The sequence below is a fragment of the Melospiza melodia genome, chromosome 1, assembly GCF_035770615.1.
Source record: "Melospiza melodia melodia isolate bMelMel2 chromosome 1, bMelMel2.pri, whole genome shotgun sequence".
NCBI classification, from domain to species: Eukaryota; Metazoa; Chordata; class Aves; order Passeriformes; family Passerellidae; genus Melospiza; species Melospiza melodia.
The window spans coordinates 135717702-136004055 of NC_086194.1; the positions used below are offsets into that span (position 1 = coordinate 135717702).

The window sequence follows — 286354 nt, forward strand, 5'->3', positions numbered from 1 at the left end:
GTTAGAGATGTGCTGACAGTTTATGTTTGTTCTTCTGAGGTTTTCTTCCTGTGATTTATTTAAGACAGAATTCTGATGAAATATGTACTGGACACTTTTAGCTGAATCAGAAATATGTATCTGTAAATGCCAGAAATGCAACATCCCATCCTGTGTGTTGAAAGAAACTTTCCTCCCCATAGATCTTTCTTTATAATAAAAAGGGCTCAGCTATTCCTGCAATATTGTTTTTATGCTACAACAGGACTCCATTGCTCTGCCTTCTGACTAAACCAGAGGAAGGCTTGGATGTGGAGGAGGACCAGATTTCTCATCTGCTGTTCCCATTTGGCCCTTTGGGGAATTCCAGCAGAAGGGAATGTGTGTGGGTGCTTGTTCCCCTACAATTCCCCTACCTGTGTCTCTTCATGGTCCTCGAGGCTGTGATGACCACAGTCAGGCTCTGTGGCATGTCCTTATTTGTTCTTAATAAGGATATTTGTTCAATGTCCTTATTTGTAGCAGAAGGTTTCTACTACGGTACTGGAGACACGAGGAGAACCAGGAGCTACAGCCCTGCTAAGACTTCTCCGTGGAATGTCAACAACACAAGATTTCCCATCTGATTTTATATTGTTAGCCACATTTCACTAGAGGTGGAAGGTTTATACCAGCCAAAGCTATGATATATAGAATTCTTTGAAACTTCCAACTGCTGAACTCATGTAGAACCCTGCAGAACTCTTGTTGAACTTCAGCAAGACCCTTGGCAGGTTGCTGGCGTCTCAACAGTGCCCAAAATTGTTGTCAAACCCACTCTGCTGGTGTTTTGTCACTGTAAAAACCCCTAAAAGCCAACAACTTGGGGCACAGGATTCAGCTTCCTGGATGGAAACAGAATGAGCTATGTAAATATTTATTGCATAGCATGTACCAAACCCCAGCTCAGCTCTTTTTACTCACAATTCAGATGACCTCTTTTCCACTCACTTATCCATAATTTGGAGAATCACTTTTGTGATTCTTGCAGCCATAGGAGAATGCCTCTTGAATTCTCTCATGGATTTTCACCAAGATGTGAATTTTGCAGTGGTAAGGGGCCAGTGACTGCTTAGCATCAGCTGGCTCCATAAACACAAAGGCAGGATGGTGTAAAGCCCTCTCTTGACTTTCTGTGCAAGGACATGTGCTACCATCTGACTTCTGAGACTAGGAAACAAAGCAATGCTTGTTTTAGCTTGATTCACAGTGTTAAGTAGCCAATCCAAACCTAATTTTGCTCTGTCAGGTTAAAGGATATGCATATCACTTAATAATCTTGGATTTGACTTGATATTTGATGCTCAGAAAAGTTCACAGGAACACAGCTTGCTTCAAACAAGTGGAAAGAGCTAAGAAAACATTGTCTGGCTATGTTTAGTCCACATGCAACTCAAAATCCAGTACCTGTAGCTTTTTAATGATATTTTCTTTTCTCTGTCATTCTGTCAGGTCAGAACTGGGGCAAGCAATTTGAAGCAGCAGGGACTGCTTCTTACTTACATATTAACCTTTCCAGTATTCCATGCCCTCCCTTTCTACACTGCACAGTAACAGGCTTCTGCCAACACAAACTTGTCTGTTTTGGTAATTGGGCAAGACTTGAGTTCCAGGAGGATCTAATAAGTGACATTATCTAATATGACCACTGAAAGTGTGCTCCTTAGGAAAGGAAGTGGTTTTAAATTATGGATAATCAAATAACTAATACAGTCCACCTGGAAATCTAGGTATTATTCCAAATTGCCCAATTTCCATTTTGCTAACTTTCCTCAAGACTGGGCTATAAATCCCTCTGGTTGTGCAGGACAATGCTGTATAAACCTCAAAATTTTGGTCACTCTCTCACAGTACCATGTGGATTAGCGACAATTAAGGTACTATCCAACCTCTCTCCTTGGGCCCAGGAACCCTATTTCAGCTCAGGCTTGGTCTTGCTTTTCACCCAGACTCAAGGACAGGCCTTGGATCTGTACACCAGCCTTGTTTACAGTCCTGGTGTCTCTGGATGGATCCTGGATTTTCCCTTATTGAGTGGGGGAGATGCTGTTGATGGACCCTGTTACCAGCACCCAGCTCTGCCTGCTAGAGGACAGTCAGTGAGGACACTGTGTACTTTGGGGTTGGCCTCAGCTTCTGGCTGATCCCTCTGCTCATGGCAAACTACTCCTTCCCTGCAGGTTAACACCTGTAGCACCTCAAGCCTGGGTCACACAATCAGTGCCACTGACAATGGCAAATACTGCTCTATGTGTGGAGAGCATTTCTAATGCTCTCTGCCTTCCACCACTGCTAGCAGTCTTGCTCTTAAAGAATCACTTTCTCCCTTGCTCCCTTTCTGTCTGTTTGCATTCCTTACTTGTTTTTATTTCTAATGATTTTTTTCCTTCAAAATTTCTGACTGGAAAGTTGCAATGGCAGCAGCCCAACCTCATGAGCAATCTGTGGGCATGCTGGGGGAAAAGAGTTGATGAGTATTGTCATTTGTGTGTATAAGCCTCATCCCCTACTTTTCTTTATCTGGGTTTTTCAAAACATGACAGATGGTGGTGCTGAAAGGGTAAAATGCTATGATATAATAATGTACTGCTATTCAAAGCAGCATATTCTATAATTTCACTCCCTCCTCCAAAACTATGAACATAAATTATGTTGTTGGTTATATTATCACCACACACTGCAATCAGGCATTCATAAGATTCAAATCCACTGAAGTCATAAGCAGTCCTAAAGTTAATGCATCCAAGAAAGTCCAAAAAGTATTATGCAGTACTTGGTTTTCTGGTTTTGCAACATAGTTTGGTCCTTTGGAAAATGGGGTCAGGAGAAAGCAAGCTGAATTGAAGATAAAAAAATTAGCATATATTAGTATGCTTGAACTGCTTCTACATCTATTTTAACATCATTTTCTACATATTCCCTTGCCGTGATTCTAACTTCATCTCCAGCCTCTGATAAAGTCCTTGGTATTCATTCTTAATACAACAGAATGTTGCTGTTACATAATATTTATAGCAAGCCTTCCTAAATCCTCTAAATTAACCAAACTATGCAAAAATTCAAGCTATGCATCAAGGACCAAGCACAACAGCTTTCAGTTGTGGGAAAGAGTGAGAAGTTTAACTCTCAGTTTCCTGGATTTGTCAAGCTTAATCCTAACCCAGAACATTTGTTTTAATGCATTTCTCTGTGTTTTGGGAAATAAAGGAGCATTTGTCTCCCTTGCATGTGCACACAAAGCCAATTTCAGTGTCTCCAACTATCATACTTAATATACCAAAAAGATCCATTCTCAGTCTGTGTTCTCCTTGTCTGGGCATATCACACTTGTGTAGCAGATGCATGATCTTCAGATGTCTTAGTCTTTCCCTAGCATGTCCCAAGGGTCCCTGATACATACTGATTCAATTTTCTAGTCAGAAATCATTGAACCAGATAAAATAGCTTGAAAATTACCAAAAAGTCAGAGAATGAGCCTGGCAGGAGCCTTAAGAATTCCAGCCCTCTACAGAAAACACTAATCCAGGCCCCTCAACATAGTTTCTCTTCTGCTCTATTCTCAAAGACCTCAGTGCAGGCAGTCACATCTCCTCTGTGTTTACATGTGTACTTGCTCCCTGCAGAAAGTTTTCATAGTGTCTGACCTAAATCTTTCTTGATACAATCTGATTTTACTCCCCCTTATCTGATTTATCACAGTTCTAGAGACAATTTATTCCTTTTGTCTTTTCATCTTTACTTGAAAGCTATTACTTTGTCCTCTCCTTAATCTTTTCTTCTTTAAGATATACAAGTTCAAGCCTTTTAATCTTTCCTCATAGTCATGTTTCTGGATCTCTGTTGGTCCACTCTGCCATATCTCCAACTGTTCCACGGATCAAATGCTGAACATCTTCACTTGCCTTAGACAGGACAGCCCCTCTAAATCATTCTGGCATTACCCACCCTGTGTGCCTAAGTCACATTAAAGGGGCAGATGGCATTGACCAGAATGCATTTCCTTTTTACAGATACAGGCTGACAATTGCTCTTCCTCCTGCCAGCGTACTTGACATAAAGAGAGATTACAGGAGCAGAAATGCACCAACTCACTTCCTGCCTTGCTGTTTTGATCAATTCTAAGTCAGATATTTGCAGGTCTAGTTTAAAATTTTGGGCTTTTTTTTTTTTTGCCAATATGTACCCATAGGCATCTCTCTCTCTCTCTCTCTCTCTATATATATATATATAATGCACACAATCACACACAGGTACACATATCCCAGTATATGTACGTGCATGTGTATGTAGTGTTATATATAAGCACATGCGTATACATCCGGCAAGCAATTCTTCCTTCACTTCCCCTAGTTACAAGTGGAAGGAAGCACAACTTTTCATTCACCCTAAAAGAGCCTGTGCAGCACAGGGCAGACGCCACTCGTCAGCAGATTGTTTCTGCCTGGAGGAAATTGGAGAAATTTTACACTAAAGGGCAAGGAACTTTACTGGACCTTTTGATGATCCCCTTCTGTAATGTCACAGAATCTTGTTAGCACAAAGACAATAAAGCAGACTTGTTTAAATAACCCATTACTGTTCATCTCTTATTCAGACCACATCACCAAATAAATGACTGCTGTGTCTGTTTTTTCATCAATCCCTCTTTGTTTCAGACTGCCACAGAGGTTTTCCGGATTAACTCACAAGTAAATTAACTAGTTCCTGCTGAATGGACCACACTGAACATACCCACACAGAGAATTGCATACCTGACAGGGACTGAGAATCTGTTTCATGTTGAGCAGGGCTAAACCCAAGATGCAGACATGTGATTATTATTGTTAAAATACACACAAAGTGGTTGGAAATTCTGCATGCATAAACTATTCTTCACTGATATTTGATTACATCTTGAGTGTCAAACAGTTTTTCTAAATTTATCTCAATATTTCATGTGAATTGTGCCAAAAGTGATCAGCTGAGCAGGACTGGGCTCTGTTGGGAGACTGTTGCTGCTGCTGAAGGGGCCAGGCACTTCCTCTTCTTCCTTCTCCTCTCCGTTCTCACCTTGCTCTGACCTCGCAGGGAGATGATTCAACTCCCTGAATCAGCAGAAGTCTAAGGGAAAAAACAGGGTAGGGTTTTGCTGGCTTAGTGAGCTGCCCTGGGTCACCCTGGGGCCATCCCGCTAGAATTGTTCCTCTCAATCCTGCAGTCATCAGCCAGGGCTTTCTAGAGCTTTTGTGCACCACCTTATTGCATTCCAGAAGCTGACAAAGACACCACCCTAAAGCACATGAATATTAAACAGCTTCTCCATTTCCTTATCCATTTGGTAATATTCCCCTGGGAAGTGCAACTGAAATTATCTTGGAATCAGCAGAGGAGGTTGGTCTTTTGGAAGAGAGATTCAGAGCAGAAGTCCAACTTTGCCTTCTTCAATCAGCTTTTGGAGAAACATATGTCCCAGGGCTAAGTGTTCACACACAGCACTGAACAAACCCCAGTTATGAGCACTTCTCCTGCCACCCAAGTGGTACTATCAAAGGCTGGGGAGGATGATTGGACCCAAAATCCTAAACCAGACACATTTTATCTAAAATAGCCCACAAAAAACCCCACAAAAAGCCCAACCAAACAAAACACAAACCAAAATGAAGCAAAATATACAAACACAAAAAAAATAAGAGAAGACTCTTTTTAAAAATTTAATTTTCCATTAGGAGAACTGGTAATTAATTGAAGGGATATATGGAAGTGCACTTCCTCAGTTGTGATAAATACATAGCAGCTCTAGACATTATACTTTGTTATGAGCTTTCAGTTGTACCATACTAATTCTATATGGAAAATTTGTCTTAAAACTCTGATATGGATTAAACCCTGTTGTATACTTTATTAAACAGTGCCAGTAGTATTTATTGTAGTTTGCTATTGGGAAAAGTAGAAAATTTAGGACAAATGAAAATATGCATGTATTTGCAGAAATAGCAACTGAAACACACAAAAGATAATCTGGAATATTATTCATTTGTGAAAGCAAACAAATCTTTACTGTTATGTTCAGACAGGCAAGATTAAGCCCCCAGTTTTCCACTTAAAGCAGAAAAGCATCTGGAAATTTGTTTGTGTGGTTAAGTTACATGTATTTTTCCAGCCTATATGTGGTATCCTTGGAAAAGTGAGGAATGTATCACTTCAAGTCACTGAAATTATTCTGTTAGAAAAGAGACAAAAATTAGACCTGAAACTCTGAAAAACAGGCTAATAATCTCCTGCTGCCAAGGTCTGGCACTGTAACAGAAAGCTTGGAAGTATTTATATGTGTGTCTTTGCATGTGTGTTATCATTTTTGTGCTATTCTGGAGCTTCCATTTCTATATTTGGTTGGAATATTTGTATCAAAACAATTGAAACTCACATTTGGAAACAGCAGAATCTGTTTATGTTCATTTTCTATTTTTTGTGCCTTTTTGTGGATCTCCAGTCCCTGCTGCAGTGATCCCTTTGAAGTTCAGCTGTATTTTACTCCATTTTATTTCACCATGGTTATTCTTCCTTTAAAAGGATCAAGGCAACAGCAGAAGAGAAAGATGATTCAGCAGACAGCTGCTGATATCAGCAGAATCATAGTTCAAAAATGTGAGGCTGGGCAGCAAAACTATTTCTCATCTTGCATTCCAGAGAGCAAGTTAATTTTCCTCTTCTCCTCGGTGTATAATCCAACAGCAATGAGCAGAATTGATATTCTGAACAGCCAGACCAATATGGATGATACAGACACTTCCTGACCTATCTCCCCTTGCTGAGCCACAGCTGCACTGAATCTTGGCTGAGATTCTGGCAGTCAGATCTTTCATTGCACATTTATATTCTGTGGTCCTTGAATTTCTGCATTCAAAGTGCTAGAATAACAAGTAAAAAGAGAGGGGTAAAAATCTTTTCCCCCATTCTTGATTTTCCAACATGGAAATGGAAGCAGGAAAGTTAAAAACTTTGCAGGCTTGCCAAAGTGTTTCAGGAGATGCCAGATTCCTTTAATTTTTAATGATGCACTTAGAAGAGGGAATTTTTCAAGTCTTGAGTTTACACAGCTGATAGTGTCCAGCTGAGATAACATCCTCTTCATCGGGTGTCACCCAGGGCAAAGGCAATCCCTTAAGCACTGGCATCACAGAACTGTTGTAATTTCAAGGTCTGGGACCCCAGGTAGATCTGGAATGAATAGAATGTACCCTTAGTGATTTTCCTACTGCTAAAAACAAACTTTGGTTTATACTTCAGTGAAGTTCATAATGTTTGTTTTGCCACTGGCAGAATATGTTCTGTGTCCACATAGCTCCTCTTGCAGCTTTGCTTTCTGCACAATAGCTCTGCACAAGAAGTAAAATAGGAATGCTTCCTACAGATTTTAAACCAGAGGTATTGTGAGAAAGCACTGAGATCTCAGGTCAGGAACCAATAGCAGCTTTTTTTAGCAGTGTGCCATGGGAATGCTCAGCTAACAGAAATGTGCTCTCAGGACCTGCTGACACGTCTGGAAAGAAGGGGCAGTGTGGCTCTTGTATGGAGCCAGTGAGAGATCATTGCCCTGCACAAAGTTGGCATCAGCATACACAGTGCTGTCAATCCCTGTGCTGATGTGAAACTTCTTTTCTAGGGATTGGCACTCAGTGCCTCTACATTCATGCATAAGGCAAATGTCAAAAGCTTTCTCCTGGAACAGTAAGTGCTTACCTAAGGATTGCATTCTTTTTCCCTTTCACATAAACCAGCTTGAAAGCATCAAATTTAAAGAAGGAGAAGAAACAAAACATATTTTCTCAAATTGCCCTGCAGAGCAAAAAAATGCCATTACAAAACCATACACAAAGTTCATTGTTCAGGGACAAAAGTAATTTTATTCCTAACTGTTACTGCTCTCCCTGGGGCATCTGTCCTTTAGTTTATACCTGCATCTGTCTTAAAGATATGATCTTAACAAATACTGCTCTCTCCTACATGCTCTGGATGAAATTCTATTCTTTCTGAAATCAATGACAAAACATCCTTCAGAACAGCCAAAATTTTTTTCTGAAATTATAACTACAGCTTATTCCCGGTCTCAAGTGTAAGTTTCTCTCTGCATGACACTGGCATATTCCTTCCTTCTGGCTCCTGACATATTAAATTTCCTACTTGTTTTTACAAATGTATAGCCAATAGTTTCCAGAACTTCATTCCTAGATCACCAACTTACACACAATTTGTCAAAACTCAGTTAAAATATTCAGTGTCCACTGGCCTGAGGATGATAAATGGGATGTCTGTTCCTCATATTTCTTTCCTTAGGAAGCTCTAGAAACTCCATTTATGTGAACAGAAATCCACTATCAGAGACTAACCAAGAGAAACTTGACTGGTAAGTGATACCTCTGTGCATTTGCTGATGCAGTCAATTAAAGTAATAACCTAAAATCTATGTGTTGGTAATATTTCAAAATATTTCCTTTTCCCAGGCACAACTGACTAAGGAATGTGGATGCAACACTGACCTGAACATTACAGATGTTTTTTCTACATATCTGGCAGAGATGCATCTAATCATTGTTGATTAAAACTATAAGCCAACTTATTATTATCTCAAACTGCCCCCCAAACATAACAGGATATGTTTCTGGCATGCCCCTGCTCCATGTCATGCAGGCACTGAATAGCCTTAGGATTTTGCTCAGTGAGAACAGTCACAAATGCAGACAGCACAATGACTCAACTGCAGCCCTGTGCCTGCTTATGAGCAGCATAGCATGCTTCTAAAAGAATGACATTTGAATGATACTACAGCAGTAAATAACATTTGCTTTATCTCCATTACAGCCCCGCTATAAATATGTTCTAAAAACAAAAAATCATTCTTACAATGCAATTTATTGGATTCAGCCTGGAATTTGGGCCACCAGCTCTCTAGCTTCATTCCTTCATGCTTCATCTGCCCAATTATCAAATCCCCTGTTGTACAAAGACACAATTCAGCTGTTCTGAGGGCTTAGCTGTGCCCTCAGATACAGGGATATGCAGTGCTCTGCATCTTGTAGCATCGAAATGCACAGCAGCCAGTTTTCTCTGGGTACATCCCTGTCTGAGGACTGAAGTAAACAAGTAAACATGATCTGAAAGATCATTTAAGGAGACAAACATGCATTTAGATGCAATGAACTGCTGACCCTGTCAAAGCAGGAGCATACACCAAAACAATACTGAAACATGAATGCTGGGAGAACAGATGCTGTGATTTACTTTTACTCTCAGAGTAGGTACTCTGGATGTGCAAGTGCACTGTACCCTAGACTTCTATCCAACCTTGTGAATATTTGAAATTCTATGTTTCATTTTCTTTACCACCTATTCTCTTTCCTTTGAAAGATTTATGTCAAGGCCTTACTTCTACATCAACTATCTCCCTGTCAGTTTATCTCTCTGATTATCAGTCACTCTGAGAAAATCTCTATGATCTAAGATGTTTTATATGTGTTTGCAGCTTCATCACATGTTGCAAAGGAGGATTCTTTTCTGTGATGGAATGACCAACAGATTGATGCTGAGAAAATGTTTAAAGATAAATGCTGAAGAAAAAGAGGCTGCAGGCAAATCTCCATTGCAGAATGATGCACCAAAAGCTGCTTTTGATCATTATGAGCCACAGGTTTGTTCATTCTTTCCAGAGGTCTATGGCATACCGCACATTTTTCTATGAAGAATATTAGAGGTATTATTATAATTCAAATCACTCACAGTAACAGGATTGAAGCCAGTCAAAGGATATTTTCTGGCCCTCAGAAAGGAAGGTACACTGTAAGTTCTACTTTCTGCCATCACAGAGCCCAAAATAGCATAACCAGTTCTAGCTGGCACCCAAGGCAGTGACATGGATCACTTGACAGCCAAGGGTTGAGTGTCAGCTGAGAAAGTGTGACTGTCTGTCTGCATTGGTACCTTCTCCAAGAGACCCATGCCAGTAAGGAAGAGAAGAACTCATTGTCCTGGCAGTCTCTCTGTGGGCAGGCATGGGGCCCATTTCATGGTGCTGTGGAAAATTTCCACCTCATCTCCTTTAGGAACCCCCAATTTCAATAAAATGGGAGCTGAGTCCTCTTCCCCAGGTTGTCATTAAGAGGAGTCAAGAATTGCCAAGGAGCCTTAGGTTACAATTCTGCAATGGCCTGTAGAAGGCAATGTCTGTCCCTCTGCCATGTGTGCATATTTCCCTTAATGGAATCAAATGCTCATGAATGGTAAAGGTGGGAATATTTGGCTATCAATAAGTAAGTAGAGGTCTTCATTCTTTGTTCAGCTTTTTGAACAAAGCTTTGAACTTCAACCTACAAAGCATTATAATTAAGTCATGAAGTGGAAACCAACAGGCTCAGAGGCTTCCTGACCCTGATGGAACTGCTCAACTTTTGTAGCCTGTTTAGCAGGGCATGTTTAGCAGTCTGCATGAGCAGACTGATCTTGTAAAAGCAGCCTTCATTTTTACTGATAAGCTGAGCTGTCAGAATTCATTTCACACACAGATAAAATCAAAACGCAGAGTTCTGCAGAAATAAATACCTATGCAGACAAGGTGTTGCTTTGCTGTGAATACTACTCAAAAATATGCCAGATATGAATTTGAGAAAAAGATCCCATTAAAAGTAAACGAAAAGTTCTGGACATGTGGCACTGGAACCTTCTTAAAAGATTGCATGAAAGACTTTATCATTTCAGAAGCACTGTTTTTCCTTGAAGCACAGTGAAAGGTTGCTAGACTCCTGAGAGAATAAATAAAAAGGAGATGTTCATTTTTCATTTCAGTAAAATATTGATGAAGAACTGTTGTCAAAATCTATTTGGCAAACTGTTTGGTGTATCTTGAATTACTGCATTTTATGTTTCTGGACATGAAGAAAATAATCTTTCAAGATGCTCCAAAATAATAGTTGTAGTGAAAAAAGAATATTGAATTTTGGTTTATTACAGTCCACTAGGTAATAAAACTGTCAGTGTTTCATTTGGACAATTTTACTGAGTGGAATAAACAGTCATAAAGGTCAGTGCTTTTCACGCTGTTTAAAAGGTGCTCACAGACCATTTTCTGATTTTACCACAGTTTTTGCCTTCATTATCACAAAAATTCGCCTGGAGAGAGCTGTGGACTTATAATTACTAGCATGAATTTCTGTTTGGTTTAATAGGACAGACTAGTAGGTCAGTGTTCCAGACAAAGACTAATTAAACTTTTTTAAAAAGAGACTTAGCTCTCTTCAGAGTGGTGCAAGTACACTAATGATTGAACAGTATCTGTGTTTGATGAACACAAGGGGAGTGAGTAGGACAGAGAAGTGAGTCTCCATGACAAAGAGAGAAAGCAGAACCAGAATCAGAAAAAAAATCATTTAAGATTCCTGAGATGTGCAGATACAAGGGAATTCCATCTCTATCCCCATGCAGCACTGCCACCACATATGTTCATATAAGTATGCATATGAGCACGGCCATTTGAAAGGATTGTTGCCCTCATTGTATCTCACTGTTAAAAAGAAAAAAAAAAAAAAAAGAGCTTTCTGCCTCCAGACCAGCCTTTCCAAGCCCCTGGGGCTGCAGCCCAGCTTAGAGCTTAGGAAACTCTGCAGCTGGCCAAAAGGTTTAGTGAGCCATATTCCTGACAGTCCCAGTCATTTCTGCATTTGTTTTCTCTTTCACTCGAGGTTCAGAAATGGGGAGTCCTGGGGACTTTTGTACCAAAGGCCTTTGTGCAAGCCTCACCTCAGAGCGGCTCCCAGGTCGTTGTGAGCAGCCGGCTGCCGACCAGCAGAGTCAGACAGTTTGATTTGGGTCCCTGGCTGAGAGGCAAAAGCACTGTGAATAGAAGAATAGCAACGTGCTCCTTCGCAATTAGGTATTTGTGTGAAGAAAAACCTCATTTGTGAGAATGATCATGAATAGAGAATAAAAGGAGGTATGAACATGATCACACTGAACAGCTGCTCAGAGCTGGAACAAATGTTGGTGAATACTCATTTGCAGTATTCTTCTAGATCTGGATTTTCTTTTCTCCCTTCAAATATGGTCTCTGCTTGAGTGGCTTAGCAAAATAAAGACAGATGGCAATGGATTATCTCTAACACTTCATTAATTGCAGTGCAGCCATTACAGTATTTCTAAAGCACTCACCAGAGCTTTGCCTGATGATTTCCTTTAACTGAGTCACATGCCACTTAGTGAGTAGGGACCTAATAAGAAATTGTGACTTATTAATTAAGGATGCCTGTGTTAGTCATAACAGCATATAAATACATTAGCAAATTTCATGGCTGAATATGTTGTGTATTTAAGATAACTTTTTCAGAGTGGAATAAGAAACCACAAATTCTTGCAAAGGCATGGCTGCTTTACAGTGCCTTGCAGTCATGGCACAGATAGTGCCAGATTTTAGAGCCTAATTCACTCTGATGGCATCCAGCTTTCAAAATTAGGAGCCTAATTTCCTTTTTCAAAATTGGCTTAGGAGCATACAGCCAAACTTAGAGATGATTCAAAGCCTAAAGATTCAGATAACACACTGTGAAATTACTAATGCTACCAGGTACTTAGATCTAATGACCACAGAGACTATCTGGAAATCTTTTGGTTATGTTTCCTTCTGCTTATAAAAATGTGATTCATTCACTCCTGGAATAGAAGTAATAGCAGGTTAGTTAAGTAACCTGCAGATAAGTGACAGCACATTTATCATTTTTAAAATTCTCTTTTAGATAAGCATAGTTTGAAATATATGTGAAGGAAATGTCTGTTGAACAATTTTGAATACACTTGTTTAAAAATATAGCTGGCATAATGCACAGAAAGTGAAAGGACTATAACCATAAAGGATCTCTCAATTCTGATAGAAAACAGTTTTAGGTACAAACCCAGAGGCACATGCTTAAAACACTGTATGTATTTTACAACCCTGACATTCACAATTGAGTAGAATTATCAAAGTTCACAGACATTCATCCAGTGAAAAGCTGGCTGGCTGCAGCCTCAGTGCTGTCTTGATCTCCTGCCCCAGGTTTTCACAGGCAGTAGATCCTGTGGCACAGTAACAGTAGGTGCCCAGCCACACTGGCAATAAATCACCTTGTCCCATGCATATAGGGGATTACCCCCAAACTTATTCCAGAAGGAGCAGCAGCTCGTTTTTCTGCACTGCTCTGAAGAAATTTCCATCCCTTCCCTACCTTTCCACAGCTGCACCAGTCCAACAAACTCAGCATAGGCTAATGAGAAAATATTCATCCTGCCAAGGGATACCTCTGCTTTGATAGGCAGCTAGAGCAGGGAGAGAGGCATTACCTGTGTGTACAAGACAATAAAGTCTGGCACAGGAACAGTTTGATCCTGATGTCAAAGAGAAAAGGGCAAACAAAAGGAGAATCAGAAAGCACAACAGAAATAATTTGTGCTATGGAAAGTCTAATGTAGACGCTGAAATCTGAGGTGCTCAGCCTGAATTTGGCTAAGCAGTGATTCGGTTACAGTTTAATAGTGCCAACACAAGAAAAAGATTACTGGCTGTGGCTGTCTCTTTAATTTTGCAAAGAGAGAATAAGACAAGAAAGACAAAACAAAACAAACAAACAAAAAAAAAATCTGGAATAGGAGCAGAAGCTAAACAAAATCAAACCAGAAATAGCACATTCCCAGCAGCAAGGGTGGATAATTAGCCACTGGAACAGTGTGCCACTGTATGTGGTGAAGACATTAAATCTCCACAGCAAGGTCGGATCTTTCTCCTCTGTCCAAACATAACTTTTGATCTCTATGCAGAAATGACTGAGGTTTTTCTGACATGTGTTGTCCTGAGCATTGGACCACATGATTTTATAATTCCTTCTGTTCTATCAGGCTATTTATGGACTACATGATCTTTGTACACCAGATTGGTAAAAGCATGCAAGTGATGCTATGTTGACTCTTTGTTCTACTTTTATTGCTATTTATTAAGAGGGTTCTCAAAAGTCTGAGTGAGTGCCAGAATGCCCTCAGGCTCTCCACAGCTGAGTTAGAGGGTGGAATGCAGCTGTGGCTCCCAGAGGGTGTTGCAATGTTCAGGGTCCCCTGGCTCCTCAGGAGGAATCTGCTGCCCTGGTTTGGACACTGCAGCTCACCCTGCAGGGCACAAGAAGTGCCAGCTGCCTCAGGTGAGGTTCAGAACAGGCAGCACACCAAGTGGGCAGAGCTCTAAACTTGCATTTAGGAAATGGTGAAAGACATGTTTATTTTTCCCTCTGTTCGGTCTAGTTTTGAGATGCAAGGGAGTAAGCAGCGCTACCTCTGGACTCACAAAACAAAACCTGCTCTAGAAAGCTAGGATCACCCTGGCCCTTAAACCCAAAGAAACTATCAGTTCTGCTCACCTTCAGCAACTCCCTGTCAGAAGACTCTTTGCCAAACACGGGTATCCATACCCTGGAATACCCTGAGCTCAAACCCAGCCTGGTTTAGACAATAGGTAACACTGTGAATGTGAGCACTTTCCAAAACTTGCGCTGAATACAAGTCCAGTGGACTGTCACAGACATCTTTTCATTAAAATCCTTTCATTAGGATTTTTCCTGCTGAAGCTGAGAAGTTTCAGCAACAAAGTGTAAACAATGGTTATCTGCTGCTGTGGAATGCAACAGGTGGATCCGTGATTGGTCTCCTGTGAATGTTTGGATTTAGTGACCACTCACGGCAGAGCTGGCTCTCGCTCTCTGCTGAGACACAGACCTTTGTTATTCATTCTTTTCTATTCTTAGCTTAGCTAGCCTTCTGAGAACTTTTCCTTCTTTTTCTTTTTAGTATAGTCATAATGTAATATATATATCATAAAATAATAAATCAATCCTTCTGAACATGAGGTCAACATTCTCGTCTCTCTCTCACCCTGAAAACCCTTGTGACCACTGTCACAGTGGACCTTGAACAGGAAAATAAATTGGAAATACGTCAAGTTTGGCTTTGGCTTACAATGGGAATAGAATTAAAAGATAAGTAATTTTTAAAGTACATCTATAGAACAAAGGCATCTGTTCTTCCTCTCTAATCATCTATCATTTCATGCCTTTTCTTCAGTCTAGGATTTTCACTCATCAGGTGCTCTCTATCATTGTGTTCAAGTCACATCTTTAAAGTACTATTTCAAATGGGTCTTTGTGGCTTGTTAACTACAGTTTATTCATATCCCATTAGTTTTAATTGTACATATGCAATTTTTGCAAAATCTTCTCAAGGCCAAGATTTCAAAACACATGAGTTTTGAAAACAATGAGTAACAATGATAAGTACCAATGATGACTAAAGCTGGGAAAAGGGTGAAGGTTAACAACTTATTCAGAGCAGAGACACAGAAGTGTCTAATTTTGTAGCAGCCCAAGACTACTTTTCTGAGGTCAGCATTCAGAGGTTGGTCTCATGCTGATTTTTTGATGGATTCTTTTTCGATTTATGTCTTAACAAACACAAAGAAATCATGTTAAGAGTAACTTTTCATAGAAATTCAAGGGAACTCTGAAAAATAAATTTTAGGTATTTTAGGGGTAAAGTTATGAGCAACTATTTTAGCAACTCTGTATCATTCTCTCTTCTTTAATTTTCAAGCAATATATGAGTTCAGGAATTGTTACACTAAAAATGCCACCCTCAACCTCTACTCAACCTGTGCCCAGCAGATGTTTCCATGTAGGATTTAAGAACTTCTCAGTAAGTGCAAGTGGGTTGTGCCTCATCATTGTGTCTCCTCCTGACCCAGTAAAGATTAGCCTATGCAGGAGATTTTCTAGCTATTTCCTAAAACTGTTGTCATTATTTATAATCACATTAAAATTATTTTAAAATTCCTGGTTCCATTGACTTTCTGTTGTAGGAGTTCCGCTTTGCAGGGCGATTTTTCTACCATTCTTTCCTGAACTTGCTGTTTTACTCTCTCCAGTGCTATTCCTTGTATTTTAGATGGGGAGGCACACTTGGTTACAGCATTATACCTTCTGCAGAGTTTATCATCCCATTCTTATCTCTGCAGCATATCCTGTCTTTTATTGACTGCTTTCAGCAGAGCCCTAATGGTGCTGTGGTGAGAACCTGTACTCTCTGCTGGCCTGATAAAGTTAATTGAGAATTCTCTAATGTTTGGGCAGTTAATACTTTTCTCATCATGAATTCACTTACCATCATTCATCTGGGTAACTGAGGTCTGAATTCCTCCTCTGGTTCTGCTCTCTGGTTCTTCTAAGTCACCTTGACTCATCTTTTCCACAGCGATCACCCTTCCTTCCAAGTCATATATGAGTGCATATAATGAGCTCTACATACCTAAACAAGCTGATGTATCATATCCTAATCTTAACCATTCTCTTTATCACAGCTTCTCCACCTGCCCTCCTTTTTGAAAACAGGTCACAGGAGGCTACAGAAGACAACAGCCACCTTTGCTGGGGACCACACCGAGTCACCAGCACTTCACAGGCACCTCAATGCAAGTCAGCCTGAAAGGAGCCAACAGTGAGCAACACAGGCTAAAAGCAATGTAAGGTGTTACCTGTTATCAGAATGAGCTACTTCACAGCATCATTACGTCTCCAGTTCACACCACAGGTATTGACAAATAAGCCAAAAAAACCCTGTGCACTCCTAAAGCTGTCTTCAGAAGCTTTGGAGAGTCTGAATGTGGGATTGATGTTGATAATTATATATGTAAGTTGTCTGCATCCATCTGATTTGATAAAATGCCAGGAAGTAGTGTAATAGAAACTTTATTTAAATCTCTACTATGAAAGCTATTTCAACCTTTGTCAGGAATTCATAACAATAAAAAATGCATCACTGTTTTTCTCACAGCACTGAAACTCTACTGGTATTTTGCAAGGCCTGTGGTTTCTGTTCTGTATAAGAGACCTCATATTTTCCTCTTAACTAATGCTGACCTTAAATTGCATCCTGCACTACTGAACAGTAGGAATGTTTCCTATAAGACTTGGGAAACCTACCTTTAACCTTTCACATGGAATAAAGCTCCTGGGAATCATAACAGATAGTTTTACATGGAAATCTAATTGACTAAGGAACAGGCCTCATTTTCCACAGTAAACAATATTCAGAAATATGCCAGCTATGAATCTGATTGGTTTGTCCAAGATGAAGATAAAAATCTTTATAGAATAGTCAATAATAGAGCTATTGCTGTACTACTGTTACGACGAATGGGGAAAAAGAAGTTTAATAAAAAATGTTCTAAGACATTTAAATATTTAAACATTTTCAGTGTACATCAAAGTTCAGTAAATTCCCTGTTACTTTTAAGCTTTTTATATTCAAGGTCACTTTCTGCTTTCATCTTATCCTTTTTCCAGATGCATGAATTTTGGAGGATTGCTAGGCACAAGAGCTGCAGATTCACTGGAGAAGGGAAGTTTGTTCTCCCAGGAGTTTCAATCCAATTTTTCACATTAAAGTTCTGACAAAGTGCGGTTGCATTTAAAGGCTACTGGCACTGTATTAATTACAGTGCCTGGGCTGTTGGGTTTGTAATGGATGGTCTGTGCTAGGGATGCAGAAGCTGTTCCTAGTCTGGGTGGCGTTTTGTACTGAGATTTACATCAGAGCAATTGATCCACTCACACTGAGCTTACTCCTGCTTTCCTTGGCAGAGAAGCCCTGATTTTCATCTGAATAACAGCAGCTCAGTTTAGGCACCTCAAGGCAGCGAGTTGAGGAGGCTGGCATGGTCCCTGCTGCAGGGAGGTGAATTTGGGGCAGCCAGCACTGATTCTCACCCCTGCCTTCGCCCTCCCTCACAGTCTGACACCTGGGTCCTTCCAGCATGCCTGGATGGCTGTGCAGTGTCTGAGCTGTGAAATACCCAATTCCTGTCACACTGCTGCCCACACCAGCAGAGTATGAAACTATCAGGGACATCTCAAGGCAGAGCAGTTTCAAAATACCAAATGACCCATATGAACAGATTGAGCTTATTACAAAATTTTGTTAATACACAAGAATGAAAATGGTCGCTATGTCCCAGGAAACTGCTGAGGATTTTTTTAAAGTCATTTTTATCACTCAAACCAGGTCAAACAGTCAATCGGGAAAATTTTCTCAACTTCTTCACTGTTAATAATAAGAAAAAATGGAAATCATTGAAACCTTTCTGCACAAAAGTGTTTCAATTTTTTGAACATTGTAGATTTCTTTTCTCTTTTCCACAATTTAAATCAGTTTGCTGAAATAACAGCCATCATAGAATGAACAGTCTGAATTCTTTGGTTTGGAAACTGAACTAGTTTTTTTGGATTTACAATATTTTTTTGAAACTAAATCCCAAATAAGAAATTCACTAAAATCAGTTCTTTTTCACAAATACATATGAATCTTCAGAGTAAAAGCTTTTGATATAAAATAAATAGAATTCCTCTCTGCACTTTGAGTAAGAGTGAAACTTACCATTTCTCACATCCTTCTTTTGCAAATATTAGAGAGCTCCAACTTTTATAACAGCATGTTTAAATCTGTTATTTTTTATCTGCATAAATATTTCAGCAACTGCTATAGGCTGCAGTGTCAATGTTTTTTTCTCAGTAGAGGAACAGCTTTTCCTTAAACAGAGGAACCTCTTTTTCTCATTTTCATAAGCTTATATAGATATGCTTAAACCTGACACATTAGGAAATGTGCCATCAGTGCATTTCATGGCCATAGCAGTTTTACTACTATTATACTTCATTAGGCTGCTTTATTCATTCCAGTTATCTTCTTCAAGGTCAAAAAAAATATATCAGTCCAGCAACAGCTGTTTTCAGAGTGCTTTTCCTGTGTATACCCTCCCAATAACACGAGGTCAAATAAAGTAATTAACTGTTCATAAACAAAATGGTGATCTATTATAACTACAGCATGGAAAAAAAAAAAAGTTGTTACTTCCTGTAAATGTAAAGAGAGGTGATTTTCAAGAAATTGAAGGGGGAAAATGGCACCATTCCCAGTTTTTCAAGGCTGTACTTATAAGGATCCATTTATCACCTTAGTGACAAGTTCGGGAACTCCTGTCATTAATGCTGAAGCAAAACACATTTGAATGTCATGTCAATAAATCATTTGCCAACTAGAGGGTTGAAGGATTTTACAGTTGGTAATCTGGCTGGTCTGGGAATAGAATTTGCACACAATTTCCTTTCATTACCAGGAACAAAATAAATCCAGATTATTACAATCATGGAATAAAAGAGGGAGCCTCAGTTTCAAAGATTATTAAAAATGCAGAATTTATACAAAATAACACTGTGATGTATTTTTCTTATTCTGACATACTATATTTAAAAGTGTCTGTGTGTAAAATCCAATAGTTTCCCAATTCCTTAAACAAAGACTAATCACGTTTTTGTACTCAGATTGATTGTACTGTGTTTTGTCAGGAATGAGGCAAAACAAATGGGTACTGAAGCACAATCTGAAAATGAGCTAATCAGAGCTACTTTGCACAAATGGCAGGGAGGCACTGCAGACGTGCAAGCCTGTGAGGTGAACATCTGTCAGCAGTTCACCCTGTCCTATGAAATGGAGGTCAAATATCAGCATCTCTCCTGACTGTAACCGTGTCAGTGACTCCAGAAGGGCATTTGTGATGGGATCCCTCAAACATCCACATCCTGGCTCTTTAGCCATTGCTGTATTAGTTTATGCTCCATTTATGTCTTTCAGTGAATATAATGCAACTTTACACAGTGGAAGGTACTATCAGAGCAACGAGGCAGAAGGCAAAATGCTTTTACAACAATATTTTTATAACACTTGAATTCTAATAAAAAGTAACAATCACAAACATCTTCAAAATGTGAGAGACTCAAAATCCTTTCCCACCACTACCGTAACCAGAATTATCTCTTATATTCTTGGGGTCTGGAAAAGTTTGATCAAAACAAGAGTTGTCCACCCAGAATTTTTTCAGTTTTGAAATTGGACATGTTTTTCATTGGCTAAATAAATCAATATCACCAAGCATAGAAGCATGGTGAATAGAGGAAAAAAAAAAGGTGTAAATGTCTGTAGAACAATGCTAGAGCTGTCTGGTTGTGGTGGTGAACAGTGTAAGCAGAGTTCTGGAAGTGTTACCTGTCATTTACATATCTCTTGAGCAATCCCACTTTTTTTCAACCCATCAAAGCACAAATGGGCACATACTATCCAATGGAGAAAGAGTCAATCTCTAAAACCATAGACACCCCATAAATTCTGGTGTTTGCAATCCAGGTAGTAGAGAGGTTCAACACTTTTGAGTCAGCTCTCTTCTAAGGCAAAACTTCAACACAGGATGTTGATCTTGAATTAACATGTGATATAATAAATGTACAAAACATCATGGAGATGTAGGGTAATATAGATGAGTGATATATGCCAGCCTTATAAAGAAAAAAGTTTGGGGAAAAAAGTGGATTCCCCACAGCTAGCATACTAAACCTGATGATATAGCTCACTTAGCTGAAGAAGACTAAAAATTTGAGTGCATAAATTGTTTCTGAATATTTTTGAGTAGCCTCAGTGTTGTAAAGAGGAATAGATCGGGAACCAGAAAAATATCAGAGTATCAACGAAGCTCTTATGAGCCCCTCAAATTTCACCCAGGGCTGTCACAGAAGGAAAGTGCTCACTCCAGCAAAAGTGACATGATGTTCAGGGGCTGAACAGGACTCAAGAATAAGCAAGGATTATTGAAGTGAAGGGAAACGACCATCCGATTAATGAGCATCGACTCCGATTTATTGATCCAATCAGTCACTTTTTATAACAGTGTTAATTAAGTTCATGCATATTGCAAAATCCGAGCTTGCGATAGGCTACAGAGAAAACTCTAACCCCTCCTTTTGTTTACAATACCTGTGGTTTGTTTATTGAAACCAAGATTTGTGTTCTCACCCTGATATGAAGGGTTCTCAAAACCTTCATATCTGTTCCCAGAGCAGCCAAGGACAGAATGTTTACCTGTTATGAGAATACTGTCTGAGAATCCTGCTGTTTATAAAAAATGTGCCTAAGAACCTAATTATTTACAGAAAAAGACTTGGGAACTGCTGCTTTATGGCTGCTTTTTACTTTTCCATCAGCTGTATATTTTCATGGCCTCTTTCTTTAAGCCATGTTTGAACCAAGCTCTCCACAAAGGATTGCTCGCCCCCATGAAAGATAGAGGCAGCTGGAAGACACAAAATAAAATGTCTCCTAGAGCATCTGGATCTGCTGAAGGCATGGAGAGTTACCAGCCCCCTTGGATTGTTCTCTTTGTTCTTCATGCACGTGTGTTCAGCTTTGCTGGCCATGACGGGGAGCGGCCTTGACATCCCATTTGTCAGTGAAAGGAGAGAATTCTCCCTTGAAGCTAACAGCTTCTCAGGCTTAGTTTCTCAAGCTTGTGAGATGAGGGAAAATTATCAGTACAGATTCATAGAATATACTGAAATGGAAGGGACCCATCAGAATCATCAAATCCAACTCCTGGCTCTGTGTAAGACACACCAAGAATCACACTACATGTCTGAAAGTGTTGTTCAAATGAAAATCTCCAAAAATAAGTCCTCCTTAATTACTAATTCATGAGACCTCCAGAGAGGGGAGTATATCAGAATGGCTTACTGTAGAGAAAACATCGTATGCATAAACATTATATTATGTATGTTAATTACTTTTCGTATGCATAAACATTATATTACGTATGTTAATTACTTTATGGGTATATTATTTTTATAAAGAGACCATATGAAGGAACAATGACTCTTGAGGGAACAATTAAATGGGAAAAAATTGTTAACAGACTTAACAGACTATGTTTAACATACCTTTGATAGCAAAGGATTCTTCAGAAATGTAGTGAGTAGTTCTTGTGCTGATTTCTTAGTATTTCTTTTGCCATGGAGATCATTGAAAAGTTCCTGATGTGTTGAACAGAGATTGGGCCATACATAATAGGCCTACCTGAATCTTCAGTTACACAGATGTGAGATGAAAGGCTATTGTAGAGTTTCAAAAATATAGCAGGAAACAGGTCTGTTCTTCAGCACTAAACAACATTTAACTTGAAGTACCTGGAAGTATTTAAGAAGCCTAATTCTGGAGAATGAACAGTTTTTTTCCTAAATTGTACTTAATGAGTACATTCTTGAGTAGATTGGCATAAGGTAGATTTCATTGATCTGCCTGAAATTACAGGCAGTTTCACTTTGAGTTACATCTTATAGTAATGAAAATTCTGAGAAAAGCTGTCATTTTAAATGTTTACTGCAATTGATATCCAAGGGGATGCTAATGATTTGAAAAGTGTAAATGCTCATTTTGAGAGAGTAGTTAAGTTCTAAGTTGCATATAAATGCAGGCTTGACTTTTGAGAGAGAAATTTCACTTCCACTTCTCCCAGATGAAAAGCTGGTGGAGGAGCCCCTGGCACAATTTTTACTCTCAAACAAAGCTCCAGATCCATGAGTTTGACAGTAGGCAAAATAGTTCTCCCAAGAAAAATTCCTTTTAATTTGAGGGAAAAATAATAGCATCACCAGTGGTAGTTAAAAATGAACGTAGGATGTATTTCATCATTAGAAGTTACAGTCTTTGGTTTCCCTGTTTCAAGTGCAAAATGCAGGCTCATCATCTCATTTGACTTCTTACAGCATTCACTCTTCTTTAATGCCAGTGCCCAAGCAAGATGCTGGTAGCAGGGGTCGGAAGTGAACTGCTAATTAAGCAATTAGATCTAGGGAGGGAAGGCTTGCTGAGGAGGCCTTGCAGAGGTACACAGGGTCTGGGTGTATACCCACAGAAGTCCATGTGCCAGATGGTGGATGTGTGGATAACTGTAGAAGTGGAGTTGGCTCCTGCTGTTGGCCTCGGGCTTGCCCGAAGGTGCTGCTGCAAGTGGGCAGCAGATTGAAGGCAGCACAGATGCAGAGGCAGGCAGCCCTGGAAGGGCACAGGCCATTTTAAAAGGACCCAGATTCAGCTAAAAGCTTTTTGAAAGACACTTAGTGCAATGCCTCTCACCCAGCTGTAATGGCTCTTGGCAGGTGGGTGTTCACTGCTTAGGTTTTCATTTTAGGCTCTCTGTCAAAAAGAGAGAAATAGGCAGTCCTAAGCAGCAGCTCATCTGACCTATTTTAATGTGCTGCTGAGGAGGGGTTGAATTGCCCAGAAGTGCATATTTCTGGTCAGATAAATTTGTCAAATGGTCAAATGAAACCTACTTTTATTCACAGCTTAGGGAATAAGGGATTTCTGAGGTGGATCCCAGCATGGAAGCAGTGTGGATGGCTGTGGGTTGATTTCATTTTAGTTGCTCTGGCCATTATTTAAGCCTGTGCTTTGTATTGCATGAATATCATGCTTAATGATGATAGAAAGTGTCAGGTTCCCCATGTGTGGTGCACAGATGGTCCACGGTGACCCCGATTGTGTATTTAATGTGCACAGAGACCACTTGTACCACACATATCCAGGAGATTTGAAAAACATCGGACTTGTCGCACACATGGTGAAAAGTTGATCCTCACATAGCAGGAACCTGTGAGGAAGAAGCTGTTCCAGCTTGGTCCTTTGTTTTCTGTAAATCCCAGTCAAATGTATACATTCCTTACATGCCGTGAGCCAAGGGGAGGTATGTGGGGGAACCCAGACACTAGGCAGCCCTACCATTCCTGTCACCAGGAGAACAGTCCCTCAGAGGGATCAGTGAGCTAAACCACCATGAGGGCAGACACTTGGTGGAGCAGAGCTGTGCCATTACAACAGAAGTACTCCAAGGGTCCATTTAACCCAGGCTCCCAGCAAAGAACAAACTGAAAAGTATACAGGAATCCTACACACTGGAATTTCACCTCATATTTGTCCCAAAAGCAACCGTGTCTTTAGAAAGTTCTGTTAGTATAATTGAATTTAAATGTATTTTCTGTTAGCTAATCAATTTTTAGTATCTAAATCTGGCTGCTTTTCCTTGGTTCAGCTAATATTATTCATCAGTTCTGAGAAAAATAAATCAAGGCATGATATTTTATATACAGTGTTATTATTGCAAGCAATGTTTCAACCTGCTGTCTCTATGCTATCAGAAGATTTTCTGTTTTCTAGAGTTTTGTGCAGTTTGGGCAATGTATACAGTGGTAAGTCAGTGTGAAACCTTCAGGCATTCTAGACTTGTTCTTGTTTAAATTATATCCAAATCAAGTATTTTGGGCCATCAGATGCTGTATGGCATGTTAATGCATGACTGTAAGGTATTAACTGGTTCTCCTCTGAAATTTTACATTCTGTTTTGGCAAAACTCTAGAAGACCAGAGAGTTTTAAAAACAGTTTATTGTATTAAAGCAGTGCAAGCTTCTTCATCCTAAAGACAATTGTACACTTCAGTGAATTTTGCCCATGTGTATGACTAGACTTAGAAATGAGAAGTGAAGAAATCCTCACTGACCAGCTAGTGGGTTGGGACACTTTCTGGACCTGAAAAGCCTGAATCTGATATTTTCTCCCAGTATAAGGGCACTTCTGGAGACTGCTTTAACCACTCCACTAGAGAATATGATATGTTGCAGGAAGAAAACTGTTAAAGCTAAGTTAGGTTTTGTGCAAAGTCCATAAAGACTTCATGAAATAAGGCAAAAAAACCCTCTTTTTCAGCCAGGGAAGTGGACCTAGGTTTGCCTGAAAAAGAGAGAACAGAAATTAAATTTCTCACTTTATTCTGTGTATGGTTCTCAGAGCTATATCTGTTTTTCTATTTTTTAGTGTTTTCTATTACTTATATTTATTAAAATTGCCCTCATTGAAAATGACATGTTTTTATTTTGGCTTGCCTTGTTCTTCAGAGTGCAAACAGGGAACAAAATGCTCTAATTTTGGTTAAAACAGTTCATTTTACTCATTGGATTTGAGAATGCCAAAATTTTAACTAAGTTTATTCAAGGAAATCAGAAAAATGAGTTATCCACTCAATCCTTTAGCTGAAAAAGATGAGAGGAAAAAAAAACCCTAGGGATTCTTTCATGATGGGTCCTGGCAGATTTGTGTACAGGATTGTATGATGTGTTTGTGACAAGTAGTAGCCTTGAACTGAACAGTCACAGTGAGTCTTTACTCTCACATGTTTCTTTAAGGTTTCTCTTTAAGGTTTCTTACTGCCAGTGTGAATAACAGGAGGAAGCTGCAGTTCAACTTGCAGTGTCCAGAGATAAGGGAATTATTTCTATTTTACTCTTTTTTTTTTTTCTTTTTTTTTTTTTTTTTCTGAATGAGAGTGGCTGAAAAGTCTGTATTGAGTAGAGATTGAGGAGCTGTAGCCATGGGAACCAGGCTGATGCTGGTGTCTTTGTCTAAAGGAATCAAACCTCTCAAAGCTCCCAGAAGCATCTTTATAAGAGCAACAGTAGCAGAACTGACAACAGGAAGGAAAGCTATTGATGCTCTGCCACCAGAAAAAACTGGGAATGTCAGGGTTAGGGAAGACTGTGGCCGTGATGTAACTAGAAATATATGGCATATACACAAGAAAATTCCACCAAGACCCTCCCAAAACTCTAAAAGCTGCAAAAGACGGCGTATACCAGCTGTTGGGAGCATGGGTTTGAATGTAGGAGGGAATGACTCAGTCCTCAATTAAGCGAGTTTTGTGGGTATGAGTGTCACTTGCACGCGTAGAGATGGAACAGGGGCTCCAGCTCAGAAAACAGAGTCAGCAGCTTTTAACCCTTGCATTGAAAAACTGGCTGCATGGTTATCTTTTTCCCCTATGTGATAGGAACAGAGAAGAACCTTGGAATCATACACAGCTCTTCTTCAGAAATACGAGCTCCCCAAAACCTGAACAACAGTAACACCACAGAAATGTCTGCTGTGAGAAAACCTGAGAAATTCCCAGCAGCACATTGTCCACCACCACAGCAAGAGGGAAAATGGTTTCACAACTGCTTTGGAAGAAGAGGATGTCTAGGCAGAGGGCATTTGGCCAGGGAGCCTGCTCCCAGGAGGCTGAGCTCACAGCACTGAGTGCTCTCCCCTGCACCGGGCAGGAGACACACACCAGCAACTCTCCCCACGTGTGTGAGAAGCCAACACCTTTCCTGAACACCCATCCTCCCAATGCCCAGAGATGCTCCTGAGCTGGCAGCAAGCACAGACCAAGATATTTACAAATGGGAAGATAGATCCAAAGTTCTGTGCTAACAGCCGCAGTGGTGTGGTCGGCGCAGAGGCTGAAGCTCTGCTCTCGCAGATGAAAGGGACTGTCTGTGCTGCACAGAGCTGTGCTGACTCCCATCCAGCACACTCAGGGCATGCAGAGCTCAGCTCTTTGTGCTCTTCATCAACAGTGCACCACAAGAGAAAATCCCCTGGTTTGCTCCCAGCCCATACCTTATGTAATATTTAAATGTAGCAATGGGATACCTGGAAGAAAAAGATCCAAACTTAAATATGCTCTTCCATAAAGCAGACTAAAACCTCAGAAGCTGCTAGCAGTAGCCTAACAGGCACTCACCCAGCCAGACATCTAATAGTTTTTAATGCTAATCAATAGAAAAGATTCTGGGAAGTGACCTTGAGAGCTATTGTCTCAGTGTGATATATATTTTGAAGCAGTGGGTGATTCTGATGCTTCAATGCAGTAATTCCTGGAAAAGGATATGTGGAAGGGTAGTGAAGATCTGAAAGAATTGCATTTGTTGGAGAAGGTATTCAAAAAGGGGTAACTTCCGGGAGGAAAAAAAATGGTTAAAATCCAGAAGACTGAGCCAAGCAGTTTCAGCTGCATTCACAGCTTCTCTGTGTGTTTGTTGAACACTCATTTTATGATCAACTCATGAAACTTCCCGTGCCCAAGGAGGGGATAAGTACTTATCATCACAGCAAAATTTTGAAGGTTTATTCACTATTAGGGCAAATACCGACTTGCAAATGCTTAAAAGAGTAAAAAAGTTGCTTTTGACTATAAAGAAAAGTTTCTTTCCTTTGGAAGCTTAAAATTTATTATGTGTTATATAAATGCTACTCAATATTCCAAGTACTCCTCCTATGCTGTCTGGTATTTTAAGGATATATCAATTTTTTAGTACCAAACATATATTATGTCTTATTTTCTCTTCTGCATGCAGTTGGACCTTTTGGTTTGGCACCAGACAAAATACAATCAGACTTTGAATGGTTTGAACCACTGTTAATGCTATAATAGCTTGCAGTAGTTCCTGTGAAAGAACACCAAGCATTTTTTTTTATCCATAAATGCTCTATGGCATATGTTTCCACATTTCAATATCCATTTATCCATATCTTTGTTTCTGAGGAAATCAGTATTCCTTAAAAGGAACACACTGTTAAAATGTATCATTATGGTAAGGCATTTTTGTAAAACACTGTTAAAATGTATCATTTTGGTAAGGCATTTTTCATGTGAGGTAGAGAAGAAATCGTAATAATTTTAATTCCCAGGTGTTAGTATAAGGAGATTTCATTTTTTTAACATACTCTTTATTTTTTCTGTAACTTCCATAAAAGTCAGAAGACTAAGGTTTTAGAACGTAGAATAAAGTTAATGCCTCAGCTAAAAATATATTAAAATCTGAAAATTCTGCTTAAATACAGCATCTTGCAAGATATGTTTCTTTAAATGATTTCTTTTGTGTTCTGAAAGCAAAATGAATGTAATAAACAACTAGGCTATCTTAAAGCACAACTTGAGTGGAACAATTGTTTGTCTGCTTAATTGCAATATATGAGGTGTGCAATTCCAGTATCTAGAGTGAGGTCACTCACAAGTCTGAACACAAACAAGTGTTTAAGTACTTTGTTGGATCAAGTCTTTCAGAAAATTACTGTTGCAACAGAAAAATTAAAGCCTCCCTGTTGGGGTTTGACTGCAGGAAATTTAGCATAGGTAATGCCACTTACAGAAACCCTTTGTGGTACCTCATACAACGACAGACAAACAGCAAAGGATTTTCTTCTTGCTTTGAAATGCAACAGATGTCCTTCTTGCCCTCCTTTTGACTTGTAAATATCAGAAGTCAAAAGCATGCTCTGACCAGTTTTGGTGTTGTTTTGGGGTTTTTTTGTTCTTAACAGTTGATTCTAATATAAAGCAATTTTTATGTCTTTAGAGGATTGAGGTGAAAAAAGGAATAAAACAAGAAAGGAAGGAGAAGTAAACTTGCTTGGAGAGGGAAGACTACCATGACAAAGAGGGATGAAGAGAAATCTTAAGTATTATCTAGAGAGAGATGAGGACAGTAGAGGGAATGAGGTATTGTCAGATGAGATATTGTCAGATAGAAGCTGCAAAGAATCTTAAAAATGAGGGTGAGGAAGTCTGAATTCTGTGAGCCAGATCTGTGGGGGCTGTGGTGCATGAGCCTTAGGTTGGGTAAAGTTTGAAATGGCATCCATTGTAAAGTTTAAAAAAGAAGGGTAATAGGAAGTAATTATTGCTAACTATGAGAGGATGGGTGTTAGTTATTTTTTATCACACACACACTAAAAAAGAGCTGCTGTTTTGAATATTGCAGATTAAGCAAAAAGAATTAGTGTAATTCTTAATGTGAAGAGAATGAAATGAGAAAGATGGAACCTAATACTGGTGATAGAGCAGTGTGGGAGGGAAGGCATTTTAGGAAGAAGTAAGAGAAGTTCCATTTTAGAGCTGCTTGACCTTGAGAAACCACGGGAGATCCAAGAGAGAGTACTAGGGAAACAGAGACACAGCATGCTCAGAGAGAAAAATGAGGTTTTGGATTTGAGGGTCAGAGGTACTGAGGCGAGAAAGAGAATGAGAATATGCCATGCTACAGGCAAGGCATGGTGAGCAATACAGGGTGGGAATCTGGAGATGCCCAGGGAGTCATTGAAGACCCCAGAGAGGCTTCAGCTTGGAAAATGCAGCCATTGAGTGATCACAGCTGAAAACACAGGAAGTATATTTTTTATGGAGTGGAGAGGGAGGGGAATGCTGTCAAAATCTGAGTCTTCCTCTCCAGAATGAGACATGCATTGAAGAAAAAATAAAAGAAGCAGGGTTTGGGAAATGGAGGAGACAAGAGAAATAAAGACAGCAAATTATGTCAGAATCAGATGTTAATGAGGAAGAAAATGAGAGAAATGAAAATGAGAGAACTGAAATTTGAGTCCACTGCTATAAAATCTGAAAGGACCAGAAACACTTTCTGGGATGGGCTATTTTAAACTTTCCTCCAAATAATTATACCCTTGCAGAGTCATGATGTGCTCATGTAAAATGATGGCTTTTTGTTCCGCGTCCGGCACGGTATTGGCGGGTATTAAATGGGATGCGCTGCAGTTCAGCTGCAGGTACAAAGCAAATGATGCATCTCTTTGCTCCAGGCCCTCATTATGCTCTGTAAACAATCAGAATGGAGATTTATTCTCCACTCACTGATTTCCTGCTCTCGGGTAAAAGCACGAGGGGCACGTTAGAAAGAAAGCACTAAGACACTGATTATCTGTTTCTCCAAGCGAAATTGGTTTAGGTTTCTCCAGGCCTCCTAGCAACAGCTTTATTATTATAGAGTAATTTCCCCCAAAATACTTCTAAAACAAGTATCAGATTAATGTTTCAGATAAGAAGAAAGTATATTCATTAACTTCCAGGGCTTGTCTGTGGAAATAAAAGCCTCAAATGAAAAATGCAAGTATGGCTTCATTATGATATGTTGATTTTTCTTGGGTTTTTTTGTTTGCTTGTTTTGGGTGTTTTTGTTTTACATTATTTAACAGTGAATGGTTAATGATGACCAATATACAATACATTTATTACATAGACAAGAAAAAAATAATTCCTGTTAGAAAATATTTTCCTGCAGTATTAGCATATTTCATGTTTCTTTTAATATAGCTGTAGATATGAATCACTGCACACACATGCATCACTTTTGTTTACTTACAAACCAGCTATACTGCATATTATGTTAGAAGTAAACACATTTATGAAGAATTTATTAAGTTCTACAGTAATTGCAGTTTCTGTTGTTTACAACCTTATGGCATTCATATTTCTTATGCTATTCCAGGACAACTATGGTACCTTAAGAGAACGAATCTCATAAATATGTATTCTTTGCTTCATGGTAAATTTTTCAGAAGTTGTTATGTTACTCAGATGCATATCTCTTAATAAACATTTTTTAATCCCCAAGTAAATGATTTATTGCATAGTCTCCTTTTCAAAAGTAGCTTAAGCACCAAGAAGTTGGTGAGACTTGGGTTCACATGGAAGCTTCTAAAAAAAAAAATCTTCAAGTTTTGAAAGACAATAAATTCTGTATGAAGAGAAGATAGACAATGGAGCACTTCTCTCATTCTCTGGTTTTTCTGCTATGGTACCATTGTGATTTTTCAGAAGGAGAAATGTATTGTTTTGGTGCTTTCTCTTGCCTTAACCACAGGTGCCACCTTCCTAGTGTCTCTGTGGAGGAATGGTGGATGAAAACTCTTTTTTCCCTTTCATTGTTTTTCTTTGTGGTGGGGTGTCAGAGCAATAAGGTCTCCGGTGGGGCCAGCTGCTGGTTTTGTAGTGTCACTTTGTTCAACCACACCATGAATTGCCAAGGACTGGTGCAAGCAGATTCTTGAGGACACAGGTTTAGCCTTTCGTGCAGGTGTGCTCTGCTCCTGGGGGAATGCGGGAAGCTCCTTGTGGGTTTTGTTAAGGGGAGCACTCTTAACAGAGAGGAAACAAAGGAGAGGAAATCAAAGTATCCACAGTGTTTCTGGTGGACTTGACTAAAGAGGTAGAAACTGTTACATCCATATTGCAACACCAGGTGCTGCCTGGGTAAAATGCAAAATGACAACAGTTTCAGCTGTAAAAGTGTTTTTAGCATTAGAAATCTTGCTGGTAATTACAGAACGTGACTCCCTTGAGGGCAGAGTCAGTTTATATCTGATTCGCTGTATTCCTAGAGACATTTGTTCTGTTCCTTTCCTCCAGAAAACTCAGGTGATATGCCAAGGCAGACCTGGGCTTGTGCAGGAAAATGTACTCTCTAGCCCATTTTGGTCAAGTGGGATTTATTTAGCCCCTTCTTAAGAGTGCACTTTATTCAGGTGGAGACAGTTTCCATCACTCCTTCTACTAGTGGCACATGTGATGACAAAGACTCAATATTAGAAATAGGGAATATTTAAAGTTAGCAAGCATTCTTACACAGGCAATGTTGCAAAATACTTTGAAGTTTTAAAAAAGAAAATCTTTCAAAATGTCAAGATTAACACCAGGCAAGAATTTTGAGGGAATACACAAAGGGAATATATGATTTCATTAAAAGTCACCTGAGGCCTAGGAAGATAGTTGTTTATAATACAAGATTTCTTATGAACAGTAGCAATTTGTAGCATAATGTAGGAAAGCGATTCAGACAGGGCAGTTTCTGAGATTGCATTTTGAACATTGGGGATTTTTAGCAAGGGTACACATTGAGTTTAACATGCTCCATATATACGATACAATAACAACAACAACAAAAAAGAAATAATAAAATTTATAAAAAGAGGAATCTTAGCTTATTATCCATCTATTAAAATGCGTTTCATGCTTCTTATGAATGGGACTAAGCACAATACACTCAACAGCTGTACAATCCTTTCTGCCTGGTATATTTAAATTACTTTCAGCAAAAGGAAGTAGATGTTGCTACAAGTCAAGCCCATCTTTAACAAAAAGGCAAAGCACAACAGGTATTGCCTCCTCCATCCTTCCCTCTGTGGGTACAAAACCAAGTTGTCCCTGGCTGGTTTCATGACCCTGCCCAGCAATGCACAGAGTATGAAGGAAAACAGCTTGGCACCTGCAAACCTCACACATGAAACCCCCAAAAGTACAAAGGGTTTTACAGAGATTAGATCCTGGGTTTTTGGGGGGTTTTTTTTGGGTTTTTTTGTTTGTTTGTTTGTTTGTTTTTTTTTTTTTTTTTTTTTTTTGGTGAAAGAGCAGTTGCTTTACATGGAGATTTTTGTTACCTAAGGACCTAAGCTTGCTTCTGCATTATTGAAAGTACATATTAGAGTACAGTAAACAAGCAATGATGATTTATTATGGAGTCAAGAGGATTAGCAACATGGCTTTGTCACTTTCTTTTATGAATAAAACACATTAATAACAGCTTTGCAAAACCAAGTAAGGTAGAGCATAATATTCTAAGGCAGACAATAAATAAAAGTTGGAAACTTCGGTAGACAAGAATATTCATTTATGTTTCCCCTTGAAATCAGCTGTATGCAGCCTTCTGAACTATTTTACATATCTCTGGAGAAACTCCATTTAATGTAGAACTCAACCTATTTGAAGTTGAATGTACGTCTTGAATATATGCTTAAATTTAAATCTGCAGCAGTAACAACAAATAAATATTTCTCTAAAGGTTGTTCTCCAAAGAGTGTTCTCTCCATGTTTCTTTAATAGATTATGAATATTAAATGTACCTGGTAAAAAATCAGGAAAATGCTTGTGTGGTAGTTGAAGTCTATTACTGAAAATGTGAACTAAGCACAATTTAAGTTGGAGGCATGCCTGAAAAAGGATGGTTCATGTTTCTGAACTCAGGTTGTGTGTTTTATCTTTATTAAACATTGTAAAATTAGAAATTATGATTGCAAGTAAAATTCCACATATAGTTTGTGACAATATACCATTAAATATCTCACAGTGATTTTCCTGCAGCTGTGAATTGTATTAGGCCTCTTCTAATGGGGTATTAAACACAAGAATCCAATCTTTCTTCACATGCACCAATAGTTCCCATCCCTTCATTCACATAAAGTCTCCTTGTTGCTAGTGAAAAATGGCTGATGAGTAAAGTAGGATATATCCCAGTGTGTGGTACCTTTAATAAAACATCTGCCATTTGAACAACTGGGAATGACTTGAGGAGTAATTTCTGAAATTCTGTAAAAGAAAGAATAAGTAAAAATTTAAATAAATAAATGAATTTATTTGAAGAATAAATAAAATTTTTGTTGCAAATTATATTTTCAGGTTCTGTAACATAGTTATAATGCTACAGCATATCTTTGCAGTGTTCTGTTTTCATCACAAAATACCCCAATCATTTATAGTTATTTTGCACGCCCTTTTAAAGATGAATTTAGAAGACATTGGCATTTTTACAAACATCTACAGCAGATCTGTTTGGTGTGAAATAAACACTTGCATGGCTGCACTCAGCAATCAAGTAAACAATATGTAACTCCTTTTGTTAATCTATTAAATAATAAGGTACTACGTGCCTAGCTTTGTGTAGTGCCTTCCAGCCAAGATTCCCTGACAATTTACACACTTTATAATATCATTTTGCAGAGGGCCTGTGAAATGAGGAAATAACAAATATTCATTCTGTTCCTGGAACAGAAGCACAAGATGTTTTCAAAAGTGGCATCTCTGTTCCCAGCTGTGAAAGGCAAACATTTGGAGGCTGTTCAGCACCAGCGGCTGCTCTGGAAGTGGAGCTGAGTGCAGTCCCTACCCTGCCATACCCAGTCTTGGCTCCATCCCTTTTTAAAAGCTTAATGCATGGCTTTTCTGCTGCAACTAAGTCTTATAAACAGCCAAGTACAGAAAAGAGGCAGTTGATGCTCCACCTTCTTAATACAATATTAAAATCCTGTTGTTATTTTTTTAATGTGGATATACAATGTGTCTCTTCCACGATTTATGCCGTTTAAACATGCTCATTTGCATACTTTTCCTGTTGTTGGGTTCAGTAAATTGAAAACGTGTGCTGACTGATGTGAAGTTTTCTCTGACAACTCCTCTATGTTCAAATGCTGTTTGGGAGTGATAACGGGACCCCGACCCCATGGGAGCTGATACTCTGCTTCAACCATTGACCCATTCTGGAAGCTCTGCATATTTCTCTCTTCTCTTTTTCTGATGTAAAATATTTCCTTTTGGAAGATACTTCAATGACTTCAAAGATTTGTTCCCTGCTACATTTTACCTGCTCCTGCTTTCAAAGAAAATAATTGGCAGTGTTGAATAAAGAACTCAGGAAAAGTACATACCATCTTACAGCTTATTGGTCTCATTGCCATTTCCAGTCTACAGATAATTATAAAGAAAAGCAAAAAGTTGAATGAAAATACAGTCATAGGCTTCACTGAAGTCTCTGAAAGAGCCCCATAAGTTCATTCAAATGTCTTCCCTGGAATAAGTCATTTCTTGCTGAAAAACTACATTGTTCTTAAAGGGGTTAATCATAATATTTGTTTTATGGTGTAACTTCATCACCATCCAGATTGCTTCTACGCTACACATACCAATCATCCCTCTGATCCTTCTTTATACTTTAAATACCTTTACAGAATTTTTTTTACTTGCAAACCAGTGTCTCTCTTCATTACATATCTGTTTTACAAAAACCACATTTGTTTAATGGGGTGCTGAAATCATTATTAGTTGTGTATAGGAATTCAGATTGGAGTTTATAAACACTTTCTTCTTTTTTTCTGACCTGTTACACCGTGATTCCTTTCATCTTCAATTTTTCTCCTCCTTTTTAGAAATTTTATATTAGTTTTGATCCCTTTGTATGTCTATATTCTCTCTTTTAATAGTCCCACTCCTTTTTATCTTTATCAGCTTATTTCTGCTTGCTTTTTCTCCTTGTCATGGTTATTCATTTCTCTCCTCTGTATTTGCACTCATCCCCTTTCCTTCCTTTCAAGCTAACAGATGTAGACTGTATTTACAGACTGGATTTTTTAAAGAATAACATACCAAAGTCAGACTACAAATATTACTTATGCCTGATGTCAGTTATTCACTACCTGTCACTTCCAATGCACACATCACCAAAGAGCCTCCACTGACACTCTGGCCCAAAGTATAAAACCTCTACCATTACATTTCAAAAAATAACAAATCTTTTCATGTCTGAGCTGTCAAAAGAAGCTCTTGGAATAGCCAGCATAGACACAGTCACTACCCCCACACACAATAGAAGTATGATCAAATACCTGCTAGCAGCAAGAGCTGATAACTCTGGGGAGTGGCAAACCCTTTCCATGCAGCTCCAATGCAGCAACATGGATTGATTTTTTTTTTTTTTTTTTTTTTTTTTCCCCCCAATCTGCCCTTGCCAGGGTATTTGATGCATTCCTCAAAGCAGGGCCTGGGAGTAGCAGTGCCTGGGATGCAGCTGCAGCCCCACTGGGGGAACGCTGTGGGTGAGTGCCAGGGAGGCATTGCGCATTTGGGGTTAGACAATGTACAACGTTGAGCTGCCTGCTGTGTGCTTGCTGAAACCATGAGAGAAAGAGAAAGCAAGGCTTGGAAAATGGGGTGGTTTCATGTTCTGCAGAGCTGCTTTAAGTAACCCCTTGCTGAGAGCACACCACACTACAGAGGGACCTTGATGCCACTCAGCCTTGCCCTGGTAGGATCCCACACCAGCTGAGGTGCAGAGGGAGGCAGAGAGCATTGCTGCCAGCTCTGAGCCAAAGGGGAAGTGAAACCTCTCCTGCAACTTAAAACCATCAGTCTTCTGGACCTGCCTTGATGAAGACTGGGAAAAAAAAATGGGAAAGAACTGGTTCAGGGCAGCAATTCTTGCAGATGAAGTTCCTGAGAAAGAGGCATCTGTTCCTTCAAACAGAGAGCTTTACTGAAGAGGAGAAAAAACATGCACATAACAGTAAAGGCATACAAGGTTTCATGTGATAACCTATTATTTCAGACTTTGGCTAAGATTTTTGCTTGTCACATTAGTGTGCAACTATAACTGCAAAGTACTTCAGTACAAGCAGACTGCCCTCATATTTAAAAAATTGTACAGATACAATAGATACCATGAAATAAACATTTGCAGCAATTTATCTTTTTTTTTGATATATCATACTTGTTTAAACAAAAGGTTAATAATTTCTACATATAACTCAGTTCATGCTTATCTTTTAATATGCCTTCTTTTTTCCCTTTTCTCAAGATCCTTGAGCTAACCTCTTTTTCTGAGGAAAACAATAAGTTACATCTTTTTAAAAGGCTAAATCAAACTTTCTTTCAAACACCACTTTCTGGATTAATGATTTACCAATCCAAACCCTGTTCAGTTCTTGAGAACTTGCTATATTGCTTTGCCATTTTCCTCCTGCTATTCTGAGCTAGTTCTGTACCTCACACAACACTTAAATAATGGAGAGACCCTGAAATCAGACCTCACTCTTTTTGGATTTATTCACACTCAAACATTCACGCTGCAACTCACACTCAGCAATTTTTGACCCCTATCAAATTTCCTAGCTCCTGGGATTTAAGGGAGAAAGCCATGCAACAGGCAACGGCTCCTGCAATCACTCTCTCCTAGTGCTTGCTGTGTGCTGTAAGATCTGCTAGATCTTTCTCATCTCCCCTGCTGATCCAGACTTCCCTGATAGCATCACTTCCCAAGCTGGCTTGATGAGCTGAGGAGCAGAAAGGCCTGCCCCGGTGTTTGAGAGCTGTGCAACAGCCAGAGTGCTGCAGGCTGATGTGAGCACAGGAGCAGGGTGGGGGCTTTTGCCATGGATGAATTATGATTCGCAGTTTAGTGCCATCACATTTGCTATCTGTTACTGATTCTCTTGTTAGTGCCATTCCCTGATGTGGTCATGAGTGTGTTCCTGCATTCTGCTGGTACAATACTGAGAAATGTGATGCACTGTGGTTTTAGGTCCTGTAATGAGAACAAGGCAGTTCTACTCACATACAAAATTTGTAATTATACAAGGCTATATCGTGTTACTGGCAACTAATTAGAATTCTCTGTTGAAATGACATTACTTTATTATACATCATTAACATAAAATGTCTAAACTAGCATGATAGTTGCTTTCATACAAAAAATGAGCTTACTTCAGTAAGTGAAAGCAACAAAATTACAGCAATTTTAGTATCAGTATTTTAATACATATTATAGTTTATGTGGTATGGCCAGAGGTTTTTCCATATAAAAATCACAAAAAGACAATCCTCCCTTTAAAAAATGTCAGTGACTATCAGTTTTGTCCTCTGCATTTACTATGCAGATTAAATAAAATTCAAAAATCATTAAATGTCAAAGGGTGCACCTTTGACATTTGGGGGGCGGTTGAACTTATACTATAAGTTCATATTTTGCTCTATATCCTTAGAGCACAGGGTACACACTACAACTAATTTACTCTCTTCCACCACTGCATAAGTGATGTTATTATCACATTGCATACAGTTAAACTGAGACAAGAAATTGAATTCCTTCTGGCCAGACAGTAAGTAAAATGCTGGTGTTGGGATGAGGACACAGGGCTCTTTGGAGCAGGCTGAATATCAGAATAGCACATTTATTTCACATTTACATGCTAGGTTTGAATATTTCTAAATGAGATAATAAGTAGGTTTTTCATCAGGGATCTGTAGAATACATTGGTGAAATCAAGCCACAGCTGGCAAGGTACCTACCTGTTCCTTGACAATACTATGATTTTGGTAACATATAAAACTGATGAGAGGGTAGCATTCCCTTGGCAGCACACTAAATATGCCGCAAGACACATAACCAATGAGTATAATTTGCAAATGTGTATGGAGAATCAGTCTTGACAGTTTTGTTTACAAAGGCAGGCAGCTATTTGCTGATAAGAGATATGACATGCTATTCATCTTGCTGCTACTAAGCCAAAGGGATTGCAACTGTGATAACAAACTGTTAGATTTGATTGTTGGAATGCTTATGCAATGTTAGTAATAAAGGGTGTTTAAAAGCATATCTCATTTGTTCTTGGGCAATCATATGGCATTTCTTATAATAATTTTCCTGGGACTCTTAAAAGGACAAGCTAATTAAAGAAAAGATATCTGTCTGGCTCAGCTTTAATGGGTCTGTGTTCTCTAAGTAGGTGTATGTAGGAAACAGGAGCAGACGTGTCTTTATTTCTCTGCTTGCATGGGTTGAGGCAGAATGTCAAGTGACACAGTCATGGCCTCACATCTTTCAGTTCCTTCATTTTGGCTGGCATTACCTCCACACACCTTCCAAAACTGGAAAATAAACAGTCCTAAAGACAGGACAAGGGTAATGGCTGTAAACCGAAAGAGGGTAGGTTTAGATTAGATAAGGAAGAAATTTTTCACTATGAGGGTGGTGAAACACTGGAACAGCTTCCTATCCCTGAAAATTTTCAAGGCCAGGTTGGACTGGGCTCTGAGCAACTTTGTCTACTGGAAGGTGTCTCTGCTTATGGCAGTGGGGCTGGAACTCAAGGACCTTGAGGGTCTCTTCCAACATAAATCAATCTTCAATCACCATTATGTGATTGCAAGTAGTGCTGAGACCTTCAAGAAGCTGAGGAGGAGATTTCTGGCTTGTTTCTCCCTCTTACTGAGCAGCAGAAGAATGGGTCAGCATGACTAACACCTTTCCTTTGTCATCAGCCCCCTACTTCAGACAACACTGAGAAAACACTTTTCCCAGCACTCCTAAACACCTGCACCATTTTTAGCCTGAGTAACATGTTGCTCAGACATTTTCTTACAAAGCTTATGATCAAAGTAAAAACCCCCAAACTTATATAATACTATCCAGAGCAAATGAGCAAATACAGAACTACAGAACCCAGCCATGTTTTTGTGAAACATTGCTCACTGAGCTTTGTTGAATGTGTGCATGCAACTCAGTAATGTGCAGACAAGGGCTGATCCAGCTGTGATGGCTAAAGCAGTGTTTTGTCTGGCCAGCTCACTCCCACCTCAGCAGGCACAGCTGAGGTGACGGCTGGAGAGTCTGAGCAGGCAGACCAGGCTGACCATCAGAGACCGTGCACATGCCTCACTAATGGATTTAACCAATGCTGGCTACGCTGAAATACTTGGTGAGGAGGGTGAAGGGGTAGCTGCTGCAGGTTACAGCTTGTAACCTGTTGTTGTAACAAGTTGAGCTTGTGGCTGACCCCAGCTCACACCTCCTGGTCGGGAGACTGGAGAGAACATTTACAAGGTTAAATATCATACACCCTTACAGGGGTAGGGGCAGCTAAGGAAGGCTGCACCACTCTTGAATCGCTATGGCTTATTCAGCCTGAGTGCTGCAGTAATTCAGGCAGCAGTCTGCATTTTTTAATGTATTTGAGCATTACACATAAGTCTACACAAGGAAGACATATCAAAACCCCAAACTTTCCCCAGCAGGGATTTTAGAGCTAACAAGTGGAAAATGAGTGGCTTTGTTCTCAGTCATTCTTACAGTTACAGGTGACTTTGTGAATAGCATATACTGTGCCAAACTAGAACTGAAATCCTCTTTGAATGCAAGCAGGCCTTAGGTTTAGCAGCAGCTGTGAGATGGAGACTTACTATTAATGGCAGATTCAAGCAGCGTGAACAATAACGAGGCTCTGTTTAAGGTGGACACAGCTTGTCTGCATTACAACTGGACCTTGAGAACCTGTGTTAATTAACACAATTTTAAGTGGTGTCAGCTGTTTCTGAGTAAAGCAATTGATTAGAGCAATAAATGCTTTATTCTTGGTCTTACAAGAATATGGATTTAGGAAGAGAGTTATGATCAATAGGCGGGGTTTTAATTTTTTTATCTCAAAACCTTTTGAAAGTTGTGAAGTATTTTAATGGACTGAGAGGATTATTTCATTTTTTCATAATCTGTTATTTGGAAAGCACAAAGAAGAAATCAGTCTGGAATGTGATAATTTTATGTTCATTTCCAGGGGTTCTTGACTTAGTTCCAGACAACATAATTTCTTACGTACAATTTTTACTCCTTTTTAGCAGCCTTACTGAACAAGTTTATTTGGGTACATGCATGTTTATAAAATTAGTTTCCTGTCTTATATGTGATCTATAAATTCAGGGTTACAGTGCTTTAAAATACAAAGGTATGTGTAGGAAGACAATAATTTAATGCACCCTTAATGTCATCTTAGGGCCAGGGTGCTGGTTTCATTAAAGGGATCTGGCACGTGACAAAGTCCATGGGCGTTTGTGATGAGCTCAAGGCTGCAGCTTGCCTTGCACTGGGAGGACCTCTCACCTCTGCTTCAATGGGTTGGTCATCTGTCTGAGGCCTCTGTCACTAGTCTTGACAGTGAAAACAAAGACCATATTTTGGTAGCTATATTAGAAGGTGAGGCACTAATTGTATTATTCCATACTTCTTCCCAGAGGCAGCAGCTGCACAGTGTGGCATAATTTCATACAGCTGTTCATCATCTGATTCTTGGGTGTGAAAAACTTACCAGGCAGTAGTGTAAGGAACAACTCCATAGTTCTTGTTTTGTCAGAAAGGGCACAACAGAACTGCTATACATGCACCTAGGCTTTAGCAAACGTCTGCATATTGATCTGAAGTTAAAATATTGATAAGCCACTGTTTTGACGAGGAATTGGGGAATTTTCTGGCTCAAACATGTAATCTAATTTCACATAATGGTTCATTTACTTACTCCTCCCCTTACTACGTACATCCAGCCCAAAGAATGAAGGGCACAATGCACATCCTGTAAAAGTTGGCCACAAGAGGTGGGATGCCTGTGGATTGGACATGTGACAAATGACTGTGGCATTGGGTGGCAGAGGCTCCATTCAGCACACGCTGCAGGGCTGATGGTTGGCTTCTGGCCCTAGTGCATAAGGCAGCAAGCAGATCTCAATAGCACCTAGGATGTGTCTTACACCTCTAGCACACTGGCTTTATTTAAGGCTGACTGATGTCTTGGGCAGGCTTCTTCATGTTTACTACACTGTTTTACATTTTCAGACTTTTTACCCCCAAGCACGTAATTTTTAATTTTAAGATAAAACAGAAAATTATTCCCCCCACAACACAGCTACAGGAGTAAAGGTCCAAATTCACATACTTTTCATTCCCTTTTTCTGATGCAGCTATGCTAACGCGTGCAGGAAGCAGAAGATTTGTGTGAGTGAAGCAGAAACACGCCATGGGTTCCTCTCCTTCCTCACATACCTTCCTCATGGACCATGCAGAAAATTTCTAGCTAATTAGCTAGGGGAACTGATAAATCATCTGCTTCTTTGGAGCACAAAAATGCAACATGGCCTAGTATTAAGCCTACTTAGCATCTAAAGCCCTGTGCTGCTCTGCCCTCTCAGTCTGGGAAGCAGAACTCTGCATAGTGAGAGCTCCCAGGTGGGATCTTTTAACTGCTGGGGCTTAATGAACATTATGTGAAAAGACCTTTTAAAAGAAGCTGCTTAGAGTTTACTCCTGGTTATAACAACCCTAGGGTAGTCTACTTTTGTTGCTGCCTTCTTAAGAGTCCACTTGTGGATATACAGTGACTGCTTGTTCCACCTCTACGCAAAGGACTAAAGTCTAACTATCCTTCATAGAAGGGTATTTCTGTCAGTTTCTTCTAAGTTACATGCGAATGAGGGGAAATTCTCCCACTTCTACTGTTTTAACTGGCATGACAAGACTGCATGTATTAACCTCAGGTACCTGAACTGAATGACTAAATCGGTAAGCTTGGAGGAGATTTATAGGATGAGCACTAAAATATGGTGTAAAAGAAAAAAAAAGCTTTAAGAAAGGTACGTTAATTGGACACGTACGTAATATGAGTAGCTCCGTTTGAAAGATCTGTGACCTACCACAGACAATGGGGCAAAAGGTATATCTGAAATTCGTTTTTCAATGCTTCTTGGCTGCTGCCAAGCACAGAATACTAAGATACCAATCTTCGCGATGCCATCTACCCTGAGCAATAAAAACCCACCCTTAATTTAACCGGAGTCACCAGTCAGCTCCTGAGGCATAAACAGGCAGCTGAAGCACCGCGCGTAGGCTGACTTTAGTGCTGGATGCCGAGCAGCGCTTGGCACAGGTGGGGGAGTTTTCATCACAGACCCAAATTAACTCCGGTGAAGTTGTTCCGCGCCTGCCAGTGCCGGAGGAACAATCTCCGTGTGGGAGAAGCGCCCAGCGCGCCGTCCTCCCCTCCCGGCGCCGCTCGGCCGAACAAAGGCGGCAGCGCCGGGTCCCCTTTGTGCGCCGCGGGCCGGGCACGGAGCGATCCCAGCGCCCGCCCCGGGCTCACAGCACGGCCCGGCCCGGCCCGGCTCGGCAGCGCGTCGGGAGGAAGCGCCGGCTGCACGGCGGGCGGGCGGGCGGCTGCCGCCGGCGACCCGGGCCCTGCCCGCCCCCGTCTCCTCCCCTCGGCCGCCGATCCTCCGCCCCCTCCGCCCTCTCCTCGCGGCGGCGGCGGCGGTGCCTTCCTCGGCCCCGGCTGCTCCGGCTCTCCGCGGCTCCGCTCCGCTCCGGGGGCTCCCGCGCCGCGCTGCCCAGCACGGTAAGGGCGAGGCGCGGCTCGGCTCGGGGCCGAGGGTGGCTCCGTCCCGCGGCTCCCCCGCTGGCTGGGGCGGCCCCGGGAGCGGGGCGGGCGGGACCCCGCGCTGCCAGCCCCGGCGGGTGTCTGGCCAGGGGGCTGCAGCGGGGCTGGGGCGCGGCGCTGCCCCGGGGGCGGGCGGGCGGGCGGGCGGGGGCTCCCCCAGCCGGGGGCTGCAGCAGGAGCCGCCCTGCCCAGCCCAGCCCAGCCCAGCCCCGCTGCTGGGGGTCGGCGGGCGGGCGGACGGGCGGCTCCCGGAGGGGACGGAGTGCAGCCCCGAGCGGGGGGTGCCGCGGGCGCTGCCCCACCGGCCGAGCCGGCTGCGCCCCCCGGCCCCGGGCGGCGGCTCCGGCCCCCAGCCCGCGAGCGGGTTCGCGGCGGAGCGGGTAGGGCGGTTTGGCTCGTCTGAAACGCCTCGCTGAATGGCACGGGAAAGCGTATGGCCCGGGAGAAAGCCGCTGGAAGCGATAGCTGTTGGACGCCTCCGAGTTATTTCCCCGAGTCGGAGCGTAGTGGGAACTTCCTCCCGGGATGCCCGTTCGGGGGGATGCGGGGCTGAGCACATGGCTGCCTCCCCTGGGTCTGCCCCGCGTCTGTCACTGCACCGCCTGACAAGGGGCCTGCCGGCGCCTGCTCTCCTTTCGGAGTGCTAATCTGACCCCAGGAAAACTTTAGCTGGGCGAGGGAAGGAGGCTGCTCCTAAAGGTAATTTACTTAAACGCGTTGGGTTTTTTCCCTGCTCGTCTTCCTTCCCTCGCTCAGGCCAGGCATCTGTGGAAAGGAGGGAAAGCAATGGGATTATCTGTGTGTAAGGGTCCAACACGTACGCCTGCTGATAGTGCAGAGACGAAGGTTAAAACTTGCAAAGACTTGGCACTGGTAAATTAACATCTCCTGTGAATCGTAGTGTTAACTTTTTAAGCTTGAATTTTATGGTCCTTTGCTTGTTGATTGTTCCTCGTGTTTAAAGTCTCTAGATATTCAGGTATTTAAGGACGAAACATATTCTTTGCACTTGCAATGACAGTGTTGTTGCATTTTGTAAACATCAGGACAACTTTTATCTTCAATGTAGCTCCTTTTATCACTCAGCTGTATTGAGCTGTACTAAATTCTTGCACTGTTTGTAAATCTGGTGCTGATTTGTTGGGTGGTTTTGCAAAGGTCACTTCAGTTCATCCAATACAGGCATTTTTTGTGAAACGCCTGTATTGATTTAGTGTGGTACAGGGTCAGACTTGGCATTTATAAATTATTTCACATTTGTACTTGTGTGCTATAAGAGCCGTGCTTTATAAAGCAACTATTCCTTAGTTTTTCCTACTGGCAGATCTTGGTGTGTGGTGTACAGGAGGTGTACAGCTTTATGGGCATCTAACGTTAAGTGTCCTACTTATTTAAAAATGTTGAGAGCTCTAAAAGGGTCAGTGTAATCCATACCACACGTGTGCTCAACTGACCTAGAATTAACAGGATAAAACACTTTTAGGCGCTTCTGGAGTGAAAGGTAGGATGCTGTTTCCGTGTGCATGGCTAACAATGACTTGCTTTTTCAAGGTGTCCGGTGCCATGCTCCCCAGTTTGGAGGGTGGCAGAACACCCGGAAAGGCTTGGCTTAAATTGGTGAGACTGGTCATGGGAGCAGAAGGCACCAAGCAGCCCGGAGGTGCTCCACGGGGAGGTGAACACAATGGTGTTGGTGGCCAAGGGAGGTGGATGCAGGGACCACCATCAATCCCTCGTGGATGGTGGGCAGCCCTTGCTGTGCTGTGGGGCTGCTGGAGCTGACACAGCTGAGTGCCCTCTCAGGGCCCCCTTTTCACGTGGGTTGGTAACTTAGCATGTCAGGTGCTATTTCATGCTGCGGGACTGAGTTTCCCCTCTGGCTTTCAGGAGGCAGCAGGCAGGTGCCTGTGCTCTGCCGTGTAGGTGCAGGCACACCAGGAATGTGGTGCTGAGTGTGATTTGCTGCCTCGATGGGACGGATAGCCCGTGCCAACAAGTTCACTCTGCTGCACAGAAGGCCTTGGACTGCCTTCATGCCAGTGCGTCCATGTTAAGCAAATTGTATCACAAGCTAAAGTTAAGAGTTAACCATGTTTTCCACGTTCTTGTGGAGATCATTTGGAGATCATTTGCTGTCACTTTGCTGGAGAGGTTCTTTCTGTGTTGTGTTGTAGCAGCTGGCCACCTTCACCTTCCTTGTCTGCCTCTCTTAGGCTTGTGGTGACCATGCTGAAGATCCAGTTATTTAATGGAATAATTAAATCGTGCATTTAATATAGGTGCAGTCTTCCACTGGGTAGGAGATGGTTTTCTCTTAAAGGTTCCTGCTTCTCTTTCAAAATCTGGAGGTCTAAGGTTGATTTAGCAAGGCAAAACTGACTCAAATTGTAGGACACAACTTTGCAAATAAGTTTTGATTGCTCAGAACTACAGAGCTCATTTTGGATAGTGTGCTAGTGTGTAAAGGGAAGGTGTTTCTCAAATGTGCTTTTGTAAGTGTGTTTCCTAGTGCTGACTAGCTAAGTTAGAAGTCAGTACACTGAATTATCGTAGGGTAGATTTTGGCCATTAATTGTAGTGGAATGCAGAGTAAATAAAGGCTTATGTTTACAGCCTGCCCAGAACTAGAGGGTGTATCTTTAAATTCTGGAACATCTCTGGTCTCTCACTGGCTAACAGTGTGTCTTGTTTTCTGCTGCTAGATTACAGCTCCCTCCCATAAGGCCTTAAGCACATGTGTTGATCAGCCTCAAGTTAATAATTTTTAATTAAACTGAAGGGTAAGAATATGTCAACTATGAAGTGTTTTTCTTTCAAGGAAGCTTTATTTTAGTAGGGCAAGTTCTGAGAAGTTAGAAGAACTAGTTTGTATTATCCATGGAGCTAAAGGCCTGTAGGAGTTGGAGGTTTAAATTGAAAAAAAAGAGAAAAGCTTGGACTGTTGAAGTGTAAGGTACAATAGCTGCTTGGAAACTGCATTTTAAGGAGAAGCAAAAGCTTGCCAAGTTGGGCTGGGGACCTTGCTGTGAGAATAAGATACTGCAAGTTACCAGAAAACCTAAAAGGAATGAAGTAAAGGAGGGGATTGATTGTTGGAGAGCAGAAACTGCAGGGATAGCATGTGAACTGCCAAAAGCTAGAGGATGAAGAAATTTAAGATGAAGAGAGGGGAAAAAAAAGAAAAAGAGCAGAAGAGAATTTGGCTATGATGTTGTGAGGACCAGGCTGTATGAAAAATGCTTGATGCCTCTAAAATTAGCACTTCTTGTTTTAGTTGTTTAGTTTTAGATATGCATGAGGATTGAATATGGGAGAAAGATAGGGTGCCAAATGGAAATGACTGGAATAAATGTCTTGTGTCTGCTCCCAGTCAAATTAAGTCTGAGGGTCTCTGCTTTTGTGTTCTGAAAGAGCTGGGGCAGGCCATTGGAGCCAGGTTAAAAAATAGAATTGGGTGTTATTGGGTTAGGCTGAAGGTAGCAGTTGTGATAGCAAGATAGCAAAAGATGTATAGTTCTATTTCTTTTAAAAAGAGAAGGATATCTTCACACCTTTTACTCTGGTCACAATAGAATTTAAGGATTTAGAATAAATTTGGAATGGAAAAAGTAATTAAGTATATAAAGCTAAGTGGAAAACAGGATAAAGAGCATCATGTATTTGCCACAATTAGGTCATGGGAGACTAAAGTCATATTATTACTGGCTAAATACTGAATGTCCTAGACAATAGGAGCAGAAGGCTTCAGTTCCATGTATATACACCAAAAATAACTAAATTGGAAATGTGAGGCTTAGCTAAAGGTGTCTCCTGAAGGAGAAATTATGAGTTTGCCTGCCTCATAAAGCAATTATTCATGCTCTGCATCAGTGTTAGTGGAGAGCTGGTCTCTTTGCTTCACCATACTGTCTGAAATAACTGTATGAGAAGGACAATTGCTGATGAGGCAAAGTTGGTAGTCAGCACCGAGGTGGGTTGGATTATTGCACAGGAAGAATTGAATGTCTGTGATGACTGAAACAATAGGAATGTCAGGAAGTTGAATAGCTCTAAAAGCAGAGTTATTTACTGAGTGATTATTAACAACACATCTGCTATCAGCTGGCAAGTCATCCCTTAAAACAGGTTTGGAGGAAAAGGCCTGACAGCCATAGACAGGGATGACTCTTGTTTGATGCTGACCATGAAAGGGGAGCAAACGTGGTGCTCTGGAAGAGCTCTTCAGTGAAGGTAGACAAGTCATTAGGCAAGGTATTAGGGTGACTTTGTGTAAAATACTTTACATAGTTCTGGGCACTTATGTACAGAAAATATTAAATCCTAGTGGAACATATGGATGGACATCCAAACTAGAAAGATCATGTAGTGCGAACAGTCTGGAGTTGGATGAGAGACCAAAACTTAAACTACTCTGGCTTTTGTGTCTTAGTAATGGCAGAGATGGGAGATAGCAGCTGCTTAGAAGTTCCCTGGGGCAAATTCTTGGAGGAGAGGAAGGGTCATAAACTGAAGATTCATCTGTGATTTTGGGTTAAGAACTTGGTGTATGGAAGGGTAATTTGATGGATGAGTACAAGAATAATGCACGTGGGGGATTTGAAAGGAGTTTCCTTACTGTCAGATTTTGGATGCCTTCCTAGCTGCATGTATCCTGAATCCCAGCTAAGTATTGAAGTTTGCATGTGACTGTTCAGGAATGGAGCAGTTCAGGTAACTGAAACTGCCATATTTTATGCTTTGATGTTCACAGTTAATCAACAGAAATAGTACTTTACTTCAGTAAAGGAGGTGTGATGAGCAGAAGCACTTATTTTTGGGGAGCATGTGTTGTCTAGTCACATGATGGTGGATGGAATTTATAGCGAGTAAAAACACTTATCTGTGACATTAGTAGCTGTTTTGTTCTCTTTTCAGTGCATAATGGAGTGGAATGAAGCTTAACTCATAAAATATTTAAGATAACCACAAATTAATATATGTGGGACAGAAAATGCATAAATGGACATGCAGGCTGGAGGTCAGGTTGGCTGACTTGCACCCATAAATAAATAAAAGGGTTCTCCTGTCGAATGAGTGCCTGTGTTTATCCTCTGCCTGATTTCATACCCTCTGGTCTTAGGGGTGTTCCATGGCACTGGCTGCATCCTCTTGTTGGGGGCTGTGCTCCTGGGAGTAGGGGCTGCCTGGGGAGAGGCTTGGACAGAGCCTCGTGGGGTGGATGAAGTGCAGAGCTGTTGAAAACCCCTGGTGGGGGCTCTCAGATGGGGGACGTGTGCTTGTCTGTGGCTTCGTTTTGCAGTACCTGACCCAGGTGTTGGTGCTGAGCTGTGCCAAGGCCAATGCACCCTAACCCCTGGGAAGCAATTGGGGTATGAGGTGTGCTAATTGAGACACACTTCCTCTAGTGACAGTGCTGAGGACGTGACTGGTTCACAGTGAAGAGAAGAGTGTGCCCCATTGGAAGTGTAAAGATGGCACGTGTGGTTGAAGGCGATGCCGTGTTGACTTCGTTTGATCTTTGCCATAGCGTCAGTCTCTCTTGGTTTATAAACTATCCTGTGGCTATGCCCAGTGAAACTTCTGGAAGCTTTGAGATGACTTCAAAAAGAAAAAAAGAATATGTCACCTGTGTGAATGTATTCTGAGAAGAACCATTGAAAAAATAAGGTGCTTTGAGTTTGTTGAGTTTGTCAAAGCAAGATGAATATCTTGATATTGCTTTATGACTATTTGTTTTGAATTTATAAGGCGGGTGTCTTACTGCCTTAGAAATAATCCAGTTGCAAGCTCCCAATGTAGTTTATTAAAATCTGAACTATTGAATTTTAAGTGTTTGCCCTAAATGCCTGTGTATTTTTTGCTTTAAAGAGGAGCTATGTAATGAACTCAATGTGTCAGCATGCCCCATAGGAAGCAATTGTGAAAAGATTGTGTTGAGCCATCAGAAGAATAATTAGACAATCCCAGGGAAAATTGAATGTGTTGTCCTGGTTGCTTTTAGCATGCATTATTAGGCTGTTTGCGTACTGTTATTTTTCATTTACTGCTATTGCCCTATTATGCAATAAAAGTATAGTTAAAAAAGATAAGACTAGGGCTGTGGTGGGCATTATAACATCTTTCATTTGACAGCCTTCAAGTCCCAAATATTAATTAATGTGGTGGAAAAGTTGATTCAGGGAGAGATTCAACCTAAATTCAAACAGTCTTTACCAAATCAAAGAGCAAGGCAATTTGTCTCTTGATGCTTTGCTGTGTTCTTTAAAAACAAAAATCACTCAAATAATTTCCTGTTACAATTTGAGGTCTTGGAAAAGTCTGCATTAAAAAATGGGAGGAAATGTTTTAAGGCTTTACTGGACAGGGAAGATAATAATTGAGTTGAGTATTGTCTAAGTTGTCTTCTTCATCTAGTGCCTCTCCACAGTACTAGACAAGTCTGTTTTAAGTAACTACCCAAATTCATGAGTGAACCCAGACCTTTGGATTTGTGATGACCTTTGTCTCTCTATTTGACAAGTTAATCTGTGCATGCTGCTACTTGGGAGGTTAGGCAACCACAAGGAAGCTGTTTCTCATGTATGCATGTGCATTTATAGATATATGCAGTTTGAATCAGGATGGAGGAGAATCATTTAAGTAATGCTTGGTTAGAGCACTTTTGAGATGATGGTGATGATGATGATGATATGAATTTTATTTTACTTTATTTTATATATATAAAACTTAATGTTGCTGTGATATGTTTGTCAATCTGTTATTTGTCTTCCTGTCTAACTCCAGTGGATTTGGACCATTTTTAAAATCCTGCTTAAGAACCTTTTGTCACTTTTGTCACATGCAGCCACATACTTCAAGATTATATTCTAAAAATTGCATATTTATTACTAACATTTGTAAATTGCTCATGTAAGTACAATAAGTAACATGACACATTCTATGTGCATGTTGTATTTAATTGCATTTAATATTTAGATTCATATTATCTGTGTTGTTCTGCCTTTCTGAGCTGCAATATTGCTGAATTTTATTACTGTTGGGTTGGCCCAGTGTGTTAGTTTGGGTGTTCAGTGATAATTGCAGTGAGTGTCAATGAATTTAAATGGTAGGCAGTGTGAATGGAACTTCATGGTTTGCTTTTGCTCCAGTTGGATAGATGTTATTTTGTCACTGAAGATCACTTGTGATGGTCTCTCTACATAGTAAAACTTGATACAATATTAGGGACTTACTGATAAATCAGTTAATTTTATTAATTAATATCTGCTAATCAGAAACTAGAATCGCAGTTCCATAATGTGTGATTTGTGTTTGTACAAATGCTTGGGGAGCATTGCAGATAAGAAGGCCTGCTTATTAAGATTTCCTGCAAGGCCTCCATACGTGCTTTACTGAAGGATTTCAGGTGTTCTAGTTAATTTCTAGTTAATTTTGTCTTTATTTATTGCTGCTGTGCTGTCTTGCATTGTTTTGTGTGCGAGTTTGGGGTTTACTCCTGTTGTAATTTTGGGTCCTATTCCCTGCAAATGAAATGATGCTTATTAGGCTGAGCTTCAGAACTTCTAGCTGAAGTGAATTCCCCAAATCTTTGTGTATTTAAAACTACAGATTTCAGGTCTTTCCCCCTTGTGCCCCTTTCTTTGTGTTTGATAGACTATGAGGAAAAAGAGACACTGACTCTAATGAAACACACCATATAGGAGTACACAATGTTCTCTTTATTTGAAGAGAAATGTTGTTTTCCTCTGATCTTTGCTATAGTCATTTGAGGTGTTCACTTCTGACTAAAATACATTTATTTATTTAAAAAATAAATTTTGATTTTTTTCTGATGGCCTCTTTCTTATAGCAAGTTTGTGCTAGCACACAAATTTCTTTAAGGACTGAGAACTTTCTTTCCCCCCTCTTTAATTGAAAGATGATCAGTATAATTTCTCTCTTCCTTTCCTCTCAATCTCCCTTAAACCAAAACAAACCCTTCAGTCCTTAAACAAAAGTGTCTTTGTTTTTACATTTGTTTTATGAAATTGCTTGAATCCTTTGGGAAAAGCTTTCCTCTCACAGGAAGAGCGGGAAAAAACCCCCCACCCTTCTAAAGCCAAAAACAGCAAGCCTGCCACCAGACATTACTTTGTTTTGCTATCTGAATAGTGGCAGATTGCATTAAAAAAGCAATTTCTTATCTTAATGAATGAAAAGTGCAATTGCAGAAATGCACACAAATAGACAAATGGTTTTCACTCAGCAAATGTAAAATTGGTAGTATCCAGGGCAATAATTTGCTACACGCCCTTCTGGAAGCTTCTTCACATTTGGAAGTGGAATTTTAAATGGGTATTTTGTAGTTCTGAGAGGTGGGACTATGAACTGCTCCTTGGCCTTTCTGATTTTATTTTTTGACACTGTTTATTGCTAAAAGTCTCTTGGTTGTACACCTTGGTGCTGTTCTGATGCTGTGGCCCAGCTGTGGAGCCATCCATCCTGGCACACTAGGCAGTTGTGTGAAACACCATCTCCTGACCTAGGAACCTGGAAACTGGCAGCAAACATGAGTTAAATGAGAGATTGGGCCAGGAAGACAAAGAATTATGCAAAATATCACCCTGCTAGTTTGTCTGCATGGACTTCATCCAGAATATATACTAAAGAACAGAGATGCTGATGAGCTAGTACAAGATTATTGCAGCAGACTTTCTCCCAAATGCAATAAAAATGCAAAATTGAGTCAGTAGCCTACTAATCTTGATTATGCAGGCTGGAGGGATCAAGGATGAAGAAAAATTTTCTGAGTAAATGCTGCAGGTGAATGAAAAAATAAGGCAGCCTCCGTTAACACCAGGAGGTAAGGGCTTATCTGCTGAGGAGTGAGAGATCAGACACTGGGCTAAAAGCATTGGTACAGGACTGTCCTGGAAGACCCCTTTGTAAGCATTATATGGAGAATTAGGGGTAGGGTGGCCTCCCTGGCTTCCACTGGCACCTCACAATCTTAAGCAGCTCTTGAATTTTGCTTGACATTCCCTCTGTTGGTGTCCTGCATTGCTGCTGTCCCCCTTCTGTCCCCAAAGCACATGCTGTGTCAACTTTATAGCTCATGCTGGGCTTCCATGTGTGTGCAGCTGTGAACAGCTGTGTCCTCATGACTGGCTTAGCCATAGTGTCCTGGTGAAACCTTCATGTCATTTCCTGGGCTTCCTTTTTATATCCCAACCTTGCAAGTACAGCTGCTTGTGCTTCCAGTGCCTGGGAACAGAACTGTGTGTGCTCTGCAGTGCCTTGTGGAGTAGCATCCATACCTCTCATAAACAGGCATGTGCAGAGATGATTATATGGATGTTCATCTTATATCTGAAACATTTTTAAGTGCTCATCATGAAGACTAGACCAGAGAATTATAGGCTTTGGAGAGATAGAAGCTGAATTAACTTGTGCTTTGCTGGCTAAGCTGCATTAATGTTTTCATTACTTGCCCTAAAATGCAGTAGGCAAAAGCTGTAGGGAGAGGCCCTGTCCTCCTTCTATGCTGAATTTAATAAAATATAGGTTTTTTCCTTCTAAACTTTCATTAGCCAAGAACCTCTATGATGCTGTTTAGATTGTTGCAGTCAGCTAATTTGATTTCCATATTACTTCTGGGTGACTGTTGCTGAAAAGGTCTTTTTACAAGGTGCCTTGCCCCAGTATGAGATCAGATCCTCACCCTCCACCTCCTGTGTATCTATTGCTGGATTGTGTGGGCTGTGCTGCTAAGCCAAAGAGCACAGAGGACTATTTGCCTCCTGTGCTGCTGTTGTGGTGAAGGCTAATCAAGTGCTGCTAGTGACAGGAGGGCTTGCTTTGCTGGTGAATAGCAGGATGGTGTTGTGTGTTTTGCTCAGAGGGGATCAGCACAGATGCCGAGTAGAGGAGCTGCCCACCTGACAGATCCATGCTCACTCTCTTTGTTCCAGTCTGCTGTGTGCCCAGAACACTTTCCCTGAAAATGCTGTTCCCTGTACGGGCTGCAGTTGAGCTGGGACAGCAAGGTGCAGACTGGAAGGACAGAGACTGCTATCCAAAAAGCCTTGCAGTGGACATGGTTAGTACTGCAGCTCTGCAGGCCAGAGGCTGTCACATGTTGCTGCAGGTTCAAGGCTGAGGGAATTGCTGTGTGAGCTGGGCATGAAGGAAGGAGGCGGCTTGTGTTATGGTAGCTGGGATGCAGACACTGTCTAATGTGGAGTTGCCTGCTGTGAGGTTCCAGTCTTTCTCCTACGTCTTTCCCATGTCTTGAACTTTTACTAATTTAAAGCTGAACTTCTAATGAGAAGCAAAAACCTGTTCCTTAATCAGTGTGATTTGCTTTCATGGAATACTTCATTCAGCTTAGTGCAAATTGTGGAAGCCATGTTTTTATATTTGAAAATTATGTCAGCTGCTCTTGACGTTGAACCAGGCAGAAGAGTGCTGACAATCCCCATGAAGTCTGGCTTCAATGAACTGTAATTTAGTACCATAACATACTGAGCTGAAATAAGCAATAAAATAGTCCTCCATATAGTCCTTTTGCATTATAGTTCTGAGTTGCAGCTATGGGTTTTCCATAGTTTCCTTAATACCTTTCTCTTCTTAATAGGCAATATATAGAATACCAAACTCCTCAAATTCACTTGAAGTGTTATTAGAATAACTCATATGTTGGGGTGGAGATAATGGCCTCTTGTTCTTCTGTAGAGCAGTCACATGGGCACAAATTCTTTCTTTCTTGCTTTCCTTCTTTGAAGTTGTTTTGCAGAGTTACACAGAAATGCAGGGATTTTTCCTAGGCTGGGATTTTTCTCAGGTCAGTGTCAGAACTCCCTTTTTCATAATCGCTAAGATTGTGACAACAAGATAAACAGAACTGAGGTGAGGTATATCTTGTTCACCAAGTTGAACAGATCTTAAAATTTTTTTCCACGATCAACTAACTCATTGACATGGCAGTTAATAGAAGTGCAAATGGGAATGTCAGAAACTCTGTGGTCACTGCCCTGTAAGCTTCACTGGCACCTACAGTGAGTGTTCTCCAAGGGTAAAGAAGAGGCAGAGCTTGGATATGGAGGAGGGAATTACAATGCTAGAGTAATTGGCCAAGTTAATTGTGGCTGCTGTGCTTGGTACCTCTAAAGGCTTCTGACAGTGGAAGGAGAGTGCCATTGGGTTGTTGCCCAGTTTCTCTTTTTTAAAAAATATTGTGATATGTCTGATCACAAATTCAGACTTTGGGAGCTTAAAGTGTAGAAGAACTTTCCTTGATGGGAAATTACAGAACATACCTGCTTATGTGTTCTGAATTACATGGTGGCTTTTGTTTTAATCAATTCTATTCTGACTTGGGAAAAAAGGTGATATGTTCTCATGAAAAGAGATGTATTCCACATGGAAACCATGTACGTAATTTTCAGATGATTTAAAAGCACATTTCAAGACAGATCAGAGTTATCTTGATTTATGTATTTGGTCTTCAGCCTATGTACAAAATGTAAAGTGAAATAAAATTAAGATGTCTGGTTTATTATGTTGTTTACTAATAAAATGCATCTAAGTGTTCACAAGGGAAAATTTTATTTGGAAAAAGATTCAAATGAAGTACCACCCTACTGTCTCTGTTGTTACTTTTCTGTTGTCTTAAATTTTTTTTAGTTGTTTTTTTCCCCCCCTTCTAACAGTGCCTAGGATGTGTATTTGAGCTAACCATTAATGCTTCATTTTTGATGTCTGTTGTACTTTTACCTGTATGCTAATGTATGTAGATGAACAGGCCAGGACATGACCTATTATAATACAAGTGCCTTAATTTACTCCTATGTACATTCCAGGGTGTGGATATTTAAATAAAAAGGGAAAAGATGAGCTGATGCCTGGTACAGTAATTCTAGCTGGAGACTGGTACTTGTGTTAGGTGGGTAGTTATCAAAGTAGCCACCATCTGATGCCATTTTTTCCCATTCTTGCTGTAAAGGCAGCTCATGGAGACACATCCGCAGCCAGGCAGGGGCCAAGGGCCTGCTTGGACAGAGTCATTCCTCAGTCCTCTTTTCCATCTTGAAGGCAGGATGCACGTGCTGGGCCTGTCCTGGCAGCAGGGTGCACCTTGCAGCTGTGCTTCCCAATGATCTTGGGAAGAGCAGCTCCTGGAAAGCACAGAGCCTCCCTGCTTGCCCCAAGTTCAGGCTTCCTGCAGGAGCCCATGGGACATGGCCTGCCTTGCCTCTCTCCTGGATTAGGGCATGGCTGGCCTCTGGGTGGAACACAGGATCTACCTGGCCATCCCTGCTGGCTCCCTTGGTGTCTCTAGTGCTGTGACAGGCACTTCACAGGAGGATGACAGATGATTCCTTCGATGCTGTGCCAGGAATTCAGCCATGCAGAGCACTCACAGGTCATAGTTGAGATTTTGCATCTTAGATAGAGAGAAATAATAAATCCTTCACATTAAACAGGATGAGAATACACAAAAGAACGTTTCCAGGAAAGCATGCGTGCATGAGATGGGGAAAAGGAGTTGATCTGGTTTCTGATGTGCACCATTAACTGTGGGATCTGCAACATTCCTCAACAGTCGAGAAATGTTATGTGGATGCCTGCAGGTGATCTTGAGTCATCTTGGAGACAGAAGACTGAATCCTCCTCTCAAGCCCTTGATATTCCTTCTGTAACAGGATGGTGTCCACACATAAATAATACTGGGTTTTTTTAAGTCTCAAATGATCTAATTTTCTAGATGAGCTTTCCCTTTCTGCAGCTGGTTTGGACTGAATCTGGGAAGCAGTTCCAGTACATGGTCTGTATCCAAAGGATGCTCCTCTGAGGACTGTTAGCTATGGTAGGAATGTAGTCCTTAGCAGGTGGGCTGGGCTCAAACTCTTGCCCTGCCCTGTGCTTGGAGAGGTTGTCCTTGAATTCTGAGTTGCAGCATTGCTCCCCCACATCTTCTGAAGGGTGCTGAACAGACTGGTGGCAAGGCAGACTGAGGTGGGCATCCAGTGAAACGTGTTCCCCAGGTCCCTCTCCCAGGTTCTCTCCTAAAATATCTGAAATGCTCTCACTTCTATCTTCCTATCAGTCCTCTTAGTTGGATTGTCTGGAAATAGTTACTTTCTCATAGATATTCTTGCTGGTGGTATAAGATAGCTTGGCAGCATCTGTGAGAAAACAGTTATATGGGGAAGAGGTTGTTTTGAGATTTTTGTCTTAACTGGAAAAGTACCAAAAGCTGGGAAGTGCAAAATACATGTGTTGTTTTTTTTTTCCCCTGAAATTTCACACCACTTTTCAAAATAAATTCTTCTGCCTTTAAGTGGGTGAGTCCTTTCTCAAAAGTAGTGATTCCCAAATGTTCATATTTGAGCCAAGAATAAAATCCCTTTTTATGCAATCTCTTCAGAGCCTGCCTTTGAGAAAGAAAGAAAGAAAGAATTTAGTATTCTTTTAGAGACTTTATTCTCTTTAGAGAACGTAATGAGTTTGCTTTTGAAAAGAAAAACTGAGAATTGCCATGTAGGGGCTCTGTAGTATCTTGGCTTGATTTTATGCAGGATAAAGCTGTTTAGTATTTAATACAGTAAAGTGTTTAAAAGGATAAGTTATATAATTGCCATGAACTTTTAAATAACGATTAGTATTAGTACTTGATTGTCAGTCAAGGCTGTGGCTTTGTAAGTGGGAAAATGGTTGCAGATATAGTCAGAGCTTTTAAAGATTTTTTTCCCTTCCTTTTTGTTTATCCTTATTTGCATATCTTAATTATGTCAACATAACTGTTTACAGTTTGAAACTGAAATGTTATTTTATTTCTCCAAGTATCTTTCAGTATCAGTGACTTCCAGTTTTTAGGAGCTTGTTAACTTGCCTCTGACAGTTTCTTCATAGTCAGATATGGCAGCTGATGTCTGAGAGCTTTAAAATAATAATGAATGCCATAAAATTCTTTGCTTAGTGATGTGATCCTGTAGCTTGATTTCAAATGAACAAGCATCCATATGGTGTGTGGGAATAAGTGAGGTGTCCCTTGCTGTGATACCTTTTTGTTGCTGGACTGCAGCTGACTCTTGGGGCAATAGAAGAGCCTGGTGGTAGAGTATGAAGTGGTATGAAACCACTCCTGATTGCAATCAGCTTGTCATGTATGCTTGAGGGAAAGGGTCGGAAAGTAACCTCCAAGCATTTCCACTTCACAGTGTTGAATTGTGGTTTTATTATTGTCAATATTTGGCTGATAATGGAGTAGGAGTTGAACCCTGTTTATGGGTATTGTTCACCAAATTCAGTGCTACTCCACTTCAAGAGAAACAGCACCAAATGTAAGCAAAATATCTCTCGCTCTGTTAGTATTTAAACTTTTGTAACAAAATGACTTAGGACTGAAAGCAGTAGCTTCAATCTCAGAGGCAAACAGATGCTTCCCAAAGTGGCCACACTGGAAAGTATATTTGTCTCTGGCTCTTTTTATTGTACTCTATGCTAAACTTAGAATCACAGGATTTAGAAACCTCTCCCCATGCACTTTTTAGTAGTGACCCAATCTTTCCATGATACAAAATGGATCTGTGGGCTGGAGAATGATCATTTAGCTCCCAGGTGCACCAGAAGAGCTCCCAGATAGAGACAGCTGGAATTCCTGAGGTGCCAAGCCCAACTGGAAGGTTCCTCCTGCAGCGCCTAATGTAGCAGTACGAAAGTATCAGAAAAGGTTGTGTGAGGCAAAAGGAGATGATATTTAAAGATCTGCCTTGTTCTTTTACTAGTCATTTTGCAGCACCAGATAAATGATAATTTTATTTAATTGTAAGGGGAATTCCATTGTGTTTGAAGGATTCATCCTCTGCTCCTCAGTTTGTTGAGACCTTTACCAAGTGGGTAGACTTCATCAGTTAATACAGGAATTTACATAGAGGTGATGAAAAGTTCACAGAGTAGTAGTGTGGTATGGCTGGCAATTTGAACTGTTTAATATGTTCACAGCAAGGGGGTTTTTGTTTTGGGGTTTTTTTGTCTTTTCTTGAGCTTTTTCTTACTGTCAAGTCAATCCCTAGGAATGATGGGTTGTGCATGTGTCACATCCAGGCTATCATTCTAGCAAAATCACTGACAAGCTGACATGTGTGGTTATTGTTTGTTTTTTGGAGAAGGCACCAAAAAAACACCACTTCCTAATCCGAAGAGAAACTTTTCTCAGAGAAAACTTGATCTCTTTGTAAGTACTTTTAAATCCTGCCTGTGTATTGCAGGTGCATGCCCAGACCACATGCTGCCTGGTGACTGCTCCTTCTGTGAACACAAGGATTAGAATAAAGTTTCAGCCTTAATCCTGGGTTTCCTGCACTGATTCACTTTACAGCCTTATTCCTGTTTAGTTGCCTGTGTCTTAAAAAGCATGTTTTTATTTATGCTTGCTGTCACCAAAAAAAAAAAAGGCTCTCACTGTGGTATTTTGGTTTTTATTGTGGATGAACTGTGTAAAGATTTATGCCTTCCCCCCACTCAGACTCTTCACAAGGTAGTAATTAGCCATGTGCTATGCAAATTCATGCAGAAAACAAATTGGTTATGTGTTAATTAAAACTAAATGACAGCAATTTTATATTTAGGTTACTTTAAAGTGCCTAAATTATTTTGGATTTGAAGTCTTAAGTGTTTTTCAATGCATGCCTTAGTCCCCTCTTTGTTACTTTCAAACTCTATAGTAAATATATATGGTTTCTTGTGTACAGAATTATATGCTATAATTTAAAAAAAACCCAAACCAGTGTTGGCTTCTTCAGGGCTTGACCTGACCTGAAGAATTTTGTAAAATGTGAAAATTAATTGTTCACTTTTTTTAGTGGCCTTGCTTTTTGTACTTTTATGATCTTTGCAGTCTTAAATGTGGTGTGCAGAAATTGAACTGCATATAAGATTTAATATTGGCCAGGTCAAGATCTTGCGACTAAATTTGTATAGCAATATGTTTAATTGACAAGTTGGTAAAGACTGTTTTCTCGTTACGCAGTCTTTTGTTTATCCTTGAAAGTTTTGCGTTTAGCGAGCTATTTAAATCATCTGTCTTTATAAGTTAAATCAATAGCAAGCATACAAGATGATTTAAGCAAGAGGAAAATTAGTTTCTTGGTGTGCTAACAGATTTAAAAGAAATAGTTTTAAATTGTGTAATAATGGCATATGATGGGTTTTTGATTAAAGAAAACATACTAGAAGCATGTCTTTGTGGTGGGTTAATTTTTTTTCTTTTTCAGGTTTTCATGTCTTGATTGGTTTCTTTACCAGTCTATTGCAAAACTGGACCCTGGTGGGTCCTCTGAGGGTTGTGTGAAAAGATAAAGTCAAAATTTCAGAGGTTTCAAAACCACTAAGTCAAAAAGATGTTTGGCAGGGAGTTAGTTTATATTTGGGTGCTACAAAAGTATAAATCCGTGGCTAAGCTGTACAGGAAAATGTATGGAGGTAAATAAAGTTGTAAGGGGGGCCACTGGGGAAAATTTCAGATGTTGACAATTTCACTGATGTGTTTCTGTGAAATGATTGCCAGTGTTTCCTCATTCTCAAAAAGGTGCTTAAGTGAAAATTAAGCCTGTTGGGAGGAAGTGCTGATTAGCTCTTGTGTCCCATATGATGCAGTCAGGAGCTTGCCCCCCCTGCATGGGGAGGATAGGGAATTCTTCCATCTCTGATCCATATATTTGTAATCTCCTGCTGTTATTTTTCAGAGGCCTAAAAATATATTGGATTCTGCTTCAGAAAGAAGATTGAATACATGTTATTGTAGGAATGGTGTTTTAGGTAGTTTAGGCAAGAAAGCAGCTGTTGTGTAAAAATGTCTGTATAAGTATGGAGTCTTCCTTTGAGACAAATAAATTTGTTTTCTATACAATTGATTGCTGTTGGTTTGGGGTTTTTTTTTCCAATTCTTAATAGAAGCTCAGCAGTAAGCCTTGACCACAGGATAAATTCTTTATCCTGTGTGATTTGTGTGCATTTGCCTTTTAAATCTGTTTAACAAAGTAGTGCAACAAATTTGGGATTAGCAACGTGGTAGTTAGCTTTTCTGGAGGAAGCTGGGACAGAAAAATGGGGAAAATAATGTTTTTTGCATTAGGTATGATGAGCTGACACAAAGATTAGCTGTATTGTGCATTTCTTTTCAAATGGTTCCTGACCTCATGGGTGCAAGGAAGTTGTGATTCAGCTGTAGCAGGATAAATTTGGCAAAGAAAATAAGCATGGGTTTTGTGCTGATTTGTATATTGGCAGAAAGATATTCTCAGCTCGTAGACTTTCATTTTACCTCTCACAGATTTAAAAATAAGGTTGATTTAGTGCCAAATGTCTTTTGAAACACATGTCCTTGTATTGTATTTTAGTTCTCTTTACCATTTGTAATGCCTTTATTTTCTCTCTGGATCTGCTCTATGTGATATGGAGGGCTGTAAATGCAAGTAAATCAGGTACTGCTCTCAAAAGTTTCTGATATGTTATGAAATGCACATTTTAAATTTCAGTAACATGAAATCTGGGCTGTAAAATCCTACTTTTAATCTAGGCTTATTTGGTTAGGCTATGTTAAATCCACTCCTAAAAATACTCAAGCTTTTTTCTATTATTATTATTATTTTCATTCAAGATCAAATCTCTTTGAACTATGTAGACACGCACCTGTGCTCATTTTAATCCCTGTGTAGTTTTCATCAATTATCACAGCAGGCAAGAAGAAAATCAAACTGTAAAATGCTTTTGAAAAGTAAATACATGGAACTTGGGGTTCAGGTTTCTGTTTTAATCAAACATCATCTGTATTCATGTTCTTAAGACAAAGATGGGTGAGGGAGGAGCACAAAAAGCCTTTTTTTGTTATCACTGTGAAATATCTGATGTGCTCTGCTGTGTGATGAGTGTAATATGTTTGTGTTTATAGAGGAAGGCTGTGTCGTGTGTGTATATGCTTTTTTTTAAGCTGGAGAAAATCTAGGTCAAGAGATTTCATTCTTATTAATAACTTAAAGCTTTATTCCTCAAAAATTATCCTCCATGGCTAGAAAGCTTCCTCACTAGGGGAAACACTGTTGCTCTCAAACATGGATGGGAGCATTTTCCTTTCCATCAGGCTGTTAAGATGTTCACCTGAGAATCATAGAGTCATTTAGTTTTGGAAAGAACTTCCAAGGTCATTGAGTCCAACCATTAGCCTAGCACTGTCAGCCGAGTCCACCACTGAAGCATGTCCCTGAGCACCACATCTACACAGAGATATGGTGACTCCATCACTTCCTTGGGCAGACTGCTCCAATGCTTGACAGCTCTTTGGGTGACGAATTTTTTCTGTTATCCAATCTAAACCTTCCTTCACGCATCTTGAGGCCATTTCCTCTTGTCCTGCTGCTTGGTAGAGGAGACTGACCCTGGCCTGGCTACAACATCTTCTCAGTAGTTGTAGGCAGCAGTGAGGTCCCCCATGGGCATTCTTTTCTCCAGACTAAACAGCCCCAGCTCCCTCAGCAGCTCCTCATAAGGCTTGTGCTCCAGACCCTTCACCAGCATTGTTGCCCTCCTGGGTGCGCTCCAGCCCCCCAATATCTTCCTTCTCCTGTGAAATGTTGAATACCACCACAGGACCTCACAGGAGCCTGATCTTTGTGGGTTTATCAGTGTGGGGCCAAGCCTGAGGCTGGGACCCTTGGCATTTCCCCTTGCCTGCTGTCCAGCTCCATGCCATGTCCTCCTGACCCATGTGGGACCACGCTCTACCCAAAAGAGGTCTTATGGTATTGATATGACAAAATGGGCCACAGCACTGAATATTTTTGCTTTCCTGAGAACGTACATCCCCATCAGCAAAAGAAATAAATTAATATGGAAGCTTGCCAGTTATTGTTGTTGTTCATTGGGAGATGCTAAACCATGAAATCTCTCACTTGGCCTTGTCCAGGTTTGCTCTTCCTCAGCAGCTGCTGCCCTGTGTGTGTAGCTGCACAGCACCAGTGACTTGGCCTGGTATTACATACCTAAACTGGAAACACTGGGAAGAGTGCTGGTAAACTGGAGGAACAGACAAATTCTTGGCTCTTACAGATAGAGTAATCTACTGTGTAAGAGGTTTAAACAAACTTGGGGAAAATAATTGTATGAAGCCTTTAATTTTATCTTAATCTTTTGTGTCACCGTAGACCTGAAAGCAAAGGTAGTTAAATTAGGATAATTAATCATGGAATAATTTACGCAGAAGAATGTAATGAATTTTCCATCAACTTGCAAGTTATGTAAATCAAGATAAGAGTCTTCTCATAAACATTCTGTTTGCAAGCTATGGACAAAAAAAAAAATTAGGTTAATTTAGATGCCTTTTGTGTTGGCGTTTTGAAGTTGTTTCTGGTTTAGTTCCTTCAAGTATTAGGATTTAGAACTTTAGTTTGTGTTTTGATATCTGGTGGTGTATGAAAGAGGGCAGACTTGAGGGAGAAAAGGTAATTTTTAGTTATAATGTTCGTGTTAAGGATTCCTGTATTGACTTTCTCTTTCTCCTGTTCCCGCCCAAGATCTTGTGGATATAGGAGAGATTGGACAGGAAGCTGTTTATGTGCTGCTACAAGACCCACAAAACTGGGTTTGTGCAACAAGTCAAGAAATATATTTACTCTTTTCAGGGGAAGCCTTTCAATATGTGGAGTTGCAGGTCCTAACTTCCCAAAGGGAGATGTGCTGAAGCCTCAGACATTGTAGTCAGCCCATGTGATTAATATAATTGCGTCTTCTTTGTGAATAACTTCTGTAGATGTGAGGCAGACTTTGAAGCAAGTCAGTTGACACCCACACAGAACCAAATTATAACATCCTGATTAAATTGCTATGCACTGTAAATGCTCAAGTATTGTCAATACAAAGAAAGTTTGTTCTCAACAACTCTTGAAGTGTTGAAATTCACTTGAATTTTGCTGGATTAAAAAGTTAACTTGCACAGTTAGGTTATTTGCATGTAAAATGAGCAAAGACTATCACGATCATTAAAAACATAAAATACATGAAAGAATAATGTCAAATGTATTTTAGGAATACCTGTCAAATTCTGTTCACATCCCACGTATTTTACTTAACTTTTTTTAGTTGGTGATCAAATGGTGACTTTTAGTACACTGCCTTTTATTGAAAATAAAATAATTCTCTGGTTTGTGTCAAACAGATTGAAACATATTGTTCTTGAATTGCATCATATGAAACATTTTCTCAGCAGGGTCTGAGAAAGCATGCTTCTGAAAATTTATCTCCTTTTTGTGATCATGGAGCAGTGGTAGATGCCACATCTCTGGAAGCATTCAAGGTCAGGTTGAATGTCTGAGCAATCTGATCTAGTTGAAAATGTCTTTGCTCATTGCAGAGGGGTGGAACTGGATGGCCTTTGAAGGTCTCTTCCACTGCAAACTCCTCTGATTCTCTGGTAATAACTGGTCATTTAAATGCAATGTTTGTACACTAGGTGAACGTAGGAGTAGAAATTATAGTACTGCAACAAAAATTAAGATAGGTACCTCTTTAGATGTGGGACTTATTTTTAAAGTTTGTTCCTTCTGTCTATAGTGCTTTTGATGATTTTGATTAATTTTGTGTGCTGCACAAGCTTCTCCTTAGATGCCTCATACTGACCTTCAGAATGGTCAGATTGGATGTTTGGGATTTAGTACTTGTTTGGGTGCCTGTCTTCCTAAATAACTTGCACAAAATTTTCTGCAGGAGCATCATATTGTCAACGTTCACAAGGAAGAATGCCACATCAACACTTACTAGCCTGTTGGAATCATCAAAATGCTCATCTTTAGGGGTGTGTGGTGCCTCCAGTGAAAAATAGCTGTTTTGATGTACAAAAATGTTGCCTTTTTTTTTTTCTGAGTTTTTTTGTTATGCTAATGACCAGCATAGTTTTCTTAGCTGTGCGTTCTTTTGAGATTCCAAAGGTTAACCAGTGTAAGTGTGAGCACTCTTTTTAAATAATGAGATTAGTTTTAAATCTCATTATTTAAAAAGAATTGCTGGGTAGTTTCAGGATGAGTGACAGGATGGGACAATCTCTCAGTTGCCCTTTGGCTTCAGGGTAGAGCAGCATCCTTGCTGTGTGGACTGATGACGTGGACTCACCAGCTGCAAGCTCCCATGCACCTCTCCTTTTATGACTGGTGCTTTGGAGTAGCTATCTGCTTTGTGGATCCTGTTTCCATTTTGTAAAGCTGGGGCTTTTTTAAAAATACTCTCTGCTCTTTCCTTCTTCCCTGGACTCAGTGCTGTTAAATGAGGGTCAGAGTTGGCAAAGGAAAACTTTGCCTGTGGCTGTCCATGGCTTTTTGTCCTGCATCTGGTGACATAATGTGACTGCTTGATCTTTTTAAAGTATAAGAAAAGTGTCAAAGTTCTCTGTTATCTAATGCTAAGCTGAGTTTTGTTTACATCAGAGCAGTATGAGAGTGTATTCTCTTAAGTTTTACTCCTGTTTTGACATTTGACAGTCGAGTGGCTCAAATCAAGCTCAAACCAATGGAGCTACTCTGCAACTGTTGCCCCTTTCATTCTTTTCCACAGTGACCTGATACAAGGTTGATAAATGTTTCTAAAAGAAGCAATAAGTGGCTGAGTCCTCAGAAAAGAAGCATAAAGCCTTCTGATTCAAACTGTTGATTTATGCTGCTCTTAGCAGTAGTGGTTGGTTTGGCTGCTTGCCCCTTGCTTGTTTGCCAGCTTCCTGCTACTTGGAGATGAACAGGGTCCTGGATTTGCTTTCTTTGGGGAAGGGAAATGCTTTGCCATTGCGCTGAAATTCTCGTTAGTAATAATTTGCATAAACAAGAACCAATTTTTTTATAACTAGCTTTAAACAAAGAAAAGTAATCAATTGTGGCATCTTATGTATTTTTTTCCCTTCTGTACAGAATTGCCTCAAAGGGCCTGTCTCTAAACTGGAGTTGCATCAGTAACTACATTGCTGTTTGCTTCTCTCGTTCTCAGAACTCTAGTGTGCAAGACAGAAATGTTATGATTAAATACCTCTGATGAAGGTAGGCTTTTGCAGAGCTGGCACATTACACTTAATTCCTGCCTTTGTGTCCATCTGCTGAATAATCCTACATGCTGAGCCCATGGCCTGGAGATGGCTCCACTTCTTGTTGTCCAGGGGGGAAGGCTTTTGGTAGGACATTGCTTTTCCATGGTATGCCAGGAGTGATGCAAGGACTCTTTTCACAGCCTCATTAAAATTAAATCATTGATATCTTATAGCCAGGACTCTTTTTCTCTGCAAGTGTGATACAAGTTTTTTACTGTTCCTGTCAATGATGGTAGTGTAGTATTGGAACAGGTCACAAAGGGAAGCAACAAACTCCTTGTACTTTGCTGTAGTCCAGTATTAGGTACATTTCATAAACAACAGTAATGGTTGAATGTAATTTCTAGGAAAGTTTTTAATGTGTGTTCTCTGAGGTGTCTTGACTTGAGCCTTCCTGAATCCCCAGCCTGGTCAGTAGTGTGGGTCCTGGGGTACTCCCCAGTGATATTCTGTCCTGCTTTAAAACCTGGATGTGAGAGCCAAGTCCCCCAGCTTGGCTGGGGACAGGGATTAGGTCTGAGTGCTAGAGCAGGCAGCACATCTGTGACTGGCTGACATCTGCATGCCCTTGTGCTTGCCTTTTTTTCAGTGTTGATATGTTTTCATAAATACTTCCGTACTCTCACTGTCTTGTCCTTTGGCAAGTAAGTTTTAGAAATAATGTCTGATTTATATCCTCTTTGTATTTTTGACCCTGTGGCCTGACCCCAAGTCAAAGCTTTGTATATCTTCTCATTCCCAGCAAAGTGGACTGTGGGGTTTTGTTTTGAAGCCCAGCTGTAGATTTAGTATTTCCTATCATGGGTAATGTGTCTGTTTCATGTCTCTTATTACTAACATTTCATTTGTTGATTGATTTAAAGTCAAAACTGAGGTCACCTGTTTGTATCTCTTCCTCCTCCAGCTGTAAAACATCCAAAGAGAAACAATTGCAGTTGAACAATCAGGAACCAAGTTATTCTTCCTGGTTTTACTGAGTTGTGAAGAGAGAACTGACAGTCTGAGTATGGAGCTGGGTAAGCCAGTGGATGTCCTTAAGCAGAGACAGAATAGAGATTAAAGTGAATTCTTGCTGCTTTGGGGTTTTAATAACTTGCTGATGAAAAGTCTTTGCTTGGAAACTTTCATGTAGAAATGTGGGCTGGAGAGTCTTTCATGCCAGAGGAAAATTCATCTTTACAGGCTGTAATGTCCATCTGTGTTTCAGTCATGTGTAATGAATTGATAAATCAATGACTGTTTACCTTAGCTGATTCCCCCTGCTAGTTGTCTCTTACTTCTAAGTGTAAGTGCCTAACTTTTTTGGGCCTAACACTTCCGAAGTGTTTTGTTTGAGATTTATTTTGTGATAATTTTGTGGGGGTTGCTGGGGTGTGAGCTAGTGGGGTTTCCTCTGCATTTGCAGCTATCTCATTATTAATAATTGTGCTTGTTCTAGTTCTGAAGCTTATATAATAAATTCAGCTCTTGTTGTGTTGGCCAGTGAGCAAAAAAAGGTGACCTAAAACTCTTCTAAAATATGTGCATGGCTTGGTGTTCTGGAGCCATTTGGCACTTTGTTATTTCCTGATTTCCCGTAGGCCTGATGGAAGAGTCCTCCTGCCTCTAGTCATTCAGGTGCTTTGGAGAACCACTCTTGCAGTTCCCTGGCAAAATTGCTTGGGCAGGTTTTGCTTCAGCATCTAACTGTGAGTTGAAAACCTCAAAGCTGCCTTGATCTGATTATTTAATGGAATTGGGTGTCACTTTTATTGCTTTGAATGTTGGTCACTGTCCCAAGGGAGAAGTAACACATCTCAAATGGGGGTTCACTACCAGGAAGGGTTAGGATTCTCATATCTCTTGCACAGCTTATTTTATGCAGATCTGCCAAGATGATGGAAAGATTAGAGGCTACAGCAAATTTGTTTTATAATTTGTGTAAAAATCTGACTTCTCCTCCTGTGGCTGGATTTGCAACAAAAACAATAATGAGTCCAAATCTGAAGTCATTAAGGAACATTTGTGTAACTTTGATGTTGCAAAGACTTTTGAAAATGTCTGTGTATTCCAGACTATCATTCTTAAGCTGATAATGGCATCACCATTAAAAGCTGGAGAGAGGTGTCACCCATGTTAGATCTAAAGTCTGTCTCATGCATAGTTTTGCTTATATTTCCATGCTTTTCTTATGCTTAGTAGATTTCCAGTTCTGCCTATTAAGTGCTGCTGATTTTCAGAAAGTTTGTTTTTTGTTAGAATGCAGGCAGGCAGTGTAACATACGTGTTTCCCCTTTGAGCTGCAAATAATTAATTGCTCTCATGTATATTTGCATCCATGTCTTGTCTTCAGATTTTTCCAAATAGCAGGCAAAGATGGTGATAGCATATGGTTGCTTCTAATGTTTGTTCCAAAGTCAAATCAATTACTTAGCTTGCATCTTATGAACGACAAAGTGGTTATGATTTCATGGGGGCTGTAAAAAATGAATAAAGCTAAATGGCAAACTGAAAAGCAGCACAGTTCAGAATTTGGCTTATTTTGGGTTATACCCAGGCTGTCATTCAGAAACCATTATATAGGAAATAACTTTGAGACAGAGTATACCGACATCTTCCCTGGATCATCAATGAGGTCTCAGAGAGTACATTATTTTTTTGAAAATTTCAAAATTAACTACTTTAATGATATTCTTTTTAGGAGCTTCATTGACTTCTTTTTTCAACTGATGGAGAATTCACCTAAAACTCTTACAAAAGGTCTCTTATTTTGTTTTAATTTCAGTTTCTATTCCCTATTTTATGGTTCTCTGTAATGTTTGCAGTAGTAAGGCACTGTGGCATTTTCCTATTCCCTTTCACAGTGAAAACTTAAGAAACCCAATTGTTTTGAATAAATTTTCTGGTCTTATTTACTTAAAATTAATCATGGTACCAGGCCCCTTCTTAAGCTTATCTTCTGGTGTCACTTTGTTCTGGTTTTGTCTGGGACAGAGTAAATTTTCTTCATAGTAGCTGGTCTGGAGACATGTTTTGGATTTGTGCAGAAATCAGTGTTGATAATACAGAGATGTTTTTCTTATTCCTAAGCAGAGCTTGCACAGTGTCAAGGCCTTTTCTGCTTCTCACACCACCCCACTTTGAATCATTATGCTTGCTTTTCATCATGTCTCATTTTCCTCTTTTTGCAGCCTTTCTTTGAACTCTTAGTTGGCTGTTGTCACCAAACCCAGGAACATTCACTAGTTTACAGGCTTTCTTCTTTCAAGTCCCTTGGCAAGAGGTGTATTTTCACAAAGACTGAAGAGGGTAGGAAGTGGTACATTAGCATATAAACACAGTTCATAAATTCCCAGTTGCAGTTTTTAGTTGGTACCCCTTGAACTGTGCTTTCAGGTCCCCACCTGTACTTATCATCTGCTGCTTTTCTGTGGAGTTTCTTGAAGGAATGGTTTTCTACAAGAATTGTGCTTATCCTCTTGATAGCCACCTGTCTTAGCAGACCTAATTCTGATTGCTTTTTTGTTGTCTGTTTGGCATCTGACTGTTGTTCCTCAGGTGCACAAAGAAAGTGACAGCATGGAAACCCATCAGGTCCATCATGCCGCTGCTTTGTTCAAGTACTGTAATTTCCCTGCCCTTCATTCTCCTCTACAACAACTCCCTCCTCAAAAAACACGCCAACTCTTTTTGCTCATCTTTAGAGCCCTGTTTTAGTAGGCTGCCCACTGATGCTTAAGCACTCTAATTACTCTGTCATGATGTCTATACATATTTCCATTTATTTTTTAACTTTAGAAAAACAAATCCTCTCCTGTAAAACCAGGTAATGGGCTGGCCAGAAAATCTGTTTTCCTGTGTTCCTTTTTTTTGGTCCCTATTATATTTTAATAACTGATACAAACTGTAAATTAAACCCTTGGTGTTGCAGAGTAGAAAAGAGAGTAGCTGAGAACGTGGGCAGAAGACTAAGACCTGCTTTTTGTATCTTCTTGTGGATATATTTCTCAAAAACAAAAGTATTAGTGTGTTGGACTTGAGGATCTGTTTCTAATTGAAGATTTGTTTCAGTATAATTAATGTTTAGGAGATTAGTGCACTTTTGTTGTTCTGCAAGTGTACTGTGGCATTTCCTGACAGTGGCTAGATAGCTGTGCTGAGCCAGAGTCTTCAAGTGAGATACAGCTGCAAGGATGGTGGTAGTGAAACCTTGAAACTTTGAAAGATGTTGCTACCTTCCAGTAGTCCAGTGGATGTAACTCCTGCTTGGGAAAATTAGCAGTATTTTCATCAAACTTTGCAGGTAGTAAGGCTCCTCTTAGTGTCTTATAGGTGCCTTACTTTGCAATGAAGTTATTAGTCTTGTTCTGAATTGGGATAAATACTTCTAACAGCTGGGTACCAAGTCAGAAAACATTGATGTTTTTCCACCTCAGAAGTAAAACCTTCAGTACTGAAGATACTTTTTACTAGCCAACAAAAGTAATATAGAGTAATAATTAAAGTAGTGGTGTGTGAAGTATGAATGTATTAATTGTGGGAAGGGCCTGACCTGAGATTTTTCTGTGTATCTTTAATTTGATTCCTCCATCTCTTCAGGGACTTAATGCTGAATATGGGAACAGATTGAAACTTAGTTTTATTGTTGATGTAAATGAAAATAAGTCTGTCTGCGCGAGTAGAAGCTGCCAGAGTTAGAGGATATGGACCCTTTCTAACGAAACGCCACTAATGTTTCTGAAAATTGTGTTCACTAAATTGACTATACCTTTTAACTTATGCTTGATGTGAGATTTTTACTTGAAAATTATAGAGAGATGTTAGAGTAGTGAGTCTGTACCTGCTGCCTGTGGAAACGTAGGGTCTGCATTAAAAAGGTTGAATAGTTTTCAACAATACACATTGCTAGATATTCCCTTGTTTCTAATTATGTGTAAAACTGAGGTCTTCTCCACCTCTTCTGCTTTGTTAAATAACTTTATTCTCTCAGAGAGGGTTGTCTGCAGAGAGCATTCATATATATTTTTTCTGACACAGAAAGTATATCTTACTTATTTGAGTAGCTGGATTCCTCCAGCTGCCTAGTTTGAGTTCCCTGACTTACACTTCTCCCCTGTGACAGAGGTTAAGGTAACTCCTTATCAAAGCACCAAGTTATCAAATGCTTAATCATATGCTGCTGAGCTTCCATATCAGCTTATTTCTTTCTAAGGAAATCCTACATTTTTAAAGACTTTAGTTTGGATTATGGAAACCTCATGGTAGACTTGAGTCAGGTTTGAAGGTTTAGATTGATGCCTTTGGGATTATTAGAATAAGAGTGCCATTCATTCATTAATTCATGAATCCTTCTAAATTACATTTGGCTTCTCTTCCGTGACATGTATATTTTTGTAAGTATTAAAACTTTGATTTTGTACTTAGCAGGAGAGGGAGAACATAGCAATTGAGGATGAAAAGTCCTTTCAGAAAAAAAAGCCTAAAGACTTGTTGATACTGGACAGCAAAGCAGGAAACTACATGTGTCATAAAAGGCTCCAGTTTGTTGGAAAAAGGCTGAAACTCAGGATGTAGTCTATAAATACAAAACAGATTCATAAAAATATTTTTAAAGTGCAGTTCTGAGCACTTTAGAAAAGCTGACACATAACTGTTCAGCTAGTTAATATAAATATATTTGTGCAGATGCATACACACACATTCAATACCATACTTTAATTTTTAAACATGAATATATTCAATTCAGTGATATTTATTTCCCTTATGAGACTGGTAACATTACTAACACCAGATATAAACTTGGGACCATATTTTTTTCAGATTCTAAACTAGCAATTTAGTGGAGAAGCAAAACAGAAGGAACTCTAATTTCAGCAGGCGGAAGGGAAGGAATTTGTGCAGCTGAATATTTACCTGCACAAAAAGTCGCAACATTTTTTTCCCTATGGTATACTGTCACAAGTGTTTGATTTTAAGCAGTATGTCTGGCAGTCTTCTGGGGATTTTGGAGATGTCTTTTGTCCTGACCAGTTAACAGCTGTTAAAATTTGTCACTCAACTTGGAAATAAAAGTGTTTGTACTTGGACTTGCTCAGGCTATTGGCCAAGCAACATGGCTGGAACAGATTTACTTGCTGCAGCTAATGACTGTCTTCACTTTTTTCCCTTTGACTTGTCAAGTATGAACTTACAGGGATCCTTTTGCTACACAGTTGCTTTGGTTTTTAGACTGAAATGACCATCCTTCATAATTGCTGCTTAAATACAGTAATTTGTATATCAGAATAATTTGTAGTAGTACAAGAGTGTGTCTCTGGCTGGTTATCTGTTGTTGTGCTTTGTTGTACTAAACAAGGCAAAGCTGAAAAACATTTTTTTTCGTGCCATGCTTTAAGGTTTTTTATCTTTTACCAAATTCCATAGTAACACTACTACAGCAGGCTCATAATAGTTGTGTAGCTGTAATGCTGTGTCACTCTGAATATGCTTATGCCTTCATCTTCCTCTTGTTTTTTTTTTTTTTTTTTCTAATTTTAAATCCTTACATGCAGATACCGATCTGTCTGAAATCCCCCCATTGTTACTCGTTTCTGTTGCACAACTGTTTCAAAGGCAGTCTCCCAAGATGAGACTTCATCCACCCACCCAACACAAACAAACTCTTATCTTCAGTCTACTATTGTCAGGACCCAAACTCAGTCAGATTTGATGTCTAGACTCAAAAAAAAAAAAAAAAAGCAGGACTGTGAGTGAAGAAAGAGTAATTGATACCTGACTGATATTGCTGCCTGTTTGGTTTGTTAACAGTATGAGACCAAAAATGTTTTTCTTGAACTTGTGCTTAAGCTGTTTCTGCATGTATTTTTGAGGTTTTTGCTAAAGGAGCCCTGTGTTTCATCTCATGGTCTGTTACTTGACTGCCCTCCTGTTTCTAGAGTGAATAGCTGATTAGAAAATTAAAGTAATTTGAAACCACTCAGAATTGTTAGCTTAAAGGAAGCTGCTGTGCCATCTGCTTGTGCCAGTAAGGGTGCTGGACCACATACTGTCAAATAAAACCAAACCACAGAAATCTCATGTACCCAAGTACATTTTCTGTGTGATTAGAGCTGGTCTTACCTCAGGTGGCATTTTGAGAAAAAGAATGTAAACAGGGATTTAGGTCACAGCTTGTAAACTACCAAATTCTGTATGGTTGTTTTGCATGTAAAAAGCAGTGCTGAAATGCATTCATTTCAGTAAGGCAATGTGGTTATTCTTCCCTTCTGATGGTGGAATTTAAGGATTTTTATTTTTATTTTTTTCTAAGCATAAGGCAGTGTTTGGGCGTGGACTTTTAACAAGGACTGCTTTGTCAGCTGGATGGAGGTCATTGGCAGGGAAGCTAGGTGGTGTTTCTTGCCTGCAGGGACACAGGACTATATGAGTCCCTTAAGAAGATGTTGTGTCACACTTGTGCTCTTTGTCCTGGAGCATTTCCCTTGCATGTCTCTGAGCAGTTTAGTGTGGGGAAAATAATGACATGAGAGAAATTCAGAATCGATACCCATAGGTCACCTGTTAAATTTCAGAGTTTGGAGACTGTGCTATTGGGACTGGCAATATAAAGGCTAGAAACCATCTATAGCTGGCTGAATTCTTGTCCAGTATTGCTAAACACATCTTTGCAGCCTCTAAGTCTCCAAAAGAAGATGTAGGCTTCTAGTTTTGGAAATTTACATTGTTTAAACCAAGATGCAGCTTTAAGGACACTGCTCTCTTGTCCATTCTAAAACTGTGGCTTTGATGATGAAGCTAAATGCCTTCCCTGTTGCTGTGTCTCCAGGCATTGCTGCAGGGAGCCTCTGGGAGTTCCAGGTGAAAAGATCTGCCTTGATCTGGAGACCTCTGCTGAAGGTGAAGACCTCCTAACGGGCCAGACAGCCTTAACAGGAGTTCAGAAGTCCTACACCAAGGTAAAGTGATTCATTTTTCAAACAAATTGAATTGTGTGATACAATTCTCAAAATAAGTATTTTTCTTCTTGTGAAATAAACACTCAAGTGCATGCATCTCTGAGCTTTCTCCTTCTTTTGTGTGTATAGCTCCTTGCTACCTGACACAAATGTTGTAATAGCAAATTCTGGGGGAGGGGAGAGGAAAACAACATAATATGCATTGTAGGTTAGAGCCAGAAGTGATTCCTTAGATTATTAGTGGGAGATACATCTGCAGTTCTTTGTTGGCAAGGGAACAGGCTGTTTCTGAGCTCTACAGCATGCTCTGTTTTTAGAAACATATCCCACTTCAAGTGCCACATTCAGAGCTCACTTTGAGTGGCCACAAAAATATGGAAACACTCTCTGGTATCTTCAGCAATGGGAGGAGATTGAGGTTTTTATATTATGATTTTCTGTTTATCAGCACTGTGGTAATTTCTTAGCATCCACAATCCATTTTTGCTTGTACAGGATAAATACTGATGGAAGAAAAGGACATGTGACCCCAAGAACTTTGTTGAACTTATCAATATTACAGTTACATACATTTAGAGAGATTTGACTATGGTTTTGCTATGGTTTTGTTTGCCAGAGTTTTGAATGTAGTGATGATATATGCAGGATCTTTCCTTCATACTGACAAGATTAATTGAACTAAGTGTAGAGAGTTGGCTGAAAAAAGTGAGTAGTAGTGGAGATGTTTCCCACAGATTTATTTAGGGTTGAATGTAGGTGCTTCTAAATTGTCAGCTTCTCCGTTTTTAAAAACTACCTGTTGCAAGGTGCTGACTTTGTTGTTGGAAAGCTTCCTAAATGAATATTTCTTGATTCATCTGAGAAGAATTGCAGATTTTTCTAGTTAATCCTTTATTGATCTGAATTTGAACCGAAATTAGAGCTCTGAACTAGATCTAAGTTTGTTGTCCTTCCATCCATGGAGTAAAATCAAAATTGCTTTTAAGTTCTCCAATTAGCAGAGTCAATGCTTCAAGTCAAAACCTTCCCTCATGATCTGTTGTACACACTGGGGGTGAGTGCATAGGCACAGTTGGGCCCCTCATCCCTTTGCTTCACATTTCTTGGATTTCAGCTGCACTCATGTTTCTCCAGTCCACTAGCAAGGTCATCTTGAGCTACTGAGGACACTGTATTCAAACCCTGACAGAGCAGAAAAGCTGCTGCTGGTGATTACAAAGTGATTTCAAACTGAAGGCAAAAAAAACCCATCCAGAAATACTTATCTCTGTAACATTTCCCTTTGTTATATTTGCCTTAGGAGTACACAAAGCAATACAAGTTGAGATAACCATACGTTGCAAAGACACAGCATTTCTTCTGGGAGTTACTTAAATATTTATTTATTTATTTTTGAAGTGCAGATTTGTGCATTGAGAGAGTAAAGACTTCACAGAAGGTATCCTCATAATCCCATGGGGTGCACGTATCTAGGTGGGGTGGTGGCTAGGTTTCAAGCACAGCAGTGTTAGTGTAGTGTTGGTTTTTGGTGCTGCAAGCATCCATGAGTGAAACGCAGCCTTGAACACTCTCGCTGCTTCCAACAAGGCAGTTTGTTCTGTGCCTCTCTGTCTCGTTTCCCTTTGTTGGAGGGGTTTGTTGCTAACTAGAAACACATGATACAAGACAGCCAAATGTTCTGGTGAAAATCAAGGACACTTCATAGCTGTGAAGATTTTATATTTGCCCTAGATTCTTTATTTTTTTTTTTCGTTTACCTCATTGATGCAGCTATAACTGTTGTAAATTATATGAATAATTGATCAAGGAGTTCTTGTTACCTCAAATCACGTTATGGTTATTGCTTTTTAGAACTGTGCTGCTCTTTGTTGTACTACAGCATTGCTTCTATGCTATCCTGTGTGTGTGGTTTTTATAGCCTTAAAGTTTTCTTCTGCTTCTGACCCTTTGTTCTTCCCATCTTTCCCCTTCTCTGAAAAAATGTATTGTTTCTGCTTCAGTATATTCCATGATCTAAGTGAAAAGCAGAGTCCTTTTTAATCAACAGCAACACATTTTAAAAGCCCTTCCCAGCCCTGGGAACTGTGCAGTGCACACATCTGGTTTCACATAAGCATGAATTGCTGGCTTCACAAACACGGAGCATGTAGTCCTCGCCACAGAGTTAGCTAAAGTGTTCTGTAACTTGAGACTCTATTTGAAATAAAAACAAAATTGTATAGCTTCTTTACCATGCTAATGGAAAACATTTAATTTGCTTTTTTCAAGCCAACCAAAAGTATGACGCAATGCTGCTCAGGCAGATTTACGGTGCCTTTTCTTCCCTGGAAATCAATACAGCTTGGAGGGGCTGCTGTGGGAGCTGGCTAGCTGACTGCAGTCCAGCTGCATTCAAATGTAAACTTCTGTCCCACAAACCAAAACTGGTGATTTTGATTTATGCAGGCACCACTGTATCTCTGAGGTTGTGGTGTTGGGTTTTCTTCTTTGCTTTATTGCCATTAATACTAGATTGGATTTCAAAATAGCAGGGTCAGTGGGCTTGTGATATTTTTTTCATGAAATCATTCAGTGAATTTCTACGTTTCCTGAATTACAGTACTTAAGTCTATGGTAGTGATATCAGCAAAAGCAGATTTACATACATGGCCATGTGTTCCTTTCAGTGGAGTCCTTCCCCCCCCTTAAAAACAAACAAAAGAAAGAGCAGCACCAAAAAGCAGGCCCTCATTCAGTGTGAGCATTAATGGCTAGCATAGGCATTTTCTACTTTGCACAGAATAAGCCCTGAATATTACATATTGTTTGATTTCACTCCTGCTAGAAGAGGTAAAATGCAAGAGTTCTTTATGAGCCCCAAAAAATTTTTAGAGGAGAACCATGGTGTTTCTTCATAAGTGAAGCCAACACTGCAGATTTTCATTGTGCACCAACTATTTTGCCTTTGTTTTCTTTCTGGTCCCTCACTGTCTCCACTAATAGCTTTGACTTTATTTAAACTCTCCACTATAAGAGGCTGTTGATATTCCTCTCCTTATGTTTTTTGCCTTAATGGGATTTCAGTCTTGCTTAAGAGCTTTACTTCTGGCAGAAGGTCTTCTCTAGAATGGCCCTTTGGGATCCTTGAGACTGCTTTTCTCCCTGAATGCTGTGTTTCTTTGGGAAGTCTGTTACTGGTGGTCTGTGTCCTGGTCTTACTAGACACAGTTCTACCAGAAGGAAAATCACAACTCAATTGCTAGCTTGCCAAAAGGACATGTTCTTTTTAAGAAGAAAAGTTCTACTTCCATTTCTCATGCAACTGCGATCCAGGTTTTTTAATCCTCCAGCCTTTTTTCTTTCATATACTTAACAATCTCATGGTGAGTAAACAGCTTGAGAAGGCAGTGTAGAGGAATTGAGGTCCTTTTTGCAGGGATAGCTCGGGGTGTCATGGATTAGCAAAGAGGTGCAGACACATTTTGGAAATACGTTTGGCCCATAGGTTTTCTGTTTGACCATTCCAAAGGTCTTGTGAGCAGAAAGGTCTGTCATTATAGTTTTCCTTTTGCCATCTTCTCTGCACTAGCGCTGGCAATCCAGGCTGGATGATGCCATAAAGACTTCTAAAGCCTCACTTTGAATAAAGCTTACATTTACTACAGAATATTTGCTTTGCATGGTTACAGTACAAGCACTGTATTCCTGTGTAAACACTGTAATGAAGTTGTTAAGAAGAAAGGAAACGCTTACAGCATTTGCACTAAAGTTCATGGAGCATGAGATAGCTGTGCTTAGGATGCTGGTACTTTGAAGGGATTAAAAAAAGCTTCTCAGAAATAAACACAAAAAATGTTCTCAGACTAGCAAAACAGTTTGCAAGTGATGAGAAGAACAACACTAATTATTATGTAGAGAATAATCTGACTTGAAATGCCACAGTGGAATCCACTTTATGATCTGACCTTCCTACATATGAATTGAGATGCAGGAAAAAGTTCGGGCATGACCTAAAAATGGTAGTCTGGAAGCTTCTTTAGGTATGTTTGGTCTTATTTTTGTCTAGCCTGAAATGTAGTTTTTCCTCTTGAGTCAAACCTGAATAAACTGGTTTGGGTGTTCATGTTGTCCTCATGGTTCCAGCTCTGCCAGACATAGCTACTTTATTTTAAGAATTGCTCTTACTTGGAATTTGAGTCCTACTGGAAACAGTATTGTCAGGAGGCTGCAGTCTTGCTGTTAGGAAACTTAAATAAGATAAGGCTAATCCTATTGTATGCTTCTGCTTTCAGAGGTAGTGTAAGACTTGCCTTTTGTAGTGAGGGCTCCATACCAATCACTACCTGCTTTATGGGATTTCTCTCCCTTTTTTTTTCCTGAATTGCTGGCTTGGCTAGATGTTAATATCCAAAATATTTCACACAGTTGTAGATGGCATTATACTGTGGCAACTTTCAGACTTACAGAAAAAGAAACCAGCTCTTGTTTTCTACAAGTCAAAGAAGGTGAGAGAAAATAAATTTACCTAGGATCTCTTTGATTGTGGCAAATTTAGGTTTCTTGTATACAGGATGTTTAAACAGTTATATTTATGTATCAGTAGAGATAGAGTAAGGATTAGAATAATGAATACCTTTGAGCTTTGCTGAGATGATTTATAAGTTTCAAAACCAGAAACTCTTTGCACATAGTAAGAATTTTTGTATTGTTATTTTGGATTGGTGCTGAACCAAACTTCATTATCCTGCTTCAGGAAGAGGTAGTATTGGCTAAAAAACCCAAAAAACCAGCAAACAAAACCAACCAAATCTAATAATTTTCCAACAGGTGTAGGAGGATAATGTACTTCCAATATTTTTTCTTACCTTGGTCTTTTGCGTTGTAAGATTAAACTGCAAAATTACTTCAGAATGGGGTTATCTTTTGAGTTGTCTAAATCAACCTTAAATTTCTTAAAACTTGCAGCATAACAGATGATTTGTAGAGTATTAGGCTGCTAAAGTATATGTTCTTGAAGTAAGTTGGTTTAGAAAAGGCACACTTTTCAGGCTCTCCTAAAAATTAGTTACTCTGTAAATCATTTAATCTTAGGCAGTGGTTAGATGTCTGTGTGTGGGTAATTAGCAGTTGTCTCTGCTCCTTTCTTCTAAAGGACCTGAAACTTTTATAAGGCCAGATAGTTATCAGTAGGTTTTGACTGACTGGGGAGATCTGGATTAAGAGCAGAAACTTTTTGTTGTTAAAACAGCAGCTGACTTGCTGTGTGCCCTTGGGCATGTCCTCTTGACTTGCTTGCACCACCTTACCATTGTATCCACTGCTGTTGTCACCGCCATAAAGTTCTTTGTAAGCCTGTGATCAAAATACAGTTGAAGCTGTTTGTTATTCTGAGTGTACTCAACTTCATTTGCTGTGCAGTTCTGTATATGGCAGTGTAAAGCACAGTGGAATTATGCAGTTTAGTCTATAAAGAACTTACAGAAAATAAAGCCACCTTGTGCAACCTGTATTATAGTAAAGTAGATTTGAAAAAAAAAAAAAAAAACCCACAGAGTTTTATTTTGGATTTACTGAAGTATAGAAATACTGCTAGTGGGGGATAAAGCTATTTCGTTAAAAATAGGAATGCTCTGACTATAAAAGTTGAGAGGGGAAAAAAAAAATCTGTCTTAGAAGGGCTACGTGGCAGTCTTAATTTGCCTGAGTCTTTAGCAGAGGTTTTCCACTTCTGTTTCTGCCAAGCAAATTAAATTTATGAAGAGAAGCTAAACTCCAAGGGTTGGACTGTTAGTATCTTTTGACAAGGTTAATGTGGTGAAGCAGAATATTGGTAATAATGGGCTGACATTTAACAGTGGACCAGCTGAGAGATCTTTGTGTTCCTACGTAATGTGAAGATTGAATGTCCTGTAAGCTTATTGTTTTATGTTTTGTACTTGCTTTTGCGTGCATGCCAGGACATGCTCTGGGAAGAGGCATAAACTTTTTTCCTTTTTTCTTTCACAAATATATTTCTTTCCTGTCTAGAGCTGGAAAAGAGGAGCACAAGAGGGGTTTTGTGAAATACAGCAAATTCTAATTACAGCTTGATTTAAAGCCACATTTACACAATGGCTGAGGGGTGAGTTCACTTCCACAAAAACAAACTTGTTGGCTTCCTACTGTGCATCGGGGAATGTGAAGATGTGTGTCCTGGAGAGCAACTGCCTCCCTCTGCTGGCACCAGCTTTTCTTACGCCGTGCTACAGCTCGGCTACATGATATAAAAATACAGCTGTACTCCTGTATGAAAGAACAGTGATGCATGAATTCATGGGTATGTGCTCATCTTAGTGGTTGTGCCGCAGGTAATACATGGGACATCGCGTGTTCCATGTGATAGGCCTGATGTCTGTTTTCCACGAGCTATGGAAACCTTGTTCCTCTAAAGGAATGGTTGTTCCCTCCAATCTGTGTCTTGAACAGTTATGTCCCTGGTGGTTCAAGGGGAAAATGGGGGTGAATATTTTCTTGCCATTGTGGTTTACGCTCAGAGCGCATCTCTGGAAAATGCAAGATCTCATTTTGTTTGCCTGCTGAAGTAGCTGAAAATGTGGTTTTCTTTCTTCAACTGGTTCAAGTGTTCTGCTGTTCTTTTAACGCACTTTCTCAGATGACAAGGCTGCACATCTCCAGGTTAGTGAAATTTCATCATTTGTAGTAGGTTTTTCACTTTCAGGGATACCTTTTGCTCAAGAACGCCGTCACAGGTGGTTTCATTACAGCAGCTCATAGTTAAGACTATGGTCTTTCTTTATTCTTCCTTTGTTTCTGGCTGATGACTGCATTTTTAGCAGTTTTTTATTATTGAATTTGCACTTTATGCTGCTACTATTTCTTCCATTTCTGCTGCTCTAGTTCATAAGAATTAGAATAGCAGAGTTTGGAGACTAAGTATATGCACTGCCACTCTAGAAAAATGAGGCTGAGTGGAGGTAGAAGGTGGCTGGTGGTGAGACTGAAGTTGCTGTGCTGCCCAGCAGCATTGCTGAGCCGCGTTTGGAAGCTGCTTAGTGAAGAGATTTGTGTTACTGAGAGTCTGGGGTGAGTGGGTTGGCGTACATGGGAAGTCTTGGGGGAGGAGGAACAGGCACAGGGTAGGTGGGGAAAGAAAGGGTCACTGATATTCACAGACATCAAGGAGAGACTACAGAACTTGCCCAGAAGAAAGCAGTGCAGACACACTGGTGGAGAGGCAAAAGTAGAGATGGAGAGCCTAGCATGGACAGCAGCATGTGGATGGAAATTAGTGGAGGGAGATACGGCCCTATGAGCTGTGTCTTTGAAGTGGGGTTAGCGTTGCGAAGGCCAGAAAATAAGAGGGATGCAGATCTGCAGAGTGCTTGTGAGAGAAGCAATGAAATGAGAGAGTCTGGCAGGGTATTTCTGGCCATGAAAAAATCACCCAAAATTGTTGGTCCCACCAAGAGTTGGCCTGCCAACATGGGAAGAAATGTAAAATCGCAAGAGGCAGAGGAAGAGGGGATGAGATCCTGTAAGATGAATTGTTCTTTCACCACTAGAGTGATCTCCTTCTTTCTTTTGTTTGGTGTCAGCTCATTCCACACTTCTCAGAGTATTTCAAACCCAGCCATATTAATGTGATTCTGGTGAACAGTATCTGAAGTTGATGAAGGGGAAAAAGAAGACCACAAAGCTTGCTGTGATACTTTGAGAGGTCAGTGAATGAAACTTGCATCTCTGTGTATAGCTCAACACAGTTGCACTCCAAAGACTACAAGAAAGTCTCTTTACCATGAAGTCATACCTGGGGAACTCTGTCCTTCTTAAGTCTTAGAATTTTATTCAGTTTACACAAACTTTTATAAACAGCAAATCACCATTTCTTGCTGCTTCTTGAGATATTTTGGGTTTTATTTGGCCCTTGCTGGAGTTCTGTTATTCAGCGTTTTGCGTTTTCTCAGATAATTAGTCATGTGAAGGTCATCAGCTGCAGAAAGAGAAATAAGTTGTCTTTTTCAGCACTGTTTTGTCTGCATTGTATGTCACCTTCAAACCCTAAGGTGTCCCTAACTGCTAGGAGGATCCCCTTAGGACTTTGCCTTTTCCATCATATAATGTTGAAGTTCTGACCTAGTCGAAGGAAGGTGAGCATTCATCAAGATAAAAAAGCAGTCAGGTCTCACCTTACGATAGTCTCCAAGCCAATATGGTGAAGAAAATGCTGATGGGAAGGAGAATCTTTGAGCATGTTTATGAATATTCAGGGATCAGAGCCAATGTTTTGTTCGGCTGTCCACAGGAGAATAGTGGCATCACACGGCAGTACCGTGTCCAGTGAAGTACTCCGTGTCACAACCCGTGTGGTCCCTGTTCTTTGTCTCCCAGGTGGCTCTGGGAGTCACTGCTGGAAACCACACAGACACCTAAAGGAGTTGTGTGGCTTTTGCATTGTCTCATGTCAACCAGGTGTTCTGCAGTTGGCTTCTCAAGAGGAGATGACTTGAAGGGCAGAGGTGTATGGATTGCCTCTCACTTTTCTTGTGATTATTTTTTATTGGTAAATGCTTACAAAAAACCAAAGCCAACAGTTCAATAATATCCCAGCTGCTAGTCAGTGTTGATATGCAGAAGTGACTTGGTATGAGTTGAAAGCTTTGTTCTTTTGGAAGCTTTTCTTTCTGCTGTGACAATTGTAAAGTTATTCTCCTAGGAGATGCTCAGATCTTCCACCCTTACCCCTAGTAACTGAACTGACTAGGTGTTCCTGCTGTTTCTTTAGTGGATTACCTGATCAGAGATAATGACATTTTCAGCTGTATTAATTACCAGATGTACGCCATCAAAACACCAGGTATGTAATCTTATTACTTCCCTGAAAGAGCCATAAAACCTAAAAACAACCGAATTCTGGCCATTGTAAAACTTCTATAAGGAAGATTAAACTTAAATTTATGAAGAAGCATATTCCAGAAACATGTAGCTTATGAGGGAGGTTGTTTTCTTTGTTCTAATTACATTGGATCCTTTCTCTATTTTAAAAAAATTTAACTCTGTGATGAATCTAATTTTTATTTAACCAGAAGTTTTTTTGGGGACCCTGTCCGAGTGAGAAAGTTTACAGAATTGAGGCGTTGGGTGGGATAACCCTTCTGTTGCATCCACTAGCTGTGGTTGCATAAGGGGCTGTGGCCAGTAGATGAAATTCATCAGTTGACTGCTGATCCTGAGCATTGAGTGCCCACTGTGGATTACTCACTGAAGCCTGGTCAGTGCTGACCAGTAGTGATAGGGGGCATTGAGCTGTTCAGAGGGCAGTAGCTACGTGTTTCCCTGCAGCACGAACTCCTGCGCCTCTCCTTCAGGGAGGAAGCAGCTCTCTTTATCTGCAAGGTCGTGAGCTGTAAGTGAATTTCCAGTGGAGGACCTCTGACCTGGAATTTCAGTGCTGTCATTGCCCGTTCTGGAGTTGTCTCCCTTCTCCCCAGAAGTTACGTCATGGCACCAAATGTAGCTTTTCAAGATAGTCTTTATCTGTCCATAGGGGCAGCTAATGTCGTGGTGGTGATAGTGGGTGATCCAGAATTCCCTGCTCTGCAATAAAATTAAATATTTCCACCTAGGCCTGTTTCTCAAAAGTTGTGTTGAATGAAAAGAACCCCTATTTATTTTTTTCCAGAGGAACTGGTACTAGGCTTTGTGATCTCTTGAAGTTGAAGAGTACAAAGAATAGAAAATAAATTCTCTGTGAACTCTTTGTGGCTGATTCTATTTTTCCACTGTTGTCCCTGAGTCCTCCTGCAATGACACAATGTAATGAGAAGAGCTTGTTACTCCCAACAATTAGCAAGTTTCTTATTAATAGACTTAAGTATAAATACTTGTGCTATATAAATACACAATTTGGAAGCTAAGTCAGCCTTCCCTGATTTTCATGTGTCAACATCTTCGAAATAGTTTTCTGATCTGTAAAGTATTTTCCAGAAAGAAACATGTTTTTGCATAGATCTGTTAATACTGTTTACCAAAAAAAAAGTTAAAAATATCACTGTCTCTTTTATTGCTTCTGCCTGTTGCAGCCACAGTTTGTAATTTACACTAAGTTAGGTGCTCTAAGCTTTCAAAGAAGGTGAAGTATTTTCTCCTATGTCATATAAACAGTATTTGATCAGATGCACCCAAGAGTGAGCCACTCAAATAAAGAAAGACCAAAATACATGACCTCAGCAAAAAAACAGTAATTTCAATGTGATTTAAGTTGTCTTTATCTGGAACCATTTGGCATTGAAGTGTAATCAGTCCAATTTCCAAACTTGCTATATTTGCATCAGTTGTAAATGAAGTCTTGTGTTGCCTGTGGATTATTCCTGTAGGTTTTGTCTTCTGTAGAGCTTTCTGATTGTCATCTCTCTTCTCTTTCTGTGTTCTACTAACAAGAACAGGTTCAAAAAAATTAATAAAACTATATAAACAATGCTTACTTTGTGACTGTTTCTAGTTGCATCTTAACTCATTTCTACAACAACATCTTTTGCATTGCTCATTCACTTTTTTCACTGCAACAGGCAGCCTGTAATGAAAATGTTGACTCACCTGAATGATGTCTCTGTTTTTTTTATTCTCTAGATCAGATTATAAGATAATTTTAAATTACAAGCATTAGATCACATTTCCTTGGACAATTGCTTTTGATTATACTGAGTTACTGCACTCACCTATTTAAGTTACAGTCAACATTTTAAATACCAGTGTTAAGGGAAGCAGGAGAAGGTGTCCTAAATGATGTTTGCTCCATTATCTTCTTAATATTTTGAGTCTCTTCAAATTAATGTTACTCCTTGTATTGAAGAACATTGTATTAAAAGGGCAATTGATTTATCTTGTAACAAAAAGTACAGGTAATCTTGGCTGGGGGAGTGGGGCAGAAGGGATCTATGAGATGCAGCCTGGATATGCACATAGTGTAGTCTTTCATTATTTTATAGATTGCATGACAGCAGCCTTTAATTTTTGAATGCTTTAATTCTAGTGCAAGTACTCAAATGACTCACCAGTTATCTAAAGCATCAGGTAACTATACTCATCTTTAGCTTTGTTCTATCTTCTTATCCTTGTTTCTATCTTCATTTTCTCAGTGGTAGGCTACAGTGAGTTTAATTAATGTTTAGAAAAACAAAAACACAAAACAATGTGGGAAGTGTTCCCAAGTGTTCTCACGAATGCAGCCTCTGCAGGCTTTCTCTTGGGATGGTCAGGGCATACGGAGGATGAGTTCTCCATCTCCTTTCACTGTACCTTCAAACACAACATAACTTGACCCCAACCTGCCAACAGGCTGCACTTCTCAGTTGGAGGTGATGCTATTTTTCAGAAGAGATGTCCTCTCTCTGCTGCCTGCAGTGGTGCCTTCGTTTTGGTGGTTGGTCCTTGCCAAGGCATGACCCTGGCCTTGTCTACATTCCCCCTCTGCCGAGGGATTGCTGTGTGCCACGGAGCGTGGTATTTAACCATGGTGGGGGTCAGCCCTTCCAGCTAATCCTATCAAAGTGCTGAATTGCAGGGGGTCAGACAAGAAATCAATACTCTTTTTCCATCTGATTGCCTCGAAGACTATGTAAATTAAATCTGTCTGTCTGTAAAAAAAGTCATGTCTACACTACAAGAAATGCAGTTGGCAAGTCTGAGCTGCTGCTTGTGTTGCTGCTGGGAAGGATTTTGCCTGGATAATTTTGTTTCCGAAGTAGTTATTGGTAAGTTCCCCTGAGCTTTGTAATAGTGAGATGCAAATAATCTATGCAACAATGACAACTCTACTGTTTTCTTCACAAGTTGTGTAGATCTGCCTGCAGCAGGCTTTGCGAGTTGATGAGGTGAGTAAAGATATATTGCCACCTGGGAGGCATCCTTTGTTTTCTGGAGTTCTCTGCCTATTAATACCTTTTATGTGTATTTTTGTTGCCTTTTTCTTCTTTGACACATGCTTTTTTGATTTCCTTTTGTTTTGTTGTGTTTAGGCTTTTTCTGACATGATGTACTTCTGAAGTGCTGACATGCATCTCCTTCACCACCAGCAGCTTCTACAGATTTTAGAGCTTATATTTTTAATATCCAGGCCAGATTACTTATCCTCACTTACTTTTGTATTTTTATTTACTTGGGGAAGTTACCTGTAAGTTCTGCCAAACATTAACTCAGACTCAGCTGCAGTAAGGCTGGACCAGTGTCATGGGCTGGGAGACATGAGATGTTCTAATATATATTATATGATTGGGAAGACTTTAACCAGTCTCTGGTTTTACTTCAACTTTTTTCTTTCACTGGTTTTGGGAATTGAAATAATAAGTATACAGACACCCCAAAAAAATTTTGTGAATATTACAAATCATGATAGATAATTTTCATACTTCTCCTTTATGCACTCTTAGGTCTGAGAAAGTAAATTTAAATTCCAAGTTCTGAATGAATACAGACTTCTGAAATAGTTTTTTGTTCCAACGTAGAGTGTAGGATTTTAAAAGAGAAATAGTGCATCTAATTTGGTTGATTTTTAGTCTCATTTTATTGATGTGATGCAAAACAATAGTAGAAGCTACTTTTACCTAATGTACTAGTTTACCACAAGAGTTTATTAAATGTGGAGTACTCCAAGAGAAAATGAGCCTTCTAAATTATTCCCGATATCAATATGTCAAAGCTGTTTCCGTTTGTTTTAATTGAAACAGATATGGAATTATATGAATGGGGGAGTTGTAGGTACTCTGAACAGCTTGAATACTGTAAGTGAGATAAATGATTAGATTTTTGCAGGTTAGCTGTGCAGATGCTGCAGCCTGTGTGCTGAACTGATCAGCATCAGAACTCAGTCCTGCATGCAGGGTTATCCACATTGCTTCCACTCGGTCCTTCCAAATAGGAATATTCATGCTAGTGAGTGGGAGATGGTGGACTTGCCAGCAGCAGTCCAACTGTGTATAGAAATTATGACATTTTTCAAGTTCTGCAATTTTTCATACTTAGGCAGTTTCTGTTAGAGAATACAAATAATGCATACAGTGAAGTCTGTATTAAACACTTAGGCAACTCTGAAATTTGCTAATGTTTCATTTTACTATCAGCCCTTTACTGTGGTTATGCTGCTTATGTTTTGACTACAGACTACTGGAATTTGCTTTGAAAATATCAGTGTCTTTTATTTGAGGATTACTTTTGGAGCAGCTTCTTCTGTAAATCCTTATTCAGGCAAGAAGAGACTTTCTTGGCTCATGTCAGTAAAGACTGCATTGTTGTAGAACATTCAGGAGATAAATATTTGAGATTGACTGAAATGTCCAATTCTGACTTCACTAAGTTTTGACTGCTCACCTTTTGACCTTATCTTCCCCTGTTTGTGCCTACTTTCTGTAGGGACAAAAATGGTTCCTGCAATGCTATTAAGGTTATGTTGTATGGGATTACTGATTGCCCATCCTACCTCTGATATGTTTAGGACTTTTAAGATTCACTGCTGAGAGCCATCCACATGATGTAGTGGGAAGTCAATGATCTCAGAAATGCATTGAGCTTCACTGAGTACATTATTAGAAAAGCTGAGAACATACTTGCTGTGTGTTCATGCTCACAAACTGTATGTGAGTTTACAATGAAGACTAGGTTCAGGCCTGTAACTGTTACCCTGATTTTTCCTAATCTCATGTTGATATAAATTCTTGACAAAATAATAAATGCCCACTAATGTGATGTGTGTGCAAGCAGTGTTAAATTACAGTGACTGTGAGATGAAGGCTGTTACTTATTTCCAATTTGCTTAATTTAAAACTAAAAATTCTAATGCTTGCACTTTCAGAAACTTGTTCTGGAAGTGCAGTGGAGTTATATCTGGGACAAGGTCTGAAAGGTTCCATCTTGTTTGGGCACTTCATAAGAATTGCCACCTGAAGAAATTCTGACAGTTGACACCAGTGGTATTACTGCTTATGTGAGGCTCCTGTGCCATGCAGGTGTGTGCTTCTGGGAAATTGGGCACTTTTTTTCCCTCCCAGGACTAGGAAAGCAGGATGAAGAAAAGGCCTGCTGCTTTGCCCAAGAAAGGCAGAACAGTAAGTTATGATGTCCCTAGAGTGTGGTAGAATTCCCCTAGTGCACATTTCCTGTCTTCCTCATAGCACTTCTCAGTGCTCATGCTAGTTTTTTGGTAGGATCATCACTCTCCCCTTCACCTTAGTTGGAGCACCATGCAGGGAGGGAAGTGTCTGCTCAAATGTTCAGAGAAGGATGGAAAGGAAGGGGTGGGAGCTGCTTGGCTTGAGGAATGGCCACTCATTTGTCTCCATTTATGCCAAGTTTTTATAGCCCTTCTTATGTGACTTTTGTGCTCATTTTGCATTAGAGGATCAGACATTAGCATCAAGCAGTTCTTGGAAGAAGGGTCAGAGGATCTTATCAGCTCAGCAAAATTTAACTTGCTAGGTGTACAAGCTGCCCAAGATGAAAGTATGCTCTTCTTTAGGAACATTATATGAAATAAGAGTCCTGATGACTCTTTCATAAAAGAGCTTTTTGGCTTGCTCTATTAAATAATTAAATCTCTCTTCCTGGAGAGGCTTTTCATCTGTGCCAGCAAAATGCTTCTGGCTTCTTGTAAGAAGACCGTGAGACTGGGTTCCAGTATGGTGAGGCACAGTTGCTGGTTTTATATGGACACAATTTCTAGAAATTTAATTATAATCTTTCTAAGATTAGAATCTAAATTTATTTTACTTTTGGCTAAAAGGGCTTAACATTTAATAGGCTAACTCGTTAGCCTTGATTTCTGAGGTAACCAAAGCCATTGCATAGTTTTCTTCTGGAATTCATTGTGCTAAATATCTTCAATTCTGGTGTAAAGTAATAAGATCTTAGAGTTGCTCTGAAACCCTGAATTATGGGTGTGGACTGGAGACTTGAAGTCTCAAAGGTTTGCAATCTCTGAGCTCCCAGAGAGCTGCCTGGCAGCAAGGAGGGTTTTGTGCAAGTGCCTGTATGCATTAGTGTCTGCAAAGAACCACTTCGTGTTCCAGCAGTCACACCTTGACTTGCTTTCTAGTTGCATCTTGCAGCTCAACATAAACACCTCCTTGCATAGAGAGATGTAAGAGAGTGGAAAACAGTCTTTGAAGAATAAAAAAACAATGGGGTTTAGAGAGTCTGATGGGTCTTCATTGTCATCACAGAAGATCAAAGAAAACCTTGGAGCTGCTCTTTCTACTCAGAATTGGAAATAACATTCTTAATTACAGAACTGAGCAGGTCTGACAGAGTTTTTTCTTCAAAGGCAGGAATGCTATACTTCATCTTTCAGCCTTTGCACTCTTTGCAGCATAGCATTTTTGAAAAATTACACCTGTCCTCTAATGGAAAACTTGTATTTAAAGTTTTCCCAGGCCAGTCTTATCTCAGCTGGATATACTCATCATCAGGTTGTGTCACCCATTCCAGCAAGGTAATTATAGTGAGCATGCCACTATATAGAGAAGAGGAAAATGCCACCAGAGTGATGAAGATTATTAATCTGAAGGTGCTGGAAGTTTACTTACTATATTGCAAGCTCTTTTTTCTGCTTTTCCACTAGGGAAATCAGTATTTGTCTATCAGCTTTCAGGGTTAGGTGATGGTCTCTGGGTCCCTATTTTCCACCAACAGCTACAAAAAATGTTTCTCCACTTATGAAGCCCTTTTGTGGCTTGTTCCAGTGTAGTTTTAACCGCTTCTGTCCTTGTTTTTAAGCAGTTAACTTTTGCTACCATTACATCTTGTGTTAGGACTTCAATATCTTACTTCAGCCATGGGGGCTGGTTTTGGTTTGGGGTTTTTTGTTTATTTTTGGTTTTTTTGGTTTTGTTTGTTTTTTTTTTTATTACACTCTTTTTTGTTCTGGTTTGCAACTGTGTCTTTCTCACTTAACCATTTAGAAGCAGAGGCTGTTTTTTCTATAATATATTTTCCAATCTTTGACTCGCTAGGGTCACGATCATTGGTTCTGTGTGAGTCAGTCATGCATTATATGGGGTCCATGGTCTTGATGCATGGTTTAAAGCTATTTCTATGCTCATTGTAAACAGTGTGGTCCCTTTCTGTGGTTCACCAACTTTTGTGGCCATCTGGCTGGTCAGCCAGAGGCTGTGAAATGGTGGCTGCAAGGGACACATGCTTTGGTTGTGCTGGCAGGTGTTACTCCCTTTGAAATGGACAGTTCATACTGAGCCTCTGCTGGGAGCTGTGAGGAAAGGAAGTGGAGAGAAGAGTAAATAAGGTGGAAATAAAAGAGGGCACAAAGCATATCAGTGTAGTATGAGGTGACTGTTGAAATATGGTATAGATTTGAAGAAAACCTTGCACTGAAGGAAAAATGGATGGAACTTGAGGAGGAATGAAAAGTTGACATTGGTATGGAGATGTTAGGTGGCATGTTTCAGGGTGATGTGAAGTCTTTTACATGATCTTGTTTGAGACTTGTGTGTTCTTAAGAATAGTAATACTGTGTTATTATTCCCCTTTTGGTTTTGTGTCTGAAGTGCAAGTGCTCAGCATAGCAAGCAACTTGCAGGCTTCACTTCAGATCCTTTTATGCCACATGCATCAGCAATAGGATGAAACACACCTCACTGACAGCTGAACTGCTCCTCCCTGGCTCTCTGAGGTGCCAGTGATGGACTGGTGTCATCATTTCAGTCAGCTAGGGCTGCAGTGAAGGTACTGCAAATGTGGGTCTGTGGAGGTGAGGGATGGTAATGTACCTTGGAATGTGGGTGGGGGGGATTTTTTTGTTTGGTTTTACTATGATTCTGAGATAAAAGTGGGTAAGAATGCCATAGAAAATAGTTTGTGGGGATCAATCTTTGTGCCATCCTGCAGCGAGTCTCTGGCATTAATACAGAGACATCTCTGCCTGTTATTAAGCTTACAGAGGAGTTATGTCTGGGGCCTTTATGGATACAATGAGCATATTTGAAAAAAAAAAAAAAGCTTGAAGTACCAGGTTATATGTCCAACTTCAAAATATGATTGAGAGCATTGACAAATGCACACATGTGGATAGGTAACTGCTTTCTTACCAATCACAGTTGGGGTCATCCAAGAAATGTCCTCATGCTACACAAAATGAAAATGAGTTTGTTCATGCTGAGTGCCAACTTCAAGGCATTTGTGACTTCCAGAGAAAAGTTTATGCAGCAAACACTTGGATCATGTTTTATTTTCCTCCATAAATTATGATGATGAGTGATGAGTTTGCCACCAATTGGCAGACTTCCCATATACTTGCTAGGAAAGGAAAGAGCTTAGCAAATAGCTATTGTGAAATCAAAGGTTGTTTTCAAAAGAAAAAGAAAATAATGCTAGATAAATTTATTTGTGAAGGAAAACTGGAATGTAGAAAAAGTAGTGGAAGAAAAAATTGTCCCCTTTTAAATTGTGTGAATGTCAGAAGTACCATCCAAAAATTGTAAGATTTTGTTATTATGTAAACATAACCATGGGATGGTTTAACTTCTAAAAGTCTAATGAATGCATCAAGCCAAGTAAAATATTCATTAGAGTAATTGGTTCAGTTCAACCTCTCAAGGCTACAGCTTGGAAATATACACACTATTGCCTTTAGAAATGCAGCATGTTGATTCACCAGCCATTTTACTCAACTCATTTTCATTCCATATGCTTACTATACTTTGCTAAATCTAATTAAGTAACTGAGGTAGCAGTTTGCAAGCAATATTTGATACATTTTTAAGCCAAAGGTTATGTGATATCCAGAGTAAAACCTGTTCAATTGCAAGACACATCAGAAAATTTTTGAGATTCTTGTATTAAAATAATTGGATATGGAAGTACTTACACAAGTGATAATAATATAGGAAAAAGTTATTTGTTCCAAAATAGTAATCTGTTTCTTAATTCCCTTAGATATGCCTAAATGAAGTGTATAATTCATTAATGTGCTAGCTAGACAGTTTTCGCTGTAGGAAGCTAGTTTTAGTGTCATATGATGAATTCATCATACCCTCATAGGTTTTCCTCTTTTCTCCCCTCTGTGATGGGCATCTGCCTCGGACCATATGGTTTTGGAAAATTTTAATTGAAATTCTTCTGTCAAGGAGCTGAGCTTGAGAAAGCCTAACTTGCTGATAATTGCTAAAAATGTTGTAGAGACCTTCTGTTTCCATGCGGAGGAGCGGGAGCTTGAAGCTTAGCACAGGCGGGTAGCTTGTGCCAGGGACAGGCTTTTGCTTTCGATGAAAGTCTGCCGAATATTGGCCAACTTGTGTACCTTTCACAATTTCTTCATTTCCAACAGAGACTTGCTGGAGTCTCTTGTGACTGTGTCCTCATGAAACCTGCGTTCTCTGGGATCTGATGAGTCTCTTGTGACTGTGTCCTTATGAAACCTCTCTTGGCTTCTCTTGCTGGCGCATCTATAGATGGCTCTGTCCTGTCACAGGTCCAGTGCATGCTCCAGGTGCTCGTGTGCCATCACCACGGGTGGCAGGGCAGGCTGGTGGAGCTCTGCATCGGCCTCAGTTGGAGTTTTAGCCATCTGCCATTGCCAAATGTGGGTTCTTGTGAATGACCACTGACCCTAAATGTTAGTCCCTCTGCTCAGTTCCCCATATCGTCCTGACCCAGCATAGCATCACAATGGTTAAAAGCAAGTGTAAAAATTGCCACAGACATCAGCACTCTTCTGGCTGATCTGCAGAGCCAAGCACAGAGGTTTAGTGAGTATTGATTCTGCTGCAGAGACAAATAGGTGCTTCTTGAAGTGCACCTTTGCAGCTGTTTGTGGGTCCTTCAACTACTGCTGCTACCATGATGTTTTAAAAAAGAAAGCAACTCCTGGAATAAACAGCCTGCTGCAATGGTGTGTTGGGAGTGTGCTGCCAGGGCAGCCCTTGCTGGGGCTGTGGGTGAATGCCCTAGGAGCAGGAGCTCAGTGGGAGGAGGCAGAGGCTGGCTGCTGGGGAGCCGTGCTGGAGCTGAACAGGGTGAAGCAGTGAGGGCTTGGGGAGCTGCTGGGCAGAGGGGGGACACACATGTAGGCTTAGCAGCCTGCATGGGAGGGAGCCAAAACTGAGAGTCCCATAGCAGCTGAAGCCTGGTTGATTCCTGTTTCAGTTTTTCTGGTCATTTTTTCAAGTATCATATGTGCCTTTGTGGTTTGTGAATGGGGATTAGATTAAAAGAATCTAGTAGGTTTGAGTCTCTTTGACTTTATTTTTTTGTTTGTGTTTGTGAATTTTTTTTTTCCTAGCATTTCAAATAATCAGAGGACAAGGGTAAAGACTTTTATTGGTCTTATTCCCCTGTTGCTACCTTTGGCAAAATATTGTTAGAAAAATAACATTTTTGATCTGATCATCAAATCATTTTTTTTCACATGCCTCTTGAACTCTTCCAGTTAGGTTTTTAACCCCTGTATAACTGCATCTCCTGCCTTTCTTCATTAAGTACATAGTTTCCTGGTTTCAAGGAGTATGGCTGAGAAACTTGGAATATTCCACAGTATTTTAAAGAAACACAGTTGATAAAAATTGATTAGCTTCTTAGATGATGTAATCTAAAAAGAAAGACTTAATAAAACAGCCTTCTTTTATCAAAACACAAAACTTCATATTGACTGAACATTGAATCAAAGAGTAAAATGTCCCTATTCCTGCACTTCGTTTTTATTTTAAGCCATATACAGCTTTGAAAATATTATTCTTATGGCAATGAAGTTTACTTCTAACAGAGAGCAACTCTTTATGAGCAATTTTCACTGGCAGATGAAGAAAGCTGTGACATAGCTATTTACGTATTGCCAGTAAACATGGTCTTGCAGTGTTACCATATTGAGATTTTGTTCCATTAGTAAAATTTTATATAGTACCAAATATAATTTTTATATACTGAAGTAAGTACAATAGCTAGAAAGTGTTCATAGACAGCCTTTAATATCATGCTCTTGGACTGTGCTTGATACTGTGTGGTGTTGGTGATAAGAGTAAAGAATTAGGAAAAATGCCAGTGTGGGCACAGTGGAATTCATTATTGCAGTGGGGTTCAAGATCTTGCTAGTGTAATGTTTATGGGTATGGTTTATGTGTAACTTAGTGAAACATCTTAGAAATGCATTGTAGTTTGCATATGCATAATGCTGTAGCATTATGATATTTTTGTAATATCAGTCATGAAAATGTACTGTATCTCACAAGAGAGAGTTGGCACCACAACTGGTTTTTCTGATAGTCAGGCTGAGTATTTCCATCTTGTCACTGATGTTTGAAAACCTTTTGGTCAGTGTAGAGCTTAGGTGATTGTATGAACCATGTGGGGACAGGAAACATCTGAAGAGTGTTTTTTTTTCTGTTTGTGCTAAACAAAGTGAGGATTAATTGAAGTGTTTTACCAGGGAAGACTAAACAAGCATCTGTATCTTTTTTTCATGATTATTACCTGATGTTGTAAAAGCTCCCAGCATCTTTCAAATACACAATGTTCTCTTGGATCATAACATTCCTTTGTTTTGTGGACTTACTTATGGAATAAGCATAAGTAAGCATGTAGGACCTGGTTGTGTTAGTTCCCCATGCATCTAAGTAGTCTTTGCTCATGGTAAGTATTTCCCAAACTACTTGAGTTGTTTTGTATAATGGCAAAAATGTCCTTGGCATTTGCACCCTAGCCTCGTGAAAGCTTAGTTAGGACTTTATGTGCCAACGCACACAGAAGCCCTCTGATCATCTGGGTGTCCGCCCACGGGTAAATGTAAAGGACAGAGGGGGTCCTGTTGGCTTCTCTAGGGCTGCTGTGCACTGAAAGCATGTGTGTGGTGCCTCTCTGATCTGAGGTCCACGTTCTAGCCTGTGCAGTAATGCACAAAGCTGAGATCTGCTCTGCATGGTGCTGGCAATGTGTACATTCAAAACAAGAATTCCTGCTGGCTGAACAAACATCTTCGTTTTACTGTCTCCTTAAAGCAGACCTAGCAAGCAAACGGCGAGCTTCCCAAAGGGCACACCTAAACAGATCCTGCTTTTCAGAGATGGAGACAAAACCCCTCATAGGCGAATCACTCAGCAAAACAACAACACCGCCGCAAAACCCCAGCCAGGGATTTGACGGTGACGCACCCAGACAGGCAGCAGTGCCAGACGCTGGTGCCGCGGGCCGCAAGGTGTGCTCGGCCGGGCCGTGTTTGCGCGGGTGCCTGGGCAGCGCTGCGCTCCCCGGCAGCCCTGCGCTCGGCCGAGGGCTATAATTAGATTAGCAAGCCTGCTCGGCAGCGGTGCCAGCCTGCGAGCCTCAGCGAGCATGTGCTGGATTCTGCATGTGCCTCCCGCTTATTGGCGGCCGGCGTTGCTGCCTGCCGGTTTGATAGGTTTCCCCAGTAATCTTTATGCTGCATTACAGACATAGATACAGAGAGGTGCTGCGTGCAGGCAGCGGGAGAGGTGCTCAGCTTGTAGCGTAAAGGAAAGCCCACAGATGAAAGGCACTGGTCTTTGTTGCAAGGCATCAGTACTTAAGGACTGCTAGCCTGGGAGCGGAGAGGTCAGTGAAGGAGTTTTACTTGGTGGTAATTACTTTCAGGTCTTTATCTCTCCGGTAAAACAGTCATGCATGAAATGAATACTGTTAATCATGTCATCTGTTTAATTTGATCTTGCTTTCGTTAATGTCATGTGTACTCCGGTGGGAGAGCCGTCAGAATACAAACCATATCATTGGAGTGGGTTCAGTTCAAAAATAGAGCGTATTTCTATGAGAATATTGCTTTCATCTGAAATTTTGAGCCTGTGCATGAGAGTGATTTTACTTGGTTGCCTTTTGTTATGCTAATAGAAATATTTCTTTTATTGGAATGTTTTCTGCCGAGCGATTGAATTAGAGCATTTATAACTATTAGCATATGAAGATAAATCTGTAAATATTTATCAGTTTAAGCAATAATTTTGTGAAGCATTCTTTAATATGATCACAGCAATAACTATCTTGGTGGTTCTCTTGAAACAAGGTAGAGGGATGAGGAGTATTATGCTATTGTTCTTTCAACAAAGATGCTGGAGCCTTCATGTTTGGGTGGATTCTTTGTTTCATCTACTGGCTTTTATTTTAAGTGGCTTTCAAAATGAAACTGAAGCTGTTCAGCCTGGGAGATTTCAATATGTCCTTTGCTTGCACATACATGTATTTTGTTCGTATTTATTGTTCTCAAAGGCTGAATTTTGGCCCATAGCCTTGTTTATTGTGAGAACTGCCTTCAGCAGTAGAAAGAGACAAGATATATATATATGCCAATCTTTTAATCTGTGATTCTGAGACTGTTACAGTATTTATCATAGCGTCATTCTCATTTAAGTTTTTTCATGCTTGACCTACGCATCAATTGATCACAACTTTTCCTATAAAAAGCATGCATATTTAATGAAAACATTCTACAGTGAGAGCTGTTCAGAACAAAAGAAAGCCAGCATAAAGTATTAAAAAAAAGTCTCATAATGTAGGCATGACTCATTTGATGAGTTTTGAATATTAAGGCTGACTGGTGAGACTCCAGAGTTAATGCCCTTGTCTGTGTCAAACTCCAGAGCCCACATGAACTTGTATATTGAGTCACCAGTCATCTGGCTGGCTGGCTGCCACCATGCGTCCGAGGTACGAGTAGATTGTCTCAGGCAGGATCAGAAAGGTGTTAGGAACAGGAGCTATTTTGGTATTAGTCTTCATTCTTCCCTCTGCACTTATCCTTGAAGAGGTTTTTTCCTGCTATGTCAACCAAAGTATAATTTAGGTTGTTCCCTTTTAAAGCATGTGGTGTGAAACTGTGTTGCCTTCTGAGTAGATACCCTCAAATGTGAGCATTTATTCAGTTACCAACTTTATATGGCAGTGGGTACAGCAAAGACACATTATTATTTGTGATTGTATATTCAGACAGAAGAGTATTTGGGAGGTTTAATCACAACTGGTACATAACAGTTGGTTTGAAGTTTTGCTGTTGACTAAAACAGGTAACTTGGTGTCTATTTTAGTCAAGAGCAAGTTGTTTTTTCATATTCCAGGAGCTGTTTTTGAAGTTGTTTTCCTTTAGGCAGACTTGGAAAATGGCATTTTTGCATTGTGACAATTAAACCTGGACAGGGAGGACTCAGGATGTGAGGGCATGTTATTCTTGAGCTGTTCCATATTCCCTCATTACCCCAAGTTACCAACCAAAAGTGTTTTAAAGATGCTCCAAGCTGATTTATGGCTTCTACCTTTTTTTAACAGAGGACCACCTTAAGTAATTTATCTGTGTTTTTATAACCTTAGCAGCGGCATCCCATGAAGGAGTAACTGAAATTAATGTTAGTAATAATGAAATGTAGAAGGTAAATATCCTCATCTGAATCACATGTTTACCATATCCAGACGAGTGGGTTTATGAGAGAGGAGAGGCTGATGTTTTCTCTCCGTGTATTAGGCTATTCTCATTTGTAAGCAGCATGAAGTATGTCTGCAAAAACACTGTAAAAGTTACCATATTTTTGGTGGTGGATGCAGGTAATATCACCACCCACTGGAACTGAAGTGATGCACTAGCAGCTATTCAGCTATTTTGCCTCCAGAAAGAGCTGTGATGATCTATGCAAGCGTCACAAGAAAACGTGACAGAAGTGAAACTAGAACTGGTGACCTTGTGATTTTAACTTTGCAATAGCTTAACAGCCAGGAATATGCTACTTTGTTATTGCTTCATTTTGTAACAACCTCATTTTTCTTCTTGGTAAACTAAGAAAACAAATAGAAGCAACAGTTTGTGATTGCTCTCTAAAAAGTTGACATCCTTGTTGCTATAAGCATATTTTAACTATAACCAGTGTATTGCTCCAGGAAATTTAACACACTTCAGATTATTATCAATGAGATATTGTATTCAAGCTTTGTCAGGGATTTTCCTGATGTAAAAGTTTTTAATTACTCTTTTGTTAGGAGATGTACGCGTTGCAAGTTTGTTGTGTGCCTCTGTGAGCTGTTCTCATTTCCGATGTGTTGCCTGTAATTAAATCTCAAAGTCCTTTGTTATGTGAAAAGGAAACTTTTTTCCCCAACAGGAATACAGTATGTATGTGTATATACAGATGTGTGGTAAAGACACAAAAGTATGTTGTGAAAATCAAGATCTCAAATATTTAATTTATATATGCAGGTAAACATGTATAAATACATATATATTTTCTAATATATATTTGTGTAGAAAACACCTTCAGTGTCATACCAGTATTGTAATAGTCCAATAGAAATACTCTTGGAAGAGTAATGTTAGAAGTGCCAGGTTTGGCTGCTGGCTGGAGATGGGATATATGCAGTAAACTGAGTGGCTGTAATAAACACTGCTGCACTAGCTCTTCCCTTTTAAGATATTATGTCCTTGTACTGCTATGCATATAAGTGAATTTTGAATTACTTAAACCCTTACCAAGTCTAAAGGGGAAAGATGATACTTAAGGTTAATGCATTTTTTTTGTAGCCTGCTAGCAATAAAAGAGATACTCCAGAAAAAGTCGTAAGGATTTAAAGTATTACCACAGTGTTTATTTTGCAGGATTTGTACTTACATGCCTTACAGTTTTTAAGTCGAGTAGCAGCCAGTGATATATGCATAAAGGTTTATATTAGAATAAGAAAAGTGACATTGTGCCCTAAAGCTCCTTTTTGCTTTTCCTCTGTTTTTGGAGCCAACTCCAGTTATTGCTTTGCTGATGAAATGACTGTCTGCTTAAATGGTCGAGACATTCAATAGCCCATCTATAAATGCTTATTATAACACTTTGAGAGCTCACAGGAAATCAATAGCCTGTTTTTTGTATTTTGTTGAGTGAAGATCATTTCATTCTTCAAATATGAAGGCTGTTGGGCTGGGTGAAGATGCAGGATGAGTCCTCTCAGTGCATCAGCTTGGGATGGCCTTATTGTTGTGACACTCTTCCCACACTGATGCAGCAGCACTGTTTAATGGGCTCCAAAATGCTCCTTGTATGCAGACAGCTGTTGCTCCAGTTCAGGGACATGTGTCCTCCCATGCCCTGGGACTGGGCACAGGAGAGCTGGTGGCAGGGAATGTCTGTCCTGTCCTGCCTTCCCCTCCTGCAGGGCTCTTTGCCTAGCACAAGTTACCCTGGGGACCAACCACGTGGATTTGGAAACTGGATGAATGAAATATGTCTAGCTTTGGGCAGCTGTGTGTCAGACATTTCCAATGTTAAGAGCAGAATTGTGTTTTATAGAGCAGGAAGTGAAAGTGGCTCTTTTTTGCGGTTCTCACAGTGGTATAGTGAATTAAAGACAAAATGGATATTCATTTTTTTTTTACACTTAATCTCCTGTTGTGATTAATTTAAATTGTTCTTAAGTGTATTACCTGCAGTATTAAGTGTGACTTGATAGATTAAATGCAGAATACAGCCAGCAAACAGTAATCCTGGACGCTATTGTCTGCATAATCCTGGTAATGAGATTCCTGTCTTAGTTTCACGTTATCTTTCTTGGATGTGCTTCGGCCACCGGTAGACACAAATATTTGCTGCATTTTTCCATGAAGCACTTGGGGCTTCCAAACCCAATCCTCACTTTGTATATATGTCAATTTTAGACATTAATTGTCTGTTCCATAACAGATATTATTTGGGTTTGTGCCCTGTTGTGTAGCTGTTGCATATTTCTATAGTATAATGGTTGTTTAGTTGAAACAATATTTATACATTGATGATGATCCTATGGCCATCTACATATTTGGCTGCTTATCTGTTGGGTATTATAGAATAATTTTACTGTATCATCCATACTTTTCTGAATGTATGTAATAGAAAAACCCCAATTAATGGCAAAGAAGGCCATTAAATTCTTTTATTTTTTAAGAGAGCTTAACATTGTGGAAGTTGGTAGACTAAAGCAAAGGCTATTCTACTTCCTGGTTAGGAAAACAGGAAGTAGAATAAACAATGCTGTAAGAAAGTGATGTAATGTGTGAAAAGACTTGTACATGTTATTGGTGCTGTTTAACTGGAGAGAAATGTGAATACCTAGATATGCACATTTTCACAAGTTTGTTAACATCTGGCTCTTTCATTTATTTTGGATCCTCTGGAGTCCATGGATATAAGTGGGGTTTTTTGAGGTCTGGTTTTGTATATAATGTTACTGAAGGAGAGATGTTAATACAATGTGGTGTGTTGGCCTATAATATAAAAGCACAATATGATACAGTGTCTATGCCAAAATGTTTCCTGCCTGGATAATCTAGGCAGAAAAAGGCTAGAGTGGAAGGGAGAAATGGAGACAATAAAGATGAATTATCTTTTATGTGACCACAAACTGTGGAGGTGCAAGGTAGACCGAACAGTCTGTGCTTTAGGATTATAAACCATCACTGCAAATGTCTTTACAAAGAGTGAAAAATATAAGATCAGGGTAACTATTCCTGTCTATATAGCACAAACTTCCCAGGGTAAGGATGATTTCCTTCTTTCTCAATGTCATAATTGTCATTGGATATTTTGGGCATTGCAGTCATCTGGAAGTGAGTGTGCAGCTTTGTATTTCTACTGTGACATTACAACAGCAGTCTAGTCAGAAGATGTATGAGGGATGTGATAAATTATATCCCTTCCTCTTCCATTACTGTTACATCAGCCCTACTGTAATCCATGGTTCTGTGCCATGTGGTATCCCCTATTTTCCTTTACCATATTGTGGAGTGCAGGAGTTGTGCAATTACTGTAAATTTTCTGTGAAACACAGGTACCATGGAGGGTGCAGCAGAAGAGGACCTCTGAATAGGATGATGTCATTACACTCCAGTGTTTTGCTGCTTCTTGTTTCTCTTCACCACAGTTCTCCTCTCCTTGCTGCCACCACCTTTCTAAATTTGTCTGCTCCATTTTCCCATTTAAATCTACTCTTCTCTTTTTCCCACTTTCTCTAATCCCTCTTTCTGCACTTCAGCTTTTACCCATCATTCAACCTTGGGCTCTTTGACATCTTTGCAGCCACCCTCCCCTTTTTGGGAGGTGAATATCTGTGCTGCTTTCTGCTGGGGTTGTTGAATTTCTTCCCAGTTGCCGGTGTGTGGCTCTGTTTTGGATTTGTGCTGAACACAGAGCTGATAACACAGAGATGTTTTTGTTATCAGTGAGCAGGGCTTGCACAGAGCCAAGGCCTTTGCTGCTTTTGGTGCTGCCACACTGGTGAGGGGGCTGGGGGTGTTTGGGAGGGTGGGAGGAGACACAGCCAGGACAGGTGACCCCAGCTGGCCAGAGGGACATTCCAGACCATGTGGCATCATGTCCAGCATAGAAAGCTGAGGGAAGAAGGAGGAAGGGTGGATATTTGGAGTGATGATGTTTGTCTTCCCAAGTCACTGTTGGCTGAACACCTGCCTGCCCATGGGAAGCAGCAAAGTAATTCCTTGGTTTGTTTTCCTTATTTAACTGTCCTTAACTCATGAGTTTTCTAGATTTTAGCCTTCCTGTTCTCTCCCTGATCCTGCTGGTTGGGAGAGTGAGAAAGAGGTTGCTGACTGGAGTCAAACCACAATATCCAAAAATACCATTTATGCAGAGGTGCCCAAGGACGGCACACAGGTGAAGAATGTAAGTTCTCTTACCAAAGAACCTTGATTTTATTAAAGTTACTGTGTATTTATTTGTTGGAGCAAGATGTCCTTGGCTCCTGCTTAGAAAGCTCATTCTGACAAATATAAATTGTGCCCCTGACCTTTTCAAATCTGACATATCTGCTGTTTTTCTCTCAGCCAGTTACCTCTTTACTGAAAGCAAGCATCTCTGTTCATCTTCCTGTCATCTCTAGATCAGGCCTTTCTCGAGTGATTTATGAGCTTTGCTGACCACTTTCTGCAAACAGGGCTCCTTTCTTGTCATGCCTTCATGCAGGTACCTCACACCAGCTGTTTCTGTAAGAGCTCGACCCAAGGAGCTGCTTCTGCTCCTCCTGCTCTTCAGAGGTGTCTCAGACAGTTGTGGCACATTTCTGACCTGAATTTTGACAGCTTCACTGGTGCCTCCAGGGCTCCAAGATGTGTGGGCACTTAACTGCCTTAAAGTCACATTTATTTTGCTCTTCTTCTTTTGCTGGCACTTGGCACGTTTGCCACACTGGGTGCCTAAAGGATCCTGCCACAGGCTGTCCACTGGGAGGAGGTTTTTCAGACTGCTTTCATTAAATCCTCACAGAAAAACACCCAAGCAGATGATGCTCCTATCCTGTGCTAAAGTATGCAGGATTTGGGCTCTTCATCTGTAGTGTGACTTGATGAGAACTATGGTATGTGTAGAAAAACTGGGATGCTTTTTTACTATCAACTCTGATTTTGAGCTCCCTAGAGAGACAGAGATTTTGCAAGTATTTTCTCTTTCCTTATGCCACAAAACAACTTATACTTTCATATTTTATTTCAGTATGAGTACTGAAGCCTAAATTTGCAACTCTCAAGCCTAAATTTGCAACAAAAGCATGTCTATAACTAACTCTTAAAACACATCCATTCTTAGAAAACATTACAGATACTAAATCCATCTGGTGTTGAATTACCATTGATTTTTTATAACTACTCTTACTTCTGTGGAAAATAGTCCTGGAAGCATTAAGATCCTTAGGATCTTACACAGTGCTTTTTTTTTTTTATCTCCCCTGATTGTCACTAAAATGAATTATGGAATTTTCAATGTGTATGAATACCTGATTGGGGGAGTGAAGAACATGGAACCTTCTCAGTGGTTTCCCATGACAGGACCAGAAGCAACAAGCACAAACTGAAATACAGGCAATTCCAGTTAAATACAAGCAAACAATTTTATACTCTGAGGGTGGTCAAAAGCTGGCAGAGGTTACCTGAAGAGGTGGTGAAGTCTTCACCCTTGGAGATTTTCAGAACCCAGCTGAGATGTGGTCCTGGGCAGCCTCTTCCAGGTCATCCCATTGCCAACAAGGGCTTGAACTAGGCAGGCTCCAGAGGTGCCTTCCAACCTCAGCTCTTCTGGGATTCTCTTACTAGAAATCTCCAAACAGCAGACCAAGCACACCTTGCTAATGTAGGCAAGTTTTTGTTTTTTATTTTTAAATATGTTAATTCTGCAATCCAAATAGTATAACATCTTATAGCTGTGTATCCCCTAGGTATGAGTGTACACTTGTATAGGTATGTATACATCTACCTATTTCTGTCTCCAGTGTAAACATACTTGGACAAGTTGGAGAATATCAGAGATGGAAAAGGAAAGAGTAATATATATATATATATATATATATATATATATATATATATATATATATATATATATATAATAATTTAATGTCATTTCACACATGCTTTATGCCATCATTGAGGGTTTTTTTCCCTTCCCCGTATATATGCTACATGTGTATAGCAAAAAAAAAATGCTGATAAAATTGCTTTGAAGAAAGCTTTATTTTTATTAGATGATTTCTCTTGGGCACTACTTATACATAATTGCATCTTTGTTCCGGTGCACATTGAGTGTAAGTGGGCACAAATCGTGCAGGAGGAGATCTGGAGGAGAGAAAGCAGAGAGCAAAAGGCTCTGGGTCAGAAGAGGGAGGTTCACTCTCAGCTGGACTCCTATTTCTCAAAAAGGTAGCTCCAAATTAAGCAGCAAACACATAGAAATTGGCCTGAGTTTGTGTCTATGTAGAGTACTCAATACTTTGGATTTTTTCAAACGCTTTTTGAACTCCTACATGTACATAATTACAGCTTTCCTGGTACTCAGCCCTATTTCTGCAGCTTACAGCTGTCTGGGTGTCTTATGGTGTTCTTGAAAACTAGAAGCTGGACAAGGCTGCTAAAATTACATGTATTCTCTTGGCATATAGGTGATCCTGGGAGGTAGTGTTAGAGGAAGCTGTCTGAGAGCGTCCTTTGTAGCATGAATTGGATACTTTGTGGGGAAAAAGAGACACTTGCACAGTGTCCCCTTCATCATGTCCCTTCAAAGCTGTGAATCTTGCCCTTTAGTATTAATGCATTTTCTTTCTCCTTTTCAACCCACATTAAAGTCAATCTTCCCCTTCTTTAAATGATGACCTTTATGTTGTTTGGGGTTGAAGAGATTTTATTTGTTTATATCTTGGCCAAGATAGGTGAAAAAGCATTCTGACTTGAGGTTTTATATATAAAGTTGGAAAAAAAAAAAAAAGTTTTCCCCATAAGCATTTGGATTTTTGTTTAAGTAAATGGGAATGCCAAGTTCTCTCTTCTGACTCCCTGTGGTCAAATATGGTGCGGGGTTTAGTTTTTCCTGCTTGTTCATAGGTCTTGAAATAGCTTCTTAGAAATGCACTTGCAAAAATAATAACAGTAATAATAAAATCTATTTTGAAGATGAAAGAAAACCAAACTCTGGTACTAAGAGCTTGCTTAGCTCCATGTTTAACCACCAGTTTCAATCACAGCTACTAGAAAGTTTGGAAGTCTTTTTTTGCTGTTGAATTTTCAAAATTTAATCTGATAAACCTTTTAATCTTTATGAACTGTACCATTCATTTTAGTTTAGCAGTTATGCCTTTTACACTTGAATAGATTACTTCCTTGGGTCAGTGCAGTTGTCTTTTGAAAACCATTTAGAGGTATCCACTGGTAGTGAAGTTGTCTTGTCAGGTATCACAAACATGCAGGAAGAATGAATGGGTTTGCACTGACAACTCCAGTCTCCCTCCCCTGCTTTTCTTTACCTCCTTGCCTGTGTGCTTTTGATCATCCCTTCCTCTCTCTGTCCCCCAGCCCCCTTTTCTTCCCAAATCTGTAGTGCTCATGTTTTCTGTGATTTTCAGCTTCAAGGACTGTTAGGCCATCTGAAGCAAGAAAAAGTCCTGTTCATATTTTAAAGTGTGAAACTTGCTTTTCATTTCCTTTACTTGATATATCTGGAAATGTTCACATGTATGATGTGACATTCTTCAGTAAAACTGGGATCTGCTGTGACTGAAGCTGTCCTGCAAGTCAGAGGCTGCCAGCAGTGAAGAGGCGCACGCTGTCAGCAGTGTGACCATTGCCTTCTTGCATGGCTCTGCCCTCCCAAACTCCACAGGGAGGAGACAAAGGAATTGTCAGAAGTTCCTGTTCAGCTACTTGGAGCATTTCCACGGTGTTCCCTGAGGAAGGGTTTGCTTGGAGTTTACTGGGTTTTCTTTAGGAGCTTGGTATCAGACCTTCAAAATGGGTTTAGCAATAGTGCTTTCAGCATGTGTCAGGGTGTGGCTTTCCTGCTTTTCCTCACAGCTGGAAAGGAGTTCTCATTAAGTGTGAAGGTGCTGGATGAGCTCTGTTTTTAGGATGCTTCTTCCTGAAGCCTGCCTGTTTGAGGGTTCTGTCACACCAAGCCCAGTGGTGGTGAAACAACCACTGTTCCACCAAGCTAGACTTGCGCCAGGGGCTTTTGTGTAGAGCACTGTGACAGAGGTGTGGGACTTCTTGAGATTGTTGCAATGTTTGGTTTCTTTCAGCCAGAGGTACCAAGCAGAACATGACTCTGTGCCTTGCACTACTGCACCAATGCCCTTGCTCTGCTATGGGAACATTTGGAAGCTCTGAGTGTTTTTGTAAAGAGGAGAGAAACCCAGCTATGGTGATGCCTTTGGGGACTCCATTTGAGTTTTGTCTTCAAAATAAAATTGTTTATTGCATTTAGAAATTAAGTAGCTAAGACTAAGAAGCAGGTGGATGAGGTTAAGTTTTACTAGTTTATTTCAATTTTTACGGGTTTATTTCAATTTTTTTTACACTTGTGGGAGAAGTCAGGTGGCCCAGATACTAATGCAGAACTGATACAGCCTCAAAAAAAGTAATTGCATTTTTCCTTCTCAAAGAGAAAAACCATACTAAGTGTAATTTTGTTTCAGTCCCTATTGTATCTAGCATGATTTTAGCTTGGTTTTGGAATCCAGGGGGATTTCCTTATTTCACATAAGCTGTCACCTGAGGTGATTTGTATTTCTTTAAATGTACTCTCCCTTGAAACTGAAGTCCTTAAATAGTCTACAAGTTTTGAATGCTTGTATTGCCTTTGATATAGTTAGGTTAAAACTTTTATTTCTGTATAGATGTGGGGTTTGTCTGTATAATTTTTAAGCACATGAAAACAGGGGTAGCATTAATCTCCCTTTTAAGTTGTCCTCTGCTCAGCTGGAATCATTAATTTGCTTTCAGAGCCTTTTAAACCCCTGAAGTGTCCCAATATTTCTAGTCAATAAAGGTCACTTACCTTGTGTAGGAAGTGCAATTTTTGTCAAGTTAGTCAGCTGAGAGTCTTGTCCCTTAAGGAGCCTTTCTGATGATCTTTCCAAACAAAGCAGCACTTAAACCACTTCCATAATTTCTCCATAAGGTAAAAATTCCTCAATCCTCTTGAATCAGAAATACCTTTTTCTTCCTGTCTTAAGCATGTTAATCTTTTATAAGAATAATAATAATGATGAAAAATGGAGATGTAAACAAAAGCAGTCATCACCACATACCATAGTGGTGGAATAAAAACTGACCAGTCCTTCCTACCCCTATTTTATTTCTTCCAAGGCCCTCACAAGTAGGGAAAAACCCATATATTGAGGATTTCCCTAGTATACTAGGATGTTGTGTACTAGGAAAATCCTGTTGCCACATGTGTGAGATGCAGGCTTCTCTGTCTGCCCATGCCAAGAAATCTGCCATCCGTGTGTCTTATCCTACTACTGAAGTACTCTGCTGTCACTTTCTTAGCCTGGATGAAAGCAACCTTGTCCCACTTACATCAATTCTGAATATTGCTTGAAAAAGCATTTCCCAGAGCCTGTGGCTTTGATCATATCACCTGGCTTTACGTCTTTTGTTGGTTCCTTCTTCTCTGTTGTACCCAATATTGAAACTTTAGCTAAGATATCCTAACATTATCTGTCCTCTTCCATTTATTACCAAAATTTTTGGTTTCTTGTCTCCATAATGGCATCTTAAGTCACCTCATTGTTACACGTCAAACAGTAATCTTTGTGCTTTGTTTTACATCCTTTCCACCTGGGAAGAGCTAATGCTGTTTAAATAAATTCAGTGTGCTCCACTGTTATTTTGATTTATCTAGTATCAACAGGCAATCTTGCAAAATGAGTATTAATAGCATTTCACTTAAGACCTAGGAAAAGATCTTTTCAGAAGATCCTTCAGAAGAACCTATGTTTGTGTTTGCATTGCATCTGCAGAGTCATATCTGCTGGGAAGAGTTTTCTGTGAAGATGATAGCCAAAGGTTTGTAATGCAACAGAAACTTGCTCTGGTGTCACTGATTACAGAGAACAAGTCTAGTCTAGTGGCATTTCTAGGTGAATGGATTTGTCTGCAGTGAGAAATACCATCAGTTACAAAAGCAAATTGTCCTGGGAAGGAAGATAAAGTGTAACCTTAATACAAGATAAAGAAAATCTTAAAGACTAATGAAACAAAATACAATTTGTTGTGGAGCTATTTGGTATTGAAGGTACTGAAGAAACTCAGTATGTGTTTTCTGGAGCTTCCCAAAATATTTGTGCATGTCTGATGGCTGTGGGAGCAAAGGGAGATATGTCATTCTGCAAGACTTGAGGGTTGCATTGTGGCCTGGCAGGGGGGATGCAACCTACCTTTAGGAGCCAGGAATTGCAATAATTATTGCACTTCTCTTCCAGTGACTGAGTGCTTTTCTTTATGTACAAAACAGAAGCAACATTGTCAAACCCATGTCATGGTTCCAAGCTTTAATCAACTCTCTTTAATACTGCTCTGGAAAACCAGTGGGGGTTTTATTGTTGTCCTTTCAGGTTTGGTGGTGGGGTTTTTCAAAAGATGCCTGAAAGTCTTAAGGCCAGTTGTGTTTGCCAGATTATTTAAGACTGTGCTGCATGCCCTGGCTCCCAGTGGAGGCCATTGGCAATGCTACTGTGAGGCCACTCTGTTAACAAAAAGAGAACAACAACCAAAGGGAAAAAGAAAACCACCCACCACTAAAGAACCCACAACCAAACCTTTTTATTGAGGTCTTTACCTCTGTTCACCTGGAAAAACACCTGGAAGTGCAGAGCTATTAAAATCACTGGGACACTGTTGAAAGGACTCAAAAAAGCTTCTGAACATTTACTGCTACTTGATGTTCAGGAGAGATTAGCTAACAGTGGTTTTTTTTAAGAATTAAGAAAGTATTATTTGGTTTTGTACTGAGAATTACAAGCATAAAGAATGGAACAGGTCCCTCGGAGGTGCCGAGTGAGTTGTTTGGGAAATGCCATCACAGAGGTCCACTTGGTTGCACCACACTTTCATAAGTGAAAGTTACTGGTGATAAATTAGGGCAGATAAGTTTTCAAAAAGAACTGGCTACTAGTTTAAAGAAGGGAATGACCAGAGTAAGGAATTTCCTGGTTTAAGGATTGAAATAAGTACATGAAACGAGATGCACATTGGAATTCAGATGGACTCTGAGCCTTTCTCTGTCTTAGAAACATGGTGGCCTATTTCTTCTGGGTTTACCACAGAGACAACATTTTGTTGAAATTATTTTAGTGTAAAGGTAACGTGTGAGAGAAGTTCACGGTTGCTACTAAGGATCACAGAAAATGAACAAAACCACAGGGGCTGGGCAATTCCTAGCTCTGTCCTGGACTGCGTGGGGGAAGCTGGAACAAGCAGGGGACCCTGAATGGCCCCTGCAGCCCCTCACCCAGGGACAGCTCGGCTCCAGGGTGGAATCCCTCTGACTGGGCTGAGCCAGTCCTGTTGCACAGTGCCAGGGCTGTCAGTGAAGAGAAGCAGGCAGGTGTGGGTATGGCTTCTCCAGCCAGCTTGGGTGGTGGGGGATCCTTCTCCCCTGCCAGCTGTGGAAGGGACAGGATGCATGGCTTTTATGTGACTGGAGTTTGTTTGACTGCGCTGCTGTACTTGGAAAGCTGTTTCTGAACCTAACTCCTGTACTGGTTACAAATGGTTTCATTTCCAGCATCAATTTTCACTTTTAGTTTGCAGCGTTTCCTATACTGGTAATGTCAAACGTGTTGCCCTGCAGTGTGGTGTGGGGTTTTTTCTCCCTCCATATGTACACTCCTGTGGGGTGAAGCATTTTTAAAAAATAAAATGTTTTTTCCAGCATGGTTTGTATAGATTGTGTGCATCTAGTGGCAGTTTACAAAAGAGCGATGGAAGAATCTTTGTTCCACATCAAAATCTGTGTGTGCTCACATACATATATCTGTATCTATATAGAAAGCTTTAAAATCTGAAAGCATTTGGCATGACAATGGTGTGTGGTCACAAAGGCCAAAGGTTTTGTGCAATTTGGCCAGTGCTTCCCACCGAAACTGATAACAGTGTGGGAATTGCCTGTAATGGTCGCTGCCTGTACAATTCATGGCTTGGGAAGAAACCTGGTCTCTCCCACAGGAGGGCAAGTTCAGGGACAGCTTTTCTATCTCAATTGCTTTTCAAGGCAGCCGTGGTTTGTATGTGTGGTAACTGAGGAAAGGGTGTAGCTGGCATCTTCACAATTTCAGATCATCCCATAACCAGCGCATGGGTGCTTGGCTGTGCCTCTCTGGTTCTGGGGGTTTTGGAAAGCAGGAGGGACATGCTGCTGTTGGGGCTGGGGGCATCCTGGGGCTGAGCTGGTGTGTTCCTCATGTGCCTGCCTGCATGTTGAGAGGTGGGTGTGCCAGTCCATTGACTGAAATCTCATAAGGTTCCGTGCTAGTTGCTAAGCAACTGCAAAACACTTCAAAATGGGATTTCTTTTCCTTACCCACAGACTGTTTTTGCAGCAGGTAGAGGAGAGGGGGAATGAGGAGCACTGTGGGGTGGCTGCCCAGGAGCCCCTCTCCTTCCTTCCACATGTGATGGCCAAGGCGATGGAGAAGGACCCAGTCTTGTACTGTGCTCCCCTTGCAAATTCACAACTCTTCCACCCTGTTACAGCAGTTTCATTTTTTTTGCCATGTACATAAATATTGCTCTCAGCAAGAAAAGAAGCTGTATTTTAAACATTCCCCTGACAAAAAGCGAAATTTTCCAGAAAACCTTGGGTGTTTTAAGGAAGATAGTTGTTAAGGAAAGGGGCATAACATGAGAGGTATGATGATGATGATCCTTTAAGGGTGAATGCTCTCAGTGTCGTCATCATTGAAAATAACTTTAAGTTTTACACGACCCCATCAGTTCCCACACTATAGAAACAACCAGGTGTGTGAATTGTTTTAGCAGTTGGCATCCCATCTATTAAGTCATAAGTTCTACAGTTGGTATTTCAAATTATTTCCTATAAATGATGTCTTACATGTGAGGATTATGTTCAAGTGATTGCAGCTTGAAATTGGCTGGTGTCTCATGCATTTTTATCACCAAAATACAATGTCCTCGTTGGCAGTAGCTTAGTTTTGGTATTTGATTTATTTTCAAGCACCTTACTTTTACAAGTCATGTATTGTTTTTTGGCAGAAAGGCAGCTGCTTGGCATTCAGAGCCACTAGTTTGCAGTAACAGTTGTTGATTCTGGTCTTTATTGGTTTTTCTTTCCAATTAAGATGCAGCTGTTATGACTTCTGGAGTGAGGGAGGATTATTTTGTCTAATGATATAAATAGAAAAATCCTAAAGTAGGGATCTGTCCTTCAAAACAGCTGGGAAAAGACCAGGTTGTGAGGCCTCAGTGTTTAGTGAGAAGTACCCCGGGCTGTGATTTTTGTGACAAACTGTAAAAAGATCTGGTGTTTCTTTTCTCATGTAAATGGAAGGGAATTAATGATTTGGAGAAGATTATCCTAAAGGATTTTTCACACTGCATCTTTTACAACATAATAGGGGAACGTACAATTGCTAATGCCTTTGAACTTGTTTTTTTTTTGTGACATTTGGAGCACTTGCAGATATAGTGCTTTTGTGCTTTTTAGGGAGTAAAAATAAGATTTTTGCTCAGGTATGTGTTCAGTGCTGTATATGAAAAATCCCTGAGCCACCTTTTGTTTTAGCTGTAGCCTAAAAGCTGTAATCAGCAGAAGAGGAAGCCACACACACAGATCATCGCAGTGTATTGCAGACTGGACAATTGTGTTAAACAAGCCATTTAAAGTTAGGAAGTCAAGCAGGCTGAAGGTGAACAATGATTTGAGCTTTATGTGTAATTTCACTTTGGTGGCTCATTCATGCATATTTGTTTTTTGAAAAGACTGTGGTACACCCATTCCCCAAACTCCACCCATGCAGCAGAGAGTCACTCATACCTGAGTGCATCCGCACTGGAAATCACACGAGTTGAACTGTTGCACTGTATACACACACACAGAGATTGTGTGTGTGTGTGCATATGTATATATGCCACTACACACATACAAATTGTGTATTTTGACTGTTGTTCTCCTTTATAGCTTCCAGATGTGAGTTTTTGGAAAGCTGGAGGTGGAGCGGGATGGGAATCCCACGGTAGTCTCTCCTTTACTTGTTTCATGGAGCAAGGGAACATGAGCAGCAATTGTTGGTTCTTATAAGTCTTGTTGGAAGGATTTGCATAGTGTCTTTGGACACTGTTTCTTCCTTTTCCTCCAGTGTTCTGAAAGGAATATAAATTATAACAAGTTGTTTCAGTAGTTTAATCAAATATGCTGAGGCATTGCCTCTCAACTATAAATGACACTATCATATAGAAGAATAAAAATGAGCCAGCCAGACCAAAAGCAGGAAAGATGGATATTTGATATATTCTCACACTAACAAAGGGAGCTAACATTCTTATTAATTTTCATAACAAAAGTGTATCTAACTTGACAAATTATTGAACTGAGAGATCAACTAAGAATGTCAATGCTATTGACAAATTATATTGTAAACCAATACATCAAGCTCTTATTGACACAACCATAAATCAATGACTTTTGTTTTCCTCTTTCATTTCAACACAACGAGAGTCGGAAGTAAGTTCATATAATCTCAATATTTTGAATTTTTCTTTTTCTAGACAGTAAGACCACAGGAATGCCCCAAGGAGGTTGTTACTGTAGTCTTACGATACAAAAAAATATACAATTAAATACTATCTCTTAATAGAAAATATCCAAATACAACTCTTCAGGATTTTAATTCAAATACTTGATGCTGTTTGAATAAAGACCATTGCATGAAGACTTGCTGGATGGGTGTGGCTCCTTGTCCACATGGGAGCCTGTAGTGGCCTTTGTTGGTGAGGGTTGGCTGTACACAGAGCATTTATGGTGATGGTTTTCTTTTGGAGATACCAAGAAACTCATGTGTTTAACAAATTTGTGTGAATGTAGGACAGATACTCTGGTCTGTGTGGATGTGATGACCATAAAGATGATGTCTTTTGAACACTGAACTTTACATGAGAATGTTTTTAACTTGAGTATTCTCAGTTTGAAGATTGTCTGATCAAGGATGGCAGGTTGACTTTTAGGGCATCCAGTGCCATTTAACATGCCCCAAGGTGTCAGAGGCAGCATGTTGGGCAGGATCCTGGTGTGCAAGGAGCTCTGAGAGTGAGATGCTGCTGTGTTTTAAATAGTGTTGTGACAAGGAAAGAATGTCTTCTGTTTGTGAGCAGCCTGCAGAAGTAAAACCAGAGGTGGGGTGTTAAAACTTTGTATGCCTAGGAACTGAAACTATGACTGCCCTTAGCAAGTCCTGACAGCTGATTTTTTTTGCTGGTGGTGGTGATACTCTTTCTGTTATTTATTCCTGCTTGATAAACAAAACAAATTCTTAACCATATTCTTAAAAAGGCGTAGGAATAGTAAAAATAATCATAAAGTTAAAAGAACCAAATACAAACAAAGGAAAAAGCCCGATAAAACCCCAAGCCCCCAAAAGCAAGAGTTTTTGTAACTTGCTTGGTCACTAACTCGATTCTAGCGGCTGTATAAAAAGTGGTCCATTTTGGTAGTACATTGTGTTACCATGGTAACATTGACATACTAATTTAGAAACCCTTCAGGCTAGCTTTGAGAACACGAACATTGCACTAGTATACCAAAACATGAAAAGACTTATTGTGACTGTAACTGCTAAATGTTTAGGATGAGCCCTTCAGATGCATGTGGACTTTATTGCCCCCCTCAACATTTCTATTAGGATCCACTTTTGCTTATACTGTTAAAAATATCTGAACCAGGTTTATCTTAAAGATTTTACAGCATTTCTTATTAAATGCTTTTGTTTCCTTCTTGGAATTGGACCTTGGGATCCCATTGTGAAGGCCATGTTAGGTGCAGCTCCTTTGTCCCCCAGCTGCAGGGGGCTGTTATTAGGGGTACTTGCTTCATTCTCTTGGTACATGGACTGTAAATTGCACTTTGAGTCCTGGGTGTTAACAGGTCCTGCAGTCATCTTACTTGTGTGTGGCCACAGATTTTTTCCAGTGGCATTGAATTGTGTCAGCTGGCCCAGTGAGTTTGCTGCCCTTTAACTGCATATTTGAAAAAGAATAGTTCTGTTGAAGTGCTATGTAACTTGTAATGTGATACTCTATTTATAAACAACCAAAAAAAGTTGCCAGAAGTAGGGAGCATGCCTGTTACACTTCCTGTTGTGGGTGACTTCCTATGTGGTAGAGAAATGTGCAGGCTCAGTTCCTTGAACCTGTGCTCATAACACCCTCAAAGGCTGCCGTGAGCCCTTGTTTCTGGCTGAGGTTGGCAGAACCTGGAGTTATGTGGGATTAGCAAGGCCTGAACATGCCTGGGGTGCTGCTAAGCTATGATCTTTTTCATTACAGGGGATTTTTGGCAACAATTCTTCACTCTGAGTGGAAAGTACCATGTTTTTTCTGTTTCAAACCAATATATACATGCACACAACTGGATTTGTGAGTTATTTTACCCAACTCAGTTAAATGAAGCAAAATGAATCTTAGCATGGGAAATAAGCATTATTTATTAGATCTCGGTTGAACTGATTCTGTAGTCTAACTGAAGTCTAACTAAAGACTTTTGCCTGAAAATAAGTGACAAAAAGATTGGAATATCAAGAAATAGAGTTAGAACAGAATTGGCTAAACAGTAATCTCCTTTACCAAGTCTGCTTTGTGGCAACTTGCTGTACTTGTTGTTTCATGATAATTTCTTAAATCCATTTTTGGGAGTGGAGGTAGGGTTTAATCTTAATTTTTAAGCGATACTAAATTGGCAGATCTGGAAATCAGCAGGCAGGATTAGGTTGTAACACCAGCTTGGGTAAAATGAGAATGTTCTAGATTCTGAGCTTTTATTGAAAAAAAAGAAGGAAAAAAAAGTGAAAGGTAATTTGAGCCCTTCTGGTCACAAGGACTACTGTTACATCTGTGAGCAGAATGCAGCTGACAGATTCTCAGGAATCTCTGTGCTACAGAGATGTTCATGTGCCATGCCAGCCCAAGAGGTGTTGACTCTGGAGCAGAGCAGCATCAGCACATCTGCCTGTGTCTGCTGTTTGTTCTCATCTGAACATGCAGGGAGTGCTCTGTGTGCAGGGCTCCTCTGCAGCTCCAGGGGAGGAACACCCCAAACCAAAACAAGGTGGTGCTGCATTCGTGCCAGGATTTCAGGCTTTCCCATCGTGATTAATGCTGTGCAGGTATGACTTCATAAGGAGTAACCCGTGCTGTGAACAGGGCATGTCATATGTATTTAACAAAGTAGTTAAAATTAAAATTTTTAAAGAAAAACTGAACCGAGCTAACAGAAATAATGCGTGTTTCTCACAGTTATAAATCTACTTGCAATTGAGCTCGGCTACAAATTATGCTTTTCCTCCCTGTCTTCCCTACCTCCTTTGGAGGAGATGACACTAATTTTTTCCTGGATCATTTCTTTATCGTGATTTTGCTGCCCCTCTACAAGCAGTTGCACCAGTGTAACCCAAGGGTTTTTCAGAGGCGAGAGAAAGGTCTTGCTGCCACACAAGAGGCAGGCAAAGCCATGTTCCCAGGGCAGTACAGATCCCAGCAGCCTTTTTCAGTTTCAGAGAGTGCCTGCAGCCACCCTCATCACCAAGCCTCTTCTCTTGGTAGCCTGTCCCTGCCCAGACACACGGTCTTGAGCATCCTGGTGATGTGCTGCTGGGCCAAAATGGTCTCTTTTTTAGGTCAGAGGGGTAAGTTAGCAGTGCAGGAATGGTGCCTAAGGAAGCTGGTCTCAGACTGGGATGGGCTCCTGACCAGATCTCAGGCTGAGGTTGGGGTACACATCCGTGGGACCCTTCCAAGACACTGGAGGTAGCATGGAGAGGGAGGAGCGCTTCTCATCAGCATGGGTGAAGGGTAGAGCACGTCCTAAGGCTGAGTTTGCGTGCTGGGTGGAGAGTGCAAGCTGGAGCTGCTGAGACCACAGCTGTGTGTTGCAGCCTGGCCCTGCTCCCCCTTCCCTGCAGCCTCCCGGCCCAGCCAGAGGCCGTGGCGTGGGGGAGCACGTGGCGGCTCGTGCTGCTGCTGAGTTATCCCAGCTGCGCTTCAGCTGCTCCCTTTCCCCCGCAAGAGTAAATAAATATTTAGAGTTTGAATTACATTATCAAGCAAGAACAATTTCCTTTTTTCATGTGCTTTTTTCATGTGCTTTGCTCCTTAGAGCTCACCAGCAGCAGCAATGACATTGGGGAATTATCTAGAGACAAAAAAAAATTTGTAAGTCTGTCTGGATTTAGCTACTAAAAATACATTTTGACAACAGTCATTTAGTTTAAGAATTTGTGTCCTGCCTGAGCACCCTTTTTTGTTTGTCCAGTTCCGTATCCCTTTGCTGGGATGTCTTTTCTGGGTGTCTGAGAGGCTTTTCTCATCTCCAGTTGCTAGAAAATCAGTATCTTATAGTTTTTCAAGTTGTAAATAGATTAGGGTGATTATTTTATAACCATAATTTAATTGATTTCAGAGGGCTTGTGGGGGGGTACAGTGGTGGTGGTTTCCTTCTTTTTTTTCTTTTATTATGTTGAGTCGCTGGGTTTGGTTTGGGGATTTTTGTTTGGGTTGTGGTTTTGGTTTGGGAGGGTTTTGGGTTTTGGAGGGTTAGTTATTTTATTTGTTTGTCTTGTTTTGTTTTCTCTAAGTGTACAATTTGCCTGCTTGCCAGATGAGGAAACAATGCAGGGAGGCAAAGCTGACTCCCTCCAACAGCAGCAGCCACCCGCTGCCATGCTGCGGTACAGAATGTGAAAGCAGAGGCTGCTGTGCTTCTTTCCATGCCCCAAATCCAAACACCCACTTCCAGCATCCTGATGCAGGCTGTTTGTGGCCAGTTTGTGGACTGGCAGTGCAGGAGAGCCCTGTCCTCTCCTCATTCCTTCACCTGGAAGGAAGACGTGGGTGCATCACCACTGGGGTGCTCTTACCCACAGTGCCTGTGCCACTGTTTGACACTTAAGTTTTGTGCTAGTGCAGTACAGACTGGTTGGATTTATAGGAGAGTGTTCCAGACTTCTTTTCCAAGCACATTGAATGGATATTTTCATGCTTCATCCTCACTCCAGGATTATTTTTGTTTGGTTTATCCTACCTTCCCTGAACACCTTAGAAGTTGTTACTTCCTTGTGCACTCAGCAATGCTTGCCATCAGGAAAGAGGTGGCTTGCAGGGCTGGTCATTCAATTTTTGTTCCCAGTTCCAAGCTTTTATTTGCCTATACATTAATATTTGCCATGCCTGATGAGACTGGGCTTTGCTCCTGGTGTCAATGACACAAGTTGCACGTTTTCTCACAGTCTAGCAAAGGGATAGACAACAGAGTTGTTGTCACAACTGGAATTAACACACCATATGGTCCCTACATCACCTCTCTTTTCTATATTTGTCTATTGCAGAAAAATTATTGAAAAGAGTCCTCCATTTTCAAACTCAAGTCTTCAAACTGTTTCTTTTTCTTCCTCAGCTTCAGTGTTTTGTTTGCAGAGGCACTGTTGTTGTTCTTAGACTAGCAAATGGTAAAACTCCTCAGGTGCTAAAAATAACCTAGCTATAACTCTGTAAAGAATTATTTTCTGCAATTTCTTACTTTTTAAGCAGCAATGTTATTTAGTATTCCCAGTAGGTGGGCATCTCTGTCATGTCTGTTTTTCTCTAATACAGCAATATAATCTCTGATCCATGGGTCTGTTACTGTTGTCTTCTCCTCCGTTTGCAGCTTCCCATTGCTTTATTAAAGAAGTCAGCCTAAGCTTATATAACTTTAATTCTGGGTTGTCTGTGTTTTTTCCTTCAAAACAGGTTCTATTTCATTTCTGCCAGTGTTTTAGGACTTCCAGTCAAAATTACTTCAGCAAAATAATCTGATGGGGAGTGTGATAAAACAGGATTTATCTGTGCATTTCTTTAGAAAATTTGTTCTGCTTTGTCTCTCTCCTTAATTTTTGTCCTTTCTAAACTAAACTAATCATACAAACAGGATTCAGATGCTGTGTGAATGACATTCGAATTATGAAGAGTTGAAAATACATGTCTGGACAAATATTCAAAGTTCAAAAGAACCTAAAGAGGTCAGAAACATAAAACAAAATGCAAAACTGCAATTAACTTTACAGAAGTGTATCCCAAGTGAAACTATTGCATGTTGTGGAGAGACTTCAAAAAGGGTAATGCCATAAAATACTTGGGAATAATACCAGGAAGGGCCTGAAATACAGTGGTAGGGAGCCTTACAATGGTTGGCCATATAAAGATGCTGAACTGCAGGGGGGGGGTAGTGGCTCTGAAGGTTTGATTCTCACCCCACTGAAGTTGGATCCCTGTTGATGTTGCTTGGCATTGTATCCAACTCTCCTGTGTGGACACCTCATCTATGCAGTCAGTGTAGATGCTTTATACCTTGGGGGATACTGTCAACAAAATTGGAAGTATTTCAGGAGAGAAAAGAAAAAATGTGTGAAATAAAATTGAAGTACAAAAGAAACTTTCAATATAGGTGATGTAACAAGAATCAGGAATTAACAGAGAAAAATGTAAAAGTGCTCGTTTTGTACATGCATATATCCAGAGAATGGTCTGCTACAGAAACTGGGAAAAGGCTCTGCCACCTGTGGTTTCTTGTTCTAGGTCATATAAGTCATTAGCTAATAGGTGGTAGAGAATAATCTTCAATTGGCAGGATTGGATGAAAGATCAGTCCCTTTTCCTAACATCTATAATTCCTAATTTCTTATTAGTCTTTTAGATGCGTTAAAGTTATAAGAACAATGCCTGTCTCTGATTCTCCTGCAAATCTCCCACCAGTGAAAAAAATATTGTACCCTGTGAATGAACTTTACTGTTTCTCTAAAAACCTGTTAACTAAATTAGGCAATATGAACTTTACATATTATGACAGATCTGCTTTCTGTTGTCACAATACAGAGATGATACTGGCTTTTCTTCCTTTTATAATTTTATTCTCAGCTCTTCCATGTAACCTGTCTCCATCTATACAAAGTGTGGGGGTTTCTTTCCCCCAAGTTGGATCTATTCTGGCACATCTTCTTGTTCTGTTCTTTAAAACAGAGAATCAAATGATTGTTTAGGTTGTAAAGGACATACAGTGTCCCCAAGTTCAACCCTTAACCCAGCTCTGCCAAGGCCACCATTAAATCATGTCCCTAAGCACCACATCTCCACATGTTTTACATAGCTCCACTGAGCCCTTTCCATGGGTAGACTGTTCCAGTGTTTTCCATTAATTTTTTTTCCTAGTGTCCAATCTCAACCTTCCGTGGCACAACTTGAGGCCATTTGCTCTTGTCCCATTGCTTGTTCCCTGGGAGAAGAGACTGACCCCACCTCACTACAAGATCCTTTCAGGTGGTTGTGGAGAGGGATAAGGTCTCCCCTGAGCCTCCTTTTCTCCAGGATGAACAGCTCTCTCAGCTGCTCCTCATAGTACTTGTGCTCCACACCCTTCACCAGCTCCCTTACCCTTCCCTAGACATGCTCCAACATCTCAATGTTTTTCATGTAGTGAAGGGCCCCATAACTGGACACAGGATTCAAGATTCAGCCTCACTAATGCCAAGTACAGGAGATCACTGTTCTAGTCTTGCTGGCCACACTGTTTCATCCTAAAACATCAGTAAACACGGGTAAAACATCAGTATCCCGTGCATTTATCCAAAACTCATTAAAACAATGTTCCTCCTCCTACTAGAGCCTGTCCAGATTGCTTTTCCCCTTTGGGAGTCTTTTGCAGTGCTCAGTGACAAGCTTGGCTGCTTTACTTGCTAGTGAGTATTCAGTAGGTGTTGCTTCTCTGGTTGATCCCTCTGTTAATCTTTGTCTAAGCCTGTAGCCACTGGGCAAAGTTCCTTCCAGGTTACCTTCCTTTGGACTGCTCATGGTGCTTGTGCTTGAGGATGTCCATGAGGGCGTGTTGCAGTTTTGAACCTGTAGGATAAGAGTTAGGGGCAAGCTAAAATATCTCATATTGCTGTCCATTAAGCTTTTCCCCTTTGGGTTCATGTGTAGTTAAACACCACAGTTGTGCAGGAGCCATTTTTCTGTATAAATAGTTGCTGTGTAGTAAAGTACTGGAAGGCTCTTCCCAGGGAGGTGGTAGAATCACCATCTTTGGATGTGTTTATAAAAAGACTGGACATGGCACTTGATGCTATAGTCTAGTTGAGGTGTTAGGGCATAGGTTGGACTCGATGATCTTAAAAGGTCTCTTCCAACCTCATTATTCTGTGATTCTGTGATGTGCAAAGTGTATACATTTATTTTTTTTGAGAACTACAGGAGAATAAGCAGAAATGTTGAGTCCAACAACTAGAAAAGCAGTTTGAGTGGGTGTTGTTACAAAGGTGCAGTTGCAGCTTGCCCTGCCTCCTGCTCCCAGAGCCCCACGGGAAGAGAGCTGGGGCTTTCTCCCTTTCACCTTCCACTACCATGGCACCTGGCTACATTTCCCACCTTCCTGCAGCAGGCAGCCACTTCCTCAAGGAGTTTGACTCTCCTGAATGTGGCGGGGTTGGCTCATTTGCAGCAAGGTGGGTGCTCTGCTGGTGTGGCAGCCTCAGTGCCCGAGGTGCCGCATTTATCATTGCCGCGCTCTGGCCGCGGCGCCGGCTCCCGCAGCGTTTGTCAGTGCTGAGCCGAGGCGCTGGCACGGCAGCCAGCAGCCTCCAGCAGGGATAATTCTTATCGTGTGCGCTGCTGGCTCAGCTCTGCTTTGCCTCGCATGGTGACAATTTCTGCCTGCCATCGGTGCCCCCTTTGGATCCAGTCATGCAAGCGGCAAACCGGATGCGTGTCCGTGCAGTTTTAGTGTTTGCACCCTCAGTCTCCATCAGCAAACTTTGGGGGAAGTGACCTCTTCTTCCCAGTCACTTTGCCCCTTTCCTAGCATATTTAGCATTCATTGTCTCCTGTGCTGACCTTGTTCTTTAAATTGCATTGGGACTGGTCTTGTTTGAGACGCAGGTCAGCAGGAGAACAGTCGATTGTGGAAAACCACACCGTCGCTGTTCGCTGGGGTCAGAGCAGCACAAGTGACCTAAATTTGAAATGCTCCATACTCCGTGGCTGATCCAGCATCCTCAGGCTGCAGCCTGTCTGCTGCAGTTGTAGACCAAGAAGTGATTTTTTTGTTCAGGAGCAAGATTTCCACCAATTTAATCTACTAAAATTTGGAGTTTGGAAATCTGGGGCAAAATGGAGGGGAAAAGAGAAAGCAAGAGAAAGAAATGCAGAAAAAGACAAGTTGTAATTGAGAAACTTGAGTGAAACACAACATTTTGGTCATACAGTGGGGTGTGTTTTGGCAGTTCAATTTGTTAATTTTCTAGAACAGGCATGAAATCGCTGTATTTATGTATATACGAATTAATAATAGCTTACAAAAGCAACACATTAGCTTTTTTTGGGTGGGAGGAGAAACCAAGAGCTGCCTGAAGGCGAAACACATTTAATTCCCTTTTTTAACTTCTTTTTGTTTTAATTTTTTCGAGAGAGCTCCTTTTTCATTGTGTTCACTGCTGTTGCCCACACTGGTGCTGGAGGAGAGCATCTGTGCTGTCTGCATAAATTGATTTGGAGGGTGGCTGACCGTGCTTGGTGCTTCCTTCAGGTCACAGCTGCCACGGTTTGCAGGGTCCTTTATGCGTGCATGAGCACGGGCAAACACATCCAAGATGTGGGAGTGTGAGTTTGAGGAGAGCTTGGCATCAGCCCCCGCACACGCCGGCTGTGGTGCCTGCTCACAGAAAAACACAGCTCAGAAAAAGCCAGGGAGGTTTTCCTCTGTGAGGTGAAGCTTGTAGGAGCACGCCTGGCATCGCTTTTGTTGTTAAAAGCAGATAGGTTTTTGTTGGTTTGCTTCTAGGCCACTAAATGCTCCTGAATTCTTACCTGACCCCCAGTGATGGCACCAGTGTCACAGGAAGGGAATCCTGTCGCTCCCTCTTGGGCAAGGGACAAGCCCTGGGTCAGTGGTGGTGACCCACGAGTACTTTGGACAACTAATGTGAAAAGTCTAGGGATTTTGAACACAACAGGAGATGAGGTGGATCCCCTCCCACCCCTTTTTTCCCTTAATTACGAGAAGTTTCTGAGTGATTGTGCTGGTTGAACCATCCAGAGGAAAACAGCAGCATTCCTGCAGGGGCTTGCAAGAATTTATACTGGGTTTTCGCTGACACCTATTTTTATATCAGAGATGGCAAAAACATACTGACATATCTAGTCTATCTGTTTGTGAATATATTTCATTTCCATATGCATCCAGCCTTGCAGTGTGTTTGATAAGTTGGGTTACTTGCTTTAGCTCATCTGTGCTTCTCCCTTCCCTTGGAGCTAATCCAGAAAATGTCTTTAAGAAGAAGGTTTTGTGGGGGGGAGAAGGAGATTTAATTTGCATCATGAGGAAAATATGAAGAGTTTTCACAAGATATGATGACTATATTTGATATCCTGTAGCTTTTGTTAGTCTAGAAGTGATTTTTTTTTCTCCTCTCTCTGAATCTGAGTGATCTAGGGGGATGGTGAGCATCTATTCTTATTCTTCTTCAGTATTTTAGTCTAGGCTGCCCAGGGCAGAGATGGGATCACCATTCTGGTACTCTGGTGTGTAGATGTGGCACGTGGAGATGTGGCTTAGCAATAAACATGGTGATGCTGGGTTAAAGGTTGACTCAATGATCTTAGAGGCCTTTTCTAACCTTAATGATTCTATAATCCTAATTATCTCTTCAGGTTTTAAGCTTTCTCCTGCAACACTGGTATTAATGGTGACTTTTGACATTTCAGTTACTTGTTTTCTGCTGCTGATGAATGAAAGTATATAACTGAATTCAAGTGTGGGGAAAAAAAGGAGTTTTATAAAGATTAGTAAGGTAATGTAAAAAAATTAATGATCTGATATAGAAGTTTTCACTATCAGCATGGTATACATTTATCTTTTCAGTGCACATCACATTAAAAAGGTTAACATTGATAGAATGTGGTGCTTCCCTGCGAAAATGCAGCATTTTCAGATTTATTTAGCAATTTTGTGTGGTTTTTACTCCAAGTTATTGTGCTTTTATGTACTTCAAGAGAAATGCAAATATGTATGCATATAGATCTTACATATTTACTGACATAAATTTCTTCAGAAAGAGCAGTAGTTCACTTTGTGTACTGTGGAAATCAGATAAATGGTCATACTTGTTAAATTTTATTTTTCGCTACTGAGAAGAAAACAAAAAAGATTTACCCAAAGATTGTGCCCAAAAATCAGAACACTCTGTGTTTGTGCTGAAGTCCTGGAGCAAATTAGAACAAACAAAGAGAATCTAAGAAGAAGGAATATGCAGTTATTTATTTTAAATACTGCCCAAATTGGTGGTTTTGACAGATATTTCTTCTTGACTATTGCCTCCCATACATTTTACAAGATAAAGCTTAAAAACCTGATTTTTTGATCTACCTACTCATTCCTGTTTTATCTTATCCTTTTGCTTTTTATCCATGTATTTTAATCCAGAACTCATAATGAAATTCAAGCTTTTAGAACAGTTCACAAAATCAGCAATTTAATGCAGGGTTTGTCACTTTTACTTTTGTAACAGCTGTAAGATAAATAAAATAATGAGATATTTACAGCACAAGGTCAGGCAGTTTTTGTGATAGCAGCTTTTCATATAAGATTACAGCTAAAAAAGGGGGGAAGTGCTGAGTTACATAATTGACTAAGGTTTGACACTTAGAATTTGTGTTATAACAGCACTTCATAGGCTATAGATGGGGTTGTTTCAAGTTCTGTTGTAAATCTGACTTTACAAGGCTTTAATGTTCTGTAGGCTAATAAAAATCACTCTAGGATTGAATGTGTGAAATAAAAAAAAATGGTGTTTTTAATATTTTTAATGCTCAGGGTATTTTGCCATCTTTGTTTTTTGCCAAGATTGCATTGCTCTTGGATTTTTGAATAAATCTTAAAGATTACTACCTTCATGTCTGAGGGAGGAGGGGCAAGAAAGAAAAGGAAAAAAAATAAAAAGGCATCCCAAAAATAGAAGTCTTGCATTTGCACAGTAAAGTTTAAGGTATCAATGTGAGCTTTTGGCACTGGAGAAAAAGGGCATAAATATTGAGCATGAAATATAGTATAATAATAAGTGATAGCATTTTCGCATGGTTGAAGTATAAGCCTTCCAGGAGCTACAGAGGATAAACTGTAAGCCCCAGAAAGCCAGCTTTTCTGGGTGACTACCCCTGTGCACTGCACATCTCCTTGTTTGAAACATCTGGGGCTGAGGAGGAGAGGAAATTGTCTGACCTGAAAATTTCAGGGTTTATGTAGCTTTTGCATGGTATTTTTTGAAGGAGTCACCTGCCTGGCAAATAGTATGAAAATGCCAACAGTTAGGAAGTGTGATTACAAATATCCATCTCGATTCCACATAAGCAGCAGTGGCTCCCAGGAGGAGTTAGCCCTCAGCCAGACGTGCTGCCCTTTGCCATTTAGGCAATCTTGGTGCAGGGCTGCCGTAACAACCTGCCCCAGAAACCTCCTCCCTTCCCGTGGTGCTAGTGATGTGAGAGCAGTGAAAACTCTAGGTCAGGAATACTGTGTTAACATTTCCCTCAATCCCAATGCTGCTTTGTCGTTGATGCCAGCTGTATTCAGTACTGGAGTTGTTGTTTCTGGCTGCCTTGTCTCATCTGGAAGGAGAGGACTGTCACATGCAAGGGTGACACCAGCCCGACCATGACCTGCAAGGCTTTCAGTGCCCTCAGCTGGGGGAAGGAAATCCATGCAAGAGCATAAACTTAGGGCCAGGAGGGCCTGGGAGCAAACACCTACAAATTTCTCACATCCCTGCTCCTTTCCCTGTGTCCATGGGCTTCAAGTCATGTTTCCTCAGAGAGTATGGGAAGCTTTCATCAGTGTTTGGTGGCAGTAGCGTCCTGCTGTGGTGTCCCAAGTACCTCTGGCATTGCTGTTCCAGCTGGTTTCCGTGCACAGGGCATGTTGCATTTTGTGGCTGTTGGGTGAAGGAGAGAGAAGTGGGGTATCTGTTGACTCTGCCCACTACATAAACTGTGCTGCAGAGACCCAAGGGAGCCCCAAGGGAGCTGCCACAAAACCTGCAGCACGCAGGGTATGCTTTGGGCAAGGGCACACTGTTGTGCTGTTTTGTCTGTAATTCAGACACTGGGAGGGACCCCATGGGCTGGGCTGTGCTCTTTTGGGCTGGCAGAGATAACCAGGCTTGCTTTGCACAGGTGCACAGAGACCTGCCAGGGATAAAAGGGGAAACCAGTGTAGGAGAAAAGCAGCTCCAAAAGATAGTGTGTCCTGTCTCCTTGGTCCCTGGTGAGGTGGCCAGCTGCCAGCTCCTCCGAGACAGATCCAACATGGGCTTAAATTAACTTTAAGAATTCTGGCTGTTTATCTAACATCATTCATTGTTCCATACAGATAATTGCAGAAATTAGGCATTCATATATGAGGGTAAAAAAAAAATTGTTTCTTCAGATTTTTACATATTGCCTTCATTCTGCATATGTGAGAAGCTGTGGTCCACAGCTTTCCTCACAGTTAGGCAAGAAAGTAGCTTTTCTTTACATTGGACACTGTTGCTTCAGGGTAGAGAGGGAGAGATTGAAAATTTAGGGGAATCATGAAACTGTCTCCCTCAGATATACTCTGTGGTAACAAACAAAGGCTTTTTATTAGTATTATTTGTCCTATAGCTAGATCTTCCCTTGAACACTTTTGGGCCCTGTATTCTTTACTCGTGTTTTCTGACTTGGGCTTGAAACTTCCAGGCAGCTGGGGACTTCCCTTCCTTAGTTCTTGTCCACAAGGAATTACTGGAAGAGAGAGAAGTTCCTGCAAGAAGTAAGGCAAGGACAGGAGCTTAAGATAAGCACATCAGAGCTCCTCCTAGAGAAAGAGAATTAAGGATCTTTGGTGGTATGAATGCTTTATTTGCCTCAATTTGCATCCTGTGAATTCATATCGTACTGAAGTCATGCTCTATCATGACAGTTGTTCAAGTGCCCAATATTTTGAGCACACACAATAGCAAAATCCTTTTAAAATGATGATACCTGGTTGGAGTATATCTGATTGTGTGTTAGAACTGTTAGACGTAGGAGGTTTTGTTTTAGGAAGTGTAAAATAATGTGCCTGCAGGCAGCTGTGCAGCTTTGGTGTGAGGAGGACTGTGCTGGATGGTTTCAGAGGTGTAAAACAAACAAAAAAAGTGCACTCATTTTAACCCTCAGTGCCTTCTGTAGTTTCATTTCAAAGTACAGAATCTCTTACTTTATGCAGTTTCTATTCCTAGTGAGGGTTTAGTTAAGGGACAGAAGCACAGACAAGTCTGAGCACAGATCAGTTGTTTGCTTTGCTTTTATGTGCTTTGGTGTCAGCAGTGCGTGGTGAATTGGCAGCACAGCAAGTCCTGTGATAAGAGAGAATGTCTGGGCCTTAGACTGTGCCTATGCTCCACCTTGAAATCCTTTGGGTATCTCCTGCTCTGAATGGGGTTGAACACAACATGAGGGGCATGTTCTTACAGATAGTGAGAAAGCATCTGAGCAGTTATTCTTCTCAAGAGGTGCTGATTTGAGGGGAAAGGAGGGGGGCAGAGGGTGCTCTGTGTGGGCATTGCGGTGCAAGGGGCTGCTCGTGGGTATCACCTCTGCTTGTGTTATGGAGGTCCCAGGACAAATAAAGCCAGGTTTAGGAACACACATCTTTTTAATTGCATAAGCCTTTGGGGGTGGCTTTGTATTCTCATCTACTACCAGATCAGAAAATAGGAGTAGTCTTACTAAGCCTTTTGCCACATGTTTGTTGAGGTTGTGGAAGCACACAGCAAGGGTTTTGTGTTGTGTAGAAAGTGAGTTCTTCCGTGGAGATCTGCTTATTTTTACTTTTGAGTGTGTGTAGATTTAACTGAAGATCATGTATTCACACAGTTGTGCTATTTAAGTTAATGTGGGGTGACTCAGTGTGTATTCACTGCTGCGAGCCCACAGCGACTGCGACAGAACATTTTATTGTCTGAAGACAATGCTAATAATGATAGCATTAAAGCAGCGTTGGAATTTCACAAGACAATATTCTGTTCCCAGAACTGCCCAGGGCCAAAGAGATTTGCCATTGTCAGACAGGGGAATAGGAGCTGGCCTGCAGTGCAAACAGTGCCCTCTGCTTCCGCTGGGCTGGGCTGGGGCGTCCTGCCCCTCTCTGCTCCTGCTGCCAGGAACCTGCTCCGGAGTTTGTCACAGCTGTGAGCGCCCTGCAAAGCAAGCACTGCAGCAGTTGGCTCGGCTGAGAGCTGTGGGAACACAGCCCCTTCCCAGGATGATCCTACTCTAGGCTGCTTTCATCCAACGGGTGAGCTATCTTGGCCAGCTGAAAGGGCTGCAGGCTCTTCTTTGGCTGCCCCCACGTATCTCTGCTCTGGTGTTTGGTCCCACCAGGTGTGCAGTTTGCTGAAGGAGAATTTGGGATAGGTGTAGTGTTATACATTGTGGCTGCTATGGCATTCCCAAAACTCACAAAACAGTGGTTCAGAAGTGATGCAGTTTTTATTGGTTGTGCATTTCTTTGTGGAGGGGTTGTAGGATGAAACCAGTGTGACTGTGGTGACAGAGGGCAGCTGTGCTGTCTTTGCAGCTGAAGTATAGGTTATAAGTGCGAATAAGTTGTTCATTATGAAATTAAAAAGCGTTACATATGTATATTATTAATCCTTAGCACCACTTCTTACTGTGTAAAAACAATAATAGTTTCCTTATCAAGAGTTGTTAATAATGCTTGGATCCTGAAAGCAAAGATGCAGAGGTGGGAGCTGTGTGCATTTATTCTTTGATAGGAAATATTTAAAGCAAAACATTTCTACCCTCTTAACTACTCCTTTGCAGCAGGTTCCTGGTTTGCTGGTGTAATAGTCAGATTGGATAATGACAGCATAGACAATAAGATGAGAAAATTAACTGAAGCAGAGACTGTTGGCAGTGCAGAGACACTGCCTGGAAACCTCACCAACTGCAAACCACATTTGTAGTATCATGGCTTACATCCAGTGGGGACAGCATCTGCAGTGCAAAGCCATTTGGAGGCTCACTGGTGGTGAGCACAAAGTTTGCTCTCTGCATTAGTAACTCGCAGATAAGATAGCTGTGAATCTGTCTTGCACTGAACATCCTTAAGGTGAGAATCCACTGAGTACTTGCTTCTTTAATGACTCCCAGCAGCATTTCCCAGGAGCCACGTGACAAAGTACCAGAGGGTTGGGCTTATCTTTTAAAATGGATCCTTTCAAAATGTAGTTTGTGTTTGGTGGGGATAGTGAAGAAAAAGAGCTGATTTAAGGAAAATTGAATGGGGGAAGTGTCACATGCTTTGCAGTGTTGAGATTCCAGGCATCCTTGCTGTGAAAAATGGGAGTTTAATTACCCAGGTTTTGTGTGGGTTTGCTGAGTTGCTTTAGTTTGTTTGTCCTCTGTCAGTCTCTAATAATGCTATTATTTACTTTCACTAAACAGAAAAAATTAATTCAGTGCTCTCTGTTGCTCAGTGTCTGCCGGCAGTACTGGTACTGAGTTGTGTCACTGCAAATATTGGTTTGTTCTTGCCTGTACTGGTGGCAGAAACAGTGGGAAGAGTCAAACAGTCTAACTCAATATTGCTTACGTATCTTGTATTTTCTTTTGACAAAATCATTGCATGTTTCTGCCTCAACACGGCCTTCTGTGAGCTGCAAGGAGCAGATGACATCATTGTTGAACTGGCAAGTTCAGTCCATGTGATATGTACCTTAGAACTTTATGGAGTACTTTTGGCAGTTTCCCTGCCGAATACACCTTTTGGGGCATCAGAACATCTCCTTTGATTAGACAGTTTCTAAATAGCAGCAATTGTGATATTGGCCACTTGATTTTTGTCCCAGTATATCATGTGTGTCCCTGTGTATCCCTGCATATCTGTATCACCAATACAGGGAATTTGGGGCATGTTTTCAGCATGGCAACCAGACTTGCACAGAGTGGCACAGCCCATCAGCCCTCTGTTTAGCCTCTACTCCCAGTTAAACACTGGCATTAGCAGCTTTTTGTCCTTCTCATCCCCTTTCCTGGACTGATTCCTTAATGCTGTACACAAAGCAGTCCTGCACAGCACTGCCTGTTAAGTCGCTGCCTTGCTGAATAAATTACAGGTGCCTGCTGCTAAAAAGGAAGAGATGATGCTTTTCTTTCTCTGCGTGGTTCTTTTTCTCTTCCTCATGTTTTCTTGATTTTCTCAAGTCATCCTGTTTTGTTTGCTGTTGGCAAGTAAATCACCGAGAGATGCAAAAAGCAAAAGAGCAGAGAGAATGCCCGGTGCATACTAAGAAGCAAATATTCCAGTCTATCAAGCATGGAGAAATGGAAAGAGGTGGATATAGATGGTGATGAATTTAAACATGTACTTGTTTATTGCTCTGTCTTCCATGTCTGGATCACCTGCTGCTGAGGAGAGGGTGAGACAAAGAAACTCTTGATTTTTGGCACCACTGCAATGAGGTGGCAAGATGAGATCACAGAATTGTATAGGCTGGAGGGGACTTGCAGAGGTCACTTAGTCCATCCTGCTGACCACCCGATTCCCATCTGATCAGGTTGCTCAAGGCCATGCACAGGATACTTTTCATTATCTCCAAGGATGAAAGTCCAGCAGACTCTCTGGACTTCTGTTTCAGTGATTCGCTTTCCTGAAAGTAAAAAGTTTTCTCCCCCATATAAGGCTGTAATGTCCCATGTTGCAGCTCAGGTTGATGCTCCCCTTCCTCCCTGTGTACCTTTGAGGACAGCCTGTGTCCCCTCCCATCAGGCAGTGGGCAGGTCTCTCCCTGTAGCCCTCTCTTTTCATGACTGAGCAAACACAGTGCCCTCACCCTCTCCTCCTGTGCTCCAGCTCCTCAACTGGCTCTGGCACAGGGCAGCCTGTGCTGCTCCTGGCAGCACATCTACAAGAAAATCTATTTTCTGTGCTGCATCCCATGAGTACCCTGATTTCTCTTTTCATGTCAACCGACCTTAATTTCTTTCCTTTTTCAACCTTTTTGCATGACATCTCCGAAACAGTAGCATTTTCAAGCTATAGCTTTCATCATAGTATGCTATGATGTCACCAAACTCTATGTATGATAGTAGAAAAGAAAAAAAAGTAACTGTTAATTCTTAGCTCAGTTGCTTTTATCTCTCATCATGTTCATTTTTACAACTATACCAATCCAGCAAGACTTGAACCTGACTTTTTTTCTTGAAGAACTTAAAATGCGTTGTCCAGTGTGAAATTAAATATTCTGCAGTCAAGTGCAAACATCCAACCCAAAAAGGCAGATGCTACTCCAGGTCCAGTATCTATGTGTAAGTCATATTATGTTAGCAAATGAAGTGGAAAAATGGCTCTTAAATAGTTTCTTCTGCTGCTTGCCTATTTTTTTAATATTAAGTTGCCCCTGGTATTTCAAGATTTTCTATCCATTTGCTGTATACTCTCACAGCAAATCCAAGCACAGTTTAGCAGGGCGAAGAACACTTGGAGACTGGCTCAGTGCCCAGAGCCTGCTTTTAACCTCTGTCTTTCTCAGCAGCACTGAGTGTGGTGTAGATATCCAACATTTCCCAGCTATGGGAGAAAAAAGAAAATTTCACGATAGAATTTCTCAATTTTAGTGAATCAGGTGTAACAAATTAGTGAATTAGGTGTAAAAATACTGGCCTAAAAGAAGACCTCAGATTGTAAAGACCCTAAGAAGCAGAATCAGGCATGCTAAAACACTCAGGTTAATGAGCAGAGAGCTATGGCATTTGATGGATTCTCATGTAATTTTGAAAGATATCCACTATCTCCCAGCTGAAAATTCACACACAGTTATTCTGTATATATATTCTAAAAACGTTATGACCCTTAAATATTGTCTAATATATGTATAAATTCTGCATGGCTAATTTAGAGTTTGGACGATTCATTTTCTTCTTAGAAGTATTTTTGAGAATTCCTCTAGAGTAATCCACCAACTCATCAAGGAACTATTGAGTATAAGTTAAAGCAAATAGTATGTCAAGAGACTGACAACTTGATTTTATGTTGTTATTTCTCACTGACTGAAGAAATTGGATCTGTCTCTCCATCCCTAAAATAAAGTAATCCCCACACAATATTGAAGCACTCGTGAAGAGCTGTTGCTCATAGAATTATGCTCCTCTTGGAACTTGAAATAATGTGCATCCCTTTACAAGGTGCATGAATAAAATATTAGACAGGTAGAGTTTGTGACCTAGTTGAAAGTTATGTGCATGATCTCTTCTCCTTGGTTGAACTGAGGAGTCATCTGGAGTGGAGGATATCTTTATGTACAACAAACCTTATCTGAGTTTTTGGTTTTGTTTCTTTTAGTGAAAGGGTCATTTATGGATATGTGCTTTTTTGATTTAGGGCTGAGCTTAAAATAGCTAGACATCTGAAAACTTAATATGCACAGTGAAATTTAATTAGGCAATTGCATAAAATCAAAGGGATTCTTTTGTGGAAAGGAAGCAAGAATCCCCTTTTGGTGCTTTCAGCACACATGCAGCTAAGTCCTGTTTTCATCTCCTCCTCTTGAGCAAGAGGTGTTAATAATAGATGTGTATGATCTGCTGCCAGGGGTGATGGGCCAGGGATGTGAGCAGGAATGGACTATATTCCTTTCTCTTTCATGGTGCCTTCTTCATGTAGCCAAAGTGCACAAAGTCTAATATTTCAGAAGGCAGTCTTCACCTTTGTACATTCCAATTTGATTTGGTAAATTTGGTCTCTGCAGACACCAAGCACCTATTTCATGGTCACAGTTTGACTTCTAAGTACCGCTTGAAAGTATACACAGAATTTCTGAATTTAGGCTTAATTAAGCATTTTCATGAAAGATACAAGTCTAGCTTTTTCAGTGTCTGAATTAATCTTTTTTTCTTTTTTTGTAAAAATTATGACAAAAGTATATCTGTTTCTAAAAACCTTTTTGATATCTATAATATGGATTAACTGTTGGGAAAGATAGTAAGCTTCAAATGTGCTCCAGTTACATCTCTCCAACTTAAGTTACTAATTTTAAAAATTGGTTTTCTTTTTTGGTAGATTAGACAATACCAAATAAAATTGTATTTGTTAAAAAATCTGTTCAATGTTAACTCTCAGAATGAGAGGCTACCTGCAATATTTGTGAATCATAATTATGTGAGACTCATTTAAAAAAAGCCAACAAAACACAGAATCACAGAATGAGCTAGGTTGGAAAAGAACTTTGAGATCAACACAAAAAAACACCATGGAAGTGAAGAAACAGAGAATTGCATTAAGGGAAACACCACGTACACTTTCTGAGCAAGATCACTGACACATCCAAATATGAATATTTCATATAAACCATCACACTTTTTAAAACACCTTTTGCTGGCAGTTACCAAAGCCAGCAGAATTTCCCAATGTTTCATCCAGGCAAAGGTCAGTGATGAATTGAATTTCATTCTCTTAAACATTTCCATTTCTTTTGTGTGGCTGTCTCTGCCTTGATTGTTTGGGGTTTGTTTTGGTTTGGTTTTCCCCTCATTACTTTTTTTTTTTTTTTTTTTTTTTAAGCGGCGAGATTAATATTTTTGCAAATAAAGATGTTTAGGAGGTGTTTTAATTTTTTTTTTTTTTTTTTGTGTTTTTTTTTTTTACTCATGGGAAACGTGTTGGAAGTAAGCTTTTCTGTGTCATGCACCTTGTGGTTCCCACCTCCTGGTGTATTTAATACACTGTGTGCTCCTCTGCAGAGCATGGGCAGCAGCTTCCAGCTCCCTCTCCACTCATTTCCAGCTTGGCCAGCTTGGGCACAGAGCATTCCTCTCTGTTTGTCTGCACATGTTGGTGTGTGGTGTCCTAGTTAAGATTTCTTGTCATCCAGGTAGTTCGAATAAAGTTTCATGTGTGGTTTTCACTTTTCCTGTTGTGGTATTTCATGATTTTTAATGTTCAAGGGCAAGACTTCTCTTAACCTGTATGTAGGCAAAAAGGAGAGCAGCTATAGAAAGTATATTTAGGTATAAATTTTTTAGCTTTTCATAAGATGCATTTAGTTGGCATGATGTTGTATATCTGAAAATTGTTTCATAATAATTTAATCCCACTTTTCTTTCATTTCAGTTTCCATCAGCAAGGCAAAACAGTCTTTGCTTTAATTATTCTTCATTAAGATTCATATCTCTGAGATTAAACTGAGATAAGCTTTGGCAATTCTCAGGTTGTGGTTGTCTAAAGAGGAGCCAGGCTGAGGAATAAAACTCCCTGTTTTCCTGCAAGTAAAAATAGGAAAAATCAGCTAAAATCCCTGAATCCTCACTAGAGTGCCTGCATGCTTACCCCAGGCACGGGGCACACCGTGCTTCTGAGTTAAGAGATGCTGAAGAAGACACATCCTTGACAATGCCTTTGAGAATTTGTTATGAGATGTGTCCCTCTGCTGATAATATCCAGGGACAGATGTCTCTTCCATTCTTCAGATGTATCTCAAATAAGAAATCCAGATGTTAGGCTGGCCTCTTTCTCCATTTTAAAATCCTCACTGGGCTCTTGCTTACGTGGCAAACGCTTTGGTCATTCCTTCCTTTGGGGTTTTTAAATTTTGAATATGCAATGCCAGTCACAGGACTCTGAGATTTGTTTTTCTCGTATCATGGGTGCTTTTTATTGTAGGAATATTCAACTGGCAAGGGACCAGCTGAAGGGATCACTGGTGGAACAAGGTGGAGTTTTCTGTAGTTTTGTGTGTTATGTTCACATTTCAGTGACTCCTGGTTCTAAAGGTCTCAACCTCATTGTGATGATCTTATTTAATGAGTCTTCTAAACGTGTTGTATTACTGGAGTGGCCTGGCACCACAAATGGCAGGAGAGTTTCTGTTCTGCCAGTACCCAGCCTGGTGTGGCTGTCCCCAAGGCAGTCAGTTGTCTTGAAAAGGAGCATCACTCCTGCCTGAACAGTTTGCATATCCTTTTGCTTAACAAATGGTTAAAAAAAATGCATTTCTAAAAAATGGCAAAAATGTTTAGAATTTATCTAGTTACAAACTTAACTTTAGATGCACAAATCTCCTCATATTGGTTGTTAAAATTTTCCACTTGACCTTGATTTCAGCAGCAGATAAATGATTTCCTGTTGAAATTAGGATAATGAGCCATTGCAGTATGCCAGCTGCCCAGCCATTGTGGACTGTTTTTCTAGGCATTCCAGGAGGATTTTTTTGGAAAGAAATTTGAATGAGTGTGGGATTTTATAGAGAAAAAAGCTACAGATAAATTGTCAGTTCAGAGGAGAAAGTGGTAGCTCACACCCATGTAATTAAAGAAGTTAATATTTTTTGCAGTCTGAGTCTAGTCCAAAGTTTCTTATCTTGGTTTGGTTTAAGTGCTCCCTGTCTAGGTGAGGCATTTTCTGCCCTTACAGAGGAGATTAATTCTTAGCTGAAGCTCAAAAGGGAAACCAGCTTTGTGTATGCCACTCAGTGTCATGATTTTTGTGATTTTTGAGAAGTCTGATATTGGCTGTCCTTATGTTGTTTTGGATCTCAGATGGTTTAGAGTATTTTTTTGTTATTTTTTTCTCTTTCTTTTCTTCCTCTCTCTCCTTTTTTCCCTCCATAGAGAACTGAAAAGATAAGGACAATTGCTTTAAATATTCATGTTGAGGCCATTTGTGCCTGTCTAGTAGGAGCCAGTGACCAATCAGTTCTTTGCACATATCTCAGCTGCTGTGTGTTTGGCACTACATCAGCATATATATTATTGATTTTTAAGAGAAGCACTGTGTGGGCTCCTAATGTTCCTATGAGGAGGTATTGCAGAGATCATTCTTTCCCCTTGGAGTGAACCAGGCTGGATGGGGCTTTGAGCCAGCTTGGTCCAGTGGAAGGTGTCCCTGGCCATGGTGGGGATGTTGGAACCAAATGATCTTTAAGGTCCCTTCGAACCCAGGGGTTAATCTGTGATATAAATCTGCTTGCACAGGCCTTGTTAAGTTGTTTAAAGGGGAAAAAAAAGATCTAAGAAAGATTGTCAGCGAGGAAGGAATGGAATGGTGGCTGCACACCATGGCAGCTGTGCCCCACTGTGCCTGCCTGCAGGAAGCAGGTCTGTCCACCACCAGGAAGAAGCACTGAGCTCTCAGTGGTAACAAACATTTTCAAACTCTGCTGTGCATCCAGTGTAAAGCTGTGCAGCAACATATCCTGCTGTATTTTCATCTTGTGTCATAAAACTGCAGGAGAAATGAAATCCTGGGCCTCCAGATAAAGGAAGAATGCAAGAAAGAATTAAAAAGCACCTAAGAATCAACTACAGTAGTTGTCAGACATAAGTTGCCTTCTTGGAGGCCAAGCATTTGGTATTGATTTATCACAAGAGGTTTGGTTCTTCCAACACAGGGCTGGCCTGGTATTCTACTGCAAATTCCATGGGACAAGCAGGGTCTGTTTATTTCTTGCCTATTTATCATTTTCCTTTCATATTTTCATGGAGGAAACCAAGTGCATGTAACTTGTTGGTGGCTTTTCTGGGTTCTTCTGTATTGGAACTGGGCCATACAGAGAGGTAGCTGGAGTAACTAAAATTTGGTGACAGGGGTCTGGCGTGGTGCTTGCTAAACACATAAGAATTGCACTTGCGTGAGTAATTAGAACTTGAGAGATATTCGTGAGACCTCTTAGGCTAAACAGTATATTCAATTGTGAAAGGAGAATCTGGTGCTTTTAGCTATCCTGATAAGTCCTTGCTTATAAATTCTACTGAAATTTATGCTATATTCTTCATTTTCTCTACTTTTTCTTGCAGTTCTGTGTTACTGTTTAAAAATATTCACTGTGGTGTATGTGGCCCTTCTCAGCTGTGTTAAGGGTGCTGTGTTATGAGATTTGTGTGAGATGTGTTGCTGAAGGGCACTGTTTTGGACTGATAAAGTGCTGCTGGACATCTATTACCAGAGCAGTTCATCTGCTCAAACAGGGCAATTAGTACAAGGTTCTGCCTTGGGCTGCTCATCCTGCACCTACCAGTGCTGCCATCTGAGGATTTGCTGTTCTGCTGGCAGAGACCTGAGTCCTCACAGAGGGTTGTCCACACTGCTGCTGCACAGTCCCATGCATGAGAATATTGTGTGCTATGTTGAAGAATTTACACAGTCTGTAACTTAGTTCAGAACTTGGTCTGCCTCCACATTGCTCTGTAAGCTTTATCCACTGACAGTTTTGTCAGTGCACTCTGCTGTTGCAGGTGCTAAACAGCATCGTTGGGGTTTTGTTCTGTGGCGTGAATGAGGAAACCAGTCATGCACTGAAAGCTCCACAGAACATTTATCTGTTTGAGTTTTGTGTGTGTATCTTCTTCAGTCATTTCTGTCCTGGGTCCAGAGCCAAGCTCAGTAAAGCCTGTGTGGTGTGTGCTTTCCTGGTTGTTTCACAATTTAATGGAGACCCTCTTGGGAAATCCTTGAGACCTGGAGCAGTATGTTTATTGTGGCACCAGAGGATTCCAGCAACTCACTGTACAGTAACTACTCCAGTATTAATACTTCCACTTTTTATTACTGCGACCTCTTTAGAACATAAAATAGGCTATATAATCTTAACATAGTGTACACTGGTGTTCACTAAACAGCAATGCATTTCATAGTTCACACTGACATTCATATCATAAATGTGTCTGTTTGAATTACTACTATTGGAACAAACCACGTGTATGTTAGTCATTATGTCTATATACTTGTATCATTTAGAAAGTAAAAGTGTATTCTTGTTAGTACAGAAAGATGAGAACTCTTTTGTGCATGCACTTATGTGGTAACTGTGTATTGGAGCTCTCTTAAAAGCCATTATGGTATTGGGTCTTCCTTAGCTTGGCATTTCTCCCCTTCTGCTGGCAGTCACCAGCCTCACAGCAGAAAGGAAAACTGCTCCTCCCCTTCCTCCATCGCTGCCTTTTTTCCACATAAAAAGATGTGTAGAAAGCTGCATCCCACAGCAGAGTTGTTTTCCTCCCTAAGAAATACACTGACTTATTTCTCCCTTACCTATTGCATGTATAAATGCTTAATTACAGGAAAATTATCTCAAAATTTTAAAATTATGTGCTTTTCTGTCAGTCTATTTATTGTGAGGATATTTGCAATCATTTTTAGCAGGTGACACAAAATATAAAGGTTTGGGGCTTTTTCCGTGTGGACTTTAATAACTGGTTTAAAACTCCAAAAAGTAGGTAATAATTTTGTGTAGAAAAAGGAGAAGGTGTTGCATATGAAATGAAAGATGTATTGTTTGACTAGATGGGAGTAGTGTTTTATAAAGACAATACTGCCATGGTTTTAAAAAGCATTGTCTAAAATAAATGTTTTAGAAAAGGGAAAGTGACTAAGAAAAAAAAGCAAAATTTTTGCATATAGACATATAAAAATTAAATAGTAGATTTTTTGTGCTTTTTGTTGTTAGCTTGGAACATATCCTGTCATCCCTCCCAGCAAGGGAGGTGTGGAGGGTTTTTGAGCACACAAATATTTTGCTCTTTGGCCTTAACTTTGAGTATGGAAAAATAGACCATCACTGTAGATTCCATATTTTCATGTCAGAATCAACTAGCAGCTGCCCTGAAATAACACTAACATTTACATATTGATATTTTTCCCTCAGTTACTTATAAAGTAGCTGACACTGATTCCATGCCCTACTAAATTTTTATCATAGAAACAGAGTTGTGGTTTTTTCTCTGCAGTATTTTCTCTCTTTCTTTGTTTGGAAATAGCCAAAAACTCAACAAAAGGGATTGTTTATCTATAACGGGAACTTAAAATGAACTTTTTTTTTGTCCTTCATCAGTGAATTAAAAATTGCATTTTGACATTTTGGCCCTGTTTGCATTCATTCATTGATCCCCAGCACAGATGCATTTCATCTCACACATCAGATACTGCATCAGGGCAAGCTTATGTTCTGAGACTTCCCTAATGACCTTTTAATTAGTTGTTGTTATGATTACACAGCTCACAGGCTTCAGCCACGTTTATGTCATAATTTATCTCAACTTTCATGTGAAATAGTCCCGATTGCTGCTGTGGCTGCCTTGCACTTCTTCCCCTCCCTTCCCCTGGCATGGACTGGCCTTGGAGTCCTGTTTCCATGACCTTCAACACTGACGTGCATGCCCCTGCAGTGTTACTGATATGTTGTGTTTTAGGGGGTTTTAATGCCTTTTTCTTATATTCTTTTTTGTCTTTTTTTTTTTTTTCAGAGTCCTCTGGAGCATTACATTCCCCTGTTTGGAGTGTGGACAAAAGTTTGGCATTCTGCTTTTACAGGTACCTTTTTAAAATGTACTTTTTTTTCCCCCAGGGGCTGATAAAAAGAAAGCTGTTCCAGAATGATTTTACTATGTCCTCCTCTGCTATCTTGTTGTGATAATGAGTTTCTCTTCCTCCACCTTTACTAGTCCATTGGATTGGCAGATTCATTAGTTGCAAGTATGTAGTTGAATGCCATTTCAGAAAGATTGAGGCTTTCTCTTCTCTTGCTGGCCTCAGTCACACAGCCATGTATGTGTTGCAGAATCCTTTTTGGAAGTACTCCAGTAGTTCCAGGCTTTTTCTCACCCTTTATTCCCACCCTGTACTTTGGTTACAGTTGCTCCATTCAGTAAATTTGTTTTAGCTTTTACAATGGAGACCTCCAGTGCAAGTAAACACTTCTTGCCTTAGTCCTCCAGAGCTTTCTATTTATTTCTGTTACTTACCTGACTCCTTTTTGGAAGTGTTCCAGTAGTTCCAGGCTTTTTACCATCCTTTATTCCTAGCCTGTACTTTGGTTACTGTTTTTCCATTCAGTAGATTGTGTTAGCTTTTTATAAGAGACCTTCAGTGCAAATGAGCGCTGGTAGGCTCAGCACTTCAGAGCTTTCTGTTACTTATTTGGTTATTACTACTGCTTTCCAAATACTGAGGCACACAGAATCAGAGAATGGGTGGGTTGGAAAGGGCCATAGTGGGTCATCTGGTCCAAGCTCCCTGCTTAAGCAGTATTATCCTAAAGAACATGGCACAGAATTTTGTCCAGACAGTTTTTGAATATGTCCAGTGAGGGAGACTCTACATCCTTTCTGGGCAATCTGTTCTAGTGCTTGGTAAAGAAGTTCTGCTGGTAAGGAAGTTCTTCCTTGTATTCAGATGGAACTTTCTGTGGATCAGATTCTGCCTGTTGTTCTGTTGCTTCACACCTCTGAGAAGAGCCTGGCCCCATCCTCTTGGCACCCTCCTTTCAGATACTGATAGACATTGATGAGGTCCTCTCTCAGTCATTTCTTCTCAAGGCTGAACAGGCCCAACTCTCTCAGTCTTTCCTCATAAGAGAGATGCTCCAGTCCCTTAATCATCTTTATTGCCCTTTGCTGGAGCTGCTCCAGGAGTTCCAGATCTTTCTTGTCCTGAGGAGCTCAGAACTGACACAGCACTCCAGATGTGGCCTCACCAGGGCTGAGGAGAGGGGCAGGATCATCTCCTTCAACCTGCTGGCAACGTCATTCCTAATGCAGCCCAGGACACCTCTGGCCTCTTGGCCCCCAGGGCACTGCTGGCTCATGGGCAGATGTTGCCCACCAGGACCCCCAGGTCCTTCTCTGCAGAGCTGCTCTCCAGCAGGTCAGTGCCCAGCCTGTGCTGGTGCATGCAGTTGTTCCTCCCCAGGTGCAGGACCCTGCATTTGCCCTTGTTGAACTTCAAAAGATTCTTCTCTGCCCATCTCTCCAGACTGTTGAAGGATGTCCTCTGAAGGACCACACAGCTCTTTATGGAATCAACCTCTGCTCCCAGCTTGGTGTCATCAGTGAACTTGCTGAGGAGGATCTGCCCCTTCATCCCAAGCACTGATGAACAAGTTAAGCAGTACTGGGCCCAGTATAGGACTCTGGGGGACACCACTGGTGACAGGCCTCTCACTACACCCTGTGCCACTTGTGACCCTTGGGATCTGCTGTTTAGCCTCTTCTCAATCCACCTCACTGTCCAGGCACCCAGCCCACACTTCCTGAGTTTGCCTGTGAAGATGTTGTGAGAGACAGGGTCTAAAGCCTCACTGAAGTCAAGGTAGGCAATATCCACTGCTCTCTCCCCATGCATCCAGGTAGTTGTTTCATCACAGAAAGCAATCAAGTTGGTCAAGCATGATTTGCTTTTAGTGAGATATTAAACTGATACTAGTGAGGTAATAAACTGGTACTCCTGAGCACCTTGTTGTCATCCATGTGGATAGAGATGGCCTCCAGAATGAGCCACTCCATCACCTTTCCAGGGAGGAAGGGGAGGCTGACTGGCTGATAGTTCCCTGTATCCTCTTTCCTGCCCATTTTGAAAGCTGGAGTGCTTTATTCCAGTCCTCAGGCACAAGTGCATCCACAACACTGAGCTTGACCTTAAGGTCTGAGCAGAAGATGAGCATTAAAGCTTAAAAATCTTTATTTTTGTCAATAAAGCTCCAAAACAAAAGGTGTCAGGAATAATGGACAGAGTAGCTTCATCCTTGGTGAGTACAAGTAAACCAGCTGAAACCCATGAGGACAGGAGGGGACAGGAGGTGAACATGTGGCACTTCGTAGCAATTGTTGTAAAATTCTTGAAAGATTAATAAAGTATTTCATTGTAGCAAAGAAAAAAATCAGTAATCAATGTCTGATGTGTCATGTGTCAAATTAGCAGCACACTTCACACATACTTAGTTTTAATTCTGCTCAGTAAAAGGCATTTCATGTTCATCTGTTTCCAATCAGCATATTTGGCTCCAGAACATAAATTTGCATTGTGTGGGGTCTTAAATTAACAATTATCACTGCTGTTTTATTTCAAGACAAAATGTTAAGTCTGAGAGTACACATGGCTAATTTAAGGGTAAAAATCTGTTCCCAGAATGTGAAAATCATCTCAGAAGCCATTTCTATCAGCTGAGGAATTGGGAACTTGAAATTCCAGATACATAGTATGAAATTAAGGCAGCAAAACCATTTTAGCTGTGACTGACACCAGGAACATTCAAAGATCTGTGTTAATTTTTTTGATCACAAGTTAACCTTCACTAATTTTACAGTCACATTTCATATTTTTATCTCCTTCATGTCATGCTGCATGGGATTTATTTCTGCCATCTTAGAAATGGGATTCAATGTTTTGTGTTCATACAGATGCTCCAGTAGGTCTGTGGTTTTGTTGGAAATATATTGCTCATTCTGTCAACAGAAAAAATTGGATTTGTGATTTATGATGAAGGCAGCATTCAGTCCTGGCTAGGGTGACACAACCAGCCCTCCCTTTACATTAACTTTTAAAGAATGCCTTGAAACCAGTCCAGATCAGTGATGAGCTGGAACGGGGACTGAGGGACACCTTCAGTGGAGGGACTCAGTGTATGGGGATTGTGTGCTGGCTGAGCAGCTGGGCAGGAGAGGTTACCTTTATGAAGCAGGCATGGGCAGATGGAAAAAGAGACACCATGTGTCCTCATTTGAGGTTTGGCACCTTGGTTTCCCATTATTTGTCTGGTTTAGGCATCTTAAGTCTGTCATGCAGGGTAAAGTAGTTTCAGTCAACTACTAGAAAACTTTGCTGATACTCATCTCTTAATAAAGATAAAGCAGTAGATACAAGACTGGCATACCTCTATCCACTTACTGAGTTTGGGATGAATTTCTTATGTTACTTTGGGCAGCCAATATCAATCCTGTATTAACCTCCAGTTTGGAGATTTTCTTTTGTTTACAGAAGAGGGGAGATCTATAAGCGTGGCTGTGCATCACACACCTTAGAGGAGAATGGATATGTAGCAGTCCAAGGGTAGTCTGATACTCTCAGGGAGGGCAGGAATGGAGGAGTGGTTTAAGCAGACTTTCTAATCAATAGTCTGTGACACCTGTGAGGACAGGATGGAGAGCATCCCTGATTCAGGCATCCCAGGGACAAGCCTGTTGTGTATCTGGTCATGCCATCAGCATGTGAAAGGGGTCTGAAGCATTGCCAAAAAGAACAACTGGATTTACTGAGGAATCTCCAGAAAACCTCAGCACTCATTCAATTGACTGGTCAGTATTTCTGGTCCCTGGATTTCCTCCACTATGCATTTTCATCCTGAAGGTGCACGGTGCTCTGAGCCTGGTGTCCCTCTGTGATATGTCCCTGCCAACCACCCAGTGCCAGCTCCTTTGCCCCCAGCCTTCTGAGCTCTGCAGACAGTGTGCCCCAGGTGCAGGGGCTGCAGGACAGAGAAGGTGTATCTCTCTCCTACAAACCAAATGGTCTGGGTTAGCAGGAGCTTTGCTTCAGGAGGAGCTTCTCTGAGAGCTTCACCTATCTCCACAGTGCCCTTATGCCAGCTCTGTTCCTTCTGCAGGATGGAGGAGCTGTGAGAGATGAGATGAGGAGGAGAACTTGAGCTGTCTCTTCCTTTTTCATATAATCCTTCTCTGTGCTTATAATCTATTCCTGCTTCCCAACTCACTCTTCAGTGCTTCCTCCTCTATTCCCAAGACCTTCCCCTCTCTTTGCCTGGTTAATAGCATTTCTCTTTACTTCTCTGTGTCTTGTCATTTCTCTCTTTTCTTATGTCTGTCCCCACACTCACAATTCCAGGTTTTGGGTTTCTTTAGTTTCTATGTTTTCTTGGAGTCCCTACGCTGCTTTCCTCTCTCCATTTAATTAAATGCAGTGGTCATGATACAGATTTTGTTTTCTTTAAGATGATGAGGATTTTATGGTTTCTTAAAATTGGAGATCAGGAAGAATTTCCAGCATCATCATCATCATCATAACTTCACCTAACCCCTCAGATAGGCAAAAACCATTCAAAAGAATCTGAAGATTCTGATTTCTAAAATGAGGCTTTTCAAGAACATTGTTTTAGTGAAGGGTCATTAAATTAAACAGTAATACAAAGGCCCCACTTTGAGTGTCAAATTTGCATATTATACAAAAGTTTGGATGCTCATTGACAAGTTGTTGTGAGAGACAGGGTCAAAAGAATTATTGTCCTTACTGGAGCTGGATGTTCATCTCCATTGAAATAGGTTGTGAACAGTTTGTGAAGATCTGTAGCTTAACGTGTGGACTCTGTGGCATGTATTTCCCATACAGCAACCAAGAAGAAAATATACTCAGTGTATTCTAACAGCAAACACCTCAACAGCTGTAGTCAATGGTGGTATAGACTGAGTAGTTACACACACAAGTGTGTAACCATGCCCAAGTGTGGCACTTGTGTTGAGTTATACAGCTGTAATCATTAATGGCAACGTCATCATAACAATGAAGACCTAAATTGCCTTGTGTTCCAGTGCCAAAACTGGTGTGCTCAACAATCTGCTTTTAGAACTCTGTAATATACAGATACATCTTCAAGACATAATGCTATGCATGCCTTCAGTTTTCTTTCTCGACTTCTAACAGCATGTAAGTTTAGGCATGAGGTTGGAGAAAAGGGGAATGAACTATCCTGTGGTATGGGAAAATGTCCTCTTATCTAGAGAAAAACATAATTTTGCCATTCAAAAATGAAAGAAATGATTCATGGAGTTGCTCTGAAGGTTGCAGTGCCCTAGAACACTGCTGTAAATCATGTATAGTTTGTTTTTTTTTCCAAATGTAATTTTAAAAAGACTCGATTTGTTTTTACGTAGTCAAAACTTTTATAGTGTGTTTGTTTTAAAAAAAATGCAATATTTCATCTGTGTACAGCTTAGAAATGCAATGCTTAGAAACTGTTAACTCAGGGCAATTCATTTGTAGACATTATTTTTAAATAGCCATTCTGACCTTAATGCAGTAATATCTCATGTTGCAGAAAAGGCTGTTTAAAGCAAAGAGTTTTGACAAGCAAGACCCCACAGCTAATCAGAAGAGCAGCTCAAAGTCTGCAGTTGTCAGAATTAGGCCGCTCTGTTGTATCCCCCTGGCTGAACATTATCATTTTTCTGGTGGTACTGGTTTTACTATGCTTATTTTTAATTGTGCCTACTGTATTGCCTCTTAAAGGTGGCCTTATAAGTTTTTAATATCAGTAGCAGACATTAATTAGCTTTATTTTAATATTCATTTCTAAAGATTAAATGCTCGTGTTCATGTATAGAATTTATTAAAAAGAATTTTCAATGTAACAAGCTGTTAAAGTAAGAAAATATTTAAATATGAATAATTAGATGGCTTTCTGGGTTCTTGCTTTTAAAATCTTGACAAGTATTACAAGAAATATTCTGTATGCTTAGGCACTGTTTCTTTCAAATATATTTTCACAACATGTAAGAAACTTCAGGAAGGTGCTATTAAGCTTTGTTTTGAAACTTTGAAAATAAGCATTTTCAAAAGATTCTTTTACTACATACATCTCTAAAGGAAAGAAAATTTTAAGTATGGGGTCTTTTTCTATTTATAATAGCTCTTTATGGTTTCTGGTTTTTTCACTGCATAAATTGTTGGAATTGTTTTTCTTTTCTGGGCTGTGTTTGTTTACTTTGGGTTTTCGTGTATTTGAACATTTCTGGAGTTTTGCAGGATGAGTAACTGCAAGGGAGTGTCCAACTGATGCTGTTTTCATTGTGGGTTTATGGTTATTTCTCACATAAAATCTGTTCATACCTATGATGCTATGCTCCTTTAATGCATTTCTCATTGTAAACAGTTTTAGAGAACTTTCATCAATAACCAAGAGTCTAATCATGGCAGCTTGATATTTCAGGGCCTTGGGCCCTTTATGACAGTTGGGTAAATTTTTGCCATTCCCACATGAACAAGCTGGCAGCAGTGTTTATGTACATAAAATCAGAGATTGCTGAACTCTTTTGAGAAATGAGAGATTGGATCAAATCCCCAGTCCCCAAACTGGGGCAAGTTTCTCACCTCCTGAGGAAGAACCGAGTTGGTCTTCCTATTCAGCTGAAATGTCCTACTTGCTAGAAATCATTTAATTGCACTGGAGCAGGGTTAGTAAACCAATTTCCTTGTCAAGTACCATATGTGGTCTTTTTTTTTGCTCTTTATTTAAAGAAACCTTGCTAGTACTTTTTTGTTTGTTTGTTTTAAAGTGGAAGCTTTTGAAAGAAAATGCTGGAAAAGGATCTGTCTCTCCATACTGAATCACAAAATTGTTATGGTTGGAAGGCACCTCTGGAGATCACCTCATCCAGCCCACCTGCCAAGTCAGGGTCACCTGGAGCAGGTGACACAGGAAGGTGTGCAGATGTATTTTGAATATCTCCAGGGAGGGAAACTCCACAACCTCCCTGGGCAGCCTGTTCAGTGCTCTGCCACCCTCAGTGTAAGGAAGTTCTTCCTCTGTGAAACTTCCTCTGATTTTGTTTTTGGCCATTGCTCCTTATCCTGTCACTGGCACCACTGGAAAGAGCCTGGCACCCTTGACAGCCACATTTGAGACATTTGTATAATACAAGGTGTAGCCTGGTACTTTGAGTATCTGCCATGGAAGGCTGCTTCCAGTCTGGACTCCAAATCTGGTGGAGGAGGAAGTGTTTTCTTGGTCATCCTCCCCAGCTCTGGCTCTGTTTTAAGGTCTGGCAGGTACCTGCTGGATGAGACAATGTGACTGACCAAGGAGAGGAGATCCCTGGTTTTTCTACAGTTTGGGAATTATCATTAGGCTTAGTTGTTTGCATGGTTTTTAGCAGAAATAAGAACTTCACTTAAGCTAGGTGGCATGGGTGCTTGGGGCATGCCCATGGGGCCCCTTTCCCTCTTTCCCCGAACATACCTTCTATCCTACATGCTCGTGATCATTCCAGATTTTTCACAGTTCCCTTCCAAAGAAGTGAAACAGGGGAGATGAGCAGCCAAAGAAGTCATATAGGAGATGAGGAAAGCGTCCAGGTTTTGACTTGGTTTGATGTTCAGGACATAGCTGAGGCCTTGTAGGCAGGCAGAAGAGCTCAGAAGTGATTCTCAATGTATTAGTTGAGGGAGAAAAGTACTGGCACAGGAACATGCGCTTTGTGGTGAGATCCAAGCTTAAATATCAGCTACCCAAGATTTTATGAGTACTGCTGTCACCTAAGTGGTGAGCAGAGACTCTGTTTCCCCACAGAAAATGCCATTTAGGTGTGTGTGTTTCAGTGCTGATGAGTTTTGAAGGCTCAACTTGATGTTGCCATGCAGCAATAGCCAGGAAGGGGATGAACCTACAAAAGTCTTCTGGTCATGGGTCCTTAAATCTTTGACTACAAGGCTGTGTTGGTAGGCACACTGCACATTTAATATAAACATTCATTTTTAAAATCTATACCTGCATTTATCCATTTAAATCTGGTTTGATTTTTTAGTATTTCCAAGATAAAAGGTTCTTCTAAGCCAAAGTGGTTTATGTTTTAGGGCATACTCCATTGTGTAATAAAGGTGACATCCCTTAGTCTAATCCCGTAGCTGCACTGCTGTGCTGCAGTAGAGTGCTTTAACATTCATACAGGTTTTCAAACATTTAAAGAATTTAGGACTATGTTTAATTTATCCCAGTGTGACAAATGGTTCAGAATTGGCATTTTGAAAATACTGCTATCAAGATGTATGTTCTGTAGGTGAGTTTATAGCTATAATTTTTTTGGTGAGGGATGCTGCAGAAGTTACTGGGCTGTTTCCCAGCTGCCTGATTACTGATGAGACTTGTGCTTCTGCTGTTGAGGACCAGACTTGGCAGTGGTATTGGGGGTACCACGTAGGTGATGGAGTCTGAGAATCCTGCTAGTGAGGTGATGTGTCTGTAGTAAAACTAGAAGGAGGGTGTTTTGCAGATGTATCTCCACATTTTTGCGGATAGATTTTTATTTCCTTCTTTGCAAGTGCATATGATTTCTATGGAACTTATTGCCATAAGATTTTTGGTGGCTTAAAATATGTCTCACTCTGAAAGTGGGCTTGTTAAGAATTACCATGGTCTTGAGATGGAAACTAAAATGAAAAGTTTTCCATTTAAAACATTTTTGCTGTTCTTCATAATTGAAATAATTTTTTGTTCTGTCTCCCCGTGTTCCCCTACTTTACAGCAGTGAACCCCCAATTAACTTTTTTTTCCCCACACACATTGGAAGCACTACTACCAGGAAAAAAGGTTGATTTACCAGGATGCCAATTCCAAACATGGCCATGAAGGACATCTACCAGCAGCAAGAAGATGAGATGCTAGTTTTTCCTATCAGTAGAAGAAAAGGGGAGGGTAGTGCAGATAGCAGCAGTTACTGCATCTTACAGAAGTAGGAGAGAACCCTCCCTTTTTCCAGAGAAGAGGGACCAAGCAGGTGGGACTTGGTACAGCAGGGACCTCTATCAGGGCTTGATGAACCTCTGAAATGTAGCTGAACACCAGAGCCAAGTATCCTGTATTGAAGAAGGGGATTGTGTTGATCTTTAAAAGTGCATAAAAGATCCTAGGAAAACTGTGTAGGCTCAGGAGCCCACAGGATAAACTGGGAGTTGTGGCCTTGTAAGGAGGAGGCTGTAAATTTAAAATGTTACAGTTATGGATAGATGTGGAATTAAAAGTATAAAAGTAGTTTATATTTGAGACCATTGCCACTGGCTGATGAACAAGTAGTAAGGGTGTTTCCTAAAACTTTGTGAAGTGTTTATTATTCTCATAAAATGCACACTGAAATAGAAATATTCACATAAGGCTACAAATCCAGGAAAACATCATATTCCTTATTATAATTTTTTAGGCCCTTTGCTGTTTTGGTTTGTGTTTTTTGGGTTTTTTTTTTTTAAGTAAGCAACTGAAATTATTGCAAAGAACACAATGCTGTCTGAGCAAAACAGGGGTCCAGAGAAAACAAAACTGATTTACAAACACAACTTTTATAAACACAGCTTGTAGTAAATAATAAGATATTTTCTTTTGGTTTGTACTGTCTCATTGGAAAAAGGGGAATTTCATTTCTGGGCTTTCTTCTGCATTTATGCAGCCTGTTGAAAGAAATCAGAGTTTTCATCATTGTGAGGTATCTATGGGGCAGTATTTATCCCAGAAGCATCCCTGGGAGTGGATTACTGCTACTGGGTAGGAGATGGATTTTAGAACTAAAAAGAAGCAAAATACTTCCTAAAGTTTTTTCTTTCAAAGAAGTATCTGTATCCAGCTCCCAGTGAGATCTAGGCATACATTACAGGGTTAGTATGTAAGTACAGCTGCTAGGTTGCTTCCCTGTTTTCCAGATGTTTATACCTCCATGGATTTCCCAGCAGCTATTTCAACTTAACAGTGTTAGCATTTCTGGTTATGGCAATGTCCTGCTTTAAACCTCATCATTTTAAATATTAAAATAGAAATTTAGCATATTAAAATAGAAAGAGTGCTCAGTGGTGACACTGTGGTATTTATGGAGAGTTTTGTCTTAAAAGCCTTTGATGTAAGAGCAAAGCAGAATTAGCATAAATGTATCAGCCCATATTATGCTCAGCTATGCAAGCTATTGCAAACAATGTTAGTTGTAGTTTGGTATTTTTGGTTGGAAGTAACACATCAGCAGTGAAAAGTGACTGCCTTTGCCAAAGTTACTGCCTTCCCTTTGGTGGAAATTTTTCTTGCCTTGTAATTCTGCCACTCTCCGTTTCAGGTCACTGTAGTTCACATTATTCATGACCTTTTGAAGGTTTAAATGTATGCTTGAACCGATGCCTGTTGCTCTTGCTGTTCACTGTACCACATTTTAGGGAGGAACAGAGTTGAAAACAGGCACTTTCATTTGTATTTTGAGTGATGGGAGATCTGAAACACTATTTCATCTCCTCATGCTTTATCTTGACAGTTAATATTATATGGGACCAAGACTACACAGCATACACATCTTTATCTAAAATTGGCTTAAAAAATGAAATACTGCTGCCATTCTGGATATGCATGACGTTTTATCAATTTCAGCCAAGTTTACTTAGGCTTTGCCTGTTTTTTTAAACTTAGTAACATACATATGTGAGGTTTACAATGACAATTGTCTACAGAATAACTTGTATCAGTTTTAGGCATACATATTAGTATAACTTAGCACACAGACCTGTAGCCTGTGATTCTCAGTGAAGCTCTCATTTGTAGGCTTTGCAGTGACTGTTAAATAACCAGTATCTTCATAATGGGGCCTGCAGCTCTGAAGGGCACCCAGGTGTTAGGGGAACCTGACATTTTCCATCTGTGTCCTGCATTCCTGTGTAGGTTTTGTTTTGTGATCTCTTTGAGTCCTGTTGCAGCCACTTCTTGATTACTTGTACTGGAATTTATGTCTTGTTATGGTGCATCTTGAGGTAGTGGTAGTTATATTTTATCACCTGGAAAATAAAATTGACACAGGCCTTTAAATATAAAGAAAGGCAGAGTAAAGGCTGTCAGCCTTCATTATATTTATCCACTATACATCATCCTCCCTTCTGTGCAATCCCTTCATCTGCTGTCCCAGAGGGATGAATTAGGAGAATGAGCTTCATTGTGACTTTGTCAGGTGAAGCAATGTCCTCACCAAAGTCAAGGACAGGCATTTCACTCATTTCATTTAGACCACATTTTCACATGGCTTTTTTGCTGCTTTTTCTGTAACTTGAATACTGCTAAAATATGTAATGCCTTTCTGTGGATGCTTTTAGACAACGACTGGGTGAAATGTGGCCAAACGCGTAGGAGCTACAGGACACCACAGAGCGGAGGAGGGAAGTGTGTCATTTACTGTCAGTTGACACCATTCAGTCAGTCTGTGTTTAGAATGCAATTTTAGGTATGAGAGGAAAAAATGAACTCTATTATTGTACAATACTGTTGTATTCATAATAGTGCTAGAAATAAATACTTGCCACAATGGAGTCTGCTCATAAATTTCCCATACATTTCAAGAAACTGCATATTTAAAATATATGGACCTAGGATTCCGAAGTTTCTGCATAGTTTATGTCTTCCTACTGCCTCAGTTTTAAAGTAAGGAAAGAATATTTTATAGGAGATTTATTTGTAGTTAATGTTACTTGTATAGCTATTGCTGCTCTAGGCTGTGTTGTGTTCCCCTAAATCATGCAGATAGTGCATTGGTTATTTAAATATGAATATCTGACAAGCATATTATGGACTCAGGAGTGATTAAATTGTGATGCCTAGAATGAATTAAGTGCTTTGAATCTCTGCCTCTGCCACAAAGGAATCCTGGATTGAATTGTCTGGCCGAAAATGCAGCTTTAAAAACCCAAAACTTTGTGCATTTTGTATTCTGCTCAGCAAGTGTGCAATAGTTGTGGGATATTAGAGGAGCTCAGTAAGATCTTTCAGACAGGTTTTATTAATGTATACATGGTATTAAATAGAACTATGTTTGAATGCAACTGTAAGGTTTTTGTCTTTGTTTTCCTTGAAATAATTTCTTAAGTCTAGTAGTTTTGTAAGGAAGAGCAGTAATGGAAATCCAGAGTAAATCCTGAAAACAGTTGAGTCCATAGAAAGATTACCCCTGTACAGCAGATCTCTGGATAAACAGAGAGAAAGGAACATTTCTTGGATCCCTAGATATACTTCACACATTTTCTAGGAGTGGGTGAAGAAAACCTATTTGCCTTTGAGTTTCTGCAAGATATTACTGGTACCAGAGATGTTCCCAACAGGAAAAGGGAATTCAGATGCCTAAGCCATGAGTTTCTTTGGAGTTTAAGCCAGAAAAGAGCCATTTCTATGCCCTGATTGCTGCAATGATGATCTTCACAACTGGAATCTCAGTCTTCCCGAGACAACACTGTACTGCTGCTCTCAGCCTCTTATCATTAACAATAAAATTAATAAGTAGCAAGGTTCTGTAGTGTTGCTGTGATGTTTCAGGTGCCCATGGACAGAAGAGAAGCTGGTAAAACTTGAGCTCATTTTCCCAGTTAGCAGTAGGAACAGCCTGCAGCAATCACCAGCACAGGCAGAAGTTTCATTAGATTTTACATTCATCCACCTCTCTTTCATCACACTTTCTTTTTTAACTGTATCTAGTTAGTAATTTTTCTCTCTCTGAGATGAGAATACTGAATAAGCTTTCTGGTGATACTCAAATACAGCACTTCAGTGAAATGGAGCAATTTAAACAATGCACAAAAAGTTGATCTCTTTTCATAGCTGTATGTTCCTTAGTTCATAGCAGCAGCCCCACAGGTACAAAGCCTCCATGGCTGGCCACATCACCACTTGGCTGCTACCCCCCAGGCTCCCTGTGCTGGCTCAGGTGGACATTTCTGTCCTGGCTCCTCACCAGGTTCTTGCTTTTCTTTCTAGACATGCCTGAAGCACACTGCCAGTTGTAGCATACTCCCATTGACTCCGGGGCACCTGGCTCCATACGTGCTTGCAGGCAAGCACACTTGTTCTCTCGAAAGAACATGTGTGCATTGTGGGATTTATTTTTCTTCTTTTTGTTCCCTTTTAAGTGTGGTGCTGAAGCCAATGTGGACGCTCAGCCTACTGGGCAATGCTTGCTGACATTGATGAAGGCTATCCAAAGTGAGGAAGTTGTTAAATGCTGGGAAAAGACTTGCAAAAGCAGCCTCGAGCTGGAGGCCTGGGTTCCCATAGCTCTGATCTGTAGCAGTGTGCAGAGCCACTCACCAGGAGGAGAATGGAGTTGGCAGCTGTCCTCAGGGGCAGGACATGGTCACCTTTAATGACAGTGGTCTAGCAGGAGAGTTCTCTTGCTTGCTCAAGTAGTATTAACTCAGTTGGGTGAACAGTGTTAAGTACAAAGAGCTCGGTTGTTTGTGGGTTTTTTTTCCTCTTGACAAAGCCCCTGCTCTCACACAGATTTGATTTCTGCACACAAGTATTAAATATACACACGAATGGGATATTTCTACAGGCATTTAGCCATCCAGCTCTGAGCTGGCAATGTGGAAAGATTTGCTTTATGTGTACGGAAGAGAAATGTGTGTGCAGATGCAAGTTGGAATTGCCTTCTGTGCATTTGGAAGTATCATACTTAATTTCAAAACAGTATCAATAAGTATGTTGATTCAAACGAGGAAAGCTTTTTCTCTTTCAGGAAGATTTAGTTTAAATTCAGGAAGTCAACTGCTGAGGAGTTAGCACTAGGATTTATAAAACAGCATTGAAAGAGAAGCTTAATTAACATTTCACTACCCTTTCAATTGCACTGAATCTCTGTCTGGTTTATCACCCACCTAAATATGTTAGTTTGTATTTGAAGAATGCTTGTGACAGTGAGCCTTCAGGAGAAAGCTCAGCTTTTTCCTATAATCTCATTATAGCATTTGTATATTTTATTTGCTCGCTTTGACCTTGGATAATATGTAGAAAGTGTTTAATGTATATATATCATATGTTTCTGGTCATCAGTGATTGAGGTTGTTTTGTTTTTACTGTTAATGTAACTTGCACTGGAATTTCAAGTTGGGCATTGATGGATGAGAACACATAGGATGACAGCAACATGAAAGCAAATCATTCCAGAGAAGGATGCTGTTCTGTGTTCTTTAAGATAGAGTGAAGAAGGAGCAGCTGCTTTTCTTTCTCTCCCTGAAGATTACAGTGATAATAGAAATGGGATATTAAAGAGGGCAGCATAGATTAATGGGGCAGTAATAAAACAAATGAGACCCATTAGCAAAATCACTGCTTGAAAAGTAGATTCCATGGTAAGTGCCCTTCAGTGCCTCGTTTAGGAAAAATTGTTTCAGCACTTGTAATATCATCCATGGTGTTGGATTTTAGACTGTTGTGACAATCTCAGTGATAAAGCCTTAAAATAATTTAGATGAAGAGAAATTTTATTTGTACTTACGGCTTGATAGAAAACCTGAGTTATTATATCTATCCACATGTTGAAGACAAGTTCTTCTTTTTCAAACCCAGTCACAATGGCTTTTCATGTTCTCAAAATCTTACATAAAAAACTAAAGACACTTTTTGTTGTTCTGTTAAGCCTGTAAGGTGATCATGAGAGCTTGGAAGGCCTTCTTTTATTGCTGGAGTACCAGTGCTATAGATACCAATGTTCAAACAAACTAGGAACTGGAACTGGTGGATTTAGTGACATCTCCTGGTTTTATTTGTTCATTCTGTATTTGATTAGCAATGAAGGATGTGCATTGCAATTAAAACTCTTCATGTTTCTGTTTGCTCTCTGCTTTTTAGACCAGATTGTTTTCTGGACAATTTAATGAGCAAGGAAAATACACTTGATTGCTGAGATTTATACAGTATGTTGCCTATAAGGAGAAAAATGTTTGGGGGTTAGAGATAAAACATGTTCACAAATCTACTTAACTAAGCCAAATATATTAGTAATAAGTGCTTTTTTTACTGGGAGATGTGTGGCTTCAAGTCTCTGAATTGTCTCATTCTGCTTCCCTTTCTCCCTCTGGAAATGTATGGCTGTATTGTGATGAGGCTTAATTTTTTTAGAATTTTTTTCCCCCCAATATAATTTTGTTAAATCCAAGTTCAGAGTGTAAACATCAAACGATTTCACATCTTGTGAGGTGCAGAGGGTGCTGGGCAGGGGCTCCGTGTGTGCTGCCTGTGCGGCAGTGGCCGCTCCCGGGTGGAGGCAGAGGCAGAGGCAGAGGAGGGCCGGGAGGCGGCTGTTGCTATCGCTCTGATGTCAGGCGCTCCCGCTAACGTGTGGTTGGTTATTCTGCCTTTCAGATCGCTGCCGCTCGCTCCTGGAGCGCAGGGGGGACGGCCAGACTCCCACATCTTTCAGCGAGAAGAAAGGAGCCAGCGGAGCGGACTAATACGGACTTGTGTCGGGTGCCCTTGCCCTACAAAGGCTGCCTTTAAAAGAGAAACGCAGTGCTATTTAATGAGCTGTGAGATGAGGCACTGCTGCTAACGCTCAGATCCCAGGATTCATCGGCTATTCATTGTGCTTAATGTACATGTTTCTGCACCGTGCATTTAGGAGATCCCAGAGAAGAATCCAAAACGGCTGCGGGGGAAAGACCACCAAACATGCCTACAGAAACATTACCGACAGGTAGCATGGTGAAGCCGGTCAGCCCTGCCGTGACTTTCACATCTGCCGTTCCTCTCCGCATCCTGAACAAAGGACCCGACTATTTTCGCAGGCAGGCGGAGCCTAACCCAAAAAGACTGAGTGCGGTGGAGAGGCTCGAAGCCGACAAGGCGAAATACGTCAAGAGCCAGGAGGTCATCAATGCCAAGCAGGAGCCTGTGAAGCCGGCGGTGCTGGCGAAGCCGCCGGTCTGTCCCGCGGCCAAGCGAGCGCTGGGGAGCCCCACCTTGAAAGTCTTCAGCAACAATGCAAAGACTGAGAGTGGAGTCCAGAGAGAAAATCTGAAACTCGAGATTTTGAAGAACATCATCAACAGCTCTGAAGGCTCCAGCTCAGGCTCAGGGCATAAGCACGGTCCCCGAAATTGGCCACCCCACAGGGCCGATTCGACAGAGCTGAACCGACACTCGTTCGCCGAATCCTTGAAGGTTTACCCCACGCAGGGCCGGAGCAGCCCCCAGGAGAGCAGCTCCAATGTCAGCAGAAGGCTCCTAGATCAGTCAGCAGAGACTTTCTTGCATGTCTCTCACAGCTCTTCAGACATTAGGAAAGTAACTAGTGCAAAGCCCTTAAAAGCAATACCCTGCAGTAGTTCAGCCCCACCTCTGCCTCCAAAGCCCAAAATCGCTGCCATTGCCACCCTGAAGTCCCCAGAGATTGAGGCAGTGGAGTCTGGGTGCGGAGTTAGTAGAAGACCCTCCCTACAGCGGTCAAAATCAGACTTAAGCGACAGATACTTTCGCGTTGACGCAGACGTTGAACGATTCTTTAACTACTGCGGACTGGATCCTGAAGAGCTTGAAAACCTTGGGATGGAAAACTTTGCAAGGGCTAACTCTGATATTATATCCCTCAACTTTCGCAGTGCAAGCATGATTAGCTCAGACTGTGAACAGTCTCAGGACAGCAACAGTGACCTTAGAAATGATGACAGTGCCAATGACCGTGTGCCATACGGCATTTCTGCCATTGAAAGGAATGCCAGAATCATCAAGTGGTTGTATAGCATCAAGCAAGCTAGAGAGTCACAGAAAGTGTCCCATGTGTGAGAGAGAAATCCACCGTAGAAAAAAGCAAGGACTGTATCTTTGTCTGTGAATATTCAGTTTGTGAAGGGTTGTGAAGTCTACTTGAAGTCTTGTACCCTTCTCAAATCTTTGTGTTGCTTGTTGTGCAATGTTTCCAAGTTGCATGCCTGTCAACATGTGAGCTGACCTGGCTTCCACTTGAACAGTAACTAACTACAAAGCCTGGCTGAGCATACACATTATCTGCCAAAAGTTTAAGACAAGAATCTGATTAGGGCTTCAGTATAATCAAAGTGTTTACATGGAAAGGTTATATGACTTCTTTGGTATTTATGTGGTTCCTCGTGGATTTTATATATGTCACTTTTTGTCTTAATACAGATATTGTCAACTGACTTTACTTGTTTCCAAGTTGAAACAGAATCCCTTTTTGGGGAAGAAAAGTGGAATTGGCCGAAATATGAGGTTTAGGCATACAACGATAGGCAAAGTAGCCTTATCTCTTGTAGAAAGTGCATTATTGGCACACGAAAGCTGTTTCTAAAAGGCAAAGAATGCTATGTTCTTAAATTATGTATCATTGTTAAACTATATATCCCTACTTGTAGTAAGGCACTGTTCAGTAAAAGTTTATTTTTCCTAGGTAAGCTCCCTCTGTTTTACAGCAGAAGTAGTCTAGTGAATCTGCTTGACCTCTCATAAACTGAGATTTGCATTTGGGTTGGTGTAAGCATTTTAATGATTTTGTATTATACCAGTTGGAAAAGCTTAAAGAAAGTTGGAGTCGACAGATGACAATGGCGCAGGTACAGGATTTTGTGGGTTTGATTTTTACTCAAAGATTCCTGGTCTTAAACTTTTGACAGGAATAATTAGATCCTATAGCTGATATTGAATGCCTTTATTAGTCAAAATACATCATGACTACAAACTCCATGCTGTCTTAATTTTTTTGTAGACCTATTTGAAGAGTTAATGAACAAAAAATGGAAACACACAGCCATATCAATATAACGCCTCCTATTCAGAAGTAAATACACTCAGTAGCTGAACTATATCTGAAAAAATGTGATTATGTTGTCTTGCATATGTTATATCTAAGGCTGTGAAAGTTTGTTCCAGCTCTAGGAAAGTGTAGAAACATGACAGTATGTAGCTTTTCTTTTCTCTTTTTTTTTCCTCCTTAAGATGGCTAGTGCTGCGAATCAACCTGTTACAAATCTTTCAACAATCTGTCTTCCCAGTGGTTTAATTAACTGTCACTTCAACTGACAGTGGTGGTGTGGTAGTGGAGGAGTTGAAAGTACAGTGGTCTGCTTCATTCTTATTGTATTCATGCTTTGAAGTAAATTGCAGCACTACCTTATACTACATCAGCTAATAGGAAACTTTTTTATTGTGTAAATGCTGTAAGACTTTGTATATACTTCAGTTGTTACAAAATCTTTAAAAGGAAGAGTGTTATGCTAATAAATAGCTCCTGGTGCAGGTATGGTAGGGTTTTTTTGTTCTTATTTTCACCCCTCCCATCCTTAAAACTGTATCAGGAACTCAATTGCAGTGTGTTTTAGTGCTGTAGAAGGTCTTGGTTAAATAATAGTTCCAGTAAAAGGTTTCTTTTACTAAAGTGCTTTTCAGAATATAATTTTTTATAAAATAACTATAGCAGCATGATCTGTCTGAAGAACTAGAAGAGATTTTCAAGACTCCTAAAATAGCTTGCTTCTTCCTTACCTAGCAATGTTACTGTTCCCGTTTATAGCATCTGTTCGTAATGAATCACCGCAGTCTTCTGAATTATTCTTCAGTAGTGCTTATTTATATATTTGAATATTAAAGATGTTTTACAAAGTCGGGTTCTCTCTTTTCTCTGAGAAGCCTGTAGCCCAGGTTATAACAGACAGCTACAGTTAATGCAGGCAAGACTGGAAGTGGAGCCATGCAGTCATTTGTTTCCTATGGAATTATCCTACATCCAGTTTTATATAATTGTTCTCTAAATGATTGTTTATGGAGGGAGGGAAGCACACATTCAGTTTCAGCACACATTCAGCTTCAGGAGGCTACTCTGTGATTTTTACAGTTGACTTCACAACCTAAGACTTACAACATTCCTAGCTCAGACAAAAAAAAAAAAAAAAAAAGAGGAGCTCTGTATTTCAGCTACAGGCCCATTTGTGACATTTTAAGCTCCATGGGTTTCAGTTGGCATTGACATCACACTGGTTTTTCAAGCATATTTTTCCAATAGTAAGTTCTGCTCAGTTCAGTGACTGTTTTGCCAAGGAAAATAATGCTTGAGGGATTAAAGCCAAGTGTAATGCAGCTGTACAGCAATGAAATAAAGAAGTTAAAATCGAAATAAAAAATCCACCCACATTGTTCTCTCTCAAGTGTTTTAAGAATGATGATAAACATGCTATCTCAAGTGTTGTCAGCCAAAAACAGTAATAAAGAAGCTTTTATATCTAGAAAATGGATTAGAGCATATTGCTAGTATTCTGAATTTGTTTCTCAAGGTTTGTGGGGAAGCCACAAGCTCTTGAGAAATCAAATTCATTTCCTTTTAATCACAAAAGGGGTTGTAAGCTATCTGTAAGAGGGAGTTTCCTCACCCAAAATCTTAGGCAGCACCTTTGGAACAGCACAGGTGCTGATCTGCCTTCACTGTCCCTGCTTCCTACAGTGTGCACATGGAAAAGATTTTACAGGGCCTAGACCTTCACAGTCAGCTGGACTTGCAACTCTGGTGAGGTTGCAGTAATAGAAATCATGGGATTGCAGAATGTTCACAAGGCTTTGAACAAGCAGGTCACAATTGCCTTTATTTGTCGCTTTATTGCCATTTATGCAGATATTATTTAATTATTAGTCACCCAAGGACAATGGTCTTGTTTTTACCTGTATGTTTGTGTAAAATCCAAATCATTGATGTCTGATTGTTTTTGTATTCAAATGGGAATAACCATTCTATACAACATAATATTATATATTATCTGCAGATGGGTAATCCTGTCATGTCAAGAGTGCATTCTGCCTTAGGAGATTCCTGAGTGCTGAGTGCTGAATTCACAAAGAGTTGTAACCAGCTGAAATGCTTCATCAGGAACCTGTTCTAGTCCTGTTCCTGCTGTGTCCAGCAGGCATTTACCCAGGTACAAAGTGCAGAGCAGGTGTTCACAGCTAAACAACAGCTCTTGTTGCAGCTCTGGAGGGAAATGCAAGCCTGTCCTGTGAAAGCTGGAACTGACAGTACTGGCCTCAGCAGTGGAAATACAGTGTGTCTTCAGTGACTGGTGTGAGCTCATACACACACACATACACCCAGACAAAAGAAACCACCACAGAGGTTTATGGTGGTTCTGTTACTTTGGCTTGCCAGAGAGGGAAGGGAAGAGGAAAATGGTGTGACCAATTACCCTTTGAAAGCTACCTATTACCCTTTGAAAGCTACCTACAGCTTTGTACAGAGGTAAACCTTTTATGTGAGTCAAAGAGGTGGGCATCAAAGTAAAACTGGCCTTTCGATCACTTCATATTATATAGTAACAATGTCATGAAAGATGAGAGATAAAACATCTGTGCCACAAATTTACATTCAACAAATACAAGTACCGAAATTGTCTTTTTTTATGAATACTGTTTCTGCAAAGGAGAGCTCTGTGCTGTGAGTGTATGCACCATCTGAGTGACCGAGGGCTTTTGAAGGGGAAACACAGAATGATGATGCTTTTGGCTGTAATTCAAAAATCAAAAGGCATTCTCAGACAACAGAGCCAATCAGTATTGCTGACTTATCTCTTTTTACAACAGTTTATCCATCCGTGGAGGCCATACGCACTTGATTCTAGTCATTGAATGAAAAACAAAGTGCCTAATGGAGCTCTGCAGTACAGAGCTGAATAATTGCAGTCTGCAGGAGAACAGGAAGGGAACTAAACCTCAAAAACAGTCTTCCTGATACCTATTGATTATGGGGTGATAATGTTTAGTACATTATATTCAGAGCTCATTTGTTTATAGGAAACATTTTATTGAGCAAAGTAGTCTTAACAAATCTGGGAGGTTCCATTTTCCAAGGCCATAAAACTCTTGTCCATTGTGATTAATACTACTACACCAGTAACTGAACACATTAAGCTTAGATTGTAAGAGCATCTGGAGTTTTGTTCCCAGGAGCAGTAAGGGTCCATTGCCTATTTCAATATAAATGTGGATATAAATGTGCTATACAGGAGAATAAACTGGTCAAGGTGTTTTGTCCTGAATTATAAGATAGCTCTATATTAAAATCTTTGCTACCATGGCTTAAATATTCAATGATATTCTGAATTCATTTGACATTCCTTGCTGTCAGCAGAAAGACTCCAATAATCTGCCCTTTGAAATTGTCATCCATAGCTTAATGGGAAAGGCCATTAAAATTGTTTGTTCAGTGTAAGGACTTTTATCTCCTGATGATGGCATCTATTAAGTGAACCTCTAAATAAGCACATTTCAGTCAGAAGTATTAACCCATAAATGCCTTTTGTTTTTCTCCCTGAAGGCCCAAATGGTGATCAATAGCTGAGTTCTACCATTTGTTACAGTTACTACATTATTGCTAAATACTCAGTTGATGTCCCTTGGGCTGCAGTGCAATCTAAAGTGGAGGCACCTGGAAGGTATGAACAGCCTTCAAGCATATTCTACATTTGATTACCTAGGAACTTGGTTGTGGCTGCCCATCAAAACTGATTAATAATAAGCAGTGACTTTAAAAAAAATAATGAAAAACAATCATTTATAATCAAAAAAGTACTCTCTTGAATGTCATTCTTCTAAATGTAAAGTAATTTTCATGATGCTCTTATGACAAGAGTAAGAGAGTGCTAGTATCTCTGCTATTACTGTTTCTTGCTTTTGGCACAGCAAGTCGTCTCCACCTTCTGGGTGTCTTGCCCTTTCTGAGTTTTCCCAGCTTTCTTCTTTTCTGTCTTCCTTCCCTTGTGATGTCTGACTTTTACATCATCTCTCCTTTGAAACTTATGACCAAGGTCATCATACTCTCCTCGTTTAACCTCCTTTCAAAGCAACTTTCCCACAACTTGTTCTGTCTTTTATAACCGCTGTATTCATGACAGCCTGTTCCCAAGAGAGTAACTCTGTGGGTACAGTTGAGCTGCCATGTCCTGAAAAGCTAGTAATCTTTTTAATGGATTATTTTTAATTTTCTGGGGTGTCGTGTTATTTGCAGGCAAGATGAAACAGCGAGAAGTGCTTCTTCAGGAAGATGCAGGGATTGAAAACACTCATGAATTGCAGGATGTCAAACATATCTCAGAAGTATCAACCTCTTGGTCCAAAATTGTCTTTTTTTCTCTGTCATATCTCACTCAATGCATAGTCCTGCTATTTCTTTGTCTCCAAATAAAATGCTGGCTTGAGGACAGTAGTGTGCAAATGTGGTACAATTTCCAGTGAGCAGAATGCTACGGGTCCATTATCCAAGAAATATTTGTTGTTTTGCCTTCTGCTATTTGGTAACAGGGTACCTGTGTGTCTTACACCTTTGGCATCCAGACCACTTGTGCTGCATGTGCAGTTCCCAGGCAGCTGGTGAGAAAGCACTTGCTAAAAGGGCTTGTAAAACAAAAGGACAGTGGAAGATCCAGGAGGGACAGACAACGTTTCTCCTCACCCTCACTTTTGTGGGAAATCCTTCAGCTGTGGTAAGAGAAGGTTTAGAAGCTGAAGTCCCCAAACTGCCATCTCATGCAGCCCTGGGGCCAAAGGTCTGAGACTTTAATCCTGTGTGTGAGAGAAGGGTACCTGAGTGTCTGGGACCAGACAGGATAAATCAGTGTGTGGAAGCAGAAGGCACTTGCTGAACCATGGTACTGCTTCACTAAATGCTTGCTATTCATGTCTTAAAACATGAAGACAAAAAAGGAACATGGTTGAAATTTGGAGAACAGCTGTGTATGCAAATGCTTTCAGACGAGATGCGGAGGTGGGCAGATAGTTTTGCTTTTTAAGAAAGGAAGCTTTTAAAAGATCTTTTAATAAATGACCTGCTTTTCAAGTATATTAATTTTTTATGAAGTCTGTCTTGCCATTCTGAACTGTAAAATCTTTGCTACTCTCAGCACACAGCATTTAGAAATGTACCAATGATGATTTGGAGTGACTTAAAGTAACAGGATGCTTAGCTGAATGTGAACCTTATTTTACTAAAATTTTGGATGGTAGGGGTTTCTTAATTTTAAAATTATTGTAGGGGGCAGTAGAAAACTAACAGAGTCTTATTTATTAACCTCCTGCAAATAAGACTGGGAAGTACAGATTAATGTGTCTGCATGAAAATTACAGTATTAGGTTTTGGCCAGACTTGATTTTCTTCATTGTTTTGCATACCTCACAGCATATCAGCTTACACAAAACTGGCACAAAACTCAATCATCCCATCTGAAAATGCTTTCTGTAAACTTATGGGTTTTCTGTAAACTTATGGGTCCACCTGGTGTCTTTTCTACAAAACAGATGCTGAGGTCCTGGAGCACTTCTAGAGAAGGGCAATGGAGCTGGTGAAGAGTGTGGAACACAAGTCTCATGAGGAGCAGCTGAGGGAGCTGGGGTTGTTTAGCCTGGAGAAAAGGAGGCTTAGGGGGAGATCTTATTGCTCTCTAGGCCTGCCTGAAAGGAGGTTGTAGCCAGGTGGGAGTCAGTATCTTCTCCTAAATAACAAGTGACAGAATAAGGGGGAAAGGCATTGTGTGGTAGAGTCAGCCATTGTGTGGAGGTATTTAAAAGATGTGAACATGTGGCACTCAGGGGCATGGGTTTTGTTCTTGTGTGGTGAACTTGGCAGTGCTTGGCAGTGCATTTGGTGATCCTAAAGGTCTTTTCCAACCTAACAGATTTTGTGATTGTTTTGTGTTTAATGACTCTGAACAATGAGCTTTCAAAATGCTTTCAATTTCCCTTGGTTTTGTTTCTAGAATGTTCATCCTCCTCCTCTCCTACAGACCGAGTGAAAATAGGAGCTTTTTATCAATCTGTATATTCTCTGGTATTGAATTAAGGAAGTAGAGAACAGGCATGGAGCTATAGCATAAAACAATTTTTAGCTGGTTTTTTTTTGATGAAATTGCAAGTTTGGTGTTTTTTCCTCCCAGATGCTGTACAGTCAAACAGAACCAAAGAAGTTAATAAAGTGTGTGTGTGCGTGTGTGTGTGTGTGTGTCTGCACTTACAAAGTGCAAAAATATATCACAGAGCTGGTAGCAATAAAACAGGGTATATTGGGTTTAAGCTGAAAGAAGGTAGAGGCAGACTAGATATTTGGAAGAAATTTTTTGCTTTGTGTGTGCTAAAATACTGGAAACAGATTGCCCAGAGAGGCAGTGGATGCCCCATCCCTGGAGGCATTCAAGGTCAGGTTGGACTAGGCTGTGAGCAGCCTGGTCTAGTTGAAGATGTCCCCGCTCATTGCAGGGGGATTGGACTACATGGCCTTTAAAGGTCTCTTCTAACCCAAGTCATTCCATGATTCTGGGTTTTCCCCTCGGGAAACCTTAAAACTTGTTTGGTGTAAGGAAATCTTGAAACATCTCTGGACACTTCATCTGGGAGGATGATGGAAAAATGAATACCCAAATTCTAGCCTCATCGAAGTCAATGGGAACTTTGCTACTGATCTTTAGTGGGGCAGACAGCATTTCACCCGCTGTGAGAACTTAATATTTTGGCCTGTTTGGGGATGAGGGTTTCTTTCTCTGCATTGTGAATATCATACACTAATTTTCTACCACTTTCTCACCTATTATTCTGCCATCTCAAAAAGTACAAGGGGGAAATCCCTCCAGACACTGCAGGTAGGAGCCATGGGAGGAGTGAAACCTTGCAGAGACGAGGCAAGGAAGAGGTTTGGTGAAGCACAGTACTGGTGTGGGGAGAAGGTCAGGACCTACCCACCCAGTACAGGGTGTGTCTGTACACAAAAATAGCACATATTTTTTCTCTGAATTTTTACTGAACAGATAATGAGCAGATTATGGAAAACCTACAAACTAATGAACCATCATGAATATTCATATCAAGCCTCAGGGGTGCCCCTGCTGCTCATCTCCAACCACCAATGAGGTCTTACAGGAGCAGTGTACAACCAGTGCTATTTGAAAACAAATTTGCCCTACTCCAAACCACATTAATATAGTCAGCTGTGATATCAAAAACCTTTATGGGCTGTTATTTATTTGAGAGATCACTTATGAATTTTTTGGGATGGACTCTGCTCTTTGGAGGTCACCATGGAAAAGTGTTTACTTCTGTCATTGTCCTATTTCCAGCACTGCTGCACGAGACCAAGCAAGCAGAGCTCTTCAGGGCCCTGTTCTGGCTATTCCCCCACCATGTGCAGGACATCCACGTGCTATTATCGCTCAGAGACATGGATGGTGTGATACCCAAAGGCAGCTGTGGTGTGAAATTGAAGATTTTTCTCGTGGGCTCATTCCCACACCAGTTCCACACAGACCTGATGCTCAGGGTCGTGCTGTGTTCAGGGGCTGCTGAGTGAACAGATGTGTAATGCCATGAAATTGTGGAATATGCTGAAAACTTATGGAAAGGGCTTTCCTGGCCACGTTTTGCTGAGTAAAAAATGGCATTTCCCATGGTTGAAATGTTGGCAGAGCACTCATTCAGTATATACTGGGCAAAGGTCAGTGGTCTGATGGGCATGCTGAAGGGCAGAGCTCGTGTGACTTCAGGAGCAATGAAGTCCTGCAGCTGCATCAGCCCCTTCTGTGATGCAGCACAACGTGCTTGGTATGGGGAAGACAGACTGCACTGGAAGGAGGGATTAGCTCTACAAAGCCATGCCACCAGCCAGGCTTAGGCAATTAATTATGTTTTAATACAGTATTTTAAAGAATAATTTATAGGCTCACATTAACATGCAGTAAATCTAATCCCTTGCCTAAATGTGCTTGTGAATAGTGGTGTTTTTTTTGGGTTTTTTTTAATATTAAGTTAAAGATTCAGTGTGAACTCCTGGCAATTATTGACACACAGCACCTTTTTTTTACTGGGCCAGATGAGAGCATGTCACGTAGATAATAATATAGGGTTGTTAGTAGGTTATAAAGAGCTGAATTATGGAGATAAACTTCTTCAGAAAAATATTATTAAAAATAAAACATAGAGACAATTTTCCTGACTGATGCTGACTATTGCATGTGTCTTTGCCAACAGCTACAAGTAAGTTATAAGGCTCCAAAACTGCAGATTGACTTGCTGTCTTTAAAACCATTAAATGAGAAAGCAGGAAAGAGAGCATGAATTTTGAGAGCAACCTTGATGTTAGTGTATCCTGATAGTGTTGTGTCTGGTGTGGGGGGACAGCAAGGGAAGAGAGGCGGCATTAGCACATGGACTGCAGGAGAGTAGAAGGGAGAACAGAAATGTGACCTGAAAATAATATTAACCGTGACAATCTGACCATAAGATCTTCCTCATGAGCAGTCTGCAGGAGCAGAGCTTGTCACCAGATTTAAATGCCAGGCATTTCAGAGCAGGGATGTGGAACAGTTTCGCTGCCCAAGGCTCCCAAAGGATCTGACTGGCCAAGGCCACCGGTGCCGGCTTTTTAGTTTTATTACTGCTTTCACAATACATCCCTACAGACTCATTTGTAATGCTTCTCTCATTCCTCTAAGTGGGGAATGCCAAGATAAGAATACTGGAGGTCTTTGTACTCTCAGCAGTGAAGCACAGCAGAGATGAGAGCCATAGGAAAGGCCCAGGAGTCCAGGACATTTTTCTCAGTTGGTTCCCTTCAGAAACCGCCCCCTTTGGGGGAGGCACTGCGACAGTGGAGGCAGGAGCTGCAGCCCTTAAAGGTTTTGGAAAGGAACTGCCCACCTCGTAGAACAAGGTGCTAAACCAGGCACCCTCAGAGCTTCTGCTGAAAACAAACTGCAACTGTTGTCAGTCCTGCCCCGCACGCCACCACATTTTGCTGCCGCAAATAAGCAGCATTTCTACAGTGATTTAGTAGGTGTGGGGAGGAATGACACACTCAGGCTCACGTGTCCCTTCCCACCACGGTGTAGGAAGTTATACTTCTGCAGAGCCATGCTTCTTGTCTCTGTGTTTGCCCTGCATTTCACCACTGCTGTTTCTTTCCCAGCCCCATGTTTCCACATCAGGAAACTGAACATCTCAGTTCTGCTCAGGAGCTGAACATCCTTTCTCCTGGACCTTATTATTATGATGTTGAGTGGTGAAACCAGAAGCCAAGGCTGCAGCTGTTTGGATTATCCTTGAAATTTTTCTGACAACAACCTGGGTCTCCACTTTATTTATGATCAGCCATATGAAACTGTTTCGTGAAGCATATCACTAAAATTTTATTTTTCCTGTTGCTTTTTTCTTACTGTGAGATAAGGCCATTTATCTTCCTTGCTGATGTTTTCAGTCTTTCAGCTTCCTCAGGTTGAAGCATTTATTTCCTTAGGCAATAGTTTCTACATTCTTTGAGAGACAGTCTATTTTTTAACACTGTGGTGGTACGTGTAACTCTGCTAAACTATTGCATGCATGTAGTTACTCCATTGCATAAATATGCATTTGCGACCAGGATGAAGGAACAGTAAGTTCATGGAAAATTTTAAAAATAAATTTTTGAGGAGTAGTTTGGAGCAGTTCCAGTCTATCTGAGCACTGCAGATGTAATGCAGGCTGCCTGCATTTGCAATGCACAGTAAAAATTATCAGAAGATTCTGATTAGTAAATGGAATGTGTAATGTGTTCCCAACAGACCATTTTCCCACAAGAAATAACTCATTTTGAGCCCTGCTTATTTTTCAAAAGTGCGTAACAGAGCTGACATTGAGAAAATTTTACGTGGAACTGGGGAAATAAAAAAGCCACCTTCAAGTTATAGGAACTCCAAATCAAATAATTCGGTTGAAACAGTTCTGCGTTATTTCTAGCAAAGAATTTGATTGACAAGTGAGCCATGAAAGAGCAGCAAACCTCTGTTCCCAGGGATGTATGGACTTTAAGGGCCCTGCTCTGCCCTCAGCCCACCCCACTGCTGTCCCAACCCTCTGCTCAGAGCCTGCTGCTCACAAGTGGAGCTGGCTCCATCTTTAAGATGAGTTAGTTTATTGTCTGAGTTGCTGCTCTAAGATGGCAGCTGCTTTACCAAGTTCTCTTTGCACTGCTTCCCAAAGACTGGTCTCCTTCAAAAAAAACGAGCAGCCCTTGCACCACCATGAATTGTTTAAGGTGCACTGTCAGAGCACGCACTTGGCCCGGTGTGGAGGTATTTCCACATCATCACATCACAACTGGTGATGGACAGCAAAGCAGCTGGTGTCCCACGATGTACCAGCTCACATCTGGCAACTCATGTCTAAACTGGGTGGATCTTTGGGGTCTGGAGAATTCACATCAAAATCAATATGTCCCATGGTCAAGTCACCTCTGCTCTGAGACCCTACACTTCTGTACCACAAAGGCTGATGTTTTCTGCTCTTTGTGAGCTTTTAAAATTTTTTGAAAATTGAATTTTGAGATCTCAGTCTTTTCTGGAGAGAATTCTTCCCTGAGACAGGGTTGCCTTTGTCAGCACATCTGCCAGTTGCTGTTTCAGCAACTGTAAGGTGAAGAAGGAATTTATGGCAGTTGTAGATACTCCTTTTTCCAGTTCTTTCCAAAAAAAATATGATAAACATAGACATGTGTTATCTGTAGGAAAATGTGGGAATAAAACCTCCTTTTCTGAGGCTTTCCAAGAGTGTTCATGAAAAGGGTCTGCGCTTGTACCAAATATTCTAAAATGTGTACATTTGTCACATGTAACCACTGAGAACTAAATAAACAAAGGCTACAGATTTTTCTCTATGCAGATTAGGTTACAGACTGCAAAACAGCTGCAAGTTGGCAACCACTGAGAAGTGGCATTGGATTGAGTGCCTTCTCAAGCAAAGTGCCGCCTCAGAAGGAAAACGTGAGAAACAAAATGCTGCATTTCAGCTTGGCACTCGGCCCTGGCCAGAATTTGAAGAGGAGGCTTCTTTGAGGTCCTTGGATGCTGAGTGAAGTGTCTCTGACAATTCAGTATGCGCACAGAGATAACATGTCAGTGTATCAAAATGCAACAGGCTTTGCATTGAGGACCCAATCTTTTTCCAACTTCTTCTCCCCTGGTAACCTTGCTCTAAAGAGGGTTATTGTCTTTGTTTTGGAAACTTTGTCCATTATCCCTTTCAACTAATCTGTTTTCTTTCAATGTGTTTAAAATGCATCATATACATTTTCATTTGTAGTTAAATTTCTGGGCTGCTAGCAGTGATTCTTGACATGTACTCTGCATTTCCACTTTGATTTTGCGATCTTCCTAACAATAAACTACAAAAAACACAGATCATTATTTCTAAGGATGCCACATTGATATAAATGCAACCCTCTGTAGCTCAACAATACCAGTGACATTCCTCTGTTCATCTAATCCTTGACTTCAAGACATCATCAGATCAAAGCCAGCCACTCAGCCAGTGTATGCTGGGTTTTCTTCATTTCCAAAAGAAATACCACAACTTGCAGAGCAGAAAATCCCGTGTATCCTTCTATAAAATCCTCCAGAATGAGACACGCTTATGGCTGTGAAAGGAGGGGAAAAGCATATAAAATTCTGACCTCCTATAGAAATGAAACTCCTGTTCTTTCTCTCACTGAGGCTCTGATTTCACCCAAGAATTACAACTGTGACTACTTTTCAAAAGTAACTTGTCTCCTTACACAGGTTTTTTTTATAAATGCAGCACTATCACCCAAGGTATGGATTTGTGCTAGGGAAAAGATACACTCTGTTGTGAAATGCAGCCTCTAGAAATTAATTCCTCCTGAGTCAGTTTTGTTACATTTGGTTTGGGGTTTTTCTTTCCCCTTTTAAACAGACTCATCAATTTTTAGGCCAGATGAGATCACTTTAATTGCTTTGCCTTTCTCTCTAATACTAATTATATCCAGGCATGAATTATTTCCCATTCGAATTACACAGTATTTCAGTTGAGAAATCCTATTTTGATTTGAACAAAGGCAGTGATGGAGAACCCACAACAGCTTTTACTAAATCATTTCAGTGGTTAATAACCCCCTGCTTAGATAAATTGTAATCTCCTTTGCAGTCTGAATTTGTCCAGCTTCAAAGAGCAGCCCCAAGGTAGTGCTGTACATTTGCTGCTAAGGTTGAAGAGCCCACTACCCCAGCTTTGCTCACTGCACAGAGATTGGGAGTGTGTCTGCCTTTAACTTTTTATTGGGTACATTAAACAGCTGTCAGATGAAGAAATTTTCATCCTACCTGTTGCAAGGTGTCCTAGCAGAAGTGACTAGCACAGCTAAGATAAGCCTGCATGCACCAAGGATGTAGTGTTAATGATAATCTTTTGTCTCTGTGAAGTCTTTGCACATGTTGGAGCAGTAGCTGAGTTTCACAGGCCATGTCTGAAGTTACCCCTCCCTGCCTGACCAGAGCCTTGCCCCTTCCCACCATCCACAAGGCAGAGAGCCACCAGACCTGCTAGCACAACACCCCATTTCTCCCTAACCCTCTTCAGCTGCAATGATCCATGTTAAAGAAACGATTCACAAACCAACAGGAAAAAGCAACATATTGCCCCAAGTGTTAAGGTAACCCAGATCCCAGTGACAGAATGGGGTTGGGGAGCCACTGCATCAGCAGCTGCCCTGGGTCACCTGCACATTCCATTGAACAGCCCCTGTTAGGGACCCCTTTTTATGGAATATTTACCAAGCTTAGCACCCAGCTGTGCACTGTCCCTTCAATTCACATGGCCTTGTGTTGGCTGATGGTTAAGCTCACCAGACATCACTCTGAGCAGGAACCTCACTGTGTTAGAGTGTGCAGAATTTATCAAGCTCTTTGCTTGCTGTGGCATAACCAAAACAATTTTGCCTCATTTTCAGATTTCCTTAATTCTTTTATCTGTTAAGAAAAGGCCAATGGCTCTTCAAAGTTCTCAAGCAATTGCAGTTCTCAAGACTGATGATCTATTACTAATAATGTTTTATAGTTTTCTCTTTCAGTGAGTTATTGTTGTAAGTCCTTGCCAAATTTTAATGAGGAACCCTGCTGACACACTTGTGGGAACTTGTGAGGATTACAGACATGTAACCCTCAATGTTGTCTTCAGAGATCACATAAAGAGAGCTGCAGAGTTCATCAGTCTCCGTTCAGTTACCTTCTCCTGGTGACTCCCTTTTCTCTTCCATTCCCTCAGAAATGGAGCCCCAGTGTCGTGGTGCCTGGAGCACAAGCTTTCAGAAGGACTTGTGTCTCCTCCAGCAACTGATTCTTACAACAGGCACCATGAAGTGTCACCACAGTGGAAATGTTAGTACAGCTGTGTCTTCATTATCCTTTTGACGTCACATTTGAAGCTTCCTCTTGGGTTCCTTAGAAATATGTTAATTAAAAAAAAAGGAAATTATTTTCAGCAGAAGAGAGATGAAACACAGTGCTACATGTGTCTAAGTGTCCAGTTGGGAGCCCAGGGTGGGGTTCTCATCATTTCTCAGACAGCCTGACCTCTGCATGTTGGCTCATTCCTGCTGAACTGTATTTGACTTGAAAGAGTGAAAATAATGATTTTGTTTCTCACTAGTCTAGTTCATACATCAGTCAACAATTGTTGGCTTTGCCAAGGGAGACTTTTGCTCTATTAATCCACAAGCTTGCTCTCCAGAGTCCTTCACTGTGGCCTCACCCCAGCCTGCCAAATTCTGGGTCTACTCAGGGCTTCTTACCCACACACAGCACAGAAATAATATTAACAGCATCCACTTAAATCAACAAGACAGCTTTGGGACTGTGCTTACAACTGTTAAGCCAAAGCATAAATACTTCTGGAAACCTCAAAAATGTAAATCTAGAGTGGGAAACTGCTTGAAAATTTACCTGTCACAGGTACTACTGCAGTTCCAGTGTCATATAAACATGAAGTAGCTTTTGTTTTAACTTAGTTGGATCCCTAATGAAATATTTTGTGACCGCTTTTGTTTTCAAATTTACTATGCTTTAGTTCAGTAATTAGTTTATGACTGTAATTACTAGTCTTTCAGGCAACACTTATTAAAAACAAATTAGGTTTCTGCAAACTCTGGTGATTTCATGATCATATAGATCCATATAAATCACAGTTAATTAAGCTCTTTATCACTTAGGTTTTCCATACACAATGTATTTACAGCATTGCTGTAAATAAGACGCAATATTCCTATCTTTCCACACCAACTTAGTCATATTAAAACAAAAATGGGTTTGTAACAATGGAGGCTGAAAATCAGAATTTACTTAAGTAGCCTGCTGCACACTAACAATGATATGATGGTGTAAGCTGATTGTGTTTATCTAGAGAGGGGGAAAAACCCCTAGAAATATAAGCATAAGCTGAAAAATGCTATTTTCAAACAGGGAAAATGAAACAAGCCAAGTTAAAACTCTTTGAATATATGTTTCCTTTCCAAGTCTTATCAGAGTTGTTACAGGGTATAATTCTGGCTGCACTAAAATGAAAAAAACATAAAACAAACAACCAAACACCTAAGCCAGTTAAGAGTGCAAGTATTCCTTAAGATGTCCAAGCTGAAATGTGCAAATAAATATAGTCTGGATTTGTTTTCTTCTTTACAAGATCCACACTCTTATAAATTTCTTTTAATAGCTATTACTACTTCCATTAAAGATTTTTGTACTAAAACAGCTACAGAATGTCTCCTGACTTGGAGGAGTCTGTGAGTGACACAGTTAAAAAACCAAAATGTGCCATTGGTCTTCAGGAGTTTTGTCATCAATTAAGATCCTTCAGGGCCAACTCCACTAAAACTTCCAGGCCAAGATTCAACAGCTGCAAGTTTTGATCTTCAAAAAGGTATTATTCAAAATAGAGATGGTTTTTAATGTTTATGGAAAAAAGAAAATCATCAGTCAACCAAATCACTTGCACTGACTTTCTCCATTTTTACTTTCGTATTTATTATGACTGGAGCAATCCACTAGTTCGCAATTATTAACTTGAACTTATTGCACTACAAAGCAGTTATGAGCTGCTTCCCCCTCCCCCTGCACACCTGAAGGCCGTGCCAGGTGAGAGATATCTGGCTGTGCTCTGGAGGGTGACCCTTGGCACCCTGAAGGGACTGGCAGGTGAGATGTCCATCTGCAGCCCAGCACGTCCAGGGCCCGAGATAAAATAATACTAATAATAAATAATGATTTCAGGCTGAACTGATTAACATCACCAATAATTTATTAAAGCTGGCTAGTGTGGGGATGAATATTTTTGTGCTGCTGGCATAAAGTAATGACTCAATGTATCAACATTTCCTCATATAATCATGACACAGTTCCAACAGATACATGTGTATTATTGCTTTATGCAGCACATCTTTGGAAATCTCTGTCCCATTAGTTTATTGAATTTAATGGCTGCTTTTGTGAGATGCTTAGATCCTGACTGGCGTAGAGCACCTCCAATGTGAGATGCAACATGTTATCATCTCACGTTTTCTGTTTCTTCATCAATATTTTTTCAAACGGGTGCCCTGTCCCCAAACACCCAGCAACCCCTTTCTTGTGTGGTATATTGATAATCTGAGTATATTTATGAAGAGGAGTCATTCTTTCTTAATATTTATGAATTCATTTGCATTTCTCTAGCCCTGAAAAACTCATTAAATAAAACAATAAGCTGGATGTTGGAGCCAGTTTGAAATAGAAAAAGATTTTGTGAAATACTATATTTTAAATGCTATTTTAGCAGGTGGAAGCAGCATACTTATAATGGCCAAAAAAAAGGGAAAAGATCATTAAAAAGAAAAAAAGTCCTACCTCAAATGTTACCAAAATGTCACATCACATAGAAACACTTTCAAAGAGGAAGATATGTTCTTTCCTGATGCACCAGTTCCATAATATTGTGACATTTACATTCTAATGATAACTAAACTTTGATCTTCGGGAAATTTTAGAGCAAAGAGCCTGATTTGCTGTGATTTTGCCACCTCCCTGAGGGAACTAGATGCAGCCTGCAAACCTCCCAGGAGTTATACAAACAGAAAATAAGAAAGTAAAATATTGGGAAAGAAAGCTGTTTGGATTATGTGTGCACAGAGAAGTCATGAGGATTAACCAGGTTGAACACTGAGGTTTGGTTAAGGATAGATACACAAAACCCATGCAAACACTCCCCTGCACTTAGGAGGACAGGGAGCTGAAGACATAAACTTGAACCCATCTATCTTTTACTGACACTGGGTCTTGAGAAGCTAGGAGGTAATGGGCTAAAGGGATTGCAGAGCTTCATCTTTACTCCTAATCCATGTCACAGAATTAAAACTAACGAGGGGAGGAAATCCTGTGAAAACCCTCCTTGGTGGGGAGTAAAGGACATCATTCTGCACACAGCTAGGCAGAGTACAGCTGGTGCTGCTCTCCGAGCAAGGTGGAGGCTGTGCAGCCTCCTCACTTTTGCAGGGCACTCTGTCACACGTCTGATAAAAATATCTACTTTACAATTAGGCTTGGGCTCGACTCAAGGTGCAGGAAAAGTTTGCACTTCTGGTGAAACACTGGCATCTGGATGCTGCTGAAGGCAAATCCTCATTGTACACTGCAGCCATTCTTTGCTCTGTCTCCCCCCTCAAAGCCTGGAAGGAAGATTTTCCTTCACCATGTTTTTCTTTCAAAACCCCAGCAGCTACTGAGTTTTTAGGAATTGCTTTATTTCCTCTGGTGTGCTGGGAAACTGGCTGCCTTTAGTGTGAGTAAAAGGGAAAAGAGCAGTTCTACCTGGGTTTGTACCTCGCTGGATCCTTCAGGGCACATCATGCATCTCAGTGATATATTGGAGTGAGCAGATTCCTCGCAACAGAGAGATAGGAAAAAAAAAAAGAAAATAAGTGGTACACAATGCCAGGCAACCAAAGATGTTTTACTTCTGTAATCATCTGCTACCATACCCCTATCCTGGGCAATGTTGTGCTTTTCCAAATTGAAGAAGCCTTTATGTTCATTGAGGTCTCCCAAAGACAAGAACCTTCTGCCCCAAAGTAATAGTCACCAACTGCCCTTCAAAGGAATATATGGGACACAATCAATTAGCTCTTAAGGATGAGAATCTGAGCTACATGGAATAAATTCAACTACTTTCTCCTGGCTGGAATCTTTGCTGTAAGTAGGAATCTTCTTAGCATCAGAGTGGTCAAGATAATAGCATGTGGTGTGGCTTTTCAGAGGCAAATTATCAAGCAATGTATATTCTGTGTATTTGAATCATTCAGTGATACCACCAATATTAACCTTTCTGCTGGAACTGGTGTGTAGCAAAATATCTCCAATGAGGGAAATATGGGGCTTACTGCTAAAATTCTTGCATAAATTTTTCATACAATAATTCTGAACTTCAAATAATATAATGTTACATTGAATTAAAAAATGCAATTCCCCCATGTGAAAATGAAAAGTGCCTTTTGTGATTGACATAGAGTGTTTAAGGGTTAGCACACAGAGTTCTCATATGCAGGGAAATATCTGTGGAAGAAAATACAAACTTTGCAAATTGTTCTTGGTTAGCCTAGTTAATAACACTCAATTTTTTATATTTAATTACAGTAGATTGCAATTCATTATTTCAAACAGATTTAAAACCTAATAAGCATCAGACTGCAGAGCAAATACTCTTCCTTTGTGTGCATAACCACTTCCAGCTTCTCAACCTTTTGTAATAGAAGTACAAGAAAAAGAATTTAAAATATGTACATAAAGGGAGATACACTAGAACATTTTGTCTGTTCATTGGAGGTGGATAGTCAACACGACAAGAAAAATTAAACTGGGATTTAGAGACGCTTTTTTTACCTTGTAGAATGAAGAGCTTTCATGATTTTACTTTAATTACCTTCTTGTTCAGTTTTTCCTTTGTTGTCTAAAATATCAATGAGATTTCTTCTATTTTCTATTGTTATGAATCTCTTGAGCAAAATTGCTGCCTTCAAATAAGAGAAGAATAGAAACTGGGGACAAAGGCACAGAAATATTTAGGCAACAGATTACATTAAGGAAAAAAAAGGGAGAGATAGAGAAAGAAAGTACATCTTACTGGAGCAAAATTCATAATATTTTCATTTCTTCCTACTGCAGAAACTTTCTGACCTCCTCCAGGATAGTTTCCCAAAACTGCTGTGAAGGCAGCAAGGTAGAAGATGGATGGAGAGACTGCAGTGCTCTGCCCTTCTGCCCCTCTGAGCTCTGCCTCAAGGCAATGCCAACACAGCTCTGTCCTCTTCCAGTCCCTTTAGCCACTTCTTACTCCTGCCTTGTCTGTAGTGAGGCTTCTAAGCTGTCTTGGAGGGAAAAGAGCTAGAAGGAACACACTGAGAAAACCAGCTGGCTTACCCTGGGAATTAGGTATATTCAGGTCACTGCAGCTCACACAATGTGGCAGCTGAAATGAAGCAGCATCATAAGACCCATGAAATCGTACAGTCATTCATGTTGGAAAAGACCTCTAAAATCCTTGAGTCCAACCATAAGACCAGCACTGCCAAGGCACCACTAAATCATGTCCCTAAGTGCCATAACTACACATCTTCTAAATACCTCCAGGGATAGTGACACATCAAAGGAAAGCCTTTTTCTAAAGCAAAGAAGGCTCAATTAACCAAAGCTTGGTAGAATGAGGATAAGATTAATAGCAGTGTACCATTTCTAGAATTACAGTGTTGGCAGAAAGATATTTGTTTAAAAGAATTCTTTCTTTAAAGAAATACACTACATTATTATCATAACTGTAATAAGCCCAAAAGATTTCAATCATAATTTTGTCTGGGAAACTAACTGTGAAATAACAAAATCCCCGCAACTTTGCTTTTGGTATGTGAAAGAGAACACATCTAAATTAATCCTCACATCCTTTCACAACTAGATTGATGAACAACTATGTCCTAGAAAACAAAATTAGGATTTCCAAAGACTGGAAAGCAGAGAAGCTGAACTACTGCTCTTTCAGGCACCTTTTACTCTACACCAGTGATTGTGAAGAAAGTGGGATGGAGACCACTGAGGACTTAAGACACCAGAGCTGAGGACAGATAAGTTCTTCTTTTCCAAAAGGTTGTTTAGGAGAGGCAGACAGCCTCATTTCCAAAAAAAACAACATGTGGTCCAATTGGCTATGGACCCTCCATCCATGCCAGCATGTGTTTTAACTTAAATAAGGAGAGGTCAGCCTTGAGCACAGGCACCAAACCTACCAGATTGCTGTCAAATGAGCATAAACCTCTCAGAGCAGGAGTGCCATGGCACAGCTGTAAACCTGCTTGAAAGGCTTCACACAAAAGCCAGCACCCAGCTGTGAAAAGCTTTTGTTCTTAAGGAAGAGCACTGCTCTGCCAGCCCACTGAGCTCACAGAGAGCCTCTGATCAGCTGGAGCTAAGATACTTGTTAAGAGACAGCTTAAGTTAGTCAAGACCTAGTACAGATATGTGAAAAAAATGTAAGGTGAGATCTTTTTAATCTCTCATGTATATTTTCACATTGGGTTTCTACTAAAGAGGAAAAGAGAGTAAAACTGCAAAGTTTCCTCAGCATATATAAACCCCAAGAATTTGAGACACCTTCATGATATTTGGTATGAATGCAAATGGCTCTTCCCAGGTCTTTGTTTTCCCTTTTCCCAAGTTTTTAATGGGTTTGACCTCGGGGTCCCTTACTCTAGTGTAGAAAATAATAGGTGCTAGTCTGGTTATTCTGAGTCCCAGGAGAGTATTTTGCTCACTTGCAGCAGTCCTTGCCGTCCCTGTGAACAATTAACTGCACTAAATAGCACAGCATCCAGCTTCAGGATGTGTCCATAGGCACTATTTCATCAGTATGTTGTTCTGGGGAGAGACTTTCACCTGGGACACCTTCAGTTTGGGTTCAAACCCTAGGTGTGTGACAGAGATTATTTTGTGGATGTGAAGCCACTCATGGTCTCTGTGCTTTTGTGTCTGAAATGGGGAGGACCATGTTTCACCTGGAAGAGGCTGAGGTAGTAATTTGCTGATGTTTCAGAAGATGAGAGAACTGCATCAGTGCTTAGAAGATTTAGCAGAGTCACATCTGTATAATGTCTAAGAGATTTTCATTGGGAGGATATTTTGTTGGGGTTTTAAATGGAGGTGGAGTTTGGTGTACCTCTGCAAGCTCAGAAGTCTCACTCCCACTGCAAGGTCTGAGCAGAGCTCTCACTTCAGGGGGAAATCCTTCATCTTGCTTTCTTGTCTGCCTGCAGATGGCTTAAAGACACTACAGAATATTTTTCCTAAGGTAAAAAATGCCTCTGCAGAAGACTAGGTTTTAAAAGGTTGCTTCTTATCAATGGAATTCTGAGTTGAAATTGAAGAGTGGCTGCCTTAGACCAGTATATGGCTTGTAAAGTGAAGGCCTGACAGACAAAATACACACCTTCTTCTATCTTGCATTTATTCTTTTTTATGCCCAGTCAAGACAGGAAACATTAAATGCACTATTACATTATAAATTTACTAGTGAATTACTTTCCCAGGGAAGGTTGGTGTGAGCTGAATGTCCCACTCCTCTCACTAAGGCTCCACTCTTTATAAATGACAGTCTTATAAATGACAGTCTCTTTTTGCAGATGTGTCCAAGAGCCATTTTCTGCAGCTCCCTGCTCTGCTGACAGCCTCAGGGAGCAGCATGTCTGGGTGAGCACGGATGTCTCTGCCCAGCTGTGTCACCAGTGCCCACATCCTTGCATGGCACTGAATGCTGTGGCTCTCTTCCCCACCCTGTGGGAGGGCAGACAGCATTTTAGGAATTAATGTGCAATACCAGACAAGAAAGAGGGAGAATGGCCAAAGCCAGGTCTTACTCAAAGCCAGGTCTGTATTTCTTCTCAGCACCTGAGTTGCATGGGAAGATGTAGATCTCCAAGCTGCTCTCTGCAAACAACTTCTGTGATGAATTTAGACCCTCTGTGCCTCTTGCTTGCCAGAAATTCTTGTGAGAATACACCAGACATGAAGAAAGGCAGAGAAACAGCCCCAGTTGGAGCCTGGCCAGCCCAGCTGGCATGGTGGTGTGTGTGAAGCCCCTGGAGCCTGTCCAGGGACAGGATGGTGGGGGAAGCTGCTGGCAGCACGACCTGCTTTCCTTCTCCCACACATGACAACAGCCAGGTCATGGTAAAAGGGGAGCCAGACTTGGAGCACAAACAGTGGGCTGCACTCATGAGAACTGCGCCGCTGAACAGCTGGAGACTGCTGATGCTTATCTCTGGGGGAAACATGGCTGTTCCCATTCTGCATTCATGTTGCCACGCTGTTTGCAAGGAAGGGCAGCCCCTTCTGAAGATAAACCACTGAGCACCTGAGCCAGAAGAGCCGTACCTCGATTCAAAAGGCTTTGGCCTGTTTGTGCATTACACCACACCTTCCCTGCAAATGTGTGCTATCATAATGGCAGCACTGGAACTTCTTTTTGTCAATGATCTACTGAGCAGCCCCTCGGTGTGATGTGTGCTCAGGTAAATTGTGCTGATTAGCTTTTCAAGAGGGGCTAATGAAAATCTCATTAGCACTATTTAACAAAAAGGTAAATAAGGAAAGCTTTTGGAACTGGGCAAATATTTGGTATCAGTCATGTGTTTCTGTGAATAAACCTTTTCAGAGTGGCTGCTGATGCCACTGTCTATAAAGAGCCATGCATGCAGGTTAAGAGTAAAAACTGTAAAAACTGATGTTGCTAAAATGTGTAATGTACATATTTTGTTTTACAACTGAAGAACTTGCAGTAATCACACTTTTAGGATTATACAGAAGGAAATATATAATTTTCAGGGCTATGAGCATAGACCAGACAATTTAGCAAAGACACCTAATTTCTAATCTAAAGACTTCATCAAGTATTTTCATTACTAACACTAACTGTAATGCTTTCTGGAATACATATATACAGACAATTACCATAACAGCTTGTCCCAAATTGAGACATTTTGTAATCTGCTGGCTTTAACTCATATCATGATAAGAGTAAGACACACAAGTGTTCCTTTGAAAATGTGAACAGTTCTCTATCTTTCTGTATAACTGAAGGCTAAGCCTGCAAGGATTTTTAGAATAACTCCAGGGAGGAAGTTTCTAGGGAAAGAACTCATTGTATCCAGAGATGTCTCTTGCTATGCTTGTAGGAGTACATCCTGCAGGCAGCTTCCCAGCAAGAAAGAATAATTCTAATTAGAAATGTGGGGAGGCACTGGGCTAGAATGAAGGTCAAGAAAATTTGAAAAATATTTGCATTTTATAAGAAAAGCTTCTACAGTATGTAAATGTCCAGAGATTTCATTAAACAAAATCTGTTGAATATCAATAATAGAACTGGCTGGGGTCTCTTGATTGCACTATAGCCTTTACTGTAGCCTTCACATTCAGTATTACCTTCTTTTTCCAATTAACTACAGATTTTTACAATTAACTACAGCATTTGTTGGATCCCATAACAGTAACTTCTTTCCTTAAGCTGCTCTTTTCCAAGGTCAGAAGGAAAATGCCTTCTCTCCCCCTTCAGCATTGCACTGTTGGCATGGAATATCAGTCATGGATAGGTTCATTCATTTTCCTCTCATGAATCCCAGTCCTGACTGGGGGGCAGAGGGGTGGGATAGGAAACCTGTTTCCAGGTTTCTGCTATTCCACAGCAAATACTCTGTTGTAGTTGGGAATCCTCCAAATTCCCTTCATCTGTGTCTCAACATTATTTCTGCGTATTCTCAGATGAAGGAAAACACACCACATCTTCATATGTCTAGATAATAAGAATTGGTTTCAATCATGACAGAGCTAAAATTGCCAATGTAGATAGTAACTTCAACTGCAATTTAAATGCTGGACTCAAAAAAAGAGAATTCAAACAGTCTTTTTATCTACTATGCTGTAGGAGGGCAAGAGAAACCATACAGCTGGAGTACGTGGTTTTTCTCTGCACTTAAAAATCCTTTTATTAAAGAGGGAGGAAAAAAGTGGAATTTCAAAATCTGTGTATCTGATGAGAGAAATTATTTTGTGCCTAATCTGGAAAGAAAAACAATCCATTGCTATGGTAAAGGGTTTCTTCTGTACGTCTGCCAAGGTCACTGAATGCATAAATCCAGGGAGAGTACAGACTTTGAAAGCAGCTCAGCTGTTTCCCCACAGCAGCTCTCTTAGGACTCAGAAGGGTGAGAGAGTTTTCTTGACATTGCAAAACTGTTAAATAGAACTGAAAATATTTTTCCTAGTTTGGCAGTTCGAGATCTCAACAACATATAATGGATCTACTGATACCCAAGAGATTGTTATGGAGAACAAGTCAGTATGCCCATGTCTCTTTCCCAAGGTCTCCTTCCTTCAGAGATCCCTCTGTGAGGTTTCTGTGTCGCAGTCTTTCAACAACTGGTCTTGTTTTCAGCTTCTTTGAATTCAGGTCAGTCTGTTCTCTGTTTTTTTCCATTTCTGCTTTGTGAGGCAATGCAACTGAGCAATTCAGAGCATGTGCATGGGTTAAGCCCCCTCAAAAGTCCCTTCCTCCAGCCAACACCCTTCTCCTGAAGTAACCCATATGATTTCAGAAGTTTTACTGGAACTGAAGAACATCAAGGTGTCAAAACATAAACGCCCAGTGAAAAAGAAAGCTCTGTTTCAACGTCCCCATGTTGCCTCCTGTGTGCAACTGCCTAAGTACCTCTTGGTACATCTGGCTACCTGCTACAGACTCCTGAATCCCAAGTAAACATTTGGGGATGAGAGATGTGGTGTCACAGCATGGGCTTTCACCACTGTGGTGAGAAGCCTGAGTCTTTCAGCTCCATATCCTGAGAAACATAGAAGTCCTGGCCTTGCTCCATTGGTGGGGCTCTCAGGCTTTCCAAGTTGTTTCTCCTTGGAGAAACTGGAGAATATCCAGTGGAAGGTTAACAGGAGAGTGAAAGTCCAGCAGGATGAATGCTGTAATGAATGGCTGGGCTTCTTTAGTCTGGTGAAGAGAAAGCTGGAGGGAATCCAATAGGAGCCTACAGATTTTCAGAATCACAGAAACATGTAATGGTTTGGGTTGCAATGGAGATTCATTGCAAAGATCATCCAGTTCCAACCACCCTGCCATAGGCAGGGACAGCCTCCACTAGTCTCAATCTAATCTGGCCTTGAACACTTCCAGGGACGGGGCATTCACAGGCGCTCTGGGCAACCTGTTGCACTGCCTCACCATCCTCACAGTAAAGAATTTCTTCTTAACATCTAATCTAAACCTACTCTCAGCTTGAAGCCATTCCCCTTGGTCCGGTCACTACATGCTCTTGTAAATAGTCCCTCTCCATATTTCTTCTAAGTTCCATTCTGGCACTGGAAGGCCACAATGAGGTCACCCTGAAGCCTTTTCCAGGCTGAGCAATTCCAATTGTTGTAGGCCTTCTTCATCGGAGAGGTGCTCCATCCCTCTAATCATCTTGGTGGCCCCTCCTCTGGACTTGCTCCAACAGGTCCGTGTCCTTCCTGTGCTGGGTCCCCAGAGCTGGATGCAGCCCTGCAGTGGGCTCTCACCTGAGTGGAGCAGAGGGGCAGAACCCCCTCCCTGTCCCTGCTGGCCACGCTGCTTTGGAGGCAGCCCAGGGCACGTTTGGCTTTCTGGGCTGTGAGTGCCACTGCTGGGCCATGTCCAACCTCTCATCCACCAACACCCCTAAGTCCTTCTCACAGAGCTGCTCTTGATCTGCTCATCCCCAGCCTGTGCTGACACAGGGGGCTGCCCTGAGCTGGGTTCAGCACCAGCACCTGGTCTTGTTAAACCTCATGAGGGTTCATTTTTTGAACTTGTCCACACTTGCACTGTGTGAACTACACCACTCAGCTCAGTGTCATCTGCACATTTGCTGAGGGTGCACTTGGTCCCTTCATCTATGTCAGTAATGAAGATAATAAATAACACATTTTATTTAATATAACCACTGTTGCAAAGATTATAGAAATCCTTGGTAGTGGCAGACCAATGAAGGGCAATAGCCACAAGCTCTGTGCTCAGTGGTTCAGCACAGCACTAGACAAGAGTCTAGTCACCTCTTTACTGAGGTGACAGCACAGCATCAAAGCATGATATCCATTGAGGCTGCAGAATCCCCATCCTTTGAGCTTTTTGATATTTAGAAGTATTAGACAAAGCCATGAATTCATGCAGTGTTGATGATAAACATACTTTTAGCAGGAGTTTGAACTAGACAGCTCCATATGGTGCCTTCTGACCTACACTTCCATGAATCTATGGTGATTTGAAAGCTTCTAGGAGTCCTGCTCTTCAGATAAGCAAGATCACAGGCAGGAACAGCTTATTTATCTTTCAGAAACAGATAAACAATCTGCACTTTTCCTCCCAGGACAGCTGTACTTTTCCCCTCTCCTTCCTCAGGTTGCCCACTTGCTGAATTTCCTGTCTGAGAGAACTTCAGAGAGGTTTAAACTTTGCTCTGTGTTGAGATGGTGAGCATTTCCTGTCTGTGGGTTTCCATGGGACCACACTAAGGATATTGCCACCATGAGTAAATCACTGTCATAGCCAGGCTGGCAGATGCAGATAGAGACCTGAGATCACCAGCACAAACCTGCCCCAATATTCATTGAACTCTTTCAGGAGCTGGGCCAGCACTTCCAGGCATCTCCCCTCCCAAATACCCCAGTGGGTTTGTTCTTAGCTTCAGTGTATTATGCTCCATCCAAGAAGGAAGTTGGAGTCTTGACATCTGCCTCCCCTTCTGGTGCTGCACATGGGCTTATCCCTCAGAATCAGGCTTGCCATTTAGAGTATTTGCAATAATCTCTGCAAAGTTGCCAGAAAACCTTGCTGCTGCCTACCCTTTACCTCAAACAAATTGAAAGGTTTTTCTGTGATTTTTTTTAACCACTCAGCAGCACAGTCTGAACCTGTAAAACAGCTCCACTGAGCACATCAGCTGAGTCACTGCTTTTTACCATAAACTCCTCGCAGCAGAACCTGGAGAAATCAATAACACCAAGCAGCTTAGTAAAAGTGCTGAGGTTTCGCAAGGTTCTTATATAGAAACACACCAAGTGCTCACAGCAGGAAAAGCACCTCAGCTCATTAACACTGGAAAAAAGCCTTTAATTCACCACACACACCAAGGTGCCACCTCTGTGATGAGAGAAGGTGATGGCTCAAGAAATACAGGAAGGAAGTGGAATCAGTGACCCCACCAGAGAGGGAAAAGATCAGTTTTATAACTGAACCTTGGAATTGGAATACTGTTAATTGCATTTTGTATTCATCTCTGTTCTGAGCACAGAGCCTGCATAAACACATGGATCCTTAACAGAGGCAAAAGATGATGTCTTCTTACACTGTAATGCTGAGCTGTCTGAGGGCAGGAGCACCACAGGCAAGCTGAATTCTCTCTCCCTTAGCAAGTCACCCTGCAAATCCTCCTATTTCTGGGAGTCTGTGTTCCCATTATCCTATGCGGAAGGGATAACAAGATGCCAAATCCCACAAGAGTAGGGGAGGCTGTGCTGTTCTCACCATCTATGCAGAGAGAACTCTCAGCCTGCAGCTTTGCCAGCAGCAAGAGTCAGGACTCAGGAAAACAGCCTGTTCCAGTCCTCTTGGACACACACATCCACACATACACGTACACCCTAGCTTGCATTCTGCATTCTACAAATCTCTTCTAAGAAACTTGCCTCTAAGTATTGGCCAGGCCCCTTTGATAACTCTGTGAAACTCTTTGCATATTGCAGTGATTTTTGTCTTGCCTGCTCTAAATTTTGGAAGACCTGCTGGACGTTTCACCAGAGTAAACATATTGAAGGATAACACTAGCTATCCATTACACATTATTTCATGCTGGAGACAAATTTATATGAAAATGGTGAAGTGTCTCTTTCTTTTGACAATTTTTTCCATCTTGCATCAACATAGCATTGGATTTAACTTTTCCTGTTTTCTCTGTTTTAGCTTTAATCTGTGAAAAGGTAGGGACTCCATCCAGAGCAGTGAGACTTTCCACAGTCAGTAAGCAGATGTTCTTTGTTTGAACTCATATCCCAGCACACACTCATCTCTTATCTGCTAATATCTTGTGATTATAATCACAAGGTTCATCTAATTATTACAAAATTTTCTTTATTCAGTTATGAAACTGGTGCACGGGAACTTGAGTGCATTCCACAGGGCACTTGAGCTCTCTGACATTTCAAAGTCTGTGATTTCTGCAGCAGCAGTGATGACCTCCCCCTTGAAAACCTTTAGGGCCAAAGAAAGAAATTGCCGCTGTGCAGGAAAACCAGGTACACCCAGTTTAACGAAGTGCAACCAGACAGGTTACAGCCTGGTGTCCCTAGGGTGAGCTAAGGCATTGTCTCGTTCAAAGAGGCCACTGGAACACTGTCACAGCACCCCAGGGGCCACTGCTCTGTCCTTCTTCACTTTTCACATCTCAGTTTAGCTGCTAAGACCTGAGGAATATGAGCAGGGCACCTTATGCATACACAGGCCATGGTGGTACTGGTTTTGCTAGGGTTGAGCTGACCTTTTGTGTTTGATATTTTTGGTTTGAAAGAAAACAATGGTATTTGCCTTATATGACATGTAGACTTTCTAAAACCATTCAGCTTCCCTATTGTCTGGTGGTATTGAATGCATGCTCTGCAAAATACAACTTCTCTGCTGCTGAGAATGAACCTGTAAATGGCAAAGAAAAGCCTGATGGAATAATAAGGGGTAATGTGAAACAGAAACATCCACAAGGCTTCTCTGGATCTGAATTACTTTCCTTACTAGCAAACACTGATATTTTATTTGTTTGTTCTGTGATAATTACAAGGAGAATTCAAAGAGCAGACAAAAGACTGAGATATATGCAGCAAGACAGGAAGAGTACACACATCCCATCCTACAAAAAAATCTCCCTTTAAATAAAAGCTTTATTTTAGCATCTTTTTTTGGTGCAGCTAACATAACAAATGCATAAAGCCAAAATACACCTGGAGTTTTTTATCACAGTCTCTTATATTCAAATTATTCATCTACAAAGAAACAGGTAAAAAAACCACCTTCTCCTGTAGAAAAAACAGTGGCACCCAAAAAGGTCTCCTGCCTCTCACCTCCAGTGTCCCCCAGCATGACAGAAACACCAAATCTGACACCTCCAGTTTCACAGCCTGTGACTTCAAATTCTTTCCAAAGTAAGCAACCTTTTTAAAATTTTAAATTGCTTCCTACAACTAAGGGAGCCACTTCTTGGCACAAGCTGAGGAGATTCCACTGCTCCTGCTGCGTAACACATTGCTGCACAGGGGTTGTGACTATGAAAAGATGCACTTCGTCCAATTTCTTTGTACCGAGCTACTTTTCACCTTTACAAACTAGATTGGACAAAGACTTAGAGTCCACACCAAGGGAACCCAGTCTGAGGAGGCTCACAAGTGGCCAGACCAACCAACTGAGCCCTTCTTCTACTGCCCTACAAGAAACTGCATGAAAAAACTGCTTAGCACAAGGTGAAAAATGCAGTGAAGGTATGACTCAAAATAACATTTTAGAGATTTATTACTGGGCTAAAAGAGGACATCCAGTGATTTATCCTACCTAGGGATTGAGAGACAGCAGGGTGAGGCTCCTCCATCATTAGATGTGTTAAATCTAATGGTGATAGGAATGCCCAGATTAAATGTGCTTGTAACTTGGATAGCATTTCCACAGATCAGTATCTCACTAGGTTGTAATAGCTAACATCTTCAGAGCATTGGCACAATAGGGTAGAGAATCCTTAGCAAGTCACTTCATAAAGTCAGCTGTCCTGGGGTAATAATTTTTCACTGTGTATGTTCTTGCAGTCTTCCATTCTGCAGAAGGAAGAGTGCATGTCTTATTCTTCTCTGCAGTTTTCCCCACTATTTCCTCATTTTTGCTTTAGAAGCACTCTCATATTCTTATTCCCATGCCCTCTACATATATTTTCTCCTTTGTTGAACTGCAAGAAAAGCAAACTTGCAGTACAAAGGAGGTCTGTTGCTTTGTGGTTTTTAATGGCAAACCTTTCAACAAGTAGATGAGGCATCTGATGATCTGTAGCCCTCCAAAGCTGCTCACAGGTAGCAAGCACTGTTAAGTTCCTGCCAATCCACATTTGTGCTGACTGACTGAACAGTTTCTTCACTATTATTGCATATTTGCCTTTGGAGAACCATCTCCAGGAGGGTTCTGCACTTGCCCTCAGAGCCCCAGTACCTTATGCCAGGGCATGGTGTGCTCCTGTTAGAGGCTCAGGGCTGCTTGCTGCTGTCACAGAGGCACCACATGGCTGGGGTGAGGCTCCAGGCACACACTGCAAGTCACTCTTACAGGCAATACCAGGACTGGCTGCACACCAGAGGGCTACAAGTGGCTCAAACACAGCCCACACCCCAGGGTAATGGTGAAACTGTTGTGACTTTCTCCCAAGTGCCAATTCTGACCTCATCAGCAATCCTGCAGGAGGGAGTGAGGCTCCTGAGAGCACACTCATCTCTGTCTCCCTACCACCAGTGTTGGGTATGTGTCCACAAAATCACAGAAGTGTAAGCACACTGTAATGCTTGCAGAAGATCTTAGGCCTTGGGATGATGGTTTGAGCTAGATTTTTGAGCAAGGACCACACTACAGTTATTTGCACTCTGAAGAATGTCTAGCTTTTAATCTACTGATTGAACTGTGGAGAATTCCCTAAAGGGAGGGATTGCTGATCTCACAGCACTGGTTGAGGACAAAAGCAGGGCAAATATGTTTGGACAGCTGTCCTTGCTAGTTCTTTTTTCAAAGGAGGTTTTGAGCTACTGTCTTGGTTTGGAAAGACAGGTGTCTGCTAAGGAAGACAGGCGCCTCCCCTGAAATGGAAAATGTAAACTCCCTTCCTCCAAATTGCTATACATTTTAAATTAAGGGGCTCTCAGGCAAAAATATGGGAGATGGGATAACAGTTCTTTATTAGGGAAGAAAATAAAAAGATAAAATAAACAATGCAGTAAACCAAAACAACACTGACAGGGTCAGAACATGACTCGACACCCTGTTGGTCAGGGTGTTGGTAGCAGTCCAATTGGAATTGTGGCTGCAGTCCTCCTGGAGTGTCAGGTGTGGTTCTATTGAAACAGGGATCCTGTAGAAAAGGTGTAGTCTTCCTCTGAAGATCCAGTGGAAGAGGCAGCTGTTCCTCTGGGAAATCCAGTGGAGAAGCTGTGCTGGTGTTCCAGAACTCAAGATTATATCCAGGTAGGAATGCTTGGCTCCTCCCTCTGGGTGGAGCCGCTCACACTGGGATGCTGTAGTTCTTATCAGTCATGCAGTGACATTCAATAGCCTGTTATCAGCAGATGTCTCCCCAGAGGGAAGGATGGTTGTGGAAGAAATAAGGAAAACTGCCCACTTAACAGAAGACAACTGCCATACAGATGGCAAATAGAATACAATTTGCTTGACAATCCAGGACAGCTACCAACACACACAATTTTTTGACGTATTCATGGAACACTGTGTACTGTAATTTTGTCTAAAGTGAATCTATTCTTTTGATGCGAAGATTGTCCATCTGTCAAGCCTTTCCTTCCAAGTCAGGGTGAGTTCTTGGAAAGCTGGAGGTCTGTCTTGGTTTAGGGCAAATTTGGGAGAAAATTTTGAAAGGATTTTTTTAGAAAGTAGATTTAAGTGGTTCTTTCTTAAACTGGTTTGGGAATTATTTTTTTTTGAGAAAAGTGGAAAAAACCTATTTATTTAATATGTAAAGTATTTACTAGTACCAAAAAAGAGAATAATATTAAACAATAAAGCTTCTTGCTGTTCTTAAGAAATTATAAACTCAGGAAGTCCACCAGTGCAAGAGGAGATGGCTCTGTCCATACAGTCAGTCCAGCACTATGCTGAACATGGCCAAAATGTGAAACACCTCCATCATTCCACGTATGTCCTGACACTGGCAGATTAAACCATTTTCCATTGACTGAGTAATACTTCTCACAAAAGAGTGTCTCAGTTGGTATCGAATTAATTTGATTTAGAAATTTGGCAAGAAATTTCTCAGTGCAGTTACCAGACTCTAAACTCTTCTTTACTTAGTGACAGTGGGATAATCACAGAGGTGTTTAGGAATTGTATTTTATTTTGTATTCATATCTTGCATTAGTATTTTGTTTACTAGTATTTATCTATATGTGCCAAATACTTGAAAATACATAGTGGACACTAGGATCCCTAAATTGCATCTGTACTATTCATGCAAGATTGAGACCACTGTGCTCACACAAATTTTCTCTACCAAAAAAGCTCTACCTGGAGCACCACTTGAAAGTAAAACTGTAAAGGATGGAGCTATCAGTACAGAACTTAAATGAGGCTGGGTTGGGAAAAAAGAATTTAAATTAAAAGAAAATGAGTTCTTTGTTTATTCCTGAGGGAAAGAAATGTTTATTTCAGATCCAATGAAATATTCTATTAAAGAGACTTAATTTGGAGGGACAATGTAAACAGGTTTTTTAGCAAATTAAATGTTCAGCAAACCGATCATCATTTTTCCAATAGTCACTTACAAACAGAGTATACAGAAATGGTGATAGGAATACCTAAATTAAGTGTGCTTGTAACTTGGATAGTATTTTTACAGATCAGTATCTCACCAGGGAAGAAAACAACCAAACAATAATAGTATAAAATGAAACTGACAAAGAGTAGAGATTTTCAGTTTCACCAGCATTTATTTTCCCAGAAAATTACTTTAAAATAGAAAAATTTTAGAAACTAAAAGTGTATTCATTATGAAATGATTTTGCATTAACTTGATAAACAACAAAATAATGGTAGGAAGACTTTTCTGCCCTTTGAGGAACACACTCTTTATTGAGTTTAAAATTATAATAAACCATTGAGAGCCTACTGAGCTAGGTAATAAATGTAGCACAGCAATTTAAGAGTTCATTTCTGTGGCTCTGTAATAGTTTCCAGAGGTTTTTTTATCTTAGTAGGGTTTTTATGGTTGTGCAATTGCAGTAATTGAAAGTAGATTAAAAAAATTATTCTCCTCCAGACCTTTCCAGGAGAAAAAAAAAAGAGATGAAATCTGTATGATGTTTCATCTGGGAAAATATGGAAATATAATTTTCATATAACATAATGGTTAGTATGCCTGGACCTGCAATCTCATTATTACAGAGAATATGTGTAAAATTTAAATTAAACTGGACATGCTCTCCTGGTTTGTACACCCATTCCCACCAGCACAGGCAGTGCAGAGCAAAGTTACAAGATGAGAAGAAAAGTGAATTTTGGCAGAGGAAGTAGAGATATCATCTCAAGCAAGACATGTAGCAAGTGAGAGAAGGCAGACTTAGCATCCTCACAGACACAAGAGGTCAGAATTATGTGGAAAAACTGGAACATGAGCCTCAGATAACACAAAAGCTTGAGGAAAAAAAAGAAAACATCTCCCTGGAGATAGGTAGCCACAGAACTAAGTCAGAAAGGCTGAAAGGGAGAGAGACTGTACTGCTGTGATATTGCACACCAAAATTGTGGTGGGAGAGCAGCACATGAGCCAGAAAGGCAAGGATGCTGCAGGTGGAAGATCTGCAGAAGAATGGGATGGGAAGGTGGGAAATCTCACATTTCTTATTTGGGAGTTTGATTAGATGTCCCAAGTCCTTCTGCTCTTCAGCTATGCTGGAGAGGGGTTTATACACTGCCATGTCTCAGAAATGCATAGTGGCATTAATGAAAAATGATCTCCAGTGTGCTATGTCCTGCTATGAAGGTGCAGGAACCTCATAGCAAGCCCAGTGTCTTGGCAATCTTTGAAAACAACACAAAGAAAATACTTTAAACCAAACGAGTTTGTAATGCTGTGCAAGGATTAGCCAAATTTCACTCATGTTCTGTAAATAAAAATCCTGTTATCTGAGCCACAGTGACCTCTGAAATCAAGGAGACAGGGATATTGACACAGCCACAGGAAAAATTCTCTGATGCTGCATATGCATGAAGGGACTCCGGCTGTACCAGCATTGTGAGCCGGGATAATGGACTCTCGTGGCACAGCAGAGCAGGGGTCACTCTCGGGGAGCAGGATGGGGATGGAGTTGCCATCTGCACATTCCTGATTCTCTTCATGATAATCGGCCCATTTTTCAAAACATACTTTGCATGCAAACGCAAGTGCTTAGCATTTATATTAGCAACATATGTGTCATTGTTTGAGCTGCAAGCTCATTAGCACCTCGATGTGACGTGCCACCTGAACAGAATGAGGCTTGCAGAGATTAAAAGGTTCAGGGAAATGGCTGAGGGCAAAGCAGACAGTGGCAAACAATAATATCTAAAAGCAGGGAGAGTCATACTTTTCATTTACCACGTATTTTGATCGATGGCTCTAACAACCTCCCATTTAAAGGCTCACAAAGAACAGTCATGTCCTAAAGGCAATGGCTATGAGCACAAACAGAAAGAGTCTGGACTACACTTGGATCAAAAAATCAAACCAGGGAAAGAGAAGGACAAGAAGACTGTTGAATCCTTGAAGCAGCACTGACATTTACATGTGACAAGAAGGTGGGAGAGGTACTATAAAAAATGCAACTACTACTGTAAAAGATGATTATTAAAATATCCAAGGGCACAGATTGCATCTATAATAGTAGCACTTGTGACTGAAAATCATGAAGGATCAGTATAGATGCTGCTAACAGACCAAGATGGATGTGAGGTAAACTGCATGGGCAACATCTTTAACACTTAATTGCAATAGAAAGTCTGGCTTTGCAGAGAATCCTCATCTGTTAAATAGAGAATGATTTATTAAAGTGACTTTCTCTCTCTGTGAGGGTCTTCAGAAGGGAGCTGAGGGTGATTTAAGTACTTAGATGTATGCACAAACCACCAAGAAAGGAAAAAACCAGTGCCAGGACTGATGCTGGTTCCTGGAGCAGAGGGCTCCTTTTGTGCTGAAAATCTGGCTGGATTTTGTCTGCTCTGTTTAAGAAAAGCATAATAGAGGGACTTTGAATTGCTATGAAAAAGTGAAAAAGGACTTCTACCCAAATTAACATGACACAACCCGATGTGAGGCAGAGCTGTGAGGTAGATGTCCTTACGCCTTCTCCTTCTGCTGATCACATGAGAACAGTTTTAGTCTCTGCAGATCCATTTTGCTAAAAGACAGGCTAGAGTTTAGTTACTGTTGCAGCCAAGGAAACCTGAACCAGCTGCATCTGAAACAGATTATAAAATAACATCTTGTAAATAAACATTCTCCTCCCCACATCCCGCCCTCCTGCTCTTCAGAGTAGGTCCTTTCCTTCAGTCTTGCTCACGGACCAGAAAGTTTTACTGACTTCCTAATTGCAAGAAACTTTACACAGTTGGGGAAACCTCTTTCTTTCCATCACATTTGAGGTCTGGCTGCACTTCTGTGTTTCCTGCCCTGCTCAGGGGTGTCCAGCTCCTCTGCATGGCACTCTCCCTGATGCAGCATCTGTCCTTGAGTAGCCCAGTCCTGGATCCACAAACATTCCCTGCTGCTGCCTTCTCTCCCTCCCTGCCTGAGCTCTGACTGTCTCAAGAGCAGCAGCCCAGACTAATCTTGTAGCAAAATAGACACCTACAGCATAAATGGGGAGCACACAAGTAAAAGCCATCATGCCCCTGCCATGTTTCAGTTGATATGAGAAGTTAAACCAACACAGAAACTCAGTTATCAGAAGCATAATCAAGATGAGCCCTTTCCTGCTTCATCATATGGGATAACATAGAGCTATATATGGAATATAATATATTGGAAAAACCAGGGAGTCCACTGGATGCTTCAATCTGTGAACAAAATCAATTGAAGAACAGGTGAAATTATATACCAAACAAATGTGCCTGTGGAATGGGGCTGAACCAGAGGAGCAGCACTGCCAGAGAGTGGTAATAGGAATTGGTGCTCGTCTTGTGCAGACACTAATCCTGACATTACTTATAAATGACAGTACTGCAACGTGGAATAATAAAGGGTGAATATAAACATGAAAAAACAACAGAGAGAACAGATGACAATTAATACATAGGGGGGGGAATTGACACAAAATCAGTTTGGATACTGAACTGTGGCTACAACTAAGCTGGTTTCTTAGCTCAGCTAAACCTGAGCTGATTGCTGCCTGGTACCTAAAGTACCCAAACACAACATCAAAACCAGCTTGGCAGTGGCCTATTCCTCCTCCTCCAGGCAAGAACAATGTTCATTACTTCAGGCACACAGGCCTAAGTACATAAACACACACAGAGAAGAAAGTTGCTTTGATTTAGGCACCTCCTCTCATTTTCCCACATATCATTCTTCTGCATGACTGCAGCATTCCAACCAGACTGTAATTCCAGCCTAGTGGTAATCACCACAGGTATTTGTTGACATTTCTCCACCTTTTGTGTGCAGACAGGTTGCTTTGCAGTTGCATGGATAACTAGATCATCTCAAGCTGCCTTTGGAAAGGTTGGAACCTGTGAAGTCTGATTGAGTTTGATATTGTTATAATCTTGGCTGTACAGTCAGAGTATCACAACAACACTGAATTTAGATGCAATATGGAAATGAAGGTGCACCATAATAATCAAGCCATCTTATATCCCACTATGGCTTATTTATTTTTTTCTTTACTCTTTGTGTTTTATGCTTAGCTCCCTTTCCCATAACATTTAATCAATTTTTGTTTTATTTTTCTTTTTGTAGGTCTCATCTGGGTGTCACTTAAACTGAAACCAATTAAGAAACATCTGCAGACAACAGAACAGTGTCAAGTGTGAACAATGAAATTTCTTCTAAGAGAGGAGAGAGAGTAGAGCACGCTCTCAGCAAGACTGGGAAAACTCTGTCCAAACAAAACCATGTTTATGTCCTCACTGTAACTCCAGTGTGTTGCAACCTGTCTCTCAAGAGCACTGTAAACCAAGACTGAGTTGGCCCAGACATTGCAATCAGCAATACTAATTAAATTTCAAACACCATCATCAGCTAGTGTGGTTTAGGTATAGTTCTTATAAGACATAGGAACATAAAGCAATGATTGCTTGCTTATGAAGAAGATATTTTACATTAAACTGATTTTTTTTTCTTTTTTTTAATTCTCAAGAACTCACTAGAGAGCTTCGTAAAGGTTATATGGAGACATTTTGCCTGTCTCTAACCCAATTTCATTTCTTTTATGCTTCATCTGAAGTCACTGGAATTGTCATGTTTCTTTATGGGATAATTATAACATCCCTGTAAGGTTTTATTACCTTAACACATTGGTATATATTCTCAACTCTAACTCTAGTTTAATATGTATTTTTAAATAATTAATATGTAGCCTAGACAAGCATGTGGTGCAGCAGAGAAATTAGAAGTCAGGAGCATCTCTGAGGGAAAGATGTACCCTGTCCACATTACTATCCTCCCAATAAGAATGGCCAAGAGAGTTTAGACTCAAAAAAAATTGGAACCATCACATTGCTGGTTCCTCCCTGCTGGTAAAACAGACTTTTACACAAAGAAGAAGAAGCAAAAAAATATAAGATGAGGCCTCCACATCAGGATCATGTGGCTGAAAATAAATATGGGGAAAAGGACCAGAGATTTTTGTGTTTGCAAGGGTGAGGATAAGAAAGTGGTTTTGCCTTTTTTTCTTTATGCAGGATGAGATTCTTACATGTCTAAGGAAAAAAAAAAAAAAGTGATTTGGTAAGGGCTTGAAGGCTAACACTGATGGTATCTGAAAACACCACAGGAGCATCCAACCCAGCCCTGAAACACCCAGCTCTGTGCTGCTGATGTTCCAGGCATCACAGCCAAGGGGACAGCGCAGATGAACGGCCAAATGTCTCAGTGCAGTCTGGAGTGGTGCATTTTGCAATAGACCCTGCAAAAGCCATGCCATTACCCATTAGTTCCTGTAGCTGGAGGCATGCTGGGCTCAGGGCAGATCCAGAGCTGCGGTGTTGACCCGCCTGGAGGGAGCTGATGGAGACCACCATCTGTGTCTGACAGTGAGCAGGGTGTCCATCCTTTTTCCTGATCAGAGATGGAAAGCCTTTACAGTTGGTTTTGCAAAAATAATGTTTCCCTTTTCTTTATCAGAATCAACAGACACTGGCATGACAGGCTGGTACTCCACAGGCTGATTTTTCCTCAGGCAATGATACTTGAGCTCCTGGTCCCACTGGTATGGCCACAAAACAAGTCCTTAATTATAATAGAAAGCAAACCCAATAGTAGTTATTATTTAAAGATAAAGTAAGGTGAAGGAAGACAAGTGCCACAGATGCAGCAAATACCTGACTTGAATATCTCAGAATTGCCTTGCAACACTTCCCAGGAGGGGGAACAGCCTTTATCACACCACCAGTTAACAGGGGCATGATCAATGACAGAAGTGTCTGTCACCTTTCACTAAAGTCACCACCAAGACCTCTGATATTTTTTCAGAGAAAGAAAATTTGGGTTGCTTCAGTGAGAACTGATTGAACTGAGTAATTTTCACATGGGGCATCTGCACATGGGGCAGACACTATGAAATCTGCACAGTAACATCCAGAAACAAATGGAAGGATGCTTTATGATCTAAGTAAATGCCAGTGAATAAAATTAATAGCTAATTTCTTTTTTTTTCTTTTCATTTTCCCCCTTTTTCTTTGCCCTGTAGCCATTGGAAATGCCCATCCATACAGACATTCATTTTAATCAAGTCTTCTTCCTTTTCTGTTCTGACATATCTCCTTATGTCTCCTCTCTGGCAATCCTGTCATCTCTGCAGCAAGTTCTTTAAAGCAGTTTCTAATTTTATCTTGATCTGTGAATTTTTTGAAGATTCTCTGTTTGAAAAAGACTGGAATAAAAAATAGGCTGAACTGAATAAATAGTTATTCTAACATTTTGATGTCTCATGGGTTCAGAACGCGGGGGTAGGAGGAGGTTCTGACAAACGGCGAATGCATTGAAGCTCCCTTGCTGTTTTCCCTCTGAAACACAGGGCTTCAGGTCATGCACCCTCCTTAACCTAGGTCAGCTCCATCACAGACATCTGATGCAGGCCTTGTGATGCACCACTCCGAGAAAGAGAAGAAACAGGGCAGGAGGAGATGAGTAAGAGGGATTGGGTCATAAGCTTCTGCTCCGTGCAGCTGGGGACACATGAACAATGGAAACGTCTGCAGAGGAATGAGCCATGATTGTAGCAACAAGGCATGTCCTGCTTTGCTGTGAGAGTGTTGAGGAAATAGTTTTATTTCTTTTTGCCAGCATATATCAGCCTTTAGATTAAGAACGATGCCTATCTGTATTTACAAAAATGCTCTGAGAGCCTTGGTTAGAAAACACTGCAAAAATAGGGATATCCCTTAAATTCTTAAGAATGTGCATTGGATCAGTGGCTAATATTGGTGTTGTCCCATCAATAATGAATTTAAATGGATAATTAGTCAGTTATTTTGCTCAGGCTGCTTGGTGGTGGGCTTGCTATGTGTTTTTAAACTTAGGAGGTTCTCACTCAAAATTCAAGTCTTCGCTGATTGACACAGAATACTGTGCACAATGTAGCACATTTAACATGGGGAAAAAGCTTATAACGTAGTTTTTGTGCAACTTGGTAGGCATTGAGATAAAATTCATATACTCCAAAGGTTCCTCTCAAATCCTGCAAAGCTGTGGAACAAAATTACTCCACTATTTCTCAGGATAATCAGATATAGTTTTAGATTATTTTCAGGATAAGTTATTTCCTTTTTTTCATATCTGAATCATTTTTTCACAAAGTTAGTAGTTGTCTCACTTCCAGTGTTTTCCCCAAACACCTTTCAATGTCGTCTGTGGGAGCAGTCACAAAGCAATAGAAGCATGCCAAACATATTGATTACAGAGTAAAATGGTTACCCTGGCAACTAAAAATCCCAGGAAAGCTCTTTAAACTTCCTTCTGTTCTCATGTGACTTCTTTTTATATACTTTTTTCCTCGGGTGGTTTGAGAAATCATGGATATAAAAGTATTTGAACTGAATATACGGCAATGGAAAAAAGGTGATTCATGCCTAGATTATTTATTCCACCAGGAATATAACTACCCACATTACTGCCTTAGTAATCCATCACTTGCATAACAGGCAGGCAATTTTTGTAACTTGGGGGGCAGAGTAAACCTCTCCCACTGATTTCTAAATCTATATTCAGATGTGACCTAAGGAAAGAAATTAAAGGACTAGAATTTTCCTTAAGTTCCAAGGCAAGCAAGATGAACAGTGTGAAAGAATTAGAATTTATGTGGAGGTCAAAAGTTTGCTCTGGTCTGTACAGAGCAAAGGAAATGATTGTTCTCTCTCCACAGATGATTTTGAATGAATGGTGACTAGGTGTGACGACAGTGACCAAACCAGAGGAGCAGCAGGGTCCAGAGCTGGTGGTAGTGGGCTCATGTGGTTGCTCAGGCTCATTCAAGGCACAGCCTGATGGTGCCAGGATCTTCAAAAGCAAGTGCAATTGAAAAGACACAGGAAGATTAGTTGGGAGGAAATTTAGATGGCTCCTTTCTCTTACTCCTCCTTGGTTTAACCCCAGCCACACAGAAGAGTCCTTGCTTACTGCACAAGCAGCCCTCATGAACAGGCTCAGCTTCTCAGACTTTCAATATTTCAGAGGGAATTGCCCTCGCAGGCATTAAGCAGATGCTTGTTGATCCATTCATTTGTAAGCAGGAACAGTAACTGGACTATGAGGAAAGGGGAAAACATGGAACAATGATTACATTAAGGTTTGGGGGTTAGTTAGATGAAGGGTGTCTAAGCCAGCAATTCAGAAAACAGACCACTACTATTCAGGCTTTGATATGCTGATTTTTTCTTCCCTGAACAAATGGTGGTAGGTTGTTTTTAGGGGTTTTTTTTTTGTCCTCTATACTGGCTTTCCAAATAAAAATGGTTTTGAAAAGCTGCAATTACAGAGGTTACAAATAACAAGCAGCAACACAGCTGGCACTGGAACATTTCCAGAACATAATCACCTGTCATGCCACGATGAGGACCCATTATATCCAGTGGGGTGCGACAGATCTCTTGTTAAAAATCTCATCTCTTAATGGAGCAGGTCTGGGATTGTCCGAGCCCCAGCCTGCTTGCCTATGTCAGTTTGTGTTAAGGAGGTATGTTATTCCTTTGAATGATGGCTTTTTATCTGTCCAAGACTTGTATTGTTAATAGAAGGCTGAAGAAAATGTGATTAAGTTACATGGAACCATAAATCAGCTTGCAGTGAAAAGAAGTGACATAATCAAAACTTTCCAGTAAACATAATCCCAAGAACTGAGTCTGGTATAAAGCGTGGGGAAACAGAGAGTGGTTAATTTTTATGGGTGGAATATTACTTCAGTGCAACAAAAGGCAGCTCTCTAACTCCCTTTATTTGAACAGATGTTTGCCTTGTGTTGTCCTTTGTATTCTCCGGGGTTTTTTGTCAGTCTTGAGAGGGAAAACTTTGCTAATGCCCTTTTAATACCCAGTTTCCTTTAATTATTTTTTTTTCTGATTGAAAAATGTAAACCTCTCTAGAAAGACATCAGCATTTGTCTCACATACAGGAATCACTGTCACTTCTATAAGCAGCTTTCTGCTGAGATACAGAAAGATAAGAGTGAGCACTAGCATTTTGACATGTACCAGTCACAGGACCTAATGGTAACATTAAATTGACATACTTTTTAGGGAAAGGAGGGAATTCTCAAAGGAAATATGGTTCCACTTTTCTGTAACTGTCATCACTTTCCTTTGCATGGCACTGATTTGGGGAAGTTGGATCAAAACAGTGTAGTCAGCCTTAAGGTTACATCCCAAACTGACTGATTTTGCTGCACAAGTAGGGCAAAGCATGCATCTGATTGCAACTCAGTCATCTGCAGCTGTAACAGAGCTCAGACTGTTGCTCAGACCTCTGTCTATCTATCTATCTATCTATCTATCTATCTATCTATCTATCTATCTATCTATCTATCTATCTATCTATCTATCTATCTATCTATCTATCTATCTATCTATCACAACTCCCAAGGCAGCATTCTCCAGTTAAAATGGGAAGATGAAGACTGTTCATCAATAAATACCAGAAGTTTATGAGATTTTTCCCATTTATGCTTTGCAGCAGCAAATCTTATTGCACTAAACCCTGTGGATTTTTAATCCTGTCAGCGCTGAAGGCTGGTGTGGTCTCAAGGGCCAGGTGAGCTTAGCTTCCCTGCAGCACGGGCAGGTCCCCTGATGCCACAGATATCCCACACCACAGGAAACCGTGGCAGATGTGTCTGCCAAAGGCTGAGCTCCCTGAGCAGCTCTGCCCTCCTGGCCTCTGCCCTGCTGTGCTGGCTCCTGCCCTGGGTGAGCTGTGCCAGCTGTGCTGGCAGACGGGGCTCAGCGGCAGGGACAAGCAGCAGCCACCGGGGATAAAGGGTTGGCTGCCAAAGGTCCTTCCCCACTTGGCACTGCAGGAATTGTGGAACTACAGCAGCTCCCTCAGCCTCTTGTGACTTCCCAAAGCTTGGGCCAGGAAGGATTTGCGTGAAGGTACCCTGGTGCAGCAGGAACCCATAGCTCTGTGCATGCATTTAGGGTGGGTTTTGTGCTTCATCACTCACTTCCCCTCTTTTCCTCTTATCTCTGGGAATCACTAAGAGGCCTCTGTGTGACCAAAGCTGACCTTTTGGGCACTGTATCCTATGGGACATTCACAGCAGCAGCTGGGACTGCCACGTGTCCCATGGTGTGGTTGTGTGAAAAGAAGCACCTGCAGGGCAGTTATGGGGAAGAGATGCTCCTGCTGTTCAGGTGTGCCTGTGCAGGGGGTGTGCACCTGTAGCAGTTGTCCTTATTCCTCACTCCCTGGAAAGGAACAGCACTTGCTATGCAATGATGGATGAGGCATTGAGCACAGGCTGTGGTTTATTGGATGGGAAGGGTGTCACTGCTACCTGGATATGCCAGACCCAAAAACCTTCTTCTGTGCTCCCAGGCCCCCTCACTGAGATGCTAGACACAGGCTATTCTTTTGTCGTAGATATCTTTTTGTGAAAAACATTTCTTAGGATATTTTTCCCTTCTGAGAAGCTGGGGCCTCAGAAACAAAATGTAAACAATGGTTATCTGCTGCTGTGGAATGCAACAGGTGGATCTGTGATTGGTCTCGGGTAGATGTTTGGATTTAGTGACCACTCAGGGCAGAGCTGGGTCTCACTCTCTGTCGGAGCCACAGACCTTTGTTATTAATTCCTTTTCTATTCTTAGCTAGCCTTCTGAGAAGAAACCTTTCCTTCTATTTCTTTTTAGATAATTATAATGTAATATATATATCATAAAATAATAAATCAAGCCTTCTGAACGTGGAGTCAACATTCTCGTCTCTTCCCTCACCTGAAGACCCCTGTGAACACTGTCACAATTCTTTCATTTTTTCAGTGTTTTTCTATTAATTTTTTCACATCTTTCTCTTCCTTTCTCTGCACTTAGTAATGATCTGTACTTTTTATATGTAGAGGACAAGTTTCCTTCATTGCTTGATTTGAGGCCCTGAAATGGATACTGCTACTGGAACCCTGGGAAGAAGACAGGCTTGGGAGATGGTGGTTATTATTGAGGGCCACAGTTAATCACAGATGCCAAAATGGGAGTGTGGAGGGGAGCAAAAGGTGAAAGGAGGGAGCACTCAGAACAGCATAATCAACAGATGTGTCTTGTTATCAGCAGTGATATAGCCAGCAGAGTTATTAGAAAAGCCCTAGAGTTTTGAGTTGTTTTGCTCTATAACTTCCTAATAAAGTAATATTAAAAAAAGTTAATTGTTTTCACATGAGAAATTTAAAGGTTAGTGTACTCACTATTTCCATGATTTTTCCTCTGATTTTAAGAGTGTCTGTTCCATGTGGACACATTTATGCACAAACAAGCTAAGATCTTATCTTAAACAGCCAGAAAGAAACAAAAAGGCTACAGATAACATACAGACTATTTGTAAACTGGGCTCCTACACTGACACAAATAATGTCTAGGATGAGCAGAAAGGCTCCTAAATTTTTTTTTTTGAGTACTTAATTTTTTTTCCCATTTTCATCAGCTGATCTAACAAAATATATTGATTCCTCCAAATAAATATTGCCTCAGTAATACCAGACCTAGCACCTGAACTTGGTCCCCGTCTCCAAATGTGGCACTTACATTTTTCTATGACAAAAAATGTCATTAATTTGCAAATAGTCAGATGGGACAGTAACAGCAATTTTTGCCAATAGATAATGGAAGTAGTAAAGCAGAATTTTGAGTTCTTCTGGGGAAGAAAAGTTCATTACATACATTGATCATTCCTAGTAGATGTCCCAATCTTGATGCTGTAGGAGAGATAAATAGAGAAAAAACAAGGTGCTGTTTATGTTGTGCCACTGTACAGAAAGTGAACAATATTCAAGAAGACAAAAATGGAGAGCTCTAAACTGAACAAACGTCTCATGAAGTTTGGTCTGGAACAGCCAAATAGCCAGATGAGCCCTGTAGAAACTGGTCCTGCATCTTTACATTTGGCACAATGCCCTTAAACATGGCTGATAATGCAACAGGTTTATGCAGGGCTAGATTTGGCATCTCTCACAGCACAACATTGTGCCAAAAATGATTGTCTCAAATTCTGGATCAATTGGTCCTCCTAGTGATTCTGACATATCCTAGAAGGCCTTCCTTCTCTTCATGCTTTTATAGGATAGAAAATAAATATGTATGTTGTATATATACATCTGCAGAGTTAGACACATACACGTAAATCCCTGCCTCACCCATCTGTACAAATATTGAAGAAGCAGGGCTTGCTAGGCAATATTTGCTTTTCTCAAGGAAGTAGCTAGAAGTAGTTTTATTATTTTATTTTTGATTGTAAACAAAAAGCCCACAAATTATATCCATACACCCTTAAGGTAAAAAACAAATTAAAGATTCTAATGAAATCAGTGCTTGATTCTTCTTCTAGTCTACTTAATTGAAAGCTCAGACATGCCTAATAGTTTGTATAAAACACTAATGCAGATGATTTCCTCTACTTTGATGAGTTACAAATCCTTCCAGCAGAAATCACTGGTTAACACAGAGTCTATTATCCATTTGGTTTTCCAGTCATGTTTCAGTCTTGTGAAGATTTGACATCCTTGAATAGCTTTGTTTTGCAAGACTCAGACCTTTGACTTCAGCTCTGCTGTCTGACTCACATACATATATAAGCTGCTGACTACAAGAGAGGTAGAAGGCTTGTATGGCATTGGATTTGAGTAATTTAATTGTAACTCTTTGATACTTGAAAGGACCAGCTGGGAAATGGCATTTTGCATATTACTGGCTCTCTGCAATGAGAGGCACCTCCATGCAGTTATGTGCTGCCTTTGTAATCTCAGAGACCGCACCATGCACACCTCCTCCAGTTACATGGGTTGCTCATGCCAGCACTTAAACAACAGCAGTAGCAAAAGGAAGAGAGAAAAGTGCAGAAGTTGATGAAAAAACTGTGTTTTCTTGCAGGTGAAATGAGCTCCCTCAACTCTGCTATTTATCTATATTTTTGTTTAACAAAAGAAAGTGAAAGAGCAGGAGATCAAGAAATTAGAAGAGGAACACTTGAACTGAAAAGCAACTGTTTAAAAAATAAACCCAGATGAAGGTTCAAAAATTAGGAATGTTGCCAAATACAAGAATATCAGCCAATATTTCTGTTGGGTGACTAACAATTTTGAATTCCTCACTTTTCAGATCCCAGATGCAGTATTCCTGTGCACTCAGCATCAGACATCTGGAAAAATGACCTCTCTTTCACCAACTTGCTTAAGAACTCAGAATTGTTACTTGCTTTTCAGAAGCATTATTCTTCGTGAATGTACCCCACAGAAGGCAGATATTTGTCTTTTCATTCTCTTTTACCTTACTTTTTATGCTTCCATGATTATTTAGTCCCAGGCTGCTGATCCACTCTATCAAATGGACTCTTCAGCTGCAGTTTAGCACAGGAGTATGCTTTAGGATGGAACAAACTAAGGGATTACTCAAGTAAAGGTAACTACGAGTAACTTCATTTATGGAGGAAGTGTCCTCCCATGAGTTTTCCTCCATGTTACAGGTGGGTGGCAGTTTAGACTCAAAAATTAGAGTTAGCCCTCGTTTCAGTTGTGGTTACCCAAGTGTTTCTGCTGTCAGGGTAATTCATGCTTTAGCTGAATCCATTATTGGATTACAAAATGTGTTCACTGCACAGAAACCAGCCCAGCTCCTTCTGCCACTTCAATCTGACAGATGTTCAAAACCCCCTGAAGATTTCACTTGTGGAGAGACAATACATGTGAGTAAAACCAATGGTAAAATCCTAGCTTCATAAAAATAAATAGAAATTATCCTATTGCCAACCATGGAACTAAGACATCAAACTAAGTGGCTTTGTACAGAGCATTTCTTTCTCAAAACAGCATTTATGCATGGAAGCTTCCACAGTGAAGCTGATTTATAATCTGGTCAGGATCTGTGTACGGGTGTGTACATTCATATGTCTGCCCTGAAAATTTTCTACCAGCCAATCAGCCCTCCAGAGCAGACTGGGAGCTGGCAGAATAGCTAATTACTCTCACTAAGGGAAATCTGCTGCCTTGATTAATGCCTGTTTACCAATTGTTGCTGTTGTTTCAGCTGTAATCTCAGAAAAGGGTTTGCTGAGGATGACTCTCCTGGAACTTTGTTTTTCAGTTTTGCTGTGCTGCAAGCCTTGCATCATTCTTCATTCCCTGAGGCAGTTCCCTGGACTTCCACAAATGGCAGACATAGTCATGAGTATGTAGTAATTAATACAGTGTCTGTGCAGCAACATCCTCTTTCATAACACTATTCCTCTGTAGATCTAAAACTGCATTTTGAAGGAGGCATCACTATCCCTGTTTAACAAATTGGAACTGTATGTTGAGGTTAGCCCCAAAGCTTCCACCTTAGTTAAAATCTTCCACTGGGATGAATAAGGACTACCTTAACCAACAACAATTTTGGCAAAAAATATCCCATTCAGTTTGCTGTACTGAGACCTATCAGCTTCTAAATGGTATCTTGTCTTTCTAAAATGAAAAAAGGAAAAGCTATTACTGTCTTCTGAAGAATTTCAAGTGCATTTTAAGTGACAGAAGTGTTTGTCCACCTGCACCATCTGCACCATCCCTCTTACTGCACTGATTCCCATTGCTGAGGAGATGGAGGTTGTGGCTCCTTGGGAAAATCAGATTGTGTGAAAATGCATCCCATCTTGCTTTTCTGGGAGCAATGCTCCTCAGTTCTCCTGTGGGATCACTCTGGGGGCAGGAGACAGTACTGAGCTGAGCCTGCCAAGACTTTTTTGACTTATACTCCTTGGCCAGGGCTCCCACCAGATCCTGGTGCAGTCAAAGATAACCAGAGCACAGGTCACTCTCAATTCTCATTGAGAATTGGTGGGAAGGAGGCCACCAAGAAAGGCTGGCAGAGGAGCAACCTCTGAGACTCAGAGTCCCCATAAAGCAGTGCAAAAGGGTATTTCTCAGCCTGTGCAGTTAGGTCTGGCTTATCTTCTTTGTAATGCCAGCGCTGGTCTTTAGCATTTATGTATTAAGTGATGCCTCCGTGTTTCAGCTTTTAAGACTGGCCACACCAAAGGAGCCAAGAGCTTCACCTGGCTCACTCTAATTTCCAGCAGCAACTTGTAGCAGATGGGTTGGGAGGGAACTGGACCAAAGCAAAGAGAGCAATACCTCCCGTGGCACTGCCTCAGCATTTCCCCCACCAATCTGTGGGTCAAGGGTTCCCATCCCAAAAGTGGTATCCCTGCATTTGTGCATGTGTACAGATTAACAGGGCCCTGTGCATGAAGTGCCCCCACTGCTGCCACCATCCTTCTACCAGAGCATGACCCAGTGTGCCCAGCAGCAGCTTGCAGCCACTTGCCCATATCCTGCCTGCTCAGAATGGGACAAGGAACAAGGACTGGAGCATGCGTTTGAACAGGCTCTGAGCTATGACGCTCAGCTCTAGATTTGTGGCTGATTTTTTTCCTGGAACTGGCCATGTTCTGACTCAGTGTTCTGGTTTGGTCTAAAGCTATGTTTTATGTCTAACCCTGAGCCCAGAGCCTGCCTGAATAGGATCTGTTGTTCTCTTTGGAGGCTATTTCAGATAGCAGTGCTCCCAAAGGAGTGACTTTGTGCCTTTTGAAGCAGCTCTCCCTCCCAGTGAACACTTTCATCCCAAATAACCACAGAAACAGTCAAGTGAAAGGCTCTTTCTTGCAGGAAACTCAACTCAGACTGAAGATGGAGCTCAGTATTTGTGCACTTATGCTGTATTTTGTACAAATTTGCAATATACAGGTATAAGACATTCAAGAAGCTGGCAAACTCTACCTTGCCTCCAAGCACAACAGTAGGAGAGGGGAAGGAGGAAAAGGCTGAGAGGAGCACAACTGGCCGTGGGGTCTGATTCAGTGCCAGCCTCCTCAGCAGGCCAGTGGGGTAGCTCACACCTCTTGGGAATCAAAATGCATCACTTGTGTATCATTATTCCAGAGATGTTTCACAAATTTTACCTTTGTGTACCGTTGGATAGCAAAGCCTGGGAGACAGAGCTGAGGTAAGATCCAGCCTCACAGGCCAGTCCCTGTGCATGTGGTGCACGTGCTGCTGCCCACAGAGCACTGATTAAGGGAGCTGGGGGCCCATTTCAGCTTTGAGAAGTGCAAGTAATTCTCTGCAGTGAATGAATTATGACCTTTTCAATGAGAAAATTACCAGGCTCTATTACCTTCATTTCTGTCTCCTTCTCATCTGTTGACACACAGGCGTTCTGGAAGCAGCTCCTCTCCCAACGACACAAGCGTAGTTAATTTGCTTAAGTTGATGTTTTCGTTTAAAAACCAGTTATTTCTATTGTCATTCCTTACCAATCCAAACAAATAAGGAAAATAAAATTAGTGCTCTGAGAATCTAAATATTTCTTTGTCAACACAGCAGAAAAGAATGTTTGACAAAGCCTAAGGCAAATGATTAAATTCTTTATCTATCACACCAAGGAAAGCAGTGCTGCTTCTCTTGGTAATAAACCTATATTTGTTGTCCCTGAAGGAGAAGGTGAAAAGTAAATTAATGACTAGAAGACATAAAATTTTACTTGTTGCATGGTTTATTTCAGGACAAAAATAGCTCCTTTGGGTTTGGTAATACATATGCCTAAAGTGTCAATGGCCATATTTATCACAGAAATTTGAGAAAATTATGAATTCTTGCACTTAAACCAATAGCATTTCCCTGGGAAACATGGATGCTGACAAAATCTACAAAAGTAAGTGCTGTTGACATAATTCCCCTTTTCATACTTTGTGTTTTTGTCTATCAAATCTATTATATTAGGTTTTCCTACATATGAGTTATTTTCAAAAGAATGATTTCCTTTTTAATTTTAAAATTAGCCCCCAAGTTGTGATGTTAGACACTCATTGTGAAAATGTCCTGGAGACCATGTTGGCATGAGCAGGAAGATGATTAATCACAGGTTGCCATAGAAAAATCAGATTGTGTATCAAAGGCACTACCTTGGAGAAGAAAGTGTTATTGACAGAATTGAAGCAATGCAATCACAGTTGGAGAAAATCACAGATCTTTATAACTTTTATTTCCTTGCCATAGGTCACATTAGCAGAGGTGAATGTGAACAATTTAGATTTCTTGTGCAGTAGATAGGAAATATTAGGATTTAGAATTGTTATTTAATGTTAGAATAATTCATGAGCAGGGAAAAAAAACGTGCTGAAGCATATTTATTTGTGATAATGGTAAATAAGAGAATGGAAAAATATTGAAGATGGGCATAATGGTGGCAAAAGACTTAAGCCATGAGTGCTGAAGAAATGGTATTACTGGAGAAGGGATCCTTCCAAAAGCATCACTGACTGTGCTCAAAGCTGATACAGGGTTTAGAAATTAATCTTTATTTAAAGAGAGAAATATGTGACAATGAGCCAAACTGTGAGTTTTTGTCTTCATGTTCTGCCAGAGTCATAATTAAAGGAGTATCTGTTTGTAGTATTAGCCTTACACTTTTAATCATTAAAAAAACAGAATAAAAAGCTAACTAGTCAATTCCCTCTGCTTTTAACTTCTCTGAGGCATTTTTTTGGCTTCAGGAGACCCTGCTGAGTGTTTTATCCCAACCACAGCACCGAGCTGCATGCAGAGTGGTGCATGGAGCAGGTTCTGTCAGAGTCTGCCTCTGCAAGCCCACTGGGCCAGGAGGCAGAGCTCTCTTCTGCACTGCCACAAAAATCAGTCCTCTGTTTTTAATGTCATCCCTGGGCAACACTGGTTTATATTTCAGAAACAGAAAACAAACTCTAATAAACCTAGAGAGTATCTGGCAAGTACAAACCCCGAAACCACTGAGAGGCAGGGGGAGCACAAGACATTGTTGCAGTTCAGAGGTGAGGTCAAGTGTGAGTGATGGGGAGGAAATTGTGGAGTATTTGTTGGCAGTAGCAAAGCCCTTGGCTGCCTTTTTTGCTGGATGAATTCCTAAATCCACTCATCTGTTTTGCAAAAGACAAGGCAACACTTCTAGAGTTAATAATAACCAATTTATATTTCCAAAAGTGTCAAAATGTGATATAGAGAGAGTATTTTCTTGACTAGCTTGTCCTGTTGAATACAATGGCTTATTATTACTGTTTTCATTACATTGTGAATATTGCCTTATATGAATAGAATGAATAACACCTTCCCTATTGAATTAAGTTGTTCAAGATTGCATTTGTTGAAGCCCTCACCTTTCTTTCCTGGGTTACCTCAGCTCTGAGGAAAAGGTGAATAGATTCCTAAGAGATGGTGACTTAATTGTGAATTAATCCACCTGCTGGGCATTCTAACTAAGTGCAGTGTCTGGCATCTGCTGTGGCATCAAGCTTGCCATTGCCTCCACAGCTGACCCAGCTGGTAGGCTCAGTCCCAGAATTGTGATATCTGCTCAGATGGCATACAGTCTTTGAGAGAGAGTGTATAATGTGAAGACATTTTTTATGAGGACTTATGTTAAATGAATTTCTAAAAAAGTTATCTTCATTGCCTTAAAGAGATTTATTAAAACTATCTGCATGGTAAGCTTGTATCATATAGAAGAAGAACCATTTGCACATTGCCTGTAAGATTTCAAAGCAGCTGCACACATTCTTCAGCATTAACCTGGTCTCTTGTGACATATTTAGAAGGCAAATTCTCTGGTAAAAATTCTTAGAATAAGATACTTTAACACATGCCAGAGTTTTACAGTATTGCTCCTTAGCTTCCTCACAGACATGCCTGTGTTGTCATTACGCTCTGGGAAAGTTGGTTAGCAAACTTTCTGGTGGTCTGGACTGTAACAAGAACACCCTTACCCAGCCTCTGGCAAGAGGTTGTCTCTGATTCTTAATAAACCAACCAAGTGCTGTGGAGCTGGAAACAATTGTTTTCTGTAATATTTTTATGAGCAGATTAAAAAAATCATCACTTGGCAGTGTAGGAAAAGCTACACTTTAGTGCAGGAAGACAAGCTGTGATTAATTGTATGCTTATAGCCAAACTCTTCAGGGAGAGGCTGTGGAAATATCTAAACACCTTGGGCACTCGCTCTAGCTGATCATGTTTAAGCAAATGGTTTGGATTTTACAGTCTCCAGAGGTCCCATCTAACCTCAACTACTCTCTGAGAAACCAAAGAGGTACTAAAAAAAACAAGAGTGTATTGATCATCCTAAAATACATTGTTATATCATAAGGTTAAAGGTCTATAGCACCATTTTCATGTATAGGAAAATAAAGACAAGATGCTTGAGGAACAGTAAAGAGATTGAAAAGAAACACATATTTTAAGTCCTTTAAAATACTAAGGAGAGGGTCTTCCAAAGGCTTAACAACACAGTGTTCATTAGCTCATGGTTCAATACCATGACATAATTTCACTCTTTTGCATAATTATTTGTGCTCTTCCACACCCCAGCAACGTGCACAGCACAGTCCATCTTCTGCTTTTTTCACCTGTAAGCAGAACTGTAGCATGTACAGATGTACACATGCAAATTTTCTCATGCTCATGACAGATCTTCAGAGACTGCAGGAACTCACCACATCCCCTCTCCGGGTAGAGACAGCTCAGCTAGACAATCTAACACCCTCCGCAGCTATTTCTTCTACAGGATGGCTTGAAAGTGACCCGCACTGCCCCGTGTGGTCTCTCAGGCTCTCCTCGCAGGGCTCCAGCACACCAGCTTCCTCCACCCGGCCTTGATTTCATTCTTTCAAGACAAAATCACCCCTCAAGTGGGGCAGCTCTGGACAGCTTTTAAACTTCAAAGGTTTTTTGCAGATTTTTGCACACCACCAGCTCCCAGAGCTGGAAATCATGCTGAAAACCTTGGGAATCAGTGATGAGAGCATTTTAATTTAAACATAATATAATATAAACCACATTATTCTGTGCCACTGGAGACATAATAGTTTTGTCCCGCCATTTTGTCTCTCAGTTTCTGTCCTTCTTAATGTGTGTATATCCCAAAGCCTTGCATTAAAATAATTTGTTTGTCTTTTGAAAGGGAACCTTCCAATGAATGTCTGATAAAGCCATCAAAAGCCTCTGTTATTATGTGCTATAATGGTCCACAGGAGCGTTTGATTAGAGCATTTTCCTTGTCACACTGACAAGCTATGAGATATTATCTGCCTCCAGAGGCTAAACAGAAGACTTGAGGGATAAAAAGGTCTGTTGCTATTACATGCATAATCTTGTGACTGAAAATACCACCTGGGATTAAGAGAGCTCTTTGGATGCATGGAGTGAGATATTATATGTAAATTAGTTTTGTTTACCAACACTGCTGTGTTGTAATTATTTTATCCAGCTACACTTAAACTTTAGAGTGAACTAGGGAATACTCCAACTGTGATTTGATTGCTTTCTCGTTCGCATCAAATGTTGTTTTCTTTATAATGGGAAGAAAGAACTGATGTAGATAAGGAGGTAAAGACACTTATAACACAGGAAGCTCAGTAGTGATATTAAACATTAACATTACATCAAACCTTGACATCCCCTAGGACTACTCACCTATCTCCAATGCCATGGTCAGCAGGACAGCTTCTCCATGTAAGCAAATAGCCCCAGCAGTCCAGGTACACTTGGAAAAAAAGAAACTGATCCTGCTTTCTGCTAAACTTTGTCAGTGCCATGTAATATATTTTTATAGGTTTTGGACTAGGAAAAAATAGAAACATTAGAACTGTGTGGTGCAATGGAAAAATATTCCTGAATATACCTGGTTAAATGCATATAAGGAGAGGAAAATAAAAAGGACAAATTATGGCCCTGTGGGAGCTAGATCACAGGATGTTGGTGTGCTTCTTCATTTAATTGTGTCAACAGTGATGCAATTGCTGTCAATCTTAGGCAATACACCCCAAATATATATTTATAGATCTATTTATATGATAGATGCACTGCTTTAAGAAAATGTTGCTTTTCTTGGTGGCAGAGCAGTTGTTATGGTGACTCCTTCCCTCATTTAAAACAGGAAACAGAGCAGCAAAATAAAAATAATTCCATTTATGGAATTTATAAGAAACCCACTCTGATGCTGTAACTCCAGAAAGAAACCTTTTGGAATATTTAATCTTTATTTTATAGCATTTGTCCTTTCATTCTGGAACTTGTAATTTTGTGAAAAGATTTAGTAATAGGAAATAAATGGAGGGAATGCATTTTTCTATGGTATACACTGTAACATTTGCTCATTTATAATATTTGTACAGTATTGTGGTCATTGAATGTACAAGTACGTTTTGCAGGTTAGGTACCTACTGAGTAAAGGTTATGCAGGGTTCTGTTTGGAAGACCTCACTAGGAAATAAGATGGATGCTTTTTTTTCTCTTGGATGATTCAATTTTTGACAACACTTTGTAGGTTTCCTATGGGTGTTAACTACAGTCATAGTGCTATAATGTTAAACAACATTTCTGTAATTTCTTGATTGTACCTATATATTTCACAATATTGAAGTAGCAGAATTTCCAAGAGGCCTCTTTTTCTTCAGTTTCTGCTTAGCTCAAAGTTGTTTCTAAAGCTAATTTGAAGACTAAATACTCCATGACCATATAAATTACTTAGCATTTTATGCCAGCTCTGAATTTTGAACACCTTTACTCCAAGCTACCTGATAAGCATTGGATTTCTACTTTATAACTAAGAAGCTGAGGCAATCAGGTGTGCAGGTTGAACCCAGACTGAGGTTATGTCCACAGCCAGTGCAGATGTGATTTTGTAAAATCCCACTCTCTCTACAAGAATTTGAGCATGTCTTATGTTGGTCAAAGCTTCCAGGTGGACATCAAGAATAAGCAGCTCTGTAAAGTGCTTGATCCCTACCCAGTGGAGATAATGATCCTTTCAAAGTGTCTTCTGCGATGCTAATGAAGAATTTGTGCTTCCACAGAGCAGATATACAGAATGCAGAACTTGGGCTGAAGTAGTCATTGTCAGGAAGGGACAGCAGAAGCTGATCGACAAAAGTGCTCTGGAAGGGAATCTGGGAAATTATCTACTGCAAATATTTAGAACAGGAAAAAAGGAGCACACAGAAAAAGGGAAAATACCTTAAGTACATACATGTCAGTATGCAGCTGGGGATGTGCTCAAAGAATTGAGGGAATGCCAACTGGCAAAAGTGAAACTGGTCTCAGGAAATGCACAACTCAATAACATTTTTTATTTGAAAAAATTAAAAGGTATCTGTGGTGAAGTGTTGCATTTTAATTACTGTGAGAGGAAGACTTCCCCAATTGCAGTGTTATCTTTCTATCAGCCTCCTATAGGAAAGTAGCAATATCACAGTAGACAAGAATAGATAAAGTTTATTAGGACTAGACTACCAATGTAACTTTTAAATGAGTAATTTATCACCCTTACAAGGCCTGATTTTTATTATCCTCACCTGCAGCTGAAGATGAATTACTTTCCCAGTCTGGGAGCCAGGAGCCACAGAGCATCCCCTTATCAGCAGCAAGTCATTTGCCTGACAAGCAGGTCCCACGCCACAGCAGGCTCACACCTGAGAGCACAGTCGGGCCACCTGCAGCACTTGGACTGCAGAGGGGCACCAAGGTGCCCTCAGTGCTGGTGATGGCAGCCCACTGCATCTATTTTCATGCTGAAGGAGCCAATTTGAACTAAAACTCTCACACCCTATAAACATCTGTCACTACTTCCAGGTAGAATTCCTGCTTCTCCCAGGTGCCTTCTCTTTTTCACTCCTAAAGCCTCACTAGCTTAATTAAATATGTTTGGAAACCAAGTAACACCAAGGAGTGACATCCTTTGCATGGAATCCTTGAGCTCAGCTCTAGTGCTGCCCAGAGCAGGAGCAAGAGCAAGAGCACAGCTTTAAAGAGGTTTGCTGAGGCCAAGCAGAAGAAGAGCAAAAGCCAGACAAACAAACCACAAGTCAATCTAAGAGGATCCACTTTAGATCAAACTGATGACTGCTCAGTTTAGGTTCAAAATGTAGCCAGAAAGCCTGCTGGGATTTTTTTTTTTAAGACTTCCAAAAGAGAGAAGGGCAACTAAGCTGGTGAAGGGTTTGGAGCACAGATCTTATGAAGAGCAGCTAAGGGAGCTGGGGGTTGTTTAGCCTGGAAAAAAGACTCAAGGGCTACATTATCCCCCTGTACAACTTCCTGAGAGGAGGTTGTAGCCAGGTGGGGATCAGCCTCTTCTCCCAGGTAATGATAAACCAACAGGAAATGGTCTCAAATTGTGCAAGGTGAGGTTTAGATTGGATACTAAGAAAAACTTCTTTACCCAAAGGGGTGGTCAGATAATCACAGAATTTTTTTTCAAGACTGGAAGAGACCTATAAGATCATCTAGTCCAGCCGATGTTCTAACTGTTCAGCTAGATCATGGCAGCAAGTGCCACATCCAGTCTTTTTTTAAATTCTTCAAGGGATGATGCCTCCACCACCTCACTGGGTAAATGATTCCAGTTTCTGACCACTCTTTCTGTGAAGTATTTCCTTCTTACTTCTAACTTACATCTACCTTGACGCAACTTGAGACTGTGTCCTCTTGTTCTATCCGTTGTCGCCCGGAGAAAGAGGCCGACCCCCAGCTCACTACAGCCACCCTTCAGGAAGTTGTAGAGAGTGATGAGGTCACCCCTTAGTCTCCTTTTCTCCAGGCTGAACAACCCCAGCTCCCTCAGTCGCTCTTCATATGGCTTGTGTTCCAAGCCCTTTATTAGTTTCGTTGCTCTCCTCTGGACACGCTCAAGTAATTCAACGTCCCTCCTAAAGTGAGGGGCCCAGAACTGGATGCAATACTCCAAGTGAGGCCTCACCAGTGCCGAGTAATGGAACACTCTTCACAGGGAAGTGGTGGAGTCACTGTCCCTGGGGATATTTAAAATATGTGTTGTATCCCTGGGGATACTTAAAACATGTGGTACGTAGGACATGGTTAAGTTGTGGCCTTGTCAATAATATATTAATGGATGCACTCAATTATCTTTCAGGTCTTTTCCAACCTAAACAAATTTGTGATTCTATTGTGTTATAAATCCTGCAACTGTGAATTTTGGAAGGCTGATTTTATTCTGGTTTTAACAACTTTGAAATAATTTTTGTAAAGCCTCTCAGCTGATACCTAAATAATCTATAGGGGGCAGATTAAAATAGAGACATTCAGAAGAAAATACCTTAAAATTTTTCACATAAGGGCATGCAATTCAGTTGCTGTTTAATTTTCAAGTCACACACTCGTAATTAATATTTTGCAAACATTTAACTTTCATTCACAAAAAGTTTGATCTATTAGGAATGTTGGGAAGCAAGAAAAGAAGATTAGGTAATTCTGCTGTTTGACCATAAAATGTTGATTTGAAGAAAGAAAAAACAGATGCTTCTGAAACACAAGGAAATGAATCTTGCTATATGCCCATTCCATCCACTCCATTCACTGCCACTCACTCTGACAAGACATCCAGTCTATGGGTTTGCAGGACCAAAGAAACAAACCCACAACCACCCTGAGATAAGGAATGCCCAAGCACATTCTTAATATAAACCCCATGAAAAAAAATTTAGCTGCTCTCTGGTTTTTATGTGATTCTGTATTCCCCAGGAAGATACAGTAGTGACTACTCCCAAAGCTGAAGAAAAGGAGGTTTGAAAATCATCTGAATGATATAAGTAATTTTATTTTAATAATTGCTGTTGGAACAGACCACTCAAAATGCCTGCTATGATTTCAAATAACTCAATCAGTAAAAGTCAAATAGGATAGCTTAGAATGCAAATACCACCAGCCACACAGCTGGAGTAGATGGGTATCACAGTGGTATTAATAAAGGAATTGTAAAGTATCACTAATAAAGGAATTATAAGGTGTGAGAGGGCAAAGCAGAAAAAAACACCAAGTGATGTCCTGGATGAGAAAAACAAAGCCTTTTAAAGATAAAAAAGAATACAGAAAATTTCCTTCAGTGTTTACTGCAGTGGCAAACTAGGCAAGCACTATTGCAGGATTTACCTGGGCTAAATGAAAAGGAACCCTCGGGAGTCTACGTTCCACTTTATGGAAGCAAAAAGACAACATTTTAAAAGAGCACATCTAGCACTCACTGCAGCATAAAACCATGTCCCAACACATTGCCATACTAGTTATACATCAAGCCAAGGGAAAATGAAATTCAACCTTTCTTCTTTCCTTTTGTGTTGGTGCCAAGGGACAAAAATATACCATAGGATAAAGCCCTCTGCCAACCCCAGACAGTTCCAGCATAACATACAATTAACTTTCACAGCTGGTCACAGGCTTTGTCAGAAGCCTGGGGAAAACAAAAAACCCTCTGTGTTGAACTTGATTGTGAATGTACTTATTAAATATATCTCATTACATCCATCTGAGTTACACTTGCTGCTAGCTGGGTTAGCTGGCTGATGGTGTACTTACAGGACCACATGGGAACAGTACAACGTGATCTACCTCGTCAATAAAACCCCTTAACTTCCATGGTCCAAATTACTTTCATTATTACACTGTATGCAGACACAGCAAGACCACTGAAAATGTGCTTTTTTCCTCACTTTGCCTTCAATCCTGCCCACAATTGCACACATGCTCACAATTTACCAATGAGATTTATTCTACTGCAATATTTGGACCCCACCTGTTAACTCTCTATGGCCAAAGCTATCATTGTATTACATGCACTCATATGCATGGGTGTCAAAAACTCTATTTCTGTGACAGTTGTCCCTTTTTTGACCCAGGAAAACATGGAGGGATGAGGAAGTTCTCACTTATTGCTCAGAAAGACTAGTGAAGAGGTTTTTTGACCATCAAACTGTAACCTAATGACTTCAGGTCATCTGACAAAGACTTTCTCCCCTTGTAGTACTTGCATTAATGCTTTAGATATTTGCCACATGCCTCAGAGGTTTGTGAACCACTCTTTTGTCTGATCTCAAAATAAAATGGTACTTTTTTCCACCATACCAAAATTATATTTGGCTACCAGCCTGGAACCAGTCTGGTAGGTATGTTGGATTTGGAGCATTATCTGAATTCATCCAAATTGGTTTGATTTCCATAGACAGGCCCAAACCCAAGTTTTTTAAAGGGATGATCACCTAACATTAATTGGGTTTCTGGTAACTGCAGTTATAAACCTAGTCTAGCAGAATTGATAGCTCTTTAGAATTACAAATAATGTAGTTCCTCTAGCTACACAGATCTGTTTATTTTAATTAAAATGAAAAGTCCTGATCCTTATCAAATACTACCATAAAATAAGGTAAGGGGTACTGGATGAGGTGAATCAACCCAAATTTAATAATTTCACTTGTATTCTTGTTACTATTTCCAAACAATCCCCTGGCTGGTGTAATAGCCTTAGTAAAATGAATGGAATGGTATTTTTTCTAGGTGTGTCCAGAGACAGATTGATATTTTGTGTTCAACAACTCTATGTGAGCCATGTATGTTTTTATTTGTAATTCACAGCATGATGTTGCTGCTAGCAAGGAATGGAAGCTCTCCTGAGACCACTTTAACGTATGTACATTCCTATGGGAAGGCTGTGAATCTAATGGATAAAGTGTGTATTTCACTACAATTCCTCTTTAGCTTTTCTCAAGGTTCACCTGTTGTCCCTATACCTATTACTGGGAAATGTTAAATCAGATCTTAATTATTCTTGATCACAGTTCTTTTCTAAAGCAGATCGTCATGGAAGCCAAAACAGTGAGGAAAACATAAACACAATCATCTGAAAGTAATCCATCATTAGCTTTGTTAGGAAAAAGAAGCTATCCCAGTGTGTATATCCATCCATTTAATCATGAGCACTATAAAATTCCTTTCAAAAACTGTCTGGCATTACAGAAGTAGTAGCCTGTTTGCTAACAAAAGCATTTACCTCTGTTTCTACATCTGTTTGCACTTGCAAAAACGTTCAGCCTAAGAGCTGGGCATTGGAGACAGTATTAAACCATTTAAATAGCCAGCAAGGAGAAAAAAAGCTGATCTAAATGTCACTGTAGATGTTGAGTGTAACACCAGCTTCTCTTAAAAATATACATTTATAGATCATAAAAAATGAAAACCTCTCTTCTAGAAAGAAGGAGTGTCCACAGACACAGAAACTGAAATCATATTTACTCTTAAACACCAGAAGGGTCTCCAGAATGTATTTGGCATTGACTGATTTGCACTTTTTTTCACAGCTCTCAGGCATCGTGTGGGAGATAGTATAAGGCAAGGACCACTCCCAACATGCAGCTCTCCTATTTTACCTGATAGTTGAGTACTACATGGGATATTTGGTTCCAGCTGTCACCACTACCATGGAAGGGGTCCAGAGAATTTTAGTATACTACTGTAACAGCATATCCTTAAGGAACCCTTGCTCAGCGAATGGAGCAAAATTAGCTTTGCTCATAGGCTCTTTGCACATGAGAGAAGCCTTTAGTTTACACTTCAGTATTTATACAAAAAACCCCATTTCACTGCTGCATGTTTGACTTAGGTAGAGAGAGATAATCCTTCCATAGCTTTGGGACTTCAGTGAAAGCGTCTGCTTATCTACTTTGTTGGCATGTTTCATCTCTGTGGAAAACCCTGGTAGAGGAGACAAGTTTTTTGCTCTTTTGATTAGGAAGCTGTGTTAGATGTAAAAGCTAACTTGATGCATCGTTTTTGCCATGACTTTAAAAACCAACCAAACAAAAGGGCCTGGCAGATGTAATGTGCTGATTCATAGACACAAGGCCATATGAACCATAAGGTTCACCACAGTGTTCATGAACTACAGGCTTCTGTCAGGATCCCATTAGCCTGCAAAAGCCTCATCTTTAGTCTCCTGAAACTGGATATTCAGTCATGGAGAAAATCAGCTTCCCTTCATGCCCATTTGCAATTTATATAATTTGAGGAAAGCTCATTTCTGCATTTCAACAAATACATTTTATGGTTCAATTTCTAAGTTCCATTGTCAAAATGATGTTACCACATGTGGAAAGGAATAAACTCAGGCACTTGTAGGATGCCTGGCTGTATCTGAAGTACCCAGCTCACGTACAGAGAGCTAGCTGTGCTGTACAGATAGATAACTTCTTTCTGCCTACACTGGCATATGGCTCTGAACTTCTAGGTCCTGGACCTGAGGACTGCTCTAATCTCACTCAGCCTTTTGCTTGTAATTTTTTCTCCCTAGTGAAAGACACTCAGAAAGGAAACTATTCATTGTTTTCAGTGGCTACTTCCTTCCCCAAAACTGCTTTTAGTCTATGTGGCATCTTTTATGACCTGTACAGCTTTATCTGTCCCAAATTAAGCTTCTGAATACTTCATACCTTCTTCTGTCATCAGAACACTTATCGCCACCTGGAACAGGAGACTTCAGATAAAAGTTGCCATGTGCTCCCAGGTCATATTAATTATTCACCATGATACGTGCTTTTAAAAAGAGAGGGAGAAAAAAGCATATTCTATACACTTTTTTTTTTTTTTAATTGTATTCTAGAGGTATATATCTTTCCCCAGAACAGTTCTTAGCCAGATTTTTAATTATAAGAGTCTCTGCCTTCCAAAGAGCAGGACAAGCTCTGCAAAGATAAATTAGTTCCTCGGGAAGTCTGAGAGAATATAAAAGAGGGTGTCCCTCAGAGACCATAGTGAAGGTAAAAAGGAGCTTGTAATAGCACCATGTCCTAATGGAGTCCTTCTGCCAGGCAGGAATAACTCCAGAGGAAATATTATAGATCACACTCAGGAAAGGACTCATGTGGCCTGAAACTGAACTTCCTCACATGATATCAGAATGTGTTCCCATTGCCTTCACTGCAGCATACCTACTCTCAGTGAATTTAAACACAGCCTAAGCAGTGAAAGTATTTTTTTTTTAAAAAGCTAACCCCTTTTCCCCAAATCTCCAAACAAACAGCCAAATTTACCAAGTGGAAAACGTGTTGAAGACCTTGGCAACAGAGAAAGTCTAGAAGCTGTGTGGCAGGAATGCTCAGAGTTTTGTATTAATTTTGCCTGCTGAATGCAATTCATCAGATGACATCACTGAGAATGCTTGCTTTGAGTCATGGTTACTCTGCAAGTCCTTTCCAGAAGAGCAAGCAGTCAGCTAAACCTAGCTGTCTTGAAAAAGTTTCAGGTTTTTTTTTTTTAATAATGCATGTCCATAGGTCCTCACACACAAAAGAATGCCCAAGTGTAAATTAATCATACATAACCTCTAGCAGTGACATAAAGCTACTTCAAGAGTGAAAGACTGCTGGTAGTTCATGTGGTACTGCACAGCTGCAGTATTTGGAGACAGAGAATTCATGGCTGAGGACAGAAAGGTGAAGCTACTTCATAAATTAGCGAGGAGATTTTTTAATGTCAGTGCTGCTCTGACAGAAACACAGCGTTTGGAGTCTGGTCTTGAATATTCAGCATGTAGCAAGCTGAAAGGAGCTCAATTTATTCAATGCAGTAAGGAGAAGTGAAAACTCAGTTCATCAAAGTAGTTTTAGCAACTGATGCTGGAAATTCTGCCAGCTGTGATATTTTAAGTTTCATTGGAAAACTTGAAAATGCCACTGCCCAATCTAAGCAGTATCACCACTGCAAGTAATGCTGAACACTTCCTTTGAGTGCTCTGCCATGATGCTGTGAACTGTCTGAGAAGGCACAAAGGAAATTTTATGCATCACCACAGATGGATTGTGACATTTTGCCAATCACATGTTTTTTCAGCCACCAGAGCGACCTCAGCAGAACCTTGACACATCACCCTCTGTCCTCAACTTCCTTCCAAAAACCTCATCAAGGACCTTTGTGGAAGGGAATCTGTGAAAGCTGCTAGGATTCTGAAGGCATGCCTGGACCCTGTATTTTGTGTGTAGTCACCTTCCAGGCTGCTGCAACCTCCCCTGATGAGTGGAGCCATAGCACTGCTACCAACACACTCTCCTCCACAGTGACACTCGTGGCCTCCTTCCTTGCCATCTGGGACAGGACACAGCTTTGGAGCTGGAGGTGAGATAGTAACTCCAAAGTCAGTGAGACCTGCAATAAAGCAAGAGAGGTGACAAAAAGAGATAGTTGCTTCTCAGAAATACATATGGAGCAGGTAGAACACATGACTGGGAGTCTGAAGTAGGAGGAGGTGTGGAAGTCTATGAAGCTGTATGGGGAAGTTTCCTATGGGATGAGCTGTGCTGGGACTGGCCATCTGGGTTTGTGTCTGCTGTGGGGTGACACAGTAGGCATAGCCCCCTCACCCTTTAACTGTCTGACAGAAATGCCTCTCTGAGTGAACCTACCCCACTCTTCACTCGTGTGACCAGTCCTTCCACGGCACTTTTATATGAACACACATGGCATCTCATAATTTATGATGGGATATTTGGAAGAAGGAAAGGTGATACAAAATTTGGACTTCTTTTCCAGTCTGAAATGATTCTTGTGATTCAATTCTCACATATTTCGTAGGTTTACAATATTGCAATCCTTGGCCAACTCCAATGCCGGGTAGTGATGAAAGTAAAATAAAGAGGCAAAGGAAAAAGAAAGAGCACTGCAAGCTGCTGTTATATGACTTATAACATCAAAAATCACAGATATACAACTCTTGGTGTTCTTCAGGAAAAAAAAAGTTTATTTGATTAATATTTAAGGCATTCATAGCATAATACAGAGCATAGTATCAACAACCATCAACAATAAAGCCGACAGCATGGGAGTACTAGGAAATGCAAAGGCACCATAAATGAATGGAAGGAAAGCATCCCGAAGAGCATATATACAGCTTGTGCTATCTCTGGCATCAAGACACTCCCTTTCAGAGATCAGATGACGAGTTACAAGGTAATTTTAGATGGCTAAAGCAAAAAGAAAGTCTTATTGAGAGTAAAGAGCCATAGAATGCTTTGGCCTTGTATCTAGTGAAATCATTGAGACAAAACCATTTTTTCCCTCTACCGTGAAGAATATATATCCACATGTAGACATGACTCATCAACAGGGACAGCTGCCTTGAACACATGGAATAAGAGTCAGAAAAAGTAGGTGAACTAACTCTGGAAGCTTCAATGGCTATGATTTTTAAAAGTTGTGCTGGAGAAGCTGAAGTCCATATTCAGGAGAGGGAAACCAGAGACTCATGGCAAAGAGATTATATTAGAAATACTTTGCTTTGATGACCTCTCTGTAACATGAGAGACATTCACATCCCCTGAAACACGGCTGAGCTGTCATCAGCTTCACCCTTTCAAAAGCAATACAGTAATATCAACAGCCTGGTGTTCTGTGTCAAGCTCTTCTGAGAGGCTCTGAGACTGATGACTTCATGTGAATTTATCAAATTTTGGAGTCTGCTCCAAGCTGGTCTGGAAGACAGAGCACACAAGAAAAGAGGAAATTCAGGCAGATAATATTCATCTGATCATTTCCCTTAGGATATTTTGTGGCTCAGCTTTTCATGGGAAAGTTTTCTTTTCAAATTAAACTATATTATCTGTACTTCATACCACAAAACCAGAACTGTTTCCCAAGTGTCTCAAAGGCTCAAGGGCCAATGTACTTTACATGTTTGCCATCCAATCCATTGCCCAAAAAGGAATTAAAGTACTGTCTTTCAGCCATATAAAGACACATGGCAGAAATGAGAATCTAAAGTAAATCTCTTAAATGCTGGATTTACTTTCAGCCATAGTAAGTATTTCAGCAAAACTACAGTCAAGATTTCTCATATTTATTGAGGTATGGAGTCCTTTTAGTTGACACTGAAATGTGCATTTAGTGGAGGTTAAACATTGGGCAGCACTGCAGATACTCAAGTTGTGCTTAGATCGTTCACTGACACTGTGCATGATCCACCAGACTGCCATTGAATTCCTGCACTGTGGAAGCACAATACTCTTCCTGACCATCAGCACTGCAGACCACCAATATCATTTTAATGCAGTGTGACTGTCCTACTGCTTTGTGCAGCATCCACTCACCTATCTATTCTTTAGTCCCTTGCCCTATCCATCCCACTAGGAAGAAATTCTTTCAGACTGTTACATTTTTGAATATGTTTTCAAAACAGTAGCAATGTATGCTGTGCACACCTCATCTTTGTTCAGAATATTTTATGATCATTATTTCAAAACCAGCTCTGCACATCCCACAACACAGTGCTCTAAGGGTCACAACTAAGTCACAGAAGTTACAGGCAAGAGACTTGCAGGGAAAGGATTGGTTTTGTTTACTTCTTTCAAGGACAGCAATACAGAATTTCAAAATTTGTATGTAGTTTTTTTTACTGGAGAATGTAATTTTTTAAATCTGAATTACAGATTTATGTATTCTATCTACAAAGCACATATATTTTTCTGTTTGGGAATAACAATTTTTTCTTGTCTCTTGAGAATAAATTGTGTATGGTTTCAAGTCCTTTCATGTTGTCAGAACAGTGTTTCGGTATCAATGTAAAGAAGAATCAGGTCCTACAGGAATCTGATTTTCAGAATCCCTACTTGATTTTCCATAAGATGTTTCAACAGAAGAATACAAAAATTAATCAGTACCTGAAATATATTTATTTCCTAATAGCTATTAGGATAGGGAGCGAGCATAAATCCTTTCTTACCAATTTCCCCCAAGTACAAAATCTGAGAATTTGATTTAAACATTAAATATCTTCATGTGACCTAATGGTATGAAATCACTGTAGATGATATGCCAGATGATACGTTCACCATTTCAAATGTCATGCCAGTTACATAATGCAGTGTTTTCCCACAGTATCCATCAGGAAATGCACACTAATGTTAAAATTATAAATATTTTTAATAGTGCCTGAAATCATAAATTTTACCAGTCACTAATCAGCATGAAATCTATTCACTGTGCATCTGTTTATATCAGTTGAACCTAGATAGTAGATATTTGATTCTTCTTGTCAGCCAATAAACATGAGAATTTAAAAAATCTCAGCAAGAAAGCAAGAGGAGAGAAATGGTGCTTTTCTCACATAATTTTTTAGTGCTAGGGAAACCATTTCCTTTTGCAGCAGGCTACAATACTTATTATATTTCTGGTGTTTATTACATTTGCTCCAATACAGTTCATTTCATTGTGTGGCGGCAGAAAGACTTTAAAGTCTCATCACTACTATTGAATACATTTTAAAGCACTGCCTGGTAACAGGTTTTGTTTCTCTATATTTCATAACACAACCTGCGTATATTTTTTTTCTGATAGCTGATATTGTTCATAGGTTGAAGTTTTTGACACATCTGTTTACATAATTTTCACTGTCTGAGAACCAAATTATATACCAAATTTTTATATAATACACGCAGTACAGTGAGGAATGAGTCCTTTTTTATCATTGTTACTTCCAAGCAACAATAACTTACACACCTATGTATCATGCCAAGTAGGACACTGCAGTGGGATAAGGTAGCAGATTATATGACCTGGAACAATCTAACTGAATGTCTTTGCAGTGCATGGTCAGGACTATAATGTTAAACAGAAGAGGGCATAGAAGTGAATTCAGAAACCAAAGCCCTGAGTGCCTGTATTACTTAATTGCCAGCCTGCTCTGTTTTAGCCTGTTTCAACAGGGTCTCTCCTTGAAAAACCTACTCTAGAGCGGTAGAATGCTAAGTACTGTGGATACAAGCAAGTCAGTGCCACTTGGCCTCTTTCATACACCCATTTACATGCAACTGGCAGTACATCTACATCACAAAAAGGAGAGACTTGCAGAGGAGCTCAGAGTCATGGGAACCCAGATGTCTGAGTGGGTCAATGCAGCACTGCTGCCCAGCATTGATGTGGATTGTCCCAGCAGGTGGCCAGATGCAGCCCAGATGTGTAGGGTGGCAGGGCTGACTGCACTGTGAGATAAATTCTGGTCCTAAGGTGACTCATTACAAGTCACTGCCTGATACCTTGTAACCCACAGGGATTGTTGTTGGAGCATGGTAATTTGCCAGAGAAAAAAGGATCATCTTCTATTGGTTAATTAGTATGGAAATCATGAGGAACCTTTTGCAAAAGCTAGACTTCCTAACAATATCTACTTGACGTTTTGATTCATTTCTACTGCTGATCTTTCTATTCAGTATCTTGAATGTTGCTTAGAAAATCCCATGATATCATTTCCTTTAATCAAGACTTTTTCTTTTTTAGCCTGGAAAAAAAGGAAGGGATAAGCCTGGTACTTTTTCTCCCCTCAAAGATTTGACACTTGCACTCTTTGTTAGTCCTGTCTTCAATAACTGCATTGATATTTTTGGACATGACAGGCAACATGATTGGGACTAGCAAGTAGTGATTTAATCATATTGGCTTCCACAAGTGTTTTCTGTCTCCTAATGTTGTTTGCCTACAGTTAATGATAACATTTTCTTCAGTCAGCTCAGCTAAGTCTGCTCTGTTGCACACAGCCCTGTTCAGTATGTAACCACATGACATATTCTTGGAACTGAGTAGAATAGGCTGTTGTATGGGCTTTTTAAGGCTCTGCTGCCTTTGATGAATCTCAATATAAAAATCTCCATGAAGAGGCAAAAAAGTCATCCATTCTCTTCCTTCTAGTTTTGTAACATAATAAAATTCACCAAACATAACCTTAAATTTATAAAATAAAATATTGCTAAAATGTTAAGGTTCAGTCCTACATGGACTCTAACCTCAGTCTAGCAAGATAAATTTGCCTTGTAGAATAAATAATCATAATATTTGAAAAATAAATCCAAGTAATCATATCTGAAAGGTCACTTACAGCAGCAAGGTTCATTTGGTGCTTCATGGGAGAAATCCCTCTGACTTACCACATTTCACAAAGAAAACACTGGCAGTACTGTCTGATGAAGCACTTAGAGCTGAAATATTTATGCACTGTATGTACCTGGGGAAAAGTGAGACTGCAGACATTTCTTCTCCACACATATTTGCATGACCCAACCCTTAACTGTTACATCAACACAAAACATTGTGCAAGGCCTCAAACCCTACCTCAACCTAACCACAAGAGATGGCATGGCTGGACCACCTGAAAAATGTCATTGTACTGTTTTCAAAGCTATTTACAATGTAGGTAGGATGTTTCATACTTCTGTAAAAGTAGCACTTATCTCCAGTGGTTGAGTTTTCAAGGGCAGCCAGGAAATCACACCTGCTGCTGAGGGTTTGCAAGACATGGGATCCAAAGTCCCTTAATGCTTGGAAAATGTACTTTAACCTGATATATTTATTTCTCAAATGTAGCACAGACAGTAGCATAGCCAGACCTCCAGATCTGGCATTTTTAAATGTTTTCTCTCTGTCATGTGGCTATTTAGTTCAGCTCCACTAGCTCCCACTGCCTTGGGGGTGCAGTCCAGCGCCTTGTTACTTAAGTGAGGAGATAAAAAATGTTTCTGTATTTCATTTCAATGCACGGGTATTTTCTCAAAGGAAGAGCCCCACATCCCTGTGCAATGTCCTGAGTCCTTCCCTCTTTAAAAAAACTCCTCCGTGCAAAAAAAACCACAAAAATTCATTCCCTTCCCAAGGACTGCTTGCCAAAATTCTCACCTTTGGAGCATAGATAGCTGTAATGGCTACAAGTGGCCCATTTTGACTACAATGGTGTGCGGATGATGAGGTTTGCCCAGCACTTTTAGAGAAAGCCTAACACTGCTGATGGAGCTGTTCTAAAAGGAGGACATGGGGCTGTAAAACTGGTTGGGTTTTTTTCCAGCAGGAAAACAAATGAGTATATCAACATTAGGCTAGTTCTAGCACCAGATGGAGGTGAGAGAGAAAATATTAAGGAGACCACCACATCAGTGCAGTCAGGAGAGTTTGATGAAGTGGCTTCTTCTTGCCTGTGATTTCCTGAAGGTGTAGCTGCTCAGGACTTATAAAATTCTCTTGTTAAATTTAAAGGACATTAGGTCAAGCACATTGTAGTGTAGAGTGCATTTCCTGTATTGCTGGCAAATAAATCATGTTGCTTTTTGACATTTTCCCTGCTCAATAAGCAGTTGTTGTGTCTTACACAGCGTGTGAGGTTTGTCAGATTGGTGCAGTCTGAATCAAAGAGCAATTTTAACTCAAATGCCAGTTTTCTGCAAAAGCCTTCCTTCAAGGGAGACTCATTCCCTTTATATTCTCCACCACCCTGAGGGGGTCTGTTTATGTACTGAAATATTTGTAGATTATAGAAAGGTCCTGTTATTTGGATTTAAACATTTTCTTTTAATACTTAATGTGTTTTTATACAATTCCAGGTTTTGTATCTTTCAACCACTTGGATTGGTCTTTTGAAGTCTGGTGGGAAGCATATTTGTCACTAACTCAGAACAAAGGGAAGCAGATACACAGCACTTTTCCAGCCTTGTTTTGTGTTCTACAGTGCACTTATGTTGTCTGGACAAAAGCACAAACTCCAATAAATTTAAGATTGCATAAAAACCACACTGAGCTTCCATTATTTTTTCCTTTCTCATGTAAATTTGCCTAGGATTAATTCTTTTAATTAGAGTATAACCTCCTAAGTGACACATATTTTGCATAATCTTACTTCATTCTCAGATATCTTTCTTCTGCAGCAATATATTTCTTATCCAGTGTATTTTGTGTCTTCGTACCACCTGTTCAAACTAAATTCTAAAATGAAATAGCAAAATGAACTTACTGTATATTAAATATATTTGCCACCAAGTCAACTGCTGAAGTGTCTGAGGAGTTCCTAAAGGGTTCCCCTCATTTTCCCACACCTACCTTCCTTTATCCATCCATGTCTTTTACCAAAGGTATTATCTTGGGGTCTATATTGTAGTTAATGATACTTGGGTTTTTCCTCTTTTCATATGCTAAATTTATCCAGTCATAACTTGTTTTACTTGTTGTTGAATCTAAAGTGAATGAAGTAACAAATTTATATTTACTGTTAATAAAGAGAAATTGGATTATAGATTCTCTAGATGCTCTGCCCAAATTTTCACTTGGTAAAACATGCTGTGAAACAGCCTTTTGGAACTTGGTAATTTCCTCTCATCCTCAAATTTATTACAGCTGTATATTTTCATCAGCAAAGCAAATTAAGAATAGGTTATGCTGGTTTAAACAGAAATATTAATGTGATGTATAAATTAATTCACTGCATTCCACAGTGCTAAATGCAAATAATTTCATCAGTCACTTCCTGTCTAATTAAAAAAATAAATTAGAATCCTCTCAAAATTGTGCTATATGTCACTTTTAAATAGATTCTTATATATTACATTGCACCAGAGCCATAATTCAGCTTTCATGTTACATCATTTTGTGTCTCTGACCAACGGCTTAGAAAATTCTACTTTCTTTCAGCAGAAATATCTGCCTCCAAATTGTATCATAGTGCAACCTTCAAGATGCATAGCAAGGGCAAGAAAATTGTCAATGTACTCAACTTCATAACCTCTTTCAGAAACTTCTTTGACATCAAATATGGTATTTGCAGATATGAGCATGACTTCAACTGCTCTCAGACTAAATTCTTGAGTTTTGAGCCCCTCTTAGGGACATATTGCCCTGTTTTAAGTCACAAGAATATCTCCCCCCTTTCCTCATCTCCCATTCATCACACTTACTGCCACTCTAAATATATATATATATATATATATATATATATATATACACACACACACTTTTTTTTAAAGTATTTTCACCTATTTTTGCATATCTCTCGACCAGTCCATGGATGGAACACCACTCAGCAACACCAGCTAAGGACTCTCCTAGTTAACATGTTACAGCCTTGACTGCCCATGCATTTAGGGACCCAAGTGGTGGAAAATGGTTGTTGTGCCTTATTGCGAAGAAAAAAAATACAGTGAAAACTGAAATAACATTTCTGTCATTCTGAAATGACATTTTTTCACCATTTCACTCTTGCTAGGACACTCATAGAGAATCATAGAACCATACAATATTAAGGGTTGGAAGGGACCTCAAGAATTCTCTAGTTCCAATCCCTCGCTGCCATGGGCTATGACTCTTGGAATTGACCCCAAAGCAAATGTAGTGAATCAGCTGCTGAATCACCACGTAGCTGAACAAGATTCTACAGTACTAAGGCCAGAGCATGAGCATCACCTGCATATCCATACCACAGCTTGCATGTATGTTGTGAACGAGTGAACTAATGCTAAGATTTTCCAAAGTAAAACTAGCTGGTGACAGCATAATGGAGGATGGGAGGCTACCTGTAGCCCTAGAGATAGCCAGTAACTCCTGAAGTTTCAGCTCTGCATTATATAGGATCTGCATTACATAGCAGAAAAGAACAGTCCAATATTCAACAGTGCTTTTGTTGCAGACATTTCTTCACAGAAATCCTTTCTTTCGGATTTCTGTGTCTTCTGGAGGGCAGAGGCCTCAGAAGAGAAGGTAAACAATTATTATCAGCTGCTGTGAAATGCAACAGGGGCATCTTGATTGGCTCATGTCCCTAAGTTTATAATTAAGGGCCAATCACAAAGTGCAAGCTAGGGACAGAGTTCTTGGACACAACTTTGTTATAGATTCTTTCTTTCTATTCTTAGCTAGCTAGCAGCTCGGCAAAACTCTCTCTTTATTCTATTTGTATAGTCATAATGTATCATAATATATCATATCTCAATAAATCCAGCTTTCTGATCTAGAAACACGATTCACCATCTCTCTCTCACCAGCAGTGACCCACACAGGACGCTGTAATATCTGGTGACCCCGACGTGATTCGAACACGCAGCCTTCTGATCTAGAAACAAGATTCACCGTCTCTCTCTCACCAGCAGCAACCCACACAGGACGCTGTAATATCTGGGAAAGAAAGGATTTCTGTGAAGAAATGTCTGCGACATGCTTTGGTGTTTGTTCTGTCAAAGTCAATGCAATGTAGAGCAGACTAAATTCTCATCAACTTTGTCTCATCTTTACCTGAAAAGAAATTGCCTACTCTCAAATGATACCCCAGGTTTCAAGATGTCACTCAATATGACAAAATAAAACTCTATCCTGGGGAAAATCAATAGGTTTTCTGTGAATGGTTTTAAAATAAATATCTCTTTGGTGGAACGGAGAAGTTTTTTACCATGATATTGAAATTCCAGACACCCCAGAATCCTAAGGCATAATGAAACAGAAAGTCACTCCTAAATGTAGTCTTTCCTTATATTTTGGGGACAATGTATTTTATGAAAGATGCACTCCTGAATGGTAGTGAAGAATATGGCCCTTTGTGTCATTTTAACATCTTGCACAAATCTCAGTAGACAGACTCTATAATCCAACAATCACAATCAATGCCTTGTTACGCCGTTGAACAGAAAAAGGGTTCTTTGACAGGATGATTTGGTGTTATACATGCTAATGTGAGCCATAGCATCTGCAGAATAGCTCATGAATACCCCCAGTACTGCTCAGCACTCTAGTCAGAGATGTGTTTTACTTAGCTGTAGTGCCAAGATGCCATTTCATTAACCTTATTTCTCTTTCTTTTCTGTAAGGCATAATTCTGTTGTAGCATAGACTCACCAGGATACGTCATGGATACCAAGTAGAGTAAATAGTATTAACATAATATGCACAGTCTGTGCTTCCAATTGCCATGCTTCACACAGGAAGATGTGTAATGACTAAAGTCTGACAGTTTAATTTATTCAGCCCTATGAGACTGGTTTGTTAAAAAAGCTTTCAATTTCAGATTCATTTTCCTTTCCTTAAACCATGAAGAAGGAAGTAATTTACTTCTATCCTGCCTTAATTTTTAACTGACCTATAATGCATATGGTTAATAGAAAAGCTCAGATTTTTCAAATGTCAACAGGAACTCTGTCTGTAGTCTATATTTAAAATTCTGACCACTTCTTAGTATTGACCTCATGCCATGGTCTTTCAAAGTCAAAGAACAAATGAATTAAATGTATATTCAGAAAAAGAACAAAGTTAGAAACACTACATTAGAAGTGAGTTCCAGGACGCAAAGAGGTAGTTTGTTATTACAGGAAGGAAGCTGTTTCATCCCCAGCTTCAGCAAAGCTAAACAAAAGAGAACCTGTACTGTGTCAAAAGTTGATGGAAATAAAGTCATTGCAAAAAAACTGGCAAATATTAGTGCATGCTTCTGGAACGAAACTTTTTCAGAGAGACCTTTCCTAAAACCTCAGTTCAAGTCTCCTTCACAGGTTTGCACTGTAATCCTAAGCAAATCCCTTATGAACAGATTCTTTAAAGTATTTAAATGCCAAATCCTGTTAAACATTTTTTCTGTGTCTGTAGCCACTTGGGTAACTTGGAAAAAATCAGCCTCTCTGCCATAAAATTCTACTGCAGAGAGGACAGACATGCTGACTTTGCTCAGAGGTGTTGTGGAAGTAAATAAAGTACACATTCAACTGATAACTTTGGTAAATTAAGATACAAAGAATGCTTCCTTGTAAATCTCAATTCTCAACATTCACAGAATTCAGATTTTGAATTTTGCTTTCTATAGTCTTCAGTGGTTGATTTCTGGCAAACTTCACCTTCAGTTGCAATGGAAGGCACAATAATTGACTATGTCAGGACGGTTAACCTGCAGAGATCACATTACAGCCTGAAGGCTCTCCAACTTCTTCCACATGTGAAAAAGTTTTGGACTCTGCTATCAGTATAATTGTTCTGATGACTGAACTGCTCCTGTTACATTATGTCTCTTTCAATACTCTTATTTTTAACCCTTTCCAAGATTTCATAACCTAAATAAAAACACCACACTTTCTAACTTGAACTTTTTGTAAGGTTACAATATTCACTCAAAGGTGGGTAATCTAAGTCATATTTCTTCATTTTTGTCACCAACTAAAAAGACACATGAACAGCTATCTCCGTGTGGTTGACAAGTAGCAACTCATCAAATCACAGATCACAATTGTGAACCCTGTAATCCACATTTTACCTTAAATCAGAACTTTCCACAGAATCAAACCTCCAGATTCCAAGACAAATTCCACACAGTGGCCTCCTTGGTTTAGCACTGAAAGCAGCTTCTGATGAGTGAAATGATCCAGAAGTTCAACAATGTAATCCAATACTCCACTCACATTCAGAAGAAGAGGGATTTTGAAAATTCAGAGTATATTTAGACAAGCAATTTGAGCTAAATGTCATTGCCAATAAGAGAAATTTAGTAAAGTCCCTCAATGGCTTAAAATATGCTTATTTTGATATACTTAATCCAATAATATTCTGCTGAGCAATTCACTGTATTTTCCCCCTTTTCTTCCACAATAAAAATCGGTTCATTTGTTTCCTTACACAAATGCAGCATCTAATTGCCTCACAGATGTGCCATGCCAGAGATGTCACTACAAAAGAAATCTCTCAGTTGATCAAAGATCTTTATCTTGTTACTGTTTCTCTCCTGGAAGAGGATTGCTGATAGAGCTCACCCATACCATTTGTTCTGGCTCTGCTAGACCAATGTCAGCACATCTGAAAGTGCTACACCTTGCTAGTGTCTTTGACTCCTGTGCCAATGCCAGCTACTTGGTGAAGCTAACGACACCGAATGTGATTCTACAGTCACAAACGTTAAGCAACATAATTGTTAACAAATCAACAGCTCCTAATAGTGACCAAATTTGAAAAGTTTTGATAGCAAATTGAATAAAAATCCAGTAGAGCAAGAAACTGATACCATGTAACACCAAGTAATTTCAAACAAGAACCAAAATGCCCTAGAGCCTACTTGTGCAGATACCTATGAGACTTGGAGTCTGTAAAATATTCCATGTGGAAGAGTTTTTCCAGAGAGTTTGGCTCCATCATAACTGTGTGACCTTGAAATATCCATCTTGGGAAGATTTCACCTTTACTAGTGTATCATCATGTAGAATTACACAGTAAAATGAAAATGAGGGGTGTTGAAGACCCTTTTGTTTTAAAGTGCTTTTCACTTAAATACAAAACAAGTCAGAGAGAAAAATCAAGGTTTATATAAACACACTAGAGGAAACTCCCAACAACCTCTTTTTTGAAGACAGACAGATCCATGGACAGCTTGTGGCTCCTAAATAGCAGATCACAACAGAAGTATGAATTAACTCCTCAGAAATTCTTTAAATAATCTAAGTCCTGCTAATGTTGCTTTTCAGTGCTGTAGCAACCAGCAGTTTTTTCCCTAATTTGTGGTGAATGGGAGGATATCCAGGATCAACAGGATGCACACAAACCTCCATCACTGTCAAGCCTGGGACCATTCTTACCTTACTCTTTCACTAGCTCTACCACAATTTGTTAATATGCTGTCACATCAGTTTGAAATGAAGTGCCTCAGCAAGGCACATAACAAGAGAGTGCCTTGACTCAGGCAAGAGACTTTACTATTGGAGAAGCTCAAGAGTACTTTCTTAGTTATCTGCAGGGAAAACCAAAGCAGCAGGACTGCAGAACTACCTAACCCTCCCCTCTTATAAATACAGTTGAGCAGAAATTTCTCACTACAGGGATTTTTTGACTCCACAGTGCCAGATTGTCACAGCTGATATGTTAGTGAGGAAAGGGCCTTGGTTTCAACAAAAATTTGTTTCTAAAAATATTTTGGGGAAAACTAGTAAATTTTGAATCTGTTAAATATCTATTAGCATATTATTAATTGGGATACTCCAAATCTACTAAGCTGCTTATTTGGAAATTCAAGATACTTCAAGCTCTGTAAAATAAATAATGAAGAAATTCTTTTTAAAAAAAGTGACCTATATAATTTTGTTCACAAATATATTTCAAGATTTCAGTTCTTCATCTCAGTTTGAGCAAGGGCCAAACCTGAAATTAAAAAAGTAAATAATTGAAAGAAAAACATTTTACTTCCAAAAATAAGTTGCAGTTCACTCAGAGCTACTCTAGTTTACAGAATTCTGCAAGCATCAATCTACCAATTTATGTCACAAGAAGTGACCTTTCCTGAACTCCTCTGCTTTTGCCTCATACAGAGCACTTCAAAGACTCAGCAGAGATGTCTCTTTTTCCAGGATTCTCTCCTTATAGACATTTTTCAGGTGATGTTTTTTTCCAAAGTTCACATGCACAAGTGGCACAGGTGGTGTTCATCACCTCTCAGCTTGAAAGGTGTGGCAGGTTCTAGGACTTCACCATGGGCTGCCCCCACTAATGCAGATTAATGGGAGGGTGATTTGTAGATCCAGATTTCTGTCATTTGTCTCTAAGAGCCTAGAAGATACTGTTGTAGCTGAGAAGTAGCAGCCAACAGCTGTCTCTTGTTATTCACCTCCTTTAATTCCTCTTTCCCTCCTCATTGCTTCCATTTACTCTTTCAGCAATGAGGGAAGATTAAAGAACTGCCAAAGATGAGAAATGCAAAATTCAGAAATGAAAGGAAAGGCTGCATGGACAGGATACCTGTAGATGACTTTCTGGAACTTGCATTGATTTAAAGGTCAGAAGCTTAAGTGAATGGGGATGAAGTATTGCCCATATTTCCAGGTACAGTCTTAATTTCACTCTCAAAAAAAAAAAAAATCAAGAAAATCAAGTCAAACTGTCTTCTAAGATGTAACACAGGATAAAAGAAACAAAGACCAAAGGAGTAAGCATCCCTTAGAGACAAGAACACGGCTGAATGTGGGGATTTCTTACTAGATGTGTCTTTCTGAGCATTCCTCTGCAACTAGGCTCCTTATTTAAATAGAAAAGCAACAACAACAACAAAAGACAGAATTGTAGTGGTTGCCAAAAGAACTGGGGATTTAATCAAATATTATAACACACAGTGCAAATAATGGGAAAGTAAGCATGAGAACTGTGTGTAATTCTACTTAAAAGAAACAGAAAATTAACAAATCCAATTTAACAATTACCATTAGCAAATTAAAGAACAAATTAGTATTTCCTGGGATTAAATTCCTTGTAATGCATTACCTGAACTTTAACTGATGTTTCCTAAACTTTTGCCTTAACTTATGGTACAGTTCTGCTCTGACAGACAGGAGGAGAAAAAAAAAACAAACCAAGGACAACTGATGCTTTCTCCAACAGCATAACCATGGGACACTTGTATTAGGAGGACTTTCTGGGAAATATGTTTTTCTTTGAATAAGTTAGAGGGTAAATAATCCCATTTCAGATAAGAAGTTGAAGTGGTTGGGATGTTATTCTATGCAGAGAATTTTCTCTACACATTCTTTTTCAAGTGCCTGCCATACAATGCAACATTCCAGGCCTGTCTCTTTATGTTTGCAGTAATACAAAGGTATTCATGCAGGTGAGAACCATATTTTAGTTAAAGAAACCATCTCAACTTGACCTGTAGTTCACTAGTAGCATTTTGTCAAAACTTCTGAGAATTTCCATGACTGCCATGTAACATGTTTTTAACTGTTTGCCTGAACCAGCAGAGGAACAGAATGCTGTATAGTGTCTTTTTGTTCTCTGTGTATACAGAACTTACACCTGTGTGGCACTGGTACACAGCTACGGCTCTTAGCCTTCACAGCAATAAGATGTCAATATTTAAAATTAGAAAGTGACGTGGTGATGGTATCAGCTGGAAGGAAGTCTTGAAATGTTGGCTTTATAGCTGATCCCGCAGATCCTGCTTGCTTGTTGTATCAGCACCACCTGCTGGTACTTCACATCTTTTCCATTGTAATGCTGGCAGAAAGTTTTCCCTTAACATTTCACTTAAGCTCTAAAAATATTTGGGGAGGCGTCAGAAAGAAAGATTGTTGTTTCCTAATCTCTTTGGAGACCCCACAGAACAATTTATACTGGTGTTAGTTCATCTAAGGAGAACAGAGAAAGACGTTTACTCAAATCTCTTAAATCCTAACTTAGGCAAACCCTGCTCTGAAACCAGTAGAAAGGATCCAGGGAGTTGACTCCTGGTTTGCATAATTTTTTCACATGTTATTTAGCTCATCATATTTTGGAACTGAAACAAAATTGGATTCATCAGCACAGTGAATGATTCTGAACAGATGTGTACACACAGTATGATTCGCCTCTTGAGACATTTCTAAGAGAAGATTCATCTCACCTAACACAGTAACATCCAGGAGTATGTTTCCAAACCAGCTGAGCGCATCTTTTATTTTTAGCTGACAAAATATATCACTATTTTTACATTATTTTGAACTCAAATTCTCCTTCTTTTTTGCTATATAGTCAGATCTACCAAATAGATGCCCATGTGAAGTGGAGATACCTTATTCATGCATTGCAAAAGGGAAACATAAGGATAATGAAGCCTGTTCATTCTTCTGGGAGGAAGTCAGCTGTACATTCAGCTCTGGACAAGACTCAGCAAATGATGTCCATGATCCAAGTGAGGGATCAAAATAGGTGTCCATGATACATGGCATGGGAGATGGTCCATTGCAGTGCAAGTGTTCTGGGGACATAAAAATGCTAATGGCACTTACAGGAGAGGCTGGAGGTTCCAAAATGGCCTTAGGGAGGACACAAAGGGAGAAGCTGATATTTTGGCTTGGAAATGGAGAAGGATAATATGGGAGGAGATATACAGGGAGAAATGCAAATAAGGAATACAGGATATAGATTTGTAGGTATTGGCTTCCTTGGTTCTGTTGTACTGTTCAATATGTCTATTTTTCCAGCTTCCCTCACAGCAGAAGCAGTGGAAGGTCTTTTTCAGACCCACTGCCTGTAGGCTTGCTCTCACATCAATGTAAATATGTCCTAACTGCTTTTCCTCATCAAGATGCTTTCCTACTGCAGTCTCATAAATCTGGTTTGCAGCAGTTGCTGCACTACAGACCAATTGTCAAACCTCTGAAAGCTTCATCTTTGTCTGTACTATGTCTCTGCACCCATTAGTTCCCCTGAGGGAGGCAAGGGCATGGCTACTGGAGCATCAAAATGAAATAAACATATATTAGCGCTGGCAGAATGAATTTAAATATCCTGATTTCAGAGCATCTGCAGGAAAAGCAGAAAGGCTTGATCTCAAAATAGCCTTAAAAATACAATAAAATATCTGCTTTACTTTTTATTCCTTATGTATTGCACACAGCAGGTTTGTCTCATGTCCTTAAAGCCCTCTTGTGTATTCTTGAATCCTTTGCTCATGGTGTGAACTGCAAGGTTAAGGCTGTCAGGGATCTTAATGACCTCTACCTTCTCTTCAAAGATATTGAAATGACCAGCCTCATTTGTCCACTGTAACTGGAAGCAGTTCAGTTCTGGTCTTGTATGCTCCACCTGAAGCCATAGTTTTGGAGTATTTGTTTGTTGGTTTTGACGGGGTTTTTTTGTTTTGTTTTTGTTTGCTTGGGTTTGTTTATTTTTCCTTGCTTCTCTCCTGTCTTAATCTTTCATTTTTTTTTCTACTGTTTAGGCTTTGACAGAAAACTTTGCCATGTTCAATTCTCATCAAGTAAAAGCCAAATACTTGTCATTTATAGATCCTGTAACTGAATGATACATTATTAAATCTTTTCATCATCCTAGGTAAATATAACCAGCAAAATGCTGTCTGTGATGAAACATTTGGAGACAACCAATGCGAGCAGAGAAATGAAGACACTGTTGCTCTTTTGCAGTTATTGTAATACAAAGCTTGTAACAAAATCCAATACAAATTGTGGAGTTAGGCCAAAGCAATTCTAGGTTGAAATGATGATGAAATAGCAGAACATCACACCTCAATAGCAACAAAAAGCCTATTTTAACATACTGAGTTTAAGAAATGTAATGCTTTAGAAATTAGAAATACATGTTGGTTTTTAACAGACTATGTTCTATTTATTTTGGAGTTTGGTGGTGATTTTATTTTTTTAATACAAATGTGATCTCTCAGCCCCTAAGAAATTTCCTTTAATTTATCATACAATGTTATCAGTTGCAAAACAGCTGGTACATTGTGACCATAGGCCATGACAACCCATTGTGTTTACCCCAAGCCTTTTCTTGTTCCTAAATTATTTTCTGTGGGAAATTTCCCTCTAACACAGTTTATTTCACAACCACAAAGCACAGATGCTCTCCTCCTTACTGCATTCCTCTCTTTCCAGCACAAGCTTCATGGAACTGAAACTCAGGGAGAAGTAATAGCATCAGTGAATCAGTGAATTCCCTGCTGTCCACTAGTCACAAAACCAGTTTTAAAGGACTATGCATTTTTGGCAACAAAAAAAAAAAAAAAAAAAAAAAAAAAAAAAAAAAAAAAAAAAATTAATTTAAATACAAATGCTATGTCAGCATTTACTCATTTGCCTCTTGGGTAAGAGAGATACAAGTTCACTAATCAAGAAAATATTACTTATCTGCATTCTCCACACTCTGGCATGGAGAATTTTTCACTGTATGTATGTGCTTTTTATTTATTTTTTTATTTGTGTTTTTATGTTTGTTTCTGGACAGCACTGACACTGTAGTGAAATTTTGGGGGAAAAAAAACCTGACTACCAAAAAGAAGGTTGTAAATGCTGCTAGTTTTAGCCTCTAGGAGGAAAATATCTAGGATAGTTGAAGCATATTTTAGACATAAAGAAAAATACAGTATCAAATTTAATTAAAGAACTAGAGCTGCCAGGTAGTAATTAACTGTTTTAAATCTACAGCTGTGTGAGAAAACATTGGTCACAAGAATAATGTTATGCAAATTAAAATGGATGCTTGCGTTGCACAAATTTAAATTTACAGATATCTGTGACAATATAAATTCCACTGAGAAAATAATTATGTGCTGATCTGTATTCAGGTGATCTCCTGAAATGTTGTTGACAGCCTTAAGCAGAGGAGGCAATCACAGAGAAAGACCGACAAGAATAATGCCAATGTTTAGGGAGGATATGCCTGTCAAAATATGGAACACCGAATTATAAAAAACAGATTTTATAATAAAGTTACTTGGCTTTTAAAGTGATTACAGTTTAGACATCCTCTCTGCTAATTCAGTCTGCATCACCACAGAACATTTTGACTTAGACAGAAGCTGCACACCACACATCAACCCAAGGAAGGCTGAATGAAACAAAGTGACTAAAGCTTTGCACTTGGCATAGTCCTCACACGAATGCTTCAAGTACAGGAGTCAGCTGAGGGAAGATCTATTTCTATTCAGGTTCCATTTTTTCCTACATCAAGCAAAGAGGTCTTTGCAAGCATACGTCATCAGCATTTAAAGTTCTGAATGTGGGAGCTGCATGAAATGTATTTTATATGCAATGTTATATAAATATGTATACATAGAATATATCTTCTCAGTGGTGCCATTCTTCTTTGTCAAGGACACAATATAGTTCTGTAGGAAAAACCCAATCATTCATATCTACATACTCCATAAGAACAATATTGTCACCAGTGTAGAGACCAGTGTCACCAGTGTCACCATTCACCCTTGAGATGGATCTGGGTACCAGATCATATGCTTTTTCCTGTGCTGTTTGTGGGCTGGGACAGAATGTTCTGTCTGCATTCTCACTGAGAGTTTGGCTGACTATGAAGGCATGAAGTGCAGAGTTTAATAGTCCAGCTTAAACATTTCTATGAGATCCCAGCTCCATTTTCCACAATTACCAGTGTTTCTGGACTGTAATCCAGCATCAATAGGGTCTAGAGAGATTGATTAGAAAGCAGCAGGTGTTTGGGCTGCACAGCCCTAGAGAAAACTGAGGATGGTTGGTTGGCTACAGCTACAGCTTTACAGTACTGCAATTCAGCCTTCCAGTCACAGTCAAGAGTTCTTCATCCTGTCTAGGCTGGAGTTAATTTTCCATAAATGCTGTGTTTTGGATTTGTGACTGAAAACCAGTGTTGGTAACACAATGGTGCTTTGACTATTGTTGAGCAGGGTTTACACACACCAAAGCTCCTGCTTCCCACCCTGCCCCATCAGTGAGCAGCCTGGAGGTACACAAGGAGTTTGGAAGGCACACAGATCAGCTGAACCCAAATGACTGCAGAGACATCCCATATAATATGGCATCACACTAAATTTTAAGGAAAAGGAGCTGTTTCAAGGAAAAGAGAAGACACTCCCAAGATGGAAGGTCTGCCTGGACAAGAGCCACCAGGAGTGAAGTCAGCAGAACTCAGCAGTAACTGGAGGAAGAGAAGGATCCAGAGGAGGGCCACAAAGCTGGCGAAGGGTCTGGAGCACAAGTCCTGTGAGGATTAGCTGAGGGACCTGGGGATGTTTAGACTGAAGAAAAGAACTCTCAGGGATGACCTTATCACTCTGTACAACTCCCTGAAAGGAGGTTGTAGCCAGGTGGGAGTTGGCCACTTCTCCCCAGCAAAAGGATGAGACAGCATAGTCTTAAGCTGAGGCAGGGGAGGTTCAACTTGGACATTTAGAAGAATTTCTTCTCAGAAAGGGGGATAAGACATTAGAATGGGCTGCCCGGGGAGGTGGCAGAGGGCTGAATGTGACACTCAGTGCATTGTCTAGTTGACATGGGGTGTTTGGTGACAGGTTGGACAAGATGATTTCAGAGGTCTATTCCAGCCCATTTGGTTCTGTGATAGGTAATTCTGGCAGTGGGTGACTACAACCACCAACTCTTTGACCGAAATGGACCCCAGACTTAAATGGAGGGAAGAACAGCGCCTGCAGACTAAGTAGCACGAGAAGCAAGACATACAACCAGCAAGCAGGGCTTTGTCGACGGATAGACAAGCTATGCAATTCGCCACGGACGGATGCTAAGGGCTTTGTTCGCTGAGGCGCATAAGCACGGTAAAGTTGTGACGATCCGGCCCCCGGCCCGCGGCGGGCCAGGCGCGGCCTCTCCCGTTGCCATGGCGGCCGCCCCGGCGGCGCTGGCCCCGCCCCGCCCGGCCTTGGCCACCGCCTCCACAAGATGGCGGACGGCGGGGCAGCGCCCGCGCAGCCGGACGGGGATGTGCCCGCGGCTCCGGCCGCCGGCGCCCGCAGGGACCGGCCGCCCCGGAGCAGCGGCCGCCCGCCCAGCGCCCGGGATTTGCAGGTGAGAGGGCGGAGGTGCCGCCCTGCTCCCGGGGCGGGGCCGGGTCGGGCCGGGCCGGGCGGAGCGCCGCGTTCCCTCGGGGCCGCCCCGGGCCTTCCCTCGGGCCGGCACTGAGGGCAGCGGGCGGTGTGCGGGACCCCCGCGGGGCTGCCCCGACGTGCCCTCTGCACCCACTCGGCTCCGCTTCCTTCAGCTCCCACGCCCCTTTGGGGCTGGGGAGGGGAGGACGCCTCTGGAGCAGCACTAGGCCCTTTAGGAAACGGTGTGTGCTCAGTTCTAGGGCTCTCCCGACACTTCTTCACTAGTTGGGTTTTCACTGTCCTTGAAGTTATTGAAGTGCCATTGCGTTTCCTGATTAATCGATAGGAATGTCTTGTCCCGTATGAAAATGTCAGTCCGTGCAGATGTGGTGTAAGGCTAAGGACAAGATCTCCCAGGTGTATGTGGGAAAAGTAGAGTGTGATCACAAATGTAATTCAGCATCAGTACTTAAATTTACAAACCCTTTAGCAGTATTACAAACCTTTTTTTTTTTTTTTTGCATGTGATTTGACAGTTTATGAAGGTGCAAAATCTTTTAGCAAGAAATTGATTGGAAAACTGGTGAAACTTAGTAACTGAAACTGCCCGTGTTCTATTTAATTGCATGTAATTGACAGAGAAAGATGCGTATGTTTTTTTTCTTGATTACTATTTGGAATTTTCACAGGTTCCTCTTAAGGTTAATTTTGCTGTAATCATAGGATGCTTTGAGTTGGAAAGGATCTTAAAGATCATACGGTTCCAGCTCCTGTGCTATGGGCAGGGACACCTTTCACTAGACCGTATTGCTCAGAGCTCCATCCAACCTGGCCTCCAAAACTCCCAGGGATGAGGCATCCACAACTTCTCTGGGAAATCTTTTCTGGTGCCTCACTACCCTCTGAGTAAAGACTTGCTTCTAACATCTACTCTAAATCTCTCTTCTTGTAGTTTAAAACCATTCTGCCTTCTCCTCTCACTATCTGCCCATGTAAAACGTTGCTCTCCCCTTTTTTTGTAAACCACCTCTAAGTACAAAAGGCCCCAGTGAGATCTCTCTGGAGCCTTCTCTGCTCCAGTGTTACTGTTGTGTTATTCTCTGGGGTTGCTATTTTGTTGCTACAACGTGTAACAGTAACAAATTCTGTGTTAATACTTAAGGTTCATAAGGTTGTAGTCAGCTGAAGCAGGCTGGCATTTTGGCTAGATACTTATTGATAAAGTGTTAAACCCCACAGAAGTACCCTCCTGGGTCAGTACTTGATTTGTGGTGCCGCAATACGAGAGGGGGCATGAGGAAAGCGCAGAAACCTGGCTGTGAAACCTTTCCATGCTCTCTCAGCATCCCTCAACAGGGATAGTACAGGGTATGATGTCTATGACTTACCCATCAGCTTTACATATCTGAAAGGTATTTTCTTCTATCCTCAGATGGAATGGAGGCCTTCCGCAGATTTTTTTGGGCTCACTTTTCTCAATTTAATTTTCTTAATGGACATAATTCCTCATATTTATTTTTTCCCTGCAGGAAATACCTCATAATATTATAAAACCAACAAAAAATAATATGGGATTAATACCCTGTGTTTGTAGCAGTGTGTTTTCAAGGACAGATGATGTTTCATTTTATTTCAATGTGTACCCCCTCTGCATAAAAATGTAATGAAATTGTAGCCTAGTACCTTTTCTGATGTATATGATAAAATATTAATGTCAGTCACATAGTGTGAGCAGAGTGGCTTGGGGACAAAACTAAAGATGATTTGAGAAAGTAGAGTCTTATTCAGGACAAAAGAAAGGTTGCTGAAGTGACATTGCAGGTCCCTTACATCCATTTCTAAGAATGAGCTTGCCAGTGACGTGGCAGTATTTTGGGAATCTTTGGGAAAAAGTCGTTGGGGTTTGTGTAAGTTTTTGTGGAGTGATGCCTTGAATTCAAGCAAGCAAGGCTGAATTTGTTCTTCATCCCAGTACAAGCTTATTTGAATTATGTTTTTTACATTTCTATGTCAAATGTTTGTAAAAATTATTGTTTGCTTCTATCAGAGGGTTAGATTGCTGCTTTATTTCAATTTGTTACCATTAATGAGCTGATGCTCAATATTTCTTTATGTATTTACTCTCATGACTGAATCTAATACAGATTTTATGTAGCTGGTGAAGCAGTGGAAACTAAAGGATAGCAGAGTGCAAGTTTGAAGTCATAAAGGCATTTAAGCATTGTGTGTTTTGGTTTTTTTTTTTGTTTTTTTTTCATAAAGCACAAGGGAAGTTGAATTTTAGTTGAGGTTCCTTGTGTTGATATTTCTACTTTTCTGGAGAGATGGATATTTCACATTATTTTTTGTCTTATTTCTATGCAATATGTAGTTCTTGAGTTACAGACTTACAAAAATGAGTTTTGTTTCCTCCAGCTGGCCTTGGCAGAATTATATGAAGATGAAGCTAAAAGACAGTCATTGTGCTCTGACAAGCCAACATCTACAAAGATCAGTAACCCAAAGGGATCACAGAGGTAAGATGTGGGGGATTTTTCAGAAATGTGTGGATAAGTGTCTTATTAGCTCACAAAACTTTGTCATTCCTGCTTGATCCCTCCTAGTATTAAAAGCAATCTACAGTAATTCATAATCAAAAATTGTGAATCCCTGCAATAATTCATTGTCTGTCTTCTCAGAATGCTATTAAAATTTATTTAGGAGCCTTTTTACCAATTGGTATTCCAGGTATTCCAAAACACTTTAAACCCATTTCATGTGAGGTGCTATAACCAAAATGCTGTGTTGCTCATTTTTTTACACAGACATAATTTGGGAATTTGCTGTATCAGAAAATTGCTGCAGTTCTTTGTTTCTTCAAAATTCAGTAAACTAGCAGCTTGTGTGAAACTTGGCAAGTGAACTGCTTTCAGTGTTGTTTTTATGTCACTGCCTGATGAGGCAAATAGTGATTCTAAAAATTATTAGGGTGTTCCTTTGGGGTGACAGAAATAAGGGCTTCTTAATGAATTTGTTGGGCAGGTGGAAGGAAAGATGCATATCTGTATTTCAGTCCAGCTTTTCCTAGAACACTACTAAGCTGCAGTGTTTGCAGTTCACATAACATTTGAAGATTCAGAATAGTCTTGGATGTTTTTTATAAAATTATCTTGCTAGTTTTTAATTAATTCAAAAAATAATTTAAAGAAGATAAATATTTATAAAACTACTGACAGCCATAGCAGGTCTTGTATGTGGCTTGTTTTTGAATCACTGCTGCCAGTATGGATCTCAGTGTTAAAGGAGGTCAGGCAACAGAAAAAATCTTAGTCAGTTATGCTTCAAGTTCACTGCAAATGCAGAAATCTCTTCAGGAATAGAGACAGAATATGGGACACTTGGAAGTATAGGGGGTTTTGAGATTTTTAGTTTATTTCGGTGAGCCCACCTAAGCTGACTAACCAGCTACACAGGACTAAGTTTACAAACAAATAAAGCAAACAGCTCAATTTCCCAGTACATCTCATGAAGTTAAAACTCCCCACTCCCAAGCAAAGGAGAAGCTGCCGTACCATATCTCAAATACTTCAGTGTGACAGTTGGCAAATAGTTGTTATTTGCTGCCATTCATACTGGAATCTGTGTGAAGAGGAAGAGATGAATTAGTAGACTTCAGTTTGCTCTCAGATGAGAGCAGTGCATTAATTGCATGGAAGCAGTGCTGCTCTTCTATGGTAGAAAAAAATTATTCAGTTGGAATTGACCTTTAGTGACCATCCAGAGCAACTGTTAATCCAAAATGACTCTGCCATGTGTGTACTCTTTCCTCCTTGTTCACTCAGAAGCATTCATGGCTGTGTACTTCAGCAAAACAAACCCAAAAACCAAGCAACCAAACAAAACCACCAAAACCAGAAAACACAACTCGATATTCTTAGTTTTTGAAAAAGAAGTTGTTTCAGAAGTTAGATATGAAGTTTATGTGCCAGTCATCTTCAAATGTTTTCTTTTATTCTCTTGGCAGTCTTAAACTGGATTCTCTTAAAAGGTTGAGAAAACCGGAGAGAAGCATGAGCGATGACAAAGAAAACCAAAGGTATTTTTAAAACAAAACAAAACAAAACAATTTAACAATTGTGAAAGTAATTGGGGTTTGTGTCACATTCACACTTTGCTCCCTCATGTTCTTTCAAAATGCATGTGAGCTAGGTCTGCCCTGCAAAGAGCTAGGGGACTTACTAGAGTGTTAGCTGTACATTGTTGTTGTAAAATTACATTTAGCAGAATGTGACTGGAGTGATGTAGGACCTGTAGATGCCTTAACCTGTATGGTCATAAAGGTTGTAACTTACACTTGTGCTCAAAAACTTTTTTGTTATTCTGAATATCCTGAATTGTTCTGTGTATCTATTGCTCAAATATTTGAGTACTTCCTTTCTTTCTTGAATACAAATTCTGATAAGAATTTCTGTTTCACATCCTTACCACTATCATTCTTTTAAATCTAATAATTAAAGATTTTCCATATAAATGGTGGTTGGGGGAGTAAACACAGATTTATGTACAAAGGAGACATGTCACTCAGGGATTGACAATTATGTGGCATTATAAAAACAGTATGATTGTACAGTAACCTCATACCCAATACTCTCTTCTGATAATTGTAAAATATGATGGAATCAACACATTGTGAAGGCATTGGTCTGAGAAACAGTTTCACATGGATTGACTTGCTTTCCCCCAAATGTTTAAATGTAAAAGTTGAGGAAAGTGGAAAGCAGTTATTAGTTATTAATGCTTCCTGTAATCAAAGGCAAAACAATCAGGTTTGCTAGATTTTCATTTATTTACAGATTTTTTTTACAGCATCTATTCCAATGGTATTTAGAGATTGTAGTGCCTTTCTCTAGATAATTCTTGAGGAATATCTTGATCTTCATCATCAAACAGATACAGTTTTGAACAGAACTATTTGTAGTTTAGCATTTTGTCTTCAAGAGCTAGTTATGGTGCTGTGAAGGAAAAAACCCCACAAAGTAGCTTTCACAACATTTTCTGCACGTTTTAAAAAGCCTTGGAAGTTAATAATATTTGTTTTAAAATTTCTATTTCTGATACTGTTGAGAATGAATGTATGCCACATCTTTGAATTAAAAAATTAAATTGTGGCACTGTTCAGGTTTTCCAACAGTTTCATACTTGTTTTGCTAAGGTGGTGTTAGCTCTGAGTTTATATTCTGTCCAATCCAGGCACAGTCCCATGCACAGGACACCCCTGAGGAAGTCAGTCTTTCTGGGAGTAGGTGACAGCCATATAAGATGTCCAGCTCCATCAGGACTGTGTTCACTTAAAACTTATGGCCTTGGCCTCTGATCTTTGGGATGTGTTCTAGAAGGCACCTTGGTTCTTTGTTAGTCAAATGTGTTTAGTATAGTGCTGCTTGGATTATTGAGAAGTTTGGAACCAAGTGAAGCATTTATTAGAATGAAAAGGATTTGTGCCAAATTTGCCTCTTTGTTAATTTTTTTTTCTTTTGATGGAAAGAGAAAAATTGTGCTTTTTATTTAAGGCATTGTTGCTTATTTGCATTACTATTCTAAAGATTTTATTCAGGTGACTCAGAATATAGAGGATTACAGATTTCTGGGGCTTCTACAAACCCAAGTAAAATTGTTGCTGAGCTCTTCAAGGAAGCAAAAGAACATGGGGCTGTCCCATTAGATGAAGCCTCGAGAGCATCTGGTGATTTCAGTAAAGCCAAGGTAAAAGTTAAGAAATGTGTTGATCTCTCTTTACATTTGTGTTTCTGAAATTCATCAAACCACAGGAGAGCAAGTGCCTCTTTCTGTGATTTATAAATAGCAGATTTGCTCAAAACAGTTTTATATTGTCTGTTTTCAAACAGCTTGCTCTAGAAAATGAAGGACCACACAATTTCAGAGGGAATCATTAGAAATCATCATGAACTGGAATTATATGCTTTCTTTTTAATTACAATTAATTAAATAAGAAACCAGACTAAATTTGCATCCCAAATCTTACCTATAGAATTGCTCCTAGAGTTGTGGTCACCAGTTCAGTGTCCAGATGCAGACTGGTGACAAGGTATCCATAGAGGGACCAGTGCTGTTCAATATCTTCATCAGTAACACAGACAGTGAGGTCAACTGCACCCTCAGCAAATCTGCAGGTGGCACCAACCAGGCTGAGTGTTGCAACTGACGTGCCTGCGGGCTTGGGTGCCATCCAGAGGAATCTGAACAAACTTAAGAAATGGACTCATGGGAACCTCATGAGGTCAACAATGCCAGATGGAGCATTCTGCATCTGCATCAGGGCAACCCCCAGTATCAGCACAGGCTGGAGCTTGAAAGGATCAAGAGCAATTCTGGGGAAGGACATGGGGTAGTGGTGGATGAAAAGTTGGACACGACCCAACAATGGCACTCACAGCCCAGAAAGCCAGACATGTCCTGGGCTGCATCACAAGAAGCACGGGCACCAGGGTGAGGAAGAGAATGCTGCCCCTCTACCCCACTCTGGTGGGAGCACACCTGGAGTGATTCATGCAGTTCTGGGGTCCCCACAGCACAGGAAGGACATGAACCTGTTAGAGTAGTCCAGAGGAAAGCTATGAAAATAATCAGAGGAATGGAGCATCTCCCCTGTGAGGAAAGGTTGAGAGAGTTGGGATTGTTGAGCCTGGAAAAGACAAGGGTCTGGGAAGACCTCCTTGCAGACTTCTAATACTTAAAGGCAGCCTATAAGAAAGATGAGGATAGACTTTTTAGCAGGCCCTAAAGTAGGACAAGGGGTAAAGGTTTTAAACTAAAATAGGGTAGATTCACACTAGGTATAAGAGAGGCATTTTTTACAGTAAGCGTCTTAAGACACTGGAACAGATGCTCAGGGAGGTAGTGCATGCTCCATTCCTGGAAACATTCAAGTTTGTGACCTTTAAAGGTCTCTTCCAACCTGAAGTATTCTATGATTCTTATGTTTGAAAAAGTGTACAGAACAGAAGCTGAAATGTGTCACAAAGCTTTCTTAGTCTGACTGTGGCTGCTAGATATAATTTTCCACTTAGAAAATACGTGGTAGAACAGTACTTGTTTTTTATCTCAGAAGCAAGCTTGTGGATGGCTTTTTTTTCTCTTTTTTTTTTTTTTTTTTTTTTTGGACCTAGGTAAGAATTTTGATAAACTGTTTTAGATAATTATTTTATAAGCTTTTCTTTTTATTTTTTTAGTCATTTTCTGGTGGTGGATACCGATTGGGTGACTCATCACAAAAGCACTCTGAATACATATATGGAGAAAATCAGGACGTAAGTAAAATTCATAGCAGAAAACAGAACCTACAACAGAGGCCTGCTTAATCATGTGTACAGCTTGAAATGCCAGTATTATTGTAACTATGTTTATGAGGTGAAAATAAAATGTAAGTATTAGCTACATGTTCAGTAGAAATTGTTGAAGTTTCCGAAAAGATGTTTGTTGGATACCCCTAAGGCCTCCATTATGGAGCTGTCAGATGTAAATTTGTTTAAAATTCTTAGCACGCCTCATTTTCAGTGTTGTCCTTTCCAGGTGTTGTCCTTGATTCTCTTAGCTGTGCTAACATTTTAATGCTTTTAGGAATTGATTCTTATTGTGGCTTGCAAAGAAGCCCATCTCAAACTGGAGGGCATGGATGGTGTTCTAGGGAAGGGGAAGAAGCAGGCTTGAGGCCTTTCTTTCCTATCACTTAAAAAGCAGGATGTGAAGGAGAGGATGAGGAGAAAAGAAGTTCTCTGCACTTTGCTATTTTTGTGAATGGCTAAAGCAAATTTTCAGCTTGTCTAGAAACAGCTAATAAGGCCAGAGGATGTGGTCCTGGCTAGGGGGTGCTGTTGTGCCACACAAGGAGCCTTCTGGTCTCCAGCAATCCTTCTACTCCAAGTAACAGCCGGCTGTACCCAGCCAGAATCTTTTTGGAGTGGGCTTTCCATAAGTGGAAGCATAAATAGCTTTCCAAGGGTAGGCCAGTGATACTGGCTGGGGAAGCCTAGTTTTGCTGGATGGCAAATCACTTAGAAGGAAGAGAGGATGCAGGTTTTGAAGCTGGAAAGCCCTGGCTGGACCTTTCATGTAGGATGTAGCGAAATCAGAAGGGAGCAAAGGCAGCTGGTGTCCACGATTCTTAGCTTTTGAGCTGAATGGAGCTACTTTCAGCTTTGTTGGAACTCAGCATGTAATAATCTGAGGAAAGTGTAGGTTCTGCTGTTACTGATGTATCAGCAGTAATTTGTAATTTTATGGGTTTATTTCTTAATTTCTCTGTAAAAATGTTTACTACTTTTGGAAATAATTAGAACACTATGAAGATCACTACACCCTCACTGTATCATACTTTATGTCATGGATAGCAGATTAAGAGATTCTTTTTACCAAAGTACGAGAGTGGTCTAGAAGAAGATGGTAGTCTATAACTATTGGGCTTTTTAAAAAATAATCTAACAATGACAGTTATAGTGCAAGGTATTGTTCTTATTTTTTCATTTGCCTTCTTGTTTGTGGTGTTGTACAAAATCTGTTTAGTGTACATCAAAATTTCTATAACTAGCCTGTACAAAATTGTGCTGACCTCTTTTTCTTTTTTCACTTTTTTTTAACTTGTTTTACTTCATAGGTTCAAATTTTGCTGAAACTGTGGAGGAATGGATTCAGTTTAGATGATGGCGAGTTGAGATCCTATTCAGATCCAACAAATGCTCAATTTCTTGAGTCGGTTAAAAGAGGGTAAGTTAAAATGACAACTTTTTTGAGGTATGTCTTTGAAGTGAAGTGAACAAAAATCCTTTCTCCACACACTTATCAAAAGCTCCAGATTTCTTCTTTGCCTGAACCCATAAAATGTGATCTGTATTTGCCACCAGATGCATGGGGCATTTAAAAATTTGCAATACTTTGGTTCTTTTGGTGGGTTAACTCTGAATGATACTTGCTACAACAGCTTTTATGTTCACAATTTTTTCCTAGCTCATTCTATGATTCAGGTGTCAGTATATTCTAGGTTTTGACTGTTAGTTCACTGATTTTTTTTTCTTCTTTTATGGTGAAATCAATTCATAAACCAATTGAATGTGACTTTGAAAGTATACATAATCTTAGTATTGACTCATACTGTGTGTGTACTTTTTGGTTGATTTCACAGTTCAGAATGTAATTGAAAGTGTAAATATTGTAATGTATTATTTTTGTAATTCAGAGAAATTCCTTTGGAACTGCAGCGACTTGTTCATGGTGGCCAGGTAAATTTGGATATGGAAGATCACCAAGAACAGGAATATGTGAAGCCCAGACTACGATTCAAAGCTTTCAGTGGCGAAGGGCAGAAGCTTGGAAGGTGAAAAAAGCTAGATCTGTTCTGTGCTCTGTATTCATACGCTGTTTCATTCATGTGACTGAAAATTTCAGACTACTTTGTCATGATTCCATTAGTAACATCTGCTTTGGTTTTCTTCCAATCCTATAGCCTTACACCTGAAATAGTCAGCACACCTTCTTCCCCAGAGGAGGAGGAGAAATCCATTCTTAATGCACCTGTTCTGATTGATGATTCCATGCCAGCAACTAAAATTCAAATTAGATTAGCAGATGGAAGCCGGTTAATACAAAGATTTAATCAAACACACAGGTAAATTGATTCTGAATCAATGCAGGTAACAGTAACTATTTCAATAAGTTTTGTGTTTTGTTGTTAAATGAGTCTCAGCAAGACATCAAAAAGGAGGAAATACCAGTCTTGCTGAAATGTATAATTCTGTGTCACTTTCATTACATGGATGTATGATAAACTGACTGTCAAAAATTCTGTACTTGGAAACACAATACATTTGATAACTGCAACTTCTGTTCAAACTTTTATAACCAATGATGTCCTTTGTTTTTTTAGGACATAGTACAAGCTATAATTGTTCCCAGGACAACTGAAATCTGTGTAGCCCCACTATGTAGTCATCCCAGCCCTGGGCCCTCCTTAGGAGGACCAGGTGGATGAGTTGGGAAACACTGTGAAAGCACTTTATTGCAACGTGTGGAGTATAGTCTTAATTGGAATATCGTCCACACTATGGGCAGAGAAATCCTGTGGCCCATAATCAAGAATTCCAGCTTTCTACCTTGTTATACTTAAGGTTGTGACAAACATGACATGGGCTGTAAGGGTAGACTGCAGCTCATATGCAGGAGGATATATAGACACTTCATACTCATTTGCAATTCCAGCGTGGGGGTAGGACATAATACTGAGAGGTAACTTCTGTTTTGGATGGTCATCTCCTAAGAATTGGCAGTGTGTGAACTTGATGGAGGTTTTAGGTTTGTTAGTAGCTTTGCTGATTAGAGCTTGGCACTGGTTTTATTGATGTTGGGGCAGTGCCACAAACAGTGTTGGCCAACCCCATGAGGATATGTTAGTGCAAGGTTCTGCAAAGCTCTGGTCTCCACTGCTGAGAGATCTTTGGGCAGAGGACAGAGATTTGGGCAGCAGTTCCACCCATGCTTTAGCACTGTTAAAGCCAGCCTTAATTTGAAATCTGCACAGTTTTGTTAGAACATGGCTACAGCTTGAATCCTGACTTGGAAGTGGTGTTGGCATGGACCCATTTCCATGTTAATATTGTTACATGGAGAGCTCATCTGTTTCCTTTTTTCCTTCAGGCTCAGAACAAGGACAAAGTGCAGTTTTTCTACCTGACAGTATACACAGACCACAGTGAGGATATTTTAGCTGAGATACCAGTAGGGGGGAAGATACAGCAGTACTTTTTTGATAGTTTAGACCTGATAATATATGCTGAGAGTGCAGGCCCAGATCCTTTCTTCACAGCATTTGCTGAGAAGTGACTGAGACAAACCATGGGGCTTATTGGGAGCCTCTGTAGCTGAGTTGTGTGTTCTTCTCTTTGCATGGAAGGGTAGAAGTGGTAAACTTGCCAGTAACATCTGTAACAACCTAGATTGTGTTGACAGGAACTTGTTTAATTATTATTAACTTTTTCTTGACTGTGAATCTTTATGGTTATCTTCAGCAGCTGATTTTGATCATAAATATGGCAAAGTGCATTACTTGTGTCAAAGGCCTTGAAGACTGATAGAAAGGAGAAATCACTACTTATTTGGCTACAGTAAACTTCCCAATTTATTAATTACAAAAGATCTTCACAGATTTATTCTCAGCTTAATGTCTTAATAGAAAACCCTCAAATTTCAGGATTTTATCTCTAAAATACTATTTCTTATCCATGTCTTAAAAAATTAAATTCTTCTTGTTATACTGTTTATGTGACTGTTTTATTAACTATTGTTCAGAAGTTCACTACCAAGTGAAAATAGGGGAAAGCTCTTGCTATTGAAGTGCATTAAGGATTCCTGTCTGCTTCCTCTTCACTGTGACTATATATTTTAAGATTCTTTCTTCTTTCTAACAACTTCACTTTTTTGGAATATACCTATTAATAATGAAACTTTTGACAGTGGTGTTGAGATTACTTGACTTCCTGTGTTTGGTATCAGTTTGCAATATACTTCCATGTTAAAATTTTTTTTTTCTGTTATTTGAGGAAACAAGCAACATTCACTATCATTTTTCTGGGGATTTTTTAATGTAAGAACCAAAAAATTGTGCGCTATAATCATTACATCTGGATCAGAGAGAAATATGAAATCTAGAACTTACCTAGTGGCTTAGTCTGCTTAATGGTTTTGTGTTCTCTGATCATGTTAATGTTCAGAGATGCATGTCAGATGGAATCATACAGAGGTTTCATGTCCATCTCCTTTTCACAGGATTAAGCATATTCGAGATTTCATTATCCAGTCCCGTCCAGCTTTTGCAACAACGGATTTTGTTCTTGTGACTACCTTTCCAAATAAAGAGCTAACAGATGAAAGCCTGACACTACAAGAAGCAGATATACTTAACACTGTGATTCTTCAGCAATTAAAGTGATCTTGTGATTGTTTTACAACATAGGGACCCTGCTGTACTGTCATACAATATGTTTCCAACAGATGAAAGAAAGGAGATATCAGTGTCTTTTTATTTCCTCTTTTCCAGGGATCATATTTTTGGATTTCATGTCTTCCAGCTATAACATATCTAACTTTTTTATTTTAATTTCTCAATATTATTCAGGTTATTTTCAGTCTTAAAAATAAGGTTCTGTATGTTAATATGTTTCAAACCACGTCTTATACTAAATGTGAAATGAGATAGGACTTTGTGACTCAGTTTTTTGAGGGGCGTGGGGAAAGGAGCATTTTTCTGAAGGGGACAGTATCTTTCATAGAGTTGGTAAGATTTGCACTATGGAAATGTTCTATGCTGCATTGACAAACAGCCATTTGAAAACTTAGACTGTAGGTTATGTTTACCTTGAAAATTGTATTAATATTAAGGTGTTCTTTTTAATAGGTTTACAGATAATTAATGCCCTAATATAATTTTTGTATGTTCTATTTGTAGTGTTTCATGGTGTAGTATAATATTTATATTATAGTTTTTATGTCATTTTCCTTGTATTGTTGCTCGTATGAGTGAATCAGTTCAGGAGATGCAAACCTCAGCTGTTGCGGACTATAATAGAATGTTCTGAATTATATTCTAGTTGTGCTACTTGTGACAAAAATAAATATGAATTTTTTTCTTCTTAGTTAGAGAAATGTGAGAGACCACTGTCATCTGGGGAAATTATGTGATTTACAGGAGGCCTCTGGTCGTTACGAATCTGAGTGTGCAGTTGGACCCTGTGCAACAGCATGACTCCTTACACAAACAGTTACTTAACCCCAAACAAAAATACATTGAGCTGCACAAACACAGAACTGGTCTACTTTTGTGCATGCAAGTGACAGCATAAACGTGTTAATTGGTCACATATTTTTGACCTGAATTTCAGTTGTTTATATTTGGAATTTTGGCCAAAGGTATTTTGTAGTATTCACTGGGGATTTGTTTGTACAGCTTTCACTGTGCTTGTTTGGAAGCTGTATAATTAAACCCCTTCATCTTTGAAATTACATATTTTATAAAAAAACCTGCCCCAACACTGCACTAAGCAGACAGGAGTCTTATGTTGGGGGAACTGGCTGCTGTGCTTTAGTAGTATGCAGTTTTTTAGTATTTTTGGATTTATATCAGATGAGTGGATCACACTCTGAAGGAGTATAGGTGGGCTGTATCTCTTGTACCAATATGTGTTGAAAATTGCTGTTTTCCATGTTTATTTTGTTCTGAAAATATCAATACTTGTTTATTTATGTTAAGGTTATAATTGCTTAGTATATTCTTACATTTTTACCTCAAAGTAGATATTTGACTGAGTAGATTTTAAACATGCAGTTGTATTTAAAGTATTTTGTTTTGCAGTCTGAATATCTGCATGATTTTAATCATAATTCATTTCATGTGCTAAATAATTAAAACTTTATGTTTAAGATCGCAGACAAGGTTTCTTGTGTTATTCCAGATTTATGTTGTGATAGAGTGGTAATTGTGTTGTCTGCCAAATATTTAAGCCTAAACATAAAGGAATTGTCATGTACTGTGCAGGTGTTTTATATCCAATATGCAAACAATTCTCTATGTAAATGCGAGGCCAAAGTTTGTGATATCAATTTGGGCAGTCTGTGGTTTGGGCATATTTTGGTTCAGGATACAGGTAAAGTTACATGGCTTATTACTTCTGAAGACCATTATTGATTAAGCAGTGATGTATGAAGAAAAGGGGTTAACTAAATTGTTTCTTGCCTCTTATGCCAAAACCTACAAGTACATATAATCACAGTCTCTTTGTTTCAAATACCTGTTGAATTTTAGTGTTTAATGGCAGCTGAGAGTAACTGGGGGTCCCAGAAGTTAACAATATTTTTTCTAGCACTAAGAAAATGTATCAATGCTTATGTTTAAATATTTCATGCTTCTCAGTACTTAAAAGCCTATGGAATCTTCCGCCTCATAATTTTATGTCATAACTTCTATTATATAAATTGTCACTTATAGCTAACATCTTGGCATTTTTGGCACAAAAATGTTCTTTGAGTGCAGACCTATGTGGATATGCAGTTAAGATGGCTACAAGGGAGAAAGAGCTCGGTAGAGGATGATGATCTTTCTCTCACAGTAAGGCTGCTATGTTTAGGAGTAACATTTAGTTTCCCTTAAATAGAGGTAATAATCCTATTGCTTGCTCTTGTAGGCAGCCTATGAAAGGTTCAGGCTTCACCTCTGCTTGGCTTTCTTAGAAATCCTTTATCACACAAGAGCCAAATAATCAAAACCTGAATGTTTTCCTTAAAGAAAACTCCTCAGTAATAATTGATTCTTGATAAACACAGCCTTGTTAGTCTTTGGGTTTTGGTTTTTTCCTCAGCAGTCCACTGAGTTGTTTGCAAGCATTCTGCTTTAATTAAACTACTGGACACACTTGTATAATTAGCATATATTAGCAGTTATCTCATGCTGTTCTTGCTCTTTGGTGAAAATCTGTCCAATGTTAAATGAATCAAGGAAGAGCACACAAGTACTCTGAGGAGCTATTTGCTAGCTCCCTGCTTAGTTGCTTGCACTGAGTTACAGGTCCCATGGTCCTTAAATTGTCTTATGCTGTGCAGGGAGAAGAGACAGAGATGCATCTCCCCCTTGCCCATGCTGCTTAAAGCTGGCAGGCCTCAGCATAGGCATGTGCTGCTCTGGGCAGGTGAGACAGCAGCAAGAGGTGGGGGAAATGCTGAATCAATGGCCTGCCAAAAGCATGTCTGGTGTTTTTGTAGGATGGGTATAATTGCAATGGGTCCTGAAAACAATAAAAGTGTGGCTGCTTCTATTTATCCTGGAAAGCACTGGCCCTGGAATGGGGTTAGATGAAAACAGTGCCGCAGAACCATCTGCACCTATTTGAGGTTTACAGAATTGGCTTTGTGACTGGGAGATGATTTTAATCCCTGTGTTTGTAATTAGTGAATTTGATCAAATTTGAGTTTATGATGCTGGTTCTGCTTCTTAACGACCTCTCTTTTGAGAGAGCATTTCCATTGAGTCTTTGGTCCTAAGTTAAATTTCTTATCTTAAAAAAACTCTAAACAGGTAACTTACAAGGAGGAAAACAGGGATGAGGTGATTTAAAGGGGGCAGTTACTTCACAGGGAGGAAAGCATAACACTAATTAGAAGCTTGTACAATTCAGGTATTCTCAAAGGGAAATTCAAAAACAGTTTTCAATAGCTGAACTACTGGAATGAAGCAGCCTTAAAAATCAACTTTCTTTTTTGTTGTTTTTTTTTGTTTTGTTTTGTTTTGTTTTGTTTGTTTAAATTTTATTGTTATGCTGGCTTTCTGTAAGATTTGTTTTAATTATACCAAATTTATTTAGGTTGGTACTGATGTAAAATAAAGTAAAAAAAGATGGCTTCATTTTTGAAAAGCAACTTGCTTTGCCTTTGTCTAGTCATAATTAATAAATTCTGATGTATGTTTCATATTCAAAGGGCTGGAGATGTTATGTATATCACTGTATGAATTCAAAATTTCCTTTACAAGCCTTCCAAAAAAAGTCTGCTGAATATCAAAGAACTCAGATACTAGAACTCAACTTCTTACACTTCTTAGTTTTAATTCTCCTTTAGTACTGGTCTTGTTCTGCCCATAATATAAGAGCTCCCTGGCAGCATATCTGAATGTTAAAGCAAAGAAACTATGTTTAAAAACTTTTTCATCTAAAACTGAGAAATGAGGAGAGTTCTGTTCACTGGGAGCTGTCTGCTCTGGAGTTCAATATGTGATCTACAAGTTATGTGGTTTGGCTCTTTTTCAGAGATATGGGAAGGTAGATTTGTTATTCCACACTGCATTAAGATAAATCAAGAGAGAAATTCTTAACTGTATTAAAATTAAATTTTTAAAGATTCTTCAGGGAATTATTCTGGAAGAGCTACTATTTTGCATTTATAAACCTTTTCCAGTTCAAATTAATTTGGTGAGCTCTTAGACTATTTAAATACTAACAAGCAAGAATTCACAAATGGGAATAAGCATGAGTCATTTTTCTAATCTGATGTTTCTAGTTGAAGTTTGAATAGAAGGGACTGTTTATGCAAGGCCAAGATATTGGTATTTGTTTTGTAGAATTTGTAGTGTCTTACTAGGTGCTGATATAAGAATTTTGATTGTCTATTCTAGAAAAAGAAAAATCAAAACCGTTTATAGTGTTTGCTAGCTCTAACCTTAATGCTACCAAGTAACTGCACTTTGAGGACAAAGTAAATTTTCTGATTTCCGAATTAAATTTTCATTTTTGTGAACTTTTTTATGACAATAGCTTTCTACAGTGTTTTGCACCAATGGAAACCTCAGAACTTCAGTGCTTACCTTGTGTAAGCCACTGACAAATTTCCATTTCAGTGCAAAGAATTAATTTCTGTTTATCTTATAACAGTTCCTAATCAAATTACACTAAGTCATCATTAATCAAATGTTCACAATGTAAATTTCCTTGCAGGCTCTCATGACAATTTAGTCAATTTTAAACTAGATTTTGCCAACCAATACCTCAGCCTGAATGTGAAAGTGTATGTACTAGTTTTTTTGTAAGTTTACAGTTAATAGAGAAAAACATAGATAACATGTTTACTTCTATTTGCATTCGAAGTCTTCTTTACTTAGCAAACTGATTCTTGATACAAGAAACTAAGAAATTTTCAATGGAGAAGACTCTGTCTCTGAATGCAGAAAAATGCTACCAATCTTTGTCCATGAGTGAGTATCTCAATACATGTCAATAGTAGTTTCCACTGATTTATTTATCACTTTTTTAGTATTGGTTCTCTTGTTTTGATACTGTTTTAGTATTGGTTCTCTTGTTTTTCCCATGTATTCTTTCACCTCTTTTAACTATAAAATTATATTCTGCATATTGTTATTAATGCGGGACTTCTTCCTATAGCCCTCAAATCCTGTCATCTAAAAGGAATCATTGAAAGCAGAGGAGGGAGCATATGTGGATATAGGCAAATGGTTGTGTCAAAAAGTTTTTTATTAAATTATTTGCTCCTGCTCTTAGAGTCTAGTAATTTGTTTCATTTTCTAAGACCAATTCGTGAAAGCTGTATTTCATGGAAAGAGACACCGACCTTAAACCAGGTCACAACTGCTTGGTAACCTTGGTCACTACACAAAAAATTGTAAGCCAGAACTTGCTTGCTGAAAGAACTGGAGAGATCAGACAATTAGACCTTAAAAGGATCTTCTCAGGGTTCAGTCTTACTTTTTCCTCCCCCTCACTCTTAAACCCTAAGACTGGAAAAGTTTGGATAAACCACACACACCTTGCCACCATAGGACTCAATAATATGTAAGCTTGACTTAGCTACTATGTTCTGTATTCCTGTTGTTGCAAAGCCTGGCCTTTGGAGTCCAGTTCTGTCTGAGTTTTGTGTGTTTGTAATAGTATCTCATGGCCCAAGTTAAGAAAGAAGCTTAGATCATGTATATAATAAGGATGTGGAGTAAGTCATAGTGTCACCAAATAAATAAATAAATGTGAGAAAACTAAACCTTGAAAGGATTTTGGAGGAACTTTGACAATTCATGTTTCTTCTCTAACCTGCACTGGCCTCTTCCACACAGAGGTTTTCATTTATTTACTCATCTAAACATTATTTTGGGCACATATAGAAAGTCTCTTTAAATTCTGTCTTTCTATACAATTCCTATTGGCCTGCTTGTAGGCACCTATGGGAATAATGAACTTTATGTTCAATGCTTTCATCCTAGGTATTTTTGTGGCTGGTTTCATGTCTCTCAGCATAAATAGTGGCTGCCTTGTTGTAGTTGCAATCTTCAGGCCCTACTGCAATGAAACTTGGAAACAATAAAAGATCAGATTCATGTTCATTATTGTTCCCATCAGCTGTAGCTCCTACTGCTTTGACTGCTATCCAATATCAGAACATGTCGACCTGGCAAGGTCTGTTTGCCTTCGCTGTCTCTGTGGGTGCTATTTCCCAACCGACTGCGCAAGCAGAGAAGGTAGAGCTGACCCGAAGTCAGTGATTTCCAGATGGCCTTTACTCACAGTCAAGGCCACCAACAAACACACATTTAATTTTATGAGTTTCTTAGAACAGTAGCCTTTCCAAGCTCAGAGAGTGCTGCTGGCTTTGTACAAGTACACTAACCACTTATTAAGTGCTGTTCAAATAGTGAGATGTCTTTATTATTAAGAAAGCTACATTTAGCTAATAGACTTGCTAAGAAGATGATCAGAGGGATAGAGCGCCTCTCCTAGGAGGAAATACAGAGAGCTGGGATTGTTAAGCCTGGAAAAGAGAAGGCTTTGGGGTCACCTAATTGCCGCCTTCCAATAGCCAAAGGGAGCCTTCAGGAATAATGGAGAGGGACTCATTATAGCAGGGAGTGACAGGATGTGGGGAATGGCTTCACATGGAAGGTAGGTTTAGATTGCATATTAGAAGAAGTTAGAAGAAATTAGAGCATTCTCTGTGAGGGAGGTGAGGCACAGGAACAAGCTGCCCAGAGAAGTCGTGAATGCCCCATTCCTGGAAGTGGTCAAGGCCAGGCTGGATGGGGACTTATGGAAAATGTCCCTGCCCATGGCAGGTGGTTTGGAATCCAGATGATTTTTAAGCTCTCTTCCTACTTAAACCTTTCTATGATTCCATGATACTCTTAGATGAGCAAATCAGTCTCTTTCCTGTGGAGTAAAAATGTGAGAGTCAATAATGTGTTTTTTTGTAATATTTTTGTAATATGTTCACTGAAATTGAGATTCTGTAGCATTGTTATGGAAAGCTTGGTCATACTTATAAGGATATTCAATTCCTGCAACACAGTTAAAAAAAACCATAACTATATAATTATGGTCCTGGCAAATGACTAGGTGCATGTTCTTTCTCCTTTCTTTATCTTCACGTTCTGAGGGAGGAATAGATTATAATTCATATCAGGTATTTCTCCTAGAGAACCTTCAACAGATGTGAGTGACAATGAAAGACACTGCTTTCTTACTCCAGCTATCTTAGCACCACAGAGCTTTCAGTTCATACTTCCCATGAAGGCGGCTGCCCACCTCTGATAAATGTCATTCCTTTTTTCCTATTCTTGCCTTCTTAAGCACCTGCCACTGAAACTGAGGGAATCTTCTGACAAGAAAGTTCCATTCTATACTGTCAGGATCTCATCTATTATGTTGCACCTCATCCATTTTATTTGGACTTCTGCAGCTAATGCTTCTGCTCAAGTAATGACGTGCTCGTGTGGCTGATATTTATATTCCAGCTTATATTCCAAGGACTCAACTTCTTTCTGAGAACTATATTTTTGTCCATATTTAAGAAATTATTTGGAAGAAATATATTAAAGTAGAAGAAAATAAGTCTTCCTCAACTCAGTGATGAAAGATTGTCACCTTTCATTCAGTCATCACTAATGGATTCTGCTCTTTACACTGTGCACTTTTTTTCCTCCGTAGCTAAGTTAAATTTTTCATATCAAAGATCTTGATTATCTTTTGACTTTTTTTGACTAAGTGGACAATTATCATGTTTAACTTAAGTTCAGGGCACTTTGGCAGTATTACCTCCCCAGTTTTACCCCAGTAACTGTGGTTTCAGCCATCATTGCAGCTGATCTGTCAACCCGTGACATGCTAAAAACTGCAGATAGTGCAGCCTGGGAGAACTTCCCCTTTCTATTGTTTTTCTTTTATTTTTTCTTGTTCCTCTGTGTTCTAAAGCAGAACAGATGGAATTGCTGTAGAAGTCAGCAGGAATTTGTTCTCATCCTGTGATCCAATGGGTTTTATAGATAAGGAAGTTAAAAGGCAAACAAAACAAAGCAAATCTTGAGCAGAAAATGACTTCTTATGACCTTCCTCTGAGCACTGCATCAGAGGTTAAACAAGGCCAAGTGCAGGGTCAGGAAACTGCATGAGGGCAACCCTTGGTACTAGCACAGGCTGGGGCATGAAGGTATTGGGGGCAGCTCTGTGGGGAAGGATTTGAGGGGTGCTAGTGGATGAAACCCTAGGCATGATCCAGCAATGTGCATTCACAGCCCAGAAACCCAAACATGTCCTGGGCTGCATCAAAAGAAGAGGTGATTCTGCCCCTCCACTCTGCTCTCATGAGACCTCACCTGGAAGTGCTGTGTCCAGCTTTGGGGTCCTCAGCACAGGAATGAGAAGTGAGTTCAAAGAAGGGCCACAAAAGTAAAGGAACAGCACCTCTCCTATGAAGGCAGTCTGAGAGAGTTGGGGTTGTTCAGCCTGGAGAAGACAAGGTTCCAGGAAGACCTTGCAGTCTTTCAGTACTTAAAGGGGGCCTGTAAGAAAGATGAAGACAGACATTTTAGCAGGGCCTGTTGCAAGAGAACAAGAGGTAAAGTCTTTAAACCACAAGAGGAGACTAGAGATGAAGAAATTTTTTTCTGATCTGGGTGGTGAGACACCAGAACTGGACACCCAGAGAAGTGGTAGATGCCCCATCCCTGGAAACATTCAAAGTCAGGCTGGACTGGGCTCTCATGTAGTTGAAAATGGCCCAGCTTATTTTAGAGGGGGGTCTGGACTAAATGATCTTCCAGGTCCTTTCCAACCCAAACTGGTCTATGGGTCTATGAATTGCCTGGCAGAGGAAAAAGATGTGATGCACATGTCAAATGGGAAGATAAAGGTGTGTGGACCTGTTGGGACCACTGTCACCAGTGACAACTCTTTGATTTTTTTACCTTCAGTTTTTTGCCTTCTGTTTTTTTACCTTCTGAGAATGTTTTCTTTTACTCTCTGCATAAGCAAGTAAATTAATACAATTTCCATGCAGCAAAGAATGGAAATGTGTAGAAGTGTATCAAAATAAATAGAAAACAAAAAATGTAGTATTATAAGATACCAGTCAGTGACTTTGATTTGACAGTGATTAGGAATTTGGGAATTGGTCTTTTCTGTTATATTTTAAAGTAGAAAACCAAGATGCAGCACTGCACCTGAATACTTATTGTAAATGGTTTGTGCAACATCTGCCTCACCAACTGCTTTGTGCCTTATGGCTGTGATGGTCATGAGACACTGCATACCAAAATTTAATATCAGCAGACAGAAACATCTCTCTAGTTTGATGGATCTGTATTTGTGCATACAACAATAGATGGAAAATCATTTTTGGAATCTGCTCAGATACATCTCTTCTGTTCATTCAAGTTAACAGAAATATACAAAGTTACTCTCTGTCCTTATTCTAAATGTTATAGAGGACAATTTCAAGAGCAATACACAATGATTTCTTTTCCTGTGGTGAAAGTTTTAGATTAAGTGCCTTTTGATATTGACAAGACACGAAGCAAACCAGTGCTAAGTGTCTTGGGGAACTTTTACTGTGTAAGAACTCCAAAGAATTGGTTGGTAAATATTTTTGAAAGTAAATACTGTATGAGTTTTTCTTTGGTTTCAATACATGAGTGCCTGGTAGCAGAAAGTTAACAGTTCTATCAGTAAGATTGAAAAGAATTTTTAATTACTAGGGAAATTATGAAAATAATTAATTCCAGAAAGAATTGGATTATAGCCATTTAGTAGATTTGACCTAAGTCAAATATGTCAGAGTTTTCAGCAAACCAAAACATTTTGACAGCCAGTATAGATCAATTTAAATAAAATCATATGTTTTCCATCTTTTAATCTTTTAACTTGAAGTAAAATTGAAATGAAAGCTTTTTAAATGAAAGAAAACCAGGAATGTGTCATTTTGAATAGAACGGAAGGAAAGAATTAATTTTCTTATTTGCAATTGAAAAGGAAATATGAATCCTGTATAGCTGGTTTGAGTGGTTACAATTTGCATTTTTCCCTCAGAAATTGTTGACCAAACTATTTTTGAGATAGGTGCAATCTTGACTTGCCTAGTTTATGCAAAAATTGCATGATACAATTCCCACACCAAAACCACTGTCTCTCCAGGACCTCCTTTCAGAGTATAATCAAGAGTGGAAATGTCCAGGGCAGTTTTATTATTTACATGGTCAATAGCTTTCGTTCCTGTTGATATAAAAATTTACTTTTGAAAGCTGATGACCAAAACTGAGTTCAGAGCTTGCATTTCATTGAGGGTCCTCAAAACTCTGAGAATGGGATTCAGTTCAAAGGTTAGGGCACTTAAATGTAGGTGTCTACTTGTGCACATTTTTGTATGGGCAGAATGCCCAGCTCCCATTCTGTTCAGTAGAGGTTTAGGGCTTGATCAAGCAGCTATCCCACAGCCAGATTCCTGGAGCTTTTCAGTTTCTGAAGGCTCCATGAGGTTGACAGACTCAACACCTGACTTTTGGGACGTAAGTCTGCATGAAGGGAGCCTAGAGATGCATGGGTTACTGCAGGGTATTTCAATGTCTCTGCTTCCTGTGTGGGGACAAATGAGTCAAACCCCTTGTGAGTGCCATCATGTCAATTTAGAGATTTTTTTGGTTTACCCTAAAGTAACACCACATACTTTGGCAGCTGCTGGTGTTCAGCTGCCTGCATGTGCTGGCCAGATCTCTGCTGTCTGTATGAATTTTGAAACTAAATTCATGTTTCATAACCTGTGAACTGACTCTTATTTTGGGTGTCTGTCACTCTCAAAACAGGACTTTAAATATTTTTTTAATCTTATTTTCCTGTAGTCTTTGGCGGCACAAACTTAATATTTTTCAGACTACAGCATAGTTTCAATGTGACACCCATTATTTCCCTTTCTCGTATTCTTACCACATACTCATTACAAAAATCACTATTACACTGAAATTAGGAATTAGAAATAAAGTCTCTTAGGTTATGAAAAAACCTTGCCTCAAAAATATTAGAATTATTCCCCAGATAAGCATAAGAAGCAGTAAGATCTTGTATTCCTTTAGCTACCTCTTGTTATCCAGCATATTTTTGACAATACATAAATTATAACAGTGGCTACATGTGTGTCTTATTTGCCAGACTCCAGATACATCATACTCTGTATGGCTCAGTGGCAGTCCTCTGCACAAGGTTCAAGGCTGATTGATGGTACACTTTGATGTACTGATCTTTAGCAATAGCTGTAGTAGTGGAACACCTTAATAAACGCTGTTCAAGGCCAGTTTCAAGGCTGGACATTATCACCTAATTACTTTGATCAGAGTGGTGGCAAATATTTGCATAGTACATGCATGTGGATTCAGCCTGTTTTATTTTATTTACAGAGTAACTTTTTGGAATAGGGTCTGTCTGAGGTCTACTCTGGAAATTGAGATTCATGGTTTCCACAGAACCATGCTCTTGCAGACCTCTTCTCCTCATCTTCTGACTCCATCCTATTGCATCTCCTCAGAGCCACCCTGTCATGCCCTCCCTTAACCTTTTGTTCCTCCCTAAATATTGTTACCTAATGCAAACTTATTTCTGTGCTGTTCATGTTCTGTTCCTTTCTTGCTTCATAGCTTGATGAACGCACATTATAAAACTCACATTGTGGAACGCTGCTTTGAAGTGCTGTTCTGGCTCCCCATCAACTAGGTTTATATCTGCTTCACTCAAGTGATGCTGCTTCACAATGTCTTCAGTTGGGCTCAAGACTCAAAATCAGTACCCCATCCTCACTCCCCCTTGGTCACCCATCAGCAATCTGTCACTGTCTGTGTCCTCTTTCAAATGTTGCCTTCTGCAAAACTGCTGATAAGATATAGCCTTCCATAACCATTCTCCTAACAAACACTCAGCCAAGTGTTTCCTCCTTGTGCTGCAGTAATTTTCCAGTGCTCTCCTCCTCTCCTACCTCTTTTTGCCACAAAGAGCGTTTATCCATGCTGTCATCCCTGCTCCATTCCTACCTTATCTTGAATTCTTTATAGCACCAAATATAAACTTTTTTTTCTTCCAAGGAGCTTTGTATCTTAATCCTCATGTCTCTGTCATCTGGTATTAACTGCCCAGTTCTAGTGTTTTAGATCTGACCAGATCAAGAGGAATAAGCAAGGAATTTTTGCTATAATTTAGCTTTAGAAATCATTAATGGGGCAAGATGGTGCTGGCCTTCATCTCTCACCTCTGCTCTGCCTGTGCCACAAACATCAGCAGGGAGCTGGGGTCCTCTGAATTGCAGCCAGGCAACTCTCCTGTTGCACTGCAGTGCCTTCCCTAGGAACCTCATCTGCAGACACCTCTGCAGTGTGGTGTTTGTCTTATACCTGCATCCAGCACCCCTATTCTCTGGCTATGGTTTCTGCAAATTCACAGGATTATTAAATCAACGGGTTTTAGGGACAGTCCTCTGACTGTAATCTCTTTCCAGACACAGGAGAATTTCTTCTAAGTGCAGACATAGAACTTCAATGGACAACAGTTGTTTTGGTCTGTTTAGCCAAATTTGCTGTGTCTAAATAACACATGTAAGAAGCTAATGTACCAAGAGTATGAGGCACAGTGAACACAACTCATGTGATTGCATCATTAATGGCTCTCCCTCTTGTTTTTAACATCAGCTTTTCATTCTTATAAGGACATTATTCCTTGTTCCAAGAAGAAAAAAAATAGCCATGAAATCCTCCTTTCAATGTGGAGGATGTATTTTTAGGGAGTGTTCCCTTAACTATTTATCTTTCCAAGGTTTTGCTAACTTGGGCAGAGCAGTCGAGCTGAAATGAAGCATGAAGCAGAGAAGTCTTTCCCTCAGCCTGAGGAGTGATTATCATTAAAGAAGAGCAGAGCTGAGGTCACTGCAGGTCATCAAGGCCCAGTTCCCCTCTTGCCTGGTGATTCAACCCTTGGGCCAATGTTCCTCACCCTGCGTCTCAAACCAGACATGGAAGCTCTTGGCAAGGGAGGAACAGAGCTTTTTTCACAGGCACAAAGTGTTTGTATCTGCCTCCCATTCCCTTGCAGGTTCTGGCTTACCTTTAGAGTCCAGGTGTCCATATGGAACAAGGGCTGAGATGAGGTGGGGTCTGGTGCTGTTCTCTGTCCAAACCCAGTGAGAGGCGAGTCTGGCCCGGAGCAGCTGGCAGAGCCACAGGCACATGCTGGGGACAGCGGGACTGACTCTGTGCTCCTGCCAGCCAGCACTCTGCAGAGGGTGCTTACTGCAGCTGACACAAACAGGGAGGCCTCCCAAAGCCCTCCAGAGCCCAACACAAAACCAGCTGGTTTTTTGAAAGCTGCTGAGCACCTCTGAGAGCAAGTCTGTTCCTTAGGAACCTTGCACAAGCATCCCAAGGAAGCTCTGCTTGTTCTTGCCCTGGGTAAAGGGGAGCTCATTCCATACCTAGAGTGAAGTGACTTCTAACTTGACTTCTTCCAGCCTATGGTATTTAATGTTCTTCCTCTGGGTGTTTTTATGTCTCAAGTCTGCAATTACTGGGGGCCTTTTCCAATCCTTCTCCAGCTGACTGTTACACAAATGTTACTGAGAAATAATCACACGGCCAGTCGCACTAAAGAGTTCTCAAAACAACAGAGATCCAGCCAGCCAAGGTGTGTTAATCTTTCAAAATTTCTGTGGGATCCTGCTATCTGATAAGACAAATTTTAGTAATTACTGTTATCTTTAAAAAGATAATTGGAACCCATAGGAATTTATTTGTAGGTGATTTAAGTATAACAAACTTTTCATTTTAAAAATCTGTGGCTCTTTTGTGAATTGTTCTGAAGTGACCTCTCTCTCCCTTCATGACTCACAGGTCACTGAAGATCATTTGATTTGAAATGTGTCCCCCACAGAGTTGTCTGTCTTGGCAGAAAACAAATTAAAGTAAACAAGAGTTAGCAAGGTGGGTATTTACACTGATAGCACTCCTGTTAATAGTATGTAACCTTTTTATTATTTAATACTAAGGTTATTAGGAGGCAATCACTGCTTTTACCACCAAAACCCCTGTATGCAGCAAAACATAATTATGATCAAGCCTCATCTGCATGTTCTTTAACTGTATGGAGCTGGTGGTGTAAATGAGAGGAGATAATAGAACCATAGAATCATAGAATCATTTGGGTGGGAAGGTCATGTAGTCTAATTCCCTACAATGAGCAGGAGCATCAGAAGATCATGGTCCAACCTTCAGCCTGCTGACTTTCAGATAGAACAATCTGTGCAGGTCATAAATGGCAAATACCTATTTATGGTGCCACAGCTCTCTGTTTAGACCAATAGCATGAACAAATTGAAGATGCTATCATCAGCTAAGCAATAGTTATCTCTAAAATGTATTTCATGCTTTCAGAAAAATTATCCCATTATTTTTCCTCTTTTGCTTCCTCTTTTATTTCATCAGAAACTTGCATAAGATGTCTCATAATAGAGATACCAGTTTATCCTGGTATTCTTACAGTAAGATAAAAAAAAATTGAAGAAGGTTGAAAAATCTATGCTCAAAACCACTGTTGACACGTTGAAGAGTGGCTGCCTGAACACCGCTCTGTTACATCAGCTGTGGCCAGCATGGTTTCAGAACTGTAAAACTGTCCTGTTTTCTGACATGGTGTCATGTTTCATTAGTAGGGTCACCATGTCACTTCCAAGAGCTCCATGATCAGTAAAGATTTCTTTTAGCCTGAAAAAACTCTAGAACATTTTCACTGCCTAGGTTCACTCTGCTCACCCAAAATGCTCGCCCTCCTTCTGCTGGCTTATGAGCCACATGGTCTCATTCAGCCAGCCTTGCTCCTAATCCCCAAATCACTGTTCAGAGGCATCTGACCAGCCCAATGTCCAGCTTATCTGGGTCCAAAAAAATCTGAACATTTAATTTCCCTGCCGTACCCAATCTATGTTACACTTATGTGTTCCTTAAGGGTTATCCCTCACTCTTACTCATCCTACACAGGACAACCACAAACATTGAGCTGTCCCTGGGGGTGTGGGAGAGACTGAACTCACCAACTTCCTCAGGGACTGCAATCCCAAACTGAAATTGAATCTTCTCTCAACTAAGAGAGCACTTTGGCTCTAAGGGCATCGTCCGGAAGTCATGCAAATCATCCTGTTGAGTCTGTTACTCTTTTTTTTTTTGAGAAAACACACTACAAATTCCCTGAGAAAAATGCCTGAGCTATCCTAATGGTTAGGGTGCCCACCTGGAGGCTGAGGTTGAGGCTCCTCTTCTGCCCCTACCTCTTCATGCATTTTAAATAGTAAGTATATAATGTGAAATACTCACACAGCCCACAGCAGAGGCTGCCTGCTTGTTACCAGCCTGGATCTGTCCAATATATTTCTAACTGCTCCTATGGTTTTAGTATTATTTTTCTTTGTTTTCCTGTCTTAATACAAGTCCTGCTTTTAGGAGAGACCGCAGAAAGAATTGCCCTGGTATAACCTTGTGGTGTTTGTGACCCTGGCAAGGCAGATGAGTATTGATTGCTGAAGTATTTGATTACATTAGCTGAGGCATAGTGCCACAGACCTTGTACTTTCTTTTCTCCCCTCACTTGCATCTGTGCAACCCCCTTCATAGGGGTTTAAGTGAGGTTAGAAAATTAGCAGCTACAGCAGTAAACAAAAATACTTGTATATGTAGCCCTACATATATTAAGAAAAAAAAAAACAACGAAATCCATATCCAAGCTATTCAAACAGTTCATCTGTGTGTCTTTTGTCACAAAGTGGAAGCATACTTAGGGGCTTATACTGGGTCTTTTCATCTGCATAACACAGGGTCAATATGAAAAAGAAGAGTCCCCTGCAGACATGTTTTATCATCCTCAGGCTGCAGGAGTCCTGAGCTGAGCAGAAAGGACTGGTTGCCTCTGTTGTATACACTGCATATCAATCTCCAGGTTATGTGCTCCAGCCATCCATGGAGAGCTGCTATCCCAGCAAGAGAGGACTGGCCCAGGCTGAGTGGTGAGGACCATGGTGCCACAGGAGTTTGGGCAGGAGCTCCTGAGCCACCCTCGCAGGGCCCTGTCTGGTGACAATGTTGGTTTCTACCAGCTTGTGGTGATTCTGCACTTTAATCATTATTTTCTCCACAGTGTTCAGAACTGGACTTTTAATCTGTGGAGTGATCCTCTGATGTTTTCACCTTCCCCTGAGTTCTTTATTGTAAGTATTCCTTGGTGTGTGAACCAGCTCAGGCAGGACACAGGAACAACCACAACAGCATGGATGAAATGGAGAGAAAATTTGGTTTTGTTGAAACCAAACCACAAGTTTTCTAGCTTTTACCCTTCTGATTCTCTCCCTGATCCTACTGCTGGGGGAGTGAGTGACTGGCTGTTTGGTGCTTGGTTGTTGTCTGGGTTTAAATTGTGATGCCAGTGGGAGGATTCCCAAAGCAGCACACAGGCAGAGGCACACAGGCAGGGATGCAGACACCATGGAGATCTCTGAGTGCTAGGGGATCACCAAACCTTCTCTTTTTCCTTCTAAATCAGGGATTCATGCAGGTGTAGTTTACTACAGTTTGGTTGTTCCCACAGCAGGACAGGAATCTCACCCATGCTCAGCAGGATACCTCTAAATCTATCTCAGGACTGTGTTATCTGAGGACAGGTGTGGTCCAGCCCATGAGGCTAAACAGTAACTGGTATGATGTACGTGGCTTTTGACACCTCAGCTTGCAAGCCATTTTACCATGTTCACCAATCTTCCTCACCCATCTTCCATTATTCTCCCACTCTTGGGAAGCTGAAAGCCAGATCAGCTTGAGGAGCTACTGAATGCTTCAATCTCTCATTGACCAAAGGAACTCACAAGAACCCCTTAAACCACAGCCAGAAAATTCTGGAGCAGTTGGTTTGAAGCAGACAATGGGATGTAAAAGAGGCATAATTTTTGAAGCAACCTAGAATTAGTTTAGCAGTTGTCTTATCTCTATTCTGTTGTTGTTTTCCATGTTGAATTCCTTTTCTTCAAGGAAGTGTATTTTTCTTAAAATATTACATAGCCACACTGCCCTCAAAAACTGCTGTTTCAAGCAGGATTTATTTAAGAAAGAAGGAGCAGATATTCTAATGATAAAAACAAGTACCAGGGTGCATGTCAGGCTTGCATTCACTCTCCAAATTAGCTTACATTGAATATGTTATAATTTATATGAATCATACAAAATATAATTGGCAGAAGTGTGGAAACAAGCTGTACTGGATACTACCCTTCCCAAGAGAACCAAAGTAATAATTCAACCCTCCTTGCATTATATATAATTGCTTAATATTATACATGGTGCATGAAATTGGTGTTCTCTGTTCTCCTTTGAAAATGCAAAAAGATTAAATAAAATTACAAAGACAACACACAGATAATAAACGTGTGTTGCACAAAAAATAAACTGTTATGCACATGCTGCATAATCTTTTTATTAACCTTTGAATATTTAGCATGGTGGATGTGAGAGGAAAAAAGAATAGATAATTCAAAGTAATTCTAGAACTCAATCAAAAATTCCTTATTTAGGAACAGTTCTATCCGCTAGGCTGGATATCTTGCCAGAATGTGAAAATATCAAATAGTCCTGCATCTCATCTTCTCTCACGAGGCTTACTTTTGAGTTAAGGACAAAAGGTCAGATCAAAAGTTCTTGGAAAAAAGCAGGATAAAAACAATGTTTAAGTCCATATGTTCTTTTCATCAGCAAATTATAAGAAAGCTCACTCTTTCAGACCAAAGAAATTTCATTAAAAAATGGACTTTTGTGGCAGACATACATACATACATCCGCCACTTGTAGCAGAAAAGGACGGGAATATTACAGAGAACTAAATTATATTAACCCTGAAACAATGGTTCTTATGGACATGCCATCACTAAAAATAAAATGTGTGGGCACACTACTACCCATGGTAACTTTAATGGAATTAGACTAGGAAAAAAGACTTAAGGAGGCTCATGGAATATGGAGTTTAGGCAATGAGGTTAAATGAAGCCAGAACCACTGGTGAATATGTGTTAGATATTTATTTATGTCCATATTGGTATTTGAGCTGGCTAGTTTAAAACTGGTGTGGGTGGCTTTGGATGAGTGCATAAACCTTTGATAATGCTAAGATGTTAAAACAACAAACAGTCTCGAGATGCAATTGGTTTAGCCAATATAATTTATTTTAAGACAGTTAGTACTTTCTAAAAATAAGTATCTTACAAAGAATATAATACAAGTTTTGAGGTTTCACTTGAACGTGAATATTTCTGTAAGTTTTTTTCAAATCTTCTTCCAGTTTTTCATAAAACCATAAATGTAATTCCCCAGGAAACTCTCTCCTCCCCACTGTGAATCTGCCTTTATACAACAAAAACTTTATTTCACCTATGAGGAGGCCCAGCCCCCCACCCAAGATTTCAATTATAGAAAAGATTATATTTTAACTGCAGTACAATTTTGAAATTATTATTAATTAGCTCATGAAATTCTACCTGTGGGAAAGTATTTGCTGACAGAAAAAAACCCGGCTGCTGGACACACACAATGGAAAACCTTAACTTGCCTTTCAAAATGGTTGGTAAAAAGGGAAACATTTGCATCAAAAGAGAGCACTAAACCCACTGAATGCCGGTACCACGCTGGTGCACATTTTTCATTAAAATGGTGAAGCAGCATCTTTACATATATTTTCCCCCAAGACTTGAAGCATTTCATTTGCATATATACATAAAATGTATATAAAGCATATGTTATACAGTGCATTTAGTACTGTTAGTATATACAGTGTATTTATGTACTACTAGTACATAGTGTATATGCATAACACAAAACATGTACTCATAAGCATTTCAGCCTGTACCTGAAATCAACGTCATTTGATGGCTGCAAAATACCCAGTCCTGCACGGGACTGGTCTAGAGAGGGACACTTCACATTACTGTCCACAAGCTCTATCTCAAAATATGAAAAAATCAGAGCCAAAAACTGTTTAATCTCGTGGACAGCAAAGAGCCTTCCCGGGCACTTGGCTATGCCTGTCCCAAAGGGCATGTAGTAATGCTTCAGCCTCCGGCCGTGCCGGTAGAAGTCGGTCTTCTCCTCTCCCTTCTCGTTCAGGAAGCGATCGTATTTGAATGTCTGCAATTAAACACACAAAAGGGTTCCTTGATATTTGGATACCTCCAGATGCCAGATAAAGCTGCTAAGCCAGGCTGGGAAAAGGATGTCTCCACCAATCAGCATCGTAGAGTACCACCATTCCCCATGGGGTTCTTTATGAAAGAGTAGCCGCTACTCATAAGAGAAGTTCTGTTATGCGGGACAGGATCCCAGGTTCTTTGCTGATAACTCCCCTTTTCTTTCCTGACCTCTAACAACAAGGATTGTAATCTGCATTCTTATTCATGCAGCAGAAGGAGAACTGGAAGAATTCTAATTCTGTGCCTTAGGGAAATTATTATCTTTATCCTTCTTTAAAAACCCTCATAATGATGATCTTCCCTCACTGAGGAAGGCAGTAACTAGAGGGCTGTCTGGGGCTGGTAGCACACCTTTTCGTTGCACTAAAACCTGTTTTGCAGATAGTGCTTTCACTGCCTTTGTTTTTTCTTGTTATCACATCTTCAGGTGTAAGAATGGATTGTCTGGGGTACAACAGAGAACCAGCCATGGGGCACCTCAATAAGTGCTTTATCCAAAGGCCTGTTAACTTCTGCCAGAACACCGAGTTCAATGCAGTTTGCAAAAAAATGCTTACCAAGGGATCAGCATAGATTTCTGGATCGAAATGCAGCAGCTGAGGATAAAGAGCTACAATATCATCTTTGCGAATGTTGTAAAAGTCGTTCTCCAAGTGCAAAGTGAAATCCTCCTTGGCCACTCGGAAAGTCATGGATGCGCTGGAGAGCCTCATCGCCTCCTTGATGATGCTGTCTGTTGGGACAGGACAAGGAATGATTGCCATGGAAACAGTGAAACTGGGGGCAGGTCATGGATTTTGAACTATTTCAGAGCCATTATCCAACCCTAGATTTATTAGAAGAAATATTTTAATATAAACTTTCTAAATGCCTAAAAAAGTATCTTTCTAATTTCTTTTTAGCATTTCTATCCCTTCTGCAGATACCACTGAGAGCCTAATCTGCTTTCCCCACAAAGAATGCTTAGAGTGGACGAAACAGAATGTTCAAAAGTGAGACATATTTTCACTCTGATATAAAGACCAAACCAGTGAAAACTGAAAATATAACAAAGAAACAGTGCAGTGAGCAGTGTTTTCTGAAGCTTTAAGAGGTCCTGTATAGAAACCCATACTCAGAAAAAAAGTAATGTGGGAAGTTTTTGTTTCAATATTAGCTGACTCTTTTTTTAAGTAACAGTAGTTAAAAAACAGCATCATAACAACTCTCTGTAAGTTCTGAAAATTATAATTTAAAAAATATTGAGAGGAAATAGAAGTAATGGTATTAGAGAACATTGCTTCACATGATAAGAATAGGGATTTAAGTTTTGGCAACACCTTTTTATTTGATTTAAAGACATAATCAAACAAAATATTGTTCAGAATTATCCATATGTCTATGTTATGTTCAGTGTAGGATTATTGAGACATACCATTACCCATGAAAAAATGCTGTTCATGTGAATTTTGATAGTCTCAGTACCACCTGGGATATTGGGAAGCCTGGTTGTGTTGGCTACTGTTAAGGAACATATAGTTTCCTGTTCTCCTGTTTCTTTGCTAATTCCATAGGAATTCTATAGCAAGCATTTATATGGTAATAAACAGAAGAGCATGGAAATTGTAGTGTGATTTCTGCATAAAATAATCCTGCATAAAATAGTCATACCTAGTATTGGCATATTATCCAGCTGTTTCCGGTTCAAGGAAATATGTTTGCCATCTAAGCTGATACTCTCTTCAGCACTTTCCAAAACACTTTGCACTTCTTTGGTAGCTGCTCTCATTGCTTCTGGATTCCTAAGATCAAAAGAGCAAAGGTATAACATAAATTTAAAAATTCTTTAAGAAGTGGTTTTGCTATTAACTTTCTTTCTGACCAAAATTTATTTTGTGGAGAGAGAAGTACAACCTTCTAAAATAAAAATGTTGCGGCAAAATGCTGCAATTCTATTTATTTCATGTCTTGGCAAAGGTATGATAACTTCAAAGGAAAAAAAAAAGAAAAATAAAGGAATCCAAAGTATTTGATTTTGTCTGCAATGACAAGTGGGACAGAACTGATGTGTGTAATTCAGGTAATAAACAGTATTGGCACTAAAAAGCAATGCCAAAAATAAGGAAAAAACCTGCCAGTTGTAGATTAGGAAATAGCCCCACTGCAGGTAGAAAGGTTAGGAACAGGATTATAGATCAATTTTATAACATCATTTATTCTGACTGCTGTGACAATATTGTGTCTAGTTGAAAAGAATTTTCCTAATACCAAGAGCCCACATAGCACCCTTCACTGTCTAGCCTTTCTTTCAGACATGGAATATATGAGCTTTGGTGAAATATATAAACACAATAAAGGAGGCCCCAATTGTGTCTTGAGGAAGGCACAATCAGGGTGTTAAAAGACCCCAAGTTCAGAAAATCTAAAGCAAATGCATTATTGGAGCAAAAATACTAAATAATCAAAAAATTAGCATTGGAAGTAGGTATGATAAGTAAAAGTGTTAGCTGAAGCAGATAATCCAGAAAGGCCCACTCTAAAATGGACATTTGATAGCATTATCTGAGCTGTGCACTTGTCTCACAAGTAACAAGCTCAGCACGTGCAATCTACAGTAGAGCTTCAGTGGGATTTATCAACATATAAACTATTTTCTATTAAGTATCTGTGAAAACAATAATGAAGTTAAACCTCATTTTGCCTGCTCTAGTGAGATGGTCTAAAAATGTCTAGTTATATTTGTAGCCTTTAATACAATTAATGTTTTGACTGTAACTAGCACTTTTAATGTCATATCATACAGATTTACTCCAAAGCTTTCTTGACAAAGTGTAGCATTGCCCTGGAGTGCTGTTCCTTAACAAAAAAAAAAGTTTCTAAAGAATTGCTCTGTGCTCCCACCACTTGCTCTCAGATGGGTGAAGGGCTTTTCTGTGGAAGTCCTGAACAACACAGCACTTCGGTTGCAAACAGCAAGTTTTTTTTTTTTACCATTGATGAGGTATCAAGGAGTTGAATTGGCCTGTACTAATAAATTGGTTTCTGAAAGGCAAATATTTTGCTTGTTTGGGAGCAAGAAGCATTGGGACTTACTTAAGAAGATAGAACAAGGTCCAAAAGGTGGCAGGAATGGTGTTTGCCTGAGAGGCCCAGAGCACCGCCACGTGGGTCTTGGCCTTCTCCATGTCATCGAAGGTTGACAGGGTGTCGTTCAGGAACATGCGCAGGGTGACAAGCTCAGAGAGGTTGTCCCTTTTCAGGAGGTTCTTGTGCAGGAGGGCCTCTCCCAGCTTCTCACGTGCACTGTGGGCACTCTTGAACAGGTGGATGGGCAGCCCTGCCACGAGGGCTGGGAAAATCTTATCGAATTCCTTGAAGTTTTCAAGGGCATTTAGGATATGAGCTCTCTCAGTTTCCTGCTTTGATGATAGGTTTTTGTCATTATTTGAATTAAATTCTTTACCAAAAAGTGTTAAAAAGCCAGACTCAAACATCACTTGGCAACAGAAGGTATAAAGTCCTTCTGTCACCCAGGTATTAGACCGAAGCTTAGGTGCTCTTGACTGCAGCATGACATACTGGAGGTTTTCCATCATTGCTTCAATGAGGGCATCTAGGGCATTGCCTTGAAGGGTTCTAATGAAAGTCTGATGAAAATTTTCAGTGGTGTTTCCCTCCGCTGGGTCAATGCTACCATGCCCAAAAGCCTGTCACAAAATAAATTGTATGCATGATAAGTAAGGCCTGTCCTTACCTGGATGATAAAGTCTAACAGAAACACAAGCCAAAGTGTAACTTCATAGCTTACTAGAGGAAAGGATAACAATGTAACAAAATAATGTACAGTCTTAGAATAATGTATAGTCTTAGAACATCCAAATCACTGCAAATTTCTTTTCCATTTAGGAAGAGGAAAAAAAAGATCTCAATATTTTAAACCAGTAAAAGTGCAGAAATGTGAAACCAATCCATAACTATCCAAAGGCACAGTTATGTTTAGAGGGATTAACTGGGTATGCCAGCAGATACTTCGCATGTTAGATATTAAAACCAGGAATACCTTGGCAGAAGTAGCAAAGTGGAACTTTTTCCAGTCCAAGTGTTTTCCCTGGCGCATCAATGCATGGTATGAAAAAGGGTCAGTGAGGAAATGAATGTATTTCCCTGCTACATGGCAAGTGAAGATGTGGCCGTGCTTCTTCTGCTTTTCTTTGAGGAATTCAAGGGGGTTGGCACCAAACTTCAAGGCACAGCCCAGGTATGGAAGGAACCCATTTTCAAGTGGTGGCTCACCTTGCCGCCTACAAAACACAAACAAAAGCTCCATTTAAAATTATGTATAAAGATGTCTTCTCCAGAACTATCAGGCATGTAAAATACTGATGGTAGGTTTTGTGTAATGTGAAAAAAAAAAAAAAAGAAGACAAAAATCACAAATAAGTAGTTTATTTACAAGTAATTTTTCTCCCCTTTAAGAGCTAAGCTATACAAGAAAGAACAACTTAACTATTAATAGACATAATAATACACATAATAAACCAGTTTGATTATGTAATATTTCTTTTCCCTGGATCAGATGTATATTTTTCACCTGTCCAAATGCAAAATTATTGCCATTAGCTAAAACACAGTTATGAAATTGTCACATTAATAAATAATCCATCACACTAATATTATCTTGTACATTTTTGGACAATTTTGTCCACAATTTAATTTAAATACCAAGCAAAGACTCTTTTTAGCATAGAAAGGTTGTTATTATTGGCATATCTCATTAATAGACCAGATCTTTCTAAAAATATGGGAATTTTGCTATGATTCTCAGTAAGCATAAGAGCTAGTGTTCCAGAGAATGTGTCATCAAGTACATGCTGTAAATTAAGCAGATACTTAAAGTGAAGCATATGTTTAAATTATTTTCTTTTTTTAAGCAGAAACAGCTTTCCTGCATAAGGACATTGACTGCTGAAATAACTTTCATATAATATTTCAACTTTTCCAGTAAATGAAGTTAATTATTTTCACCTTTTTTAAAATTAAACTTTTAAAAATAAAACTAGAAAATGACTGTGGAAATTAAAAGATAAGAAGAGTTAAGCAAATTACTCACTCCTTATGTAAATGTGTCAGCAGGATAAATGCTTTAAAGGAATACACCTCATACATAGATATTACCTGTATTAAATTGTGTTACTAGATATAATACAAAAATGTTTGTAAGTAGGTATTAAACAATAATTACATATAAGTAGGTATTCTCTGTGATTACAATACAGGTGAAATTACAGCTCAGAACATTAGGAAATCAGGACATACATATTAATATTTTAATTACCTCCCTGATGCATAGATTTGTATCTACAGCTACCTCTAGGCATCAATACACTATTATTGCAGAGTTCATACACAAAAATTCGGTTGGAACATAAATCTCTCAAAAGACCAAACTACAGCATTGTCTATGCTGTCCTGCATGTGTCTGACAACAGTTCTCCTAGTGATGTACGCAGGATATTTGACACAAATAAGGGCCAGGCACACGGAGATGCTTTTACAAAGAGTCCTTACCTTCTCCTCCTCCCTAGAAGAAACCAAGACACACAACAAAGTATTACTGCCGTTCCCCAGATCCAGGATGCCAGGAACATTTCTGGTAATGCCCAAAAGCTTCCAAGTGGAAAATGGGTAGCTACCAGGATGGCAGGAGAGGTGACTGAGAATGAAACAGAAGACAGGTCACAATTTATATACAGTGGGTACACTACTGTATCTAGTGGCACTGAGTCAACCTAGCAAGCTATTGATTAACCATTTCTGGAGAGAGCTTGTTCCCTCTCTTCTCTGTCACCTTTCTGCAGAAAGCTTTGCCAGATTGATGCAGACAGTTGCAGATCTGGCCTTGAGCTAATGTCACGTAGCAGAAGCAGTTCCAAAGTAACCAAACAGCTGTAATAGTTGATAATTTGAAGGTTAGCCAGGTGTATTTTGATGAATCCTGCAGATTTACCAATTGCAGTTTATAGTTCAAGTTTAGCAATATACGAAATGGTTACTGACCGGTGTCCAGGAGATTCAGGCTGTGCTAGCTGGTGGCTGCAGCCCGTGCTGCCCTTCAGCTGCCAGCCTGTTCCCCTCCCTTCTCCTTGTGGGCTGCCCTGGCTCTGGAGTGCCACTGCAAGAGGGAGCGGCGGGTTCAGCAGCTGGGCAAAGGGATGGCTGCGGAGGTGGACCTACTTCCTCTAACAGTGTTTGTCTGGAAGAAAGGGTAGAAATGGTCTTTCACAGACTCATAGAGTGAATCACAGAAGAAAAGGAAAGTAGATCTAGACAATCACACTGGTTTCAGATTTTTTTCTTTTTTTTCATTGTCCTTGGACCACCTTTTATTTTCCCACTAAATATTTTCTCCTTTCTGTTGTTGACTTATAAGAATTCAAACTTTGGCTTGCTCCTAGAGCTGGCATCAAGCCATCAAGGAGGCAGCTCAGGTACAATGATGTTCCATTAGTCATCCAAGGCCTAATATGTCTTTAAGAGAGAAACTGAAGGGTTTTTCAGACTCACTTTTGTACCAGTTTTTGTTGGTGTGCCTACAGTTATGTGAAAAAACAGTAAAGATTTGGGCATCTTGCTGTTGCAATAGAACACTACACTGAAGGCATTGACACTCAAATCTGGCAGGTGGAACTATTGTCCTGGCTTCAAACCAGGGCAGGCAGTGAGGCATGGGATAACTGTGCACATGTCATTACATTTGAGTCAAATTTTAAATTACTGTACTGAAGAAATTAACCTTATTTGCAGCATCAAGGATTGCCCTCACTTAATCTAAAAGTCACTCCTTTTGCATGTCAGGTCCAGTCTTCTATCCCATTTTCATTTAAGCACAGGTGCTTAATTTATTTTCCCATAAAAAGTTCTTCTTCATTAGCTGAATTTAGCTTGATATTATATAATTGCTTTATAAAAACCTTGCTTTTCCATTTCCTGTCTGTTTGCATTATTGAAAAATTCGGTTCTGGGCGTCATCTTTGATTTCATCCTGTGACTTCTTCATCCTAAAAAATAATAATAATTTTATTATATTGGTGTCTAATTCTTTTTGGATGTGTAGTTGAAACAACACTGAAAAAGTCAGAAGTTACTGTCAATTTTGTGTCCAACACCCAGGAATAACATTTAACCAGCAGCAGTTGCCTGTGTCCCCTCATCATATCTTGTGTTGCACTAGGTAGAGCTGCCATCACAGTTGCCTCTTCTCTCTGTGTTTTGGGTTGTTGTGCTGCAAAGTGATGATAACATAATTTATAAATGGCATCCTGCTGCCAGCAAACAGCAGCAGTAACTTCTCTAAAGCTGCCCACCTTCTTTCACTTTCTGCTTTGTACATATATAATAGCTCTAAAATAGCAGAGCACAGGAGCTCCCTGGCAACTTACCTGAAATAATTTCTTTTTCTCTCAGGAAAGTCTTAAATAGGCCAATCTACAGTCCCAAAGCCAGCCTGTATTACAACAGGCTGCAGGCTGTGACTTGTGTCCTTGTGATAAAGGCAAGCCGGAGTCTTGTCTGCCACAGATACTCCACTAAATTTAGCAGATGATTGGTGTGAATCTCCTTCCATTTATATTAGTGGGCATTAGGCTTTCCTGATTTTTCAGCAGCACCAGTGGAGTGCCCTGATGTTCTGGGTGTGGTATTTTGGTGTTCTTCAGACAAATACACTATTTCCCACAGACAAAGCTCAGGCAGTTGCCAGTCTGTACAGCAGGGATTAAAGGCACCATGTGGTCCTACTGATTGACAGAGAATACATTTTCTGCAACCCTTTGTGTGTTGTGTATGAGCTTGGCTGTCTTGCCCCAGCCCAAGGGGATGACCCACAAGAGTTATGGGTGCAGTCAGAAAAAACGTACTGCTCTGGCTCAGTGAAGAAAACTCCTCGTGTAAATGGTAAGAAGAATATTAATGTGAAAAACTGTCACAACTTGGGCTCAAGACTCAACTCAGGCCAGTGACAACATCAGGAATAAAGCACTGCATATGTTTGAATGTATAAGCCTTTGTTCACTGCAGGTTTGAGCATGAGTGTTCATCAAAAACTCAGCAAGGTATCAAATAGTAGGTAGAAAATGCAAAACCTTTGAAGAACTGTAATAGGACGTTTTGGTCAAGGCCTAACGAGCACTGAGCTAGAACCAGCTCAGAAAGCCCAGCTCAAGAGCACGTGGATGCAGGCATGCTGACATTTCACCCAGTACCGTGCTTGTAGCAGCGCTTCCAGCCCAGCATGCCTGCCCACACGGGCTCCGGGGGCGGCCGGGCCTGCACAAGGTCTGCTCGTGTCTTCAGGGCCAGGAGCTGTGGTGAGACTGCTGCATGGTCAGATTGCACCACTTTCCCCCTAAGGGCACTTTTCACCCAGATACACCCACTGGCTGTGGGCAGAGGCTGCCAGGAGCACTCTTATCTATCACCGCTGCTCCAGCCAGCCAAGTGGAGCCGTGGCCTCCATGGAGCCAGTACCCTTCCCATAAAACAGATCACTTCTGTGGTGATTCCTGAAGCCTAAGAGAAGGCTTAAGGCTTGTTTCCTCCTGCTACCCCAAAACTGCTCACTATCCAAACCTGAACTTTGTCTCATATGTTGTAGCTGTACGGCTTTTATTAGTCACAATCCATACATGGTATTTAAATTAACAGAAAAAAATAGATAGACCAAGCTGAGGGGAATAATGTTTTTCCAGGGTTACTAATGGCTTCATAACCTGGGAGCACTGATGTGCAGAAAGGGTGTGCTGGACTTAGGAGAGGCTGCTGATTACATTTGGCAGTAAATAGCAGATTTCCACACAGATTTCCACACAGCCAACTCTATAACTTGTTTATTCATGGGAAGTAAATAAGAGATACACTGTACAAAGAAAGGATTGGCTTTTTTTTCTCATGCACGTGTTGTGAGAACTCGTTTATTTCCTTCCATCAACAGACAAAAATCCCTGAAACCACACAAACCAAGCATTTTGCCCAGCAGTGGGAAGGCAGCCCTGCATTTCACAGAACACGAGCAGGCTAACATGCTACAGCCCGAAGATGCAATTGCAGCTAGGAGGCACGTCTGCAGCTGTGAAACTTGTAAAAGAGATCTCAGAAAGGTGGAGCAATACAAAAGGAAAGTTTAAACAAGAAGTTTCACAGTGAAGCTGCTTGTAGCTCAGAACCTTTGCAGCCAGAAAACAGCTAATAAATAATTATATATCACCACCTACTGGTAACCTCCTTGTGTGGCACTTGTGTTTTACAGCAGCCACTGAACTTGACGAGTCAATATTTGTTTCTTGTTTCCATACACCAAAAATGGTATTTCTTCCATGGGTCTATATATTTTTCTTTGCATTTACATCAAGTATCACTTTAATGAAGATATGGAGATATGCTGGGTAAGATCACTGAGGTTTCTGAGGGCCAAGCTGAAGACCTGGCTTTTTTGGGATCACTGAAGATGTTAAACAGAACAAGAAATAAGGCTTTAGTCCTCACCAGCCACAAGAAACATCTATTTTTCGAGAGGAATGATGGCTGTCAGCACACAGGATCCTGTACTGGGGATAGTCCAGAAATTGAAGGTCCTTGTGCAGCATCAGTGTTGACTCGGCACAGCCATCATATGTCTGCAAGCTGAAAGGCATCAGCAATGCCCTGGGCACAGGGAAGAGAACACTGGCTGCCGTGTCCCCTCACAACAACAGACCTGACACACCATGGCACACCATGGCACAACACTGCCCAGCCTGCCCTCATAACCCAGCTGCTGTTACCAAGGGATCATGCCAGAAACGCAGTATCTTCCCCAGAGAGACTGTAATTACAGATATAGTTCCAACAGATCCCTAGCTGGATTCACCTTTTTCCCCTGGTTTTCCTGGGTCAATGGAATAGGTGGAAATCTTGTATACCTAAATTATAACAGACTATCTAAAAGAATATGAGTAAAATTATACTAAAGACACTGTAAAGAATAATGCCATAGTTTAATTATTTAATGATCTACACAACCTAAAATAAATTCATGCTATTACAATATCACTCCACAGCTCTGTTAGCAACTGTCATGGTTGTTAAGAGGGCAGACTTTGCCTGCATTATACTCTGCCTTCTGCAGAATTTGTGAGTCATCTGACTCCAGCAAAATAGCATGTTCCTGTTTCCTTAAAAAAAGAAATTAAAAATAAAATTTTTAAAAAATCATCATCAACATCATCTTTTTTTTTTTCTTCCTGCTGATTGTATGTCAACTGCAGAGGTACAACTCTTTTGTGATCTGATATCATTGTATATATTACAATACATATGTATTTGATATATTTGACCCTGTCATTTTTTTTCATGATGAAGCACTCTGCACAGACAATGCCTTGTATTAACATAAGGATAACCAACATTGATGGGCTATAAAATTAGACAGGCTTGGGAACTCGCATCCTGTTTCAGAACAATTGCCCTGAGCATTTTAACAATAGTAAGGACAGATATTTCCTCTAATGACCAAATTAATATTTCCATATTTATCTCAGAGTATCTTCTGAATGTGCTTATATATCAGATAATCAACTTGATTTACTTGCACCATATCAGTTTATTTTCTTTCTGGGATTTCCTTTCTTTTTTAGGAATGTCAGTTGAAAGTTTGGCAACCTTCCTGTCAGACCTGGGATTTACAATGCCACTATCTTCCCTTTAATATCAAGCATTAGAAACTAAATCTCAATCAGAAACACCATCCTTCACTTTAATTTTAATAGAAAAGAAAGGAAAGGAAACTATTAAACATATGATTAAAGTAACAATTGAGAATATTAAGATTTATGAAAGTTACCTTTTTCTAAGTTTTGCTGAGGAGAAGCTGTAAAGAGAGCAATTATGAAAGTGGAGACAAAAGAGAACTCATACGGGAACCCAAACAGGAAAAGGAAATGGCTGTAAAATAAACCACGAGGAGTTATTACCATTCATCCAGTGCAGCAAACTGCATCTTCTTAAAGCAGTTTTTTCTTTTTAAAACCCTGGAGTTGAGTTGTACAATTTCATAACAAAACAGAAGCTTCTACATTATCCTGTTACTCTAAATGTGCAATTGCAGGTGCTCAAAATACTTAACAGGGAGAAATCAAATCTCAGATGTGATTATAAAAATGATGCAGCTCACTGCTACAAAATAATTATTTGAAGAAAGGTAGGTAGGTAGCAAGCCAGGAGAAGATTGCAGCAATCCAATTGTCTGGGTGAACACTACAAGCTGTTCTGGGCTGCTCCAGCAGATGGAGCAGAGAATGCAACGGCACCTTCTGCCTCACTTTGCTTGTCTTAGCTTTTCTTCTGCTGATGCTCTTTTCCTTCCTTCCTTCCTTCCTTCCTTCCTTCCTTCCTTCCTTCCTTCCTTCCTTCCTTCCTTCCTTCCTTCCTTCCTTCCTTCCTTCCTTCCTTCCTTCCTTCCTTCCTTCCTTCCTTCCTTCCTTCCTTCCTTCCTTCCTTCCTTCCTTCCTTCCTTCCTTCCTTCCTTCCTTCCTTCCTTCCTTCCTTCCTTCCTCCCTCCCTCCCTCCCTCCCTCACCCCCTTTTAAAGAGCTGCACTGCTCTGTAGCTTCCTAGTTGCTCTTTAGCTGTCAGTCCTGCAGTATGTAAAGGGGGCTTACAAGAAGTATGGAAAGGAACTTTTTGCACAAACTTAGTGATCAGACAAGTGGTATAAGTTTTAAAACAAAAGAAGGTAGATTTAGATTAGATACGAGGAAGAAAATCTTTACTGTGAGGATGATGAGGCGCTGGAACAGGTTGCCCAGAGACATTGTGGACTTTCCATCCCTGGAAGTGTTCAAGACCAGGGTGGATGGGACTCTGAGCAGCCCAGTGGAAGGTGTTCCTACCCATGGCAGAGAGTTGGAACTAGATGTTCTTTAAGGTTCACTTCCAATCCGAACCATTCTATGATTTTATGATTCACTGCCTGAGTTTGGCATCCATTAAGTGTAGCACTTATTTCATGAACCCTCCTTCATCACACTCACAATTCACTCTATATCTGCATTTAGAAGCCATGGAGAGTCAGTCACACCTGTACCTCTTCTGTAAGAAGGGTGGCATCTTAAGAACCTCTCTGTTGTTTACAGCTATTTCCATCTTCTCTATGCAAGTGCTGGTGTTGCTCTGGTCCTGCAGTCTGGATTTGGGTCCCTTTGGCAAACCTCACATCAGGTTGCTGTGGGGTTGGCTTCATGCTCCTTTTCTTCCTGAAGTGACCACCTGTGCAAGGACAACATCCATTGCTCCAGGGTGAAAGGAAATCAGAAGGCCCACCACCTTACTGGCAAGAGGCAATCTGCCTGTAGTCACAGTGGGGACTTTTTATTTCAGCTATGGCCACTACAGTTCTAAGGGAGACAGAGGCTGATAGCTGCTGGAAACCACCAGCAACTTCCCCTTGATGGTGATCTCAGCAGCTATTAGGCCACTTTGGGATTTTAGAAGTCTCCAGAAGTTTAGGGAAAATGGAGAAGCTGGACTAACAGTGCAGCTGGAAAGGATCCACAGCCTGAAAATGATGGGTGTCATCAGCACAGCTTTCCTTAAACAGTTTTTCTTTGGTTTCAGAATATTTTTACTTTTCTTTTGCATTTACACATGAACACAGGAATCATCCTCTGAGAGCATCCCTGGTGGATTTATGCAAGCCTGTTGCCTAGGTATGGAAAATTTTGCCAAGAATGGTTGTATATAAATATGGTTTTTAATGGAGATCTGAGCTTCACTGGACTGTGCAAAATGCAAAGAAGTAGAAGTGTGGGGCACACAGTTATGCAACTGGGCCACATTTTACTCTTCCAAGGGAAAATACACATTCTTCTGCTACTAGATTTAAGTAAAGATTTCTTTTTCCTATAGCTATATTCTACTTTTTATAATACAATATTTCTTGGAAGATACAAGCCAAGATTGAAGAGTGAGTGCCTGTCTATATTACAGAAGAAATCTGCCAGTCATCACTTCAATTCTTTTCTGTGATGCATTCCTCTTCATGATCATACTTCTGTGAGCCAAAGCTTCTTTGGTTTTCTTTTTTTTTTCTTTTTTTTTTTTTTTTTTTTGAGAAAGCAAACTGTGGCAGTGAACAATGTCTTCATTGTGCAAAAGAAAGGAAAAATAAGGTATGGTGGTGTCACAGACATAATATGAAACCAACTTCAAAATGTAAGGCTGTTCAACTACTCAGATTAAAAAGATATGAATATGGGGCTAAATAAACTGTCCAAAGTGCAGCCCACTGGTTTTACATGTGAATCAGCCTTCTGGCTTAGGCAAACTGATTTGCAACTGAATGCAGATTACTAATTTGGAAAAGTAATATTAATTTTCACTACCAGAGCTGCTGTAATACTGCATGTGGCCCGTTTATTTCTATATGTTTCTATATTATTTTTGACTTAAATAGGCAAAGATCAGAGATCTACCTCTTACAGCTTTGCTTTGCAGTTGAAAAAACAAACTACAGGTGGAAAGACAAAAATTAAAACAGAAAAACACAAAAAGAACAGGGTAACAGGAAGAAAGAAGCTGATGGAAGAAGGGTGACAGGTAGATGTCGCAGAGAACAGGAAAATAAAGACAAAACACAAGGTAAAAGATAAAAGGATTTAAACAGCTGGTTAGTTTACAGATGGGGACAATTACTGCTTTTTTAACAAATAGACAAACATTGGTGCTCCAGTCGTTATATAGCTCAAGACTGGTCTCATAACTTAAACAGGTTTGGTGCGGTCAGAAATGCAGTGGCAGGCTGCCAAAAACCACTCCTGAGCTAAGGGAAGCATCTGACTTGCTGAGTCAGCATGGAGACAGCTCCCCAGAAAAGTAAGGGCACTGTGCCAACACCAACACATGCCTTTGGATGAGCCATCTCCTGATTGCTCACAGCAATTCAAGTTCCCATGACAGTCTCCCCCAAAATTTTTGGCTTGGTCCAAAGACTTCCAGTGGTGACAGACATATAAGCGAAATTCTAATTATAACTGTTCAGCAGTGGTAATTTGTGACTGAGGAATGATCTGGCATGGAGAGCAAGGAGGGATTAAACTGGCTGGAAGCAGGAATGCCAGAGCCAGAACAGACTCCTTCCAAGGGAGTGAAGTTTCCCTTGGTGATGAGATAAGAAACAGTCTCAGCTTTGTCTTGTAGCCATCCTGGAATAAGAGCGCTCAGGGAGCCAAGCAAAACTCAGAGCAGCAGAGCTGGGTGAAGGGTGGATCCACAGGCTGAGGTGCCCCATGCAAATAATCTTGGATTTCTGCTGTGTACATAAGGCATCTGTTTGTGGTGCATCTTTGCAGATTCCAGTAGAGGCACATATTGTGATGGGGACTCTGCCCAATGCATTGTTCATTAGCTTATTTTGTAATGAAGCACAAGGGTGTGTTTAATTCACCTCGAAGGTACCATAAAAATTCTCCAACAGGTGCCACTAGTGAGCCTTGCTGGAGCAGCTGCTCTTGGCCTCTGCCCTCCTTTGCCACTTCCAGAGGTTACAGCCCCAATAGCCAGAGCAGAGCAAAAGGACTGCCCACCTCTGTCCCACCACCCCATCCCAAAGGCAGATGTCTGCTCAAATTTATCCTTGGAGGCATTTTAAGACAAAGAGCCAGGCATCAGACCTCATGATTCCTCATGCTATATTTGCCACAAGCACTTGTGCCCAGGATAGGTTGGATGGTTGGACCAGAAACCTGGTCTAGTGGAAGGTATTCCTATCTATGGCAGGAGTTTGGAATTATGTGATCTCTAAGGTGTCTTCCTACCCAAACTCTTCTGTGATTCTATGATTCTATGAGGGCAGAGGGATCTGTCCTTTTGTCTTGCTTCATGCTTCATCTAGACTATGGAACACCACCTATATTAGACGACAGCCTTGGACTGAACTAGACTATATTTAACATGAAGGTATAAAATGTTAACTCAGAGATCCCAGGAGAAAGGAAAAGACATTGAATCCCTGGAAAAACAGTTAAACACAAAATATTACAGCTACTGTGAAATATACACCTCATTTCCATCATGTCTGTGTAGTCTTTACAATATGAAAACAAAGAATATAGGTAGTCTTTACAATATGAAAACAAAGAATATAGATTTTTAAACCCTGAATTGTGTATATCAGAGGTAGGAAAGAACTGTTCAGGTTATTTAAGTCCTTTCCAGCAAAATCCCACTTGTGGATAAGGCACAGGAAGAGCACAGTCACTCCTCCCGCTTGCCTGCATAGAGTTCAAATCCACCCCTTCCTTGGCTCTCTTTCCTGTCTCCTGTCTCCTAGGACTGGCTCAGGATCATGAAGGAGCTTGTTGTCTGCAGGACCTCTTCTTCATCTGTTGCAAAGGCTACAAGGTGTCTGAGGAATGAGAAGGACAGAGGAACATATTGCTCACACCCTAGACTGTCAGGCAGTGGAGTTGGATGCTGCTGTCAGGCAGTGACAAATAATTCCTCTCTCCAGACTCTCCACAAAGCAGTTCCTGTGTTTTGCTCATTTTCTATCTGCCTCACAGAGGCTCTGGGTCTAATCTGCAGAAGTGTTGGGCACACTCAATCATGAGTGAAGTCAGGAAGGTGGGGATTTAACAAAATATCTCCTGTATTACCACAAACATGAGACATGAGTGTGTAGAACTGGGAGCTCAGAATAATGCATTATGAGCATATTCAACTTGAGTGTCTGAATGCCTTGTCTGTACCCCAGAATTATGATGGAAAATAAATGAGCAACTGTTTGCACAGCACTTAGAGCATTACTTAGTAAGGATGGGGACAACATTAGTATTTCCATCTTTAGAGTGGAGTTTGAATAGTAGACAGGAAATCAGGCATGAAACTGCCAACTGAGCAGTGGAAAATAACTCACTGAGTGCCATCCACCCCATGGGTGTTATGCCCTTAAAAGTAATATGCAATAATATGAAAGTAATATGTTATAATGCCCTTAAAAGGCAAGATCCAAAAAAATATGAACAGGGAATGAGGAAAAAAGTGACCTAGCAGTATCTAATGCTAAGTACATTACTGGGGCAAAGCTCCTGTAATGTAATCTCTTCTGCATAACAGGTGTTTTTGCTGAAAAATCTTATTTCCACATGGAAAGTACAAAAATTCCGGTAGATGAAGTCTAGAGGTACAGTTCAAGTGCAATGCAGCCCCACAATTAAGCTGCTTTGGGGAAAGCTTGTTCTAGAAATACAAACAACATGTTTGGACACTCCTTTCAGCTGGCTTAGAGCAGGACCCGTTAACTCCCTCATAACTACCCCAGGTATGGAACCACCTTAATACAATTATTCTTTTCCAGTGCTGACAGGGTGCTGTCTTGCACAATTGGTACATGTTTTGAGCAACCACTAATTGTGGAGTGGGTGGAGAGCTTCCTTACAAACAAAAGCACAACCTGTTTCCAGCTTCAAAGGAGAAATGTGTATTTTTCAGTAATAACTATGTATTATTTTGTTAAGATTTTTTTCAACAGCTGAGACTGATACCAATCAGTGGGTGGTTTCTATTATTCTTTGAAAGTTGGCACTAGGCCAGCCAAAAACCCACAAATAGTACACTGATGATGGAAAGTTATCACACTTGCCCATGGGTATTCTAACTTAAACAAGCAAACTCTAATAACTTGGCTCTTTGTTCTACTTCTTCCAAACAACAGATACACATACCTTAGGAACTAATCTTCACCTCTGGCTCCTTAGAGCTCCTCAGTCTCAGTGGAGTTCTTAGAAAGATATGGCCTGGCCCTTCTTCTGTCTCCCTCCAAACTCCAGAACACACAAGCATCTCCCTTGTCCCAGGTGCTCAGTTCATCTCACAGAATGACTGAGACACCAAGACTCTGACTGCTACCTCCTTCCAAAATTTGGTTTCCTTGGGAAAGATACGAGACTAGACCAGCAGTTGGAACTGTCTTTGGTCTGTGTGTTTAAAGGATGAGGACCCTGAGACATGCCAAACTGCGTTGGTTGCACAGATTAGACATAGCCATTTTTCATCAATTATCTTTCTGGTCTATTAAGTTTTGTTCCTGCATTTAAATGAACAATTTCTCAAAAGTGTACTCTTTCTCTCTCCAACAGCTGTTCTTAAGCAAGAAGAAACACCTTTATGCAGATTTTCAAAATCTTTATTAAAATCATGTTTCACAATATACTGGGAGATGAGGATGATAAGATTCACTTTTGATACCAAGATGGATGTCCTGCAGGTGGACGCGGTGCCAGAGCTACTGCCCATAACCTGGACTTGGCTTGCTCTTAGATTATGTATCTGCAATAGTACACAGATGGTATGCTCAATGAGAAATAAACCACATGGAGCCAAGTTTTTGGGCTAGCACATCTTCATAAAGAAAATGAACATCCATTACAGTCTTGTGGGTAAAATCACGGAGGGTGCATTGACAGTGCAAGTCGGATACCCACTAGAAAAGGCTGCTCCCTGCATAACAGCAGGCTGTCTTGAAAGACCACAAGGAGATAGAGTAATGCAGAGGACAGCAAATAACAGCCTAGCTTTCTTGAGGGAAGAAAGGTCTTTGCAACAAGAGGAGCATTCAACATCAAACCAAAAGAAAACATCATCCTTCAGCTGTCAACACTGGCACCCAGCAGAATTGCACTGGAAAACTCTCAATCATACACCTGCAATTTCCATGCTACATGAACACTACAGTGCTCTTCATTCTACAGGGTGGGTCCAGGGCTTCACTGCCCTGAGCTCATTTCAGGATGAAGAGTGGCACACTTTGTCTGAGCACAGTTTTAAAACTTTCACTGCACTTATGTTAAAATCTCCTTCGGCTACATAGAAAATTTAGCATTTCTAAAGCAGTAATCATCAGTCATTATTAAACTAAAGCTAGATTCCCTCCTTTCCTCCTGGCCCAGAAGACACGTAATACAGGGTTTTTGTGAAGCCTGTGATACCATAAGCTCAAGGTTTCACTTCATATATATTTAATGACCCGTAGTTACACGACTCAGCAGCCAATGGTTCAGGTAGCGGCATGCAGGAAGGTTCCAGGTCTGGCTGATTATTGGATATAGAAACAGAAGCCTCCTGAGCTGCCAAAGAGTTGCTGCTCCTCTGCATTCAGCACTGCTGTGGTTGCTACCCCAGACCCTTGGACGCTGGCAACTGGAGAGAATCAAGAACTGGAAAACACACTGCAACAGCAAGAGAAAAGTATATATTGCCACAAAATTTGTGTTTAGCTTAACTAAGGTTATGATTGTGCAGACAGCTCAAATGATGAAACAGCCTGTTAGTGCCAGAGTGAAGTGAAACAACCTTCCCTCTCATTCCCATTTCTCCTTCTGCTTCCTCCTTTCTCCTGTTTCCAGCCACACACTTCCTTGCTTTGTTTGTGTTTGAGAGAGCCTTTTATTGCTAGTATGGCTCCAACCACCATGCTTTTTGGTGGATTTGATTTCTCCTGGGGCAATGAGTTAAGCTTTCTCTCAGAAGAGCTGGGCAAATGCTGGGACTGGCTGAGGGCAGGAGAAAGAGACTGTAGGTGGGAGCAGACCTCCTTCCTGGATGCTGGAGGACTGCTCAACTCCTGAACGCTCAACCTCCTACTGAATGTTCTTCTTAGGTGAAGAGAAGCTCTAGGGCATTCAGCACATTTAATTATTTGTGTGATGAACAATAATTGACATCAGGCAAAGAATTGTAATGAAGAAGGGAAGACTAAAAAATTGATGCTAGAGAAGTGCATACTGTAAATAAGGCAAAGACAGGTAATTATGGTAATTGACTTATGAAAGTCTCTTTCTGAGCTTGTTCTGGGGTTTCTCTGTTGCTGGTACACTTTACATCATGGTTTCTTTAGGGCAGCCTCTCCACGATAAAAGCTGATGCCTGCCTGTAGCAGAAGGCAGGGGCAGCTGTTGGACTGTGGGACAGGTGATGTGGTCACTCCGGCTCTGATGTGTCACAGCTTGCCCGTCCACGGCAGACATACAAAACAAGGCACACACGAGGCCGTTAATGGAGTGTGTTTCATTACAGCAGAAAAAAGTAGGAAAATGAGCAGAAAATAGTACTTTTTCTCCGAAGACGGCAGCTATCAACCAATAAAGGCACACAAACGAGTCTAAGGCCTGAGTCTACAGTTCCCTGACTAGAGGTTATGCTGAGGTGGGGGCCGGACTCTGCCGTGCCTGCAGTGAGGGGACCAGAGCAAATGGCCTTAAACTGAAACAGGGAAGACTCAGATTAGGTATTATAAAAATTGTTTCACTGTAAGAGTGGTCAGGCACTGGAATAGGTTGTCCAGGAAGGTGATGGAGTCACCATCCCTGGAGGTGTTAAGAGGCGTCTGGATCTGGCGCTGGGTGATGTGGTTCAGTGGTTACAGCGGTAATGCCAGGTAGACGGATGGACTGGATGATCTTGAAGATCTCTTCCAACCTTGATGATGCCAAGATTCTGCGTGAAACAAGGAGCCTGAGGGGAGTGAGGCCACCCTCGCCGCCCTCCGCTCCACAGCCGCCGG

The 286354-nt window shown here is 40.3% G+C and overlaps 3 protein-coding genes across 7 annotated transcripts; 2 read left to right on the forward strand and 1 right to left on the reverse strand.

Annotated features, from left to right (window-relative positions):
- The first annotated feature begins 42244 nt into the window (after positions 1–42244).
- On the forward strand, positions 42245–155359 carry FAM110B (family with sequence similarity 110 member B). Of its 4 annotated transcripts, none has more exons than XM_063169072.1 (4): positions 42245–42343; positions 72289–72418; positions 136185–136251; positions 151583–155359. In XM_063169072.1, the coding sequence occupies exon 4, from the start codon at positions 151889–151891 to the stop codon at positions 152999–153001; it is 1113 nt and encodes a 370-aa protein (XP_063025142.1). In that variant the 5' UTR covers positions 42245–42343; positions 72289–72418; positions 136185–136251; positions 151583–151888; the 3' UTR covers positions 153002–155359. The 4 variants fall into 4 exon arrangements, with proteins under 4 accessions (XP_063025142.1, XP_063025150.1, XP_063025158.1 ...); XM_063169080.1 differs by lacking the exon at positions 42245–42343 and adding an exon at positions 42824–43084; XM_063169088.1 differs by lacking the exon at positions 42245–42343 and adding an exon at positions 65389–65500.
- An 80182-nt stretch (positions 155360–235541) lies between these two features.
- On the forward strand, positions 235542–251196 carry UBXN2B (UBX domain protein 2B). Its single transcript, XM_063169129.1, has 9 exons — positions 235542–235667; positions 238103–238203; positions 239691–239762; positions 241270–241429; positions 242917–242994; positions 244338–244447; positions 244917–245054; positions 245184–245345; positions 247499–251196. Exons 1-9 carry the CDS (start codon positions 235542–235544, stop codon positions 247659–247661), a joined length of 1110 nt encoding a protein of 369 aa, XP_063025199.1. The 3' UTR covers positions 247662–251196.
- Positions 251197–265743: 14547 nt separating this feature from the next.
- On the reverse strand, positions 265744–273808 carry LOC134424923 (cytochrome P450 7A1). 2 transcript variants are annotated; one of them, XM_063169107.1, is made up of 7 exons: positions 273736–273808; positions 272333–272477; positions 270825–271065; positions 269858–270471; positions 268436–268566; positions 267343–267518; positions 265744–266723 (listed from the first exon to the last, which is right to left on the reverse strand). In XM_063169107.1, exons 1-7 carry the CDS (start codon positions 273803–273805, stop codon positions 266424–266426), a joined length of 1677 nt encoding a protein of 558 aa, XP_063025177.1. In that variant the 5' UTR covers positions 273806–273808; the 3' UTR covers positions 265744–266423. The 2 variants fall into 2 exon arrangements, with proteins under 2 accessions (XP_063025177.1, XP_063025185.1); XM_063169115.1 differs by lacking the exon at positions 273736–273808 and adding an exon at positions 272822–272960.
- Between the last annotated feature and the right edge of the window lie 12546 nt (positions 273809–286354).

Bases quoted from the DNA above. Each gene is read 5' to 3' on its own strand.
- FAM110B (XM_063169072.1), top strand. From the start codon at position 151,889: ATGCCTACAGAAACATTACCGACAGGTAGCATGGTGAAGCCGGTCAGC.
- UBXN2B (XM_063169129.1), top strand. From the start codon at position 235,542: ATGGCGGACGGCGGGGCAGCGCCCGCGCAGCCGGACGGGGATGTGCCC. The intron at 242,995-244,337 runs GTAAGTAAAATT...TTTACTTCATAG, and splicing joins TATATGGAGAAAATCAGGAC to GTTCAAATTTTGCTGAAACT. The intron at 245,055-245,183 runs GTGAAAAAAGCT...CCAATCCTATAG, and splicing joins GAAGGGCAGAAGCTTGGAAG to CCTTACACCTGAAATAGTCA.
- LOC134424923 (XM_063169107.1), bottom strand. From the start codon at position 273,805: ATGAAATCAAAGATGACGCCCAGAACCGAATTTTTCAATAATGCAAAC. The intron at 271,066-272,332 runs GTAAGGACTCTT...TGTGTTTTGTAG, and splicing joins CTTCTAGGGAGGAGGAGAAG to GCGGCAAGGTGAGCCACCAC. The intron at 268,567-269,857 runs GTAAGTCCCAAT...TTTTGATCTTAG, and splicing joins ACCTTGTTCTATCTTCTTAA to GAATCCAGAAGCAATGAGAG.